This window comes from Phodopus roborovskii, unplaced genomic scaffold, assembly GCF_943737965.1.
Source record: "Phodopus roborovskii unplaced genomic scaffold, PHOROB, whole genome shotgun sequence".
NCBI classification, from domain to species: domain Eukaryota; kingdom Metazoa; phylum Chordata; class Mammalia; order Rodentia; family Cricetidae; genus Phodopus; species Phodopus roborovskii.
In genome coordinates this window covers 2651079-2939436 of record NW_026125545.1, presented here as the reverse complement: position 1 = coordinate 2939436, position 288358 = coordinate 2651079, and the positions used below count along the sequence as shown (strand labels likewise).

At 42.6% G+C, this 288358-nt stretch overlaps 2 protein-coding genes, 1 non-coding gene and 1 pseudogene across 4 annotated transcripts; 3 read left to right on the top strand and 1 right to left on the bottom strand.

Moving 5' to 3' along the window:
- Positions 1-45383: 45383 nt before the first annotated feature.
- Peli2 (pellino E3 ubiquitin protein ligase family member 2) lies at positions 45384-178830 on the bottom strand. 2 transcript variants are annotated; one of them, XM_051177102.1, is made up of 7 exons: positions 178515-178830; positions 132098-132227; positions 93723-93788; positions 64299-64400; positions 50832-51026; positions 48938-49126; positions 45384-46069 (listed from the first exon to the last, which is right to left on the bottom strand). In XM_051177102.1, the coding sequence occupies exons 1-7, from the start codon at positions 178589-178591 to the stop codon at positions 45503-45505; spliced, it is 1326 nt and encodes a 441-aa protein (XP_051033059.1). In that variant the 5' UTR covers positions 178592-178830; the 3' UTR covers positions 45384-45502. The 2 variants fall into 2 exon arrangements, with proteins under 2 accessions (XP_051033059.1, XP_051033060.1); XM_051177103.1 differs by lacking the exon at positions 93723-93788 and having other exon boundaries at positions 178515-178829.
- Positions 178831-232861: 54031 nt separating this feature from the next.
- On the top strand, positions 232862-232934 carry Trnak-cuu (transfer RNA lysine (anticodon CUU)). Its single transcript has one exon. It is a non-coding gene; the product is annotated as a tRNA-Lys (tRNA).
- A 7893-nt stretch (positions 232935-240827) lies between these two features.
- On the top strand, positions 240828-242452 carry LOC127216439 (glucose-6-phosphate 1-dehydrogenase-like). The gene is given in 3 exon segments (XM_051177116.1): positions 240828-241063; positions 241066-241539; positions 241542-242452. Coding segments are annotated over 3 exon segments (1560 nt in total). The 5' UTR covers positions 240828-240888.
- Positions 242453-275182: 32730 nt separating this feature from the next.
- LOC127216438 (40S ribosomal protein S4-like) lies at positions 275183-275829 on the top strand (annotated as a pseudogene).
- Positions 275830-288358: the final 12529 nt, after the last annotated feature.

The following is a 288358-nucleotide window of genomic DNA, read 5'->3' as shown; positions in this document are numbered from 1 at the left end:
CCGGGAAACCTTTGTTCTATATCTAATATCTGTATATGAGTGAGTACATACCATGTTTGTCTTTCTGTGACTGGGTTACCTCACTCAGGATGGTTTCTTCTAGTTCCATCCATATGCCTGAGAATTTCAGGATTCCTTTGCCCCCCCCCCACTGAGTAGTGCTCCATTGTGTAAATGTACCACATTTTCTGTATCCATTCTTCGGTTGAGGGGCATCTAGGTTGCTTCCAGGCTCTGGCTATTACAAATAGTGCTGCTAAGAACATAGTTGAGCAGATGTCCTTGTTGTATGAATGTAGATCATTTGGGTATATGCCTAAGAGTGGAATTGCTGTATCCTGAGGTAGATTGGTTCCCGTTTTCCAGAGGAACTGCCATACTGATTTCCAAACTGGCTATATGAGTTTGCACTCCCACCAGCAATGGAGGAGCATTTCCTTTCTCCACATCCTCTCCAGCATAAGCTGTCATTGGTTTTTTTTTTTTTTTCATTTTAGTCATTCTGATGGGTGTGAGATGGTTTCTCAGAGTAGATTTGATTTGCATATCCTAGATGACTAAGGATGTTGAGCAATTTCTTAAGTGTCTCTCAGCCATTTTACATTTCTCTATTGAGAATTCTCTGTTTAGTTCTGTACCCCACTTTTTAATTGAATTATTTGGTGTTTTGTGACTAGTTTCTTGAGTTCTTTGTATATTTTGGAAATCAGACCTCTGTCATATGTAAAGTTGGTGAAGATCTTTTCCCATTCTGTAGGCTGCTGTTTTATCTTGTTGACTATGTCTTTTGCCTTACAGAAGCTTCTCAGTTTCAGGAGGTCCCATTTATTAATTGTCAATCACAGTGTCTGTGCTACTGGTGCTATGTTCAGGAAGCAGTCTCCTGTACCAATTTGTTCAAGGGTACCTCCCACTTTCTCATCTATGAGGTTCAGTGTGGCTGGATTTATGTTGAAGTTTTTGATCCATCTGGATTTAAGTTTTGTTCATGGCAATAGATATGGGTCTATCTGCAGTCTTTTACATGTCAGCATCCAGGTATGCCAGCACCATTTTTTGAAGCTGCTTTCTTTTTTCCATTGTACAGTTTTAGCTTCTTTGTCAAAAATCAGGTGTTCATAGGTGTATGGGTTAATATCAGGGTTTTCAATTAGATTCCATTGGTTTACTTGTCTGTGTTTGTGCCAATACCAAGCTGTTTTCAGGACTATAGTTCTATAGTAGAGTTGAAGTCAGGGATGATGAAGTTCCTTTATTGTACAGGGTTGTTTTTGGCTATCCTGGTTTTTTTTTTTTTGTTTTCCATATAAAATTGAGTATTTTCCTTTCAATGTCTATGAAGAATTGTGCTGGGATGTTGATGGGGATTGAATTGAATCTGTAGGTTGCTTTTGGCAAGATCACCATTTTTACTATGTTGATCCTATCTATCTAAGAGCATGGGAGATTTTTCCATTTTCTGGTATCTTTTTTAATTTCTTCCTTTAATGACTCCAAGTTCTTGTCATACAGATCTTTCCACTGTTTGGTTAGAGTTACCCCAAAATATTTTATGTTGTTTGTGCTATTGTAAAGGGTGATGTTTCTCTGATTTTCTTCTCAGCCCCTTTATTGTTTATATATAATAGGGGTACTGATTTTTTTTTTTTAGTTAATCTAGTATCCTGCCACTTTGCTGAAGGTGTTTATCAGCTGTAGGAGTTCCCTGGTAGAATTCTTCAGGTCATTTATGTAAACTATCATATCATCTGCAATAGTAACAGTTTGAGTTCTTTCTTTCCAATTTGTATTCCCTTGATCTCCTTTTGTTGTCTTATTGCTGTAGTTAGAACTTCAAGTACAATATTGAAGAGGTACAGAGAGAATGGACAACCTTGTCTTGTTCCTGATTTTAGAGGAATCATATTGAGTTTATCTTAATATTCTTTTATTTATTCTATATGTTTGGTGTTTTGATTATTATGTGGTGAGGGGACTTATTCATTTATTTATTTATTTATTTATTTATTTATTTATTTATTTATTTTTGTGGTCCACTCTATTTGGTGTTCGGTAAGCTTCTTGAACTTTCATAGGCATGTCCTTCTTCAGGTTGGGAAAGTTTTCTTCTAAGATTTTGTTGAACATGTTTTCCTCACCTTAGAGCTGGACTTCTTCACCTTCTTCTATACCTATTATTCTTAGGTTTGGTCTTTTCATGGTGTCCCATATTTCCTGAATATTTTGCATTAAGGATTTTTTGGATGTAATATTTTCTTTGGTCAATGAATCTATTTCCTCTAGTTTATTTTCAGCTCCTGAGATTCTCTCTTTGATCTCTTGTATTCTGTTGGTTATGCTTGCATCTGTAGTCCCTGATTGCTTACCAAGCTTTTCTATTTCAACATTCTCTCAGTTTGGGTTTTCTTTATTGTCTCTATTTAAGTTTTCAGGTCTTGATCTGTTTGAATTGTTTCCTTTACCTGTTTGATTGTTTCTTACTTGGTTTTCCTTGCTTTCTTTAAGAGATTTGTTCATCAAGGAGGAACTAATGGGCCCCCAGACTGATAGATAGCTGGGAATTCAGTATTGGACCAACTCAGACCCCCTGAATATGGGTCTCAGTTAGAAGGACTGAGCAGTCTAAGGGACCTCAGACAGTGGAACCAGGATGTATCCCTGGTGCACAAAAGGACTTTGGGAGCACGTTCCCCACGGAGGGATACTCCCTTAACCTAGAGGCAGGAGGGAGGGCCTAGTCCCTACTCCAAATGACTTGAAAGATTTAGATGACTCCTCCAGGAAAGCATTACTCTACATGTGGAGTGGTGGTGGGGCGAATGGGATGGAAGGGTGGTTGGGGGGCCTGAGAGGGTGGAAGAGAGGGAGGGAGGGACGGAGAGGGAACTGGGATCGATATGTTAAAATAAGAAAAGTAAAAATAAATAAAAAAAGAAATTTGTTCATTTCTTGCATTTTTTTTTGGTTCATATTTTCCTCTATTTCTTGCAATTTTTGTTTGTTTTTTCTTCCATTTCTTTAAGGGATTTTCTCACATCCTCTTTGAGGGCCTCTATCATTTTCATAAAATTGTTTTTAAGGTCATTCTCTTGTGCTTCATCTGCTTTGGTGTGTTCAGGTCTTGTTGGTGTAGAGTCCCTAGACTATGTGGTGTCATATTGGTCTTTCTATTGTTGAATGTGTTCTTGTACTGCCATCTTCCAGTGGAATCTCTCTCTCTACTCTCCTCTACTCTCCCGGTGTGTGTAGGTGGGTCAGGATTTCGATGTCAATTACTCTGGATGGTCCTGGCTCTCTTGGAGGTCTCAAGCAGAGAGCATAGAGGGCCCAAGGTTCAGGTGAGGGCAGGCTCCGGATGGTCCAGAGTGTTACCCAGAAGTTCCAAAGAGAGAGTCACGGGAGTTGGACCTAAGCTGGCCAAATACTCACCTCAAGCGAGGGTGTAAGGGTGCCAAGACTCTGGACATGACTTCTAACCAGCATCAATGCTTGTGATCCTACGTATGCAGTTAAACCCACAAATTAAAGTCCCAGGATGCCAAAACTTTCGCTAGGCTTCTTGTATATGGTTCAGATAATGCTGTTACTTGGTTGGTGCGAGATTCTCTCACCATAATTAGCAGGTACCAGTCACTCATCACCAGCTACATGCCATTCTACCTGAGCATGTCTAGCCTTCACGTCAGCCTACAGGATAAGTATTTCCCTTCTTCCCACATTACAGATTTGGGAACTTGGGGCTTGAAATATAAAATGATTTGCCTATGGCCAAAAGGGCCCAGGATTTGGAATTGAAATTCAGATCTGGTGTCTCCCAAGTCTCCTCTTGTACTAGTACACCCTTTCCTGCTCATTGCAACACTGGTACAAAGATGACTCGGTTCTAGAGACGTCATAACTTGTAAAGCAAACATTGAGGAACTATCCCATGCTTCCCACACACCCAGGCTCAATGCCAGACCCCTAAGCCCCCTTTCTCCTCATTCCCACGCCCACTCTTCAAAGCATCTAGGCTCTAACTTGCATCCTCCAGGCTGCTAATAAACAGAGTGCCAAGTGGTTGACATGGAGACGATCAGATAAATCTTACTAGCACTGGTCCTGCCCTCGTGTCCCTCCCCATTCTGTTCTCATGCCTGGCGACCTTTGGCTTCACTGTGTCTCTGCTGTCAAGTCGTTACCTCCTTTATTTTGCCAAACAATAGGCTTTGAAATTATGAACACCCATGATGGAGGACAGCTTCCTCTCCCTTATCTCCCAGATAGCACTGGGAGCAGGACTTCCTGGTTACACTCCTGTACACCAGGAGGCACATCTCACCTTTCTGGGTGGGGGAGGAAGGTAGAATTTGGACATGTGCCCACACACAGCTGCTTTCTGGAATGCTGGACTGGAGGGGTTTGACTCAAGTCCACACTAAGATACAGGGTTGGTAGGAACTGGTGTTGTGGGTTGAATTGTGCCACAGAACAGTTCCTTATTGGAAACAGGACAGATGGAAGGGAGTAGTTAAGGGCGGGGCATCTCTGCCCATTTTCTGTTGCTATAGCAGATAGCCAGAGACTGGGCCATTTGTAAAGAAATTTATTTTGTCTCGTGGTTCTGGAGGTGAGAAATTCTAAGAGCATGGCACCAATGTTGAAAGATGACCCTGTGCTGCCTCACCTCCAAACAGAAAAGTGAGAAGTGAGCAGGTGGGTGTGAGAGGTACAATCATGCACAGCTTCACTTTATAACCCTCAGGGACCCCCCTACTCACCGGAGAAGGCCTGGACTCCCCAAGGAAAGCAATAATCCCTCTCAACCACCGATCTCCTCTCAAAGGCTGGCCTTTCTGCTGCCACCTCAGTGACAACCAAATGCTATCCCAGGTGCCAAGGGGGATGAAGCACCGGAAGTGGAGTGGCCCTAATTCACTATACCGTGTATCCTTGAGAACCTGGAAATTTAGAAACAACTGCAGACCTTGAGAGAACATGAAGATGAAGGGTTAGAGTGGCATTTCCCTAAGCCAGAGGATGCCAAAGATGACCAGCGGATCACTAGCAGGTAGAGGAGAGCCGACCCCTTAATTTATAGTCATCTAGCCTCCCATACTGTGAGAGAATACGTTTGAATCGTGTAGACCATCTCATTTGTGCCGATTTCTTACACTGATCTAGCAGACTCCTAAGCTAGAGAGATGCCCAGAGACATCATCTGGAAACTCACGGTGAGCCAGCCAGGGGAGGTGTGAGGTGAAAGCTGCTGAGGTGATGGGAATGCTGTCTTGAGGGCAGAAAGGAGGCGGCTCACACACAGCCCACAACCTCAACTTGAGGTTCTCAGAGTTAGTTCTAGGCTGGAAGCACCTCATCCTCATTAAAGTCCCAGTTGGAGGTCAGGAAAGTCTCTGGTTCTGCTGGGGACAAAGGGAAGAGGCGAGATTTTTGAGTCTTGTGCTGCCTCCAAGACAAAGGCCCTGCACCTCATGGGCCTTAGGCACAGGGCTTTTCAGGCTTCCTGCATTTGGAAAGTATCTAGCTTAAAGACATGTATTCTATGCTGGATTCATCATTAAATATTTATTTATTATTGGTAGACATACCCTCTTCTGATTTGAAGACTCTTAAGATGAAATGGCTTTTGTGGAGCCAGATGCTGTACCTGCTGTTGGGTAAAGCAGCCTGGCCTCATTGGTTAAAGGAGAGACCCATCAGGGACCTGCCTGTGCTGTGTGAAACTGCACAAGGAAGCCTTGGAGAAAATTCTGTGTGGTATGCTGGTCAAAGCTCTCTCCATCCATTAAGATGGTGACATTCAGTGCACAGATGACATTTCAAAAAGCCCGGAGTTTGCCCTCACCTATGCCTTTACCTGGTGTTGAACAAAATAAGTAAATAAATACTCTTCTATAGACAGAGAGCATTGCTACATATTGGCTGCTACCCCCTGCAAGGATGAAACCATAAATCCACACCCCTTCCACCAAAGTAGTCGTCGAGCATTGTGAGAACCATACATAAAACATCCCCCTCTGCACCGAGTGACTGGCTCCCCTGATTTACTATCCACTCAGTCTCCAAGTTAAATACCAACAGAAGCATCCAAAAATATATTCTCCTGCAGCCCTACCTGAAAACCGCATCGCCCAAATAATGTCTGCTCATTCATCACTTACTCTTCCATTCCTGAGTGCTGCTCTCTGCTCTCTGAAACACACCTCTACAGCAGTGTTCTGTGAATTTCACAAGCACCGAGGAGCAGAAGCCGACTCTCCAGGCTTAAGGTCTAAGCATTTTTTTTTTTTTAAAGTGAATGCATTTCCAAAATGAGATCAAGCAATTCAAACAGTTGGTGCCTGGCTCCCTTTATTGGAACTTTTGGTGGCTTCCTTTAATGAAATATCTGAATCTATCCTCCTCTTATTCATGTCTCCTAGCGATAAGTGCAGTGAAAACAAATGGGTAAATAGACCCACACTAAGTAGTTCTCCTTAGAAACCATTATGAAGTATCTATGTTTATGCAGAATTACTTTCTGTGCACGGGTTTCTAGTCAGTTGCAATCCACTGAAATGCAAGAACCAGGAGGTGGGAAACCGTTTCCCCTGCTTCAGATGCCAAGTGCAGGAATAAGAATGGAAGGTACACTGGCTTTGCATAGTGAGCTGGGTTTGAATATAAGATTTATGACTACTAGATAGATGGTTTCTTTGAGATCCTGATTTCTCATTTATAAGATGAGGACACTGCCAAGTCAATCAGAATTCAATCTTCATTCCCGTCTTTAGAACAGGACCCAGATTTTATTTAGGTAGCTGTCCAACCAGGGCTGGCTGTGTGGACAGGTGACTTCATCCTCAGAAGGGCTCCAGGCTTGGATTCTTAGTACCTGAACTGACAAGTTGGAGATAAAGTCTGAATGGAGAATGGTGACTACATGTGTGCAGAGATAGCAGACATGGCTCACCCAGTCCTCAGCCTCTGCATCTGCAGTCTCCACAGCATGCTCACCTTGAGCTCACTCTCTGTGAAGTGAAATTCCCACGCTTGGTTCACAGGAACCCTGCCATCAAGTTTCATACCAGCATAACTCCGATTGAATGGGAGCTGCAGCCCCGAGAGGCTCTGCATTTCCCAACTGAACAAAAACTTGTTTTGAGTGTAAAAGTTGTTCAAAGAAATACATATGACCAAGGAATCCCATCACATCCTTCCAACAGTTCACACTGAAACTACAAAAAGCACGCCTTTGGTTCTGCTGAGTTATTCCTATTGACAAACAGTTGGTACAGGTACCATGAAATGAAACAAAAGCATTTGAATTTGTTTGTGTTTCCCTGTTTGAAATGAATAAAATGTGCATTTATAAACATGCTACAAATTGTGCAGAAAGCAGTTCTGAAGAAAAGTGAGGGCATGAAGTAGGGACGTGATCAGGCAGAGAAGGGGTAGGCTGGAAAGTATGGCTCATACTGGGAGAGTGGGTATGTTTGTCAGCTTTCCTTTACTATAACAAGTACTTGTGATAAATCAACCTAAAAAGACAAAAGGCTCATTTTGGTTCACAGATTAAAAACAAATCTTTGTGTGTATGGTGCACGTGTATGTGTGCACATACATGTCTGTAAGTGCAGGCATATGTATGCTACAGTGTACACGTGGAGGTCAGAGGGCAACTTCAGGTACTCATCCTTGTCTTCTGCCTTGGCTGAGGTAGGCTCTCTGGTTTGCCACTGCATACATCAAGTTGGCTGCTGGCCCTTGACCGTCTGAAGATTCTCCTGTCTCCATCTCCCATGTTGCCCCGGGGTCACTGGGATTACAGACATTGCACAGTAATCACTGTACCTCCTGAGCCATCTTCCAGCCCCGATCACAATTTTGGAGTTTTTTGATCAATTGGCTCTGTTCCTTTGAGTCTGTAGTGGGTCAGCATATCATGGCAGGAGCACAAGGGGAGAGATGCTCACTTCACTGTGGTCAAAAGCAAAAGAGGAGGAAAGGGCTGAAGTCCCACTACTCCTTCAAGGTCACACTCCCAGTGACCAGTGTAGTTGTTTCTGTTTCTGTTTTTTTTTGGGGGGGGCTGCCACCCAGATCCCAAATAAATGCACAGAGACTTATTCTTAATTATGAATGTCCTACCTTAGCTTGGTTTGTTTCTAGCCAGCGTTTCTAACGCAAATTATCACGTTTCTCATTAATTATGTTTTGCCTCTGGAATTTTTACCTTTCTTTTTTCTATGTATCTTTCTTTCCTTCTTACTCCATGGATGGCTGTGTCCTTCTCCTTTTCTTGCTCCTTGCTCTCTTCCCTAGACTTCTATTTATTCTCTGTGTCTGCAGACCCTGCTGATTTCTCTGTCCTACCCAGCTATTGGCCATTCAGTTGTTCATTAAGTCAATCAGGTGTTTTAGGCAGGCAAAGTAAAACAGCTTTACAGAGTTAAACAAATGCAACATAAAAGAATGCAACACATCTTTGCATCATTAAACAAATGTTTCTCAGCATAAATGAATGTAACACATCTTAAATTAATGTCCCACAACAGATCAGAAGCTCTCTCCAGGCTCTGTTTCTTATGGTCCCAAACCTTTCATAGCAGTGTCATGCTGGGAACTTAATACACAGGTCTTTAGGTGACCTAAATGATGCAGAAATGATACAAACTGTAATAGTGGCACCATGAAATTTGAAGGGCCTATGGTCTTCTCAGGGTTATGCAGTTATGTGCAGGTGGACGAATGCTGAGCCATGGCTCAGACATGCTTAGAGTAGAGAAGTCTGCAGCCATGCAGTCATGGAGGTCATACACTTTCTTAATTCTGCAAAAGTCATTTACTAAAGCATTGGTAGCTCTTGTCTGAAATTCAACCATTTGCATTGGAAAATGAGCCTGCCTCTCAGCAATGGCATAAATTGGGCAAGCAGCTTTACTGTCCTGTGTCGTGACTCCTGTAATTGTAAAATAAAGGTATGCGTAGGATTTACTTCTCTCTCTGCCTATGCCTGTCCATATGTCTGGTAACTGTCCCTGTCTCCCTATCTGTCTCTCTGTTTCTCTCTCTTCTTGCCATCTGTCATTTGACACTGGCAAGAGATTCCTCTGTGTTGCTTTAATTGCATTACCAGAGAGGTTTCTTTCATTCTGGGTCTAAACCATCCCAGAGACGCACAGACATTCCCCTCATAATTAAACATTTGGAGACTGCTTCTGCCTTGATGAGCCTCTCACCCTCTAGATGCTATTGGCAATGGTCCCCAATCCATAGAACAGATACACTACAGGCTTTGGACTACAAGTGGCTTATGTTTGCCTTTCTGAAATTTAGTCTGGTGAAGGGTATAAAAAGGATCTCAGAACCAAATTCCACCTCTGCCAGGAAGTCACTGTGATCATGTCCAATAACCAGGCATGTGATTTGAGTCCCAGCCAACTTGGGAGTTTACTTAAGCAAAAAGCAAAACTCACCCCCAAAATACTGTGTTATTACTTTTCTCATTGTGGTGATCACAAGCCTAGCAGAAGTGGCCTAGAGGAGAGAGGGTTTTGGGGGACTCACAGTTTGAGGGTGTCATGCAAATCAGGAGTAGCTGCAACATGGCAGCAGGAGGCTGAGGAGCAGGCCACATTGTGTCCACAGTCAGGATATAGGTGGATGGAGACTGATGCTCAGCTTGCCTTTCTCCTTTCCCCCTTCTGATTCAGTACAGGATCCCAGGTTATGGGACAGTACTGCCCACACTCAAAGTGGGCTTTGCTTCCATGATTAAATCTACCTGGAAATATTCTCAAAGGCATGCCCAGAACATGTGTCTCCTAGATGGTCCCACATTTACATTAATTACTGGAAGCCCACCTCTTGTCAACAATGTGTTACTTTTTAAAAATATTTTCATTTACTTTAAACATTAGTTGAAAACATTTCAAATAAAATAAAAAAATCCACACATCAAAATTAACTAGTCCCAAAGATCATACAACCCAATGAACTTTGATACTGTTAGAACAGCTACTTGAACTGGAAATCAAGTTTCACACAGAATTTTATACTTTCACTGTGGAACATTCCACAAAAGTGAAAAATTTAGACAGTTACAACTAGAAAAATATCCCTTTCATAGTAGATGTATATATGTAAACAAATGTACATGTGGTTACAGTATAACATGTAGAAAAGAACCAGAGAGGGTATCAGAGGATGGGGAAGGCCTGAATACAGGCAATGAACACATCACTTTTAAATCATACCATTCTTCCCCTGTCTTCCATAGGCTCATGGCCTTCCCATAATACAAAATTCATCCATCCCAAGTTCAAAAGGTCATAGTCTTAGCAGTTTTAGTCTTGTTCAAAAGACGAAAACTTCATCTGAGACTGAAAGTGTTCTGGGGAGTCCATCAGAGATGACCAGTCACACATAGTTTATAGCCAATTGAAAACCTTCATTCCAGTTGCCTGGGACTACCTAACCCTAACTCAGGTATTCAGGGACCTAGGTGTAACCCCAAGTGTTCAAAACATGGGGTTTTTGAAGGCAGAAACCATGTCCTGGTATCTCAGTTGGCAGCTTTGTGGAGGGGGGTGGTTTTTCACACAAGCAAGCAGTTTGACAGAAGCTGAGGAAAGTTGTCAGCTGGAGGAGAGGGTTATGCAATCAGGCAATTTAACAGAAGCTAAAATAACTTAGCTAGGAAATCCTGACCTCGGGTTCCTAGAATAGAGTTAGGTGATTTTCCATGGGATTCTCCATTATGGAGATCAAATTCTGATTAAACCTGAAATGGCCTCAGCGAGAATACAAGATGGAGGAACCTTTGCGCTGTTTTGCCTTGTCAAATTCACCACTGGATCTATGGGCATAAGGCAAATTGTTGACTCATCCTGATCAGGGAGGCAATAGAGCGTAGTAGGTCCTAAGGTCCAATAGCTTAAGTGAATGTATTCTCTGTCCCACCCCTAGCCTGATCAGAATAAGAATCAACAGTCCAGCCAATATTGACAGTTAGGTGGTGGGCCATGGGGACCAGGTAAACAGAGATTGATACCAGTTATCTCATCTACAGCTTTCCTTTCTTTGATATTTTCTCTGACCATGGCAAGGTTTTCCAGTGTTTACCACTGATTGGTTGCCATGGAAACAGCAAGCATCTCCTAAGGCCATGCAAAGTCCTTTGTATAAAAAGTGGATCTAGCCTCCTTCAGTTCTTCAGGACTACCTCTGCAAGGGAGCCTGAAAACAGAATTCTCCAAATGACCAAGTCTAAGTCTATCTGGGAACAGAGTTCCTTAAAGTTCTGATTCCCAACAACCAAGGCTGAAAGTGCCCATGGCGGTTATACTGGTTATTCCTGCCCCTATTAGGATTAGTACAGAATTGGGTTCACTTGACCTTCACTAACATTGAGTCAAGATCAATATGACCTCTCCCCCCTCCCCCTTTATAGGCATATGCCTGGGGAATAACATGGGCCAGTATACATAGAATGGGGATGTGGATTTTCTGTGAGTTGGAGGAGGCACATTTAGTTTATTAGTATAAGATGACATGAAGCAGGTACCTTGTCCATAGTACAATTAAGACTGTAATCCTTGAAGGCTTTAGCTAGCTAGTTTTCTCCACAGCCAGATTCACTGGCCCCTGTTCCTCCCCTAGACTCATATTGTTCCTCTACTGGAAGGGACATAACAGAGCAAGGTCCACCTGAAAAACAGAGTTTCCTAATCCCGGCCTCTCTGAATTCCTATATCCAGGTTTGGGGCTGATGGGGATTGTGTTTCCCAGTTTAGTAAAATCTGGCCCAAGATCCAAGTGATGGCCCATCTGTCACCATCATCAGTGGTTTGTTTTGTTTTGTTTTGTGTTCTTCAAGAAATGACACCAGCTACTTTTACAGTGGTTGGGGTGATGAGGATGCCTGGGTAGGGTCCTTCCAGACAGGATCTGGGATCTAGGTAGGGACCCTCTTTACCCAAAACAAGTCTCGTGGCTGGAGTGGATGGGCGGGTTTTGTGGTGGTGGAGGGCAGGATTCCTTGTACAGTCCAAGCATTGCCTAGCGAGCTTTCTGCAATACCTACAAGGGCTTGAGAAGGGAGTGGCTACACAGTTATGCCTGGGGAATACCTCAGAGTTTGGGGAGGATGGGAGCGGCTTTTCAACATCATTTCAAAAAGGAAGCCCCTCCTGGTAAGGAACATGCTGAGCCTTGAGCAGGCCAAAGGGAGGAGGCTGGCCCAATTTATTTTGCCATTTTTCAGGGCTCATTTGATCAGTCTCCTTAATAACTTTGTCAGATTTTGAGACATTTTCTTTATGAGGATTGGGCCATTGCCAGACCCCAAAGATAGGACAGTCCAAACCTAGGAATTATTTCCTGAAGAAGTTCCTTAGTAACTATTGAAGCAGCATCTGCTCAGATGGGTTAGGCCTCCACCTATCCTAAAACAGTATCTACAATCATCATCAAATATTTATAGCCCAAAACAGTAGGACAGATTTCAGTTCCCCATGTTTCTTAAGCTATTGCCTCCTGCCTGGATTTCTTGTGGGGTCTTCCTTCCCCCCTTTCCCTGAGCACAGATGGCACATTGAAAAGTGATGTCTTCAATCAGGGTTTCAAATTTGAACCATAATACCTGGCTCTGATGAGTAAAGCAGTTCTCCTGGCCCCTTAGTGGGTGGCTTGGTGGAGATCCTTAAAAGTTGCTCTCCCAGGCTTGCTGTAAGGAAGGGTCTGTCATCTGGCGGCATCTATCATCCTTGTGCAACCCTGAACAGTTCTTACTTTGCTCAGTCACTCTAGCCCTGGGATGCATTGCTGCATTCTAGGCGGGCAGCCTAGTAAAGCGGGCCCCAGCAAGGCTACCAAGACTTAGAGGGCACCACTGGTTCTAGAGCCACTTACATGGTGACCAAGCTGCCTTGCTACCTTTTGCTTCTAAGGAATACCCTTTTTCATGTCCTTTGGAAAAAGGCCACCTTCTTGAGAAACCAGGAAGCATCAAAAAGGGCTAAGACTTCTTCTCAAATAGAGAATAGTGATTTCTTTTCCTGCTGAGGGTTAGCAGTCCTCTTTCCTCTACAGAACTCTACAGACAAGGGCTGTGACAAAGCATATTGGCTATCAGAGTATATGGTGACAGCATTGGCCTTTCCCTAGTAGAGTGTTTGGGTCAAAAGTATAAGCCCAGCTCACTGAGCTGAGGTTCCTGTTTAGAGATTGTGCCCAAATAGTCTTATCTTGGCTCACACCTCTGCTCCTGCATACCTGATCTTGTCTTGGATAAACTGCTCCCAGCTGTCAACAATACCTAGTCTGGTGTCAACAGGAAATCAGTCATATCAGGCCTGATAGACTGGATAAGTTCGTCTTGCAAGGACCTGAGGGACCTGCTGGGTCATGGTCTGCAGAAGACTGGCCCATCTGAGGGCTACATTTATGGAACTGAATGCAGGGTTGATCCAGAAGCAGGGATTGGTACTGGGTCACTGGGGCCTTGGACATACATCTCTTGGGTGCTCTGCTTAAGAGAGTGTCAGCAGAAGATTGCTGTGAGGAATCCTCCATGCCCTAAAGTTAACTTGTCAGCCTCTCTCCCTTCCTCATTCCCTCTCTCCTTCCCTCCCTCTCCCACTCCCCACCCCCCCCCACCCCCCACCTGAACCTACAGAAAATTATGTGTTGCTTCAGGCACAGCTATGGCTACGATCTCAAGATGGTTCACTGCCCTCTCTATTCTAGATATGGTCCTCCAACCAACAGAACTGACAGAAACACAGAGAGACACTCATGGGGACACTGTCATAGAGAGACACAAAGTAAAGACAACCAGGGGTGGCCACCACACATTCATTCACCTGAACAGATCAGGGAGTCCTGTGATGTCTCACACAGATCTCAGACACAGGATCTGCAGTTCATCCAACCTCCCTCTTATGTCCTAATCAGAGGGTGCCTCTTACAGACCAGACTTACCTCTGGAGATGCTTAGACCAGATGACTTTAGGTTTACTTCTTAGTTTTTCTTCTGGGTGTCAGTGTCTGGGTGCCTCCAGAATGCTCAGTTAGAGACTGATCAGGGAGGATTTTCTTGGAGTTCTGGATGTGTACCTGCTCAATTACTCTCCAGTTGGAGCCCTCACCCCCATTCCTTGTGGTCCTTGTGCCCCTGAGTGTCTGTGTCTGGTTGCTGAGAATCTTGGTGGAATCTCCGAAATGTTATGTGGCACCCACCAGAGATGACCACTCAGACCCACTTTATAGCTAATTGAATGTTTTTGTTCCAGACAGCTGGGACTACACCCAGGTATTTGGGGACCTAGGTATAGCTCCAAGTGTCCAGAACATGGGGGCTTTTGAAGGCAGAAACTACGTCCTGACATCTTGCTCAGCAGTTTGGTGGGGGAGGGCACTTAGCAGAAGCAAGCTATTTGACACAGGCTAAATGGTCAGCTGGAGTGGAGGGTTATGCAAGCAGGCAATTTAACAGAAGCTGAGATAACTTAGCTGGGACAACTTGACCTTGGTTCCTAGAATAGAGCTGGGTGATTTTCCATGGGATTCTCCATCAAGGAGATCAAATTCTGGTTAAACCTGAAATGACCTCAGCAAGAATACAAGATGAAGGAACCTCTGTATTGTCCTGCCTTGTCACAAAAGCAATATCTTAATTTTGAGCCTCAGTAAAATTAAAAAAAAAAAGACTAAGTTACATATGTCTAATAGGATGGTAAAGAATATGCATTGCCATTCTGAAAAAAAAAAAGTCATGGGGGAATAGCAAGGAAATGCTGTGTCAAAACAAGTCAAAGCCCAGTGGACAAAATAATGTACAGCTCCATGTCTGCATTTGGAGCTCTTTCTGATATCACCTGATTTACAGCTCCATCCCTCAAATTTTGTTGCCTGTTACACAAGTAGCCCTTCTCACTTTTCCTAGGTGGATTTCTTACAATCTTGGAATCTCACATATCCTGGGTTCGCCACTGCAATTTACGTTTTACCTTTAGAGCTTCATGCAATGGGCATGCAGGGGACTCTTCATTCACATGTTGCTGGGCTTCAGTGACTTTTTGGAAACACAGTGCAAGCTTCTCTATGGTCATCATCATCATCATCATCATCATCATCATCATCATCATCATCATCATCATCATTATTATTCTGCAAGCTTGCAAAAGCAGCACCATGTGAATAATAGTAAGTTTTGCTGTTTAAGCTCAAGATGTATGTTCTTGAGCTCCCCTTCTCCTATAGCTGCAGTGTTTACTCTGGGCCTTTGTGGATATACTTCCCTAGGTAGTTGTTTTCCTACAGGAATTTTTTTCAAAGGCATTCATAATTCAGGCTATCTTCTTTAAAATGAATTTACAGTTCTATAAGCTGGAGCCTTACACAGGAGGATCTTAGCCTTTGGGCCCTTTTCCTATTGTCCTAGTGAAGAGATTAGGGTTTTACTCCCAGGGCACTAGATCTCACTAACCGTTATAGCTGCTCCCTGCATCTGCTTGTCTGCATCTTTAAGCTCACACTCTTCCCCTTGCCAAACTGCACATTTTCCCCCATATCTTCCCCCTTTCTCACACTATAGCTCTGACTACACAGTGGGCAGTAGCCATGCCAGAGTTTGGATGCTATCTTAAAATGTTTTCTCTGCCAAACGACCAAGTCCATTTCTTTTTAAGAATTGGCCTCACTTAAATTTTCAGGACACAGGCAGAATACAGCTGAATGCTTTGAGTGTCACGTCAATGGTTTCTAGTCCTCTTCTGAACAGAGTCCCCTCTGAAGCCTCATGAGCTGTGCCCCAAGGTCCACACTTTCCCCTGTACTATTCTTTGGAGCTTCCACTAGCATGACCCATTATGCTCGGCTTTCAGCATTATTTTCTACTCCAAAGCTTCAAATTCTTATACATTCTTCTCGAAAGACATTTCCACACTACTATGGATGAACCACGTGGTCTAATCCCACACCTTGGTACCAATTTACCTGTGGCTAATTTAACTTGTTTATAAGAATTTTTCAAGTGAGAAAGCACCTGTTCATCATTTGACAGACCACAGACTATTATATCTTTTGTGATCTGCCCTCCCAATCACAACTGGCAACATTTGGTATCACCCCAAGCCTTTCCTTGGCCATAGCAATCAGATATGACTCCATAAGCTGTAGCATATTTTCTTAATTCTGCAAGACATCCACTGAATGCCGGTTACATGCCAACTAACATTTGGTGAGTTGTCTTGCACAGTTCCTTGCATTCTATACACATTATGTATGAAGTAACCAATTAGATGCATATACATACATATGCATTTTCAAATTGCTCAACACAAAGAAGGAACATACAACTTAAACTAGAAGTTAGCCTTAAAAATGTTCTTTCAACTCCAACACAGAGTTGGATAATTTGAAATTCAACTGATTTCTGACCTCCAGAATAGTATAATCTTTCTGAAGTGGATTAGGAATGTAGTTTCATTCAGCCTATAGTTACCACCACTAAAGTTAAAGTTACAGCTTGACTTTACAAAAAAAAAAAAAAAAAAGGAGAAACCAGAAAAATTCCAAGCTATTAAGCCTCAAACTTGCCATGAATATTTCTTATCATGACATGACCAAGACATAAAAATGTTGCCTGTAGTTCAATCCCAGAAGATGATTCTGCAGTTGAAGAGCATCTAATAAAAGCATGCAAAGATTAAAAACCTCCCCCTCCTTTTTGGATGAATATGCAGAAGAAAGTACGAGCTATACCTGGGAACAAAATTCCCATACTGTCATTTTTCTTTTAAACACAGCCACCCTACAGAGGTAAACCCTCCCTACCAACATCACTGGGAAGGTAACATCAATAAGGAGATTTTTTTTTTTCACACAGCTCTTCCATTAATTTAAGGAATAGAATAGCACTATAAAAGGGACTGTAGTTTCCCAGTAAGCTATTTATGCTGCTTCTTTGTTAGCTAATGTTGGTCTAGAAACTGACAACATCTTTGTGGTCCCAGCTAAGTTCCTGTAGGACAGACTTTGGAGAGTGAGGACCGGTAGACTGAGTCACAGATTCATCTGGCTGTAGGCCTGGAGTGGCAGGGAGTCATGGTGGTTATGTTAGATTAATTGTTTTTTCTTAATGTGTCTGGATGCTTTATCTGAATGTATGTCTGTATATTATGTACAGGCCTGGTGCCCAAGGAGGACAGAAGAGGGCACTGAATCCCCTGGGACTAGAGTTACAGACAGCTGTGATCCATCTTGTGGGTGCTGGGAATCAAACTCATATCCTCTGGAAGAGCAGTCAGTGCTCTTAACTAGTGAGCCCTCTCTTCAGCTCTGAGTGTTAGACTTTCCAATCACCATGATAATTAATTCTCACTGGAAATTGGACTGGATTGAGAGATGTCTAGGAGATTAGTGAAGTGTACCTCTGGCTGTATCTGTGACAATGTTTTCAGAGACAATTAGATTGTAAGGACTCTAACATAATAAATGTGTTAATTCCTTGATGGATTTATAACATGATGGTTTTATTAGGAGATGGGTGGACCTTATCTGGAGGAAGTAGGCCACTGTGTGTGTGGAAGGGTACATATACTTGTCTTGAACTTTTCTTTTGTTACTTCTTTTTGTATCCTGGCCCACAAAGATGTGAACCTCTCTGCTTTATCATGTACTCCATGATGGACTGACACCTTTGAAACCATGGGCCAAGTTCCCTCTAAATTGTATCAGATATTTTGGTTCCATGAATATAGAAGTAACCAATGCAGTCACTGTGACCAAATGCAGGAGAGAAACAATTTAATGGAGGGAGAATTGACTTTTGTCTCATGGGTTCTGAATCTTCACTCTCTTTTGGCTGGGAGGGTGTGCAGGAGCAGGGCAGCATAAATCATGACTGCCAGTAACAAAGGGACAATGGTTTTCTTTCTCTTTTATCTCAGTTTACTGAGTAATGCCACCAACATTCGGGGGTGACCATCCTCCCTGGGATACCCTACAGACCGAGAGTGTGGTTACAGTCTCCTGGATTCACCATTCAGTCAAGTTGACAATCAGAATCAATAAAGACAGGGGGCTCACGTTCCCCCTGCCCCCTGCCCACAGATGTGGCTGCAGTTGTAGGTAACCATCTGTGGACCAGGCTGGGCTGGATTTTGTAGAGGCAATATAAGATTGCAAGGAGCGAGGAGGTGGCAGGGGACAGGAGTTGTCTTTATTCATATATAGATTTTACATATAGTGATAGTCTCATACAGGATGCAGCATGCCCACCAACACTGTCATCTTTGGCTGCAAAAGCTTAGTACAATGGAGTTTAGGTATCTTTGGCACAAATAAAAAATACAAAGAATAAAATATTGGTCACATCTGAGACAGTGATCACATGATACATTGCATATATTTTCTTCAAAGTGTGTGGCTTTCTATGAATCCTGTCTTCATAGAGCACATAAGTGATAGTTTATAGTTTTCTCTATGGGATTATGTACCCTAAATACAGAAAGATTATTCTGTCATCTGATAAAGCAAAGATGAAGATAAATGTAACAGTAGGGAAATCTGAGACTGTGTTGTGTTTATACCACAATTAAACCATTTAATGTACATAAAAATATTTAATAAAATTGGCATTCTATTTTTTTTCTACTTCTCCTTTTAGATCAAAAAAAGGAGTCAAGAAATCAGATAAACCTCAGGAGAAAATATTCATGCATATTAGACATTCCAGTGGTCTGCTTTCTGTTGTAGTTCAGCATTTGACAGTGATGGAGGGCAGCCTAAGACACCCTGTCAGGGCAAGTTCAGTTCTACAAGAGACTCATGTCCCAGGTTTCCTGCATGGAAACCTATTCCAGAAGTTAGTACCAATTTTTCAGTAACGTAGGTTGGGTAAAATAACGCTTTGTTGTTTGAGCAGCATATCAAAATAATATAATAAAACAAAAGCAATCTAACAACCCCTTTTCTATTTCTAATTCATTAATTAAAAAAGATTCTTTACAAGAAACATAATGTCATTAATTAAAATCCCTACAATCCAATTAAGCTCTGTAGGTCTGGAACATTTAAAAGATAAAGTATAGGTGTTGTAATGGTGTACCTTCCTAAGTAAGGACTAGAAATGGGATGACAGACAATTTGGGGAGATAACAAATTCACAAAGCAAATTAGTCTGTAAGTCAAGTTCCTTCAACAGTTGAGCAGCTATTCATTATATAGAAGAAGACAGTAAGAATGCGTAGAAGATTTCCACTCAAAGCTCTCCACAATGGCCAGTTCTGTACACAGTCTGCAACAGAGGAGAAGATAAGATGGGGAGAGGACAAAGGCAGACAAGGCTGTCTCTAAGAAGACCCTATCATCAATTGGTGGAGTTGAACAAGGCCTACTTTATTGCTTCTGAAAGGCAGGAGGCAGGTGCCTCTTCAGGGGAAATATTGTGTTTGCTCTAGGGATTAGAACATACCCTTTATCCATCCTTCAACAATGCTGAGCCACCTGAACCAAACCAGCCCCCTCTACTGTCAGGATGGGGATATACCAGATGGTGAAAACTTGTCTTCTTGGGCTATGGGAGGTCTCATGCTGACTGCCAACCTCTCCTTCCCCCACTACCGTTAAGTAAGCAGGGCACTTTTTAACGTTTTGCATGATTCTTTGCTTTCTCTCCCCAATTATTTAAGAGCATTAGGTCAGACCCTAAATCTTACTCTTTTTGTCCTCACATTAACCTCTAGTTCTCTGCTTGAAACAACTATATAAAATCAGCTAGATTATGAAAATCTACTTTCTGAGCAGATAACGGACTAATGTGCTCAGGAAGTGTGAACAACCATAATAATGTTGAGGACACAGATCTAAATTATTAGTATTGTAAAACTCCTAAAGAGTAGGAACAGTGGCACCCATTGTGTGGTTGTCAACCGTGTAGTGATGTTTTCAGTGGGACACCTTCTCTGCTACCAGAGTGGCACTCTGAGACAAAGTAGGTGATGTTGGGGTTGTCACAATGTAGTAGTGTGAGGAATGTCTAGACTAGTGATAGATAACATAATTGCAAATAAAGTAAATAATGGTCTACTTACTGTAGTTGGTTGTTTTTACTCTTTACTCTTTTTGGGCTCTTTGCTCTTTTGGGGGTCCTGCCACCAAGCTCCCAAATAAATCTCACACAGAGGCTTGTTTTTACTTATAACTGCACAACCTTAGCTTGGCTTGTTTCTAGCCAGGCCTTTTTTTTTTTTTTTTTTTTTTTTTTCACTTAAATTATCCCATCTAATTTTCCTCTGGGCTTTTACCTTTCTCTGTTTCTGTGTATCTTTTCTTTTGTTCTTATTCCTTGTCTGGCTGGATGGCTGTGTGGCTGGCCCTTCTTTTCTCACTCTTTAGTCTCTCTTGCTTCCTGATCCCTCCTTTTCTCCTATTTATTCTCTCTGCCTGCCAGCTCCACTTATCCTCTCTCCGGCCTCACTGTCGGCCAATCAGGTCTTCATCAGATCATCAGGTATTTTAGACAGACAAAATAACACACCTTCACAGAGTTAAACAACATAAAAGAACACAACACATCTGTTCATCACTAAACAAATGTTCCACAGCAAAAACAAATGTAATGCATCTTAAAATAATACTCTAGGACAAGTTCTTTAATAATACTAGCATTTATTGGTGTTACAGTGGAGACCATGGCATTGATAAGAAACTCACTTGGTTTCCCAGCTGCCTGGGTGAGTTATTTATGTCACGAGCAATGGGGGCCAGAAAAGGACTCAATGCTAAGCTAAGCAGCCACATTATAACCGGAGAGCTCCACCCCTGCCTGGACTGCTCATCCCTTCAACATGAGCCAGCAGCTACTGTGCTGCTATGACGAGGCACTAAGAAAGGGGAGCTGTTCTACAAATGGCACCCGCAGCTGGGACCGCACGGCATCAATGGTACACCTATGACCCTTCCTTGGAAGGGATTAGTTTCTATCTTAATCCTCACAAAACTGCCTACAAGGTCATCTGTACACCAGGGGAGAAATTAGTTTTCATGACACATGAGGATGCTACATAGAAAAGCACACGGTCTTCATGCCAGCAGATCGCATATTTTTAAAAGATTTGTTTTACTTGTGTGTGTATGTGTATGCACCTCTGCATGTGTGGCTGTGGGTACCTACAGAGGATGGAAGGTGATGTCAAATCCCTTGGAGCTGGAGCTACAGATGTATGTGAGCCACCTAATATGGGTGCTGGGATCTGACTCTGGTCCTCTGAAAGAGCAGTGAGTGCTCCTAAACTGTATATTTTAAAGTGGCAAATTAAGTGTGATGTCTCACAGGAGACACCTGTGGTGTGTGGATGCTTAGCATCTAACCACTTCTCTACTAGGATAGACATTGCAGTCGGGGAACAGATGATCCTGTAGAATGTTCATGTGTTGGACTCTATAAACAGAGGGCTCTTGAGATGTAGTTTGAACCAGAGGTGACAGGAGTTAGGAAAGGGCAAATGACAGGCTGGGGCTGTAGACTCCTCCAGAGCAGTTGTGGGAAGCTCTACTATGTCCTGTTTCCTACAGTTTCTGCCCATGATCTTGACTTTTCCAGCTTCCTGGTGATTTTGCAACAGACTCCCTCTGTTATTTTTCCCACTTAGGTTATCTGTGTTAATTTATGTGGCTTGCAAGGTCATTGGTAATATAGAAAAATACTTTATTATTCCCTTATTGTCAAGAGATATTTGAAATGAAAGTCAAAAGGGGAAGTCAATTGTTTCTTCACTGTGTAAGAATCTTAATTGAATCTTCCCATCATTTCCGAACCGTTGCACTCCATGTGCGATCAGGCACACAGAGGCACAGATGATTCAGAAATAGTTTTTCTCTCTATCACAAAAGAAGACTCTGCTGGAGGCCAGAAGCCCTGATGTTACTCTCTGGTATTTTTGCTTGGATTGATTTAAAGGTCAGAGTGGATGTCCCAAAGAAGAGACCATTGTCTTTTCTCTAAAACCCTTAACAATAAGGGTGTGATCAGTAGGGTTATTACTTCAACAGACCCTGGGGTACAGCTGTGTAGCAGTTTCTGCCACGATTAAAACCTTCCATCTTGGAGGAAAGCTTGCTAAAATATAGTGTTAAAGGGGAGAGGTGACACAATAGTATGTTCTAGAACTTTCCTGATGCTATGACCCTTTAATATAGTTCCTCATGTTGTGGTGACCTCAAAGTTATTTTTATTGCTACTCCATAAGTGTCATTTTGCTATTTTTATGAATCATAATGTAAATATCTGTGTTATCTGATGGTCTTTGGTGGCCCCTATGAAAGGGTCACTTGACCACCAAAGGGGTTGCGACCCACAGGATGAGAACTGCTGTTCTAAGAGGAGGTGAGACACCCCATACTGCAGGGAAACTTGTTGAGCTCAGGAATAATAACTCAGTAGTTTCAGGAAGTCACCGAAACTGACTAGATGCATTAGCCCTCCCTCCCCCTCTCCCCCCCCCCGCCGCCCAAGTGTACATAAACTGTATGGAATACTAAGAGACTGTCTGCCCAGCTAAGCCACCTGGAAGAAGCAGTGAGTCAAGCCACCTGGAAGAGGCCGAGATCAGCTGAGGTGTGTGGGAGAGGCTCAGCCCACCTGAGTAGCCTGGAAGAGGCATGCTCCAAGTTGTTGAGCTGCCTGAAAGTGTGAGGTAAGCATCAGGGTTCTAGATTCTTGTGAGCTGTCACCCATGCTGTGGTGGGCTTTTGGCAATGCAGCTATCTGTCTTTGAGTCATTTCTGCTCCTGTAAGTAACCCTTACCCATATTCATTGGTGTTATCCATTGGTTAGCCAAGTAGAACTTTGGTGTTATCTGTACTTTTCTCTGTCACTGTTCCTCACCTAAGGTCGCCTGTCCCAGAAATAGTGTCCTACAACAGGTATTCATGTAGAGGGAGAAAAAGGAGCGGTAGACAGGATAGGACCCAAGTTCAAAAGAAAAGCCACACAGCCCAATGCTGGGAAATGACCTTATCCCTGGGATGGGTGTCAAGCTGTGAGCATTCTGAGGAAATCGTGGGGACTGCTGGTTGGACATGGGACATCTTTGTTGATGTGGTGGGCTTCATGTCCTTGCCTGGTAATTCAGGTCAGAAATGGAGTGGACACCAAAACTTGCCTATGTCCTGACTCTAAGTCAAATGTTACTTAAAGAGAAAAAGACAAAAACAAATAAACAAAAAAACCCTGCATGTTCCGTGGAGGTCAGTCCAGCCCACCCTGCAGAAGGCTGTGCCCAATCACTACGCATTGCGTTCTGATAAACTCAGTGTTCACTGTCTTTTTTTTGCGTTTGGATAAACATCATTCCACACTGAGACATTCAGGACAAGCTGGGACAGAGGTTTTCTTTTATTTTGGTTATGTTTTTCTTCCAGTTCCAAAAGCTGTGATTTGCATCTGGAATTGGCTGAATCCATGTCCATGTGGCTTCCATGGTATTGGGCTCAGGATAGAGACTAAGAGACAAGAGTCATTCTGGCTATGTAGCCAGAGGTCTCCAGCCGTGCAAAGCCATCCGTAGATAGAATCTGAAGGTGTTCTGTGTACTGGCCTCATCTGCTGGCAGTGATAACGCATGGGAAACAGAGGAGGCCGGATGTCAGGCAGCAACTAGCTTTGTTTTTAAAAACTTCCATTGCTATAGAAGAAGAAAATAAATGAAAATTTTTAAGTGCCCCAGAACAGGCTTCTCTCTGAGAAGGTAGGGACTGTGTACTGAGACAGAAACAGCATCACTTCGATTCCTTTCCCCAAGTGAGTAGCTAGCGCCTGTCTCTTGTTTTGTTTTGTGCTACCTGATTTGTCTACAGCCTCGGTATTCAACCTTCCTAACGCTATGACGCTTTAATACAATTCCTCATGCTGTGGTGACCCCAACCATAAAATTACTTCACTGCTACTACATAATTGTAACTTTGCTACTGTTATGAACCATAATGTAAATATCTGTGTTTTCTGATGGTCTTAAGTGACCCCCTCCAAGGGGATCAACCCACAGGTTGAAAAACGCTGGTCTAGAGGACAGATAATGCGGTGACAACAGAGGAGGTGGAGGCAGGGTGTTACAACTGTGGAATAGGCTGTTACCAAGCCACGCTTATACACAGCAGCAGAGGGAAGAACAACTGCGGAAGGTACACAGTAACGTTTGACAAAAGCACTACACACATACACACACACACACACATATACATGCATACACACACTCACACACATGCATACACACACACATACATACACATACATACACACATACACACACATGCATACACACACACATACACATATACATGCATACACACACACTCACACACATGCATACGCACTCTCACACACATACACACACATGCATACACACATACACACACATGCATACACACACACATACACACACATGCATACACACACTCACACACATACACATATACATGCATACACACTCACACACATGCATACACACACACATATACACACACATACACACACATACACATACATGCATGCACACACTCACACACACACACGCATACACACATGCATACACACACTCACACACACATACTCACACACATGCATACACACACATACTCACACACATGCATACACACACATGCATACACATACTCACACACATGCATACACATACACTCACACACACACATACTCACACATACATGCATACACACACACATGCATACCCCCACACACACACACACACACAAACCCCAACCAGACAAACCAGTTAAGTTTTTTAAGGCACTTCTAAAGAGACATTTCACTATTTTTCAACAACTTTATGGGATTTACAGAAATTAAAATAGCAATTAAAATTACATGAATACCTATCTAGACATGTTGGCGATGTTTGATACTTTTGTAATATTTTAAGTCCTTTGCATAATCGGATTAAGAAGTAACATGAATGTACAATGCCAGAGCTAAAGGCTAACATTACCTTGGGAAAGAAAACAGCATTAGCTAACAAATTAATCCCTAGGTGAACCAGACAGAAAGGAGTTAAGGCCTTGATTCAAGACTTAGCATTTTCAAATAATTCCCAGGTTCAGAAGATAACCTCTCAAAGTGAGCCATTGTACCCCAGGTGTAGCGGTGCCCTGTTCATCCCCGCTGGGTGCCAGGGAGGGAAGTATGTACCTGGGGTTGCTAATCTGACAAGTGAGGAAAAGCATGTGGCTTGAGCAAGCAAGAACTGGGGTGCCACTCTGAAGTCCTTTTTCATGACCTTGGGCAAATGATTCCTGCAATTTTGAGCAGGGCGCTGCCCTCATAAAAATGGCTATTGCATCTATCGATCATACAGAGGTGCCACGAGGTTTAATTTATTAGTTAATGTTTGTGTTTCACTCTGCAGCTCTTAGATGGAAGGTGTAGAAATGCAAAGCAGCCATCTATTACTGAAACATCTGCCTCCTCAAATAGCTCACTAGAGAAAGTGTTCATTGCTTCAGCGTAAACGATTTCTCCAAAAATGGATGATTTCATCCAGGGCTTTCTCGGCCTATAAATTGTTTCCTGCTCCTTTCCAGTCGACAGGTTCCACGCAGAATACACTTTCCATTTTGGCCCAAGGCGGGGAAGTCTGTATGCTCTCCTCAGTGCACACCATGATTACTCACAGGTCTGCCCTTCCCCTCCCCGTTTCCTCTTCATTCTTTCTCTTTTGATTCTTAAATTCATACATCAGCATGTTATATCTAGCTCAAGAGTTTGGTGTTTCAGGACTTGGCACTGAAACCAGGAGGAATCTCTGAAGAGTTTCTTGAAACTAAGAAAAACTAATGTATATATAGATGGGTTCAAGTATGAATATGCGTTGATGAGACTCAATCAATCACTGAAGGTTGTTCTGGAGATTATTTTGCCATGGCTAATACTATCCATGATGTTATTAAAACAATGGCAAGACCCTGCAGGAAATGAACCTTTTGTCCTGAGACTCCACATAGCTTTGTGAGTTTTGATAACTTCTTTTGGGAATGCAAATAGAGAAAGAAAAACGCAAAGTAAATTTTACTAGTATAAGGCATTTAGAGGCTCTCCTTTTCCCCATGTTTTTCCTTCTACTTCAATGTTTAGTGTTTTTCTTTGCATATTTGTTTTGAACCCTATTACTTGAGGGGTTGTCTTAGAAAAGCCTGGGTGTTTATGATACTCAGGCACAGTAACAGAGGAGAGGCTCCTTACCTTTGAACGAAGAGTGTCACCCACAGTTCCCGGGAGGAGGGGCATGCCAGGCCCTACTGGAAGATGCAGTAGAGTTGGGCAGGCGGTGAATGGAAGGAGAGGGAACAAGATGTTTGGTTTTCTCTGGGAAGGGATGGGAGAGGCAGGCAGATGTGAGCATGTGTAGGGTTGGAAAGTGAAAGGATTGTAGTAATCTAGGAGGAAAGAATGGTCTCTAGCTGTCTGGTCCCTGGAAATCGAAAGTAGGGAAACTCTTGGCTTAGTGTGAGAGTTAGAGGTGGTCAGGGCTTGGGGCTTTGGGCTGAATGGATTGCTTGTAGAAGGGGTGTGCCATAGACAGACCTTTCAAGTCCATATGGCCTTCTAGATGGGAAAACATCAGAAAACGATAGGATGCCAAAACCATGATAAATATGAAGGCTCTTTTCTGAAAACGTGCCAAGCAACTAAGTTTAGTTAGGTAACACCTACCCTCACTTTTGTTTTCTGAGACAAGTTCTCAATACATAGCCCAGACTGGCCTCCAACTTGAGATCCTCCTGGCTAAGCCCTAAGGATGCTGAGATTACAAACATTGCTGCGCTCTCTCTCTCTCTCTCTCTCTCTCTCTCTCTCTCTCTCTCTCTCTCTCTCTCTCTCAGGTTAATAAAGTTATTCAATAGACTTAGGAAAAGATAGACATTTCCGGGAATTGTGCTAATTTACACTGGAGCTGTGTCCTATTTTACGAATACGAAGGTATCTATGAAAAACAGTGGCATATGAGAAAGACATTCTGAGGTGGGATACAGATGGGGTGTTTTTTAAACAGGGGTAACCTAGAGATGATGAGGCAACTTCCAAAGGCCATGTTAGCAGTGATGGATGGCAGCAGGTAGCAGGTTCCAGTGAAGAGGTAATGATATAGATATAGACACATTTTTATTTTCTAAAAAAAAAAAAAAAAAAAAAAAATTTCAGACAGGGTTTCTCTGTGTATCCTGGAACTTGCTGTCGACCAGACTGGCCTCAAACTCCAGAGATCTGCCTGCCTCTGCCAACTGAATGTTGGGATTAAAGGCGTGTACCACCACCACCCAGTTCTATTTTCCTTCTTAACAGCAATCAGTACACCTTTGTTTTCCTCAAAGTCTAGATCAAAATGACTTCAAACCAAAGAGAAAACCTATCAGACAACCCTCATGAGTTCTCTTCTCCACGCGGCTTTGACTTGGGTTAATCCATTCCCTGTGTTTGTCTGATTCTTAGACCTGCTGTATTGCACAAGGGCAGAGGGTAGAGCAGAGTTATGGAAGGTGGCTTCTGTAAGTTCAGGCAGGCCATAGTCCTCTGTAGAGGGAGACTTTTCTCCATCTAGTCTATTTATTAATCTATATTCTTAATTATACATTACATTAAATAAGCTGCATAAACATTATACCTTAAATAAGAGTAGAAATATATGCATATAGTGTAATAAAATTGACCTTAAATTTGTATTAATAGACAAAAATCCATACTAATGTATTTCTCTTTATATCATATCCCCATTTTTTTCTTTAGAAAGAGATTGACTGTGATCATTAATCATTTAAGCCCTATTGCGGTAAATAAGGATCAGGATAAACAAATAGGCCGAATAGATGTTTATTCAGGGAGAAATAACTTACAACCTAGACAGATGAACACCAGGAAATTCAACCCGATCCTCTCCTGTCCTAGTCACGCCAGAAAGAGAGAGCGCCTTCCTGGCCCCCTCCCACCTCCTTCCTCAGGTCACCTCCGCCCATCGCTCCACCCCCAATGGGCGTGGTCAGTGCTACAGAAGAACTATCTCACTACAATTCCCCTTTTAGTCTAAAGAAAAGATTTAGGCTTAATACAAAACTATATACAAAACAGTGAATAACAAGTGTGCTCTAAGAAAAGGAAAATCGAGAACAAAATGACCTACATATCTAGTCCTAGGGTGAGGGCATAATGGAGTTTACAATAGAGTTGTCCTAAGCTGGAAAACGTAAGTCTAGTACCTAATATATCTAACTAGGAAGTGAGAATAATAGTTGTGATAGTTTAATCTTCAACCTCATCAAGACCTGAGAAGGAAATTAACAATACTAGAGTAGACAGGAAATGCGGATGGACAACTTCTAAAAGGTGCAGCAAGGACAGAAACAGCAAGCCACCTGAACAGTCACCCTAAGTCTCACAGCAACGTTGGTACACCCAGATTTGGCTAAGGCCAAGAGAACTTGACAGACCACAACAACAGCAGGGAAATAGAATGGCTGTCTTACCCTGACTTGTCAAGGTCAAGCAGTCTTCTATATTTGTCTCCTGCAAGCACATAGGACTGCATGTCCAAATCAGTGGTCAAGGTGGGGGCAATTCTATGCCCAACAGGCCATTAGCTGAGGCGAGATTGAACTCCAGCAGGAGCAACAACAGTGTCCAACATATTTTCAGGAAAGTGCATGGTGCTGCCAGGAGCAACAGTGTCTCATGTCAATGGAGTACTAATATTAAAACATTTAAATGCCATGTTCTGCATGTCTATGAAGTGATTGAAGATTAAGCATCTATATCTGACTAATTGAGGGGTTCTTTAAAATCTATAAGTACCATGAGAATGGCATACAATTCTGCCTTTTGTACAGAATTGTAAGGGCTTTGAACCACTTTGCTAATTTTTCCTGATTTATATCCTGCCTTACCTGATTTATTTGCATCAGTGTAGAATGTATGAACTCCAGAAATAGGTGTTTTTCTTACAATGCGTGGAAGAATCCAAATCGTTTTCTTTATGAATTTGATTCTCTCAGTTTTGGGATAGTTGTTGCTAATTGTTCCCAAAAAGTTACTGCAAGCTCTCTGCCAATATTCGTTATCTTTCCATAAGGAAGAAATTTCCTCATTAGTTAAAGGTACTATAATTTCTGCTGGGTCCCTTCCTGTTAGCTGACGAAGTCTTACTTTACCTTTTATAATCAAGTCAGAGATCTTTTCTATATATGTTTTTAGTTTTTTATTCTGTTTATGTGGTAGGAATATCCATTCTAATATGATATCTTCTCTCTGCATCAAAATCCCTGAAGGATATTCTCTAGATGGTAATATAACCAGAATACAGTCTAGGTTTGGATCCACACGGTCCACATGTGCTTCTAGTATCCTCTTTTCTACCCATTCTAATTCCTTCTCAGCTTCAGCTGATAGTATTCGTGGACTATTCAAGTCCTTATCTCCTTTTAGGGCCATTTTCAAGTTTTTCAAATCATGCCCTTCTACTCCAATTATGGTTTGCAATTGAGAAATCTCTCCTAGTAATTTTGAAGATCATTAAGAGTCTGGTAGCGATCTCTTCTGATCTGTACTTTTTGTGGTCTAATTTTCTGTAGACCTATTTTATATCCTAAGTAGTTGATAGACTCTCCTTTTTGTATTTTTTCAGTTGCAATTTGTAATCCCCAGCGAGGTAAAACTTCCTTTACTTTCTCAAACATTTTTTCTAATATTTCTCCTTTAGAGTCAGCTAACCCTGGGGGTGTTATTTCTAGGGAAGCTTTGCCTACAATTTCTTTTTAGATGTCCTATCTTACCACAGTTATAACATCTGACATGTTGATATCTCTTCAAACCTTTGGGGATGGCTTCTCCTACCCAAGCTTCTAAGTCACCATAGTAAGGAACTCTGTTATCTTGATATCTTCTCTGACCTTTAGATATGGCTTCTCCTATCCATGCTTCAGTCTTATTGTCATTATATTCAATGTTGCCTGTATATAGGACCCATTCATCCAAGGGTGCTGATCGCATTTTTAAAGGCCAAAGCACCTGTTTGCATTGAGGATTCGCATTCGTATAAGCTAAAGATTCTATGAGTATTCGCCTAGCATCTATGTCTGCTATCTCTAATTGTACTGCCCTAGATAATCTTTCTAGAAAGATACTAAAATGTTCTCTAGGTCCTTGCTTTATCTTGGTATAGGGTTCTATCCTCTCTCCTAATTCATGAACCTTATCCCAAGCATTCAAAGCTGCTGTACTGCATAGAGACAAGATGTGTTCATCATAGGCAGCTTGGGTTTCTGGGTCAGCATAGAGACCCTCACCAAGAATTTTATCTTGGGGAGCTTTATAACCTTTCTTTAAGCCCTGAAGTTCAAGAGCTTTTGCTTCCTCTCTCCATAAAGCCCTCCATTCTAATTGAGAGGAGCTTTCAAGGACAGCTGATATTAATTGATCCCAATCCTTAGGGGTTACCTTGTTATTCCATGCCCATGATTCTACTAATTGCTTCACATAAGGTGAGTGCATGCCATAAGAGACTACTGCTTCCTTTATACCTTTTAAATCTTTCATACGTATTGGTTCCCACTGATATGCAACAACACCTTTTGGATGTTTCTTCGTTGCTGGCTTTTCATGAATAGATACAGGGAAAGCTCCCCTGACCCTAAATGGTGTGGAAAATTTTAAATCTTTTTCATGCCCTGTTACCTGTAGTTCTTCTTCTGATGTATCAGACTGAAGGTCTTCTAAAGCCTGAAATCTATTCACCATTGTTTCTTTGAGTGTCTGAACTTCTTGAATCAAATAACTTTCTAAAGACTTCATTGCATCAGTCAGTTTCTTACTTTCTCCAACTACAAATGATTCCATGTTTTTAATCTTATCATCCTTAGATATTATCTGAATGGCGTGTAAACTGCCTTCCAGAAACAATGTTCTATCTGCTAGCTTGCCTTTATCCTCAGACATGGAAGAGATTCTGTCATCTAGTCTTTCTATCTGATGTTCCAGTTTTTTAAACTTATTAGTAGCTTCCTCCGACCAGGAGTGGGCTGTTTCTGCTAGTTTGTTAATGCATTGCATTGTTTCTGTTCTGGTTATTGAGGTATCTGACATGAAACAAATTATACCTTTCAGCTCGCCAACACCATCTTCAATATTCTGAACCTTTCTTTCTATATTTTCTATGCTTTGAATTCTATCATTTTCAATGTTTCGAATCTTTGTCTCTATGTTTTGAATTCTATCATTTTCAATGTTTCGAATCTTTGTCTCTATGTTTTGAATTCTATCATTTTCAATGTTTTGAATCCTTGTCTCTATGCTTTGAATTCTATCATTTTCAATGTTTCGAATCTTTGTCTCTATGTTTTGAATTCTATCATTTTCAATGTTTTGAATCCTTGTCTCTATTCTTTGAATTCTATCATTTTCAATGTTTCGAATCTTTGTTACTAAGTCTCCTATGGTTTGTACAAGTTCCTTATTGTTTGCTGTAATCTCAAACCATTTCTTTAAGAATATCATGTTAATGATGAAACCCATTGCTATTACAAAATAAAAGTATATATTGGTCCAGTCATAAGTTTCTTCTGCTAAAATCCCTTCTACATATGAAGTAAAATAATTCCTAAAGTTCTGCATAGTAAAATTATCGGCCATAGTTATGGAACAATTTATCTCAGATTTTATATCAGCTTAAATTGCAAAGGATGTTACAATTACCTTAGGTGTAATTCTGCTGTCCTGGAACTTTGATGCTTTTAGTTGTATATCTCAGCTTGTGGTAGCTATGCCTGGAGGTGTGTCACCAAATAGCGCCTAGCTGCCGAGGCTCGTCTGATCCCGGTTCCTGTAAAAAGTTCTTAACAAACTATGACAAGCAGAATTTTGTTAAAAGGGGACTTTTGGAGTTACTTGTAACACAAGATGAAACGCGTGCAAGCCGGGCGGGTGCTCTGCGCAAATGCAAAGTCCCGTGCAGAAATGGGCAAAAAATGTTAAGCGGTAAGTGCCTTCTCAGGTCTGCTTTAGCGGCAAAGATCTCCTTTGCAGTAAGGAAGAGGCAAATGTCCCAAAGCTGTGGTGAGTCCACCTGGTTAAACCCTGCCCGTTGGGGAAGGTGGGGGAGGGGGACGGCTTCTGCCGCCTGGGGGCAAAACCCAGGTATATCCCACTCCTGACACCAGATATTGCGGTAAATAAGGATCAGGATAAACAAATAGGCCGAATAGATGTTTATTCAGGGAGAAATAACTTACAACCTAGACAGATGAACACCAGGAAATTCAACCCGACCCTCTCCTGTCCGAGTCACGCCAGAAAGAGAGAGCGCCTTCCTGGCCCCCTCCGACCTCCTTCCTCAGGTCACCTCCGCCCATCGCTCCACCCCCCAATGGGCGTGGTCAGTGCTACAGAAGTACTATCTCACTACAAAGCCCTGTTTAAATAAAAACAAACATTTATAAACAATTATTTGGGACTTGGGCTATTGTTTTTTATGCTACTTTTTGCTAGTTGGGGTCACTGGCAATCAGCTCTTTGATGGGTTATCCTGTGGGGTTGGTCTATCTTAGCCAGCAGTTCTGAAGCTGTAGAGGATGTTGGGCCACTTGGGCCATCACTTCAGGAGGTCTTGTGCGATCAAACCACATTAGCCTGGAGGGAGTCCATTACCTCTTTTCCAAAGTAACATGCCCTTAGACATAAATCTTGAAGCCAAGATACCATATGTATGTGTGTGTGTGTGTGTGTGTGTGTGTGTGTGTGTGTGTAATGGTTTAGTTTAGCAGCCCATACAATCAAATGTCTCTGTACTTAGTTCATTAACTGTCAAAAAGTTTGAAGAAAACACAATAATATACACATCCTAGACTATTTTTTTTTATCTTTACATGGCCCATTATATTTTTAAAATTTTATTTGTCTTTTAAGGACCTGTTTATTATTGTTGAATTATTTTTTATCTATGATTATGTCTATCCTCTAATTTTTGTCTCTCAAGTCCATGTATATTTATCAAACACGTTGTGACCTGTTAGAGCCCTTTTTTGTTCACTTCTGTATTTATTCTGTATCTGTAATCATTTTCTGACCAGGAGCATTTAAAGTGCTGCACATTCGGCCTTTCAGCATGGCAGAGATACATTTACCACCAACTCTGGGACCACTGGGAGGGAGCTGTGCTTCAATGCTGGAGAGCAGTGAGAAGCATGTTGCTCATAAATCTTTTTTGTATGAGTAAATGCAAAATCTGCCATGCAGTGCGCTGCGTGGCCTGGAAATATCTCTGTGTACTACAGCAGGAATTTGCCATGCTGTGTTCAAGCCTGAATGCCACAGTGTCTGCACCAGGGCCAGCATGAGAGCCAGAGCCAGGAGGTTGTCCTCAGCTCCAACCATGTGGTACACTCCCCCTCTTTTAAAGCTTTTTTAGGTCGTATGTGGACATTCAAGAGTCCCACGTTGGGCTCCCAGAGGCAGAGGAAGACTTTTCTCCATCTAGTCTGGTCCTACTGGACCAGTTTTCTCTCCGTACACCAGGTCCCCATAAACCGCTTAATGAAACAACCATTCTGAGGCTAAATATCTATTTATAATTGTTTGGCCAATGGTTCAGGATTATTATTGGCTAGCTCTACCTATAAATTAACCCATTTCTATTTATTTACATTTTACCAAGCTTGTGACTTGTCCACTCACATATGCTTCCCTGGAGGTTACATCCCTTTGACTCTGTCTTCCTTCTCTCTGTCTTGTTCAGATTTCCCACCTAGCTAAATTCTGCCTCTCCATTGGCTGACACAATTTTATTCATCAACCAATAAAAAGAACACATATTTGCTGCATGCAGAAGGACCTCCCACATTAGTTTTCTGCACAATCAGATGTTGGGAACTCATATCCCCACACTAGGCATTTACTGGCTTTTTATGCCCAAATGACTAGGTTTGCTGAAACAAACCTAAGTCTGGTGCACATCTCTACTCATATACACAACTCCTCCAGGGATCACAGGCAGAGGACGTATGTCCTCACTCATGTCAGTTCTGATCCAGGTAAGAGATCCAGGTCATGCTAAAATGCAATCCATTTAACAAATCACTGCTAAGCCTTCAAAAACAGTCACTAGGATTTGGTGCATATAGTATATATGTTTTTAAAGAAAACATCATTATTTGAAATTAAGAGAAAATAAGAGATGACCATTGGCGTCTTAGTCACTGTTCTATTGCTGTGAAGAGACACCATGACCAAGGAAACTTATAAAAGAAAGCATTTAATTGAGGACTTGCTTGAGTTTTTAACTTACTTAACATTTTAGAGGGTTAGTCCATGATCATCATGGTAGGAAGCCGACAGGCATTGCACTGGAACAGTAGCTGTGAACTTTCCATTCTGATCCATGGGCACACAGGCACAGAGATCGAGAGAGATCGAGAGAGAGAGGGAGAGAGAGAAAGAGAGAGAGAGAGAGAGAGAGAGAGAGAGAGAGAGAGAGAGAGAGTCTGGTATGGGAAAACCTCAAAGCCCATCCCCAATGATATACTTCCCCTAACAGGGCCAAAACTTAATTCTTGCCAAACAGTTCACCACCTGGCAACTAAACACTTAAACATATGACCCCATGGGGCATTCCCATTCAAACCACCAGTGTACATTTGCCAAAGCTTGAGGAGCATTAACTTTGGTCAGAAAACTCTTGGGAGCCCTGGATAGCAATTGGGCAAACAAAAGGTACATGGTTGAACATAGCTCCTCTCCAAAGGTTTTAAATACAGGTTGAGGACTTTTGCCTTTGCAGCGAGTTCACGGTGGATGATGCTCTCACTGTAGAGAACTAGAATAGCCTCATAGAATTAAAAACTGAGGGGCCATAGGAGGGCCGCTGGTTCGACAATGCCTAGAAAGGGCATACTTTGATGGCAGAGCTGCAGAAAGGGGTATTCTTGGCCTGGGTACATATCACAGTTGAGGAGTAAGCCTAAGAACTGGCTTCTTGAGGTAAAGGAACCAAGGGAGATTTTTGGCAGTCTTGAGGGGTTTGAAAGACACACATGGGAGGCTGGAGTGCAGCTTGGTTGGTGGAGTGCTTGTCTAGCATTCATGAATCCTGGGGTTCAACCCTGAGCACTGATAAACTGCACATGGTTGGGTGCAGTGCCTGCAATTCCAGCACTGGGAAGGTGGAAGTTCAAGTCTGAGCCTGTGATGGCTATTCTTGGTTCAACTTGACTACATATGGAATTAACTAAAACCCAAGCAGCTTGGCCCACCTGTGTGATGGGAGATGTCATTCTGTAAATATGTTTACCTTACTGGTTGATGAGTAATAACTGTGGCCAATGAGGCAGGATAATAGGTGAGACTAGGAGACAAGAAGGATTCTGGGAAGTGTAAGCAGAGGGTCTGTCATCATGTAAGCCTGGGGAAGAAAGGATGTGATTGAGATATCTCTTTGGTAAGATAAGACCACATGGAAATACTTAGATTAATATAGATGGGCTAATAATTAAGACAGAGCTAGCCAATAAGAAGCCCTAGATAACGGTCAACAGTATTATAACTAATATAGTATCTGCATGTTCATGTGTGGGGCTGATGTGGCTCTGGGACCAGGCTGGCACAAAGAATACCTGTGAGTATTTCTCTTCATTGGATCATTTGAGGTGGGAAGACCTATCTTAAATCTAGCCAACATCTTCTGGTGGAAGCCTATAGAAAAGATATGAAAGAAGGTTTTGCTCATTACCTGCTTGCCCTCACTCTCGCTAGCAAGCCATTTTCTTCACTGGTATGAGTTCACATTCAGGGTTCCAGCATATATTGAAGACCAGCTGAGTCATCTGTCTTCATGGACTAAACAACTACTAGATTCTTGTACTTTTCATTGGGAAACAACCACTGTTGGAATAGTCAAACCATGGCTTGCAAGGCACTCTAGTAAATCCCATTTTGGTATATGTATAGATTCATTTTATTAGTTCTGATTTTCTAGAGCATCCCGAATAATACAGGGCCATTTTGGATTTCATGAGCAAACAAATAACAGAGCTGGGAATGGAAGTGGCTGAGAGCTTGGTGGCTGGCAGAGAGCTTACTCTGGTATATGAAACATTTCTCTTCAAGATGCCAACAGAGAAGAAAGGTAAAAAGTCACTGTCACTATGTTTTCGTGGCTTGCTGAGGTCTAGCGTGCAGTCACATGTTTGTTAATCATTGTGGTAACAGCTGTTAAGCAGCATTTTATATTCCATAGCACCAGAGCTTCCTGGGAGCACGGACACTACAGTCAGTCAAGGGCACGGTGCTGAGGCGTGGGCCTGTGTCTATGTCTGTAACATTGGCATCTATGTGGTATAGCAGCCACTTTTAACAACAGCATTGCCCCAAACCGTGAGGATTCACTGAATGTCAGTAATTTGTCAAAGATAATTCTTATTTGGGCCCAGGCTAATGAGTTTCATGGAAGATTTTTTTAACAACATATTTTTATTTTCAAGGCATTAAGACAAAAATAAGAAAACTTATACTCAATTGCACCCAAAAGATAAATATGGAAGATAAATGAATTCAGACAACTGGTGTGCTAATGAGGAGTCTCTCATCTTCCAGACACAGAGCAGCCATCCCTTTTCTGCTCTCCTACTGAACCAGACTTACTTTCATTTGTCTGGAGCCTTGTCAGTCTGAGAAGTTAATATGGGCCACAGACTCTATCCACTTCCTTCCCACGAATCTTCTCAAGTGACTGATGTCATACCTGGAACATAGTGCCCATACTGTCACACAAAAATAAAATTTAACAATTGGTAGAGGAGAGAAAATGAATAGCTGTGGCATAGGCATGTTAGGGACATAAGCAATGAAGGACAGTGATCTAACCTGCAAGAACTGGAGTAGAGGTCAGGGAATGGGAAGTCTACAGCACAGATTATCCAAGACGAGAGTTTTCATTCCAACACAAATAAACATATGGTAGTTTAATTATTTGTAAAGATAAATACACTAGCGTGTTGATTAACTTTTATAGGCAGGCTGGAAAGATGGCTCAGGGGGTAAGAGTACTTGTGCTGCAAGCATGAGAACATAAATTTGAATCCTCAGTGTATGACATTAGAGGACAGGGACAGGTAGATGCTGAGAACTAATTGGCCAGCTGAGCTAGCCAAAACGGTGAGCTTCTTCTGACTGAATGAGAGATCCGGTGTCAAGGCAATCTGGTCAAGATAGACAGAGAAAGGTGCCAGCCATCCAACTCTTGCCTCCATTTGCATGAACAAGTGTGCATGTATCTGTACACTCTCATGCATGCAGTAAACTCTCATAGACACACACACACACACACACACACACGTGTGTGTGTGCATGACTTTATAGTGAAGAATGAATAATAATGCAATACACAGATCACCATTACATATGAATATAATTGGTGTTAGTTTTTTTACTCTTTACTCTTTGGGGGGCCCATTACCCAACTGCCAAATAAATACAGTCATACTCTTATTTACGAATGCCTGGCCTCAGCCTGGTTTATTTCTAACTAGCTTTCCTTATGTTTTTGGTTGTGAGCCTAGCCTTTAACAGCTGAGCCACCTCTCCAGCCCCTAACTAGCTTTTCTTAAATTATCCCATCTATCTTTTGCCTCTAGGCTTTTATCTTTCTTTATTCTATGTCTGTCTTTCCTTCTTATTCCATGGCTTGCTGTGTGGCTGGGTGGCTGCCCCCTGATGTCCTCCTCTTCTTCTTCTCTCTTTCCTCAATCTTCTCTCCCCACATTTCTCCTCCTATTTATTCTCTCTGCCTGCCAACCCCATGTTGCCTAGATATTGGCCATTTAGCTCTTTATTAGACTAATCAGGTGTTTTAGATAGGCAAAGTAACATAGCTTCACAGAGTTAAACAAATGCAACATAAAAGAATGCAACACATCCCTCTGTATCATTAAACAAATGTTCCATAGCATAAATGAATGTTAACACACTTTCAACTAATATTCCACAACAGATATTTATATCTAGTAAAATACTTAATCTATTTCTAATGAATATATATTGGACATAAGACATTTGTCATGCTTCAAATAGCATCTTTTGAAGGATTTGATGTTTTTCTTTGGTATTTCATTATACACTCAAGGATTTGTTATGCAGTCTGATCTTGTCCAAGCAATCACAAACTCCAAATTAGAGGATTAAAAATTATCTGCATAACCTGTGGCATCTTAGTTCCTTTTAAGCAGCAGGCTCTTGGAAGACTGACCTGACTTTGTGAGAATAATGCATACAGGACTCTCCCAATATTAATTCTCCATGAATATAATCTGTCTGGAAAAAATTAAGGTCTACAACAAAAGAATGCAACCCAGGCAGGTCGGTCCAATTTGTGTCACCTGCATTTACAAGTGATTCTAGGCTCTCCTGCAGTAGATGCTTTTGCTCTTACTCTAGATGGTGTTTTTATCTGACATGAATATTAATTAAAATGGATATTAACTACTACATGGTGTAAATGACTTTGAAAGATATCCATTACCCGTCTTTCAAGCTTCTGATTTGGATTGAAGAGTATTATGAGCACAGGCAAACTACATGTCTTTTTATTTTTCTCCAGCAAATTCAAGATTGATGGTGATGATGATGATTCAAGGCTAGGGATAAGGCTCCATGGGTAGGAACACTTGCTGTGCAAGCCTCAGAACCTGAGTTTAGATTCCCAGCACTCATGGAAGAAGCCTGGCAAGTCTTGTGTGCTGGGTGGTGGTGGTAGTGGGTTAGGGTGGAGGCAAAGGAGTCTTGGGGTTGGCTGACCACCAGCTTAGGGGGCAAACAGCAAGCTCAATGGGAGAGCCTGACTCAAGAAAATAAGGCAGTAGAGGAGGACACTGATGTTTAAGTTTCACCATTGTCTTGGAAAACCTTCAATTTAATTTGAAAATATCTAATGGCTGTTTTCTGCCAGATAGAAATTGTTTATTCATTCATCATCTTCTTCATTACTGGTGTGTGTGTGTGTGTGTGTGTGTGTGTGTGTGTGTGTGTGTGTGTGTGGGCATGCACGTGCCACAGTGAGTGTTTGGAGGTCAGAGGACAACTTACTGAATGCCTGTTCTTTCCTCCCACTAGTGGATCCTTGGGATGGAACTCAGGTTGTCAGGCTTGGTGGCAAGCACCTTTATCTGCTGAGACATCTCCCTGGTCCTAGGTTGTATCCTTTTTAAAAAATAAGTTTAGAGATAAAATCCATGCCGTTGTTTTCTGTTCAAGTAGACAATTCAGTGTTTTTGCTTTTAGCATATTCAGTTGACTAACCACCACTAAATTTAAAATATTTTCATCCTCTTTCAAATAAACCTTATATCTATTTGTAACCATTCTTTATTTTCCCCTTGGTCCCGAGTAACCACTAATTTGCCTTTGTGGATTCCCATTTCTGATATATATGTTGACTTTCGTATCTAGTTTCTTACACAAGTAATGTATTTTCAAGGTTAATCTGTGTTGACGTACATATGGGCACTTCATTTTCACAGCCCACATTTCATACTGTGGATATGTTTTTGTTCATTCGTTTTTCAGGCGATTGGACTGTTTCCAGGCCTTTCCTATCATGGATAACATGGCACTATCACTGACACATCCCCATGGCTCTGCACAGTAGCAAGGGATCAGCCTACAAGTTCATGAGCACATGGATGAATACTGGAAACGCTACACATACACACAATAGAATTGCATTCTGTTGTACAGAAAAACAGAATTTGCAGCAAAGCGGATGGAATTGGAAATCATTATTTTAAGTGGGGTAGGCCAGGCTCAGAAAGACAAATTGCACACGTTCTCTCTAACATGCTGATTCTGGTCTTTGTTAAACATGTACTTTCAGGTGGGAAAAAATAAAGGCGAAGGCCAGGAATCTAGAAAGGGGCCCAGGAGACTAAGGGTGGCTCTCAGTGAGAGGGTGGGGATGGCAATAAAGTAGAAGGGTGAATGGTGATTGTGAAAGGGAACACAGATGGATTGTGGATGGGGCTGGGACTAAATGAAATCTCTATGGAAACTCCATATAGAAACCTATTACTTCCTCAGTTAAAGGTGTAGGAGACATTCATTCATGTTTTTGTGTTCTCGGTTCTCTGTGCAGATACTGAGTATAGATTGCCAGTTCACATAGTAATTCTGCATTGGACACTTTGAGAAACTGCAAATTGCTTGTCCCAAAGCAGCAGTTTATTTTCCTATCCGAGAAAAGAAGATGAGGGTTCCCATGTCCCAACCTCTTGAAAAGGTGCTGTGATGGTCTTTTTTAGTTATCCCAGTAGATATAAAGCAGAATTGCGCAATTTCAATCTGCATTCCCCGATGGCTAATACCGTTGCACATTACATGTGCTTACTGGACATTTATGTACGTTTTCTGGAAAAAACCAAACTGATATTTTTGGTTCTTACACTTGTAAGTTCTTACACTGATTAAATGTTCTCATGATACTTGCGGCCACCATATATTAACTCCAATTTTATGTGTCATCTTTTCACTTATGACAGTTTCATTTCATACATCTGTTTTTAATTTTGATGAACTCCATTTTGTTCATTATTCTTTCCTTTTGCTTTTCATGTGTTGTAGTATTTAAAGACTAATTTAAAGACACCAGAATTTATGCTTTCTTCTAAGCTCTACAGTTCTGCTCTTTGGCCCACTGAGTTGTTGTTGTTGTTGTTGTTGTTATTGCACACTGTTAGAGATAGGGACCTTAATTTCATTCTTTTGCATGTACATATCCAGTGGTCCCCTATCCACTGGCTGAAAACACCATTTTCCCCACATTGAATGAACTCCAGCATACTTGCTGAGTAGGATATACCTTACAAATATAACTGGCTGTTGGACTATAGAAACACATTTTACAATTCATGACACCTCAAATTTGATAAAACTGGATCACTTGTCTCCTGTATAAAAGGCTATGTTTCCATTCTTTTTTTTGAAATGAAAGACAAAGACTACTTCTCTCAACAATAGTAATAATCCCTGGATATCAATGTGCCTAGGGAAAAAAAAAACCTACTACAAATGTAAATATATTTTTATGATAGACACACTAGCTTAAGACTTGAAGGCTTACATAACACCATTTGCTGTTAAAAAGGAATTAAGGCTACCATAAAAGTAGTAATGCAATTATAATGATCATGAAGAAAACCCATTAATTCTAAAAGCCAGGTTAAATTCTCCTACAAGTTACATTTATTTGACAGTGATAAAATGTCACAAGAGATAGTAATATGAGCACCAATGGAGTTTCTTTATTTAAAAAAAAAAAAAAACTGGGGACTTTTCAGAACATAGACTTAAGTATGCAGTGTGCAGAGTATAAAACAACAATACACCCATCTGTTTGGGATTCATGTGGAAGTTCGGAAATGTACAAATCAAGTCTACTTTTGTATCCTCGTCCTACTGAATGTCCCAATGAAGCAGGTGCTAACAACAGAGTCCAAGACAAATTAGAAATATGGTGAGATTTGTTTAATAGCTTTTGAATATTTTTTTTCCTGTAAAATGGCTTGTATTTCCACAGGTACAACAGTGAAGAAATAAAATTTTCAATTTGACATGAAATATAAAAGAACAAATTTTACAAATATAGCCATAAAATTTAACGCTTAAACACTATACATGGTAAATATGACCAGCCCCATAACTTCTGGATTATTTAATACAGAGAAGCAATCTGTGATCTCAGGTTAAAAGACAGAACATCCCTTTCAGCTGATTTTTGTTTAGAAAGTTAAGCTGAACTGGAAAATATATTTGCTTTTCTCTACTGCTCACTAGGGAGTCATGAGGCCAGACACTTGTGAGAACAGATTACTAAAAGGACAAGACAGAACTTCGTTATACCTCTTCAGTAATGCTTAGCTTCTTCTAAAAATATTCTCAAGTTATCGCATCAGCCTTGGATCCTAACTCAGCAACTGGAGTTGTGTTCACCACCACTGCAGGAGCTTCGGGCCCTTAGTCCACAAAGGCAGAACTATGGGATCTTAAGATCGACAGTCAAGGGAACAGAACCACATCTGGCTAGAAATCAAGGTCCTGGGGGGCCTGTCTGTCTGCATTTCCACTGTGAGAGGCAAGCCTGCATGAGGACAGCACACAGAGGTGTGACTGTCCACCTCTCATGCACATCCAATGAAAAGACCAGTTCTGAAGAAAAGACGTTGAGTGAAACCACGGAACAATCTTTAGTACACTTAAGAAGAAAACGTGTCCCCTAAACTCTTAAAAAGTGTCCAAGAATCAACACTGAGCTCCTAGTAACAGAGATTGGTAAGCAAAAATAAGAGACACCAATGCTTTATGGAGAGTTCTCAACTCACCTAATACAGCATATGTAATAACTTAAGATGATTTCCCTACTAGTCCTGGGAAACAAATTCTACTACAATCACATTACACCAGTCCTGGCATACTTCTGCACTAGGTTAATTGTCTCAATGGAGCCCATCACGGTTTCCAATGGCTTTCTCCTTTCTCTACACCCTAACCCTGAAAGTCTATAACCAGTTACATCACGTGGCTTCCCTGAGGCACAAAGGTACCAAACCCTATAATTAACTATTGAGGAATGATATAAATATGCTCTCTTTATATTAAAACATTTTAAATTCTTTTGGGCCACAGAAGTGTGTGTGTGGGGGGGAGGGGAATCCAGAAAGGTTAATACTTACTCTGCAGTGTGAACTGTAGCCCTTTTTGCAAAAAGCCAAACGAAATCAGAGAATGTGGACAGCTGCAGTGTGCTTGACCCAGCAGCACAGATTAATAATAAAAAACACTAGAAAAATACTCAGAGATGTGTCCCGTTCACTCTGATTGTTTTTGTAATGTACTGACACAAAGAACTGAAAAAGGAAAAAAAAAAAAAAAACAAAAAACAAAAAATCTGTTATCTATGGAAGCATGTTTTACACCTGGAAACTTATTTGCAAAAGGCAAACTGGTCAGGCTGAGACCAGACCAGGGCAAGTGGTTGTGATTTCTTTATGTACATGTTGGGGTGGGGTTGGGATTCATTTTTTACATGTGGTAACAAGCCAAGCATGAAAACAGAAGTGACCTTGGGGGAGTTTCCTTTTCTCATCTCTATCATTCTACATGGATGAACTAGTTCTTTATTCTAAAATCTAAATTACTTTCAAACTTAAAACCCTTCCCTCAGCACAACATGATGCTATCAGAGGTTGTCCAAATCAGCACGACTTCCCTTGCAGGTATGACACCACTGCCAGCCCCCCGGCAAGGTGGAAGGGGCACCTTACCTGGAAACCAAAGGAAACCGATAAAGGTGTCCCTACTGCCGCTGAAGAACGTGTGCTTTATTACTATTACCCGAGTTGCAACTTGCACTTGCGCTATCTGAGTGTGCAATGCCATGGATTCTGAAGGTCGCATTCTCCCTTGTTTAGGGGCATGTGCCATGCAAGAACTAGCAGACTTCTATGTCCTTGACAGATAGAAGTCTGGTATCAGTGGAATATACTTAAAAAATAAAAGCTGTTTTCATAATTGAAATTCAACCTCTCTGGATGTGACACCCTTTACCACAGAACATAATCCTAGGATATCAAGAATCCCCAAACTATCTCCATGTAACAAGAGGAGGAAAGAGTGTGCCCTTTATCCTTCTCTAGCTGCCATCTGACGACATCCAAAAGGTTTTTCTAGAAAGTTCTCTTCCTTCCTTCCTTCCTTCCTTCCTTGTCTGTAGGTAATCTACATAGAATTTAGGAAACTAGCAGAGAGAAGACTGTTGTTTTTCTATATCATAAATTAAAACAAAAAATCCCTCTTCCTGCAAAATGGTCTCCATGGGTAGATAAAGCTATTTTAAAACTGACAGGCAAATCCAACACACTTTAGTCGAATTAAGCAGCAGCGGCATTAAAGAGTAATTAATATACTTTTTGCTTTTAAGAAAAAGTACTCAAATAGGGTTACATTGCTGAAAATAGGCAAAATACCTGCTAATAGGCAAAATATGGAAAAACCAATTCAAGTATGGACATAGTATATCAGACTCACATAAATTATACACATTTACAAAAGCTAAACCAGGCAGCCCAAATCTGTTAATGGTCCATTTAAACAGATGTTAGGTTAACTGCAGACATTCTCCCTGGGAATGGGTAGGATGTAGCTAAAGCCCAACAGTCTCTACATTCTTCGAGCTACAATACTCCTGACATCTAACACAGAAAATGAGTATTGAGGAATTATTAATCAACACAAAATGAAACTAACAGAGAGGGATAGCACGACCCCTATGAAACTCTGATATAATTCTCTGAGTGAACACTCCTATGGGATTCTGATGTAACTGAGTGAACACTCCGATGGGATTCTGATGTACTCTCTGAGTGAACATTCTGGAATTCTGATGTACTGAGTGAACACTCCTATGGGATTCCGATGTACTCTCTGAGTGAACATTCTGGAATTCTGATGTACTCTGAGTGAACACGCCTATGGATCTCTGATTTACTCTCTGAGTGAACACTCCTATGGGATTCTGATGTACTCTGAGTGAACATTCTGGGATTCTGATGTATTCTCTGAGTGAACACTCCTATGGGATTCTGATGTACTCTCTGAGTGAACATTCTGGAATTCTGATGTACTCTCTGAGTGAACACTCCTATGGGATTCTGATGTACTCTCTGAGTGAACACTCCTATGGGATTCTGATGTACTCTCTGAGTGAACATTCTGGGATTCTGATGTACTCTCTGAGTGAACACTCCTATGGGATTCTGATGTATTCTCTGAGTGAACACTCCCTTTTGCCATAGATGTTCTGTGTTGTATGTATCTCACCATTACATTTAAATTCAGTTAGATTTGGAAACATTTTCAAAACTTAGGGGGCTCCTTAACCTGAAAGGGATGGCGACAGATGGTGGGAAGGTAGTGAACAAAAATGACCCTCTCAGACAGTCGTTGGTGGAGCACGCCTTGAATCCCAGCACTCAGGAGGCAGGAGCAGGCAGATCTCTGTGAGTTTGAGGCCAGCCTGGTTTACAGAGTGAGTTCCAGGACAGGCTCCAAAGCAATACAGAGAAACCCTGTCTGGAAAACAACAAAAACAAACAAACAAAACAAAAAACAAAAAAATAAAAAATAAAACAATAAATAAAAAAAATAAAAGTCTGGTAGCTGAAATCCAATTATCACAGAGATATTAAGGTTTAATCAGGCAGACCTCAACAATGCTGCTGCTGTTCTGAGCATGCAAAACACAGTGGTATCTGTCAAATCCTGCCATATTCATAACAAGACTCCCCCCCCCCAAATCCCCTTCCCCCAACCCAGCCTGCCTTTCCCTTAACAAACAGCATTACAAAAAGGTAGAATCTAGAGTTAGTGGCAAAATCTTCACAGTAACTTGTTAATAACACATAGATGGCTGTCCAGGGTTGTCAGTCCACTGGACCTTGGAAAATCAGTTTGATGCAGTTCTGTTCGCCAACCAGCTGTGTGGCACAGAACGGACAGGCAGCATGAAATGCGTGAGTCCCATGAGGCAGTGGGATCTGAGACCAGTACTTTGCAGACTTCTCTGAACACACGTGTCCACAGGGGGTAAAAGCGTGAGTTGGGGGTCCAGCATCAACATAAAATCCCGCCTCACAGCCCAGCCACAGCGGGACATAAGGGCCCACAGTCCTGCACATGGGACATTCCCTCTCATTGGCCTCCGTATCACTCCGATGGCCCCAGTTATGGTAGCCATGCACATGGCCACAGCTCAAGTAAGCCCAGGGCTGCTTCTCTTCCACCACCTCCTTCCGATTGATGCTGGGGAAGGCCAGGGTGTTGAGGCCCACAGGACACTGGGGTCGGGCTGCATTGATCTCCTGCCTGAGGGCCTCAATGTGTTTCTGAGTCGGAGTGTGAAAAAGGCCATCTGCGGTTCTCCAGAGGAGAGTGGCCCCACACAGGTCAATGAGGGAGCCGTCTTGCAGGACATTGGTTTCACTTTCCACCTACAATAGGTTCAACAGATACACCATTAAAAGCAAAATCCTGCAAACTATCGGGGCAAAGACACCCCAACATCCTTTCCTTAGGAAAAAACAGAAGACTCTGGGTGGTCACATACCTGACTAAACAAGACATGGGAATTGGCATCTACTCTCCCTGAGCCTCAATACACATTATGTCCAGGGTACAACGCTAACAGCACAAAGCTGAGCCTTTTAAGTTTGATTAGTGCAGTGGTTACTCTAAATATCTCATACACATTACACTTTTACTTAACTTTTTATGTTGGTAATACACCCATACACCTTATGACGGATGCGCCGCCTGAAGACCCATGCTCCTCCTTGAGTAGAGCCCGTGCCGCGTCAATGCGGCAGCAGCCAACACTCCAGGCCACCCTTAGCTGCACATGTCTCAACCTGCCTTCCTCTGTTTTCCCACGGGTCAGAGGTGGGCCTTCACGAAAAGGAAAAGCCTTTGTTTTCACAGGACTTCTGTCTGTGCTATGCACCAAGTGCTTGCACAGGTGATTACCAGCTGACTAGCAGCAGGTTTGGGCCTCGTCAGCAGGACTCGGCCCACCTCTACTTGCGCCAGGTGCATACATACTAAGGTGTGAGGGAGCAAGTCTAACAAAACGGAAATGCACTCTTCAGGAGTGGGAGGCAGGCATGCCTGGAGACAACTGAGGTCAATGCAGCACTGTGAGGCTGGCTACTGACCCTCAGCGGCTGACAGGAGACTCCGGGGCTTTTGGTCTGTTATGGGCCCAGCTCTGTCACTTACAGCTGTGTGACCTTGGGTTGGTAAATGGAGCATATTGTCCCGTACTCTCCCTTTCTTCAGAATGTAGAAGGGGGCTGTGAGGGTTGAATTAAAACAAAGGGAATTCTTAGAAGGCCTGGCACACAGTAAACATTGGTGGTCACTGTCACGTTGATGAAAATAGGTCAGAAAAGAGTTTTGAAAGGATTTTTCCTCAATGGAGATGTGGAAAAGATGTCAGGAGCCAGGAAGAGGGTGGTAAGATCGCACACCGGACAGGTGTCATTACCCTAACCATGGAGTGGATCCTTGGGAACTGAACAGGCTGTGGAACGCTGGGTAATGGCACAGCAGGAGGCAACAGGCCCAGGCTGGACAGCTGGGTGGGAGGTCTTGGTGGCAAGAGAATCAGTGTGCCTTTTGTTAGCTCACATCCATCTCTAGAGCACATGGACTGGAGGGGTGCAGGGAGGCTGCACAGGTTCTTTCTCTAGGCAAAGTGTGGATGCACCACAGCAAAGAGTATCTGTGGTGACAGACAAAGTATTAGACCCTGAGATCTTGATTTGAGGAAGAAAGATGCCCATATTACATATAGATCTAAGACACGTTACTTTATTGACAGGCATTAATTTCAAAGTTAGTCTGGGCTGGGGGAGATAGTTCAGGTAGAAAAGCACTTGCCTTGTAAGCAGGCGAAGCCATGTAAATCTCAGAGACAATAGATCCCTGGGAATCACTGGCTATCTTAACTTGCTGGACAAGGGCAGGCAGTGCCCAAGGTGTGCACATGTAAACATGTACACACATACACAGAAACACATACCCACACATTACTACCATCAATACAAGCCATTTTTTGGAGCTGTATCTTTTTAGCAACCTTCGCAAAAGTCTATGCCACACATTGTTCCTTAAGCTGTATCACCACAAGCAGAGAGGATAAGAAACCCACCTGGTGACACACTGGACCATCTTGCCATGGGCCTCAGGGGAGCTTTACTTCTTTTTTTTTTTCCCTGCAGGGGACTGAGTGTGGGCCTTGCACAGGCTAGGTAAGAGTTGTCTTGCCACCCTTTGGGTTTTGAGACAGGGTCTCAAGATGTAGCCCAATCAGACCCAGAACTCACAATTTGCCTGCCTCTTTTTCAGAGTACCAATTAGAGGCAGTGGCTACTATGAGCAAGCAGCCCAGTGTATGGCTTCTATTCACAAAGGTAGGCCAACGCTCAAGTATGAACCTGCTCAGGAGAGTGGCAAGCACAGACCTGTGATACAGCGCTGAGTGGGACTCATGACCCGAGTTGGAATCTCAGCTGTGGCCAACTTCTAACTCTCTAAGTCAGGGCGGAACTTCACTTTTCTGGGCTGCCTGCCTTCTTAGATCAGCTGGGGTGATTCTGCTTCCTTTAGAGAGCTGTGGTGCAGGGATGAGCAGAACCTTGGTAAGGAATGCTAATACAGCATCCACACCCGCTGTGTCTTCTTCTTCTGCTGGAATGATTAATCACAAGCCAGTTCATTTAAGCCAGTCTTGTATAAAGCCACTGGATCATCAGAAACATTTTTTTTTTGTAAAGAAATTGTTCTCAAATCCCTTTCCTATTTATAATTTGAAAAATATTTAAGTAAAACAGACTTTGCCTGGCCTTTCTCAGAAAATGCTTTTCTTGTGTATTCATTAGTGACATGGAGACGGGGGGGGGGGGGCTAACTCTAAGATGAAGGGGCCTGTCCTGTCCCTAGAGGGTGTGAAGGGGGGAAATAACAACTTGGTTATTTCTTAGTTTTAGAAAATGTAAATTTTTAATGTAAAAATTTCACTGTCTCCCACTGCTCAGGATTTTCTGACTTAGTAAAGCATTAACTGAAAAGATTAATTTTTCAGCGACAAATATTATAAATGATCTTGGTCTTAAGAAAGGATGAAAAGTAACATACTTACACAGGAACGGCCATCTCTAAGGAGGGACAGTCACGGCCCTCTGATTCTGGGTCAGAGACTGGCACACCCCACCCTGCACTAAGGCTCTGAGCTCCATGGGTGGTGGAGTGATGGTCACCCTGAAACAGCTGCACTGCGTAGGCTTCCAGAGTCCACTCACCAGCTTTCCCCTCTGCTGGGCCGACCTCGTCTCTCGTAAAGTGTACACGTCTCCACAGACAGAGATCTCTCGCCAGACTCCAGGCTGGGACTCCTGGGTGAAGCCTCCTCGAGGGTGCATCACGAGAACGCCATTGGTGGTGAGCCCGTCCATATGTCCATCTGGGTTTTTCCATTTTGCTGCCTTTTCCTGGAGAACACCACCATAGACCAGAAAAAGCCTGTCAAGGTGGCACTCAAAGAGGGAACTCCAGAGTCTCCTTACAATTTGATGGAAAGCTAGCCAAGTGGTGGTGGCACACGCCTTTAATCCCAGCACTCAGGAGGCAGAGCCAAGTGACATCTGTGAATTCAAGGCCAGCCTGGTCTACATATCTAGTTTCAGGACAGCCAGAACTACACAGAGAAACCTTATCTTGAAAACAGCCCCGCCTTGGCCTGGCCATCTCCTGCTACACACGGAAAGGACGGGAGAAACGGGATTTCATTTTCTATTTAAAGTTGATAACCACTGATCGGTGTGCTGCTCTGACAGCAGGAGAGATGCTAAATTGTTTGCAGCTTAATGGTTGTTCATCTCTGCCTACACACTACATCCTCCTCAGGAGTTTAGACATACCTAGTACCCGAATACTTCAATCTGAGGTCCCCTATCCATGTCAAGCCTGCTCTTACCCAGGCACCTAAAAAGTGTTCCACCTAGATACCTAGATACAGAAGGAAAATAATATTCTAAAAAGTACTTTTATTAAAGGCACAAACTCAAAAAGGTTAAGTCAATAATTTGGGGACTAGTGTGTTTCCATGCAAACCATTGTCTTTCTCTTGGCGATGGTGGCAGTCATGGGACAGACATTCTTGTTTGCTACACAGCTCAGATGTCCCTCATCTTTCCTGGTAGAGCTCATGTTTTGTGCATGTGTTAGGGCAGGAAAGGTCAAAGTCCTGCTTAGTATAAACCCATAGGAACAGCCCCTGCTGAAGGGATGGGGATGTGCCTGCAGGGAGGTGGCTTGCCCTGAGAAGTACCAGAAGCAGAGCCTCCCTAACACCCTCCTCTTTCTCAGGTAGCTGCCTCACTCAGCAGATGTCGGGCAGCTGGCCAGCAGGTGCACACTTAGCGGCAGACCTCCCCCTCCCCATAAGCCCCTGGGGGGCTGGTATACTAGGAGAAGCAGTGGGCAAGACAGGGAGAACCCAACCCAAAATGTCACAGGACCACCCCACATCAACCATGCTGGACTGGCCTTCCTCAGTACTTCCTGCCATATGGGACACTATGTTTTTATTATCTTTTACATCACAGTGGACAATGTTCTCTCTACAGCAATAGTCTGAATCAAAAGGTATTTGTATTAAGATAGGGTTTGTTTATCAAGATGCCCTACGAGAGCAGGGCTTCTGTTTTCTATAACCACATACCACACTCAGTATGGAATAAAGCAAACACCTTTCAGTGAACATATCACTAACAATTTTCTCTAAGCTCCCAATGTCTAAATTTGGCTACTTATTTTCCCCTTTGAAATAAACCTCTCAAATCACCATAGATGTATTATAATGTTAACATGCACTTCTTTAAAAAATAATTGTTGTATACATAATTGATACAGCAAATACAACAATAACTGAGTAATCTGCAGACTGTTTTCTTTTTATTGAGGCAGGGTCTCTCTATGTAGTACAGGCTGACCTTGAACTTGTAACCCTTGGCTTCTCCCTCCTGAGTGCTGTGTACTAGGCCAAACATTATCCTCCGGTTTTTACCACCGTCTTCTCAGGCTATCCTTCTGAAAATGCCAAAACTCTACCTACTGCCTCCACACAAAGCAATTTCCTCCCAAATTAAGGACCAATCACAGTAGAAGGTGGGAGTTTGAAACAATAGTACTTACTCCAAGAAATATGTTTTTGGAAGAGTCGAATCCAGCTGCAAATATGCGTGCTGTGTATGGCTCACTCCTGTCACACACGATCCTGCAGGCAAACCTAGAGATGGTGCTTTGTGTGATCTGGGCATCATCATTCTGCCCACCAGAAACGGTGTCTGTAACCACAAAGTCGATGGGGCTTTCTGTTGATCTGCCCACCTAAATAAACCAAACACTCTAATGACTCACATGGAAAACATCAGGCTCCATGTAGCATCCACAGGACCAGGACCAGGAGTTCCCAGAACCTGTCAACTTCATTATATTTCTTGTAATTCTGCCTGACACAAATTATAGTATACACCAGTACATCTCTTTTTTAAAGATCTGTTTCATTTTTTTCATGGTACCACAACACTTAATGAGGTCTTACCCCATCCCACCATTGTGGGCATATGCACACGCAGGTCCATATGCATGTAAAGGCCAGTAAGACAACCTTAGATGTCACCTTTAAAGATACCATCTACCTCCTTTGAGACAGTCCCTCATTAGCCCGGAGTTCACCAGGCTTCAGTGAGCCTCCAGTCTCCACCTCCCCAGCACTAAGATTATAAGCACACACCACTATCCCTGCAGAGGGGGGGGGAGCAGAGAGAGAGAGAGAGAGAGAGAGAGAGAGAGAGAGAGAGAGAGAGAGAGAGAGAGAGAGAGAGAGAAAGAGAGAGAAAGAGAGAGATTATATGTGTGTGTGTGTTCTGGGACTTGAACTTAGGTCCTCATGCTTGAGAGACAAGAAGTTTACCAACTGAGCTATCTCCCTAGTCTGAGATAGGCACATAAAAATGCACACTACTACAGGTATAATGTTATATAGCAGAATGTTAGATGTTACTCATTTCAACTGCAACTTTTTGACTGTCTGTTAGTCTACCAATTTTAAATATTATGAGAAAGCTCATTTTTCTATTCTGGGTGAATGATGTTAAGATTCTCTCTCATGGTTCCAGTTGGACATACTATTTTTATAGCAAATCATTCTATTTCCAGAGAAAGTGAACTTTTGAAGAAACAAAGGAACTCTTTGCTTGCTGGACTCCCTAAGTCAGCTGGTTCATGACTCGCAGGACTGAGTAAACACAGCCCTCACATGGGGCATAGGGAAAACACCATCTGCCACTATTCAGGGAACCTGAGGAGAACAAGGGGGCGCCTCTAAGTTAATCCAAAGCCTGAAATGTCAGTGAAGGAAGTATTTAAAAAGCTAATCTTAGCACCTCATGTCTGGATTATAAAGAAACCTCTCTGTGGAAGTCTAAAAGTTGCTAACAACATCATAATGGCTTCCTTTCCTTGGTGAGATTTTAAAGCTGCCAGAAGACTGTATATTTCACTACAAGCTAAGAGTTTTAGAGCCTTTTCAGTTCAGTAGATTCCACTAAACAGGTCCTGCTTTCCCCCTTCGAACTAGAAGACACATTTGCTTATGAATAAGAAAATCCCCAGGATGGGATATTAAACATTTATATACTGATGCTCCATATGTGTTTGCCTAGAAGGCAGTGACAAACATGCCTTCAATCAAAACCATTTACATGAAGATGAAGAGTTCCTTACTAAATACACCACTAATGCCCTCGCCTGAAAACAGATACCAGTTCATTCAGAGGCTGCCAGAGGGAGAAACACATGGACCCTGACATATATGCACAGAACGCCATGAAAATCAATTTCCAAGGTGTTTTTATTCTGATTGTGAATTCTGTCTGAAAAGATAAGCAATGTGAAATACATGATTTTTTTTTAAAACAGTCAAACGAGTAAAATAAAGAGATCTTACATCATCCAGCTCTGCATGCTTCCCAGAAGTGTCATTGATTTCCTTTGCAAATGTCTCCTGTATGTTCCCATGCACAGACTACCCCATAAAGCCAACAGTCAACACGTCTATTTGTTCTTGCTTTTTAATGGCTCTTAATTCCTTGTTTTAATGAAATGTGCCTGGAATAAACATAGCTCCTGGCTTCACTGAAACTCATCAACCTCAGCAGATAGATACTGCTTAGCTGCATGCAACTTAGTCTTAGAAAACATACAACTTGCTTAAAAATGCAACGTAAAAATCTAAATTAAAGGTACCATAAAACCATACCATATACTTCATTGTTCTAGTAGCACAACCTCCCCTCTGTTGAATCCCCTTTCAAGATGGATGTGTAACTTAGCTCTACTAACAAAGCCATGATTTTAACTTGAAATTACTTATTAATAAATTTAAAAATAAATTATATATATATATATACAACTCAAAATAAAAATGCACAAAAGCACAGAATCGAAGTACATTTACTTTCCTTTTTAAAAACACATATTTTACATGTCATTTGAGGTTTATATACATGTTTACAACATGTTTTGATCATATCTACTCCCTATTCCTCATTCTACTTCTTCCTGGATTCCTCTCCAAATCTCCTTCTCAATTTCTTATTATTTTTTTCCCGCTTAAACCTGAGTCCAATTAGTGCTGCCCACATATGCATTGGTACTGACCTACCAGTGTCCACAACCTCAAAAAAAACCAACTCTCCCTCCCCCAGAAGCATCAGCTGTCAGCTGCTGCTCAGCCAGGGTGGGGCCTTGTCAGCCCTTCCCCCACCCACACAGGAATGATGAACTTGACCTTGTGCCAATCTTGTGGAGGCAAGCTCTAAGTTTGTTTCCTTTCTAAAACTTTCATTTTTTTTTAAAAGAAAGGTTGCAGACACTGAAAATATGTAATAAATGGTAGAAACAAACAAACCAAAAAAAAAAAAAAAAAAAAAAAAGAGAGAGAGAGACAAGGCTTCTTCAACCCAGCATCATACCTCACCCTAAACTTTTATTCCAAAAGATGTCTAGGAATGAAATAAATGTGAGAAGCCCATATTTCCCTGCTCATGTCACAAAACCTGAATGAAACTTGTGTTCCATGTCCATGAATCTTGAAAAAAGGCAGGACGACACACAAGGTTGTAAGCTAAAAGTGAGTGCTCTTCTGGGAAGGCTAGGCAAGTGGTCTGCCATCGAGGCTCACTTCCCAGCCCCACCTTCACGCCCACAGCAATTACTTCCCTCTAGGAGTGCATTATTGTGACTGTATACTAAATTCAAATCTCACCATTTAACTGAAAGTGACTTTAAGACCTGAAATTTTATTTCAAGTGGAACATCTTGCTAGGATCAATTATTTTAAGTCATGCTCTTATCTGGTTGGCCATATATGATTTACCACTTCACCTCCACGTGCATCCAACCTCTGGACTGTTAATATGATTTCCTCCTTTAAGACACAGGCATCATATTTGCTTTTGCCAGCAAAGAAAATTTAGCCCCCCCCTTTTTTTTATTGAAAACCGGGTTGGTGGGGGAACCTGCAGCCGGTCCTTTCTTCTGTTGGATCAGCTCCATGTTCTCTTACAGGCAGTCGTGTAGACAAGCTGAGATGCCTCTAAATTTCATTTGACAGCTAAGTGGTACACAAGCCAAGATGCTTCTAAATTCATTTGCTATTCATAGAATGCTGGCATTCAGAGAATAGCTGTAGTGAGAACTTCACTCACCGTACTTGAAGTTTCATATATAATCAAATTCATTTGTTGAATGCCCGTGGAGCCCATGAAGAGAGGGCTGAAGTGGCACAAAGGCCTTTCTCATGGCTCCGTTCCCTCCCTCTATAATACAGCTATTTTCTGACTTTTTTTCTGTCACACAGAACCATGGCTGCTTCTATCTAGGAGGCCTTGGGAGATGCCCTGTACCCCAATGGTGTACTTACCTGCAGGTCTGCTCTCTATGGTCTCCCCTGACTCTCTACTTGCTCCTTCATTTGGGATCTTGTTCATTCTAGAGCACCTTGAACTGTGGAGCCATGTTGAACTGCTAGAGAAGTTTCAGTGGCTGCTCTTGGAACATTCTACTGCGACAAGCACAGACCCCTCTGGATGACTGCCTTAGGAAAGCGCTCCTGTTTGCTGCAGACACCAGGCTCTCACCCACTAGTAATAAGCCTTGGAAAACCACATCCATTTCCTCACATCTGATTAACTTTCCTTCTCAGCCCAGGCCAGCTGGCTTCCTGGCCCTCCCTTTCATGGGATCAGCAGACTGCTAATCCCAGGCTGCAAGTCTGAAGACATCCACCCCTGGTATTCACCCTGCAAATACTTCCAAATCTCCCCACTTCCTTTCTTCTCAGATAATCCCAGCAAATCTCCTTCACAGCCCAAAGTGCTGATTCTTCTCCAAACTACAAGCTAGCACATCCAATCCACCCTATGCCTAGTGAGGATCTCTGGTGTGACATGATCTCAACAAAACTTAGATCCTCCAGTCCCCTTCTGGATGGCAATGGCTGCCACACAATTTGTTTGATCTAAATATCAAACCCAAGAACTATCCTTAAATCTTCACTTTGCTCCATGTCCACATGGTCCCGCTGTATAACCTTGTCATTGTAGCTTCCAAGCATACTTCAAGCCCTTCCATTTTCCCCTTTGTGGCTCAGTTATCATCACTGTACACAAAGACTCTATTTATCTAGCTCCTTCTTTCCAAATAAATTTTTTTAATTTCTAAAAATTTATTTATTTTTTGTTTTACATGTCAATCCCAGTTCCCTCTCCCTCACTCCCCCCCACATGCACCCTGACCACCCTCCCATCCCATCCCATCCCCCCCCCCTCCACATGTAGGGCAATGCCATCCAGGTGGGGTCATGTAAATTTGACAAGTCATTTGAAGTAGAGACTAGAACTACTCTCCTGTCTCTAGGTTAAGGGAGTATCCCTCCATGGGGGATGTGTCTGCAAGGTCCTTTTGTGCACCAGGAATATATCCTGGTTTCACTGTCTGAGGTCCCTTAGACTGCTCAGTCCTTCTAGCTGACAAGGGGCCTGAGTCAGTCCCATACTGGATTCCCAGCTATCATTGGTGGCCAGTTAGCTCCTTCTTGTTCAGGTCAGCTGTCTCTATGTTTTTCTGCAACCTGGTCTTGTCCTCTTTCTCTGCATTTGGATTCTAGTTCAACTCATTGTTTAGTTATGGGAGTTTGCCTCTGTTTCCAACAGGTACTAGATGAGGGCTCCGTGATGGTGGATAAGTTAGTTGTTAATCTCATTATCAGGGAAGGGCATTTATGGTAGCCTTTCCACTACTGCTCAATTTGTTAGTTGGAGTCAGTCTTGTAAGTCTCAGGACATTTCTTTCTAGGATCAGTTTTCTTTTCAAACCAGTAATGGCTCCCTCTTTTATGCTGTCTCTCTCTTTGTCTCTCTTGTCTTCTATTCCTACCCTGACTCAATCTTCCTAGTCCCACAGGCTTTCCTCTCTTTCCCTTCTCTTTCTCCTAGTTCCCTCTCCATTCACTGGCCCCTCCCCCACTTCCCCTGTGCTCTGGGGGACTTGTCCCTTCCCCCTTCTGTGAGGGACCTTATATGAATCTCTTTGAATACACCTTGTATCCTAGTTCCTCTGGTAGTATGAATTATAGGTTGTTGATCCTTTGCTCTAGGTCTAAAATCCATATGTGAGTGAGTACATACCATGTTCCTCTTTTTGTGACTGGGTTACCTCATTCAGGATGGTTTCTTCAAGTGCCATCCACTTGCCTGTGAATTTCAAGATTCCATTATTTTTTTCCGCAGAGTAGTATACCATTGTGTAAATGTGCCACATTTTCTTTATCCATTCTTCAGTTGAGGGGCATCTAGATTGCTTCCAGGTTCTTACTATTACAAATAATGCTGCTATGAACATAGTTGAGCACACGTCTTTGTTGCATGGATGTGGATCATTTGGGTATATGCCTAAGAGGGGGATTGCCGGGTCCTGTGGTAGACTGATTCACATTTTCCTGAGGAACCATCATACTGATCTCTAAAATGGCTGTACAAGTTTGCACTCCCACCAGCAGTGGAGGAGTGTTCCCCTTTCTCCACATCCTCTCTAGCATAAGTTGTCATTGGTGTTTCTAATTTTAGCCACTCTGGCAGGAGTAAGATGGTATCTCAAAGTTGTTTTGATTTGCATTTCCCTGATAGCTAAGGATATTTAGCACTTTCTTAAGTGTCTTTCAGCCTTTTTGATTTCCTCTATTGAGAATTCTCTCTTCAGTTCTATATCCCATTTTTTTAATGGGGTTATTTGGTGTTTTGTTGACTATAATTTCTTGAGTTCTTTGTATATTTTGGAGATTAGCCCTTTGTCAGATGTAGGATTGGTGAAAATCTTTTTCCAGTCTGTGGGCTGCTGTTTGGTCTTGTCAACTGTGTCCTTTGCCTTATAGAAGCTTCTAAGTTTGAGGAAGTCCCATTTATTAATTGTTGATCTCAGTGTCTGTGCTACTGGAGTTATGTTCAGGAAGTAGTCTCCTATACCAATTTGTGAAAGAGTACCTACTACTTTCTCTTATAAGAGTTTGAGTGTGGCTGGATTTATGTTGAGGTCTTTGATCCAATTGGACTTGAGTTTTGTGCGTGGCGATAGACATGGGTCTATTTGCAGTCTTCTACACACCATCATCCAATTGTGCCAGCATCATTTGTTGAAGATGCTTTCCTCCCCTCACTGTATACTTTTAGCTGTTTTGTCAAAAATCGGGTGTTCGTAGGTGTGTGGGTTAATATCAGGGTTTTCGAGGGTTTTGTGCCAATAACAGGCTGTTTTCAGAACTATAGCTCTGTAGTAGAGCTTAAAGTCAGGGCCTCCTGAAGTTCTTTTATTGTACAGGGTTGTTTTGGCTATCCTGGGTCTTTTGTTTTTCCATATAAAGTTGATTACTATCCTTTCAAGGTCAGTGAAGAATTGTGCTGGGATTTTAATGGGGATTGCGTTGAATTTGTAGATTGCTTTTGGCAAGATTGCATTTTTACTATATTTATCCTACCTATCCAAGAGCATGGGAGATCTTTCCGTTTTCTGGTATTTTCTTTAATTTCTTTCTTTATAGTCACAAAGTTCTTATTATATAGGTCTTTCACTTGTTTGGTAAGCATTACACCAAGATACTTTATGTTGTTTGTGGCTATTGTAAAGGGTGATGTGTCTCTGATTTCTTTCTCAGCCTCTTTGTCATCTGAATAAAGTAGGGCTACTGATTTTTTTTTTTAAGTTTATCTTGTATCCTGCTAGTTTGCTAAAGGTGTTTATCAGCTATAAGAGTTCTCTGGTAGAGGTTTTTGGGCCACTCATATAAACTATCATATCATCTGCAAATATAGACAGTTTGAGTTCTTCCTGTCCAATTTGCATCACCTTGATCTCCTTTTGTTGTCCTATTTCTTTAGCTAGAACTTCAAGTACAATATTGAAGAGATATGGAAGAGTGGGCAGTCTTGTCTTTTTCCTGATTTAAGAGGAATCACCTTAAGCTTCTCTCCATTCAGTTTGATGTTGCCTGTTGGTTTACTGTATATTGCTCTTATTATGTTTAGGTATGTTCCTGTTATCCCTGATCTCTCCACAACCTTTATCATGAAAGGGTGTTAAATTTTGTTGAAGGCTTTTTCAGCATCTAGGCAGATGATCATATGGTCTTTCTTTTTCAGTTTGTTTATATGGTGGATGGCGCTGACAGATTTTTTTGTATGTTGAACCATCCCTGCAACCCAGGTATGAAGCCTACTTGGTCATGGTGGATGATTTCTCTGATGTATTCTTAGATTCGGTTTGCCAGTATTTTATTGAGTATTTTGCATCGGTGTTCATCAGGGATATTGGTCTGTAGTTTTCTTTCTTAGTTGTATCTTTGTGCAGCTTGGGTACCAAGGTGATTGTGGCCTCGTAAAAAGTGTTTGGCAATGAACCTTCTGTTTCTATTGTGTGGAACAATTTGAGGAGTACTGGTGTTAGTTCTTCTTTGAATTTCTGGTAGTTCTGCACTAAAGCCATCTGACCCTGGGCTTTTCTTTTTTTTGTAGGAAGGCTTTCGATGACTGCTTCTATTTCATTTGGGGATATAGGTCTATTTAAGTTGTTTGTCTGTTCTTGATTTAATTTTGGTAAGTGACAGTTATCCAGAAATTTGTTCATTTCCTTTGAATTTTCAAATTTTGTGGAGTACAGGTTTTCAAAGTATGACCTGAAAATTGTCTGGATTTCCTCTGTGTCCGTTGTCATGTCCTCCTTTTCGTTTCTGATTTTGTTAATTTGCATGTTCTCTCTCTGCTTTTCCATTAGTTTGGATGTTTGTCTACCTTGTTGATTTTCTTGAAAAACCAACTCTTTGTTGCATTGATTTTTTTTGTATTGTTTTCCTGGTTTCTATTTTGTTGATTTCAGCCCTCAGATTGATTATTTCCTGGCGTCTACTCCTCCGGGGTGAGTTTGCTTCTTTTTTGTTCTAAGGCTTTCAGTTGTGTTGTTAATTCTCTAATGTGACTATCCTCTGTTTTCTTCATATGGGCACTTAGTGCAAAGAACTTCCCTCGTAACACTGCTTTCAAGGTGTCCCATAAGTTCGGGTATGTTGTGTCCTCATTCTCGTTGAATTTTAGGAAGTCCTTAATTTCTTTCTTTATTTCTTCTTTGACCCAGGAGTGGTGCAATTGTGCATTGTTCAGTTTCCATGAGTATAGGGTTTCTGAGATTTGTGTTGTTGAATTCCATTTTTAAAGCATGCTCGTCTGATAAGATACAGGGGACTATTCCAATTCTTTTGTATTTGTTGAGGTTTGTTATGCCATCTAGTATGTGGTCGATTTTAGAGAAGGTTCCATGTGGAGCTGAGAAGAGGGTATATTCTTTTGTGTTTGGATGGAATGTTCTATAGATGTCTGTTAAACCCAATTGAGACATAACTTCTGTTAATTCTTTTGTTTCTTTGTTGAGTTTCTGATTGGTGGTCCTGTCTAGTGTTGAGAGTGGTATATTGAAGTCTCCCACTATAAGTGTGTGAGCTTTGAGTTTTAGTAGCATTTCTTTTACAAATGTGGTTGCCTTTGTATTTAGGGCATAGATGTTCAGAATTGAGACTTTGTGTTGATGGATTTCTCCTGTGATAAATATGAAATGACCATCTTCATCTCTTTTGATTAATTTTGGTTTGAAGTTTAACTTGTTAGATATTAGGATAGCCACATCTGCTTTCTTCTTGGGCCCCATTTGATTGGAAGATCTTTCCCCAGCCCTTTGCCCTGAGATAATGCCTATCTTTGAAGCTTATATGTGTTTCTTTTATGCAGCAGAAGGATGGATTCTGTCTTTGTATCCATTCTGTTAGTGTGTCTTTTTACAGGCGAGTTAAGACCATTAATATTGAGGGACAGTAAGGACCATTGATTGTTAATGCTTGTTTGTTTTAGATGTGTTGTTGGCAGTGAGTGGTATTGTGAATATATTTGTCCTGCTTTAATTTTGGGTTTGGTGAAGTGGGAATATCTATTGCCTATGTCTTTGTGAGCGTAGTTAACTTCCGTAGTTAACTTCCTTGGGTTGGAGTTTTCCTTCCAAAACTTTCTGTAGGGCTGGATTTGTAGATACGTATTGGGAAAATCTGGCTTTGTCATTAAATATCTTGTTTTCTCCATCTATAGTGATTGGGAGTTTTGCTGGGTATAATAGTCTGGGCTGGCATCCGTGGACTCTTAGTACTTGCAGAACATCTATCCAGGACCTTCTGGCCTTGAGGGTTTCCATGGAGAAGTCAGGTGTAATTTTAATATGTCTGCCTTTATATGTTACCTGCCGTTTTTCCTTCGCTGCTCTTAATATTATTCTGTATGTTAGGTGCTTTGATTATTATATGTCGAGGGGTCTATTTTCTTTGGTCCAGTCTATTTGGTGTTCGGTATGCTTCTTGTACTTTCAATGGGCATGTCCTTCTTCAGATTGGGAAAGTTTTCCTCTATGATTTTGTTGAATATGTTTTCTGCACCTTTGAGCTGGGCTTCCTCACCTTCCTCTATGCCTATTATTTTTAGGTTTGGCCTTTTCCCGGTGTCCCACATTTCCTGGATGTTTTGTGTTAAGGATTTGTTGGATTTACGATTTTCTTTGATTGATGAATCTATTTCCTCTAGTTTATCTTCCGCGCGTGAGTTTCTCTCTTCCATCTCTTGAATTCTGTTGGTTATGCTTTCATCTGTAGTTCCCAATTGTTTGCTCAGTTTTTCTATTTCCAGCGTTCCTTTGGTTTGTGTTTTCTTTATTGTCTCTATTTCAGTTTTCAAGTCTTGAACAATTTCCTTCACCTTTTTAATTGTTTTTTCTTGGCTTTCTATACTTTTTTTAAGAAATGTTTTCATTTCATCCAATTTTTTGTTTGTTTTTTCTTCCATCTTTTAAAGGGATTTTCTCACATCATCTTTGAGGGCCTCTATCATTTTTATGATGATAATTTTTAAGTCGTTCCCTTCTGCTTCATCTGCTTTGGGGTGTTCAGGTCTAGTTGGTGTAGATTCCCTTGATTCTGGTGATGTCACACTTGTCTTTCTATTGTTAGGTGTTCTCTTGTATTGCCGACTTCCCATAGCTTCTTCCAGTAGGTGTTGGTGGGGTCTCTCCCTCTCTCTATGGTACTGCCCAGGTGGCTTAGGTGGGTCAGAGGTCCAAGCTCTCTAGGATGTCTCTCCACAGACAGGGGCCCAGAAATGGGGATCAAAGATCAGGCTCCAGCAGAAGATTGATGGGAGTCAAAGATCCCGAAGGCTGGGACTCAGGATGTTCCTTGTGCCTATAAGCAGATCTAGCCTGGGCCTGGCACTCTCCAGCTGAGGCCTCTTTGGCAGAGGCCCTGTGATGGGGGTCAAGGATCCAGCCCGCAGTAACTCAGATTGGCCCCACGTGGATAGGCAGATCTCAGGAAGGGCCCGGAACTCCAGTAGAGGACTGGGCAGTGGGAGTCAGAGACCGGGCAGGTGGAAATTACGGGTGGTCCCGTGTGGATAGGCAGGTCTAGTGTGCTCAGAGTAGCTCCAGGAAATTCTCCAAATGTGGCAGGATGGTTGGCTCCCCCAAATAACAATATCTTACTCAACTCATCTGTTTATTGACCCTCACTTCCTTTCTGTTTGCCCCTGTTCCAGTCTTGGGTCTCTGGGAACTCACTGTCATCTTGTAATGCTTGCTGATGGGTGGTCTATCTGCCACCTCAGTCTTGTACTATTATGTGCAGTGTTGGGAATAGAAGGGGACTTTGAATGCCAGGCAAGCTGAGCTACAGTCCTAGCTCTCTGCCCCTGTAACTAGGTGAGTATCTGGCACAGCAGATGCACTATACATATATGTGTGTGTAGATACATGATAAAGATATGTATATATGATATATGATATAAAGATGATGAAGGATTCTAATGGTTAGCACACACAAACATACACATGCACACATACACACAAGCCATTAAATACAATACAATTTCCTAAACTAGTAACTTAGAATGTAAATATTATTAACGTTTTCCCCCAACTAAATTGATGCTAATTAAGTGCTACATCTCAACTACAGTCAAGTCATGCTGTGGTCTGCATGCTATGGTCTGAGGGGCACTGCAAGGCTTCTGCTTCTTTGATTCCTCTCTTGTAGAGAGGTTCTTCTTTTCCTTCTTTCTTTTCTTATTTTTTAAGGTTTATTTGTTTTATGTATATGAGTGCTCTATCTGCACGCATGTCTGCACATGACAAGAGAGCATCCAATCCCAGTGGAGATGGTTCTGAGCCACCATGTGTTTGCTGGGAATTGAACTCAGGACCTCTGGAACGGCAACCAGCAGTCTTAACTGCTGAGCTAGCCCACAAGGATTAGGGTTTTTTTAACTTGAGCAATTTATACAATTGATAACTTGAAAAAAAATCCTTGAACATTAAATCACTTAGAATTGTATAATGTTCGTTCTGAGACAGTTTTCTTCCTCAGACTGCTACTTACTGCAATCACATAGCTATAAAGGTAATTAAGTATTTCTCCAAAATGTTGATAGACAAAGAAGACAGTTGTGATGCAGGCTGGCTCTTCTGCTAGTCGGAGCTCATGTGCACAGTGGGTCTTTCTGGTTTACCCACTCACTCTATTCATGCTGAAGTATGTAATTATTGCTAGTTTTTTGTTAGGAAATGTAACTCCATAGCATCTATCATTGTGGTTAAGTCACGCTTATTCCCTAATTATTTATATATAAACTAGTGGTTAATGGTCTACATATAGCTACTAGTTTGTGCATAAATAAATAAATGGTTTATGTCAGTGGTGCTGGGGCAACACTGCCAAGTGGAGATGTTGCTCTGACTCGGAGTGCTGTTCAGAGGCCATTTCCACACAAGGTGATTGGTGCTGTTTCCAATTAACAACAGTAAGGAGTACTCTGCCATGTATTTAACCACTGTAAAATGCAACTACTGCTATTTGTGGTTCTCTTTCTGGCACCTACCCCTGTTTTGCTCTTGTTCCTTTTGTGAAGCCTGGGGAGATGGTTAATGCAGGATGGGGGTCAGCCTTCGGCATCTGGATTTGCTGTCTCAAGTCCCCACTTTACCTTTCCTGTTTCTGACATTCATAAAGAAGCTACGCTGTGAAAACAAATCGCACTGCTTCATTTACTAACCGACCCTTCCCACTCTGACACATGAGCTCATCTCAGCTGCTGCAGGGCCTCTGCTCCTTCATCCTCATTCACTCTGCCCAGGGTTTCCCTCCCCATACACAGGTGCTGGGCTCACCTCTGCCTTCTGTCTTTATGAGCCCACATTAAAAGTCTCTGTTCTTTTGGATGCATTTTCTAACCCTTTTCTTCAGCTTCATTAATTGATGTTTTCTTCTTTCTGTCTTCTGCCTTTGTTTGGTTTATTTCTAGACTCTGTAATATTCCATCAAATCTTCCTTCCCTCATCCTATACTTTCTTAAGGTCCAAAGACCTTTTTGAAATGTATTAAGTAATTTAACAATCACTCTTTATTGTTTTAAAATTTAATTATGAAAGCACTTCAGCTTTACATTTTCTAGAAGGGAGTAAGGTGTTGGTCACATCACATGAATTTTTCCATACACTGTTCCAATTATTTCTGAAAGCCTCTACTATTTTTATGTCTTAACTGACTTGTGTTATTTAAAAACTTTTCTATTATTTTTGTTTTAAAAAAGAATGGCTTTACTTTTAGGCCTATTGTTAATATCAATTTTTACTGCATTAAGGTTAATGAAGAAAAATGAACTATGAATTTGAAGGAGAGTGGAGATGAGCATGTGGGAGGATTTAGAGAGAGGAAAGGGAAGGGAGAAATGCTGTAACTAAAATACAATCTCAAACACAAGCAAGCAAGCAATCAAAATTATTTGAGGATATGGCTATATAGTTTCCTTTTACCCTTTAGAGTGGAAATGATTTTTTTTTTTTTTATATCATCCTCACCTCTTTCCCCTGGGCATGACTGAATGGCACTGTGGCAGGTGTTCTGGTTACATGTCAAAACACAAGAGTAAAGACAAATGGATTAGTTTCCATTGAGAAAAGAAGGGTTACCTGAAACATGTCCATGTCTTTATCATGTGTGTACTCCACCACCACAGTCTGGTTCCTTGACAAAGTGTAGGATATGCTGTGCTGACCTTTGCAGCTGATAGCCTAATGTGAGAGAAGGGAAAAAAAAAAAGAACTCATTTAAATTTCATCTCAGCTGATAGCCTAATAGTGAGAGAAGGAAAAAAGAACTCATTTAAATTTCATCCTAGTGAAATTTACTGGCTACAATTCTGTTCCAGTTCAGTCACCCTTCTGTCAGGAAAACTGAGCACAAGCCAGCATCACCCCAATGGTCAGAGCTGTCCCCATGCTCACCCTAAAAACCAGAGGAACTAAAAGATAGAATTAGGGGAAGCTTTGTCATATATATATATATATATATGCTATACAGGTATAAGAAAAATCAGTTTATTTGCAACACCTGATTTAATTATAGTGTCAGAAAAATATATACATACAGTCTCTTTCTTGCCAAACTGAAGTGATAAAACTTTTACACCATCGTGACTTCTTTAAAATTTAAAAATTTCTTTCATGCGTGGGTAAATTAATAGCATTTTGTCACATTGCTTCCTCTATTACAGAGATTATAAGCGCACTAAAAAAAAAAGTCATTGAAAACACTATTAATATCCTGCAAGGATATCTACATGACAATATATTCTTCTAACCCATGTCAGCCATATCTACACAGGGTTCTGCATCTCAGCTACATGTTGTATAAGCAATTGCTGGGCTCATCCATTTTATATCTTAAACAACAGAACAGCAGGATTAGGTAGTACATTACTGAAATTCCAGTGCTTGAGAGGTGGAGGAAGGATTGTGAGTTTGAAGTCAGTCTGGGCAAGAGTGAGAACCTATCTCTAAAATAAGGCCAAACTATTTGTAGTCCCCCTATTCCCTCCAACCCCCTTTCCTTCCACAGTTATTAAAGCCAATATTCTTTTTCAAATAATCTAGGAATAGTAAAACAAGATATTGCTAATATTTTCTTCATCATGATACGTTTGGACACATCCTAAATTGTAATCACATGCTTGTAGTATTTTTAAATTAATACAGAAATCTATCTACATTATACTCCAAATTATTTCAATTACATGTTCTGTAGTAATTTAAACGTATCTTCATTCTACTTTAATATTAAGAATAATAAATAAAACTTTAATAGGCCTCTCTATTAAACATTGCCTGAAGGAAGGCACTGTATGGAGAGCACAAAAGCCTTCTGAAGTGGCTGCACACACGGTGTGTAATTCCAAAGACTCTGAGCATCTTTGTTGAACTAGCAACTGCTCAGCAAGAAAAGTAGCAGAGAATTCAGTCACAATGAGCCTGGTGAACCTACAGATACTTAACAATTTCCACTGAGGAGCTCCAAGGTTGATCTCGTACAACACCTTATTACATTTACTAATTATTAAAGGTAGCAGAGCTCTTTAATATGGCCAGATATCTCAAAAATACTTCTTATTTAGTGCCACCAACTATGTCTTCTAAATCTTCATTGGTCTGAGTCAGCTAAATTCTATCTTAATGTGAACAATATTCTATTTAAGTTAAATCAAAGTTGTTTCACAGTTTGGAAGACTTGACTTAACCATATTGCTAGAGAAGCCCTCCCCACCCCCCATGAACACATGTAGGTGTGTAGGTGCACTTGCACAAGGAGGTCAGAAGTCAGTATCTCAGGTATCTTCCTCTCTCTAATTCCATCTTATTTTTGAGACAGGGTCTCTCACTGAACCTGGAACTTGCTATTCAGCTACCCGCCTGCCCCTGCTCCCCCACAGCTGGGGTTACAGGTGCACACCTCTGTGCTTTTACATAGTGTCAGTGACCCAAACTTGGGTCCTTATGGTTATGTAACTAACATTTTACAAATACTGTGCCATCATCCTCCAAGCCCCAAATATTCTCCAGATTTCCTAAACTCAATGGTAGAATTTTTAGACTAACAAATTAAAAATTTCACATGCCAGGAAAAAATATTTTGTTGTATTATTTTTCTTAGACTATAAAGATTATAAGCATAGAAAAAGCTATTGGAAAAAAAAACTGTGAATGTCCCATATGGATTTGTACATAATAATATACTGTTTTAAACAATGATAGTCATATCATTGCTGATATGGCATTATTAAATGTCAAATGTATAAGGAAGTGTTGCCACTTTTAAGTTGGGGGCACACTAATCAACTTACAATGGCGCTCACTTTATAGTGATTATGTTACACCACCACACTGTACACAGATATTTGTTTTCCGTAAATCTGGGCAAAAATTACAAATTCAAGTCAGTGGTTCTCAACCTGGGGGCCACAACCTCTTTAGATATCCTACATATCAGATATTTACACTACAATTTATCACAGTAGTAAAATACAGTTATAAAGTAGCAATGAAATAATTTTATGGTGGGAGGCTCACCTTGACATGAGGGCTGCAGCATGAGGAAGACTGAGAACCACTGTACTAAATGGATAGATTTGTTTTTATAGTTAGTAGGAGAAAAAAAAAAACCTCAAAAACCCTTCAACCTTATAAATCTACTAATCAGGAAGATGTTACTTTAAAAAGAATTTACTTAAAGGTTCTTTAAAAGTATGTTGTGTTTAAGATTAATCCAATTTACCACCATGTTAATCCTAACACAATCTTCTTGGATACACATGCTATACACAGTATCAATTCCTACAGGTTACATATATGAAGGTAACAAGCACCACACAGGAAACCTCCGAGAAAGGATTGTATTTCTGTATGATGGTCCCTTCATGAGCAGTTTCTCACATTCCCACCATAAACTCTAACGTGTCTGGGACAGGAACTTGTGAAGCACTCTCAAAACCCTCTACCTTAAAAATTATAAACATTACCCACGCTTGCTAGTTTTAACATTCTCCCAGAGTGCTGGGAACTGGTCCTTGGGAGACTGCTTATGCTGGTGCTGGAGCCAGCTCAGCCCTGTGCAGGTACTTTGGAATCACCTCCAAACCACCCAGGGATGAGCCAGAAGCAGCCGTCATGCAGCTGCCAGGTTGAGTCCAATTGTCCTAATAGGTTTAATTAAAAACAATTCTTGTATCCAAACGATAAGCCTATATAAGAAATACAAACCACTAGCAATGATTTTTATTGTCCTAGTATGGCATTATGTTGCTGCAATTTATGCAATTTATGGCTTATTGCAGTTTATATTCAGGTCATAGATCATCTTTGAGAGAAGTTAGGCAGGAATTCAAGGTAGGAACCTAGAGGCCAGAACCATATAGGAAGAATGCTTTTCTGGCTGATGCATAGCTAGCCTTTTCACACAGCCCAGGCTCATATGCATAGGGATGATGCCACCCACAGTGGGCTGGGCCCTCTGATGCCAATCATTAGTCAAAATCTTTCACAGACATGGTCACCAGTCACTGAGATAGAGGCAATTCTTCAATCAGGGGTCCCTATTCCTAGGTGACTTTAGGTTTCCATAAAGTTGACAACAAAAACTGACTAGCACAGGAACTTACAGGGACAGACTACCTTCAACAGAAACTGCCACAGCAGAGGAGCCAAATTTTGAGTGTCCTACCCAGGACACTGAATACCACCTCAAGTCACAAAATTTCATCATTTTAAAGCACTATGGGTTCTTTATGTTACCAAACAGTAATGGCCAGGCTTAGGAAAGGAAAATGCTATTAAGAAAACATGTTTTCTGCATCTTTTCCACTCAGAAATTCATAGTCGAGGCCTATGATTGGAGGTTCTGATTTGGGGAAGATGAGAGAGTATGCATAAATTCCACGAAGGCAGCCAGTGTGGAGTGGGCTGTCGGGACACCGCCAGCATCTCAAAGCAGGGTTGACCTTAACTCTCACTTCCAGCTTCAAGGGCAGCACAACATTCAATGATGAAGGAATGAACAAGAGAATCTGCCAAAGACACAAGCTGATGCTCAGATGTTCCTTTCTCTGGGCTTCCTTTAACTGTCCTTGCTCTTTATTGATGAAAGTGACCAATAGTATTAATTCTCACCTGTCTTCAGTCTACAAAAGCTACTTTACTCTAAGTGTGAAGTGGACTAAAATACGCAATTAGCTAACTGTGTCCACATAGAACAACAGAGTCTACTCCATTCACCTAAGGAAGTGAAGCCTGACTTTACAGTCCCAGAGGCCCACGCAGACCCAACGTGAGCCAGGCACTGTTCTCTTTCTTGTGTGGCCCCTGGGACAGGCTCAGTTTGCCTGGCCTTTGCATTAAGGGTGGGAACAGTTAGTGTATGTCCTGATTCAACTTTCAACTAAGAGCCACTGTCAGGGAGTCTCTCTCTCTCTCTCTCTCTCTCTCTCTCTCTCTCTCTCTCTCTCTCTGTGTGTGTGTGTGTGTGTGTGTGTGTGTGTGTGTGTGTGAGTGTGCATGCGTGCGTGCGTACACTGAGTATCTGACTTTCAAATGCAAGGAAGTGGAATTCATTTTCTTCAAAATGAAACGATATTTGTCTGTTACTACACATCTCTTTGAACCAAATGATTCAAAAGTCTTTTTCTAGATGCCAAATATTACAGAATTTCCGTGTGCCATGGCAGTGTGACTAACTCAGAATACAGTGTCCCTGGGAGCTCACTCTGCCCAGTCTCCTCTCTGGGTGCATGCTTTGGCCCTATCTCTGCCTCCTGGAAGGGGGACCAGCAGACTAGCTGTGGCTGCATGCTGAAGGACCTTCTCCCACCTGACTCCACCCTTCTCAGCCCTGCTCTGAGGGCACTGCCTTGGGTATTCAAGTTTGCTGTTCTCCACAGCAGCAACCCAACACATCAACGGAAACTGGGAAGAAGGGGCCCAAATACACCAATGGAACCTGGGAAGGAAGGGTTTGGGGGCTGGATAACCTCAAGCCAAGGGATGTTTCCCATACTCTGTACCCTGTGGTGAGGCCAGCACCTCCCCCTAGCCATTTGATGGGTGATTTTGCGATATGGCCTAATACTCTACTCTAGGAGCCAACCTATCCTGTTTTCAAAGATGGCTACCACTGCATTCTTTATAAGGCCTGATGGGCCAACTACAGCCTCCCCCGGCCCCCACACATTTCAGGCAGTAGTATTTTAAGTCACTCTGTATATTAATCCTAAGTGGTGATTTAATATTTAAGTCCATTATATTATTTAAGTACCTATACACTGGGATTGCTGCAGAAAGGACCTGAATAAAGGATGAACAAGCTGCAGTGACCTCTCACAGCACGCCCATTATTAAACACAACCATCCCATGACAAAGTGTACATCTGTAGGAACACTTCAGCTGCTATAGGAAACAATAGTGAAGCAGTTGGGTTTAGGTCTGAACTATTAGGTCTGAACTATTAGGCCTATTGCATCACTTTTTTGGTCTAAATCACTTTTGACCTGTATGTGTGAGGCAGAAATGTGCCCACTCACAGGCAACTGGTTGAACTTGCTTGACTGAAGCCTGAAGCAACAGCAGGAAGACTACTGGCCTGAGTACTCTGACCTTTGTGGGTACCACATGGTCTTAGGTACAAACCCACACAGAAGAGCAGCTCCATGGGCCAGGCCTATCCCACCACATGTGGACTACATGGCCTCACTGCAATGCCCACTGACCATCCAGCAAGAGCAGAGTTCACTCATATTAAGTACTTCTCTGAGTAAGTACGTGGTTTATTCTTCTGGGCTCCAACTTTCCACATACTTTAAGAGGGCAGAGCTGTATGTGGACACTAAGATCAACTTGGTTAGTGGACCTGGCTTGGATTCCAGTCCAGGCACTCATCGGTATAAACGGCACCCCATTCTGACTCTTCAGGGACCTTCACTCATCAACAAAAGGCGTCAAAGCCAGAAGCCCAAGGAGTGTGCTGTGCAGCCTCTGGTGGTTTCCCTCCTCACACGTCGAGCTGTGCTTATAGCACTGCCTCAGAACCAAACAGGCTTGCTCTCAGCTCACTGGAGTCCACACGTGCTGGAGATGACTATTCTCTCTGGCTTTAAATACATGTTCGATACTGACTCTATTAATTAGAGATAATCCTAGTATGACAAACACGTTTTTCGAGAACTAATGACTTTTATGTCAGGATGACAAGTATAATTAGGCAATAAATCCTCAATCAGTCTGGTTCAAATTGCTACAGGGAAGATGAGGTTTCTGCCATCCTTGTCAATTTATGTATAAAATATGTATGAGTACTATTTCTAAAGGAATTCTCAATTCATGGTGCATGTGCACACACTTTAAGATATTCAATTTTTCAAGGAGCCATATTATTTCAGACAAGTGCCTAAGCTATGGCTATGATAAGCAAGTCACAGAGTGCTAACGTGAGTTTAATCAAAAGCAATAGTATTTCCTCGTAAATCAAAGTGATGAGCCTATTTGATAGGAACCAGGGTTTTGAACTTGGCACTAGGCCATTCATGCTCCCATCCACATCAGCTTAGTGAGCTACTTTATATGCCTGGACAGAGAATCTGCTGTACTCAGTGTGCTGGGCAGTGCCTGAGGCAGACAGCCAACCAGCAAGCACAGAGGGCAGAGACCAGGAAGCCCGAAGAAGCGCCTCTCTCTAACTTGGGCTCACTCTTTACAAGGAAGCTGGATCTGGTTGATGGTACAGTCGGAGACCAGTGGATTCTGATAGTTCAGAAGACAGGGGCAGCAAAGACTACAGCAGAAAAGCTACTTCCTGTGCTCTCTGAGAATGTGTCTGCAGGGACTCTACCATTTCTAGTTGCTCAAGTGTCCTGTGATTGAGCACAAAGTACAGAGTAAGTCAGAGTCTCGCTGTGTTAAGGCTAATGTTTCCTGCCTGGCAGGGTCTAGACTCACCTAAGTGACCAGCCTCTGGCCAGGTCTGGGAGGGTTATCCATGACTGACTTAGGTGGTAAGACCATTCTATGGGCTGAGGCCCTAACTGAGTAGCAAGGAGAAAGTGAGTTGACTGTGAGCCTTCCCCTCTCTCTGCTTCCTGACTGTGGTTGCTTGTGACCAGGTTCCTCCTGTTCCTGCGGTCACGGTTTCTCTGCAGTAAAGGGCTATTCCCTGGAACTGTGAGCCAAAATCACCCTTTCCTTTCTAGAGTTGAGTTGTCACTGCATCAAGACAGTACTGAAACACAAACTCGTACTGTGAGAAGTGGGGTATTGCTGTGACAAACCTGACCACTCACTCTCCAGTTTGGAACTTTGAGCTAGGAAAGCCCTCCGATGATGTGAGCATAGCTCAATGGGGTATTCTGACGGGAGTTTGGAAGACCAGAAGCCTGAGAGAAATGTGGATAGTAAAGGCCCAACTCATGGAGTTTCAGAGGGGAACAAGGATTCACCATGATTGGGAATGGGGCATTCAGATTATAATCTGACAGCAAAACTGGCTGCATTCTGTTTGTGTCCTGAGAACTTGAGAGAGGCTCAACGTAAAAGTAATGGGGCTAATGTGCTTGATGGCAGGAATTTCAAGGCAGGAGAGGATTCAGTCTATGGTTTGGCTTTATTAAGGTCTACAGTGAAAAGAATTGACATGCCTGCAGATTGTCTCCCAATGACTCTATATCCTGTCAACCGGCAGTCACACCCACGTGTGGAAGATGATTTATTTCACCACACAATATACAAAGCTAATCTAATGAACAATTCTTTTGTTCTGTGCTACCTCTGGGAAAATCTAAGCATATTTTAATCACAACTTAGAAAGTTCTACTACTTTTTAGAAACTTCACTCCACTCTGACCCTATGTGGCAACTCCTGGCTGAGCACGAGAGGATGAGGAAGGATTAAGTTATCAAAGTTCAGGGTATACAGCAACACTAAAACCTAAGTGTTAGTATTGCTAGCCATCCCAGGGGTTCATGTGGTGAAAAAAACCACTCACAGCCACTTGGAGAAGGGTGAGGGAGTGAGTGACTCCAGCGACTCAGAGACAGAAGTGCATCTCATTTGGAGCACGTTGTTCTAGACAAGATGCACTATTTCCTGAAATACCAAGTGTTTTCGGCAAAACTAAAGCAATATTTTCTCAGTGTTGCATATGTTAGACTTGACTGACAGACAAACAGACTCGGGGTACAGAGTGGTAACTAACAGAGAAACATTTAGTCAGTCAACAGCCTTAAACTGATCTTTTACAGATACACTCCTCTAAATATTTACATTGACAAATATCAGAGTCACTCATCCCAAGAAGCAAAGTTTATTCAAAGAGTGATCCTTGGTAAACATGAATCACAAGTACAATAAAGCACCTTGCAAATGACTTCATTCAAAATGCAAACTCCATTGCCTAGTGATCCCATCCCACCTAGAGGTTGAGCACTTTGCCGGCCTGGTCTGGCAAATTTCCAGATACTATAAATTGGCCCAGACATAAATCGATTTTGTACGATTATACCCAAAGCCACCGTATACATATTTTAACACATAGGCCAGTTTACCAGCTATCTAAACAATCCCGAGTGCTAAGAAAGACTGAAATTTACTCTTGCTCCAAATAAAACAACACATAAAACTCCTTGATTATCGGTGCAAAAGGCCTCATTGAAAAGGTGTAAGAAAGTTCAATTTTTCCCTCAGTGGACTTTTTTTTTTTTTTTTTTACACGACTCGGATATATTTAAAATTTGTCCATCTGCTAAAGAGTCTCTGTTTCTTTATGCAATCAGTGAAATCTAGAATTCTACTTATAAAGTATCAAGAAAATACTCATTTTCAAAAGAAAACATGCATCTGGACAGTTGGCATTTTCAGGACGATGAGCCTGTTAGATTCAAAGAAATTATAAACTTAATATAAAAACCCTGGAGGAAGACAATGGCAGGTTGTCTTTGCACGCACACTCACCATGTGAAACTTTTACAAATGGTTTTGGTGAAAGCCTGAGTATGTTACATGTTACTCCTCAAGGCTCTTTAAACTCAACAACTTTTTTATTTGCCTGAGACAGGGTCTCAGGTGGCCCAAACCCCTTCTCTGAGACAGGCTTTGATTAAACTGACCTTCCAGTCTCCCCCTCCCAAGTGCTATAGTGACAGAAAAGAAAGAAACAACACAAAAACCTGTCTTTGTTTTGTTTTGAGACAGTCTTCCTATGCAGCCCTGGCTGGCCTGCAGCTCCATATGCATGCATGTAGACCAGGCTGTCTAGCCTCCAACTCACAACTCAAAGAGATCTGCTTGCTTCTTCCTCTGAGTGCAGGGATTACGGGCATGCAACCACTATGCAGCACTGAGTCTCTCTCAGAGACCTCTGCATTAGCTGAGTGTCCTCAGCCACACACAGTCCATCTAGCTCCTAGCCTGTGAGGTACTTCCTTGAAGGGCTGTGCGAAGCTGTCAGTTAACATCTGAAATGTACTAGAGTATAATGCCCAGTGCAATAATTACTACCGTAGCAAATTATCATGATAAACATTCATAATTTCTATCACATAACTGAATACTTAACTTTATGGAGCTTTCCAGGTTCTTGATTCATTAGAAAGCAAGACTATTTCTTAGATTTACTCATTTTTTGTTTTCTTAGTGCATGAATACTTTGCCTGTATGTATATATGTGCACCATGTGTGAGCCTGGTGCCACAGAGGTCAGAAAAGGGCACTGGAACTACAGTCACAGATGGTTGTGAGCCATATGCGCATTCTGGGAACCAAACCCTGGTCCTCTGCAAGAGCAGAAAGTGCTTTTAACCACTGGGCCAGCTCTCCAGCCCCTTTAGGTGACAAAGGATATTTTAATCAGGTAAAATACGCCAAGTACAAAGGATGGACCTTCCAGTTCTAGTCTATCCCAGAGGAAGTCAGAGAAGCGTTCACCAGCTCCTATCACACCCTCGCAGGGACAACTGCCCACACTAGAGGAGCGTTCACAAAGGGAATTAGAGCTCTGTGTGCGGTGTTCTAATCCTGCTTCTTTCACTTACCTTGGTAGGTTACAGAACGACTGCCATCATAGGGATTTAGTGAGGCTGCATTCTGACTGATATACAGCTAGAGTCTGAATCATCTAGTGTACCTCTTTTTGGTGGGTGTAGGGGTTTGAATGAAAATGGCCCCCATGAAAGCATACATTAAAATACCTGGTAATACTGCTTGGCAAGGAGTAGGAGGTGTAGCCTGTTGGAGGTGTGTCACTGGGGGGTGGGCTTTGAAGTCTCAAAAGACTATGCCATCATGGTGTAACTTCTGCTTTTGTTCCCAAGCATCTCCTGCCTAGGTCCTAGTTTATTACTTCTATGCATTTCTTGTGATTGAAAGCAGGGCACTGCCAGGTTCGTGGTCATGAGTGCTGGGTTTGTTGGAGGTATTAGGCTTGTTCTGGCAGGTAGCTAAGTCTCCTCAAATCAGCTTTATCTCTCAAGGGTTTCTTCCAGCTTTGTTTGGGCAAGCCTGGGGCAGACTCTGATCTAGGGCAATTTACTCTCCATCTTATTTCTCTTGCATTATGTGGTCTTTCCACTCTGCAGGTGGGAACATGAACTCATCTTCCTTCGTGAGCCACACAAATCGTTTGGACTGCTGCCTCCAACGGTGGAGTCGCACCCCACAAACAGCAAAACAGGGCTCAGTGGTGGGAATGCCCCTGTGCCTCATCATTCTCAGTGCAAGGCCCTTCGTCTCTCTTTCACAAATCCTAGTTGCTGCTGAGCACCTCAGCCAGCGAGGTCATGGGCTGCTTAGGGACTTCATTACTGGGCCTGGGCCTGGAAACTGCCACTGGGCAAACTGAGGCTCACCACATTTCCTTCTCTCATGAGTCACAGTGCTGAGCTGTTTCCAGCTCAGCTATCTGTTTCCAGCATAAGGGGGCAATTCTTTATGGGCAGAAAGTGAAATTCCATTTTCACTACTTTAGAATCTTTATTGTGTCTCTCCCACATACATACACACTGTATATAATAGATACAGGTAGTCATTCATACACAGAAGATTCATGGTGTATAACTTAAACAGTTTAATGTACTGAATTATCATACCCTCCTAATAATGCCATATATTAAGTACCACCTCAATTCAGTTCTAATTGTGAGCACTTAGTAGATGCAAACATTTGTTTATTTTACTTGTCTCCTTTCTCTAGGCCCACATTAGTCTGAGAGGATAGGATGATTTTCTACATTTTTATACCATTTATCGATAGCACCTGAAATAATTCCTGGGGTACGAGCAGAACAAGCTTCTCTAACTACAAATATCTATTATGTGACTTGGTAGGTATCTCTTAAAAAATAGACTTACCATGAAACTGATTTGGGTTAAAATAATACCCTATGTGTCCTTAATGCTACTATGTATTATTAGAATCCAGCCCTGCCTTGGCCATCATGGCCATCATGTGGTGGTACACATCTTTAATCCCAGCACTCAGGAGGCAGGGGCAGCGGATCTATTTGAGTTTGAGGCCAGCCTAATCTAAAGATCGAGTTCCAGGACAGCCAGAGAAACCCGGCTCAAAAAACCAAAACCCAAAAACTAAAACACTAAAAAACATGGCAACATATACCCTAATGCTTATCAATTTAGTAACATGACATTACGAGATCTTGTGTAGCCATTCACACAGCTGGCCCCTCTAGGGTGCCTGTACCATCAGCGAGGCCCCGAAGATGGAAGCCTGCATACTGAAGACACGGAACATGATCCCTGTGATCTTCAAATGTATGAACCATGCTCGTCAGAACAGAAAGGGAAGAATTAAGTACTGAAGAGGAGACACGTCTGAAATCTATGTTATAAGAACATTTCTGATTAAGAGTTTACAAGCTAGGTATTAGTTGCTTTCCAATTGTTTTTTGAAGTCCCCTCTCCTCCAGCCCTGTAGACCAGGCTGGCCTGAAACTCACAGAGATTCGCCTGCCTCTGCCTCCTGAGTGCCACCACCACCTGGCTGATTTTTTTTTTTCCTTCAAGTTTTATGTTTTCTAACTATAGTTTGTTTCCATAAGGAAAACAGAATTAATCTCTACACAAAATCCCAGCATAATACACTTTTAATCAGATGGGATGCACTGTTCCCTCAGAGCTGTACCTGGCTTCCTACATTGCCAGTTAAATTTTACTGCGAGTATTGTGCTATTCGTTTAGCCCAAACTGATTCCATCACAACCACCAGTAATTACACAAGTAATTTCAGAATTGCATGTTCAGAGTCTTTTTTCAAAGCTCCTTGAGTTGAATGTGGCAGACCAAGTTACAGTGCTTTAAATACACCAGTAGCCCAGCAAGGATGACATCCACTCATGAGCAGGGACATTTCTGCTTTGGGAAGGTTACTCTAGAACAGCAACCAAGAGAACAATTTGAAAGGCTGTTTCCCCTTTTCTTCAGGCCTGCTTCTATCATACGGCACCCTGACCCTCTGCTTGGCAACTCTTCACTTGTCTACAACTGTCAGCTGAGAGTGCACCTAACACAGAGTATTGTTGGCTGGACAAATAAACCCCAGAAGCAGAATATCCTGTCAAACCTTCTTGCTCCCCGAGATAGCATCACCTGATGCTATTCTCAAGCTAAGCTGATTAACAGTTCTCAAAGACCTACCTCATAATCCACTTACACCTCGCTGTGGAAAGGAATCAGGGTGCACACACTTGCCTGCTTCAGGTTGTCACCTCAACCCAGATGGGAGCATGAAGTGAGTATATTGGACAACTAAAGCAGGAGCTGTTTCTGAGTTCTGATGTGCTAGATTGGCTTCAACAATTAACACAGACAACATCTTACATCTCTCTTGTTTCCCATCACTAGGCTTAGCGGCTTCTTTTCACAATCACGTGTCAAAAACTCAAGCTCCAGACTTGGATTTTGTTCACACACTGAAGAGCCTGTAGGGGATGGTGAGACTAAATGTGCCGTCACACAGTCTATGGCAACTCCAAGCCACACCAGCTCTCAGAACACAGACCTGTCACTTAACCTCCTGCACAGTAAATGCAGAAATTGTGTTTAACAGTTTGCTCATCTCACAGATGTGCTGCAAGGACCAGACAAAATGCCCTGTGCAAACTACTGGAGCTTGGCTTAACTCACTCAACTTGAACATACTAGAATGTTCTCAACCTAAAATGATCAATAATCACTCTAATTACTTTACAAGATTGCTGCAGGGGTAAAATGAAATAAGGAAATAAACTTGGTTTTAAAAGTTCAAAGTGTTAGACACATATTTTGTCACTATTTCCCTCAGAGAAGATTATTCAGGTGTGAACAGAAAGCAGGGTAGCAGACAACCTGCCCATCTAAAGGCATCTCTGCCAATGGCCTCCCAGACCTGAGCCCCTCACCTGCGGAGAGTGTGGACAATAGAATACTGGCTAATGGTAGCTCAGACTAGCCTTCCCACTGAGAACTTGCCATGACACCATCCAGTCTAGAAAGCCATTGAGATGATATCCTTCCCCTGAGGTAGCTTGAAGCCTAGAGCTAAGGAAGGCAGGCTGAGCCCCTGACTCAAGGTGGATCCCTGGAGGATCAGACTGAGCAAGACTGTGGTAAAGAAGTTCCTCCTCTATGTCTTCACAGCTTCTATCTGCTGGCACAACCCCAGTAGATCCCATGGGTGTGGCCACTGGCTTGAGGTACCACCAGTGCCTGTCTTCTAGAGTTGACTTATCTTTCTGATATCTGGCAAGCATCAACAAATGGAAATGCTTCCATTGTGGCCCAGAATTTCATTAGGAAGCACAATTATATCTGATGGTGCCACAGGCGCCCAGCCAGTACTGATAACTACTTGGAAATGAGCCTGGTGTCAAGCTTTGATGGTTAAGTTGCTATCACAGGAGGGGCAAGACAGAGCTCTGCTTGGAGCATTCACTCTCAGTTAAGACAGATTTGCCAAACCCTACGGCTGAGCTGAGGTGAGGCAGGAACTCCAGTCCCACAGAGGATAATTAAGAATCCCTCCTTCTCTGTTCACAGGGTCAAACAACTCTCCCCAAAGCACCTTTGTCCAAATGACAGGAAGGCTTACATGACTCTGGTGGCACTCAATGGCCTTTTGGTGAATGACTGGGCCAGTGGCATGCACTCGCAGCACCACACTTTCCAGCTCTGACCTGACTGTCCACGTGGGATTACACGGACCTTGGATTTGTTGGTCATAGGCTTCCCCAACTGTCATTCAACTCTGGGACACATCCTCCATGCTGCTTCCCAGAGGGATCACAAAGTCCACAGCTGTTTAGGAGAGGAGGCTGGAGTCTGCTATTGTTCAGCACTGTGAGGTTAGAAGGCTAAAGTTGGAGATGAATACTTGCTATTTCTAAGTTACTCACATGGGATTTTGCACTGAACAGACTAGACTGTTCTAGAACTATCTGCTGACCACACCTTGGGAGAGGTTCCAGGGGTTCTAGGAAGTTGTCATTGAACTGGTTTCTGAAGTGGCAAGAAGTTGATGGAAGACAAAGCTACATGGGAAGAAGAAGACTTCACAGTAATGAGACAATGGCATGCAACATATGTAAGTATGCCAAATAAACAGGGGTCGGGTTTCCACATGGGACTGACTTTAATTTTCATCTCTGTAGCTGTAAAGCTAGCTACTTGATACACAGGAAATGCTCACTACCGCTTGCAATCAGAAAACACTAACTCATTAAGCTTATAATCCTCATACATGAGCTGTCTATCTGTGAACACTGATAAGCATCACACAGCTTATCTCTCACAGCCAAATGGGGCAGGGAGTAACTGACAAAATGGACGGTTCAGTGGCAAGCCTAACAGCATCTCTGTACTGTACAAGATACAGTGAAGGAAGCCAATGCATTTGAATGCATGAACTGACCTTGGACTTCACAGAGCAAAAGCAATAGCCTCGTCAAGAGAGGCCCAGGGAACTCAGGGTGGTGTGCTAACTGTTCCTCCTCACACAAGGCAAGGCTGCAGGTTCTAGTCAGTTAAGTACCAGGATGAGGAGCAGCAGCCCTGCTCTTCCTCTGCAGGCACCGGTCCTCTCTTTTTTTTCTTTGACTTTCTAGACTACAGGGTTTACTTTTAGGGCTGTGTAGTCTGGTCACTATCCCTGCTCCTCTGGGACCATACCCTAACACAGGCTAGCCAAGAGTGCCCCGCCCTTCTGTTTCCCAAGCTCTCTGGTTGCTTCCTCCCACCTCTCACATGACTCACACTGCTCAGCTGGGTGCCCTGTCAATCACCTCTAACTAAACATGAAGCATGATTCTAAGATTGTATCTCTCACTACTCTGGGCAGTTTAAAATTTCTGATTTTCAATTCTTTCAACTAAAGAATAGAAATAACTATTTGATTTTGCTATAGATCTTCAAACACTCCAGTGAGAGTGTTGTTCTAGCCTTCAAAACCTTAAAAAGAAGTAAGAATGTGCAAACAATGCTATTATTTAACGTTAATTGAAGCCACATATTTAGTTGGCTCTGTGACATGTTCACTACATAATAAAAGCAGTACAGACACAGAAAATTATTTTTGTGCTTCAATTAAAATTTATGCCATGGTTTTTAATGGTTTAAATTTAACCCAATATTCTGAAAACACATTTTAACGAATGGTACTACAGCTGATCTTGCTTTAAAAAAAAAAAAAATGTCCAAATGGCGCCAGTAGTTATATGGCAGCTAGCCCAATGGAATCAAAACAGAACTTAAGATTTTTCTTTTCTTTTTGGCAATAAAGCTATGGGCATTTTTAGGCACTTTCAGACATTTGTGAAAAAATAGACGTCTCTCATTTAATTTCAAGTTTTTTCCAAATATAGAGTACAGTATCATTTTCCAGACTGGGAAACTCAGGAAATGAGTTAGTAAGATATGAGAAAGGTATTTCATGAGGGACAGGGACATGTCTGTACATAAATGGACAGAGGCAGACAAAAGGCATGACTGAATATACATACCATGGTGGATACACTTGAAAGAGCATGCTCAACCTAACAAGAGCCCTCTCGTGGTAACTACAGAACTCTGCACTCAACTATGGAATCCAAACTTCTTAAACCCACTTTATGCTGTTAAGGAGATTAACTTAAATCATAAATTTAAAAACTAAGTGTATGGGTCCTGGTGGATGAAGCACTTGCCATACTAGAGTTGGGACCAGAGTTTGGATCCCTAGAACCATATACAAGCTGGACAGGCAGGGCAGCAGGCAGAGGGGTATGCAAGCTTGCTAGCTAGACTAAGTTCCAGGGTTGGCAAGAGACTGGCTCAGTAAAGCAGAAAGTGAACAAAAAGACACTTGGTCTACTTGTACCTACATACACGTGTCCATGCAAACCTGTATACTTGTGAACACTCATACATACAACACACACACTCACACACCTCAAAACATGTTTGAAACCAAAAATAGTCAAACCACTGTATTGCATTGGTCAAATATATTCAATGTCATCCCATTCCAAAGTAGACTGGATAGAACAGCATAAAACACTTCTTTTTAGAGAGATAAATATAAATATCTATGTATATGTTCAGATGATCAATTCTCAAAAATAATGGTATATGTTTAAGATCATTTATCCTGCAACATTGTTTGTTACTGCATGGAATATCTAAACATTACCAGAAGATGCAAAATACATTGGAGCTAAAGCAAAACAAAAAATAAACTGCAAATACGCAACATAGTAGACTGAATTATAATGGTATGAAGTAAAATCCACGATAACCCTGGGGTGACACAAGTAGCGTGAGGGTACTCCCATTCCTGGTTTGGTTTTGAAAGCCCTGCAGTGGTATGCTTGTGTTCATACTCTGTTCGTGTGTGCGTGCGTGCGTGCGTGCACGCAGCAGGACATCCTGGCTCCCGCTTGTGTTAATACACTGTGCAGGTGTGCCTGCGTGCAGCAGGACAGCTGAGCTCTTCTATGTAGCAGATGCTGTTCTGCACGTGCGTCCCATTAGGAACTTCTCTAATCCCTCTAAGGACGGACTCAGTAGCACACCCACATTCCCATTTTATTCAGTTGTGGTGCAGAAAGAGAAACAGGAGGACAAGAATTTTAAAAGGCAGTCATCTTATAGCATAGTTTTGGGTGTGAGGAATGGTTTTCTTGCATATTTCTGTGTCGTCTAAAGGGTTTTGGAAGCATATGATACTTCATAAATTACAGAAAAGGAACTGTGTCTAGTCAGTGCCTATGAAAAAGACTGCAAACTCTTAAGCCAACACTGCAACAAAATAATAAAGACACAGTTTTGCTACTAACTAGCTAAGTTCCCTTGAGCAATTTCTGTATCACCTGACTCAGTGTTCTTATCATTTTACTATAAGTAATCAACTCGCCTTGCAGGTGGCTGTTTAAATAAAAAAAAAAAAAAAAAAAAAAAAAAACCACAGGATGGGCTTGGCACTCTCCAGGGCAGGGTAGGCCATGTATGTCCTCCTGAGAGCTACTTTTCATTCTAACAAAGTAGCATTTACAGAGATGGGCCACCTGTTCAAGCTAGACTGGTGGCTCTCCAAGCCCCCGTAATGCTTTTGTATCTGCCCCCTAATAGCTGTGGCTACAGGTACATGTGCAGCCATGCCTTTATTTTTCTAAGGATCTGAACTTAGTTCCCCAGGCCACAAACATTAAGCTCGATATGCTCATCACCATTTTAAAGTATGAATGAAAGGGGCTGTTTGACAATTATGTCCTGTATCAGCATGGTTATTCAATGGTATTATATGACATATTCAGCTTGAGCAATAGTCTGCCTCCAACTAAGCCAATTAATTTCATCTATTTTAATTGAAATTAGATAGAAAATTATAACCCACTGTACCACACAGTGAGAGGGTGGTCTTACTGTTTTGTTCTGGTAGGTAGCCCAGATATCCGCATCACTGAACTCATAGATAATGAAAAAGGCTTCTCAGAGCAGCTACAAGAAAGCACATTATCTGTCAAAGATGTAAGATGGAACATCTCAACATGGGAAAAAATGAACAGATTCTTCAGCTACATAATTGCCTCAGATTTCTACATGAGCTTGACATTTCACCTTCTCAATAAAGACCAGCACATACTGGAGTGGTCCAGCCAGTGGCATCACCATTTTAAACCCTGCTTTTAAACTTTTGTGGGTCTTGTTTCCGACATGAACCACAAAGAGAGAGAGGTGGGAAAGGCAAGGGCCCTCGTAGGCTCTGCCACCTGAGGCAAGATGAGTGAGCACCACCCACGTGGGGGCACGAGAAACCTAATTTCAGGAGGCTGGGCAGAGGCTCCTAGTAAATCATTTGCTATGCAAGTGTAAGAGTGGGCATTTGGATCCCCAGAGCCATTGTAAATGCCAGGAAGGTATGGTGGCCCGCTGTAGTCCCAGGGCTTAGGAGATAGGAGGATCCCCAGAGCAAGCTGGCTAGCCAGACTAGCTGAACTGGCAAGCTCTCGGTTCAAGTGGAAAAAACATGCTTCCGTATACACAGCACGGAGGTCCTTAAGATTCCCAATGTCAATTTCTGCCCTCCACATGTAAATGTACACACATACACGTATGTGTTCACCTACACACTTGCAAACAGGCATACATACCACAAACATACACATGGAGAAAAGGGGAAACATTTACTTTCCTCCTCTATCTCTGAAAGATCTCACTGGCTAACACATCTCAAGACAGCAAAGCTGAAATATGTTTGCGGAGTGCTGTTTCCCACAGCTTGTTTGCTAGCCTCTTGGTGGGAAGTGTGGAGTGTGTCCCAACACTCCAAGGATAACAGCATCTTTAGGAGTCCTTGGTGCCCTGCTTTAAAGGATGGCAAAGAACTTTCCCATCAGAATCAGCTCTAAAAAATAAATCAATTGAAAATGAAGTAACTGGAACCCTGACTTTCTAAAGCAGAAGTTTCCAGAGCCAGCAAGTACTCAAATGTGCTCCCAGACCAAGCTCAGGGCTTGACTCTCATTCTGCACGTCAGTGGTTTTAACCATCTTTAAGTCAAGCATTCACTCTTTTACACTATTGCTCTTCCATACTGCGCACCCCAAGACATGCCACATGACAGCAGCACTTGAAAAGAGGGTTGCACACCCCTGAACTACATGCCACATAGCACTTGGCAAGGGGTTTGCACACCCCTGAACTGTGTCACATGGCGGCAGCATTTGACAAGGGGTTTGCACACCCCTGAACTGTGTGTCACACGGCGGCAGCATTTGACAAGGGGTTTGCACACCCCTGAACTGTGTGTCACACGGCGGCAGCATCTGGCAAGGGGTTCGCTGAAAGGTTGTTCCACTCTCTGAATCTGCCTGCTATTAGCTCTGGGGTTGACCTTGCAAACTGCTCGGCACAGTGGCTTCTGTCATGAGGAACTCGGCTCTAAATGACACCTTTCATCTCTATTCTGGGCCCTGAGTGACAGAAGTCATCAATTCCATCCCCCCAAACACTATTTTGTACGTGGTCTGGATGAGTCCACTTTTACTAGAGGCTTTTTTACTTTGCATGAAAGTGACTGGAGGTCTGAGGTTTCAGGCCACTCTCTGACACAGCTTCATAACAGAGAACACGCTGGAGACTAGACAAATAAATTGCCTGCCAAGTCAAATCCAACTTTCAGAGGGTCACTGTGGCACTTCCTGTTTCTAGTTTTTCTGTTTCTCTGTGAGATTATCAACCTGTCAGATTTGCTAGCCCCTGGACATTAAGAATTAGATTCTGTAATTATACTGGGTTTCTCTTCACAATTTTTGTTTATTTTATTTTTAGCTGTACTGTTTTATTTTTATTTTTGTCACTTTTTCCATTTCAAAGAACCACTTCTGGGTAACTGATGCATTTGTGTGAGCTCAATAAAGGAAAAAAGCCCCACAATTTTAATTTTAAAAAAGAAAAATTCAAAGGTCAATTAAAGTAAAACAGTGACACTGTAAGATGCCTACTATGTACCATGAACTACTGCACTGGAGTGGTTCTCGGCCTTCCTAATGCTGCAACACTTTAACACAGTCAGCCCCTCAGGGGGTGGCGACCCCCAACCACAAAATTATTTCACTGCCATTTCATAACTGAAAATTTGCTACTGTCATGAACTGCAATATCCATATGTACAGCAAAGGGGCACAGGTGGAGAACCACTGAATCACTGGGAAGATTTCTCATATCTCAAGCGACTGACCTTCACAATAGAAAGGAAGGGGTGCTACTCTCCCCACTTTACAGACACGGAACTAGGGGAATGATTTCACCTGCTAAAGGTCAGCCAGGATCATTTTTATTGTGATCCTCTCAATGAAGATGGAATACACAGAGGTCAATGCCTGGAAACGAAATCAAAGGCATGGTGGCTACAGATCCCCTAGCCCAAGAAATCACACAGAGAGTCTACTGAATGAAGCTTGCACCACGAAGCCACTGGCAGCTCCATTAGGGACAATGCACACAAAAAAGCCACTCACCCACTCCCTTGAGATGGGGTCTGCTGGAGAAAGCGGTGACCCAGCTTGGAGCAATGGCTTTTACTACTATGCCTTAAGTCTCACTGTGCTAAGAATCACTCAGTCTCCCTTGGCAGGTTGGTTTAATGTCACAGGAATAACATACTATTTTCTTTCTTGGTTTTTAAATTGCTGGATCAGACTCCTTCTTTCTCATCCTGATATATGGTTGTTATTCAATCAACACTATTTTCATGGCTATGACCATGAATATAATACTTACAGTTGAGTCTATAGTATGCCATCAATGTTTCCTTTCTAAATAACTCTACTTTTCCTGGAATTAATTAGAACTTTGCTCATAGATCCTTAAGTTTTCTATTTTCCTACTACAAATTTATTAGCAAACCCTGTGACATGACCATAGACAACTCTGCACAATGCCCATTCATGCGTTCTTTAACTCAAGTATTTCATCTGTTTCCACACATCTCACAGACAGCCACTCCTTCCAGAGGCTTCTCCTCCCTGTTCATTGAGGTGGGCTCTTTGCTGGGACCACCACAAAACTGTTTGTTCACCTTTCACCCCGAGAATGCCAATTACCCTTTTCTTGTATTAGATCTTTTGTTTCCAGTATAATGCCTTTATCTTTCTGAAGTATACACCTTTGTTTCTGTGGGGAATACCCTAGAAATTAATAGTTTAGTCCTGATAGTTAAACATTTCTTAGTTCCAGTCTCACACTTAATAGCTTGGCACAGTATAGAACTATTGACTAGAAATTATTTCCCCCGACCCCTGACAAAGCAGTTGAACTTTACTACTGTGAAGTTCAATTCCTAGTTCTTTAAATGTAACATAATCTTCTCTTCTAGGGAAAATTTTCCTTTATCCTTGGTGTTCTGAAATTTCACAACAAAGAATTTTTTTCACTTGTAAATTTATTTTATTCTTTTGACACAGAATGATCTCACTATGGAGGCCTGGCTTTCCAGGAACTAAAACTCTGTAGACCAGGCTGGCCTCAAAGTCGCAATACATCCACCAAGCCTCTGCCTCCAAAGTGCTGAGATTAAAGGCATGCACCACTACACCCAGCTTTCACTTACAAATTTCAAATTTATTACTACATGAATTATTGTCATACTGACCAGTTATAGTTCAGTTTCATGATAAAGTATTTTAATATGGGCCATATTTATTTTTAATGCAATTTCAACAGAAGATAGACTCCATGGCAGCATAGACAGTCATCTGTCTCCCATAACTCCTAGAAGCCCTCCTAAGTTTAACAGACTGTTTCAACTCAAGCACACAGGTTGAACAAAAATGAAAACACGACCATGAAGGTTTTAGTTCTTCATTTTTGGGTGCTCAGGACTGAACTTAGGGTTTTGTTCATGTTAAGCATGTACTCTGTAACTGAACTATGTGCCCAACTATATAAAGAATTTTTTAAAAGCAGATATTCTAAGTTATTCTTGCCTTTGGTATTATTTACCTATTTTAAGTCTAAAAAAAGATTACATAAATATTTTTAGACTTTCCAGACTGTATGAAAACAACACAACCAACTCTTTTAAATGTATGAAACACTATAGAACCAGGCCATAGACAGCATGGTCTGTGGCTTAATAACTAATGGCTTCCGTCATTCTATCTTTTATGTAGGCCAATTTATACTTTAAAATAATACCTTAGTTCACCAACATATATTAGCATCAATGTCTTCTTCAAAAGCTGTGATACTAAGAGCTAACTCATACTGCCAGTCAAAAACCAAAGGAATAAAAAAATGCTTTTTCATCATTAACAAAAAAAGCATGTTTAATTTACCACTTCAGTTAGTTCAAGTAGGTTTGTGCTATTTTTCTAATTTGTTACTCTTCTATAAGAAAGATTTTTTTTTCAAGTTTGCTGAACAAATCCTTTCATGTGAACCTTAAAATAAGTTTAACCATAACTCTTCAAAATTGAACATTTTTGTCAGCTATGTTCATTCATCTGGCCTCTAGACCCATGCTTCATAGCCCTGCACAAGTTCCAGGACAGTAACAGATTGATTAGACTCCAAATTCATTGTTTGGGATATTAAAATTACATCATAAATGTAATCGAGTCAGGTGTACACAATCTAGTAAAGGTTATAGTCAAAATTAGGGAAACCTGGCTGGGCACGATGATGCACACCTGTGACCCCAGCAAGTGGAAGGGTAAGAAGTTCAAAGCCAGCCTTGGCAACATAGGGAATTGGAGGCTGATTCCTGGACAACATGAGAACCTACCTCTAGACAAACGAATGAGACAAAACATTCAAGAATCTAAGAGCTCCAAGAACCAGGTTTTAAGAAACACAAAGCCACTGTAGAGACAGACACACAACACTAATCAACTTTAACTGACATGACCCTCTCCAAGTCTTTGTAACAAGAACCTAAATTTTAAGATAGTGTATACTGGAAGACTGAAATCATTAGGAAATCTAACTATTAGTATGGTCATTATAAAATGGAAAATGACACAAAATACTGGGTAAATGTGATAAGAGCTTTAATCACTTCTTTTAAAGGTAGTAAATGAAACCCACATGTAAAACAATCTTTTAAAAGTCAGTATAACCAAAAGCAGCATATTAAGTTAATGATTCAGTTATTAGTAATTATAACTGCATATCTACTAACCTCTGCAGGTTAGTAGATTGACAGCATGGTAAGTGCAGATGATAGGTTTTTAAACATTCTAAGAGATTTCATATCCTAGGTAATTTTCTATTCAAAAAAATATTCTTTAGTAAAGAGAAACAGAAGAGCAGCAGGGAGGGCTTTCATAAGCCCATCCAACAGAATCAAACAACAGCACATCATTTATTTTTTAAAAAGGCATACTACCCCTAGTTCAGGATGAGTAAATTAACATGAAAAACCGTCAGGGTTGAGAGTGAAACAGCAGGGAATATAGTGGTAACAACTCATCTATTGTCAGCTGTCAACAGTACACAGAGCTATGGAAATACGCAGCCGTACAAAAAGCATTTGGCCACTGGTATACCTGGATATGGTCATGGCACAACTAGAGTATGGTATGCAATTAAGACCATGACGTGTCTGAGGGACACAGAAAGTAGATACCCAATGAATGGAAATCCTTAGCACTCCCAATGCCGTGAGTAGAGACTTACTTAGATCACAATGCTTAAGAAGTCTGGAGACACCAAGAGTTTGATTCAGGAAGGAGCTCTATTGTCAGTTGGGGGAAGCAAGAGGCACAAAACCTCAAAGGCCACATGGAAAAGAGATTCATCTCTGTTGCTTCAAGGAACCAAATATTAACCAACCAGGGAAAAACTACAGGGAGGTAGAATTTAATTCTGTGCAAGGAAAAAAAGGAATGGAAGCCTTGGAGGTGTCTGACCAGAACCAGGTCCTGAACAAGCCGCGTGCACTGTGCAGGAAGCAGCATTCGCAATGCTTCAGGCGTGAAACCTATGACTTCTTGCAGCTTTAGTGAGCATCATAGGACTAAGCAAGGGTTCAGACCAACCTGAGAATTGATGGCTTCTATTTGTAGAGATCTGCCTAAGTATTCTGACAGAACCTCACACTCAAAACTGAAGCCAGTCCCAATATAACTTTGTAGACAGAAGTAACTTGGCATTAAAAACCCCATACGGCCACACACTTGAGGTCAATCTGGTCCTGTTTTTAGTTGTTGTTGCTGGCTGTCCCCTATTTAATGCTGCTTCCTTGGCTCTCCACATATTAGTAGTGCTAGGGTAGGCTGACAGAACATTTGTCATGCACAACCATCCAACAACAGCATCATTCCCATGCCACTAGTTTCAATAACCTAATGAAAAGGTATCTGATGAGGCCCAGTACTGCCTCCCATGCTTCCTGCTTTAGGAAGGCTGGTCATGGTCCAAGCACTCCCAAACATCATTGGCTCAGAGTTGATGATGGTGAATCAGAGTGATAAATAAAAAAACAAGCTCCTAAAAATGACGCAATGCTCAGGAAACACATGTTAAGATACAGATTCCATCCTTTAAAAGACTACTTAGGCAAACTTAAAACGGTCTCCAGCAACAGCTCCTAGTTCAACCTCTTGGGCTATTCCATCAAGTAAACAGAAACACAGATGACGAGAAAGGGGAATCCTCTGGCACCAAAACGGAAGCCAAAGCAAACTTCAAGTACTAAGATTCTGTTATGAAATATTATCTCTTAGTAGAATATCATTTTAACAAAACATGATTTTTCAAAGGTATATGGAGTTCACTAAGTACCACCAAAGGTACTCTAGAACACCCACCACAGAACATGCAACTGTACCTAAACAAACAAAATCCTATTTCACCCTAATGTAGAACCTAGACTACTACTTCAGAGAAACAAGTGGAAGGGCACAGTCAGAAACATGTTTCTTAGCTTACAAAACATAACCTTAACACGAGTATCAACATATCTATGTCAAACACAAGAAAGTCTTAAAATTCACTAAGAAAGATCTTAGTACAAGCATGGGGCATTCATTAGGATTTTAGGGATGATTAAGCACCAGTATATTTATTTACCAATGCATTCTGACAGCCAGACAAGTGGCTTGGGGGGGGGGGGCAGAGGAAAGAGCACCTTGTTATCATGTCTGTGTGCCATTTATGTCTAGCAGAAGAGATCAAAACACCTCTTTGGAGCCAGGAGGTAATGGCTCATGTCTTTAATCCCAGCACTTGGGAGGCAGAGGTAAGCAGATCTCTGTGAGTTCAAGTTCAGCCTGGTCTACAAGAGCTAATTCAAGGACAGGCTCCAAAGCTACATAGGGAAATACTGTTTTGAGAAACAAAAACAAAACAAAAACCAAACAAACATAAACCAAAAGCACCTCTTTGTCCCAAATGACCCAGTAATCAGTAATCCAAATAGTCAGCAAGGGATACCTACCAGGCTATGCTGACACCCAAGGAGGTGGATGGGGCAAACCCAAAATGCCAGATACAGCAGCATGGGTCGGGACCAGGTACATATGTGCAAAGATCAGAGAGAGACCTCGACTGTGGGAGATGCCCTGGTGGCACAAGGAGGACGGGTGAAATAGACACCAGACAAGCAGCAGAGGCGGGGAAGGCCTGAGCTGGAATCAGCTACTAGGGATGAACCAGGCTCTTCTGACCCCTTTTAAGCTAAAGGCAGCTTTGTTTTGAGGCTAGGTGGTCCCCTAACATCTCTGACTAAGGCAGTGAGGTTACACTGGTGGATGGAAGGCAGACTGTCAATACTTTAAACTGCAAACTACAGTGAGTCCAGATCCAGACTTGACAATGATTAACTTAGTGAGTGGCCTTTGCAATGGCCAGAACCTCTAAATCTGAAACTCTAGGAAGGGACCTGCAGGGCAAGGGTCCTCCTGTCCTACCCGCCAATGTGCAGGTGCTGAAGGGCAGATGGGGGCTCTACCACCAAGCGCTCTGCACAGGCTTTCCCCAGTGGCCCTCCTACTGGGAGTCTGAGTCCCTCTAGGGCAGGAAAAGTAGGAGAGAAGGAAGCCGGCAGTGCCTCTCCTGAAAGGGCACTGTGGAGATGGCTCTTCCCTGTCCCTTCTTCCTATGCCTTCCTAATTCACAGCTAACACGGGACATCACTGGAAACCACTCAGCCGGTTCATGGTGCTGCACCTCACTCATTCCAGAAGTTCCTGGCTCCCTTCTCACCTCTGCCTGCCTCCTTTGAGACCCCTACAGCACTGAGGCCACTGTCATTCATTCTATACCTTGTACGGAGCTAGAGTTCCCAGGTGCCTATGTTTCCGAATAGGGTGATACCTCTCTGACCTACTTCCAAACTACTTTACCACACTCATGTGCCCGCCCCAGCCTGTGTCGCTGGGGCCTTTTGTGAGTCTATCCGCTGCTGGGAGCAGCTGGACTAGCCATTTCCTTTCCTCACTTCCTAGGGTCAGACCTCCATTCCCGATGGTCATCCTACCAAAGTGACTTTATATGCACATGTATGTATCTACTTGTTCTCTATATAAACAGTGAGCAACCAGCAGTATGCTAGGCTCTGGAACACTGCACCTTGGAGACAAGACCTTGAAAGCAGGCAGCACGTGCAGGGGGAACCTGACTGGCAAATGAGCAATTATACAGTGGAATAGTACAGTTAGTCAGGAGTGTACAGAGAGATTCAGGGGCCGAGAAAAGATGTGGGTAGGGGAGCCCAGCTTTCACGTTTGCCCTCAACTATAATTTATGTGTTCACATTTGAGTCTCACACCTCCATTTAAGCAGTGGAGTTCCATGTTAAATAAGCCCTGACCGGATGTACAGAACTCCCCCTTCCAAGTACACAGGCAGAACCTAAACATGGCAAGTAAAACACATTGTTTGAACTTTGAATTTCTTTTGTGAGCTAATCACTATATTTGTCAGAGTTCTCTAACGGAACAGAACTGATAGAGTGGCGAGGGATATATGTGTATATTAAAGGGAAAACACAAGCCTGACAAAACATCATTAGGAGAGGTTCAAATCGCCTTCTACTGCACTCCAGTCCCTACTGAACGCTCGCTCATTCACTCACTAGATGATCTCAAGATTAAGCCTCACGGAACACTACTGCTGAGCTTTTAAACAGCTCCCAGTGCACAGAAGTAAGGACTTTCCAAGCTGGAGATGCCTTCTTGCTCACGTCAGGTCACAGTCATCACTCAGTGGGGCAGGAGGTGCAGGTTAGGAAGTCAGTGACAGACCTACTTTGTCTTGGGCTGAAACTACAGGTCTCACCAGCAAACAACAGGAAGTAATTTCCCTGAAGCGGGTACAGCTAGCCTGAAGCGTTCCACTCAAATCAGCCCATTCAATGAATGTGGAACTACAATCTGGGTACTGGCCTGGCACCTCTGAAATTGCTGTATTTTCTTAACCAGAACTCTTAGAAGTGCACACACTTTCAGCCGTCTCCTGTCCACTCACTCCCCTCTTGAAACCCATGTTCATTTTTGTATTGATCATTATTTGGCAGACCATGAAGTGTAAAGTGCACTGATCACTACTCTCCTGTATTTAACTCGGCAATAAGGAAGCTGGGCTAGAAGAAAGCAGGTTCTGTCTAACATAAACAGGTTCTGTCTAACATAAACTGTCTATAATTGCCTGGTATCTTAGCAAGTGGCATTTAATTCTCGTGAAATTCAAATAAAAGGGCAAATAAAAGAAAGTACAGGGCTGGAGACATGGCTCAGTGGTTAACTGCACTGGCTGCTCTTCTAGAGGTCACGGCTTTGGTTCCCAGCACCCACATGGCTCACAGATATAGGCAACTTCGATTCGAGGAAACCCTGTACCCTTTTCTGGCCTCTGGCATCAATCACAAATATGGTACTCAGTCATACACACTGGGAAATCACCCAACACACGAAATTTAAACACTAACCTAAAAAATTAAAGCAAAGGTGCAGATAAAGCCATCTGGTTTCTTTTGCTCTATATACTTTCAGAAACTTGCTAAGAACGTGGTATCTGTTATCTGACCCTTGATAAAGTTAACAAGTTGTCCAAATATGTTCTAATATCAAAGAAGGGAAATATCTGGGACAAGTATCCTTGTCAAACATAGGAATAACAAGTGTAGTGGTTAGGAAGAAACTGGGCCCCTTAGGGAGTGGCACTATTAGGAGATGTGACTTTGTTGAGTAGGTGTGGCTTTGTTGGATGAATTGTGTCACTGCAGGGCAAGCTTTTATGTCTTCTTTGCTCAAGCCGAGATGCGAGAGACACAGCTGCTTCTGCTCTCAGTTCCTCCTGCAGCACCATGTCTGCCTGCATGCCACCATGATGGTAATGGACTAAACCTCTCAACTATCAGCTAGCCCCAATTAAATATTTTCTTTTATAAGAATTGTTGTCACGGTGTCTCTTCACGCAATAGAAACCCCAACAAAGGCAACAAATATTATACATAACAGGTTCTTTTTAAAGCTGGTTTCTTTAGCACATCCAATCCATACCTGCTGTCACCTTCTTTGCTGTTACTAAGGCTGCACTGACCCCACCCCTCCACACCTTGGCCTTTCTCTTCACATCTGTAACCCATAGGGAGCAGAACATCAGAGGGGCAACCACCAAGCTGCTCTTCAAAAACCAAGGGGGAATGCTACCACCAATGGGCCAAAGGATGCATGGCACAGAAGAGTATCCAGACACTAGAGCAATTCAATCAACCCTCCCATGCCACTAACTCCTTTGCCAGAGAATGTGCTCCACCCCTTAAGAGCAAGTCCCAAGTTCAACCACACTCAAGCACCGTAGCTCCAGAAATAAGACCAGTTAAAAGAGTGGAGATGGAGGAAAAGAAATTTCCCTTGACCTTGACAGCAGCAGCGGTGGCAGCAGAGGCATTCTCCTTTCCTTTGGCCTCTGACCACAGGCTTGAGAGGTGCAGGAATCATGAGGCCCAGGGGTCACTGGGAGCGGCTTTATGGGCCTTTAGCATGGGCCAGCTGCTGCCATTCCTTTCCCCTCCCACTTGTGATCCATCACGGTGTCTTGTATTGTTGCCATCTCCTCATTCACTCTCCACTTGTTCTCATCAATAATCTTGATTCTCCCATCAGTTCCGTTCCACCCCCCCAACACACACACACACACACACACACACACACACACACACTTCAGCAACCATGTGGCTAGACCAGGCTGCACCTTGAAATACCCAGAAAATTGTACACAGCATGCTCTTGGCTCCTTAGGCCATAGCCACGCTGTTAGGCTGTGTCTACCCCAAAAAGGGGAAACCTTCTCCTGCTTTGCATGAGAAGTGCCACACTTGGAGACCCAGGCCAGCCTCAGATAGCAACAGCAGAAAAGAAAGTGCTACCACTTTACCCACCCTTGTACCCCAAGAATAGAATCTGTCCACAATTTCTTAATTTGTGTAGATAGGGTTTACTTCTGCTTCCTACTCTCCCATGGTATCTGAGTGAACTAAAACAACAGCTCCTCCCACAAAACAAAAAGCTTTTGATAGTAACATCTGTCACTTAAGATACGATATAATTACACTGGTAGTTCCTTCATGGACACAGAGCCTCTTCTGATCTACATCCAGCAAAACAACTTCTGGAATCTGGAAAAAAAAAAAAAAAAATGGATCACAGCCACAAACTAAGCCACTGAACGAAGTCAGCCATCTGCTGACCAAGGAAAAGGACAGTAGGGACTTAGTCAACTTAAAATAAAGGAACCAGAGTGCCTGTGGAGCGCCTGGCATCGTGCACAAAAGAGATACACCTCTATTCAAAGTTACTGAAGCACCCCTCCCCCCGCTCTGCTCCCCTCCCCTGCAAAAGTGTGAGGTGAGAAGCTAATCTTACTGGTTTCCTATGATTGTCCCATGTCACTGGGATATATGTGGTAAGCTTGCCATAATTGTGTTAGCTACAAGGTATGAAGGTTAACTAACTGCTTATTAAAGAAACTGAAAATTGTCCACATTTTTAAAAAGCCATCAAGTATTTGTGAAAGTCGTCTCCATCGAGTCACTTATCCACCAGGGGTTTCAGGAGGCTAAAGTTTTCTTTTCTTCTCCTTAACTTTTTTATTGATTCTCTGGGAATTTCACATCATGGACCTCAATCCTGCTCATTCCTCAGTGCTCCCATGTTCACCTTCTACCCTTGTAGCTTCTACCATTCCACCCCAGCAAAAAAAAAAAAAAAACAAAAAAACAAAAAAAAACTCGGCTCCTCCGACTTCCCTGCCTCTCTATCACATGTTCGTTTGTTGTAGTGACATCGGGAGCTGCAGTGTGTTACACAATAATACACCCGTTTGCCCAAACAGCTTCACTTGTAAATGTTCATCGCAGTGAGTCCTTGGTCTGGGTTCTAGGCCGTTGGCTTCTGCTATACGATCAATACTGGACCCCTACAGGAACTCCTCTTGGGTGTCCTGCTGTCGCCCAGACTCCTGGAGATCCTGTGGTTATGGTTCCACAGGATTATCATCCCTTCATGTGCTCCACTAGGTCACAGATGGGGTAGATGTTGTGGCGGGCCAGCTCAAAGCCCTGTATGTGGGCCTGGGTGGTAGCTGGTTGGTAAGCCCAGGCCTCTACGGAGACACCTGCCCTACCCCACGAGTGGCAGGGCCAGTTTTCCCACTGCTGGAGCTGGTGGGCTGTATGTAGGGCTAGCTCTTCCAGTGCAGTCCAGACCACAGGCATTCACATGGCCTTTGGTGCTAACCACAGACATCAATGCAGACCACGGCTGCAGTAGGACCCGCAGAGGCAGACAAGGCCCAGACATCACCACTGCCTCAGGTGGCTGCACAGACCTCTCACGTCAGCCTGTTCCTCATCACCATCGAATCTCCAGTTCCTCCTCTCTCCACAGCGCCTGAACTGCTCTACTTCTCTTCTCTCCCATCCCTCCACCACGTACCTGCTCACTGTTGTGGCACCCAGTGGTGGGCCAGGCCTGTGGCCTCTGGCTATCTGTCTTTGTCTGTCTTCCCTGCCTTAAGTCTTCCACCAGTAACATTTCCCTTTGACCACCAATGAGGAGTGGGGGGGGGGGGTAGGGGTGGGGGGAGGACACACTCATTAAAACAGTGTCTGTGGGCATCTGAGGGACTCCGTTTTAGACTAGCCCCTAGAGCTCTGAAAGAACCCATGATCTTGGCCATCAGACAGAGGTATCAGGACAAGATAGCCATTTCCAGCATGGGCCTGACAAACACAAGTCTCTGCAACTGGCTTCATGAAATGAAACGACTGCTCACAGTGCCTAGGGGTGTTCTGGAGCAGGATGTTTGCACCTCCTCTCTGGTCTTTTTGCTTCATGAGGTGAAAAGCAAAGCCTTTGGGACTCAGCCACCAGCACTGCCAGAGCAGGGTACCCAAGTGAGGGCTTGGACCCGCTTTTCCATGTCCTCACACCACCTCTCCTGGGAGTTCAAGCCAACCTGTCTTCACCTGTGAGTCCACCCACCCTTACTCCGCTCTCTGCAGTATCTCCAGGGTTAGATTGCTCTTAGCAAGCAGGGGTGGAGATTAGGATTTGGTATCTGTCCCTGTCATAGCATCTCACTGGGCCTAGCTATCTGGCTGGTTTGTGAATTAGTGAAGTGTGACTCATGGCCATAGCTGTCGGGGCAGAACCGTAAATCTAATCCACATGGAAGCTGAACTATGCTGCCATTGCGCCTCATCTTGGTCATGGCTTTCTGCATACTGTTAGAACCCAGCTTTCCAAACTGGTGCTACACTGGCTTCTTAGATCCCAGGCAGATTTCTCCCTCTTGTTTTCCCTTTGTGTTCTCATATCCTTACAGATTCTAATACAAAACAATAAACACAATGATTGTTTCATTTCACAATTTGGGCAAACTCAGCATGCCACCGTACGATAGATAACTTTATACCGTGTTATCCTTTTGCTCAAACTGTTATAAAAAAAATACCAAAACAAAAGAAGGTTACTGCATGGTTTCTGGGTGTTTTTCCAGGATGAAAACTTGGAGTTCGTTTTTCAGAAGAAAAATACAGACTCATGCTGTGTCTTACAACTGTGTTACTTCAAAACCGTCATTTTCTTTTCAGTTATCCCCCCTCCAAACACTAGCTTCCATCCAGACTGTCATCTGTGTGTCAAAGAGTAAAACACACCCCTGCTGATGTACCACTGCACAAATGAAATTAATCTGATTTTAAAACTGCAGAGTTTTAAACCATTCTTCCCATGGTGCAGCCCACTGCAGTCACACTGGCGCTGGTGACTGAGTTGACAGTCATCAGCAGCTGGGACACGTCTGCTGTGTGTCTCTTGTTCCGAGCCTTATGAAGAGAGTGGAAGTAAGGCGTGGGAGGACTGCGTGCATCCCATAGATAAGGCACACGTCGGTGAGATGGCAAAATCCTCCGTGTCTGCCGTTAACTACCGTTTACCTGTGCTGCCTGGGATATGATTCCCATGACAAGCATTAATAAAGCAATAAAAAGTGCTAGCAAACACTTAAATTATCTGTCCAGCTGCGAGGGATTTTCAAACCCGAGAGTCTTTACAGAACCTGTATCTATTAAAGAAACAACAGGCAACGGTGAAGGTGCCAGCTACCTCAGGCCTTTGTACGAAGTGGCAAGTTCTAATCATACAAAGGAGAAAAAACAACAAACTTCAGCTGAATAAAACCAATGTGTGTCAGGCTACTTCCTAATTACCAACCTACATAGAATGTTCTTCTAAATTGACAAGAGAAATGGAACACAATCACAGCCAAGCCTCATCCACTAATAACAAGGAAAGTCCCAGGAGGGCCACAGAGGTCCTGTGGGGGAGTCTGATAAGTCTCATAGCCTGAGCCTGAGGCTCGCTTCCTTAGGATGCCTACTGAGAGGGTCTCTTTCAGACTGATGGAGATCTTTCTCAGAGGCACTTGGGAGAGAGGATGCCCAGAAGTAAAAGAAGTCACCTTATCTTATCACAAGCAGACAGAAGGATGAAAAGGGGTGGACCCAAGCCAGGAAGGACAACTGGCATCATTCACGTTTGAAAACATTGTGTGACTTTAGTCAGGTTGACATTAATCTAGAAGAACCCTGAAAACTAAAGAGACAAGAGTACTTAAAATGCTTTTGGATGAATGTTTTCACTTCCTAGAATTTCAATTACTACTAGAAAAGGAGATGGAAGAATGAACTAGTCATTGACCCAGGTGTGTGCAAGAAAGCATAACAACTGGGAAGCTTACACAGCTGAAGGGGAAGCCACTTATGGATGCCAAAAGTAGGCAACAAGAACTTATCTACAATGTGATATGTTTCTCTTTGATGAATAAAGCTGTTTTGCCAATAGACAGGAAGGATGTAGCCAGCCAGGTAGTACAGGTGGGACTTCGAGACTAGGGGAATTCTGGGGAAGAGGAATGCAGAGAGGAGTTTAGGGAACGCCATGCAGCTGCCAAAGGAGCAAGAGGCCTGGTTATCACCGGGAAGCTTAGACCACATGAAAATACACAGATTAATAGAAAAGGGTTAATAATTGAGAGCTAGCCAATAAGAAGCCTGAGCCATAGGCCAAATAGTTTGTAGTTAATATAAGCTCTGTGTGTTTATTTGGGACTAAGCAGCTGTGGGACTGGGCAGGACAGAAACTTCCGTTTACAAGTTAGTCTTGAATGTATTAGAACTAGCCAAGTGCAAGAGGAAGCAATCATCCTCTTTCTTCAATCTTCACAACCACTTTTAATGTGCTCCAGGACCATGCAAGTGTAAATACAAAGGCAAAAGCAAACAACCTGCGGCACTTACTATAAACAGGAGAAACTCTGCTTAATGGTTAGAGAATGACACCTTCGTCCCCCCAACACACACACAAAGAAATCTGTAAATACAAAAGCTATCAGTTAACTGTTAGACAAACAAACAAAAGCGTATACTCTGAAGAAAAATGTCCAAGAAAATACTGGAGCATACACAGATGGGGAGGCAGATGTCTTGCAAGATGAAAACCCATGAGAACACAAGAAAACAACTGCCTCTATCTAACTGGTGTCTTTCCCATGTGAGATGCATGTTCACCTTCAGTGTAGAGCAGAATGCGGTCTCAAATATTGCCAAATAAACCCAGAACACAGAACATACCAAAGGCTGCCCGATGCATTCAGTGAGTGGAACTGGCTACCATTCAGAAGGCAGTAGAGGGTGGAAAGATCCCAGACAGAGATGGATACCCCTCTGTTAGAACCCTTTACTGCTTCGGCACAATTCCCTACTTATCTGTGAGGTTAACTGTCTCCACAACACAGCGATGGGCAATGGGACACTTCCACCTTCTCCTCTGTTCCAGCATGCCCAATTCTCATCCAAGAAAGAAAGCTGTGACAGGTCTATCTTTTGTGACACAGACACGGATGGAGCTGAAGACACCCGGAGTCTGTTCCTCACAGGCTTCAGTAGGTTCTAACTCACAGGACTGCCCCCACTCTCACAGGCCATGTGTGCTAAGCATCAGCACAGCAAAAGAAATGTAAAAACTCACTCATTGGGAACAATGACCGGCACGGAAACATTCTCCTATGGCATTTAACATGCCATCTCACCAATGTGACTACTTGGGGCGGGGGGGGGGGGGGAGCAAGGAACTTCTAGAATTAAGCAAGATGCTAACAAAAGGCTGAATCATTTAGGACATGCTTGGAAATTACTAAATTCTCAAATTATTATACAGGTAAGCAAAATTATTCATAGAGACATTGTAAGTTGCTAGTTAGCCTGCAGGGAAGCTCTTGCTGCCTGTTGGCAGCTCTGGGCTGAGAGGCAACCATCAGCTGGATAATTAGACCGAATTTGTCTTTTTTCCAGAGGAGCCACAAAACCGGCCCAGGAACACGAACTAGACAGCAACCGTGTTCTGAGCACAGCCATTGCTCACAACGGTTTGCTCCTTGCTCAACTCTGAACTAGGTTAAAAACAAATGCAATTACAAAGCTATCAGCAAATAACATGAAACTCAGACACTACAACCAGGATCAAGAATTATAATCTGACAAAAATAAATTTAGTAAAACATGTGCCTTTAGGAATGACTATGTTTGCAGTACAAAACAGCCTAGGGTGTGTGTGTGTGTATGTGTGTGTGTATGTGTGTGTGTGTGTGTGTGTGTGTGTGTGTGTGTGTGTGGCGTGTGCATCCACACATACGTGCATGTAAAATTAAGTGTGTGTGTAAAAAGAACATTAGCTTTCATTGTTCAACAAGCCCTTTACAGTTTCTTTATAATAAGCTTGGAGATGAAACCAGTAAACAAGACTGAACACAGTGTAGCATATCCACAACTGCTTTGAAAATTAAAAGGAAACAAAAGGGAATAACGCCAGCCACACAAATGCAGCCAACCTTGAATAACTCCATCCCACCCCAACCAAGCACTGATGCAGTAAGAGAATCTAAACCAAAGCAAGAGGGATATTTCACAGGCATATAAAAAGCAATCCTGTCAGCATACTTTTGTTTGTTTTTCTGTAATGCTGATTAGACAATGAAGCCAAATTAATTACTACCTTGAAAACCTAAAAGATGACATCTCTGCAGAATATAAGCCAGATGAAGCAAATTCTTGAGTTGTCCTGGCAAACATCTCCCAAATAAAAATAAAACTAACATGTGCATAAATGAGACAAATGATCTGAAGCATCCAAATGTGACCACAAGGCAAAGCTGCATGATTCCTACAAGTCACAGCAGTGGGGACACTGCAACACCATACCATGCATGTTTAAAGCTTCTGGCCAGGGCTCATGAGCCTTAGCTACGCACATTCCTCATCACTGATGACGGTGACAAGACCTGACCGGAGGGATTAAGCAATGGTAAATTCAATTCAAGTTTTTATTTGTGAAACTAGGTTCTATTTCAAGACTGAGTCTTAAGACTCAGTTAATTTTGAAAATAATATAAGCCTTAACTCCTGTGTTCTACCAAATCATATAGTTCAGTAGAAAAAAATGTTACAGCTTAACATCAAGTATGAAATTCCAATCACTGATTTCTTTTTCAGTCACTTCTTTTAGCTATAACTTGTGTGTGTGTGTGTGTGTGTGTGTGTGTGTGTGTGTGTGGTATTGTTGTATTTTAAAGTTACAAATGGGGAGATGGCTCAGGTGGTAAAGTGGTTGGTGTACAAGACTGAAGGCTTTAGTATGATTCCGTGTCCATATAAAAAGCTGGGCAAAATGATGCACATCTATAACCCCAGGGCTAGAAAAGCAGAGACAGGAGGCTCCCTGAGCTTGCTGGCCAGTTAATCTTGCCCACTCAGTGAGCTCCAGGTTCAGTGGAGACCCTGTCTAAAACATGAAAGAACAATGAGGAAGACAGGTGAAATTGACCTCAATCCTCTATAGGCATAAGAGGAAACATGCATATATGCACATTAACATGTATACACACATACACACACACACACACACACACACACACAGAGAGAGAGAGAGCGAGAGAGAGAGAGTTAGAGTTCAATCTGGAAAGGAAGGATGACTATCTTCTACCTGCCTACTGGGGAGCCCCCAGGCTGTGTGAAAAGACCTCCAAAGCCTCTTGGCTTCTATCACACTCAGCAATCCCCCCAGCCCTGCACTGGTCTTTGGTGAGGTGTGTACAGTGATGGCCTAGGATGGCCTTTTACCACCCAATTCCCTCTCCCCTACACCTCTGTGCTCATGAACACAGCCTGTAGGATACATTTCCTAGCGAATAAATGTACTTCTGAAGAGACGACAAAGGGCAACCAGAAATGCTGCTTCAAAGATCTGATTCAACATAACCCAGGGTGCCAAGGGAGACTGTGACTCATGAATGACAGACACTGGCATCTTGAAGCTTCAGTAAGCAGCACGTAGTAGCCTCTTCTCAAATCACCAGCTGACCGTGTATGTGACCATGAGTGCACAGTAAACCTATGAGCCAGCACAGACACTTCCCATCACTGCTGCTCTGCTTTCCCATGCCCAGAGCTGTTTTACTCTCCCTGAAGCATTCTGTACCCTGTGAGGCATCCTGGATGGCACAGTGTCTCTTCCCCACTTAGCACAGTATTCCAAGATCTGCTTCTGTATTCTGCAATGCATGGATATCTTACACACGAAAACGCACACCATATAGCTACCTTCTAAGGGCAGACACCCCCTACACCAGTTAACCCTCCATGGCTGTCCTGTCATGGAAAAGCACTAAGTTTAGTCCTCTCTAGGACAAATGGGTTTCTTCCAACCAGAAGAAGACAGTAATAGCCACTTAGCAGTCACTTTGCTCTGGGGACAGGCTGAGGGGAGGGGGGAACTCAAGGTAAAGCTAGCCTATGAAGCTAGCCTTCCTATGAAGGCATTACCTACCTATGAAGATAATGTTAAGTTCTACCACTCATGACTACTGTATACCATATTCTCCCACAACAAAACAATCCAACATCCAAAAATGAATTCAGAGACAAATGGCATCACTTTCTTTCCCAAGCCTATCTCTAGGGCCTGTCAAGAGTCACTCGGGGGTTCACATCTTCCAGTCTCCTCAGTACCACCCGTGCCCCACCCTCCCTCCATGCCTCACAGCTGCAGACCTCTCCACAAGGATATTCAAAACCAATTTCTTGGCTTTGAATTCAACTGAAAATATATTTCCCTGTAGGTGCCAATTTAGATCCATGAGTTTTACTGAATTATTATCACAGTGACACAAGGACAAGCCTTGTAAATGGTTCTGAAAATTAACACTACATAAGGTGATGTATGTCATTCAGAAAACTGATACACCCCTCAGGAGGAAACCAGCTAAACAGACCTAAGCTTCAGGCAGGAAGAAGGGCAGTTTCCTATTGCTATCAACAAGGTTTGCTCACTCTGAGCCCCCATCAACCTCTCTCTGGCCCTGAACTATTAGCCTCTCCCCAGCACATCTGAATATTTCCACACTAAAAAACCAGTATCACCTCAACAAGCTTTTTGGGCACAACAAATGGTCCACACGCCGTCAGCCTCTGCTCCCTTCCTCACTTGTCTTTTGTAGGTCCGCTTTTTCCCCTGGAAAGTGACCTGAACTGGCTGGTGGGCGAGCTTTGCTGCTCAATGCTCACTTTGGCCATGCCTGGGAAACAGGCTCCTCACACCAGGTTTCCAACAAGCCAATTCCTTTCTGGGTTTCCTTTGACATCTCCTGTGCAAAATGTATGAGTAAAATGAAAAACAGAACTGTAAGTAATCTGTGATCAGAACTGTGCTTACATCTATACATGGTGGGAAAGACAAGCTATTCTTCCTCAGAGACTTTTCTATATCCTGGGTAGGCAATGAACAAAGGATGCCTATATCCTTTACAACCTAACAGAAAATATTAGAAAGATAAGACAGTGACTGTCAACCCAAAGTTCTGGAGAGGCCTCTGCCACACACTTCACATTCAGGGCCCTGAAAAGTGACACATATGGCAAGTGTAGGCTAAGAGATGCCTCCTGACCCTGATTCTGAAGATGGCCTAGTGCTGTAGCTGGCCACTGGCCTCACCTGAACTCTTACTGAGCCTCCCCTCTCCTGCAGGATGTGGGTGTGCTTAGCCTCTTGGCACGTGCCTGTACTGTCACTTCATGGTCCAGTCTCCAGGCGGTAGGTGAGGTGTTGAAGGAGGCCTGGAGCTCTGAGTCCAAATGGCCTCCACAGCTGGTTCTGATACTGATGCATATACCTGCAAGGCTGTGACCTCAGGTCAGTAGTTCCTCCTGCACAGGACGGTGCAGAGCTAGGGAGTTCCAGGTGTACTTAACAAAATGCCCCACACCATCACCTAGCCTATTTCTTATATCTTCTACAAGCTGGAGCTTGCCAAGGAGGACAAGAGCAGAAGAGAGGATGCCTGAGGCAGATGGCAGCTGAGTCAAAGCTCCTAAGACTCAGTGATTTACTGCAAGTTGGGCCTGGCAAGAGTGTTGTGGCAGAAACCATGACACTTTCAAAATGATAAAAGTGCTGCACTGAGCAGCTACGAAAAGCAAGCAAGGCAGACTAGAAAGAAAAATTGGTCTTGCCGAGGAGTGAATGGTGAGAAAATGCATGTGTCAGCCTCCAGACACTGCCCTGAGCTGGCTTGGGACACATACTGACATCCTGAGAAGTGTCTCTGTCCTGTAGCTCAGCCATCTTCTCTTGTTCTTTCGTGCTATTTACCCCCACCTAGTTCTCCAGTGTGCTGTCCTCTGCATAGCCCCCACAGGGCTCCTGGATGTAACAGAATCTCAACCCTCTCTGCTGACAGAAGTCCAGCCTGCCCAACAACTCCAGACCTTTGACTCCAATGCACCCCAACACTACACATCTCTGCCTAGGAGAACGCTGGGTTGTAGGGAATTTAGTTTGGTTGCAAGAATGTTTTCACCCATGAATAAGACAGGACTGTGGATCTGAAATCCAGTGGAACACTTGTATAACATTTGCAAGTGTCCATATTTGATCCCCAGTACTCCAAGCAGGACAAGGAGAAAAAGGAAGAGTGGTAGTAGTAACCAAGCTACAGCTATAATGAAAAACACTAAAATAATAAAACCCTTTACCCCATTGGTTGCAGAATCAGTCATCTGGCAACTTTGCCCATGGAAAATAAATACAAAGTATCACATATTTAATACTGTAACAAAATTTCTGTAGCTTTCATGTGCCAAATGTCTTCCTAGTTATACTTACTCATCTATTTATACCCTGTAATCAGGACTTCTTTAATTCTAAGGACTACAAATACAGATAGTGTTTTCTCTGTGTTAACAGCATTGGTTTTACCTGAAAATACACACAATACAAAAGGCAAGAGGCCTCATAAGAGATACCTTCATACACAGCACCCTACAAACTTTTAGCACAGCCTCTGTGTGGAATAAGTGTGACAACTCCAGGGCAGGCTTCACAGGTAACAGATCACACAACAAAGCTGGGACATCCTGACTCAGAGGCCTACTCAGCACCTGAGCATCCATCGCTGCCCTCCCTACTGCCTTCTCAGCTGCTGTATTGAAGATAAGGAATCGTGGAGGACAAGCTTCTGGGGCAGTGGTCCAGTTGGCGAAGTGTTTCCCACACAAGCACAAGGACCTGGATGAGTTCCGACCCCAGGACCCATGAAGCAGTGTATGGCAGCGTGATACAGGCCTGTGATCTCGGTGCTAGGGAGGTGGATACAAGTAGATCTTGGGGGCTTGCTGGCCAGCTACTCAGCTTAGCCAATCAGTGAGTTCCAGGTTCAGTGAGCTACCCTGTCAAAAATAAGGTAGAGAGCAATTGAATAAAATAGCCAATGGCAATGTCTGATGTGTGTGTGCACATACACAGAGATGAGCCTGGTGTGGTACATGTTGCAATCCTAGCACTTGGGAAGCTCAGGCAGGAGTTGTACCATGGAGGTCAACATTGGTTGCATAGTGAGACCCCCATCTCAAAATAAAACAAAAAAGATCACAGATGAACTAAAACATTTTTAGAACAGCTTGAAGCTTAGGAAAATCAAATTATTCCACAAGCTAAAGGTCAAACACAAAAGCTGGATCTACCTTTACTTCAAAACCAATTTCATCCTCTCAGAGAAATCCAATCTTAACTCCTGCAGCTGTTTCTTCTGCTAATTACTTTTGTGTTGCCAGACAGCACATCTTACCGACTGCATCCACTGATTGATCGTTCTCTCCTTCCTCCTCTGTGCTGTCCCCAACACCACATGCAAATATTTCCTTCTCTTCTTCCAATGAGTTTTTACTGAACAGTTTTTGGGTAATTGCTATCCATCAGTATCCATCATGATATTTTCACTATATTAATGGCGCTCAAAGCCAAGTTCTGCAGGGAATGATGCCATTTTTCGTACTAATAATTATTAGTTTTCCCTGGCGTTTTACTAGCTTTCTATTTGTTTTATAGCCATTAGTCCTAACTCTCTCTAAAAGTAAAAATCTCTCAGTAGAGTCGGTCATTAGATGGTTCAAAAATACCATTCTAGGTGTTTTTCTTTTTGAATTCCCCTTTGTAAACAAAACATCAGGCAACTGCTCCAACCTGCAATGTGTCCTCTAGCCTGCTTGCCAGCTGTTATTCTGATTCTCTTCATCTCCATCAGAAGTCCTTCTCTTCCTCTGTGGGATTACTTCCTGGACCCAAGGCACTCTTTTTTTACTCTCTCCTTTAGATATAACCCGTCCTCTATAACTCTGGAGAAAGTGCAAAACTGGGGACACTTTCTCATCCCCCTCATGTATGAAGACATGCTTGTTTTATCCCCATGATTCACTGGCAGTTTGGCAGAAAATACATTCTGGGGGTGGGTCTCAGTCAACAATTTTAAAAACACTGTTCAACTGTGTTGCTGGAGAAAAGGCTTTTTGCCTCTTGGGTCTTCGTGTGCGGTAAGCGTCATTTCTGGAAATCACTGTGTAGTGTTTGGCATTCTGAATTTCAGGTTATATCTTGATGTGGCTCTTTCCTTTTATTTCTGATGGGTTTTCAATATTTCATCCAATGTTATCCCATTATAACTTAGCACCTTTCCTTCCAGTCTGCTCTTAGATTCACATTCACTGGATATTACCCTTTCCTGATGGAGTGCTATTTTTAATTTTTTCTCTTTTCTATCACTTCATTTGTAAGGAAGTCCTTATTTTTATTAATTCATTGCCAATTCCGTAGAACATATATCTATCATATTCACTTCTCCTCCCCCAACTCTTCTCAGATCCATCCCCACTCCACCTCTACTCAGCTTTATGTCCTCACCTTTTTGCTTTTTCCTGCTGTTGTTAAAGATCTATCCAGTACAATGGTACTGCCCATAAACTCTTTGGGTGTGTGGCCATCAATGGAGGATGTTCCACCTGTCAGAGGTCACACCCTAAAGAAACCAACACTTCCTGTTCTAGCAGCCATCAATGACCAATAGTTACTGAGCTGGGGCTGGGAATTCTCAACCTTCCACAGGTCTTTTGCTGCAGTCACAATCTCTGTGACTCTGTAAGTTCAACTGCCTTGTTTTGTCCAGAAAATAGTTTCTTTGTAGCCATTCACCATCTCTAGTTCTTACAATCTGTGAAGCTGCCCCCTCTGAAATGATCCCCGATCTTGGAAGAAGGGGTACGACACAGATGTCCCGCTTAGGCTGCACTCTGCACTGTGTCAACCTATATGAACCTGTATGTGAACCTATATGCCCCCAAATGACCAACACAAGTTGTTAAAGAATCATAGCATGTTAGTTTAATTGTTGTTGCTAAGATTAACAACAACAATAACAACAAACAAACAATACCAACCAATTCTGAAGGAGAAAGAGTTTGTTATTTACAATCCAGGGTATAACCCATTATTTCAGGGTAGGCAAGGTGGGCACCTGAAGCTGTGGTCACATCACGTCTACAGTCAGAAGCATAGAGAAATGAAAGTGCGCATTCTTCACTTGAATACTTTAGAACCCAAACCCGGGGACTGGTTCCACCAACAGTGGTTGGGATCTTTACACATTAATTAATGTAATCAAGACAGTCCTTCAAAGACATGCCCATAGGAAAACCTGTTGTAGACAACTTCTTATTGAGATTTTATTGCCAGGTGGTTCTATATTGTGTCAAGTTGACATTTAAAACTAGCCACTCACTGCAGAGGCATAGTTAAAAGATTATTCAGTATGTTCAATGGGTTTTAATGTGACTAAGAAGAGCACTGGATATAGTTTCAGATTCCACATTACAGCTGACCTTTAAAAAATGACCCATATAAGTGTCTGCAGTTATCAGCAAATGTTGTAAAAACAGTTGCCCACTTCCCAACTACATATCCCAGTGAGGCTAAATTTCCTCCATAGACTTCAACTGAATCAATGTATCACAACAGATTGAGAGCAGAAAGAAAGGGAGAGTCCAGCCGCGCATGAAGATTTGCAAAATATAAAGCAGTGTCATGATTCCCAGTAAGTTCTTCTTTCATGCTGTCAAATACAGGATTTTGTTCATAAAGTGTTTTGTAATAATGTCATTTTAAGTGAATCAATATTATTTTTTTCAATGTTAATATATGATAGGGTAAACATTTACAGATAGAACACCCAAAAAAGCCTTTTGGAATTTTTCAGTGGTTTATAGAGAATATGTAGAGAGAGGCTTTAAGATATATATTATTTCAGATCTAAGGATCTGAATATATAAAATGGAAAAGGCTCAATACCAGGAATTGGATATCTGCCAAACCTTCTGAGAAGCTGGAGGGGAACAGACCCCCAGGTAAGCTCTCGCTAACTCAGGCTGAGCACTGGCTTTGAAGAGCTCAGAAAGTTGCTGAACTCAGTCAGGAGCTGCATGTGCCCTCAGTGACTTGCACTGCATGAGAGGAGGTGAGAGATGGGCAGCTGAGTGAAATGCATCCCCGCGATTAGATCTGGAACTGGAGAAATGAAACAACAGGGTCTTGGCTGGGGAAATTTGAATTTGGACCGTAGATTACATATTTTCATATTAATGTTGAATTTCTGTGGTCTCATTTTTGTTTTTATTTGGTTGGGTTTTTGTTGTTGTTGTTGTTCTTGTTGTTGCTGGGTTGTTTGTTTTGGTTTTGTTTTGTTTTGTTTTTATTTTTGAGATGGAATTTTGCTGTTCAGTCTAGTCTAGCCTCAGCTTTGAGATCCTTCTACCTCAGCCTCTCCTAGCACTAGGACTACAGTGCCCACCATCAGACCAAGACTCATTTTAAATTTCTTTAGTGTAGTAATAGTACTGTGGTTACATAGGGTAATTATTCTTATTCTTAGAAGTAGCCATCAGTATTTAGGAGAGAAATATCACACTTCAAAACAAGAAAAGTTGAGCAATAAAAAGTGAGAAGCTATGATGAGAGGTTCACATGGTAAATCTAGTTAAGGGTATACAGAATTCTTCAAGTTCTTCAAGTCTCGTGGTTCCAGGGTTTTCAAAATGAATGTCTGACAGAAACACTATTCTAAGATGGAAACAAATAAATCAAAAATTTGAAATACTCCCTGGCGTGGAATAGAGTGGAGAATAGAATGGAAAATGAAGTAATGTTTTAAACATTCCCGATACCGTAAATTCACTGATATCACCACTAAGCTAAGCAGAAACATCTTTAATCTTAAAAACTGTTTTGTGAATATATGCATTTGCATGTATGCGTCTGGGTGGGTGCTAGGCATCAAATTCAGGTCCTCTGCAAGAGAAGCATCTTTAATCACTGAGCCATCCTTCCAGCACAAACAATCTTAGCATTGGGACGTGTCAAGTCTCAGATACCAGTTTTCTAAATTCCCCCATATGGCATGAAAACTTGATAACAAACACTTTCTACTGATTCCTTTCTGAAAGTGGCTACCAAACAGTCATATGGTAAAAGCACACTTTTATATGTTCCATAAGGTAAAAATATCTTTCTAATAAAATGGTCAGTTCAGTTTGTAAAAATCTGCAGTAATCCTTTTCCTAGAACTATTATGTTTTGCTATGACACAGGTTCTATGGACACACTTTTCATTATGACTCATGTAAAGATGTGTGTACTCAAGGGGGAAAGCTTAATTTTAAAAAAATGTTTACTGCTTTAACAGAGAAAAGTGAATTTTCAAAACTGCAGGTATTTTGTGGCAATGAAGAGCAAAATGACTGCAGCTGTGAACTTCTGCACTGACTCATGCTAAAACCCCAGTTTCATCCACCACTGCTTTTGAACCATTAGTGCAAATGTCAACATAGCAAACAGTGAAATGCAATCATATGCTAATGGCTTTCCATCTCTCACACCTTATAGTCGAATGGAGATACTTTCAATTCTTGAAGAGATTTGTCTACACACCTATGAGAACTGCCACTTCTCTGCCCCACTTCCTCCCCCTTAAACTCGTTTTTTCAGGCAAGGATGCCACTTTTGGAAAGGCCTCTCTACCTACCTGACTGGAGGTCATGTGTACTCACGGCCACTTTCATGGCCCTGGTGCACTGTCAGGTCCCCTCTCTCCTGTGCCTGCACACTAGGATTTGTTCTTTGCTTACCAGACTGATTCCTAAACTGTGAAAGCCCCTTCCATGGCTCTCTGGCTGAGGTAACCTGATATCACACTTCTTTGAATTTTGCCATTATGTCCGATATGTAAGAGCTTCTGCCTGGCCTTTATTGCCTTCATGTCTAGGTGAAGTTGGCTTTACGTTTGCATTCTGGGCTCAATCTGAATACCTGACAGCTAAAGTGACTACCAGTTGGATAAAACTCCAGCATCGATAGAGAAAGAAGGCATGATGTCATGGTAACAAGGCCTAAATTGGCGAAGACCATGTTAAAGTCTGTACGAATAAACCACTCTTTAACTCTACTTCCCTGCCACCAACATTACTCACTTGCCAATATTATGTTTACCTCCCATACCTCTACAACCCATTCCATATGTAATGGCACTCCAGTGCTCCATACTTCAATGAAGAACATCCCTAAAGGCCACCTCATCCTGGTGACATCAGTGGATTCCTCAGTGCTTTCCTGCTTGGTCCCTCCTAGTCCACACCTGCTGCCAACTGCTGGCCTCACTCAAAGTCCCAGGATCTCCTCTTATTCCTTGGGCTCAGAGCCCTTAAACACACCCGCCCTCCTCTCTTTTCAGAATAGTTCATTGTTGCCTCGGCATTCAATCCCTACTTCTCCAAACATCATCTGTACAGCCCAAACTTCCTCATGCTCTACAGCCCTCCCTCCTGAGCTACAGATCCACACTTACTTCACACCACCTTCCAAGCCCAGCACATGTCAGTATCACAGATACCTTAAACTCAGCACTTCCTGAACTCATTCAACCTCATCTCTTCTCCCTGGAAACTGTAAGATCACAAGCATCCCACTAATTCTTCAAGTCAACTGTTTGGCTGCCATGCCAGTCTCATTCTCCCTTACTGCATATCCAGCTCACTGGAGGACAGAGCGATGCCCCTACAATGACCTACATGAATGTCATCCTCTGCACTAACTGCACTGCCAGCAAGGGAGTCCACAGCACTACGTCCTCTTGTCTGCACAGCAGCTAACTCGTCTGTTGTATTCACTATGCAGTCCTATTTTCACAGTTCCATGGCTATCAGCACTGTGACTTCCCACTCAGACACCCCATGCCTTGGCCGGCCCCCTGGAAAGCCTGCCAGTACCTGCCTGCAACCTGGCGGGTGGAGTCCTCCAACTCAGCTCTGCTTCCTGATCTTTCCTACAGAGCCCTTGCCAACAACTCCTCCAGTCCTGTTACCTTTCCCTTCCCAAGTTTCTCTCTGTGCAGTTCCCCACTAGACACATGGACTCCAAGATCATTTTCAGGAGACTTGGCTGAGGAGTCGCTGTCTGCAGAAGATAATTATTCTCTCTGCTTAGAGTGGGAAAAGCCATAACCTTGCTCCAAAACACCAGTATGATTATATGTATGAGATGGTACCAGGCATGAGGCTGACCAGTATGAGGACTATATTCCTCTTGTTCAAAATAACCTGGGTACCCTTAACTGGTCCTCAGTAAATCTTTGATAAATAAATTATAAAGCCAACAAATAACCTCATAAACATTATGGTTTAACAAATTACGAATCACTGCTTTGTCCATTGATCATTGAACTGTGAGAAATAAGTATGAATGTTTTTAGAAATGCTTACAGAGATCTAGACATATATACCACACGGATATTTTATATATGTACACACCTATTATGTATATCATTTATATACATGTGTATAAATACATGTACAAAAAAAGAAACACATGTACAGACAGAAATGGGATGAGCTGAACTATTTCAGAGTGTGCTGCACACGTGACATTTCACCTTCAGTGGTTAAGTGATTTCTTAGATCATAATGCCACTTAACACTGTGAAGTCAACCTTCAAATAATGACTATATTTTCTTCCTTATTCTAACTTTACTATTTGTTTCATAAGTATACCATGATGGCAATTTTTAAAAATTCTGGCTCCAAGGAACAAGCAGAAAGTGACATTTGTTTGCCATACCTCTTTAATATCCTTGATGAAAAACAGCTCAACCATCTTCTATCTTAATTTAACAATTTGGTCTTTCATGATGGGCTTTTCTGGGACAAGGTATTGTGCAGCCTACACTAGTCTCAAACTCAAGAGCCTTCCTGCCTCAGCCTCCTGAGGGTTGAGATTACAGGAACCCACCACAATGTGTGGCTGTGACAGACACTTCCGAAGGGTTCAGGCCACAGGTCCTATAAAAATCCTGCCTGCGCTGGATCTGTCCGACTATTCCTAACTGAAGCGATTCAGGAGTCCACATGCTGCTGGCGGTACTGTACAGACGATGGTGTGCATGTGCTACTGAGGCACTGCAGGTGACAGGACCCAGGAGACCTGGTCTCCCTCCTCCATGGTCATGCTACATACACCTAAGCTCAGCTCCCACAGGGCCACAGTCCTTCCAAGTGGACAGACAGCCAGTGTCACTGGACTCTTAGGACAAAGCAAACAGGGTGCTGGCTATGGGGGCCTAGAGAGCAAGCCCCACATCAAGTGAGCTGCAGGGCTGCAGGGCACAGAGCACAGAGCTGACACAGCCAGTCCGTCACCAAGGAGTATGGCAAGAACAAGGCGCCGAGGAGTCAGCTGTGCTGGGGAGGGGCCACCTGGAAACCACCACAGAGATGAAAAGAATCAACTAGCAACCCGGGACCCATATCATATTTGAGGCATGGTACTTAGAAAATAACTATGGTGCATCAGTGTTCACAAGGATTGGACAATCACCTCCATTGCTGTTTGGTGTGTGTAGGAGCAATCTTTAGATGCCAGCTGCTGGGAAGGAAAATCCATTTCTCCCCCAGTGGAGTACCCAGCGAAGGCCCAAGCCCAGGGGGAGCTGACCAACACACAGTACACTTCTCTGCTTTTTGTGCATTTTGTTGTTGTTATGGTCTGATGATTTTTTTTTAATTGTTTTGCTGCTCCTCTCTATTTTTTTGAGAGAGAGAGAAAATATGAAGCTGGGTTGGATAGGGAAGCAGAGAGGACTTGGTCGAGTAGGAAAGAAGATGATCAAAATATATTGTATGAAATTTTAAAAATATATTTTAAAATGTAATTTAAACCATCTTATTTTGTAGGGCCTCGGGTGGATAACTGTAAGTTAATCAAGGATGTGAGGTGTGGAGTCTCAGTGCATCACCTACGGGTTGTGTGATGATGGGATGTTACCTCATCTATCCTGTGCCTCAGTTTCTTCATCTATCAAATGAGGTAACAGAACTGAGCACTTGGTTATGAGAATTAAAGTACCGAGCACAGCAAGCATGTCCCACACCTGTGTAGTTACCCTGAGTTATTACTAATCTTATCTAGCCAGTGACTACAGGTTTTGTTTTGTTTTGTTTTTTAATAAAAGGCCTCTTTTGCTGTTGTTTTTTCTTTAATTGCTTTAGCCTTTGTGGAGAAAGAATATGAAGCTATTGCCTGCACATGAGATTACTGTCAACTGTTAACAAGCTGAGTTTCTGGTTAAACATCTGTAACTGAGGCTTTGGGAATTTTAGGTCAGTGACGGAGCATTTGCCAAGCATCCATAAGGATCTGAGTTAAACTCTCAGCACCACACAAGAAAACTAACTCACTAGCCAAGTATCCCTAAACTGCACCCCAGTAAATGAAGAGCAACTCAGCCGCTGGCTGAGGGAGCTTGGTCGTGCAAAGGCCTCCAATCAACACAGGAATGGCTTCAGGTGGAGCCCAGCAATACAACTCCACAAGGTCACAAAAGGAAACGGTTCTTTTTTTTTTTTTTTTTTTTTTTTTTTTGATGGTTTTTGTTGTTGCTGTTCCTTCAAAATTAGCATCTGTAATGGGAGGCCTTTGAAATGATGGTCGAATATATGTGAAACTCATCCTACACCAACAGGCAGAAACTCTGAAGGCCTTGTCCAAATAGCTGATACTCTTCTGTATGTAGTCCAAAACTTAAAACAACTACCTCATGCTGAGTGGAAAGTGGCTTGCAGGCCAATTTTAAAGGAAAACAAAAAGTGATGTCACCATTCCTGGTATCTCTGCATCTGCTACATTCTTCCAAAGTAACACTTCTAAGGGAAGCCAGGCAACAAAGCCAGCATTGTCCTCTGACAGGACAGTGGACCATGGCAGGAGGCTCGAAAACAGTTCACCATCTACAGTTGTGCTCACTGCAGCCTCCTCACCACAGCTGAGAGGGGGGTCTTTTCTCTGCCATGCAGCAGCAGGCAAGCTCCAGGCTGCCAAACCCACAGAACAGTGACTTTCTTGGCTAAAACTTCACATAGTTTTAATTGGTCTTTTATGTCTAGCTTAATATAATGATGACTATGTGTGCCTTTCTTTGTGAAAACAAAGTCTATGAAATACAAACTTGTGACATCTTTGATGTTTTACTAAACAATAATAACCAGCAATAGTCTCCAGAACAGGCAAAAATTGGTGAGCCAAACCATGAACTTGAAATTCAGAGGTAAGTTAGTAGTGAGAATGCCTTGCGCTCTGCCAAAGCCCCCGTGATATCAAGGAATCATGGACTTAAGCCTGAAAAAGCCAGCTACTCGAAGAAACACCATTGCCCATCTGAAAACCTCTCCCTCGTTATCAGAGTTCTAAAACTGGCACCTGGCATCTCAAAAGGGTCTACTGTTTATCTCTCTATCTTTTCACATAATTTCTTTCCTTGTGAGGGCATCACTTCCATTTCTTAGCAATGCTCATTCCCTATGTGGAAACAGAAGAGTACGGCTACTCTGAAAGCACATGGCATTAGGAAGACTCAGTTTTGAGTCTCTCCTCCACTTCTCACCAGCTCTGAGGCCTGGTGAAGGCAACTCAATCACTGTGCCTCCAGAATCCTCGTCTGAAAGGTGAAAATGATAAAGGTCCTAGTCCACAATCTCAAGTCCAGGAAAATCAGTAATACACTAAAAGCATCTTTACAGAAACAAACTGCATCATATGAAAATGACCTAAGTAGAGATCATGCTAGAACAGAGGCATATTTAATACTGGATAATGTTTACCCCCAATTAATCTACCAAGTACATGTAGTTCTTATCAAAATTTCAATGTACCTTTTAATGACATCTGCCAACTTGATCCCAAAATTCATATAGAAAGAAACAAAGCCAAGAACAGTGAGGACTCTGGAAGGGCCAGGTGAGAGACTCACCTCACTGCCCATAGGACCTCACAACCGTGCAGTGATTACAACAGCACGGCACTGAGTCAGTGAGAGGAGACCCACAGACGGGACAGACTACACACGTGGGTCCTCATATCTGCACCAATTTTGTGCATGACTAAGGAAAGTGTTACAAGTGAATGCAAAACAAAGCAGAGGAGCCTGTTGATGGACATGAAAACAGGCTCTTCCTACAGCCTATGATCTGGGCAAAACAGAACCCAGGTGTTTGAAGTCCTGCCTAGGAAAGCAACACCTTAAGACTTACTAAAAGACAGTGTCAAAAACCATCTCCATGGCATGAGGGTAGGGAAAGATTACTTAAACAAGGCACAAGCATACAAACAACATAAGGAATGTAAAGGAATGAGCCGATCTAGCTATATTTTTTAACTTGTGGCTCAAACTTCTCAGTAATTACAAACCTCTCAGTACCTTCTTCAGAAATCAGTACACACCGGCTTCAGGGGTTACGATATACAAACAGTGACCAACCTTGCTTGGCAAGGGACACTTATTTTAAGAAAGTAAATCATTCTTACATAATCTGTCCTTTTTAGCCTACAAAATCATTTGGTATTAAATCCTACTGATGTAACTCCCCCGATCCTAAACATCGTATTTATTTATTTATTTATTTATTTATTTATTTATTTATTTATTTTTGATTTTTCGAGATAGGGTTTCTCTGCATAGCCCCGGGTGTCCTGGAACTCACTCTATAGACCAGGTTGATTTCAAACTCTCAGGGATGTGCCTGCCTCTACCTAGGATGCCAGGATTAAAGGCATGAACTGCCACAGCCCAACTTGGAAGTCATATTTTAAAAGACATTTGTCATCTATTGTATTCACCCACTTATACAGGCAATATCCTGCCCCCCCCTTGCCACCCCCAGGAATCACAAGAGCACTGTGGAGTTGAATGGAAGCTATATTCTATCCACTGGAATTACAGGAAAGGGTGGTGTCATGCAGTGGGCAGCACTAGCCACACTCAACCTGACAGCCATGGGTGACAGACAACCACAGTGCTCACAGACACATGGTCTCTGAGAATGGGATCCCAAACTCCTGGGGACAGACCAGGCTAACGTCTGAGCCACAGCTAAACCACCAAAGGTTCTCCCCAGAACTGAAGACAGGGCTAAGTATAATCTAAAGGGCAAGGGCAGGGGGTTCTTCTCATGAAATGTATATGGGCTTTTAATACAGGGGGTGATGGTGTTTGGAGGACAGCTATCTCCACCTATTTCATCAGTGCCAATTTGCATGAGTGAAAATATCTCCCCTGCCTCTATCCCTTTGAGCTGGGTGGCCACACAGCCTTCATGAAGCAAGCCTGTCACACGGCTGTTGTGATGCCCCTGTGCTTCAGAACAGACAGACGACTGGGGAAAACTGCTTCAGCATCAAGCCAATTGTGAAGGGAGAAGGGATGATGGCAGCAATGTGGCAGAGATAATTATGAGACAAGGACATGAAGGGGCATCACTATAGCGCCTGCTGCGCACCCACATCCCTACCAGAAAATTTGGACATTGAAATGGCATGAGGCTACTATAGAGACACAACATGACAATCAACAGTAAAAAGACCATGTTTAGAAGTGCATTTTCCCCTTCTCCAGAGCAAGGCTGGGAGAACGGCCTTGTAAGCATGGCTTACTAACATGAGGTTGTTCATTCTCTGGATTTATTTACCTCTGGCATGCATCCACCCTTACATTTTCACAGATGCTTAAAAACATTTTACTAAAAGCTACAGACATGTGTCGAGGAAAAGCATTAAGTTAACGAGCATATAGTTTACAGTTTTAGACTAAATTCCCATCAGAAGGCAGTGAGCTCTGTCGCGTTCATTAGGGTCATTACTGAATGTAGTAAAGGATGGCATATTTTAATCCCACACAGCTGGCTCTTGAGTTCCAGGAACAGGGACAACACTGTTACATGCTTATATTCTCCAACATAAAGATCAAGATCTTAAGTCATAACCCTTTACAGTTCCCCACTGACTACATACAGGTGCAGAAAAACGGTGCTGTGGGGAAAAGAGGTCAGAAGCATCATGTAGTGAAAGGCCGTGTGCTTGTTAGGATCATCAGCTGGACTAAGCGATGTTTCTGAACTGAGAATAGGTCCATGAAGAAGCAAGTGTTCCACGTTACTTTAAAAACATACTTGGCATGAACAGATTGCGGCTTAAGAGTCAAGGGAAACTGTAAGGGGTCCACTCATTTACCCATAAACCATAACTAGCATGGGCAACTGAGACCATGAGGGTGTCAAACATAGGGTGCAGATTCTGGGCACTCTCTGGGCAGGAAAGGAAGGGAACAGCAAGTCTGCCACCATGTTTCTCACTTAACACTATAAGGAAGCAGAGATGGGACTGTGACCGAGGACACTACGCACATCTAGGACCAGATGCTGAGGCAGAGAATGGAGTTTGCTCCAGTACAAAGAAGGGCTAACACGCACTAGCAAAGGCCACCAGCAGGATGGGGGCATGAATGGGAGCTCAGGGCCTGTGCCCCAATTTTAGGGCAATAAAAAGCATTTTAACTTCAGCTGCAATGCATAAGGACTACATGGAAGTTCCTAAACTTAAAATCCTTTACTACTTCAGTTAGAAAAGGTGGGAGAAGGCTTTTATCAGCTCAAACTAAGTCAAGACCCAACAACATAAAAAGTGGCAGACGTGAACTCTGAGGCTTAATCCTGAGGAGTCTTTGGAAAGCGTGGGGCTCTGGCTTCAGTTGTCCACTGGCAAGAGTGAACACGAGGAACCAGGACCTTTCTTAGGTGGCTTCTGGAAAACTGTCACCAAAACCGATGGCAAATTACAGAATCAACCTTCCACATCTGTACATTCAGCCAGCCATAGCTCAGTAACAGCAACTGCCACAGCACTAGGAGTAGTAGGAGTAAAGACAACAAATTAACAAAAAAAGCAAAACTTGCATTTGCCACATGTCAAACACAACACACTGACAGAAATGATGTGTGGGTACATCCAAAGAAGCCTACAGCATAACAATTACCTTACACAGCTTTTGCATCATATTAAGAGTCTTGTCTAGAGATGTGTCAAGTATTTGGGAGGATGTATGTGGTTTTTGTCAAACATTACTCGGTTTTATACAATACCACACTAAGGCATCTGTGGATTTGGTATGCACAGAGGTTCCCAGACCCAATCCCCTGTGGATTTTTCTGGTAAGACTACCTGCATTTGATAAAAATGATTTATAAAGTACCTTTAGGATTTCCTATTAACTCAGTGTATATTTCTAAACTAAAAATACTATTTCTTTCACAAATGTGTGTTCTAAAAGTCAGAAGTTTAATAAGATTTTTAAAGAACACCTCTTATTAACCAATTTGGGATGAATCCCCCACATCCCTTTTTTAACCTACAAACGTGAGATGGTGTTGTGGGTCAAGCTGGCTGAGATGGGCTCTGCTCAGTAGGACTGCTGCCTACTTGGAGCTCCTTTTCCACTATCAGATGTTAAGGAAACATCGCTCTCCCACATAATCCCTGCTGATCCTTCTGCTCTTCCCTTACCCAGCCCTGTCTTGTCATTCCATGAAATTAGTAACCACTGTTACAAACAAGGCTTGGGCAAAATGAATCCATCCTTGTCAAATCAGATAATAGATTGAATGCAGAGAGGAGGGGTGTCCACTAACTGAAGCATGGTGTGGAGGGCACAACATTTATTCCAGCCTATTCTCTCCTACACAGGCTTCTCACTACCTCAGCCTGGGGCAGGGACACTGGTCCTGATGACCCTGGGAAGACAAAAACTCAGAGAACTGAGACCAACCCATCTTAATCCAAACTAAAGCCAGATTAACAGTATATATCAAAAGTCAATTTACAAAGCACACCCCCCTTCCCCATTTCCATGAAGCCTAGCGTAGGCGACGGCTTCTGTACACAGCATGTGTCCCCGAGGGAAAAGGAAGCTGGAAGAGCCTGATGTGCTTCCGTCCCTTGTCATATATCAGAGGCAGTGTGGCAAGACAGCTTTTTAATGTGGAGTTCACTCGCTAAGGAAGTTTATTTTCTATGATCTATTCTCAGTCTCCATTCTGTGACATGCAAACAAAACACAAAATACCTAGAAGGAAAAACATAAAGGACATCCCACACATTGTAAGTATTAGTTAACAGCAGTTCATAAAGAACTCCGCAGATAACAATTAGGAGTGAACAGGGTATACAGAGGCTATTCTTGAAGAACTTTACATTACCAATAACTGATTCCAACTTGACAGTTGAGTAAGTATCTATTCTCTCACCCGAGATTTGAGAATTTGAGGGCCAGGGTGGTTCTTACTCAGATAAAAGGGGAGTGGGGTTTCAATCTGGGGAATTTAATTCCAGATTCCATACTGACTAAAGCTTAACAGTCTAAACCAACATACCTTACCCAACATGTAGGACCACCAAGCTGAACAATGTCTGGGGATACTTCTGGCAGTCATGACTGAGTATGAATACCACTGGGACCTAGTGTATGGAAGCATTGCCCCAGCAAGGAGTTATCCAGCCTAAAGTGTTAATGGCACTGAGGCTGGGATGTCCCTGATTAACCTCCCAGAACCTTCTCCCCAGTTCAACATGACACCCTCCAGGTAGGAATGCAGGGCAGCAGACACACTAGAAACTCAGTCTAACAAAAGATGAAGCATAGGTTCAGTCAGGTGATGGAATTTTTATTCAACTGTTCAAAAACAGGAAACAATAAATAAAAAGATTATAATTCAAGCAGGAGAGTTCTCAAGATTACAGATTAGATTACAAGAGTTTATTTTTTTTTAATATGTGTTTTATCTACATGTACACCTTGTACACACATGGTGCCTGCAGAGGTCAGAAGATAGCACTGTATCCCCTGGGACTGGAGTTGGGGATGGTTGTGAGCTATTAAGTGGGTGCCTGGAAACAAACTCAGGTCTTCTGCAAGAGCAACAGGTACTCTTAGCCACTGAGCTCTCTCTCCAGCCCCTGGGTTGCAAGTCTTAAAGATGCCACACAGCTCCACTAGAGCATTTCACACCACCTCTGCCTCATCTCAGACTTGGGAAGCAGCTGAGAAAAGACAAGGGCCCCTGTGGGTACCACTACTACCTTTTCCCAGCCAAGGGAGACCTCCTCATCTGGGCTTCAGCACAAGCCACATGTCCTCTCAGGTAACACTTCCATGGCTGAGCTAGGACCTTTATTGTTCAGAATCCTCTGACCCTTTCTTGGTGACTCATTATTGCCACTAGCCAGACACAATTTTCCCCCATGAGAAGAATCCATTCAGCTTTATAATGACTAACTTCTACAAAGAAGAAAAACTGCTTCAAACATTTCAGTAGCCAGGAACACTAGAAATTGTATTTCTTGAGGTGTTTTTCTTTAAAATCTGCCTCCAAACTGGTGAAGTCCTTTATACTTCATGGGAATCAAGTAAACTGCCTAAAGGACCAGAGATTCTAAAAACTAAAAATGGCTGCAGTTTATGCCATCAATTCTGTGAATTACACAGGCACCCACTGGTGAGAGCATGCCTTACTGTGAATTCAGTTTGGTAGGAACCAAAATGTACCACGACCAAGGCACAGAAGGAGCCTGGGCACTACAATATGGTAACTTACAGATGACACAGCACTGGCTCAGGACCACTCACTGTAAGCATTCAAGGGTATACTTTCGAGGATGTGTTTATTAGAGTTTATAGTTAAGAATTTGCTTGCATTTGCGACCTGAAACTGAGATACATAGCCAATAGAATGTGCATGCATGCACTTACAAAAAGGATCATTTGCCATGTGTGGTTCAGGACATTAACATAGGTATACGTGGCTGTTGAGTCTATGATTCATGCCTTTATCGGACCCTTGCACAGTCATTACTGGTTCCCTAGAGTCTACCTGGCAGAGTGTGTGCTGTCCACCCTGCCCGATCTTCACCAACAACTCTGGAAAGCCATGCTTTAGAGAGCAAGCCCTCCCTCACTTCCAGAAAGAAGTAGAGTCAGGAGTCCAGTTGGGTTGACCCACACTGGTCCACACCATCCCTGCCTCCCAAGGCAAGCTACTTCCAGACCTCACAAATTCGGAAACCAAGGGAAACATGGTGCATGGCCCCCAGTGAGTATTAGGAATGTTTTCTAGAGGAAATCAGAATACCTTAGCAATAAAAGAATAGTAGAAAGTTAGATTTTTCCCCCCAGAACATTCAGTTGTATACAATTATTGCTGTTTTAGCAAGTTTACCAATTTTCCAAATGAAAATAGATTTTTCACTTGCAGCAAAAGCTAGATTTTTACATTGTGGCAGCCTACAAATGTAAATACTGATGGCTATAATTAATTTATTTTGACTTTACATCCTAAGGTGAAAGAGCTTTTACAATGCTAAATATCAGATACCAAAGCATATCACAAATGTGACACTGTACAAAATAAGTCAGAAATAGAAAAACACACACAGTGGACCCCATTTATAAGAAGAGCAGAAGCTGCCTGTGGTTTTAGGGTAGGGTGGTGGTTACCTGGTTACCACTTGGACTGGACAGGAGCCAGCTGAGGGAGCAACAGGGTCTTTGGGCCTCTGTCAGAGTGCGGCTTCTTGAACTGAGTGCTGTGTAAACAGGTATTTACTTTGTGAAAAGTCAAACTGCACATGGAAAATTTATGTATGTTGAAAATACAGTGAAAACACTAGATCTGGGGTAGATGGTGGTAGGGTGTGTGTTACTCTGTATCAGGCCTCTGGCTACACTCAACATCACAAACTAAGAAATGCTGCAGGGAAAGATTTCAAACACTCAATGAGACCTATCTGCCAGAAGTCTCGTTTATCTGACTCAAAAGAAGTGGATCTGACACTAGTTCTACCTTGCTTGTAGGACTGAGTATCAGTGCTATTTAGATGCTCAAACATGGCAGTCGGGGGGGGGGGGGGGGGGGTACTTGCTGCCTGACATCAAATTCAGTCCCTGGGACCCTTGTGGTGGAAGGAGAGAACTGAGTGTTGTAAGTTGTCCTTTAAGCTCCAAACATTCACCACGGCATGTCTGCTCAAACACACAAAATTTTAAGTATTAAAAAAAAAAAAAAAAAAAAAAAAAAAAACGCTTTTAATCCCAGCACTCAGGAGGCAGAAGCAGGAGGATCTCTGTGAGTTTGAGGCCAGCCTGGTTTATAGAACTAGTTCTAGGACAGGCTTCAAAGCAATACAGAGAAACCCTGAGTCAAGAAACAAACAAACAAACAACAACAACAAAATTAATGACATTCTTATATTTATGACACCAGGTCGCAAAGGAAGGCAACTGTGATGGCTAATGTCGATTGTCTGGGTCTGAAATCATGGCATGCCTGTGGGAATTTCCTTGGCCAGATGTGAGTGACCCCTTCCTGGCCTTCCAGCCAGGATAAGGAGTGATAAAAGAGGGAGTGTGTTTTGCCTGCTTGCCTTCACTCTTGTAGGCAAGCTCACCTCTCCCGCTGTCCCCACCGCTGTGTTCCTCTCCTGGTACCAGGACCGGCTTCTTCAGGTTTCCCCACAGACTGAGAAGCTCCCCAGGAATCTTCCAGGCCTTCAGTTCCAAGCTGGTACTGCTGAGACATCCAGTCTCTAGACATCACAGGCTGAGCAACTGCCAGACTCTGCCTCTCGGCTGTGGTCTAGCCATTGTTGGACTGATTTCTCGGGCTATACCATGCAAACTGATCTAAGGAACCCCTTTTCAATAAACACACATTCTGCGGGCCCTGTTCCTTCAGAAAACCCTGACTAGTACACTAATAAAAACGGTCTTTTAAAATGTCGATAGAAAAGGATGCTGACAATTAACAATTTCAACCAGGCATTACTGAGCAGCTTAGGAAAATATTTTTTCATCTAACTGTTCATATTTAACAAAGGTACAACTCTACATTGAAAAAACAAATGCAGAACAACTCCTCTGTTCAAAAAGTAAGGAGCAGAACCCAGGTGGCAGGAACACACAAGCAATGAAAGCTGCACTGGGCCACGCGCACCTTCCCTTAAGAAGGCCTTCTCCCAAAATTCCCACCCATGAGGAAATGAACAGAGCTCCACAGTGACTGCACCAATGATTCAGAACCTGCTCATTATTAATGCTTCGCTGCTGGGATCTAAAAAATGATAAACTGACATTATCACAGTCACAGAGTAAACCTATATTCCCATTCAGTTTCAACTTTAACCCATCAATGCACTTTAGCTAAAAGTTTCTTATACAACTCAACAGCCAGGACATAAGTGTTGGTGCCAGGTTTCATGTAACCAGAGCCCATCATAAGTTTTTTATGTGTAATTCTTTCCATAGACCAATCTCACCAATATCTGTGTGCATTAGCCAATAGCTATCACTACCATACAGTGAGCATCTGATACATTCCATTTCTTTCCGCACTAGCTGGCAGACTGTTAGTATAACCTGATGTCCCAGACCAAGCCCAAGGCAGGTGAGAGTACCTGTTTAAGCATAGAACACATCCTACTAGGCAGCCGGAGAGCAGAGATGCACATGTATGGCCTTTGAAGAGAGCCAGTCAAACTCTAACATGTCATCAATGCACACCACTCTAGGAGCTCTCTTACTCCTAGCCTCATCCAAAAGTCCTTTCGGAGCTTATAGACCACAAGTTAATAGATGAGACTGAAGCACATTTTAACAAACAAAGATGTTTCTGGCCAAAAGCACAGAATTAAGGGGGAAAGGCTATTTGGGGAGTAGAGAGGAAGAGAGCAGACCATGTGAGGAGCTCAAGGGCAGCTGGAACTGGAAAGAGAATAAAGGACAAGCATCTCCTCTCACAGTAAGACAAGCAAAGGTCCCAGCAGCCACGCTTTCCTTAACTAGAACATGCTGTCAACCAGTCACAAAAACATATCTACTACTGAACGTAGTCATACAGGACTGACTCAGAGGCTGAGGTACTTTCTCAAAAACAACAGTGCACTTTAGTGCAGATGTGCCTAAAACAGCAGCAGTGGTTGCATGCCCGCAGGACTCCTCTCTGCAGTCCATCACCATTTCCAGCTGCGCTGAATTCTTTCCCATGCAACTCTACAGCATGCTATCATAACCATCTCTGCAAACAAACTAGCTGTTAGTAGAGCCAAGCCTCCATTACTGACCTCCCACAGAGGGGCTCACTGCAGAACACTCGATTTCATAAACCACTGAGGATGCCAATTCAACTGTGAGGCAACTCCCCTCTTCAATCTTCTTTAGTGTGTGTGTGTGTGTGTGTCACAAGCACGTGCACTGCTGTATGCAAGTGTGAGTGTGCAATGGGAGGACAGAAACTGACATCAGCTGTTCTCCTCTATTGCTCGCCATGTTTTTTTGAGACAGGTCTCTCACCAAACTCACAGCTCAGCAGCCAGCCTGGCCAGCATATTTGGGGGATTTGCCAGAGTTACAGACGTGCTGACAAACTGCTGCGCCAGGCTCTTATGTAGGTGCTGAGATCTAAACTCAGGTCTTTGTTCTTGTGCAGGAAGCCTTTTACCCATTGAGCTGTTTCATCAGACTGGTAGCTTCCACTCTTATAAGCAAGAATTGCATTAATTCACTTTCTCATCACAGCAGTCCTTATCTAGCAATAGATGGATTTGCAAAGTCCCACTTCCTGGAGGGAGGACACTCAGAAGCAAACCTCAGCTTTGGTCCCATTCTCTAGGGAATTTACTACCTGCAGCAACAACAGCCCAACATTCTGGGGCCTTGGGCAGCATACCCACCTTAATGACCTGAGTCAACTTACCCGGCTCTTTTGGACATTTTAAATGTCTTCAACAGAAAGTTGCAAGTGACTGACTGGGTCATAATTCAAGTAAGTTTAATTTAAAACATAAGTATATGTAAAAACATTCTCCAACACTGATGTGTAAAGCAAATCAATACAATTTTGCTTTAAGGACAATGCAAATTATTTTTCCAATTAATATATGCATTGAGTCTAAATTTTAATTATATAAATTTAATATAGGTAATTACACTGATAACTAAAGATGCCAAGTGCTTGAATCAAGATTTCCTGTTTTAATATTCTTGGTCCAAAATTATCCTTCTCCCTTCAGTTCTGTAATCTGTAACGTAATAAATAAAAAAACCCAGATACTGACATTTGGGTTCAAGCTTTCAGGCTGAAAATCAGCAGCAGGTCACTAGCTCTTGCCTCTCCTCAGCATGGATGAAGAATCCTGAGACTGAATGTCTTCCTGTCCTGAATGTGGCTGGAGAATGATGCTTGATACTGAGACCTTGCTCCTGTCTTATATACCTCCCTAATGCCGGGATTAAATGCATGTGACCCCAGGTACTGAGATCATCTTTGTGTGAGTTGTTTCTCTTTAGGATTGGATCAATCTTGTGTAGATCTGGGTGGCCTTGAACTCACAGAGATCTGTCTGCCTCTTAATCCTGATTCCTAGGATTAACGGTGTGTACCATCACCTCCTAGCTTCCGGCTGCTAAAGTTGTGTGCCTGGCGTCTATGGCTTGTGGCTGACTTTGCTTTCTGAATCCCTGGGAAAGCTTTAATAAATCATAAATAATATAGCACCATAGCAATCTCAGTATCTTTGTTTCCTCTGACATAACACTAAGAACTAATCACAAATATAGGCATTTTGTACAGCATATGTAAGTTTTCTCTTGCTGCTCTAACAAGTCACCAAAGACCTCTGCTGCTAAAACCACATGGGTTGTCTTTTAGATCTGTCCACCAGTGTTCAGCAGGCACCCAGATTCCCTGCCAGAATCACACCAGCTGACATGAGGACCGAGCAAGTTCCAGAAAAGATGGTCTCCAAGCCATTCTGGTTGCCTCTGGTCCCCATGGTGGTAAGACTGAAGCTGTATTTCCTTGCTGGCTGACAGATCTGCCCCCAGCTTCTAGAGGATACAGGCACTCTCTGATTTATGGTCCTCTTCCTCTACCTCAAAGTCCCTTTTGTCCCTCTGCCCTCGTCACTCAGTATTCATCAAAACTCCTTCCTTCCGCTATTAAGGGCCCTTGTGATTACACTGGGCCCATCTGGACAATCAATGATAATCCCTCTTAAAGTCCCTGCCTTAATTCTATCTGCAGAGTTCCTCTGCCACAGAGGAAATGTACTCACAAGTCCCAGAGATTAAGGCATGGGCCCCTTGCATGTGGATAGGGCAACTACTCCACCAATCAGAGTAAATACAAGAGACTCTCTTTTATTTTAAAGTGTGAGCTCTTCTATTCACGCTACACAGCAAAGCAGAGTCACACACACACACACTATCATTAGGGCTTGAAAATACAAAAGGAATATTAGAAATCACAAAAAATATTAGTGCCAAACATTTTAATTGTTAAAACTAGAAAAATCCCAATATTCTGAACCAATCCATCACCTTTTTTCAAAGTACTCAATGTAAGAACTGTGAAATATCAGACTTCTAATTTTAATTTAAGATATATTATACAGTATTTGGAAATCTACTCCAAAGACTCACAGAAGAGTGCTGATAAGGAATCAAGGAATCATGCTGTTTCAAATCCTAAAACTGTAAGGGAAGCTGGTTTTAAATATTTAAAAACATTCCCATATATTTCCTAGTATTCATACTAGAAAACTATACTCAAGCGTTGCAGGCTACATCAATCATTCATCAAGTCATCCCACTGATTTCCAAGCCATCTGTTAGTTGTTAGAAATTGTTAGTGTGATCCTTTCTTTGAAGTATGTGTGCATGCGACTCAATGCCTGAGCTAGGATTTGACCAAAGAAGCTAAACCGTCCAGGGTCCCATCTGGTTGAGGGAAGCAGGTGGACACACTCCTGCACACAAGGACCCGACAGTGCTGGAGGAGCAGCTGCGAGTCCCTTCTACGCAATACACACTCGGTACACCTGCTCTTGACCTAACCACATTGAGATTCACACACCCGCTATTTCCACCATCACCTACGCATGGAAACAACTTATTATAAATGGGATTATTACTTTTGTTCTACAGTGTTTTGAAAACAACAACTGGTCAAATCCTAGGAACTGATGAATTAAAAAGACACTATTTAAAAGTTAACAACATTACTCATATTTATAGTCAATAAAGTCCATGCTCCTGGCATCCAGATGAGGGACTCTTCTCCCGAGCACCGTACTTGCATCACCTGTGCAAAATGCTAAGGTCTTCCTGTAAACATGGCTCATGGAAGCCTTTTTTCTTCAATTCTTCTTGAGAACCACAGTAAAGTTTAATGCATTTCAGATGTTGCTCCCTCCAGCTCCATGAAATCAACAAAAGCCATCGCGCCATCTTCAAAGTCTTCAATATTGCTTTTTAAGTAAATTATTTATACCTCTATGTGAAATAGCTGGAGCTTCATCAATAATGACACCAATTTTACTGCTTTGATTTTTTTTAAGTTTTCATCTCAGTAAGGATCACAACCATACATTTAAACTGACATGATCCATTCCTACAAGAACTATTTTGGAAGTCTTGATATTTTGCTGGTACCTGACAGGTGTCTTGTCTTCACTCTATCAACACTCATTAATAAAAAGCTTTTGCAAGTTCAACGCTTTAGAAGCTGACTTGCACCTGCATTTTACTGAATGAGTGGTTGCTCATTCTAGAAATGAAGTGATTTGTTTTCAGTTTGTATACTCAGCTCTGTAGCCTATCATTATTTCATTTTTCTTCTCTTACAAATTTAGAATACTCATATTTACAACCAACATGGAAAAGCCTTATCAAAACACTGTTGCCTGAATTCTGATCAAATACTTCATTAAAGTAATTAAATTGTTTGCAGTAATTTCATTAATTCTTGAAATTAAAAATATATGGCAGAGTTGAGTGTGGTGACTCATACATGCAGTCAAGACAGTGAGTTTAGGCATACCCTTTCTCGCCCCACCCCCACCCTGCCAAAAGAACAAAAACAATGCAAAAAGCAGACACTACTAACTGAAGAACTGTGATACAATGACTATAAAGGAAACCAAAATCAATACTATATAAAACCAAACTACTTAAAAGCCACATTAGTGAATAGGCCTTCAGCCACTGATGAACTGGTACCTCTCCTGAGGCACAGAAGAGCCCAGCTAAACTTTTCAGTACCACTGAGATGCACACTTCATGAGTGGCCCTCATTAAATCCTACATTTAGCTTAAGCTAAGAGGCTAATACTGAAAATTCTATTAGTTTTACCACTTCCCACAATTACTGTAACATTCTAAGAGTGATACAGAAGACTTTGAACACTACTGTATCAACTACTAGAGCTATTCCAACTCAAACACACCACTGTGGTCTGGTTGTGGTATGTCCCCAACGTCTCATATGCTTAACACCTTGGCTCCTGGGCTCCTGGGCTAGCAATGGTGGGTGGTGGTGCACTACTAGAGGTAGGCCATTTGGGTATCACCCTCAGAAGGAATGAGTGCTGATCTTACAGAGTACATAAGGTCTCAAGAAACTGGCTAAGTTCCCCCCAAGAACCAGTGTTCTGAGGACTAGTTCCGGGCCTATGAGGTCCATTTCCTCCCTGATACACACCCCGACAGCAGCTGGCCTGTTCTCCTCCTACATTTCCACCACACTGTGACAGCCAGGATGCAAGTATACTACTACCTAGGCCCTCTAAACAGGTGGGAACAAACAAATCTCTTCATAATGTACTTTCTCATAGCAACATAAAGAGGGTAAAGACACAGACTAAAGCAGCCCTGGACATGCACATAAGCTGTAATCATTTTCTAAACCATCATTCAAATACTAATATCTTCCACTATGAAATAACTAAGAGAAAAAGGTGATTTTCAATTATTTTTGGAAAATGAAAACATCCCCCAAAGGAGATTTCTGTAAAACATAATCTAAGAAGGGAAAAACTATGGTGGAGTGTTCCACAGTGATGCTGCTAAATTTAGCATGTGGGCAGTAAAAATATTCCTTATCAGATACTGGCACCATCACTACCACAGCACTCCTGACTGGCAGATTAACAGTATACTAGTCTATCTTATAAGAAGTAAATTCTCAAGTCATATTATGTCATTCCCTCAGCTCAATACTGCCCAATGTTTCCCATTCAGAAAAGGTTAACTCTTCCAGCTAGACCCTCATCTCTCTGCTCCCCTGGTCAGCTCTACCCCCAACATTTCCTAGTCAGCCTGCAGTTTATATGCCCTTCCTCGGAGACCCTTTCCTGCCTACCTGGTCCTCTTTTCTCCCAGCACTTCTCACAATGCAGAGTTGCATATGTATTCAAATAAGTTTCCATTGTTTGCCTACGCTGCCCGATTAGCTCCATGCTGATGTGTTTGTTCGAGGCAGTCTATCCAATACCTGGCATGGTGCCTGGGTGTGGAAGGTGCTGGATAAATATTTGTTGAATAAATGAATGGGTGAATAAATTAGGAGGCTTTATGCCTATGTAACAGATCCATCAGAAGTAAAGCAGGATTTGTGATACTGATGCTTTATAAGCACAATAAATAATCAGAGAACTCCTATAGTATTCCAAGAGCAAATATGTACACAAATAAGGGCTGTGATAATAGAGATCATCCAACAATAGCATAGGCATGCCATGCTATCATAATCTGCCTGAGCAGAGGCTGGCATTCGTGGGTGACTAAGAGGCCCTATCTTTCACTGTTTACCACTGGCAAAGAGATACCTGTGCTCTACCCCCAAACAGAGGCAGAGGAGAGAAACAAAGACAAAGGTGTTGGGAGAAAGACCAGGCCAGACACCAGGTCACTGAAATGCATGAAGGAGTAAACTATAGGTCAAAATGTGCAGCAGGGATCAGGGTCTAGGTAAATGGAAAATGTCAACAGAGAAGACAGGAACAGCAGCAGAATGAAGTCATTCGAGTCTAATGCCACGGCCTAAAAGAGATAGAAAGAATAATAAGGGTGCATTAGGAGTTGGGAGTTCAGCTCCCCAGTACTGCCTGTTCCCCAAAAGCCTGTCGCTTTATACATTTAGTTAAATATGTTAAGTATGAAGAAACTCTATTCATGGCTGAATGGAACTCAAACACAGAAAAGGCCATCAGAGAAAAAGCAGCAGCAAGAACGGTGTGGCCACACAGACAGGGGTGTACATCTTCAAGGCCTCAGAAGGGCAGAGCTTGTGACTGAGGTCCAGGCCCCTAGATGGTGGGAAACAGATTCAGTCCCTGTTCACAATAGAAACAGTATTTTGTATTTACTAGGTACACAGCCTTTTGAGGCAGTGGGACAAAAGAGTAAGGCCACAACAGACCCATGTTAGCACTGCCACAAAAACCCACACACGCAAAAGGGTCCCTGGTTTCTCCATCTTCCTTAGCCATGGTGAGCTAGGCTCAGCTATCAGGTTCTCTTCTGAAAATACAACTGCATAGTGCAGGAACAGCCATATTAGCAACGTCCCTTCGGACATGCATTCTGCTCTCTCAGAACACTGGGCTGCTCAACTTTGTCCTGATTCTGATTCTTCTACCCTTTCTATGACTTTTCTACTTTTGCCCTTCTTATTTAGTTAATTAGTTAGTTAGTCAGTTGGTTCAGGACCTTGTACATGCTAAACAAGCACTCTATTACTAAGCCACAGCCCCAGCTTTCTGTAGCTTTTGTCGTCCATTCTATTAACAGAAAATGGCTGATTTAAAAAGGAAATAATAAACAACAGCACAGAGACAAAAAAAAAAAAGCAAGAGAAATGTCAACGGCTATACAAAATTAAAAGTACTATATTTATACTACAAGAATATTTTGGGCACCTGTTATGTGCTCTCATACATTCTATCTTGTTTTCCTTCTTCACCAAATACTTTAACATGTCCTGCACGAGCTCATGTGTGTCATCCCCAGCAGATGGTGCTGTTTAGGGAGGCTGCAGAACCTGGAAAGACTGCCTAGCGGGATGAACTGCTGGGGGCAGTCCTTTGTAGGAAGGATAGTGTGCTCAGCCTGGTTTCCAGTCCCATCCCTTGCTTCCTGGTTCACCATACAGTGAAAAGGTTGCACTGAAAATCTAGTCACCAGGAACTGAATCACTTTGCCACTGTGCCATCACGGCCACCATAAACTGGCACCTCCTGAAAGTGAACCAGAGTAAGCTGATTTATACAACTGTAAAGCATTTCTAGTATCCTTGGCCTCCCAAGACCTTGCTGCTATTCTCTCCCTTCCTTTCTTCGGATCTTGGTAAAGCTAGATTTACTTATAAAATGTCATTTCCTTTTCCAATATGCAGTTTCTTTGTGAAGCCAAAAACATGACTACTCAACATTAATCTTTCCTCTCTCTTTGGTACTTGGTGTTTCGTTTCTTTTCTTTTCTTTTTTTTTTTTTTTTAAATTTCATCATCATTATTAGCAGACCATCTGAGCAGGTACGTTCTATCAGATTCTGTGGATGGCACTGCTTCAGAGCTGCTTAATACAGAAGTGATCACAGTTGATACATGCTACCCTTGATTCCAAGGAAGCGCCATGTTCCTGAAGACTGGTGTTCAGTAAAAACATAAGCAGTACTTGATTTGTCCAGCTTGTTCAAAGCTGTAATCACAAACACACACAGTAACTCCATAAAAAACATCGCACATTAACTTTATCAAAAAAGGCAACTATTATATAGCAAAGAATTGATTTTTCTTTTTTTTTAAGAATTCTAGTAACATGTAAAAATCTGTCATAGTAGTAACTTATACTGACAACTAGACTGGAAACTCAGATTTTCCTCTTGTTTATTTATCAAGAGAACACAGGATTTAATCCTCTTTTTAAATTTAACATTTTATTTTCTTCAAGCTTTGTCTCAGGTACTGTTTTATTGCTGTGAAGAAACACCATGACCAAGGCAATTTAACTGGGGCTTGCTTACAGCTTTAAAGGGTCAGTCCATGATCATCATGGCAGGAAGCAGACAGGCAGGACACTGGAGCAGTAGCTGAGAGCTTCACATCCTGATCCACAGGCAGCAGGCATAGACAGATTAACATTGGGCCGCCCACCAGCGACACACCTTCTCCAAGAAGGCCACATTTCTTAATCTTTCCCAAGTAGTTCCACTCACTAGGGGGAACAAGCATTTAAATACATGAGCCTAAGGGGGTCATTCTTATTCAAACCACCACAAACTTACTGGGAAGAAATAAGCACAACGAATATCCCATGATATCACTTAGACTTGTGTACTTCGCTTCCTATTAACCATGCAAATTCAGTTCCAAATAATGTACAGACAATGTGAAACATGCTGCCCTCAATTGTTGGAAGGAAAAATAACAGATCTCTGAGAAGCTTAAAAACAGACTGAATAAAAAAATTCCCAAAGATAAAAAGCATCACATGGCTTTCAAACACAACTATAACTTGATGAACGTTAGCAGCCTTATTTCCAAAACAGTGCAAAGACTTCAGAGATCCCCTGCCTAGCCATCCTGAAATGTCTCCAGATATGCCTGAGCATTAGCAATAGAGAGCAGGAAGAGGGATGCTGTGAGCAAGGTAGGTCAAGGGTGCTGCTAATCAGTTCACAGTACACAGCACAGCTCTTCACAAACATTCTCCAGCTCTGTCCTACATGGAAACATGACCAGAGGACAAGGAGTATGCACACCACTGCCATTTGCCAGAGCCACCTACCTTTGATGCTTGGGGTGTGGAAACCACGTGGATTGTGCTGGGTTTGACACCGTTGGCCTTTGTCCGCTTATAGAGGGCAAATCTGCTTTTCCTCCTGCCCCTGTCACCATTAGGCAAAGCACCATTGTACCTAAAACAGAGACAAAAACCACTCATTTGTCTGTAAGCTTTGAAAGTGTCAAGTGTGCATGTTAAGAGAAGGGGACAGGGATGGTCAGAGAGCTGCTCACTGAGCCCCCCGTGTAGGGAGAAGGCTGCAAGTAGACTTCAGCTGTAATAAAATCCAAATCACTCGAAGAGACTTCATTTAAAAGATGTACAAGTAATTATAGTTTTCCTATTCTATAAAGACAGACTCTTCAAATCTTTCTCAGAAGAGTGTTCTGCAGAGCTGGCTTGATTCTAACAGACCTCGGAAAGCACTTGAGAAATATTTTAAATGAACTAGTTAGGAAAGAGTATGCTAATTGAAACTCATCTCACACTCTCAAATCATGTTAATGCTTTCTTTACAATCTTTATTCGCAAAAGACCGAATTTAGCTACCTTCTTTAAAGTTTTGAATCCTAGATGCATTCTCATTTGTTTGAACCCTATACTGCTAGGTTAATGGAAAAAAACAGCTTGTACAAATTATACATGAGTTTTAGCCCACTCTCAGAAAACCTGGCAAGAAAACAAGTCATGGGGTGGTTTCTTACATTTAGCTAATGACAGAGTTTAAGGAAATTCAGAACTACAACTGACAGTCTGGTTTCAGCTGCATGTGCTAACCATAGCTTTACTGATATCCCAAGTGGCCATGAGGATTTGACTAAGATTCTTTGCTGGCTACACAGAGAATCTCTTCTCAAGAGGAGTGAAAGGGAGTCATATAAATTTACTCAGATAAACACAGCTGTTCCAAGACCCTCTGGGAACAGCAAAGAGAAGGACCACAGGTCTGGTGGCCCGTTCCTACTTCTGCCTTACCCAGCAGACCCTTGGCTTTCCTCCACGTCTCCACAGAAGAGAGGTGTGGCGTGGGAGGGTGAGGCCCCGGGAACTGCAGAGGTTGGAACAAAGGGGTCTGGGTGTATATTCAAGAGCTGAGTCAACAGCTAGCTCTGCCAGACAATGGTTTCTTATTACCACAGAAGTTACTTGTACTATGCTTGTAATCTCTTTCCATGCCCATCAAAAAGGAACCAGCTATCTAAAGATGTCTCTAGACTAAAGAAATAATTTCTTTCACATTTTAAGCCTCTCTTTTTTTCCCCTGAGGCAAGATCAGAAAATGTGCAGTTTCCACAAATCTGCAATCACTACTATCAAACACTCCTGAGTAAACAATCACCATAAACTCAGATTCGGGTATTTTGACACTGCTTAACTCAGGACCAGATGTCTATATTAAAAGAAGCATAGGAAGCAATTAAAACCCAAGACAGCAAACAACTTGCAGGAGAGTTTTCACTGCTTTGGACCTGATAGGCTACAGGCTCTGTCAAGGTTTCCTAGGCTATCCTTTGCTCACCCACACACTCCCAGTCAGAGGAAAGGGAACCCAGCCTGGGAAGTGTTCCACAGGCAGTGTAGCTCTCTCTGCTCCTAACTGCATTCCCCTCTTCCAAGTCTGCCCCTCCCCTCACAGGTGAGGCTCAGCACCACTCTCCGTTTTGGTAAGATGGTATAGCTGACATCTTCTGTCCCCCTCCACCTTACATCTGGTCCAATCTGATCAACATCCTCCTCATTCTAGGACACACAAAACTGGGACAAGGAACAACTAACTGCTTTCTGTGGGTGGCCTAAGCCACAAAATCACAGAACTGTGGGATTGTCACATTCTGACTGAAGCAAAAAGTGAGGGGAACAGAATTCATAAGGGCTTTTGTTGGTTCAGATGTACTTTAACCCTTATCCATGAAATTCTCTTCTACAGCCTCAAAACGATTATATTCAGCACAAAGAGGAAGTCAGAAACGCCAACACATGCAGAAACAATTTGATTTAAATTGCCTGTGTCTGTGCATAGATGAACAGATACTGTAGGTTAAATAAATCAGTGTATGGACAGACTGGTTACTTAATGTATCTAGATGACAAATGAAAAATCCTATTGGAAACAAAATAGTGGTGGAAAAGCAATGACAAAGATGGCATGGTTTCTAAGTAGTTTAAGCTCCCAAGCCATTCATTCAATATTTATAGTGCCCAGTACTAGAGCTGCAATGATGAGAATCAGCTTCCTGCCTTCACAGCCTTCTGTGGAAGGAGCAACAGATACAACAGTGTGACAAACACAGGGGACAAGAGGCACTGGCAGCACACGGAGCAGGGAGAGATACTCGAGTTGTCTTGATCCATGCCAGAAAACTGAAGGTGGAGCGCACGCCAAGCAAGGAGGCCTGAAGGAGTCCAGAAGAGTGGAAGCTCTGGAAAGGGGAGAGAAACAGACAGGGTGAGATTACAACAGCAGGGTACTCCAGGACCAGTACCTTTGTTTCTTATTCGAAGGAGACTAGGGAGTGTAGTCTCCTTCTCACGGAGTTAGAGTGGTGCAGGATGGATTAGTATGACCTGTGGAAATAAGCATCATCACTGCCAGAGGGAACAGGAAGAAGATGGATGGTAAGATACGAGCACATCCTGGAGCCTGTGAGCGGACTTTTCAGAAAAAGGCAAAGGCTCTCAAGATGAAGTCATCTTTAATTGCTGATGGGACCTAACTCTAATGGCAGCATGTTTAAGAGGCACTCAGGAACAGAGGGAGAGTCCACGTGAAGACAGACAGGGAGCCCAGAGTTCTACAACCATCCTCTAAGGAATGCCTTGAGTCCCTGGAGCTGGAAGAAACATGGAAGGATCTCCCCTGGAGTCATCTGAGGAATGGGTCCCTGTCCACGCCTTGATTTCAGCCATAAGCCTTCCAGGACTGTGAAAATATAAACTCCTGTTGTTTCACCCCACCAAGTGGGTGCTCACTTGTTATATGAGCCCAGGAAATCCCACTCAAAGCAAAATGGTGGGAATAGGCTAGGGCACGATAAAGAAGGTTTAGCATTGTCTTGAGGTGTCATAAAAAACAGCAGAACTAACAAGTCTTACACAGATACAGAAAGCTACACCCCAGAGACTCTAATGCAACACGGGGAGCAGGCTCCAGGTCACATCCATGCAAAGCTCCACGGGCTATGCTTGTGGAGGAGGAAAATCCAAAACAGATTCAATGGCACAGACAGAGAAGGGAAAAGTCAGAGAGGTTCCGACTTGGCCAAGGCAAGGACACTTCAAAAATAAGCACATGGAGGGCAGCTGTCACAGGTCTGACAGCAAAGGCCTTTGCTGTGAGTGGGGGGGGGGGGCGGCCAGCAAAAATCGAGAGGATGAACAAGATGACTGTTCAAGGAAAAGATGCAGAATGGAGATGCGAAGAAAGCCGAGGCAATGCTTACAAATGGGAAGCACTACCAGAAACCATCCTTCTTAGGCATGGGCAGAAGGACCCAGCCCACGAGAAAGTTCTATCACAAAGACAGAACTCCATGTGTATCTAACCAGATCAGAGGGTAAAGGCACAACCATGATCTGGAGAAGAACAGCCCATGGTGATCTCATCTGCTTCACAGAAACAATACAAAACAAGCTGATGCCTCCAACCCTGTGCCTCCCCATGCCTCACAGTAGTCTCCACCCTCTGAGTAGCAGAATCCAAAGCACTCTGCATCCAGCCTACGACCATTTGATTTTTTGTCTCAAATGGCAAAGAAGTCATCAGTCACGAATACCCAAAGTCCCTCCACCCTTTTCTCTTCAAGGTCTCTTGGAGGCTCTCCTGTTGAGGAACATGGTCTGGTAGGTCACAAATCCCTCTCAGTTCCCCACTGAGAAATGGAGTCCAATTTCCCCTTCTCTAAATATAGGTTGGCCTTCTTGACTTATGACCTACTTGCCAACAAGATGTAAAAGAAGTGACAGTCTGAAAGAAGTGACAGTCTGAAACTTCCCATTCGGGGTGTGAAGATGCTTTGTGGCTTCTGCCTGGAATGCTGAGGACCCTGGGTTGCCTCGCATGCTACTAGGGCACTAGTAGAATGACTGGCAATGCTCTCTTTGCTTCACAGACTTTATGTTGATGTCCAAACAACTCCAAGCCTGGAATTAAGCTTGAGACAACCTAACAACAAGCATCAGCTCTCCTTGCCCTTCCTCCCCATCTGGTCCCACTACTTCCCTCAGAGAACTGTGGGTTGTGGGAAACCAAGGCACCTAGCATAGTGCACCAGAGGCACACCGTAGGCACTGAAAGCTTCCAGGCCTGGTAGTCTAGCAGAGCACCTCTGGTATGGCAGGCCCAGGCAGAAAGGTGTAAATCTGCTTACAGAGGCAAAAAGGCACTACTCACAAAAGGTCAGAACGTCCTCTGCCTGGCCAGCCTTCCACAGTGACATCTATAGAAATAAAATGTCTGGGCACTGCTGACTCATCCATTTCAGTGGCTGAATGGGGTGTTCCAATTTGAGTCCACAAGGTGCTTTTTAATCTTCATGTTTAAAAAAAAAATTCAATGATGTTTTTAAACATCCACTTATTTAGTTGATGAGTGATTAAAAAGTCTTCCAAAGATGCAGAGCAAACAACTTGTCTTTGTAGTAAACGCATTTGGAATTTGCAAGATAAAATCCTATGGGGAAAAACATCTGCCCAAGAATGAAAGGGATTCCCTCAATTTACATGCAGTTTGTATACCAATGTCCACCACCAGTATCGTTTTCCGTGCCCTTGTTCTCTGCCAAGAAACTCTGAAGTAAGGGCACACAGACTTTAACACATAGGAAATGTCAGGCAGAACCCAGAGCCACGTCCAGCCCTGTATGACCCCAAATTGTATGCTTTCCAGTCGACAGCAATGACAAGTTAGCAGTTCAAGGCATTTCTTGACATACAACGCAATGACACCATATTGAAATAACACTTGCCACCTAAAAATTCACTTGTCAAAAATAGTAAGTAAAATCCTTAAGAAACTGAGGAGAGGGGTGCCAAGAGTCCCCACCTGGGAGACAGTACAGAGGCAAGGAGCTGGCTCTCACATCGGCATCAGTATGGAATGAAGAGGCATCATCAGCATGTTCCAGAGCTGGCGGGGGTTTTCATTACAGACTGAAGGCTCTGCCTTCCTTTCAAAGTAACACCTGGCACTGTCACCAATAAATCACAAGCAGCTACTGTAACTGAAGATGAACAGGATATGACCCTAGCAAGGAGAGGCTGGCAGGCAAGGCACCAGCCCTGACAAACCCCTACAATGTGGCACCTGTGCTGAGGCAGCCCCACCTGACTCACACATGGAATGACCTGCCATGATTGTAAGAAAATGCATTCAAACCACAAGTGCCTGGTCTTGGTTACAAACAGTTACAATCTCAACCCCTGTATTTATTACTTAACTGGGTGTACTGATGTCTGGATTCTCCAGTCCTAACGAACTGTAAAGCCCAGGGACACCCTGTTTATTTCTCTTATACAAGCAGTGCTGCATACTGGAGTCTTATAAAATAAGTAGCAGAATTGGATTTTAGCCAGAGCAATGATTATGGCATCACCATAACATCTATTCCCTCTGAAAATAACCTTCTCTGGCTCTATAAACACTGGTTCACTCAGGGAAGTTTCCCAGCTTTGGCATTAGAAGGTTTTCAAGTCTCAGTTTCTCATTGTAAATAGTCCCTGCTCCAAGAAACTATTCAAAAAGTATTCAATATGAAACATATACACAACAATTTTTTTTCCAAAATACATCAGCAAGTGTGTGTCAGGCTAAAGGCCAGATCAAAGGGGCCAAGACAGGCAAAGAAACCTGAGTCTTCATAGATCTGGCAGGTAGAGGATGTTGTCAAAGTAATAACAAGCTAATGAAAGAAGAAAAATAAAAAAAGAAATCAAAAGAGTGTGACTGTGTCCATCCCCCCCCCCCCAGTTTTACCTTTTAGTGCCTGGTGAACCCAAGGATTCACATATGCTAAATACATTATCTACCACTGATAGGGCTCCAGGTACAATGGTACACTTTGCGTTATGATACTGCTCTGGTGTCTTTGAGGCAAAAGTATTGACATGCCCCATACATGTCAGTCCTGTCATGGAATAATGAACTCTTCTACACTGGACCTGTGTGATAACACATGCCATCCAGCGTCTTTATCTTCCTTCTACCACCTGGAAGATGCTTATTTTCTGAGCAGTTCCTTCTCTTTGCAAAGCCTTCCTCCATATCTACTTGGCAGCTTAACACAGAGGAAAGTCACATTAAACAGCCACATCAGCAAGGGAAGCCTGATGGTAATCTAAGGGTCGTGAGACAGGTACTGCAATTTAGCTCTTTTCTTAGCTACAAATCATCCAAAGAGCAGTTCTCAAATACTTGCACAGTATGGACACAGAAGGCATTCCGCCCAGCTTGAACTCTAGCATCCTGTACATCCCATCTAAGTGGGCACTTGAGTTGCCACTGTAGTTGACAAATGACACCCAACTTTTCGTGATAATGAAGACAGGACAGTGATGCTACAGGTTACCTTTTGCTTATTGTCTAGCTCTCTAGCTTCTGCGTGCTAAAAATACTTCCAAAGACCAAGCCTTACAAAGTGCCCCACCCCCAACATCAAGAACATAATCCTAGATGTGCCTTCAGCTGATTTTCACCTGCCCTTCCCAGATGAACACATCTGTAAACACTTATCACTCTGTGTCAAAAGTCCAGTGTGAATGGGGGAGACCTGAGTCCTGGTTCCACCTCAATCTCGGTTCCACCTCAATCTCCCACATGCCTCTACAAAGCCCCTACACTTCTTGGTGCTTCATTTCCCTTCCCAGGAGGGTTTCTACCATGTGAGTTCTGTCTGGTGTGCTTTGAGAGGTCCACTTCTGAACTAGGACTCATTAGCACCACACCTATGTAGATCCCCAGGTAAGCACTCTGCACACCTATGTAGTTTCTCAGACACACACTCCCCCACACAAGCACTGTGCACTTATGCAAATCCCTGGACAAGTACTCTGCACACCTATGCAGATCCCTGGACAAGTAAGTACTCTGCACACCTATGTAGTTTCCCAGACAAGTACTCTGCACACCTATGCTGATCCCTGGACAAGCACTCTGCACACCTATGCTGATCCCTGGACAAGCACTCTGCACACCTATGCTGATCCCTGGACAAGCACTCTGCACACCTATGCTGATCCCTGGACAAGCACTCTGCACACCTATGCTGATCCCTGGACAAGCACTTTGCTCTTTCTTGCTTTTATTCAATTCTTATTGATTCTTGAAGGCCAAACTTCCTCTGTGTCTTCCGACAAGCAGGCTAAAAAAAAAAAAAAAAGAAAAAGAAAAAGAAAAAGAAATAAAAGCGTACAAAGAAAACCTAATGTTCCTAAACAACAAGGTAGACATGAAAAAAAAATAATATTTATTATCTAACATTCACCACCTCTACCTTTTGAGGTTTCCCTCATTTCACATCAATACTGTCAGAGTCATGCAAAGTGCTTTTTGTTCTTACTAAGCTTAAGCAAACATTTTGCAGGACACCTAAAGAGGGCAGGCAAAGAGCTGGGGGTAAGGAGAGCCATCTCTCTCTCTCTCCCTGCTCAGACACTGTTTCTTTCAGACTGCTTCCTTTAATCTGCCTTTGGGGCCAACAAACTGAAGTCTCCAAGCAACTGAGAGATTTAGTTTCCATGCTTTATGCCAGAGACCATTTACTGGTGAAAATTTTAATTACTGCCCTGCAGTCATCCTTTTACTCCTAAAAGGACAAAAATGTCACAATAACAAAAAAAAAAAATAAAATAAAAATAAAGTGAGGCAAGAGATAGATTTGTCATATCTAGTACTTATAGCTTGAGATCAATAAAGATGTAACATTAAATCTTATTTCTGAATTATTGTCTTCTATATATCAAATATATTCCCATATTTTGCTAATAAAATTTTAAGACAGATTAAGTCCCATACATTCCCTTTTCATCACTTTGACATTTGGTTTGACCTCTCACTACCAAAAAAATTAAGATAGTTGGGTACAAAAACCAAAGGTGGTAGACTAAGAATCTGGTCCCAATTCTTTATTCCACCCTGAATACAGGTCCTATGTCTGCTAATATAGAGTTCCAGCTCATTCCCATGCATGGGTCAGGCCATAGGAGGATCTATTCTAGTCAATGGATGGGATGAACAAATTTGAGACTCCCCCTTAGAACCACAGGATCACATTCAGCTAATCTCCAAGCCAAGGAGAATAAGGCACCTGTAAAGACACTCTCTCAGGGATGGAGAGTAGAACCCTGGTGATGAGGAGAAAGAGAGAGGTTTAATTGGGGGACAGGGGTAGGCGGGAAGGCAGAGGAGGGTTATCAGGCATGGAATAACTAATTCTAAGGATGTTTGAAAAAGCCATATGGAAATGTACAATTTATTAGCTTCCTGATTTCTTTCTCTCTCTCCCTCCCTCCCTCCCTCCATCCATCCATCCCTCCCTCCCTCTCTCTCTCTGCTTGTGTGTGTGTGTTCATGTAGGAGTTATCCTACACGATGTATTATGGTCAGCTCCATATGCTGCCAAATAAAGAGGTCAGTATCAGATACAACATATCTCCCTCAAGTTGCTGTTGGTCAACCCTGTCCCGGAGTACACAATGCAGGCTATTGGCTTTGCTTCCAGTTGCCCATGAGAACCTGATGGTACCACCAGATTTCTGGAGACACCATACACATTGGTCATGACATGGAAAAACCAAGTTAGTACTGACCAGGAACCCTCCTCCCTACAGGCTCTCTCTGACAGTACTAGAAGGTGCTTGTTATGTAGGCTTCTTGGAGGGAGGATAATCACCGGTCTTAGTTGTGAACTCTGTGAACTGCCATAATTACTAGTGTGTCAAGGTATGTTCACTGGTATTAATATTATGGCAATAACAAACTACTTTCTGATTGGATTTAAGGCTCACTCCACAAGAGGAAACATGTATGGTACTGCAAATCTGACCCCCCCCCCAAAAAAAAATGTGCTCTGCATACACTCAGGCCCAGGGTTGAACCTACTACTACAGTTTTGTATATGGACACAGTTATGAAACTGCCCTCTAAATCAATAGAACTCTATCAGGAGTTTAGTGCAGATCTCATATCATCAGAGAAACTTCTTTTTGCAGCAGACAATGGCTAACATAAACTCACAACTGTCAAAAGGCAGAGAGAGTAAGTGACCAGCCACAAATGGGACAACTATTATCTCATACACTCCCCAAAGCTCAGGACCAACTAGAAGGAGGCAGAAAGGCAGTATGAACCCCAAGGTCAGAGAAGGCTGAGGCAAAACAGCATCTTAGGACATGATAGGACTACTACACTCATGAACTCACTGAAAACTCATTGGCTATGCATAATAAAACCAGCCAGCCCTCTACTACACAGTGCAAAGGAGTTTATGAGCCTGGTCCCAAGCCCTGACTCAGAGTTATGGGCAGCTGGTGGAGTCTGCGGGATGGAGACCTTGTTTTCTTTAAGGGTGTGGTACCTGGTTGGTCAACTACATAGTGGATGTCCTACATTCAGAAGTAGATGGAGAGCACAAACTGGAGTAGATGGGAGAAGAAAGAAGAAGGGGGTCAGGGGTAGTGAGGTGGGGTAGATCAGAGAGGATTAGAGGGAGATGTTGAGGGTGAATAAGATCAAAAAAACATTGCATGAGCTTTTCAAAGAATAAAAAATTTAACTAAAGAGAAAAAAAAAAAAAAAACACAATCTCACAGATGTAGTAAGAAACAACGCCACCTCACCACAGTCAGCCTCACACAGTCAGCCACCTCAATACTCCCACAGACTGGTAAAAACGGACTATGGTTTGAAGTGCAGTTTGTTACAAAGCAGCACATGGCAATGATTAGCTGAGTTCTACATTTCAAAGCCACGTTAACTAAGTAGTTTCTTTAGCACTTAAAGAGTTTGGGCCAAACATATACATGGAATAGCTTTCCAAACTTCTGTACATAAAGAAAAGTCATTCAGAAGGATAAGCATAAGTTATAGATAATTTCAAGTGTATTCCCATTAAATTGGTTCTAAAAATTGGGATTTCAAAATGCATACAACAAAAGAATGGTGATATATTTGTCTCTCTTTTGTTTTTTTCAATAAATCATGTTCATTAAAATCTATGGTCCCTTAAACCAATTAATATACACATACAGTAATTTTGATCTCTCCTAATAGAGCACAGACACAAAAGAATTAAGACAAAATTACCTATTATTGGGCGAAGACTTGATTATTTAAAAATCTGTTTCTACAAAAACCTACTTCATCAAGAAATCTCTAGAAATAAGCACCTACCTCAGTCCCCCGCCTTCCCCCCCTCAGAAGGAAGGAGATATTATATTAACCTAGCACTGATCATGCAATCAAATCCTGCAGTAAGACACAGTGTTATTTCAAAATCCAAAACTGACCACTGCCAAGAATCCTGGTCACCGGCCCAGAGTTTGACAGTACTAAGCCAGAAATTCACGTGAGCTTGGCAATGTCCTCTGTGCCACCCCCATCCCCAACACTGAACACTCACTCCCATCTCTCTCCTGTTTAAAAATGTCATGACATGTCTCTTCCTACTCCCAAACAAACCATGCCAGTGTGTTTAAACCAGTGTGTACACAGTCAATTTTTAGAAGCTCACAGAAATATAGACAAGCCAGAGCATGCAAAAACTCTGAACACTAACACACAAATAGATTCCTTACTAAGACTTGCTTCAGTCTTCTCTGACCTCTGGTCTGTACACTTCCTGCCTCCTTCCTGAGCCTTGGAGGTGGGGGATGATGATGGCTGCCCCCTTTATGGCTGAACACTCCTTGTCACTTCCTCTGCTCTTTGACCAGCTGCGAGTATATATGCTTGCTGTCATTGCCCCAGAAAGAGACTTTAATTGCCACTGCAGTTTGGCATAAAATATTTTAGCCTTGCTCAGTTATTCACGGCAAAAGTCTCAGGGACAACATGACTCTGTGTGGAATGTAAATGGTTTAATAAGCCTCAAAGAGGAACACCACTCATGGCTTCCCAGCATACCTGTCAGTGCTACATGGATCATTCCTCTTCCCATGACTGTCCTTGAGTAGCTGAACCACAGATTAGGAAATACGTAAAGTAAAAATGCATACAGAGTCAAGATCACTAATGCAGAGTAGCAGATGAAGAAGGTCAATTACAAAAAAGCGCTCCAGAGCCTCTCAGCAGTAGGTGGCATTTGCCACAGAAGCACGCTGCCCAGAAGTTAGTGTGCACTGGGTCATCAACCCACTGGCTTCAGAAGCAGGGAGCATCACGGGCCCCGGAAAATATGGGAACACATGACCTTGTCAATTACCAAACAGCATGCTAGACTTACATGACCACCAGGCTAATGTGTATAATCTTAATGAAGGGACAATGTTAGCTATTGTTCAAGAGCTGGAGCACACCTGAGCTCCACCTCCATCTCTCCATCTATAAATTCTTTTTTTTTGGGGGGGGGGGTGGAGTGGTTTGAGACAGGGTTTCTCTGTATAGCTTTGTATGCTATCCAGAACTAGCTCTTATAGAACAGGCTGGTCTCAAACTCACAGAGGTCTGCCTGCCTCCACCTCCCCAGCGCTGGGATTAAAGGAATGTGTCACCAACGCCCAGCTGAGATCACATGGCCAATCAGTAGAGGAACCCTGAGTCCTAGTTCTGGTTCCTCTCAAGTTCCCTGAAATAATACCAGGGCTAGAACACATTCTCAAACTCCCATTTCTCTCTATGCTTAAAGACACCTCCTTGACCCACCCCACTCCAACTGGTGACTAAGAAAATGTTCTATTGCCTTTTGAGGGAAAAAGTATTCTGCTATCAAAAATATTTTTTTGCTTGAGGCTGACGCATTTCCTCTAGAGACACACTTCGGAATTTAAAATGTAAGTTACTAACAAAGTGTGATTCACCCACAAAAATTCATTTCACAAACAACTTCAGAACACAGATCCTACAGACAACAAACGGCACTGATAAAACATATTGCCACATTGTTTTTAAGTGCTTAAAAGTAATACATCTTCATATGAGTGTTTAAAGATAAAACAGTAAAGCATTCTAATTAAAAATCAGAGCCCAAACATAGCTATCCTTTATCATATCAGAGGCAAAACATGGATACCCATTATTATTCTACTCAATAGTTACAGAAGTTCCAGTCTAATCACTAACACTAAAGTAGATATGTTAGTTACAGACTGCTGCTAAGAGACACAGCGCCACATGTTGCAATCAACATGATGACACTGGGTTAAGAAACCCACCAACCAACCAAACAGAAGTGATTCTGCAGAAGGAGAACCCTTGGGTACACAAGAACACAATGCAGAAAGGACCAGTGTACACTGAGAAATCAGATTACTCCATCAGTTGTTCCTGGAGCTATCTTGAAAGAGAAAAAATTACTTGAAAGAACATGTGTTTCACACACTACCACACAACACTTTTTAGAATATTCAAGAGATAAATATGAACAGTCATTAAGTTTAAAAGAAAAAACTTGATTGTTCATCTTATTTTGTGAATCAGGAGTATTCTTATAAACATAATAGTACGAATTGGTGCACTAAATACATACAGGTTTGAACTGTCTATACATCACAAGTTATAAAATTACACTTAACAAATCTAGAGAAATATTGACAGCAGTACAGAAAGAACAGTGTATTTAATAGCTAATTTCTTCTTTACGAGTAAAGAAAGACACAGACATTCTCTCAGAAATGCAAAAGAAAAGGCCAAGAAAACTCACCGAGCAGCAACAACGAGTGCATGCCTACTTTTAAATGGGCAACCTTACTGGGAATTTTTAAATGTGTTGTTTGCCATCATATTGTCAAACTCTGTTCAAATGCCACTGCACCCAAGTGAGCCTCTGGTGAAAATAGTAATTTGTATAACTTCTCTACAAAACAACTAAGCAGCACACAGCAACATTCTTCTAAAATACTTTCACCTAGAACTCTTAATTTGTGAGCTCCATCCCAGGAACATAATTTTGAAATGAAAGCCATGATTTAAGCACAAAGATGTTAATTATATTACTATTACTTGTAATGGCAAAACCCAGCAAATGACAGAAATGTTCAATAATAATGGATCAATTAGTGTAATTCTACATGATGAAATATTTATCATAAATTCTTAATGGCGACCAAAATAGAGTATGAAAACTAAATAGAAAAATGTATACAAAATATCTTCTTTGATGCTAAAAATGTTTAATATACATAGGACCAAAAGACAAACGAAACATATCAAGATAGTAACAGTGGTTGTTAGAATTGTATGATAAATTTTTTATTTATATTCTTCTCTTTTAGGTGTCTTCATTACACCCATTTCTTTAAGTCAGAATTAAGTATTTTACACACACACACACACACACACACTATGTGTGTGTAGTATCAATAAGGCTGATTTTAGTAGCACAGCAGCGTACAATTCATAATTCAAATAGGATACAGACTCAGATATAACCAGTCCATGGGATGAAAAGTTTTAACATATACTCAGTAGAATAGAACAGTGTATGTAAATTGTTAAGTTCTGTCCTCATACTCATATATGACCTATCTCTGGCACATAGGAAAACTAAGTAACTCCAGAGGCAAGGTGATGCTTTCCTACACCTTAAACATGTAATATGTTTGGCGAAGTTTTGTTCTACCAAAAGAACAACAAAACCAATTCTATCTATTACTCATGTACTTTCTTTTTAAATAAAAACAACTCCTGATTTTACCAGAGATACTATTGACATGGATACATTTAATTCTTTTACATAGAACTATAGTCAAATTTTTAACTTACATAATTTTATGTAATGCCTGTCTCTGCTTCCACTGCTGCTTTCCTGCTCCCTTCAGTACATGAACGGGGGGGGGGGGGGTTGTTGGTCATTATTTTATCTGGACGTGTGGCCACAGGGACTGCAATGCTCTAGAGCACCAGCACTGTATAACAATCTCACTCAAGGGATGTTAGCATTGCTCAATAACAAATCGGGAAGCCAAACCAGCTCACGTTCAAATTAACTGCACTGCTCAAACATGTCTTTTTTCCCACCTCACAGTCCTCCCCTCCCCATCAGCATGAGTAAGACAAAGCATGCAGAATCCCCAAATTACCACTGCCTTGCTATCATGGCATACGCAACTAACTCTCTCAGTAGCACACTGGAAGTCTACTATATTGTTACAGGGGGCAGCAATTAGAAAATTCTGAACTTGCAAAACACCCACCTTCCCATTAACACACATTTTCAAATTGACCATAATTGGAAATGGGTTTCAATCTGTGAAACAATAATATACAGCCATCTTTCCCCAAATCCATCTGCAATGAGAATTAACATTAGAGCCTACACTGATGTCCCAGTGGTTAAGAGCACTTGCTGATCTTTCAGAGAAACCAAGTTTGGTTTCCAGTACCCACACTGGATAGTTCACAGCCATCTGTAACTCAAGCTCCAGGGGGATCCAACACCCCTTTTCTGGCTTTCACAGGCACATGCATGCGTAAATAAAAGTAAATTTAAAAAAAAATTAAAGAATAAATGTTAAAAACAAATGTAATTACAACCAGAACATTTCTCATAACTGTCTTCATTGGTATATATGTTAACAGCAAGCTAGCATGATGGAAGAAAAGAATAATGGAAAATCAAAACCATAAACATGAGCCTTTAATCCCAGTACTTGTGAGGCAGAGGCGGGGAGATCCCTGTCAGACAGGCTTAGGTGGAACCCAAGTCTCTGAAACCTACAGTTAACCACATGTCAGTGGCTACCAAGGGACCTTAAGGAACAGGACAAGCTAGGGAGCCGTTTGTCTATGCTATGTATAGTTGTGACCGTGTGAAATAACGAGATAAGTAATGTGCCTGACTTCTGCCTCCTCTCTGGAAAGTTAAAGCTCCTAACCTCTTTCTTCCCAGGGGCCAGAGACAGGGCAGTCTCTGCTATGTAACACCAAGGCCCTAGGGATCTCAACATTCAAGGGAGCTGAGTCTCTGGATGACCCAAGGATTCCAACAGTCCTGGACTGTGCAACTTTGAGCTGCTTCCCAAGAGGAAACATCTGCAGAACTCCCCCTTGCAATACTCAAGTGTTGTGTGGTATCTCTGTTTAAAAGCCAGCTGACTTTCATTTATGCTCTGAACCTTGTCTTCTGTAATAACTCCCAATAATCTGTTTCTTAATAAAACTTGGTTCTCTACATAAATCCAGACAGAAATACTTGAGATGGGCTCCTAAGCACACTTTAGCTATATTTAACTCATTGACTCTTCATAAAGAACTCATGGAGGAGGAGAGACTGAGACATGGGTCAGGTAGCAGAGCTGGGACAGAAGGAACTGAGTCAGTCCTAGCTCAGCAGGAGATGTCTAACAGTGGTGGTATCAACCCCCCCACCAAAAAAAAAGCATATTTAGGAAGTATGAGTCAATCATACACAGTACTGTCCCAAAAAGGACCCAAAGCACTAACAAGGTATCAAGGCCAAAGCACCCATGACCAGTGAGCAGCATGGCAAGCATGGAGTAAGTAAGGTCGGGGAGGGGGGTGACTAGGGGATGGCTGAAGAGCAATGGAGTCACAGGCTGAAAGGGAAAGTCAGAGGGGCTGCTAGGGCTGCATGCTGTGACACCACTACAACTGTGCTTAAGACTTGTGGGAAGACATTATGCCTCAAAACTAAAGGGAAGTGCTTACTTGACCTGAAATCTCATTTTTCATTCCCTGTCTAAAATTTCAGCTTCAAATGTGACAAAGCTTTTTGAAGCTCTTGTTTTGAGTTCGTACATTCAAAAGACAGAATCACTTAATGTCCTTAGACCTCTGTCTTTTATCAGCAAGTCTGAATCAAGAGGATAGGAGTGAGGGACCCTTCTCCTCCTTGAGAAATAGGCAAACTAGAGGTTGTGTTGTTCAGGTCTACCCACAGGGTTCTAAAAGGCCACTGGATCAGTCACATGCTGACAGGTTATAGGTATGAAGATCTGTTAATTTTCCACCACCATCAAAAAAAAGGAAGAGGAAGGGGAAATGTACATTCTAAACTAAGAATAAAGGACATTAGATAGCCTTTATAATAACAAAAGTAAAACAGAAAATATTTGTATTATCAAAAGGAAACTGAGTTCTTAGACCAAGAACAAAATCATAATGTATGCAATGCTTTAGAAATACATCTTCACAAGCCACTCACAGAGGTAACACAGTGACGATGACCAGCAAATGACCCCTGGAGGCCAAGGTCAACAAAGACTTCACAGTGGGGGTCAAAAGTCCAGAAACATACAAGGAGGACTCCCATCACAAGAAAAACAACTGATAAAACCAACTAGAAAGCAACATGGCCATGAAATGTACCCCCTGTGTCCTCCTGTACCCCCAGACTCACCTCAGACAGGCTTTCTGGTTTTGTTTTGTTTTTAACATAATTTATAAGTTATTACTTGCAGCAAGCTGTAGAACACAGCAGGGCTGGCAGCAGGAGGATGTGATGCAGAGTGCACCCTCATTTTCTGCCATCTAGGAGGGTCACTCACAGAGTGGTACCCATCTTCACATCTCTAACTTCACAACTCAAAGTTTGTCTCCACAGAAGGAGCTTGAGACTTCAGACCTATCACAGAGGGTGTGGGTGAGGTGTCCGTCTACATCTTCTGGGCAGGAGTGCTTTTGATAACTAAAACAAGTACTCTTGAGGAGGTGGTGGCATCTCTCGTGCAGCTCTCTCAGTCACTGAAGTGTGATGCTCACCTTCCTAGAGAGCCCATCTTCCCTCACAGTCAGAGACTGCCCCTCCTGTGTCCCAAGCACCTGCACTCCCAAACCCCTAACTAAGGGCCTCCTCTTCCCTCACCATCTGGGAAACCCTGTTGAATGCATGTTTGGTGAACACTGTGCAAGATGCCAGTGGGGTCACACTACTACCCAGAGCACCTGTCTAGTAGAGAACAGAAGCAAATTCACTGGGACTGTACTTGGGACCGAAGTCGCACAGGATGACTTGGAAAGTGACCTAAGAACCCAGGGAGAAAAGCAGCAGGTACAGTATAAGAAGGTCTCAAGGGGCTGGGCACCATACAAAGTCCTGGGCAGATGGAGGAACGATAGCGGGGGGGGGGGGGGGGGGGGGAGTTCCCACACACAAAAAGAGCAGGCTCCAAAAAAGAAGCCCAGGAGCTATGGAGCTATGTCTCCAGCAGTACTGTGCAGGATGAATGGAGAAAAGATGGAAAGGAACTGTGAGGTTACAGCCACAGCCAGGGTAGAAATGGAAGGGAGACCGTGAGAAATATCTAAAATTGTCTTTGTAGAGGTGAGACAATCCAGGCTGAGCCCTGGGATTAGGCAGACATAGCTGGTGGTGCCAGCTGCTCAGAGGCAATCCAAGGGAGGGAGACACATTTCCAGGGGGAGAAAGAACTTTACACTGCTACCATAAAACAAGTAATCTGTGCTTCCCACCAACCCGGCCTGTTTCCTGAGCTGCCCACACATGGGACATCAAGTCATAGCAAACCTAATGTGATGACCTTGTCACACTAATAACACTGTTGTCAAAACACCACATGGGTAATCATGTAACAGTGCCCTAGTTTCCCATTCTAGACACACACCCAAACCACATGCTTCCAAACCTTGGCCCTTCCTCCTACACATCTGTGGCTTGCTTCTAACTTTCTGAAATCTAAGGCCAGAAAACGCCACAAGACTATTTGTTAGCTGTGGGGGCAACCTGTTCCAACACAGCTGAGAGCCACATAAGGGCATTTCTCTAGACTCAGTGACTGACAACAGTCTATACGAAACCAAAGCTACTTAAGAAAAGGAAATTAATAATAACATACTTCAAAACAAATACTGTAATACCATCTAGAAGCTAAACTGTACAATTTGGAGCAGGAATTTCCAAGACAAAAACCAAAAAAACAACCTCCCTACCATGGTAAAAGTCACATATCATCTTTCTGCTGCATACATACATGCTATTGTTCACCCTAATTGCAAATGACAAAATTATGGCTTGTAGTCAATAAGACCATACACTACATAGGTGGAGTATTGGGGGGGGGGGACTAATTTGTCGGTTTCTAAGAAAGTTAAACACAGACTTACAGTAATTCACTACTAAGAACCTACTAACCTACTAATGCAAAATCAAAACACTACGACTAACAAGCAAATGTCCATTAGCTGCATAATGGATTAGGCATCCATTACCTGGTCAATGGGTAAATTAAATGTAGTCTACTCAGAACAGAGAACCACTTGGACATAAACAGAAATGAAGAACTAAAGTGCACTGTGACATAAATGAACACTGAGAATCCTAGTTCAATGAAAGAAGCCAGGCACAAATGACTACCGAAGGAATGATCCAACTTAAACGAAATTTTCTAAAACAGGCAAAATGATAGAGAGAGTTTGCAGTTCCTAGAGGCAGGCAGGGAGCAGGAATTGACCACAAACTGGCAGTAGGGAGCATGGAGAATGCTTCATGTTTTACCACTGGACTGTGACAATGAATTCATAAGCCACCAAATTATAGGCTGAGTGGATAAAGTGGGTAGCATCATGTCTAGCTCAACAGGGCTGAAAAAAGGAAAGTTTTAGTCTTACAATGTGCATCACAAACAAAATACACCTTTGAGAAAATTTTAGAATTCTACAATAAGGACTAATGACATGTGACACTCAGCCTTAAAGTCCTCTCTCTGTCTGCACTCACAACACTTAACTGATAGACCATGTGCATGCACTTAGCTCAGTGTGACAAGTCTAACCATCTCCTGTACCACACATGGCTCCCTGCACCACCAGTCTAGCGGAGAATGCATCCTTGGGGACTAGTGAAGTAGGTCCCCCCTCTAATGAATGAGTACATGTACAGCAGAGACTAATGAGCATCATTTTGGGGGCCAGCACAACGTTAAGAAGCACCTGATAGTTTGTCAGTGCCCTGACCTGAACTACATTTCCAATTAAAATGGAGCAACCTTACAACTCTCATCAACTGCCACCAAGACAATAACTGATTTCATACAGCTAGTGATTTGGGACAACAGAAGGACATGGGAAACCATACTGCACTCTACAAAAACCATGACCCCAGTGGCTTCAAGACAGAACCACAGGTGAGAAGAGACATCCCATGGCAGCAGAGGCAGGCCAGACTCAAAGCCCTGGCCAACACCAGTCAACACAGAATGCTGTATTACAAAAATTATGCTTTTGTTTAAACAAAGCATCATTTGCCAACCTAAGTTGACAGCGAGATCCAAATTTACCCAACTTTGTAGTTTTGTATTTCATCGCACACTGGCTTTTCTTTTCTGTATAGCAGTAAAAGAGAGACAAACATAAGGTTTCCTATAAACGTAAGATATATATATATAGATAGATAGATAGATAGATAGATAGATAGATATATATATATATATATATAGAGTCAACACCCAGGAGACCTAATAGTGTTTCCTTTTGAAAGAGAATTAGTATTAGAATAGAAAGTACATAAGTTTTTTATCACTAAGTCAAACATCTAAGACTATATAAAAGGAGGAAACACATTTTGGCTGTTGTCATCAGAGGTTTTGGTGCATGAATTCCTGGCTACATGGTCTCTGGGCTCATGGCAAGCATGATTATCACTTGGCAGATATGTAGTAGGGAAAGCTGCTCACTTCGTAGCAGGCAGGAAGCGGCACAAGGCAATGGAACTCTTTCCAAAGCATATTCCCAGGGACCTATGTCACTCATATGGACCCCACTCCACCTCCTGCTTTCACCCATCTGCCAATATTGCCATCATACTGTGGATCCATTGAGTAGTTACTCACTGATGAAGTCACAGCCTGCAGGGTCCAGTCATCTCTCGGGGACCAGATCCATAAGCCTTTACTTAACTACAAGTTAAGTATGTCTACATGATGACATACACTAGAATATGCGCTCTTATAATGATCCCAAAGAAAGGCACAGCAGGAGCCCTCACAGTGCATTCTACTGCTACCCCAAACAATCATGCCAAACGCCACTGTCTCATGTTGACACTGCCCTCAGCTAACCTATTCTTGGAGCAGGAGATACAAACTAAACAAACCAAGACTAGCAGGAGAGGCTACAGGGAACAGAAGAAAAAACAGGCAGTTATTACTATTCATTATTAACTCAAAATAAAGAAAGCTTTCTTTGGCATCAAGGAGACCTAACACTTTGTGCCTGTCTTTTAATGGAAACACTGGCAAAGGGTAAAGATGGTAATAATAAAACATTAGGATGCACAGCCTTATTCATTCATTCTGCCCACTTGACAGATGGCCGCTGGGCACCAAGTGTGGGGGTCACAGGACAAGACTAGAGCTCTATGGGGCAGAGACACAAAACCAAGTTATGAATTACAAACAAACCTTTCTATCATGAACTACTTCGTGTATTGTTATAACAGAAAGCTGACATAGCCCAGAAAAGCCTTCCAAATGCAACTAAGGGTTTCCTGAAGAAATTCCACCCACTGACAGTTCAAATCTGCTCCATCTCATAGCCTTGTCTATGGAGTTGGGACATGTACTCCAGTATCCATCTTGAAATAAGGCTACTTCTTAAAAGACATTGTGTGATATATCTCCCACTGGTTCTCTTGCTCTGGTTCAGTCTTCAATGATGCAATAAATTGAATGAATAAGTAAATATACTGTTTCTCATTCTAAAAAAGCAGTTTCAAACATGGGAAAGAGAACACTAAAATGTACAAGGTGTCAGATCGGAATCAGAAATACGAACATGTTTATATATAAACACACCTACAGATAAATACAGGTATGTATATAGCACGTGTGTGAGTGTATACGCATGCACACATGCGTGTACACAGGGTATGTGTGTTGTTCCCTAGGAGAAAGTGAAAGGATCTATAGTGACAATGAGCTGCCTGAACATCCAGATTTATTAAGTATTATTCTCCAGAAAGAAGAGCCAAAGCTCCTTGGAAATACATTAGATTTCCAGGACAGAGTCGTGAAATACTAAGTGAGCTTGAAACACCCTGAAGTGCCACAAGGCAAGTGGCACCTAGCAAAGGACAGAGCATGTCAGCAGGGCATGTGGTGGGGCAGCTTCAAGTTTGCTGATGGCCAAAACTGAAGCAATCTGGAAAGTTTGGGGTAGGGAGCGGGGAGCAACTTTTAGACTACAACTACATAATAAAGTAACTATTAACAACTTTCATGTAGATCCCTGAGTAAGTACATACTTGAAGGAGACAGCCCCTCCTCACAGAATTCAAATTAGTGATTACAAAGGGGGCAGTTGCCATTAAGCAAATTTCTCAGTAATCAGTAACTGTTCCTGGTAAAACTCACTGACAGATGCTAAAATCAGTGAGAGAAAGCATAAGGAGAAACACCAAAGTTCATCTGGGAAGGTCTTCCCAAGATTTTTATCTGTTACAGAGGGAAAACAGTAGCTTACAGAAAAGTTAAGCACCTTACCCAAGGTAAGACGCTTCATCCATGACCCGACTCACCATCAACAAACATATCATGTCTGTGGACTCACTGAGACATCATGCCGTTGCCAGCACCTAGTCACTGGCTGCTGCTGACCAAAAGCCATGGTAGAACTAGCCAAAAACTTTTCAGACCTGCTGGAGAGTGGAAGCCACAAGTGATCGATCTTGATGGCCAGGACTGGGCTGCAGCAAAGGCAGAAGATGCTAAGAACGGAGGGATCCATGTGGAGTCTCTAGTTCAGGCTCTGGAATGAAGTACTCTTGTCTCCTGGTTTGGAATCATTCAGTAGTTAAAACATTGATAACATTAAAGGAATCGAGTGAAGGGTGTACACAAAATCTCTATACTGTTTTGACAATGCTTATGTAGAATTTAAATTATTTCAAAACAGAAAGAAAAAAAAAAAAAGACCTGATATCCATAGAGATCCAAATCTGACTACATGTAATTTATCTATTTTTGTATTTTATTATTTATATTTTATTTATTTGTGTCTTTCACATCATGCCTCCTGATTCCATCTACCTCACTACCCCTGAACAAAACAAAATAAAAATTAAGAGAGAGAAAAAGGAAAAAGAGGGAGAAAGAGAAAACTTTGTCATGGCTGCAGTGTGACACAGTGAGTCACTCAGTGAAGCCCTTTGCCCATATATTTTTTACAGGTAGGCATTCATCACAAGAATCGCTGATTTTGTTTGAGGCTCCTGGTCTCTGGTACACCTCACTGAGACTCTTCCTTGACATCCTGTTGCTGCCCTGTGTCATGGAGATCCTGCAGCCCTAGGTCCATAGGACAACCCTATACCCCAACCCCATGCTGCAGCAGATCACAGATGGAGCGGTTGTCGGGGTGGGGCCAACTCATAACCCTGGTTGCAGACCTGGGTAGCTGCAGGGTTGGTCAGCCCGCCAGCTCTCCCCTGTCCTCACCAGGGTGAGCTCCCTTGCATTGCCCTGGGAAGTTCACCCCTGGCAGCAATGAGCAAGGGGCGGGGCCAGTTCTGCTTTCATGTCTTCTGGGGTGGATCTCCCACACCTACACCTCAGGGCCAGCTCTACTGTGCTGTCCGGGCGAGGTGTAGGGGTCACTCTCCTGAGTGCTGCAGCTGATGAGGGGCAGGGGCAGGTCTGCTCTTATGACCCAGGGCCAGCTCTCCCACCTGCCTCAGGCACTGGTAATGAGGACTCCCACTCCCACCCCCGCCCATGCTGCCACATGAAAGATGAGTAATGGGGCAGCTAGCTCTTCCACGCTCACTTTGGAGCTGCCTCACCCACACCTCCATCAACAGGGTCAGCTCTACTGTGCTGCCAGGGTAAGGTGCAGGGCCAACTTTCCCGAGCCCTGCAGAGTGGGGTGGGGTGTCAGGTCCCTTGCCCTCCAAAGGTGGCAGGGTCGGGGGGGGGGGCATCATTCCTCAAAGACAGTAAGACTACATACATCTCTTTTTATTAATAATAAACATTATCAACAGCAAATCTTAGTGCTCTTTTTAAAGTATATCATAATTTCATCCTCTGTGTATGTGACACATGTGTGTGTGTACACATTCATGTGGGTGGTGCAGGCTCATGCCACCATGCACATGTGAAAGTCATGCTTTCTATCTGCTCTGAAATCCTCATTCACAGCTTCATACAGCAGACTGTTGGCACCTAGAGGCTTCCCAGATCTTTGTAGGAACTACAGAATTACAGAAGTGCCCTGCCAGGCCTGCCTGGCTTTGGGGAGTCCTCATGATTAACTCAAAGAGCCACCTTCCCAGCTCGAGCAACCCAGTAATTTAAAATGGAAAAGGAACTGTACTGATGGGGGGGGGGGGAAGTACCACACAAGCAAAGAATTCTGTAAAGGGAAAAACACATGTAGGTGTGTACTTGTGCATGCAAATACAAACAAACAAACAAAAAAGGGAAAGTCATCCATTCCTTAGATGTCTAACAAACTCCTATTAAGGCCTCCAATTCTAAGGTAAGGTCCATAAACTACAGTGACATGATCTCTGGGTTACCAAGTTCATACGGAGAAAGAGACAAAAGCCAAATGAGAAAATACAAAGTGAATTGAATTACACCAGAGGCTTTGACAGAAACTAAGGGACAAGACAGCACAGCTCATATACCACGTCTCCTGCAAGCCCTGACCATGTGACCAAACTTGATTCAGTTTCCTGAAAGGGTCCCTAGGGTACTTCAGGAGGGAGCTGTCAGTGGCCAGGGAAAGCTTCCCCTAGAGGGGCTCTGAGGACTGGCAGGTCCTTTATACATTTTTTATTTTCAGAGTCTTCAGTAATGAATACACTAAAGCTTATTTGAGTTGAGATGTGTATGGTCCATGAAACAAATCCACTCCTAAACACTTGGGAGTTCTGCTTCAGAAAGCATACAGCAGGCAAAGAGAAGAGCAGGTGATGGTTTGCCTGCCAGGCATTCACGTGTACCATTCCTGTCTCTCTAGGTCTCTAACCCATCCTGAGGGAGAGCCACCAAGGCTCAAAAGGCAACCAGACCCTGATCAGGCAACATCTTCCTATACTTAATTTTCCCAATCACAAACTCCGTGGAGGGAATAGTGCCTGAAGAGTGTTAAACATCTTCATTATGAATCAGATGATCAAGTTATACTTTCATCTCTGCAGAAGCCAAAACTCACCACTGCAAACAGCTCAGGACAAATGCTACCAAGCTTGCCTGCTATCCTGTGCCAGTGTTCCAAGCGCAAGCCCCTCCGCCCCCCCAGGACCTTTAGCTGCCAGGTTCCACCCACAGAATACTCCAACTGCCCCAACTGCTGGACCCTGCCCCCTCCCTACGAGTAAAAAGCCCAATCTCTGGCCATGGAAATCTCACCAGCCTCAACCCTGAAAAGTTCCACCCCCTTCCCAAGAAACTCTGTATAAGCTCTGAATCCTGTTCAATTCACTGCTGTTTCTCGCCCTAGGCAGTCAGCCACCCTCCTGGTTTTTTCCTTCCTTTTGTTGTGCAGTGTGACTGTGGTTTCTTAGCTCCTGCCTGCCAGGATACCTTTCCATCCATCCAAGCTGTAATGCTTACACCAAGTCAATTCATACATTACTGACTACATCCTCTCTTGGGTTGGTAGGCCAAGTGGACAATAATGTGCCTGGGAAAACTGCAGAAATCAATGCTAGTGCTCTGGTCTGGTCAGGAGACTCTAGAACCTTCCCTGGCTTTCTCTATGTGCCTCTGGATGAAACAGGACCATTCCATCACAGCTCTTACACCATCTGTTATCCTTCATGTGTCATTTAATCGGAATTTCAAACAAAACACTTTTGCTCCTTCTATAAAAACTAAAACTAATCACTACCTCCCCAGAAAGTAACTCAGAAATCAGTTCCAAAGGCCTGCTAAATTCATACGCTTTCTCTCCCTTTCAGGTTCCATCACAAAGGCAAAATCAACACTGCTGATTGCTGTCCTTACTGCTGCTTCTGCTATTTTTGAAATGTGTATTAGTGTGTGCCTAGTCCAGTGAGTTTCACTTAAAGCAAAGTTGGTGCTATCTGTTGCATATTTTCAGTGAATGACTACAGTGGAGGACGAACTTTGGTTTCAGAAAGAGCAGGCTAAAGTATCCATTTCGGTATATTTATGGACATTCATGGAAAGAGCATATCAGATCTATAAAATCACAAACCCCACTCGAGTCAGGAGCTTAGCTCTGAATTAGGATGTCCCAGGCATGGTACACAGTCTGGTCACAAGTAAGCATGTCTCTTGTATGAAGGAGGAAAGACAGCCATTCAATTCTGATGGAAGTCAGTTTCAAGTGCAATGAAAGCACCTCAACTACCCGAATCCAGCCTCTTCCTTCAGTACAGTTTGTACCAAGCTTTTCAAGAAAGGAATGGGATTTCACCTGAGAGCACACTTCACATGGAATGGCATGACATGTAAAGATATAGTCAGGACTTCTGGCTACAGCCTTGTCAGTAGCATCCCACTGGGTACCAGAACTGTGTAGGAAAGAACAGCCATCACAAGGAAAAAAAAAAAAAGCCAAAGCATAAAGGGCAGGGGCCAGTCAATGAGAAAAGACCCTTGGCACTTGGCTTACAAGTCCCTGTATTTGGGAACAAATAGAGACCCACAGCAGGAAAAAAAAAAAATTAAAATTTTAAGAATTTCCATATATAAAAATCACTCTAAATTTTAAAAATAACTGATCTAAAATAAAAATGCACCCAAAGAGAAGAGAAAAAGAAAAGGTAAACAATGATTAAAATAAGCATGACAAATACAACTCCGGGGATCAATTCAATAATGGCTTACACATGGAACTACTGGATATTCTGCTTAGAAAATAAGCAACTGCAGACAGAACATGCATGCCAATCGATTTCTATACAACTTCATAAGCCATCTAGGACAAGTGTGAGACTACCACAGCATTGTAAATCCCACTCACTGGGCTCAGCAGCCCCAGGGCCCTCTCCTCACATCTCCCACCCTGTACTTCCCCTTCCCTGGCCCATCTGTCTTCCTTTCCTTCCTGGCTCCCTTCTCCACCCCCAGCCAGAGCAAACCAAGGAAAGCCATGGGTATGGAACGCCCTTCCTATCAGTTAGGTTTAGGCCAGTGCCTGGTGCTGGGTTAGATAATTAAAGATCCTAGGCTTTCCCAAAAGCTCCACCTCCACCCAGCTGTCCCTTTTGAAAACCCCTCCAGCTACCCCGTTGGCGGAGATCACATAGGAGCCCTGTGTTCCTGCATGCTCATCAACTCTGTCAGCAGGGGAAGTGAAAGGCGGGCAGTGAAAGGCACCTGAGAAAACAAACATGCCAACAACACAGCAAAGATTACTGTTCCACATGAGCTGTGTGGAGGACAGCCAGCTGAATGAATGAGCAGGCATCATGTGACTGACAGCGGACCTAAAACAATTTGCTCCTTCCATTCAACCACAAACCAGTTAGAGAGAAACAGAAAGCATTTGAGGATTAGCTTGATAGATCAAACCTTTAATATTTAAATACCCCATCATTACTGACATAACCCTACTAGTAAAGCCTGACTTCAAAGTGTGCCAAAGAGGATGTTTTATAAAGATTCCAAATTCAGAACTTTTATGAATTCAAACTGAGCAAGTCCCTATTGCATAATATCCCTGGGTGGCAGCTGTCACTCATCCTTTATTGCAGACATTAGGGAAAATACAAAATGACAAGTACTTGTCAGTTTGATAGGGGAAAAGAACACATAGAGGCATGTTTCCTTTCCTGGAGAAAGCACAAGCTCATCTCTGCATGCCATGACTTCCTCCAGTGGGTGACTGAGCAAAGGCAGCCCCCTAAGGCACAGAGGGAACATACCTCCTGGTGCCCAGAAACACCAGCAGGCCAGGAATCCAGACTGGTGTGTTTGTCTCACTTCAAGCTGAAAATCCTCCAACAAAGTAAAGGTTTCTGAACTTTTATGCAAAGATCAACATAGTTTAACTCCCTGAAGCAACAAAGACAAATGCTGTACAGTTTAAGATCTGGATTTCAAACCATCAACCCAAAGCCTCAAACAAGACCATGCACAATTTTGCCTTTCAAATAATGGAAGATAAATCAGAAGCACACACATCAATGTAAGCGGCCCTTCTCCCACATTAGAACTGTACTGCTAAATGCCTTCAAAGGAAGGAAACTTGAACAAAGCTCCTCTCCGACCCTCTTCCTTCATATGTGAACCAGCACATATGCAGAAGACTCAAACCTAAGACAATGCAATTAGCAGTATTCCCAGGTGTCAAGATGGCTGTCTTGCAGTGATCCGCCCTAATGGTAGAAAAGGACCAGATGACCCACTTAATTTAGAGAGCGCTGCTGTCTTTACTTCCTATAATCCAGACACAGTCACTACACAATTACATGTTACGTTGCTCAAAAAGTTCTATTATCCCTATTATTTGTCCCAAAGATTATGGAAGAAACTTCTCAAGCTTGCACAGGATTCTTCTGTTAATGCTAAGGCATAAACACATTTTCAGGCATTATGAAACTCATTTCCAACCCCTGCAACCCTGTTTCCTCCAGTGCTGGGAGTTCACTGAATCAACTGACTTGTGAGTAAAAACTGCAAGCACCCAAACAAACAGATGTGAAAGGAGACACCCCCAGAAGTCACCATCATTTCCAAGGCAAGGAAGCCTGGCTTCAAGATGTTGAAAAGGACTCTTTTTGTACATATAAGACTCCTAAAAACTGCTACAAAGGACAAACCAACAAGGTCTACCTACCTTAAAAGAAAGCTGTCAGAGAAGCACAGAGACATAAGAAAAACAGAGGAGGGAGAAGGAAGAGGGGAGGGAAGTGAAAGGGAGAAGAAGAGAGGGAGAGTGGGAAGTAAGAAGGAAAAAGGAAGAGAGAAGTAGGAACGGATGGGGAAAAAAGAGGAAAAGACACACATTAGACTAAGTGAGAAAACTGGCATAAACCCACATAAATCTGTGCTTTATTCATTAATTAAAAACCCTTGGCACTCCATAAATTACACTAATAAATTACATCAGAGGATGTAACAATCACCAAGGTCAGGAGGCTGAAGCAGTCAATTATTGTTTTTATTCTTATTTCAACAAAGGCATTTCTTCTAAATGAGCAGCCCCAGAGAATGACAGATCACACATGACAGCTCCAGCTTGGCTTTCTGGTCCCAATTCTCCTAGGTTGAAACCATGATTTAATCTCATTTTCACTGGCCCAAAACACTGCAAGAAACTGCAGTTTCGAAGGTTAAAAATATAATTAGCTAACAGGGATGCTTCTAAATTATGTGTTCCACAGATGGGTAGGCTGACATGTTTATTTTGTCACCATACTGCCTAAATTCAGACACTCTGGGCATGACAAAAGACACTCTGACCTCAATAAGCCACCAACCCTGCTGAAGGCCACTGAAGAAGCCAGCTAGCTGTATGGAATGTGTGAGTGAATCCTTGGGCAGGACACAGAAGTCTCCTCATCAATCCAATCATTTGTCTACACGTTTGAGGCACTCTTAATGCTTGACTTCTATTTTATAACTTTACAGGAACATATGTTTGAGAAGAACTTTTAGAGTACTCCCTTAGATCCCTGTTTTCTATCTCTTTTAATTTCAGTTATCCAGTGATCATTAATATACAGAAAGATCAATGAAGCAAGCCAGGTAGATGCCAGTTGTGTTTGGGGGGGGGAAAAAATCAACTGTAACTTAGAAAAATTCTCCTACAGTGACTTCTCCTATGGAGGCACACTGGCCAAGTGCAGTCTCCCATCCATTGTACATGAGCACATACTCCCAAGGCATGCTGACCAAGCAGAGTCTCTACTGTACAAACAGAGGTAGCTGAACACTTGGTTAAGTTTCTTTAGTGAGCAAAATCTTCCCCCATATTACACTGTTGGTCTTACATTTTTGTTAAAATCCAGTTACTTTGGTCCAAAAGAAATGTGTACTAGATCTTGAAATACAGTCTATCAGGGAGATAATGACTGTTTTCAATTTAGTATGTTACCACGTGAAGCTAGCTAATACATTTGTAATAGAAAGTCAAATGTCACCTCTTGGAGAAATCTAGAGATTCAGTAGTAGATTCAGTAATAAATTTACTCATTAAACCCCCACTCATTTTACACACCCACCCAAATCTTGAGGTTACCATTCTTTTGTTTTGGTTTTGGAGACAAGGTTTCTCTGTGTTGCCCCGACTGGCCTGTAACAGACAGAGATCTGCCTGCCTCTGCCTCCTGAGTGCTGGGATTAAAGGTTTAATAGCTATGCTGGGCAAAGTTACCATTCTCAAAGGGCTATATATTCCTGGTCATTTTTTCCTTTTTTTTTTTTTTTTTCTTCTTTTTTTTATGGATAGCATCTCTCCATTATATGCCAGAAAAAACATCTAGAAGCCAGATATTTACCATAAGACAGCAGCTTGTTGTAATCCAATTGAGACCAAATGAATAGTTTCATTAAGCCACTTTATAAAACCACAGCTCACAAATCATTTGGACTGCAGCTTTCTCCCAAGGAGACATGCTGAACAGGGAGCGTCTCCTAACACACTGGGCAGTCCTCAGGATTGCAGTGTGTCTGCTACCTACTTAGAAAACAGTGATGGAGTGGCAGGCACCACTAAAAACAAGGTCCTGAATTCACTGCTAACCAATGCACAAGAAATCCATTTAAATCAACACATTGCCCCCTTTTATCTCTTATAAACCACATGAATCATCTGAATTTTAGACATTTCATTATTTACTGTGGTCCCTACAAGAAAAGGAGTGGGAATGGGGAAAGGACATGAATATTCATTTGAGAATTCCACAAGTAAAGGCTGAGTAGGAAGGAGGGCAAGAGAATGACAGACAGGGAAGAATGTTGGCTTATAATCCCCTGCTAACCACAATTCTCCAGCAAAAAGAAACAGAGCGTGATGATAAAATCTCTGCTTCCCTTTGACAGTGAGGAAAACAAACTCAAGCTGGCTTCCAGAATGCCCTGGCTGCAATGCTTCTGAGTTCCAATGAGCCACCCTCCACACAGTATAACAGGGCATAGACAGCAAACAGCAACATGTTTGTGCAGACATGCACCAGAGCTGCAAGCATGAAGTTCCCCAGGCAGCAAATGTAACAAAAGCAAAATGTAGCAAAAGCAAGAGGGAACTCACACAGCTAGGCCCAGTCAGCACACAAAGCCAGCTGGGATAAACATCAAGAAAAAATAATGGAAAGAGTATTTCTCTGTGGCTTCAAAGTGAAAGATAAGAAGCCAGAACAACTAATTTTCAGTAAAACCAAAGCTCTGTCACTGTCAAAATATAGCTTGGATTGTTGATATTTCTGGGGAGTTTTCAATACCACATACTAAGAAAGTCCAAAGTTGCTGTCATAACCCTGTATCATCCATTTTAATATGTTGTCTTTGTTAAACTTCAGAAGAAAAAATTTAAATCTGTGACCATCTCATCTCAGGAACATTCAATTATCACTGAGCACCCCACATCTGTGCACTGACAACTTTACAACATGCTTTAAAAAGACACAGAGAAGAGTACTTTTAGAAGCCCTGTTAAGTATGAAAAAGTAAGTATCTACTTTAGGGTACAAAATGTATTTTTAAAATCAGAGCAAGGTATCAAGAAAGTAGCCTCTTCCTGCATCCAGGAAGTGTTTCTTCACTCTTTCTGCCCATTCTTGCCATGGTAGGTACTATGCCAGGTGCTGGGACACAGAGCAGCTGAGGGGACAGACAGTTAGGCACAGAAGCCTCATAAGACATGCCTGCTGTGGGAGGAGAAAAAGCGCAAAGGCAGTGAGGGTACCCTGTGGGAGGTGACACCCATGCTACATCCTAAGGTAAGCAGGGTGGTGCAGGCACCTTGAATTACAATCAGGCAGAAGGAACCCTGTACAGCCCATGTAAGATGAAAAAGCAGGGGCACAAAGTTGAAGACACAGCTCAGAGATTCTGGAGGGAGAGCCCAAGGAGGCAGGGCTGTTTGCCCTGAGCTTGCCTTTCCCATGCATGCACAGAACTTACTGTGCAGGAAGTGTCTTTTCCTCTGCTATGGAGACTCATTTTCAGAAGCCATGCCCCTCACGTATGTGCTGCCCTACCTGAAGTCTTCCCATCTGTTTGATTCTCACATCTCATGTGAGGACAGAGACCTTAAAAGTGGCAGGACAATTCCAGTCCTTCATCGCCCTCCAAAAGGGGATTGCTTTGATGAAGAGCAGCTTTTTTGATTTATATTAAGTTTTTAACATAAATCACATTCTCTAAAAGGACAAGTGAGCTGGCCGACAGTTTTGAAAGGAGCACATGCTGCATAAAGTGAATTGTGTAAAATGTTTCTGGGTGAAGTGTAACTAGACAGTGAATTGTAAAAATAGTAAAATTAGCACTGCCTTTCAAATACATTCTTTACATAGACTTGGTAACACAGCTCTTCGAGGCAATGCCATGTTGCTAGAGTGTAAATGGTCTGCCTTAAAAACTGTTTCCATTTACAATTTTCTCAGAAGGAAAACTAAAATATTAGTGTTAATAGCTGAAAGTTATAAGAATCCAGAACACAAAACTTAAAAGTGAATTTAACAAAGGAGAAACTGTAAGTTAAAAACAAATTCTCAAGCAAAACTGAAGGAGATCGGATGATTTAGTGACTTACTATACAGTGGTAGCAGTCCTATGACTAAAAAAGGCCCAATCAGGCCAGAGAGCCAGGAAGACTGGGCTAGAGAGCCTACGAGGAAGCCCTTCTCTCAGGAGATGGAGCGCTACTGTCCACACTGGTCTGAATGGAAGTAACAGGAAGAAGGGAGTAGGAATCTTTTGACCCCTGCCCTGGGCCCTGAGGAAGAGCTCCAAGGGAAATGTGAACAGCAGAGCCAGCTCCAGCAGGACTTCCAGAAACCTCCACTGCCTCTACCCACTTCCCTACACCCTGCTGATCCACAAGGAAGACTTCAGCCCTGCAAATTTTAACTACAACTTTACCTGCTTCTAATCTTGAATGAAAATTATTCCTGACAGTGACACGGATCCCATGCATGTCTTTAGTCTTGTGAGCCATAGAACATCATGACACAAACTTCCAGAAGATGAAATGTGTGAGTCTAACCATGGGATTCCTGCTTACATTCCTGAACTTCAAAATCCTTTGGGTGGCTGTCCACACACTCAATGCCCCAGCCGTCTACATTTGGTTTGTTCAGTAGGAGAAATGTGTGTCACCTCCTCTAGAATGGCCATGCTTGAGCCCACGGCAGGAGCTTGGGTCCTTTGATAAGCCCCTCAACATGGGAAGCGCCTATTGTCCTGCCCTGCCTACCGCACAACACTCTATTCTCACATTCTATGGGGCAGTTTATCCTCTGCTACCCCAGATGGGATTCCCAAGCAAAAACTCAAAGCTTGAACTCTGATAATTGAATGATAGAAGGGGATTAAAATGACAACAGTGATGAAGATGTTCTCTCTCTCTCTCTCTCTCTCTCTCTCTCTCTGTGTGTGTGTGTGTGTGTGTGTGTGTGTGTGTGTGTGTGTGTGTGTGTGTGTCTAGGGGGTAGGGAGTTTGTGATATCTTTAAGTATTTAAAACAGTATGATCTGAGCAGCCACCTGCTGTAAGACGATAATTCAATTGAAGGGCATTCTGGTGAGTAAATCACTTGAGTCTCACCCTGGGTAGTTTATTGCATTATCACTACAGGCTGATTGAATCACACTTCCCTGTAGCATTTCCAGGTCTCGGCTCCCCCCCCCACACACACACACACACATAACATCTAATATTGCTTATCAAGATGCTGTATTTGTTCCCTGGCATTTTACCAGCTGACATCTTAGGATACCCGTTTGCTAAGAATGTTTTTGAGGCCCCAGGGTCATAGGTACCTCACCAGGTGTGTCTCCTAACCCACACACATAAAGCTTTCCCAAGGTCTAAGTCACTGAGTTTCATCAAAGTCCTACAGCTGGAGTCTGGTCCAGTTTAACGCTCACTATAAGCCTGCTGCTGGCCTGTGCTCCCGGGATGAGCTGAGTGAGTTCCATTACTGGAACAAGTTGTACTAAGGAGACAGAAGTGTGAGTCTTTTTAATCAATAACAGGGAGAACACGAGACAGGAAAGGAAAACTCCACAGGTAGCAACAGTGAGATACAGGCAAAGACCAATCTTTGCTGAGGAAGGAAGGTGTCAAAGAAACCTCTTCCTTCAACTATGAACCCAATAAAAATGCTGGTGTAAGCCCACCATCAGAAAGGACATCAAGTTAAACTGTCACTTGTCATATCCCTTGGAAGCTAAAGAGATGAATCTGCAATCCCTCTAGACCAGTAGTTCTCAACCTTCCTAATGTTGTGACACTTTCAGTTCCTCACGTTGCAGTGACCCAACCAGAAAATGTTTTCATTGCTTCTTCCTAACTATAATCTTGCTACTGTTTTGAATCATAACATAACATAAATATCTGGTGTGTAGCATATCTAATATGTGACCCCAAAGGGGTCACAACCCACATGTTGAAAACCACTGCTACAGATGAGCAAGGCATGTTTTCCTTGAACTATAACACATCCAGGCAAAGAAGATAGGAACAAAAATCATGTATTTCATGTTTTAAAGTGCACCAGGAGGGCCAGGTGTGGTGGTGCATGCCTTTGATCCTAGCACTCAGGAGTCAGAGGCAGATGGATCTCTGTGAGTTTGAGGCCAGGATGATCTACAGAGTGACCTGTTACACAGAGGAAACCCTGTCTACACACACACACACACACACACACACACACACACACTGCCCCCATAAGCTCATAAGGAGTTGCATTATTAGGTGTGGCTTTGTTGGTGTATGCATGCCCTGGTTGGAGGAAGTGTGTCACTGCAGACGCAGCTCTGAGGTGGAATATATATATGAATATATATGCTCAAACCATACCCAGTTATCTCAGTCCACTTCCTGTTGTTTCAGGATCAAAGACTCTCAGCTTCTTCTCCAGCACCATGTCTGCTAGTGCACACCAACACACCAGCACACCTCACCATGATGATAATGACTGAACCTCTGAACTGTAAGCCACCCAATTAAATGTTCTCCTTTATAAGAGCTACCATGGTCACATTGTCTTTTCACAGCAATAGAAACCCTAAGACATCCAGAAACAAAACAAACTTTTTGACTAAAGAAGCCAAAATAAGCCATAAACACAAGAAACCACTTACTTATTGCTGGATGCTTGATGAAAATGAAAGCAGTCCAGTGCAGGTTAACCTGACAAAGTCAGTTAAACGGAGTTACAGCTGTTGCTGCACACTGTAACCTGTAGAACATTTGACAACTGTGGTGGAGACAGAGGCCTAACTGAGCTTGGGCTGGGGACTGCACTCTGATGAGAGAGCATGTACCCAGCATGCAGGGAGCCCTGAGTCCCATACCCAGGAGATGAAACCAGGTGACATGGTGTAGGTCTCTGGGCTACATGAGACTCTGGCTCAAAAAAGGGGTAGGAGGCAAAAGGTGGTAGCCTCAGCCGGGGAAGGGTATCAAGTCAAAGCTCAGGCTCCTTGGCTGCCTCATTACAGGGCAAGAAATGGGGCCACCTCCCTCAGAGTTCAAGCCTGAGGCCAACAGCACTTCACACAGGATTTAGGTGAGAGGAAGCCAGAGAAAGGTCAGAAGCTAAACCAGGACCCAGGAGCTAGGCTTCTGGGCCTCACTCCTGAGGGAAAGAGGGTTAGGCCTGCCACATCCTAAGAAGGACGACCTGTCTCCAGAGACAAGCAAAAGGCTCAGCACTGACTACTTCTTCTTTAACCCTGGTTCTCACAGCACCAGGAGGCACCCTTCAACTCAAAGGGAGTGGTACACCCTGAATGCAGGAGGGGATGGAGAGGAGAGAGGAGAGAGGGCTCAGTGGGGCAGGCAAGCAACAACCAGGGCTCCCACAAACATCACTGAAACAGGATTCTGCCTAGTCACAAGGCAGAAGGGCTGGTCTGGAACAAGAGGCCAGGCCCTGTGCCCACTCCTGGTGTGGCTTGGAAAAAGACAGTGGAGTGCTGGGGGAACTCTTCAGTAGCAGGAACAGCCTGCTTTCAACCTCCACAATAATGGCCTGGAAGTCAGTAGCCAGCAGGTTCCTATAACAACTATCAGAAAGAACACTGGGCCTCCTAAGACATGGAAAGGAAACAGTGGTCTCTGATGCCATCCCACTTCCTCCCACCCCAAGAGACACAGGGGCACCATGACCTGGGCCTGCTGGAATGGCAGGCTAGAGGAGGGGAGGACAGAATGTGGAAAGGCGAGATGCTATCAGATCCCTGACTACTTGGCCAGTGGCGTTCAATCCCAAAACATTCATCACTTACAGCTCATGTTTCAAAAATAAAAGCATGTGAAGGAATGACTACACTCCACAGGGCCCCACAAATGCCACTGCCAACATGGGTGCTGCACCTACTGACAGTGACTGTCCCATCAGAAAAGGAGAGGAGGAGGAGGGGAAAGGAACTACAGCCAGGTGAGGTGCAGAGGATTCCCAAGCCTCCCAGGAAGGCTCATGGACCTGCTCACAGCAGGGCTTCCCTGGCCATTCTCTGCCCTTCCAGGGATTTCCAGTCTTCCAGCCCCAGTCTGATTTCCAAACTCTCAGTCTCTCAACTCCCCAGGCTCTCACCTTACTAACCCATTCACCCCCACCCCACTAGCTCCTACACATTCAAGTGAGCCAGAGAATTCCTTCACACAAAAACGAGCTTTGTTCCTGTGTCTACACTCATACTTGGCAGCAGCTAGCCAGGTTTAATTTGCTTAAAGACCTTTTCTGCCAGGAGACTACAAGGTCCCAGCAAACAGCGACTAGGATCATTCCCCAGTCTCCTAAGGAAGAGCCTACTGACTTCCTGATACCACGCTAGCCACACTTTTCAATTCCATCTTCTTCCCCAAGTACTTCAATCTCAAGGTCCCAATGTCCCTGTGGCTTCTGCACTACATACAGTTCCTTCCAGAAGAATCAAAGTCTCCCCTCACAACTGCTCAAAGGCTACCTCAAGAAATCCTTCCAACATCCCCAGGAACACGCTCTGCTCTGTCTCCCTTGCTGAGTGGAAGGAATCAAACTTTGGAGTCATACACACTGACCTCCCAGCCAGGCTCTGCCACTAGGGAGACACCTGGAGTCACTGCTCGAACCTCACTGCCCAAATAATAAAATGCAATCCTGGAATGGTAACAAAAAACACCTAACAGGACCAGGCGCAAGGTCCCATGAGTGCTGTTTCTCTGTACCACATACCAATTCAGTATCTGGTACCTGGGTCCCAGCGCTCCTGAGCTCTGAGACCACCATGACCAAACCCCCAAAAGAGGGTCGCTAGCACAAACTGAGGGGCCACTCAGCTCAACTTTGGTACGTTCGCTGAATCTTGTTTTAATGAAATACACCCTAGAAGAACACATGTAATTTTGTAAGTGGCCCCAAATGTTACTGCAGTTTTAAACTTTAACACTACAAAACTGTAATAGCTAGAAACTTAAAAACACAGGATTTGAAAGTTCCATTTAACACTTTGTTGATGAGAAGTAGAAATGTTTGCGTAAACCTTGGAAATTACATTTATCTCAGCTACCTAGTAGAAGAGCTCTTTGTATTGCTGTCACTGGTTTGTTTTTTCTTTTCTATGAGAAATTTGCAGTTTAGAGCAGCCCCACCCCCAATCCTGCTCCCTATATAGCATGGGAAAGGGTTTGTGCTGGTATCACATCTGGCTTCTCTGTAGAAAACAAGCTAGCCCCCCTCAAAACCACACCCACCACAGCCACCTTCTGCCTTTGTGTCTTGGTCAGAATAGCACAGTTCTCTGTGGCATACACATCTGAGGCCTTTGGTGGTTCACAACTGTACTACATTTTTACTTCCCAAAGCCCCAGAGATGTACATAAGCTTTCCAGGTACATCTGCTGCATGCCCCCAAATACAATGCCACAATGTTTCTTCTGGTCCAGATGGAACCTTGTACCTTACACGATGCTGGGAGAGATTCCTGCTCCTTCTCAAGTCTCTGCTCTTATTAGCTAACATCAGGTGACCTTTAAAAGCCAGAAATTCTTTGTCATGCACTCACCCATCCTGGGTGAAAGCCACTCAAGTAGAAGTCTCCAGAAACACTGCTCTCGGTTTAGACAGGCAGGAGGTGGTACAGACTCAGGAAGACAGAGATTATGCAAGTAACCTCACAAGTAATAGTTGATAAAGTTATCCCACAGATGCTTTCATTTGCTATACTACTTAATGTTTGGAGCAACTCATCCAAATTACTGTGATTATACTAATTAAAATAATCAATGACCTAAAGGAAAGAACAACAACTCAACAAAGCTCCATGAACATATTTCACATCACCTGTCAGATCTGACAAGTGAGCAAATGCAAATGTGGCATAGCTGTGTAACAAGCCTCCCAGCACACACAACAGCACACAGCACCCCTCACCCCCTCATCCCCCACCCCCACACCATCTGCTCACAGTTCCTTCATTTGGGCAGAGGGTGGTGGAAAGGGACTCATATTGTTCTGGGCAATGCTAACTGGCAACTTAACTGGCCCAAGGAGCTAGGATGGTCTCACTCACAGGTCCATAGCCTTAGCTGTAGTGGCCATGATGGACAGCATCTAGCAAGCTTTTCCCTCCCCTTTTGTAAATCTCTCCAGGAAAGTAGTCAAACTTCTTGACATTGCAGCCCTCCTCTATTGAAACATTTTGATGTAACATTGTACTTCCATAAAATTCATGTTATAATGTACTAACTCCCAGAAAGCCCCTGGATCTAACTGTACTTGGAAATGGGCCTTAAGAGACGTAATTAAAGTTAAATGAAGTAATTAGAGAAGACTCCATCCAGAGGTAGGTGGACAACGTAAAGAAGTCAGAGACCATATGAGCTGGTAAGTCAAGGGCAGAGGCTTTAGGGCAAACTTCCAGTCTCCAGAACTACAAAAAAGTAAGTTTCTGCTGTTGTCTTGTCTACAGTACTTTGATATGATGGCCCCAGTGGGGGCAGAGATGGGGGTGAAGGGCAGAGGCTACAGCAGCCATTAAGACAATGCACAGAAGCTGGGCCATGTCACTTCCGCCAGTAAAGACCAGCACACCCAGGCAGGGCACAGTGGCTCTGACTAAAGCAGAGGTGATGTCAGGGACCTGACTTCCCTCTCAGATCTCCAGCCTTCACATGACCACCTGGGGAAATGGCCCCAGCTCCACCTCAGCAGCCATTTTACTACAATCTCTTTCTCTGGATGGCTTAAAGATGAAGCACTGAACATGTAAGTGAAAAACAGTTGCAGCATGGGAAAACATCCTGAAAAGTAGAGGACTAGTCTGCAGACTTTTCTGGAATCTGGGTGAAAGCAAATTCCTGTGTCTATAGTACTTCTGAAGAAAGAACCATTTCTCGAGGTAATTCATCGGTCCAGTATCCAGGGAAAACTTAATTACACAGAGCAGGAGGTGTTGTAGTGACAATTCTTATTACACAGGCTAGGAACAAGAAGAGAAGTCCAGGGAGGGATGTGGAGGGATAGGAAAGGAAGCAGAGGGTGGAGAAGGTCAGAAAGCAGAAGGAAAGAGGCCAGGGCTCCTTTGAGGAGCTTGCTATGAGACTTTCCTACCCAAAACCTAGAAGCTGAACACAGCAACTGCCTGCTGTGGTTAAATTCTACCAGACCATTACTAATTACAATGGAAGCAGAAAGCTTGTAACAATGATTTCTTATCCTAAAAATAGACTTTAAGTGAGCTGAAAAGGCAAGAAACAAATAGAGGTAAGTAGAGAGAGAGAAGTGGGGGGGGGGGTGTTAGCTGGATGGCTGGAAAGGAAACCTCAGTCAAGACTTAACCCTGCACTGAAATGCTCCGGGTGCATATGCACTAGGTGGCCATCCAAGTCGCTTGTGCCACAGTATTTCCAGCTGTCATTAACTTGCATTAATGACCACAGCCTTGCAACACCACCATGGTGCTGCAATGCAGCTCACAGCAGCTGGTAAATTTGGAACAGATGGCCTGCATCCCTGCAAAGAACTTTGTGCAGGTGACAAAATGACTAGTAGGGAACTCATGAAAAGAAAAACAAGTAAGAGATGAAATATCTGATGTCAGTAAGGCAGTTTCTCCAGGAAACAGACACTCAATGAGTATCTGCTGTGCCCCAAGAAGATGTGCCCAGCACTCCACAGCTGGTCCCTGCCTTTGAGGGTACATCAAGAGGAGTGACGCTTCAATGAATGCTGGTGGAATTCAAGTGCCACCCTAGGTATACTGGGTACACACGTGTATCGCTTTGTCACTTTAGACTGACCCATGCTTGCAGTTAAGCATCAGTCTGTATCCGTCCCTCTGTTTTCCCTTTGACTCCTTAACTGGCAGACTACCCAAATAGGTTCTGGTTGTAATAGCAGAATTAACACGGAGAAAATAAACAAAAGAGACATGTCAATGAAAACCTAAACTATGGGTGCCCTAAAAAGGGGGGCTTTCTCAGAGCTTTTCCTGCATTATTCTATCTGAAAGGAGTTCCACCACCCTTTATCCTTAGCCCCCTACCCTGTCCCCACCCCTCAGACACACCCACTCACTCTCTGAAATTCTGATTTTTGCCTGCCTGCATGCTTGCCATCTCTGCCCCTCAGAAGTTAACACAATGGTAGGCAGAGAAGGTGCTTGTCTGAGACATTGGCCCTGGGCTACAGCCTGGCCTTACCCAAAAAACTGCAGTCAGTGATCCAAGTGATCTATCATACAAGCAAGTCACAGTGACAGGAAGCACAGTCTAGGAAGCTCTCTGGCTCACAGTCCATTCTCTTTGTCTTGCTGGTCAACCTCAAGTTTCCTCCTCCATCACCACTATACTGTCTTTGCTGAAGGTTTGTCCACATGCCTTCCTATTCTGACCTTGCAGTAGTCTCCCATCACCCCAAGAATCCAAACTCTTCCAAGGATGCAGAACCGTCTTAGGGCCCAGCTTCATTCTCATCACACACTTTGCTTCATTATTCTGTTCAAGCATGTTCTTTAGGAACTATGCACAGCACTCTCCTGCTCTCCCCCAGATATCTCCAGACCACCCCTTCTCATGCTAGCAGAGGGCAGAGGGTCTGCTACATGCCAGCATGCATCAATGCCTTTTGCTCTTCCTATGTGGAAGCTCTGCAGCAAGGACTAAGTCTATTGTGTGCATCTGGGTACCAAGCATGGCATCTAACAATATTTGTAGATACTCAAGTATCTGGGGAATAAGTAAGTGAACTTCCCTTCGATGATAGCTGGTCCCTACAGGGATGTAACAAGAATTATCTAGCAATTCCCCAGGGTGGGAATCCTGCCTGCCTTATTTTCTAGCTGCATTCCTGGGGTCTGGACAACAAATAAATATTTGTTGAACAAATAAATTCCTGGCTCGCCTGATGGGACTCCATCCTTCCTGTCCCACTTGAGGAAACATCACAATGCATGTGGGTGAAAACATGGTGTTACTGAAGGGACATCAGTGTATCATTTGGAAGATCCACCCTTTATTGCTTGTCTTAAATCATTATAGCCCCATACCTCCAGACACATCATCACACATGAAGTAGCTGAGAGAGTGGCTCGGAATAGCTGATTTGGACAAAACAAGACACAGGAAGCATATTCTGAGCTTGTCATTTTGTTTTCCAGAAGACGACAATATATTCAATAAGAACTCGCAAGTCATTTAACCTTCATTTTCCTTTTATGAAACAGGTCTCTGCAGGAACCTTTAATTAAATCATGGACATTAGTAATTCCTTTTCATGGGCATTTTTCACCCATGCCAATGAGGCCCATGTGTTGCTGTTATGTTCATTTAAAAACCAACCTACACGCCTGCTTCATCGTTTCAGGGAGGTCACAGCCCCTGTCCACAGCCCCAAGGTAACAGTATCACTCTCCCTCAAATGGACCAATGTCGTTTCATTTTTGCCTGTGCTTTATCTTTTAGATAAATATATATTGTTAAGTCAATATATATTTATATTGGACCCTGAATCGGTGTGGTCTTACTTTGTTTATACAGAGCATCTTTAAATAATGATCACATAAGGAAATACATCCCAAATAAAAAGTCCTAAGAGAGGTTTCATCTTTAAATAATAATCACATAAGAAAAATACATCCCAAATAAAAAGTCCTAAAAAAGGTTTCAATCTTGGCATGTTAAAGAAACAAATCCAAAACAGCCAGACTGGCAACCCCAAATCTACACAGACAGCCGCACATGCCAAACAAGGCTAAAGTTAGCAAAGGAAAACACAGCAACCCAAATAGCCTGCAGAATGAGGGGCATCCACAGACAGACTGGCACAGCTCTCCACAGCTGAGTGGTAGTGAAGACTCTGTTTGTTTATTTTTAAACAAAGATCTTTTAGTCTATAAGATATACTGTTTGACATCTTTGGGCTCAAATTAGAGTGAAAAGTAAAGAAAGGGAAAGTATACATTAAATTGTAAGTTTCCTCCTTACTACCAAAGACAGAGGTAGTCAAGGCAAGTCCAAAGAGCACAACATGGATAAGAGCTTTAAAAAATAAATGAAGTTCATAATATGGTCAGGCAACGGAGCTCTCACAGAACAGCTGCCAATCCAAGGCAACAGCAGATACCTGCCCTGTGTACTTCATTCCGGTAACAGTGAGTGATAAACCTTGACTGCAAGGGTTCTTAAACCTTTTTTGTGCCAAGTACCCTTTAGCAGTCTGGTGAAGCCTACTGAACCCTGCTCAGAAAAAAAGGTGTTTTTTTGTTGTTGTTGTTTTGATTTGTTTTTTTTTTTTTTTTTTTTTTTTTTTGGTTTTGGTTTTTGGAGACAGGTTTCTCACCCTGGCTATCCTCGAACTCCCTCTGTAAAACAAGCAGGTCTCAAACTCACAGAGATCTTCATGTCTCTGCCTCCTGAGTGCTGGAATTAAAGGTGTGGGGAACCACCACCACCCCACCCAAAAGAATGGTTTTCAATGGATTAGCAATGAAATTATTACTTAGTTATCAAAATAGCTTTAGACTGGAAACTATCACTGGCACTTTTAAGAGTCTGTTTGAAATGCTGGGGTGCACTGCAGGGCCTTGCACATGCTAGGCAGTAGCTTTACCACTGAGCTATAGTCTCAGCCCACACCTATAATGTGTGTGTGTGTGTGTGTGTGTGTGTGAGAGAGAGAGAGAGAGAGAGAGAGAGAGAGATCCAGCACAAGCTGGCCTTGAATTTACATTAGCAGAGCATGACCATGAACTCCCAGATCTCACTTGTGTACCACTATGACTTGCCTCCATCCTTGCTTAAGATATTAAGTAACAAACAGGCAGCTGGACTTTCTGTGGCCTATTCTCCTGAGTGAAATGCTAGACTATGCTAGACTTAGGGTGAAGAACTGTAAAGGTAAGAGTTTTTTCCAAATCTCAGTTGTGGGCTCCCTGAATTCCATTTGTGGACCCTAGATTTAGAACCCTTGGCTGAGAGTGCTGAAAAAACAAACAAAAACAAAATATATTTTGTGAGGAATCATATCAAATCTTAAGCCTTACCCACTTGAGTGTGAGGTGAGCAAAACCCAGAGACTAATGGTGGGCATGCTTCAAAATTCAGGAGGGGGATCTGAGGCCCTAGCAGCTCAGCTAGAGTCAGCACACCAGCCAGCAGGAAACCATGAAAACAGAGACAGGACAGAAGTCCCAACAGAAAAGGAAGCCTCCCCCCACCCCCAGTTTCTTTGTGAAAGGCTAAATAATATACCTCTGACTACATCTACTCCTAAATTCCATCCCCAGATTGCCTCCTTCTATTTGTTTTAGTCTGCTTAATTTCATTTATTTTTGGGGGGGAGTAGAGGGGTCACATGTGTTGCAATGCAGGTGTGATGGAGCTCAGAGAACAAATTGCCAGTCAGATCTCTCTCTCTCCAGGAGAGCCCTGCCAGGCTTGATGGCAAGCACTCAGAGGTACTGGGCCATCTCACCAGCCCCACCTTTGCTTTCTGAAACTTGGAACAGCAATTTTACCCAACCTGCATGATCCTGTACATAAAACACCAATTAATCAAACCTGCACACTACTGCAACTTTCAAGACTGTTTGTGCATAGCTGCTTGATAAAATGGCATTCATATCACTGGCCTTGCAATGTGTGTGGATATATGTGCACATGCAGGTATCTAGATGTGTACACACACCTGCAGAGCCAGAGATCAATGTAAGTGTTTTCCTCTGTCACTCTCGACTTTAATTTTTGAGACACGATCTCTCAGTGAATTTGAACCTGGCCATTTGGACTGGACTGGCCAGCCTGGGAGCCCCTGGGATACACCTGTCTCTGCCTCCCGTGTTGGGGTTAAAGATGCAGTCCCATGCCTTTACACAGGTTTCATGCTTATGCAGCAAGCACTTGTTTACTGAGCCCTCTCCCTGGCCCGGCACTAACTGTTTTTCTGCTATTATTACACTGGACATGTACCCATGTGAATTCTAGCACTATCACTTTAAAATTCACAAAATCAACAACTGTCAAGCTATTTAAAATTTGTTAACTATGTATGTTCCATAGTTGAGCCAAGAAACAGAACAACAGAGTATATGCCAGAAAAGCTTCTTGGGAACTATTTTGATATTGCTAAAGAAACAGTGAGGAAGGAACTAAATTAAAATCAGAAAGCCAGTGAGTAGGTCAGAGAAGAAGACTTTAATCAGGGCCCCACTACAATGAATGGCTTTTAAATCCCAAACCACTTCCACAACTTTAAAGTGACCGCCAAGTTTAAATTTCTCAGCTAAAAAGAGCATTTAATAGTTAGGCCAACCGTTTCTCCCCATTCAATTAAGTAGGGGACACAGCAAAGACTATGAGACAGTAACTGGTTAGAATTATCAAATAAAATCCTGTATGGCATTCTCTCATAGTACAACCTATGACAAGAATCACAAGCATTAGTGTGTAGATCTAGGCCTAAATCAACTTTTCAGTTTGCTCTCCAAATTTCCTAGTAACATTTTACCATGAAATTCAGAACACAGCAAAAAAAGAAAATCAGCAGTTGAAATAAAACCACTACTTCACAAGTAAAGAAGAAATTCTATCATTAACAAATGCTGAGCATTTTTAGCCTCAAGAGTAATTTCATCAAGAAAACTTCCTAGACAGTCTCTATTCACCAATATTCATGTCCCAAAGGACCAGGCATGCAAAATGATAGCAGGTGGTTTTTGTTTGTTTGTTTGTTTGTTTGTTTTGTTTAAATGCACTTGTTATTTCTAAAAGTATTCTCTAAAGTCCAGTGGGTGGAACATAAAGCTTCATTAAACTCTAACTAGTTCTCTATTTTACACGCACTCTTTTGTGTGCTCAATATGGGAAGAGTCATAAGTGAGAGAGGAAGAGGCAGGCAGACAGAGACAGAGAGAAGGCAGACACAATCAATTCAGGAATACACAGTCCAGACCAGCATCTGGTAATCCCATCTTTCCCCCTTTAAAGACCTTCCTTAAGCTAGCAAGAAGCAACACCCACCTATAACTGCAATGCTCCATCCACTGTTAACCAACTTCTGAGAAAGTGGAGACACCTGAAATCATTACCTACCCACTTATTCGTGTTTCTTTCTACTTTATGCCTTGGTCAACACTAAAACGGAAGTGTTCCATCAACCACTGTGCAATGCCCAATGCCCATGTAGTAGCTGGCATGTAGTAGATACAGATAAATGTTGGTCTTCCTCCAACTATTAGGTAAGAAATCACTGAGCCATCCTGGCTCCAGGAAAAGCACCAGTAAAGGGCAGAGTAAGTGCTAAGGCAATGTATACTTCCATAGACACTAAATAACAACAGTCCAGGGTGTAAATTCTTATCCTGGCTTTGGAGAGCCCTACACTTTGGGTTATGAACACAAAACCTCTCCAGACTCATTCTACACTGCTCTGAAGTATCTCAGCAGATTGCCTCAAAAGGAAATAATGAAATGTCTCTGGCATAAGTTAATCTTCTGTGTCAAATTTACAGTGTTAAGCATGGTCTGAAGCCAGCCACATAAACAAAACCAAACTCCACAAAATTAGGCTGGGCTGAAGTTACATAAGACAGACTAAACTGTGGCTTTCCCAGTTACTCCTCCCTTTTCCCAGCGAACTCTCTTAAGTGCATACAATTCCCATGCAGGTGCGGAAGACGCTCATTGCTGAGCTTCCAAATAAGCAATGGTATTTCCAGCCCTTACCCTACTTAAAATGCTAGCAACAACCCGAGGAAGACTAGGAAATTGTAGACGATTTAATTCTAGAAGCTTAAATCTTTTTAAAACAATTATTTTTAACTTGGCACTTACTTCAAGGTAGTTAGCAAAACTCGTTTCTAGAAGTTCCCAGTGCCTCCGCTTAGGGAGGGCTCCTCGCGTGCCTAAACCCACCCATCAGCGCCCGTGACGGTCTGAATACAGGTCTTTGAACCGAAGACAAAAGCGCGGGTTCCCAGGAGCTGGCACATCCAAAGGAAAAACAATCCTTCCCCGCAGCTTTAAACCCAAGTTGCTCCAGCTCCGAGTTTCTTGCACTTTCCGCCTCCCCTTTGCACTCCCTTTTCATTGCCCACTTTACTCTGCTTTAATCCTGCGAAGCCTCCCTCCTGGCTTATTACGGGTAAACAATAGAAATGTCACAAGGAAACTCAGGAAGTAGATGAAGTCTCTAATTGCCGCCGTTTAACGATTGTGGATAATTACTACCTTCAAAATGTGGTTTCTCCAGCGGAGTGGGAGCCCAGGCGAGCAAGCTAGCGAGCTCCCCACCGCCGCCCCGAGGGTATCGGCAAAGCCGGGACCGAGGGGCGCAGGGGCCCAAAGGGTACGGAGACCAAGGGGTGCCGGGGCCTAAGAGGCGCAGAGAGCCCCGGGGTCCAGCCGTGGGTGAGGGGATCTGGGAAAACCAGGCCCTCAGCCCAGATCACTCTGGGCGCAGAAAAGCGGAGGCCAGCCGGGCCACCCGGGTCACAGACCGGAACAATGCGCAGCCCCAGCGGAACGCGCTCTGGGCTCCGGGACCCGGGCTCGACGCAGTGGTCCCCAGAAACCAAAGGTCCCCAACGGCCGCCAGCTCCCGGCTGCACTGAGCGACCCCGCGCGGTGCCCCAGCACCCTCCGGGCCGCGGCACCGAGCGCCCCGGGGATCCGGGCCCGAGGGAGCGCATCTCTCCGGGACGCCCCGACGCCCACAGCCCCAACTCACCCCAGGACCACCAGCTCCCCGTATTTCACCGGCTCCTTGTTGGGGGCGCTGGGCTCCTCCTGGCCGGGGGAAAACATGGAGCCGCGTTCAGCCGCCGCAGCCGCCTCCACCGCGATACCCGCCGAGTCCGCGCCGCCGCTACACTCCCATCCCGAGAACGGGGTGAGCGCGCCGGGGAACGGCACGGCGGCGAACGGGGCGCGAGGCGGCCAGTCCCGCGGCTGCTCCGTCGTGGCTGCACGCGTCGCCCGCCGGCTTCCTCCCCCGGACCTACGCGCTCCGCGGCCGCCACGAGCCGGACCCGGCACGGAATGCGAGCGGCCGAGCCGAGTCCCGCGGGAGGAGGAGCGCGCGCCGCCGGGGGGCCGAGCGGGCCGGGCAGGTGGGACGGCCGCGCCACCGCCCGCGCCTCCGCGCTCCCGCGGCCCCCGCCCGCCAACCCCCGCGGCCCGCGAGCGCCCCGTGTTATGTAAACATAGAGTAAAGGGGAAGGGAAGCCCTTAAAGGGGCAGCTCTGTTTTTCTCCTCACTTCCTCCGGAAAGTTGGAGCGCGGGGTCCTCTGGCCTCAGCCACGCGCCCGGGGCTCTAGGCCCGGCCCTGGGGTGGAAGCCAGGCGTGTTGCTCGCCGTGTCCATGCTCACGCTGGAAGTGCTGCACGCACCGACCTGGGGTGGAGGTGGGGGGGACTCTGCTTCCAAAACCAAGCTCTTGGGGGTGGCTTGAAAACTGAAAGAATCTGTCCCATTAGTGAGGGGATGGGGTGCAAGAGGATAGAAGAAAGAGGGGAGGGAGAAGAAAGAAAGATGGAATGGGGAAGACAGAAAGAAGAAAAAGGAAAAGTTAAATGTTATTTTAAATCCCTTGTTTACGTCACTGCCCCTTCTTTCAATCCCCTAGGGAATTTAAAAAAAGAATTACCTAGGTGGTGGTGGACTTTTTTTTTTTAATGAATACAAACGTTCTTTTATTACCATGGTTTAATCAAAGCACCGTTTGTATTTTATTGTTTTTTTTTTTTACATTACTGTGTCTTTAAAATATTGTAGGCTGTGATAGTTTCACTGACTGCTGTTTTTCATCATAGAGGAATTTATTATTCTAGCATTTATTAAGCCCTGCAACATGCTAGAGACGCCAAATATTATTGCCTGTCACTGCCTTTCCAGACTGTTAAATATTTAAAGAAATAAATACTGCAAAAGCTACTCGATGTATAAACAGCTAGTGTACATACACACACTTAGGCTATGACTCCAAGTAAAGAGCTATAAAAGAAATAATTGCATGGGTAGCCTTCCATTCTTCTGCTGAGCACTGTGTGTATCACTCTCTGACAGGCTATTACTGTAGTGGCATGCTTTTCTGTAATTTTACTTCAGTTAGTAACTTGCTTTTTCTTCTTTTAATTGAGGCTTCAGAAACAGATTACTCCAGAATAACAAAATCCACACTATTGATGAGCCTAAAATAAACTTTATTAAACAATTACCTTATTTCTGCTAATTACAGAAATTCTATTCTTATACTAAAGACAGCTATCCTGCTTATTCTACATATCCTTTGTAGTTTTTCTCTGTTGTGAAACTATGAAGGTTTAACCAGCAATCCTTGGTTAGAGAGTTGACGTCTTTCTCTTCACACCGTGTTGTTAAATTTATGGATGATTAATGTGGCTTTCCTTACTCTGGTCCTACTTACATATAGGCGTGTGACTGTTAAGGGTCCTTTGCATCATGCCTCAGTTACCCATCTCCCTAATTATAGTACCTAGCTCTGCCATCTGAACTTCCCAGATCAGTTCTATTGTCACTACTGATCTCTAGGCTACAATTACCCCCTCCTCTCTCCACATGCTGTGCTTTTTGTACTTGCATTACACTATTCTGGCTCCATTTCTTCCTTGCTGAGCTCTGCATCTGCTGATAGGAGGATGGAAACAAATATTTATTAACCTCCTACTAAGTTTCAAACACCAGGCTGAGTCACATAAGCTGTCCCAAGCTTTGTCACAGACATTTCACTGCCACCGGCTGCCCAGACACCTCTGCCCTCCACAGGGGCATTTTTTCTTCTCTCCCAGCATGACCCAGGCATGTCATACAATAGTATTTAGTCAGGTTTGTCTTTAAGAACGTTACTTACAGGTAGAGTTGCTTTTTCTGAGTTTTTGTGTCAGTGGAGGCTTTGATTTTAGGAAGCTCGTGGCTAGTAAGTAGACCAGTCTGTCAATCACTCTAAGCCTTGCAAGCTTCTGGAATGAGTCTGTTGACCACCAGCAGGAATACATGTGTAAGGGTGACAGGCATGAGAATCCAAATGAACAAAATGGGGACTGTGGCACATCAGTGGCCTGTGCCCTCTTAAGAGAGTATAAGATACTCATCTCTAGCTAATTATTACCATGTGACAGTGACAGCTCACTCTTATGTACCAAAGCCCCCAGGCCTGATATGATTAACCTCCCAATGTTGAATGGTCAGAAATGCATTCAAGCTTTTTGGGATTTCCATGCATGATATTGTCTGATTTGTTGAAAGCCCATTAAACACAATGTGGGCTCATTGAAACTATGCCTACTTTGTGGGTGATTCTTAAATCTCCCTTTGCTTGTGCTGATTTTAAGGGAGTGTATATGAGTGAAAATAAAGGAATACTTCTCAAATGACATTAAACAGTGGAACTAGGAGGTGGTGGTGGACTTGGCTTTCTTAGAGGTAATGGTCTGGGACCTTAAAAAAGCCAAGTTGCACCTCTTATTCCCATCCTTTCCCTCATCAGGTATCTGCTAGCAGCTCACACCAGGAAGAATACAAGACCACCATCCCACTAACACTAGGAATCTGATTGTAACAGGAATTTATCCCCTCCTGAATGTAATTGTTTTACTAGCTCCAGGCTGGTGGGACAATCTGGCTGTGCCATCTGCTAATCCACTGAGAGCCAGGGTGGGGTTGGCTGTCCTTGCTACCCCCATCAGCCCCTTCTCTACCCTCCATCATGTATGTCCCCCAAGCTATTTTCTCAAATAGCTCAATGGTACTGATAGATCTACCTCTTTTACTTTCAAAGTAAAGGCTTTAGTCAAAAGGTTATATTTATTTTGACATACTTGAAATAAAACCAACCATATACATCACCATGTTTCTACAATGAAGAGTGTAACTTTTGATTGCACCATATTTATGTTTACAAAGACTAAGGGATAAGTGTTCTGTTTCAAAAATGTATATTTGGACAAGGTGATTTCATGTGTGTGAAACATGAGACATTTAAATTTTAAACCGTATCTTCAACTACAGGCATCATGTTTATTTCTGACTGAGAGAATAAGTGAGTTCCTTGCCAAGCACTCAGAAAATATGAGGAAAATGAATTTTTGAAATCCTTCTTTAAAAATCGTCCATTAGCTTGACTAGAAATAACCCTATTTATCATGATGTGCTTTCCTTTTTAAAACTTAGTTTTACACCATTACATATTTATCTGAGGGAGGGAAACTGCACACACACATATGTTTCCAGTCACCAGGCTTGGTAGCAAGTATTTTTACACCCAATTGAAGGCCCTCCCCCACATTTTTTTGTGTGTGTGCATGTTTTATATTTGACATATCCTCCCTTACAGAATTTTTTGTCCTACTTTTTCCCATTTAATATTATATTCTGAGTGGGATTTTTTCCTAAGCCCTCATGATAATTTGGGGCATTTGATCAAAAATATCAACATTTATTAATCACTCCTGCTTTATGGAATATTTTTAAAACTTTTCACTCTTATAAAGATATCTGCATCTGTTACAATTTTGCAGGAATGGATTTCTACAAATAATTACTATATAAAAGGGTGTAAACATTTTAATGACCTTTTGATGTATATTTCCAAAGTATTTTTTTGAAATGATCAGGGCCTGCCAATTTACAACAAACACAAAGTGAGACCTGCCTCCATACATTTTAAGCACACACATTACTGCATTGTGGATTATAAGCAGTGTTCCACCATGGGTTTCTGGGACCTGGTGACTGGATTTTTACATCCCTCGAGCAGCAGCTTCCTTCCCTTGGATTCCCTCCCTCCACAGCCCCTTTTCTCTTTTCAGCTTTGATGAGATGATTGTTTTTGATACCTCCTGTAAGTGAATCACACAATATTTTTCCTTCTATGACTTGCTTACTATGTGTATCATAATGGTCTCGAGACGCATCCATATTGCAGAATGTGATAAGATTTCCTCGTCTGGGCTGAATGTTCTATTTTCTTTTCCTCTCTCTCTCTCTCTCTCTCTCTCTCTCTCTCTCTCTCTCTCTCTCTCTCTCTCTCTATCTCTCTCTCTCTCTAAGACAGGGTTTCTCTGTGTAGCCCTGGCTGTCCTGAAACTTACTCTGTAGACGAGACTGGCCTTGAACTCACAGAGATCCACATGACTCTGCCTTCCAGAGTGCTGGGATCAAAGGTGTGGGCCACCACCTCCTGGCTATTTTCTTTATCCATTCCTCTGTAATGAACACTGAAGATAATGCTGTAGTGAAGAGGTTAGTACAAATATCTGCCAGAAAAAAATAGGTTCAACTCTTAGTAAGTATTTAGATGTAGGTTTGTTGGTTCATATTACAGTTTTGGAATGTTTTGTTTTTTTCTTTGAGAAACCCCCATTTTATGTTCAACAGAAACCATGCCATTTTATCTTCCTACTAATATTACAAAGTTCTCATTTCTTCCCATTCTCACCAGCAGTTTCTTTCTGTTTTGTTTTCTTTTCCTTTGTGAGGTGGTTCTAACAGGCATGACATGATTTGCATACTGGTTTTGATTGCCAATTCACTGACCCTAAGCATCTTTTTGTTGTATCTGTTGATTTAGTAACACTTGTTGATAGCTGTAGATTTGTAAATGATCCTTGAATAAATGTCGACTTAAATTTTGCCCATTTTCCCATTGCGTTATCTGCCTGAGTTTGCTGAGCTCTGTGTTGTTTGTTTTGCCTTTGGAAGATAGGCATTCTTTATCTATTTTAGATATTAACCCTTTGCAGATATTCGGTTTGCAAACACTTTGTCTTAGAAGCCTGAAGGCTGGTTGGCTTATTGAGTGTGCTTCATTCTGACAGCCTTGCTTTGTTGTCTGTACTGTCGTTGCCAAAAACCGACTCGATGGACACCTCCAACTCTTTCCAGTCTATATTCTTCTCATTCTCAGGTTTAAGAATTGGCATTTTTTTTTTTTTAAACAGAGTCTTATTTTGTATCCCTGGTTGGCCTTGAACTCACAGAGATCCTCTGTCCCTATCTCATAAAAATACTGACATTAAAGGTGTGAGCAACTGAACCCTGGCATGGCATGTTTTGTTTTTTGCTTTTTTTTTTTTAAGCATGTTTTAAGTGTGAGAAATGAAACCCAGAGTTTTTTCTACATGCTAGGCAAATATTCCATCACTGAGTGACATGTCCAGCTCTTCTGTTAGAGGTCTTATGTCTATTATCCATTTCTAGTTGGTTTTGTAAATGGTGTAAGATAAAGATCCATTTTATTTCTTTGTGTGTGGGTTTCTAGATGTCTGAGGCCATTTGTTGGCTTTTGCCTGCCTTGGCACACTTGCTATAATGAAATATCTGAGGCTTGGCAATTTGGAGAGAGGAGAGAAGGGAGACGAAGGGTAGAAGGAACAAGAAAATAAAGGAGGAGAGAGAGTTTCCTTATTATTCCAAAGAGCCAATGCAGAGGCAGGTTTTACTCGGCTATAGTGAGTTTCCTAGTAGATGACGTCACAACAGGAGCACATGTAAGAGGCAGGTGTCATGTTATGAGGCAGGAAGCCAGATAGTAGGAAACATCCAGTTTTAATTATTTTCTAACACTCCCTCTTATGAGAACTAATGCTATCTGAATGTCACTGCATTAGCAAGTTTTCCATGGCTGTAACCAAAACAATGGAGAAGAAAAACTTCAAAGGAAGAAATGTTTATATTGATTCACAGTTGCAGAGATTTTAATTCATGGTCTCCTGACTCTGTTGCTTTGGGGCCTGTAGTGAGACAGAGTATCCTGACAGGGACATGTGGTAGGGTAAATGATATACCTATGATGTAACTGGGAATCAAAGGAGGTTGGAGGCTATGGTCCCAAACTGCCTTTCAAAGGCATATCCCAATGAACTTTGTTTTTTCCAGACTCTACCTCCTAAAGGTTCTACTGCCTCCCATTAATACCCAGACTAGAAGCCAAACCTTTTACACAGGAGCCTTTAGGGACACTTAGAATTTAAACCGTAGGCCCAGGTGGTGGTGGCACACACCTTTAATCCCGGCACTGGGGAGGCAGAGACAGGTGGATCTCGGTGAGTTAAAGGACTCCTGGTCTACGAGAGCTAGTTCCAGGACAGCTAGGTCTACACAGAGAACCCCTGTCTCGGAAAACAAACAAACAAACAAACAAAAAGTATTTAAAACATAACAGCCAGCATTAATCCGTTCAGAGGGCAATATTTCCTATGACCTAATCTCCTCCCTCTTCCACACTGGAGACCTTCATGTGAGCCATACACACCATAGCTCATGGGTTCATTCATTGATCTGTGTGTTGTTGTTTATTTCTTTTATAATACTTCCTTTTATTTGTGTGTGTGTGTGTGTGTGTGTGTGTGTGTGTGTGTTTGCATTTATGTTTGCAGTGCCCCCAGAGGCAAGAAGAGGAATTCAGATCCCCTAGAGCTGGAGTTACAGGTATTATGAGCTGACCATTGTGGGTGAACTTAGGTCCTCTGGAAGAACAGCAAATGCTCTTAACTGCTCAAACATTCCTCTAGCCTGTCATTGTTTTTTAAGCAGAGTCTCTCTATATACCCTAGTTGTAAGCAGTCTCTCTCTATACTCCAGGCTGACCTCGAACTTGTGATGTTCCTGGCTCCCAAATCCTTGGATTACAGGCACATCCTACCATACTTGCTTAATCTATGTATTTTTATGCTGCTACAATACTTGTCTTGCTTCGTACAGATTTGACTAGATTTTGAGGCCAAGATTTCCAAGATATCCATCTTGATTATTTCTCAAGATCATTTTGGCAAGTCCTCAATGTTTGTGGCCCAACACAAAATTTTAGCTCATTATTTTCTAATTCTGCAAATAGTGCCATTGATTATTTTGGTTGGCATTACATTAAGTTTGCAGCTTCTGGCTAACACAAGCAAACTAATATGTTAAAAACTCCAATTCATGAACATTCATCTGTCAGTTTCTTCTAGCATTTTACAGTCTACAAGAGTTTTGATTCACTGTCTATGTTTGTTCCTAAGTGTGTTATTCTTTTTGATACTATATTAAGTAGGATATTAAAAAATTTCTTTTCTAGGATCAGTGAAATGGATCATGAGGTACCAGAACTTTGATCCTCTGGAACTTGCCACCGTGACATGTTGTGAAATATTATTTTAAGTTGTATTCATTTATGCTGTGGGATTTTTTTAATAACACAAAACTGTCTTGAATTATTTTATGTTGCATTTGTTTAGCTCGGTGAAGCTGTGTTACTTTGCCTGTCTAAAACACCTGGTTGGTCTAATAAAGAGCTGAATGACCAATAGCAAGGCAGGAGAAAGGATAGGCGGGCTTCCTAGCAGAGAGAATAAACAGAAGGAGAAAAGGAGAAGAAGGAGCAAGAAAAAGGAGAAGATACCAAGGGCCAGTCACCCAGCCACTCAGCAAGCCATGGAGTAAGAAGGAAAGAAAGGCATATAGAATACAAAGAGGCAAAAAGCAGGCGGGAGAAGTTAAGAAAAGGTGGCTGGCTAGAAATAAGCCAAACTAAGGCCAGACATTCATAAGAACAAATCAGTCTCCATGTGTTTATTAAAAAGAAAACAACTACAGTGACCTGAATTCAGTATGTAGGACCCACATGGTGGGAGGAAATAACCGATTCCCATCTACACACACACACACACACACACACACACACACACACACACAGAGACTTTAAAAATCCAAATTTTGCATGGTTTTTTTCTTTTTTTACTTTTGGGTTTGGGTTTTTGAGACAGGTTTCTTTGTGTTGTCCTAGCTATCTTGGAACTCACTCTGTAGACCAAGCTGACCTCAAACTCACAGAGATCCTCCTATCTCTGCCTCCTGAGTGCTGAGATTAAAGGCACACACATGGCCTGCTTTGCTTATTCTTAGTGTGTTGACATGCATGGGAGTTTTACATCCTGAAACTTTATTAGATTCATTTATTAGTTATGTTTTTGTGGAGTCTCAAGATTAGCTATAGAACACAGGTAGTTTTGCTATGCTTCTTTCAAGTTTTAATATGTTTTATTTGCTTTCTAGCCTAATTACTCTAAAGATTCACAGTTTTGTGTTGAATGAAAGCATCAAGTGTGGACACGTATGCTTTGCTCCCAGTCTTAGAAGAGGGGATTTTCAGTCTCAGGTTGAGACGACTGTGTGGTTTTATCCAGTGTTCTGTGGTGCACCACATTTCAGACATTGAACTGTCCAGGCCTGTTATGAATGAATCCACTTGATCATGATAAGTAGGCAGAAGTTTCTGTTCTGCCTGGCCCAGCAGCCATTCAGTCCCAAGTAAACACACAGAGGCTTATATTAATTATAAACTCTTTAGCCAATGGCTCGGGCTTCTTATTGGCTAGCTCTCTCTTAATTATTAACCCATTTCTATGGCCTACCGGAGAATGCCAGACACCTATCTTCCCTCTGGCTACATGGCTACTCCATAGCCACTCCTCTCTGCCTCTCTCTTCCCAGCATTCTCCTTGTCTGGTAGCCCTGCCTATACTTCCTACCTGGCTACTGGACAATGAGTGTTTTATTAAATCAATAAGAGAACCATATATTCATAGCATGCAGGCAGAACATTTCCCATCAATGATATATGATATCTGGTCCCTTAGGACTATAGGTACAAGTGGTGGTAGGTGCCTGAACTTGAGTCCTCTGAAAGAACAGCAAGTGCTTTTAACCACTGAGCCATCTCTGCAACCCCAAGAAGCTCCTCTTATTTATTTATTTATTTATTTATTTATTTATTTATTTATTTATTTTAAAGTAGGCATCTATGGCTGCATTTGTCCCATTTCTATTGCTGCAGCCAATAAACTTTGAGTATAATATTTCCTTTTTACGTATTTCACAGTATTTTTTCTTATTTTCTCTTGACCCACATTAAGAATATGCTGTTTGATTCTATGTATTTGAGAATTTTTAAATTTACCTTATGAGCTTAATTTCAACCTTCATCCTGTTGTAGATGAGATCTACAACTGATACTATGTCTGTCCCTTAAGTTTGCTGCAGTGTGCTTTGTGACCTTTTATGATCTGTCATGGAGAATGTTTTGTGTGCTTGAGAAAAGCTTGTATTCTGCTGTTGGATAGATGCATTGAACTAAGTCAAGTGACTTGGTTATACTGTGATTGTGGTCAATATAATATTAGATAGATTGCTTTTCATTAGGACCTGCCTTACTAGGTTCTATGAGATTGAAAGATCAAATATGTATCCTCATCCTAGTTCCAATGTGTTAGTTTCAGACAACCTAATGAATCCTTTTGTGTAATTCTTTGAAAAAGATATTAATTCTTTCAATAAGTACTATAGAAAATAAGCAACTCAAATATTACAAAAGAGTGAAAAAAATCTAATCTCAGTTATAGCCTACAGTTTTCCCTAGTGGCCACCATCCTGATTACTTTCTTGCGCATTTCTCTTGCAATAGCTCATATGTATGTTTTATGTAAATAGTACTTAAGAAAATACACAGATGGTCGTATACTACATGTATTATTATAGACCCAGTGTTTCTCACTTAGCAAGATGACCTGGGAGATTCTTCAAGGAGGACTTTGAGCATTTGAGCAGATAAATGATGACAAACTAGCCACCCCTTTAGGATCCAATGGGCTGGTGGTGTTTCATGAAACAAGCTCCACAAATGTAAATAGCCCTGGCTGGCATGAGCGTGGCATATATTAAAAACAGAAAGAAACCCATGCTGCTATAGTGTACTGAGTGGGCAGAAAGGGGAGTTGGGATGAAGGGGGAAGGGTGGGTAAGGAAGCAGGCCATGTAGACATATTTCTCTTTGATAGTGGAAACTACTAGAGTTTGGTATAGTTGTTGAAACAATCAAAAGTCATTGACTAAGTTTGCCTACACTGATGTCATGAGAAACCACAGAATTCTTTGTTGGGCTCAAATAGGCATTTTCAAAGCTTTCTAATAAATGGCCTTCAGGGGAGTTTATTTTTACATTTTTTTAGTCCAAAGCTAGAATTACCAAAAACAAGAAAGCAAACGTATAATAATGAGGCGGCATGGAAAGAGGATCTCCTGCTCCCATGCACTGCTGGAAGGAGATTGCAAGGGAAGAAGGCATGAACCTGAGGCATTTAAAGGCAAATGGAGAAAGGCTGGACTGCAGATCCAGAGACCTCAACTCTCCAGCAATCTTCTTCTGTGTGCCTCAGCTATCCCATCTGTGAAGTGAGACTGGCAAGCCTCTGCCTGTTACTCTTACAAGGTTTTAAGAAAATCAAACAGGATGATGCACTATAACTGAACCATGTACAGTACAGTCAGTCATTGAATAAAACTGTAAGGGTAACATTATGGGAAAGAATATGCAGAAATACTTATAAAACATGCCACTGTGTGTAGAGAGCTTTGGGCACTTGCTACATTCAGTCCAGTAAGAACAAACCTGACTAATATCGTCAACTCTGTTGGAGGCACAGGGACTGATAGAGTGGGTGACACAGTGACCAGTAAGACAGCTGTTATGCAGGAGCCTAAAGCTCGCATGTTGGAGGTGGTTGGCATTTTGGATATATAATTTATTATGGCTGGCAAAGCCCAGCAGATCTGTGGCTGTTTTGTGAAATGTCAAATGTTCCAGTTGTGGCCATTCGAATTTCAGACTTAAAAGAATGAGCCCAGATGAGTGCTTTCTAAACTGTGAAGTGCTGTACAGTGTGGATACAAGGGAGACCCAAGTGCTCTGCTTCTGTTGGAAAGCCAGGGCTAAATTTTGAGGTCAGAGTTCACAGTCTATGAGTATCACTTGACCTTAAATCATGCTGGCCATACTTTTATCTTAACCTTTCCATAATCTTTTAAGTTCAGCTGTTATGATTGCACATGTGAAGGGGTTGGGTGTGTTCAGCTGCAAAGTCAACACACGAATCTGCATGACCTCATGTCCCTTGCCACATGACCACAGAAAGAATCCAAGGGCACATTGACATGGCTCAGCCCAGAGGCAACTAACCCCCATGGCCAACAATTATAGTAGGAATGAGCACTAGATAGCAAGTAGAAGTTATAACTGCTCCCCAAAGATAAATTATAAGATGAGATGACATTTTGCATTTCTCTTGAAAGTGCTAAAGCTAAGGTGGTTGTGTAATCACCATCATGGGAAAATTAAACACTTGAACACCATGAAATCTAATTGTTAAGTCATAAGATATTCACCTGCTTTGTCAGTTTTAACGGCTATCAACGTTTCTCTTTGCTTGCTCACTGGTCAGTTATTTGAGAAGTCATTGTCATGAAGAGTCATTGGTTTATGATGAGCTAAAATCAATATACCAGAAAGATCTGCTGTTAACCAAAAGGAAGGAGCAAATATACAACAGCGAAGACAGAACTGACAGAGCTCCAAGACTAAGAAACACTAAGTGTGAGAAAAAAAAAAAAAAAAAAAAAAAAACAAACTAAGCAAAACAAATTTCTATCGAGCGAGGAAAATCTGAGCAGACACTAAAGATCTTATTAGCTGCATCCAGACCAACAGATAGATCTTTAAACCAGAAAAGAATCCTAAACCATCATAGCCAAACAGAAAGTGTTCCTCTAGAAATAATGCTTGCGAGAGCTGAAGGATGGCTCAGGGTCAAGAGTGTTCCTGTTCTTTTGGGAGTTTCAGTTTCCAGCAGCCACATCCAGCAACTCACAACTGCCTATGAGTCCAGCTCCAGGGGTTATAACACCCTCTTTTAGACTCTGTGGGCACCTGTATTCACATGTGTACCAGCATATGTGTATAATTAAAAGTAAAATAAATAAAACCTGTAATACATCATCACTTACCCACTCTCCTTACCTAGGCAGGTAAAAAAAACTTGCCACGTGTTCAGTTCTATATACATCATATTCAATAGAGCAATTTCTTACAATAATCTATTTACAATAAAATAATATTGATGTCAAGTTAAAATATGACTCAAGCATGTTTTTAGTTTATAGTTAGAGATTTTAACTGAACCACTTTTGAGGATAATATTTATATCAAGTATCTATTATTATAGAATTTAAGATTCCCAAATGTAGTGACTTTTTTAAAAAGTCCGTTTCTTTAGGGTGGGAATGTGGACCACACTCAGCCAGGTGCTTCTTCTGCCCTCATCCTTCTGCCAGCTCATGCATTTGCAGTTGGCTGCTGGTCATTTGAGAGCAGGATGCTCCCATCTACTGTCATTCACATTTCCAGGGCCTTGGCTGGAGCGCCTCCATACCTGGGCTCTATGCTGTCTCCCAGTGTAGTCACTTTTTCTAAATGCTATTTCAACATCTAGGGAACTAGACAGCTTTATTCATAAGACAGCAGTTTTCCAAATGGCTGAGACACAGAATTCAAGGTCGGGGTAAGGAGGGCTCTACAGATGTGGAATTTTGGTACCCAGAAGTGGGATGCTGCCAAAATAACATCTAAAACGTGTAGCTTTGACATCGGGACTGAGCAGTAGGCAAAGGCTAAATAAGGTATTAGTGAGGTTGGGATAGCAATGAGGAAATCTCATGGATGGAGAAGAAACAAACAATAGTACATAGAGGCAAAAACAAAACAGAACCAACCAAGCACAAAGTAACTTAGAAGACAAGCACTCTAGGTGCAGGCACTGTCGCACAGTCACACAGGTACTGGAAAGCCAAACTCAGAGCCTCAGGAGTGTGTAGCTAGCACTTTACCCAATGAGCCATCTCCTTGGGTCCCGTACATTTTCGTATGTCTCCCTTGGTTTTCCTTTGCTCTTCCAGTACTGTGGAATAGAGCTACAGGCTATTGACTTTGCTGAGTCAAATGTCGAAAGCGGTTCCCCTGTCCCTGTGCCACTCAAGATTCTGACATGTTTTGTTATTGTTTGGTTTAAAATATTTTCCAATTTCTCTGAGACTTTGTCTGTGCATGAATTGCTTATGACTTTCATTTTAAAGATTTGGGGAGGAGCTCCTCCATACCATACTAAGTATATCTTAATATCCAATTGAATTTACTTGTAATTTGAGAACATTATTATTTTGGTATTTTGTCATATGAATCTGCATGTGCTCTGTTTTCTATCATGTGCAGTGGAAAGAATGCTAGCTATTTGTATAGGGATCCATATATGTCAATTGGTTTTGACAATGTCAGATTTTTTAAAGTTAATTTTTGTTTCGTTATTCTCAATTGCCGAGTGTACTCCAACTACAAATTGTCTCTTTTTTAATTCTGACAAGTTTCTTCATAGGTTCTATTATTAAGTACATACATTTTTAACTGTTCTGTCTTCCTGATCATTATCCTTTTTTTGTTATTAGAAATTCTCACTTTTCAATCTGTCATCAAGGATACTGAACTTATTTTGCAGTCTTTTTTTTTAATGTGATGTTTATAGTCACCTGCTATTTATGTGGCTTATGTCTCTCCAACCACTTATTTTGAATATGTTTTAGGGCAACAGTGTGTCAATTATACACTGTATGTAGTATTGTCTCACTTTTATACCGCTCTGTCAATGACTTCTTTTTAATAGAATGTTTAAATATTCTTAATAACATGTAAACTCTGTTCCATTTTGTCTAAATAAAAATGAATCGAATGTAAATGAGATGAAGAATGCAGTTCCTTCGTTATAATAGCTTCAAGGACAGCCTTCCATGGCCACATGTCAATGCTTTTGGGTTTCTGTGTACTGGGACCTGCCTCTTGGAGTGGCTCCATGATGGTGTGAAGAAGTTTGGTCTGGCTCAGTAAAGGGCAAAATCCAGAGCACTAGCCAACAACCAGTCCCACACGAGTGGGGCCTTTTGTAACTCTCCTATGACTCCAACTGTAAAGATGCCCAGATGAGCTGGGCACAATTTGTGGTTATTATTTATTTGTTATATGTCTGAAATTTTTTTCCCTGGTGCTGAGAATTGATCTCAGGGCCTCCCACATTCCAGGAAGTCAGTCTACCACCGATTACACTCAGCATCAGGAGCCTGTATTTATATGCTAACTTCTGGTATGACCTGCAACCTCCTCGTGTTAATCTACATGGATTAAGATGAACTACCCTATCTTCCTCCTTACTACTTTTACATTCACAGTTTTTAGTTGCAAATATCTGAAATTCATATTGTAAACCTTAAATAAAGTTGGTAACCTGAAACAAGTGTTTGTAGTTCAGGAAAAACAAGGGCAAGAAGTACAGTCGGGCTTCCTCCGGATAGGACCAGAAACCAAGTCTACAAGGCTCTCAATTGAGAAAATGCCTCCATGAGACTGACCTGTGAGTAAGACCGTAGAGCATCGTCTTGATTGATGATTGATGTGAGAGGGCCCAGCTTACTGTGGGCAGTGCCACCCATGGGCTTGTGGTCCTCAGTGCTATAAGAAAGCAGTCTGAGCAAGCAAGGAAACAACATCCCTCCATTGCCTCTGCATCAGTCCTGGCTCCAGGTTCCTGCTTTGAGTTCCTGACCTGACTCCTCTCACTGACAGAGTATGACCTGAGAGTTATTAGCCAAAATAAACCCTTTCCTCCCCAAGTTGCTTTTGGTCATGGTGTTTATCACAGCAACAGAAACTCTAATTAAGACAGTGACCTGGGCCACTGTGATTAATAAAATCTGCTTGATCCCTCTTAAATTCCGTGTCAAATCCTAGGAGCAGGGGCTTGGATTATCTTAGTTTAAGCCAGGAGCCCATTCTTGGTCACAATATCTGGGGTTAAGGGCCAAAGTTATTAGGTCCAACCATGGTTGGATGGGAGCAATCTTTGGAGAAGTCTGTATGTAACTAGGGGAAACAAAAGTCTCCCAATTGCCTGACTATGATTCCAACGGAGAGAAAGTGGGAGAGTTTTGGAGTAAAAACAGATGTTAAAAGTGTGGAAGGAGTTTTAGTTAGTGCTATGTGAGAGATAAAAGTGGGTGAGAAGAGTGTGGCTCGAGCAGAAGGTGTGAGAGAAGGTTAAGCCACCAAAGAGATGAAGTACGCATGCAGAACTTGAATCTGAAGAAGAGTCTGGCAGAAGATGTGTGAAGCCGGAGCAAATTTGACATTCAAAGACTCAGAGTGTCTCTGTGCCAGGTCTCCATGCTGAGCCCGGGATTGTTATAGGGTGTTCTGGGAACACAAAGGGAACACACTGCTTGAGGAGGCGGGGCATGGGAGAGGAGGCGGGGCATGGGAGAGGAGGCGGGGCATGGTAGAGGTGGCACATGGTTCTTCTCTTGGATGTAGCTGAAGGAAAAGACATGTTACTGAAGAGAGAATGACAACAGAGCCAGAGCCTTGCGGTGACACAGGCAGATAAATCAGCAAAGGGCACTACCTTGTCAATAAATCTTCAGTTTTCATTCTTTAGACTCACACCCCGAGGGGAGGATGTAGGCTAGTGCCCTATGCTTTCTTCAGAAGCCTGAGAAGGGCAAGCTCAGCTGTGTTGTGATATATTAAAAAGAGAAAGAAAGAATAGCATCAAACAGAACTTGAATCCCTTCCAGCCTTGTGACCGACCAGCTATCTTCAGCTAGTCTACCTGTCTTCTTGACCTGCCTCAGATGATAATAACAGTAACTGTGTGTTTATTCTGTGCCAGGCAGGACTTACAGACTTTGCACAATAGTTTTCACAATAACGGAATGAAGCAGAGGCTATCATCACCAACCTCGTGATAGAGATGAAGGAATTGGGGCTTAGAGAGCTTGAAAGTGGCAGAGGTGAGCATTAGATACAAAATATTTGGTTCTAGATCCATGTGTTTAAAAGTATGCTACATTACCCCTTAACTACTGTGGTAGTTAGTGTGTCAACAGAATCTAGAATCACCTGGGAGCTAGGGGCTCTGGGTACGGCTGGGGTGGGGGATGTGGTTTTGATTGTGTGTGAAGACCACCACTCTGGGTTCTCTCTATGGTTGGGTCCTGGACTGTATAAGTGAAGAAAAAGAGCTGAGTGGCAGAATGCATTCTCCCCACCCCCATCTGCGTCCTGAGTGCAGAGACAGTGTGACCAAACAGCTCCGGATATCACACTTTGCTGCCTGCTGTCATGTCTTCCTCGCCATGACTGACTTTGTTCCTTTGGAACTGTAAGCAAAAATCAACTGTTTTGTTGGTTGCCTTTGTTAGCATGTTTTATGAGAGTAATGGGAAAACAACTAAGACAGTTATTTTTTATATTTTTACTTTATACCTATTAGTGATGTCATGTGATATCCTTTTTTATGTCTATCAAGGCCAACAGTTTCAGTCACAATATGTTTCTAGCAGGAGGACCTTAACTTAGGTGCTTTCCTGCCCCACAGAGACAAAATCCACGGGGCTGAAGATGTCTATCCTCAAGGTACTATGAGGGAGAATCATAAACTTTGATGGATGACTCTCCAGTCATCTATCTTGAAGCCAGAAGAAATGTCCACCAGTCTCCCAGATCATACATGACAGCTGTTTCTCTCCTGATAAAGGCCAGCAATCAGAGGCCCAACCTCTGCTTATCACTATACTGCACTCTACAGCAACACACACACACACACACACTCACTCATGCACACACGAACATATACATACATGCATACACCCACATATACATGTATGCATGTACACACACATGAGCAAACACACATAAACATGCATGCATACACACACGCACATACACTCACATCTTACACCACTCAGCATGAAAAAGCCATTCCATCTCCTCAAGGTCTCAGCTTTCTCGAAGATCAGTTCCAGCTTCATTTATTTCAGGCTTACAGAAAAACACTTTAACTTCAGTGCCCTTCTACGGCTCGCTCTGAGGACAGGGATCATGGCCTTGCTAAGGCACCTTGTTCAAGGACTGTGAGCACCGCCCCACATCCCTCACTGCTGTCTGTGGCTCTGAAGGCCTCTGTTGGGGTGCCTGTCCTCTGTTGCTGAGCTACTGGCTTGGCTTACATTAGTATGGGGGCAGAAAAGAGACAAATTTGTTCCAGGAAAGCAGGCCAACATGCAAATGCCTTGCCAAATTGTCTCCAATTTCATTATTGGAAGGATCAATGTCAGTATCCTGAACGTCAAATTATCAAGTTTCATTGACTAATGGGAGCTGGCAGCTCTGGGCCCTTTTATGTGAACTCTGGACAAGACATTGATGTTAGGTTGTTCTAAACAACAAGAGACAGAGAAATTTATTAGGGACACTTCTAGGAATGGGGGTTCTGCTGAAGCCTCTACCTGGATTGTAAGCAAGAACTGAAACCATTTGGTAGGCTTCAGTCTCTCCTCTGGGGCTCTGGAGCTAAGCCGTGCTTCTTTTCTCCTTCTATAGGTGTGCAGTTCCTCTCTTGACTCCTTTTTCTTCTCTTCGGTTTTTGCAGCATTCACTGGAAATCCAGCCCACTGGATAAACTTTGGTTTTTTCCTCCTAATAATGCTTCTTGGATTCCTTCTCTGTGCATTTAGTAGTTTACATTCTTGAGGGAGAATATAAATGATTCAACAGATGTTTTCTGAACATGAGGTAAGAACTTGCAGACTAGCTTTGGTGGCTGTCTGTCCTGTTCCAGTCATCGGAATGGTGAGGGAGACTCAAGAGAGAGAAAACAAAGGCTGCCAAACATAAGCACTGGTTCTGCCTCTATGTATGTCTCTATCTCTGTCTGTCATTTCTCTCTCTCTCCCTCTCTCTCTCTCTCTATCTCTCTCTGTGTGTGTGTGAGTGTGTGTGTGTGCTTGTGTCATTGAAGGACGTATTATATAGTATAGCAGGTGCTATAAACATGTCTAGAGACGATATTTGAGTAAGATATCTGGAGCAACTTGGGCATTGATGGCAAATGCCTTCAATCCCAGCACTCGATAGGCAGAGGTAGTTGGATCTCTGTGAGTTCGAGGCCAGCCTGGTCTACAGAGCAAGTTCCAGGATAGGCTCCAAAAGCAATATAGAGAAACCCTATCTTGAAAAACCAAAAAAAAAAAAAAAAAAAAAAAAAAAGGTATTTGGAGCAAAGTGAAACAAGATCTTTGCAACAAGATATAAACATCTACTTTGACCATTAAATTAAAATTAGGCCATAAAAATTTAGAAACTTTAAATTTGCATTTCTTCCTGGCCACTCTTGTTTTAATCTTTCAGTTATAAGATGATGTGTATTTTCCAAGCTCATGATTCAATAAATTCATGTGTTATTTTGAGAAAAGATTATTAGTAAGTTATCCAAGAAAGGCTCAAGACTACTCACAGCCTCTTTCATCTGCCTGAACTTCAGAAGCATCCCCAGCTCTGCCCTCCTCGGGTGTGAGACCCACTCTCTTCAGCTTCACTTTAATTTGGGATAAATGGTCCTATTAAACTTCTTGGATTAATGGTCCTATTAAATCCAAGAAGACTGCTAGAAGCAACAGGAAAAGTTCAAAGAATTTAGCCTTGCTATTTGCTTCAAATATAGAACCTTCAAGGTCAGAGTTTACAAAACAACTTTCTAATGATAACTTTAGAGAGAGAACTAGTGAGTTGGAGAGAAACATACATTTTAGCAGTAAAAACATAACATTAGGTACAAAGATTGATTTTTATTTTAATGGTCTCATAATCAAGTAATCAAAAGTACCATATTCCTTTCCAAGTTAAATTTCCATGGTAATTTTTTTTTTAAAGATTCTCTATGTTGGATAGATTCATCATTTTCTTTTGTCCACATGCTCTTTTTAAGAACTTTTCTTAGCTGGGCGTTGCTGGCGCACAGCTTTAATCCCAGCACTCGGGAGGCAGAGGCAGGCAGATCTCTGTGAGTTCGAGGCCAGCCTTGTCTACAGAGCTAGTTCCAGGACAGGCTCCAAAACAAACAGAGAAACCCTGCCTCAAAACAACAAAAACAGAACAAAAAAAAAAAAAAAAACCAAACAAACAAAAACTTTGAAAAGTTTAACTCATGCTTTGAGTTATTACATATTTGAGTAATTCTATCTGTGATACAAGCAGGACTATTTAACACCTTCAGTGGTCTGGTCACTAACAGGTTCCTGTGTGCTTGGAATAATTCCAATGTAACTCTCTCTCTCTCTCTCTCTCTCTCTCTCTCTCTCTCTCTCTCTCTCTCTCACACACACACACACACACACACACACACACACACACACAGAGGCAAAAACTAGTTGACTAGTTGAAAAGAAGTTTATTAGAAGTAGGAAAGGAAGTTATAGGGAAACAGACAGTGGCGGTCTAGAGAAGAACCCCATTTCCATGTAAAACTGAAGGCAACATGGTAAGAAAGACTAGGAGCAATTTTCTGTTCCCCAAGTCCCCAGCTGTATCACGAGAGGCAGAGGGTCCTTTCCATCTCAGACAATACAGTCTCCTCTACTGGCTTGAGTGGGTGATGAGATGAAGGCAATCTTGCTTCAATTGAGTATATTTTTAATCTGGATGAAGACTGCTTCTGGGTAGTATGTCAAAGGACACAAAGAGGTGGTTTCCACCCCTCCACCCCTCCCCCCCGGCATTCTCCACAGAAAGTCAAAGGCAAGCCCCAAAGCATGCATTTTGTAGGCATTTTCAGTGAACAGAGTAGTCTTGTCTGGAGTGGATTTCATGAGCAGCTTCTGCCACCCAGATACAACAGTATAAAGGTTTTCCCAGTGAGTTGGATGGTTCAGTTATCATAACCACTCAGCAAGTTATACAGAGAGTGTCTACTGTATGAGCGAGACACTGCCAATAGCTCAAGATCCCTCAAGAACATTAGATGAATCACAAGTCAGGTTTCCAATTAATCACAACCACTGTGATATTTACTGTGGCCCATTGAGTGATGGCAGGTTCCAGTCACACATCAAAACTCCAGCCCCTCTTTCCCTTGACTTTCATTGGAAATAAATTCCAAGTGTAAATATAGTCCTATGAACAAGTTTCTGAGACAATTTTGAACAAATCAATGGAATCTGAAAAAAATTTCTCTTACTCAAAGAACTGTTGTACTAGAAAGTGAACTAAGGTAGATACATCTGAATAGATTGAATATTCTGTGAAGAGATATATCTCTGACTTACCAACTTCCTATTTGTGTTGATGCTGGATTGTTGTTTATTGGTAGATTCTGTAGATGTCTAAAATATTTGTCACTCAGAATGACATGTCATCAGTTTGAATTAGGAACAGAAGTGACTCTGTCATTGTAATTGGACAAGAGTATTAACAATTGAAGATCCTTGGCTTGCTTTAGGGACAAGGTCTAAGAAAGTTCATGACCAAGCTGGGCATTGTAGCACATGCCTTTAGTCCCAGCACTCAGGAGGCAGAGGCAGGTGGATCTCTAAGTTCAAGGCCAGCCTGGTCTACCGAGCTAGTTCTAGGGCAAAGCAATACAAAGAAACCCTGTCCCATCCCCCTACCCCCTCCCATCCCCACCCCGGAAAAAGAAAAGAAAGTTTATGACCTGTTAGTCCTGGATAACAATGTGTCAGACTTGGGGCGATGATAAGTGCCACTTTGTTGTTGAAAGGGGCAGACAGTTTAACTCTCTGAGTATGAGGTCCTGTGATGGTAATGGCTGAGTGCCTATCAGGAGTTAAGGTCTTTAAAATGTCAGGTACTCAATAAGGTATATTCTTAGAAAGAAGGGGGAAACCCTTCTAGAAGCCAGACTTATTACCTAAGATAAAAGGCATAATCCAAATCCAACAGGAATTTACAGAGGCAAACATTAATGTAACGGAAGTAGTCCCTGAAGCCTCATAATCGATTATGAGGTTTTTAATTGAGGGATTTAAGCTACTCCGAGTCACCCAGCTACATCCCCAAATGTTGTATCAATAAACAAAAGACTCTTTAGAGAGTTATCTCAGGAGGATTCAGTGGAACCTGAAGAAATCCTGTGGCTGGGAGCTGAGGAGCCATGAGGACTGGCGAAGCAGTCAGAGAGAAGACTTACCTTTGAATCTCAGGGTAAGTCTCTGTTTCTCTGAGTTTGGCAGGCTGCTTCAAACCTTTGAACCTTGATTCTCTTTTCCCTGACATGGCAGTCACAATAACCACCTCAAGCGTTATTGTGAGAACTAACAGAAGCCATTTGTGGGCCATAGTACCTGGCATGTGGCCTAAAGTTGGATGTCATTTCATAGTTTGTTTTTCATTGTGTTATTTCTACTTCTTCCTTTGGGTTGGAGAAACAATATGGCAAGGTGGTTAGAGCACACAGCAAATGGACTGGCATTCTCTCAGCCAGTAGCTTAAACTGACTCTTTTCCAGTTGTGAAACTTAGGACTGGTTTCTTCACTTCTGTATAAGTCTCTATGGACTGACTGACATGGCCAAGCCACTTCAATAGCATTTGGCACGTAGGGAACACTGTGAAATTTAGTAGCTGTCATTGTTACCATTATTATCACATGTATACTAGGTAAAATGGGTACACTATCAAATATCTTGCTTAGGTGAAACGTTTTCCTCCTTTTAGCCCACATCTTGAATAATGTACGCGGCTCCTTATGATGACTGCATTTTCCCAAAGATGACTTTAACAGTAATTCCCATCTCAGACACTTTCTTCTACAGGGTGACGCTGTCCCTTCTCCATCCATAGGTGCTGTCCCCCTACAGTGTGGGCTCTTGAGTAGTTTAGCTAAAAGTCTGATAATGATTGACAAGACATGGTTCAGTTCCACCTTGAGCTGGGAGGCTTAACTGTGTGGTTAAGCCAGATCTCACAGAAAGGTTACACGGAGGCCTCTGGTCAGGAATCCTGCCCTACAAGACATCTCAGCACTGGTGGCAGGGACAAGAGGCAGGCAGCCCCCAGATTGCAGTCTCAGCTTCTGAGTCCTCTGGGCAGCTGGAGTATTTGAGGGTATTTATAAAGCAACAGTGATTAATATATGTTCTTTCAAGAATAGTCCATTATTATCAGCTTTTTCAGAGTTAACATGCACATACATTTTTTGAACAGAAAATATGATATTCTTCATGATTATTCATAGCAATAACTTGAAGAATAGACATTTTAAGTTGAAAATTTCCTTTATGAGTTTAGGGGAAGGGCCTGGAAAGAGTGTTTATATATTAGAAGTCAAAAAGCCTTGATTGTTTTCCTCCTCCAACACACATGCAATTATTTCTCTAGAGTTTCCAAGAATTTTCTCTTTTATAATTGGAGTATCAAGTCTTTCTAGTATTTCCTAACTGAAATAGAAATCATTTAGGAATATTTGAACAGCTATGTTCAATGAATGGTGAGTGGTTTTAGTAGCCAGTGGTCTTGGATATAGAATTCTTCATTGCAACTTGTGGTTATGAAGGAAGGTTCCCTGTCACATGACCACACACATGGATTCTCACATGAGCCACACTTAGGAGAGGCTGGCTATTTGGTTTGGAAATTGGAAAGCTTGTAGGTGTATGAAGACACCCAAAGACAAAGGTTGAGCCTGTGTTAAATAAAGAGGTAAAATCCCATTTATTTTAGAAAGTTCTTCTCTTCTGAGAACAACCATATATTCTCTCTCTCTCTCTCTCTCTCTCTCTCTCTCTCTCTCTCTCTCTCTGTGTGTGTGTGTGTGTGTGTGTGTGTGTGTATACAAGCCAGAACTTCTTGTAAAAAGCTGTCTTGAAACCTTTTTACCTTTTTATACTGTCAGCTTCCACTACCTTCTCCCAGACAGGCAGATCCAGCCTGTCCATCAGCGTTTGAGAGAGGCTATGCTGACATGGGAGGTTATAGAAAGCAGGGGGCTGAGCTATGACAGATCATTCTTCTGTGACACAGGCTTTCTTCTTAGGGCACTGAGCCCTTCTTCTGGGTAAGAAGCTGTTCTCTTCTGGGTCCCTCCCCCCTCACCTCTCCTACACAAACCTGGCAGAGTTGTATGTAGCTTACAGTAGGCATGGGTCTCCCAGGAAGAGACACCTGGATTTGGTTCCTGATCTTCTGCCTGCTTGAACCATAGCCTGGGGGGGGGGGGGGAGTCATATGAAGTCTTGAATCACTGTTTCTTTATCCTAGTAGTACAGAGAGTTGTAACCTGCATTATAAGATTCCCATGAGAACAAAAGAAGATGCTATCAGAATCCAGAACCCTGCTTAGACTGAAACTGAATAGCTAATGACATTTACTATTGTTTAGAACAAATATTATGTAGTTACAAACTAAGAGACTCCCAGGGCCACCAGAGGCTGAAAGAAGCAAAGAGGGATTCCCCTCTGTCCCTGGAGAGTTCAGAGGGAGCTTGGCTTTGCTAATACCTCAGTTCTAAATTTATGGCTTTAGAATCATAAACGTCTGTTATTCCAAACCACAGTTTGGGATCATTGGCTGTGGCATCCTTAGGTAATGAACACATCCAGCAACCCCAACTGCCACAATCCCAGGGGACTCTGGATGATGAACTTCACCCACACCATTCCAAAGACTCTTCCCAAGGACAGCAGTCAACACCTGATGTCAGCTCAACAGCTGAAGAACCTGAGCTGGGAAATGTTCAGTGTCTTGTCTGTGGCATTGAGTTAAATCTTCAACAGTTATGTCCAGGCCTTTCCATTCCTGGGTTTTCTTAAGCACTTAGCCTTGTTGACTTCCTTTTGAAAGTGGAGCCTATGGTCCCCAGGGCAGATTTAACTGGTAAGACCTCCCCCACCTCCTTCTACTTCCCTCGCTGTCACTTGGCCTCCAGAGCTGAGAGGCGGGTAGTCCTCGCTTGTATAGTACTGCAGTCTTGGAAAACAGCAGGCTGATGCTGAGGCTGCAGGCTGCCTGAAAGACTACAGAGCATAAACATGGGCATCTGAAGTGTCCCTACCTCCATCACCATTCTTTCTGTTCAGATCAACTCCTTCCATGTCCAAACTCCTCGGCTCTGTTAATTCCATCATGGTCGCTTGTGCTTAAGCACAGTTTTAAATTATATCGAATTTAGATCACAGTTGCCCCATTCTCTCATTTGTAAAAACAATCACACTTCTGGTTATAGAATTCAATGTGTTTCCGGAACATTCTCTTTCTGCTGCATTCACTGGAATGCCCCAAAATTTTCTGTGGAAATCAGAAGCTGGTGTGGGCCTATATTCTGGTGATGTGCTGAGATATCAGGCAGCTCAGGCATCAGCAATCACCTGTGAGTGTCTTCTTGTGCACATCATTCTTTTCTCCATCTCCTTGGTATTGCCCAGGCCATGCAGCATCTATGCTGAAGCTGACACACATGTATTGAGTGGCTTCCCTGTAGTTAGCACTGCACTCCAGTTGCTATAGAAATAAGCCAGAGAACATAACTCTGGGTTTTTATGTCTCACATATTCAAATTTAGATGATCTGTGACATGTCTAGAGGAAGAGGGAAAAAAAGATGATGCCAGGTTTTCAAGAGCTAGAAGAGCAAGTCTCCCATTTTATCAGACTTTTTAAACTGGTAAGATGGCAAGGAAGCCATTTATCTGTTTGTTCTACTTTATGATCTCCCGACTTGAGGAAGCTTTGGTGTGACTACTTAGCCTTTGGCATCCATGCTCATGCTGCCCTGAAAGTTAGTGGAGTTGTGGAGGAAGATGGAGAAGCAGAAGAGCGCCACGATGGGACTTATTATTCGAGTGTTTGTGATGGAAAACTTTTGTTTTTCTAATAATGTGTCACATAAACAAGTGGCAGTTGGAGACTGGCCAAACTGAGGATGCTAAGCCCAAGTGGTAGCCTGGGAGAACACAGCTCAAAATATGTACTAAGGCTCCAAACAGAAAATCACAAAGGACCAAACCAAGCCCCATGTGACTGTAGGAGAAAAGGACACAGAACACTATTTTTGATTGCCCTTCTAAGCTAATCTTTCTCTTTTTCCCGGAAAAGAAATTGAAAATCAATCGAGGACACACACTACTCTTTAGCTTTTGTTATTGTAAAACACATGTTCAATTTAAAAATGGCATTATTGAGAATAAAGCTACGAAGAAATGGTCAAGAGGACGTGGAGCGGAGAGGGAATAGGAAAACCAGGCTGTGCAGAAGCCGGTCTTTAAAATGGCTCTCAAACCTTTGACAAGGGAGAAGACCCCCCCTGCCGGCCCACCCATTCCTGCCACCCCATCTGCCCATGCCCCCGCATGAGCAGCTCTAGCTTCAGAAAATGCATGTACAATCTTTTCTCAGCTGGATTTTAAATGCTACACTGCAGCACCTTGAGGGGAGATTGACAGCTTGAGAACAGCAGACAGGACTCACGGCGTCTCCCCTCAGCTTTGTGCTTTAGCATTTCCTCAGGTGGATTATGGGTCCAATTTTTGGGCACTGTAGATTACCTGTGTCAGCCAGGAAGGTGCCCCCCCCCACCGAAGTTTCAGTGTGAAGCCCCACCTCTACCCCGGGGGTTGATGGGAGCCTTGAAGACTAACCAAAGTGGGGTGTGGGGTGGGGTTGTTTTCATTCGCTTCTGTGTTCTTTGAGGGATGAAGCTTCTAATTGCATCAGGGGAAATGGTAGCTAAGACCTTGAATGAGCAGGGTAAGGTTTTTAAGTGACATGTTAACAGGGTCGGTGTTAGGCTCAGTTTCCCTGACTAACACCAAGCCCTGTGTTCATCACGGGGCATAGTGGACCATTTCTACAAGACTACACTCAGCAGGTAGTAGTCCTTGGGTAAATAGGGAGTTCAAAGCCAGCCTAGGAGACATAGGACCTTGCTTCAAAAACAGAGATTTCTCATAAGTTGGGGAGTTGATGATGCTACTTCAGAGACCCTCAGATGAGGAGAGCCTTCCATGCATGTTTCCCTTCCTCCCAGCCTGTGATTATATCAAGGATAGCAGCAGCTTTGGACCTGGTGGAGGCTCCACTCTCACATCCTCTACTTGAACAGATCAGTGTCTGCAGTTGCCCAATGGGGACAATAATAACAAAGTGTCCTGTTTGCCTTCTGGTAAGTAATCTTAAAATAGTGCCTATTAAATGCTTGGCTTACTATGTAGGAACCTAGTAAATACTTAGTAAATATTTATGTTTCTGCTACTATAATTACTAGTGTTTTGGGGGATTGTTCCTTCATCAAAAAGGTGGTAATGGCCTCCAGTACTTCCTTTTGCTTTAGTGTCTTACACAACTAGTGTACCAGTAAACATCCTCTTATAAATCCAGTTCTTTAGGAACTACAAATCCTCCAACAGGCCTGAAAATGCCAGCACAGTTCATGTTTGGGTTGACCTTTCACCTAATGTGACGATATTAACCAAAGCCACCCAGTTCTGCAGTACCTCAGCTTGGACTTCCCATCACCAGGAACACCACCTTCTCATGGCTAACTTGCAGTTTCTTTGGGGTCTTGGAAATTTCAAAGTTAGATATAGTTAATTTGATTCCTAGCGGCCTGTAGAGTCAATTTTACAACCATTAATCTCTGTAAACTCAAAGGTGGGCCCAGCAGCAAAGCTTCTTGAAGAACACTGATTCAGGGCTACAGAATGGATGGGAACAGAAGCAGAAATCCCCTGTATAGCAATGCAATACTAAGGACTTCATTGACACAGAAATGCCTTTCTGCTGCAAGTGATGCAAGACAGTTGCATTCTGCCTGTATTTTTTTTTTTTTTAAGGTTGCTGGAAGTACGTTTCTGAGAGTTTTAAGAAACATCCAGGTGATGAGGGCCATGCATGTTTGAAAGTTCTGAAGAAATCCAGGAAGAGCTTAAGATGCAGCAGAAATGGAGTGGCTTGTCTCTGTGCAAACCCTGAGCAGGGAGGATAGATGGGAAAGGCTCTGTGTCTGCTTACTTTATGAACCCAGATACGGAACCTGAGAAAAACCACATGCTGCATCAATTTTTTTAATTCACTATTTATTTTTCTTTTGCACTTATTTTCCTTTTCACTTATCTTTTTTTCTAGGTTTTAACTTTAGGTAAATTTGAATTTAATCTGAAATTTAGGCAAATAAGATTAAAACAGAACAAAGTATGCCACTTTTGCCAGACAGAAGCAAGAAAAAGTGAATTCCTTGGTTCAGAAACTTACCAGAAAGGTTAAGTTGGCTCTCCTGATATCTGTATCTATATATATGTATGCATATACATATGCATATGTATGCATATACATATGCATACATATATATAGATATATTTTTTTTCAAGAAAAGAAACCCTCTAGTAAGTCAACCTTTGGAGGTTTGGTTTCTGTTCCTAGTCAAAGATGAGCAGAGGCAGGTGCAGGACTGGGAAGCTGCTCTACTCTGTGGAGGAGATAGTATGCCCAGTCAGAGTTTTCTAGAATGCTTGTTGTGGAATTTTTATAAGAAAAGCAGAGAATGGCCTCCTCAGATGAGGGGATCCCCTTAGCCCTAATAAGCCCCAGGACAACAGTGACATGAGAAATACCCGGGATACCATCAACAACAATAGCAAATAGCCTCAAGGATGACAAAAATCCATGTGGGGCATCTCCTGAGAGTTTATAGTGGATTTCCTACAAAAGCTGAGCCTTTGCTTAGAGGTCTGTTGCCCTTATCAGGAGAACAGATGGGACCAACATCCTCCATATAGAAGTATCCACATTTACCCCTCATTAGCAACATGCTACACTGTTAAATGGCCTTCTTATTCCATTTCCAGGCGAAAGCCTCAGTGACCACCTGAGCCCAGGATATAACAATTGCCACCTATAAATCATACTGTAGTGGCCACCTTGACAGAGATGTCCAGTATGTCAGGTGACAAAAGACTCCAGGAACCAGCTTGAGGTTCCCTTATTTCTACTTTAATTTCAACAAAGGAAATTTCAATTTCTCATAGGTCATCAGTCAAAGCAATAAAAATATATATTCTTTGGTCTCACAACCTATTTTCCCTACTAAATACTTTTTTCCACAGAAAAGAAACACACAAAAAAATTTTCTTTTAAAATGGGGTTACACATTTTCCTGAGTGTATGTGTGATTTGAGATGTGTTATTGATCCTTGTTTGTGCCAGGCAAAAATAACCCCATGTAGCCACAGCAGCTGCCTGGGAATCTTGCCTCCTCTCTGTCCATCCCTGGCAATGACAGATGATCAGTAGCTCCAGGGTCTTGGGGGGGGGCTCATTTAGGCCATAAAGGCCCCTGGCTGCTTCCAGTGGTCCTTAGCATACGCCTGGCTCAGTCCAGGCAGCAAGGACAGAACTTTCTTATTTTAGTCCCCTACCCCCATCCCACTTTTAAATGCATTGCAATGAATGGGAGGTTCCAGTAAATTCATCAGGCCAGGCTTACAAAGAGCTAGTTGTGCTGGTCAGAGAAGAAATCAATTCTGTTTCCGACAGTGTGTGAGAGTATGTGCTGTTTGTGTGTGGTGTTGGGGGAAATTGCATGGTCCTACTTTGTCTTCACAGCTTGCCCAGCACCTTTGAGAAGCTTTTTCTACAACAACATTGTCAACATAAAACTAAGTGTCCTACTGAGGTGATCCCAGAGAAAGCCTTGGGTTACTTCCAATTTCAAATCTCTTAACACTCCCACTCCCACTTGGAATTAAAACTTTGGGTTTCTAAGAGTCAATATTTGTGTGAATAAGAGTGGTTACTTTTGTTTCTGGGTACACTGTGATAAGCACCTGAGGACATTATTGTAGATTTGTTCTGCTTTTACTGTTTTTATTTTCTAAGCCCAAAAGCAAATACCACAGATAATTCAGATAATAATAATAGTCAATATTTACTGATCACTAATTAGGAGCTTAAACTAAGAACTTTATGCCCTACTCAAGACACTACAGAATTAGACAGTAATACTGCTCTTGTATTGGAGACAAAACTAGACCAGAGAGTTGGTACCCTGCTGACACTCACAACTCTGATAGGTGGCATAGGTCACTGCATCTGTCCCAGCAGCTGTACATTTCATCATGACACGTACCCATCTGTCCTGGATAAATGCTACCTGACTGTCTCTCTAGAGGCAGGGAAAGCTTGCCTTGGATATATTTGTCCATCCCGTTATAAGTAAGTGAAGGTCACACTGCATTGGTGCATCACTTTCTTCCCACCCTTTGTGTAGTGGAGTTCAGGCACAGCCAGAGATGAGCCTCCACAGACAGCAACTGCTTCTGTCCTGCTGAAGCATCAAGACTGGCTGGAATGGTGGCTTTTGCGATGTCATTGTTAACTTTAGTTAGTTCTGGTGACAGATATCATGGAACAAAATTTAGCAATCACCCTCCCCACCCCCCCCCAAAAAAAAACCTATTTAAACAGGAAAATAGTTGGCAACACAAACAATGCAAACTTCTAGTTTTTCCCCTCCCCCATTCCTTAGTCTTGTGTTCATTAAGGAGATTAGCTTACTGTCTCATTTAAATTAAAAGGCATCACAATGAAAGTGGTAAAGGACATGAGAAGTCAGAATTGTTTTCGCCACTGCAGACATTGACTCCCTGTTCTCAGCAGTAATTATTATAGGAAAGGCATGAATTTGGTTAACTAACAAAGGGCTCGCATAGTTACCTTAACTAATGTGCTTTCTCCTCTATATTTAGAAAAATAAAGATAAGATAAAGGCCAGCCACCACAGTAGACTTCATAACATTTTCCCATCTCCCTTTGGCATTTGAAATTTCCCCTTTATTGAAATGTTGAGCTCAGTAGAGGTATAAACAAATTGTAAGAGACTACTCATTCAACAGCCTGACAGCTTAACTGAATCTCCTTATGGCAAGGTTTCATTTATAAGATTCAGATCTCAGATACCACAGAGGGATATTCATATTCACAGCAGAATGTAACCTCATGTGCAAACCTGTCACACTGGTGGTACATCCTCCACAGCTAATCCATTCACAGGGTAGTGACACTAGCAACATTACCATATTCATGCTGAGGACCTACCATCTCCTTCATCTTCAGAAACATTGGCATTGAATTGAATCACAGATCTAATCCTTTATGCAAATACTACCAGTAAATCTGGACCATGGAGTGCATGTGCCTTGCTCACCATACGGGGTGTTCATATTGGAAACTCTGTTCTTTGCCAAGAACTCTGGAATCATCCTGTCATGAACTATTAATTCAGAGTTAAGTCTTCTCATTGACAGCTAACCACCAAATCCACAAACTTTGTTTAATTTGCTCTTGGAGGAATGACTGGGTTCTCCCTGAACTCTGCGAATGATGCTTCTCCTTGGTGTCCCAGAAAATATCAGATGCTCATGCCATGCAACCCTTCTCCTAGCTGTCAGTGGCATGGCTGATCTGTTCCAGTCAACCTTCCCTGAAATCAAGAACAAGAAAAGCACTGCTGGCTGCAGCAGCTCTTGAGGGAGATTTGGCTTCCTTCTGTAAACTTAAAGCTTTCAATTAACACCAGTCAATGCACTCTGGTCTCCCAACAGCCTGCTTATTTGCCTTGTAAAAAGGATGAGTTGCTTTCTTGGCACCCAGAGATAATACAAACAGCAATGGTGAGAATTGATGGCTGTTTTTCTTGTGAAATGTATGTGCTTGCTCTTTGGTAGGCAAGGAGTTAGAGCATATTCTTAAACAGGCATCTTAACACTTACCAATGCTAATGTGCCAGCAGGCAATCCTCAATCTGCCATTGCTTAAAAGCAAGCCAAGAGCCTACAAGATGGCTCAGTGGGTTCAGGACTCTTGCTGTCAAGCTTGATGACCTAAGTTTGATCCACATGGTGGAAGGAAGAGGACTGCTGGAAGTTGTTCTCTGACCTTCATATCCACATGGTGGCATGGGTTCACACACACACACACACACACACACACACACACACACACACACACACACCACAGAACAAACTCTAAATACAATAAAAATTTAAATTAAAAATAAATAAACCAGAAAAGTAGCTCTGTCTCCAACCTACTCATAAGCTAAAGGGTAAATGAATAACAGTACATGTTATTAGTGTGTCTTCCTGGCCTAAAGCTGGCAAAAAGCTAACATTACTCCAGTTGTAAGTTCCACACAGGATATTCTGTAGCTGACTACAAAGTTAAAACCAACAGTAATGGAATGTTACTATTTCTGCCTCAGTTGTTTCTAGGAGGCACAGCATACTTTTCATGTCCAAGACTAATGTTATTCTGAAAAGAACACAGTTTTCGTGTTCACCCCAAAGGACAGTGGCCAGCACTTAGTTCTTTGTCTCCCCAGTGCACACCTTGACTCTGCAGTCCAGGCAGAGAGTGGCAAATGCAGAGACAGAAGCAGACTCCAGCTATGTTGGAAGAACAGCCAAGGAGTTTGTTTGTTTATGTATTTATTTATTTATTTTTGAGCATCTCATCTACAAGTCCAGTGTATTTTCATCATATCTACTATTTCCTCCTCCAATCCCTCCCGTGTCCCTCTCACATCGCCTTCTCCACTTCATGACCTCTTCATCTATAATTATTATTGTGACTTATATCCTCCTGGGTCCAATTAGTGTTGTCCATATGCTCACAAGTGTGGGACTGGTCACTTGGGCAACCTATTGAGGTTCCTTCCCCAGAGGGAAACCAACTCCCCCTTTCTCAGGAGACATCAACTGTCTGTGGCTCTTCAACTCAGAGTGGGTGCTTGTGAGGACTTCTCCCTCAGTGCTAGGCTATTGGCTGATGTGGTCTTGCATAGGGCTTGTGCACACAACCATAGCTGTTGAGCATACATGTATGAAACTTCTTTGGCCTGTTTAAAAGACACCATTACCCAGCATTTCTCCTGGTCTTCTTATTCTGATAATCCTTCTGCCCCAGAGGGGGTGGTTTTTAGGATGACAGCGGCAACAGCATGTTGATAAGCTGGTGAAGCTTGCAGAGGGAGCTCTAAGGTGCAGAAGAAGAAGTAGCGAGAAGTCCTAGGGCAAATGTCCTTGAGTGGGATGGCAGCACAGAGCTATTGGCCTGGTTCTCAGTGGCAGGAGATGAGGTGGAGGCTGGTCCAGGCACAAGCAGGCTGAAAGACCTTGTGGCCATTCTGTTCCCATCGCTTCCATGTTTTGCTGAAGTTCCATGTGTGAGCGTCACACACACAAGGGGCATTGAGCTTTCCTGTGAATCCAAAGAATGTCAGCATTATGAGTTCATTGCTGTTCTTGGTTCTCCCTGACTCAAACAAGACCTTGAGTTTGTGATGTCCTGCCTCAGCTTCCCAAGTGCTGAGATTATAGGTGGTTGTCAGTTTTGTGCCTAATTAGGAAACTCTATAGAATGGACCTTGCTTCTGCCTTAAAACTAAGCCTGCCCTTCTTTTACATTTATTTATCTTATATGTATGTGTGTACATGTGTGTTGGGGGAGTGGGTTACATAGTATGAACCCAGGTCAAAGGGAAATTTGAGGGAATTGGTTCTCTCCTACCATGTGGACCCTGGGGATTGATCTCAGGCCATCAGCCTTGGCTTCAAACACCTTTGCCTTTGTTCAGTCAAGCCTGTCATTCTAAGAAGATTCCACATGCCCAGGTTAGTTAGTTATCGTGCCTGCTTCTGTGACTACCAGGAAGGGAGGCCACAGACCTCCCATCATCTTGACTTAAGGAGAGCCGGCTTCTTCCTTGTTACCTCTTTGCCGGCCTCTTTCCCAGTGTTCAGGGAGTATAGAGACAAAAGTGGCAAAGAGTGGACCAGAAAGAACTGCCAGGTAACTCATGCAGGCAGGCCCATATTTTCCCACAATTATACTGAATTAGTTTCTGGTGATCCCTTTCTCTGCTTTCATGGCTTTTTAACACGGAGACTTAAATTTCTGATTGAGGTCTGTCCAGAACTCGGTGGATATCATAAATATCTCTAGGAATTTTCAAAGCATTCAGTCATGAAAAAAAAAAAAAAAAAAAAAAGAGGAATCTGTTAGGCTATCCAGTTCTGCCAGGCTCCCATGCTAGACATTTCTGTCTCCATTCTACAAACACAGGTCCAAGATACCGGTCAACTTACCAAAGGCAGCAGGCTATGAGGTGAGGGTCCAGACTCCCAACTCTGGGCCACCCAAGCCCCACGACCATGCTTTTTTTTCACTGGACTTTGTGCTGTGAATGTTGAGGAGAGCAAGTGGATCGCCAGGGTTTCTCTTCCTCCCTGAGCTCACTGGAGAGCTCTAACCTGAAACCCTTTTTGTGCCATAAAGAACCTTTTGTTACACCCTGCACATTCAGAGCACTGCCTGCTGCCAAGGTGGCTTTTAATTTATCAGAGATCTTTCTGGGATAGTGATATCCCAACTATTTGGTCTACTGCTTTCTTAGCCAAGAATCAGTAATGGGAGCAGCTGTGGTACTGTTGGTATGCGAGCCTGCTTATTTTGTCTTGGGGATGGCTTGCTTTTGCAGCTTCTCCTTCCCCTTCTTACCTGGGCTGATTTCCCGTTTTGCATTCTACATACCAAATAGTCTTCATCATTCTGAGGAGACATTTACTATATTCACTATGTTGGCTTTCCCAAGCATGGGATCCCCAATGGTCCTTCTGCTTTCTGTGCTCAGAGTTCTGGACCCCCTTCATCAGCAATCTTGAGTGGAAAGATGAGGGCCACCTAAGATGAACCACTCAACTCCTCTACCCTTGGCATCATATTGACTCAATGCTCATCCCTTCTTCCTCCCTTTTTTCTCAAGGGTAGTAGGTTTGGGTGGGGGGAGTCTCTCATCTTTCCAAGACAATCTTTGGGTTGCCTTTCCAATCTCATTTCCTCCTATCATCACAGGAATCCCCTCTCAAAATTTCAAGCTCATGTTCAATGTAATGTTTAAATAGCTCCTGCCTTAATAAAGATTTAATTTTATAACATCAAGGATTAAATAAAAGGTCTTACAGGTGTTGTCACTGACTCCCACCCCTACACAATAGCTTCAATTATAAACATTTCTTCCTGTCTTCTTAAGCTGCCTCCCTGTTCTTCAAGCCTTGCTGCCAAAATTGTTGGCAAAGACGCTAAGCTCAATAACTTTACTGCTTTCTTTCTTTTTTTTTTTTTAATTGGAATTTTTCCCAATCACCCTTCTGTAGTTTGTAGGCTCCTAGTTACCCAGGGCAAGGTCTGTTCAGTGTCCTAGTTCTGATCAACAGTTGCAGAATTAAGTGTATTGGTATTACCAATTCTGAGTACATACTCTTAGCTTTGTTAGATGCTTTAGAGCAATACTTGGAATGTGGCAATCAACCCATCAAGATTTATTGTCATTCTTCTCTGGGATACTGGTAACTATACTCTATTTTATTTGTTTGTTTGTTTGAGAAAGGGTTTTAGGTAGCCCAGGCTGGCCTTGCCACATAGCTACAGATGACTTAGAACTTCTGATCCTCCTGCTTCCACTCCAAACTCTGGGGTTATAGATATGCACCAACAAGCATGGTTTATGCAGGCAAGCACTCTGCTAACTGTGCCACATTCTCAGCGGTAGAAAATCCGAGTCTTGTGTTTGTTGATTGGTTGTTTTCTTATGGAAATGTCAGCTTTCTAAACTCTAAATGTAAGCTCTAAGCTTTCTAGCTACTGGGCACTTAGCTCCCCTCCAGTCCCTTGTGTTTGTTCCCTGTCTCCTTGCAGCTTCTCTTCCCATCTTGTCTCAGCCCTGCCCAGCTCCTGGTCTCTACCTTTCAGTCTTCCTTTCTCCACTCTGTTCTTTTCCTCACTGCCACAGGTTCTCCATCTCCCCTGGATGCATAGCGCACATCTTTAGCTCAGCTGTGGCTGATCTGACTGGCTGACCCACTGGGCTACGGGTCAGCTGTAGGATGTGCCTGAACCTTAGTTTGAGCCTCAATATCACACAAAAACATTTTTAAAGGAGGAGCTTTACCTGAATATGAGCTCAAAGACTGCTGGCTTTCTTTTACAGGAGGCTTGTCCACGGTCTGCTTTCTCCAGAGAGCTTTTCAGCTCTATCTACCCTTAGTCAAAATTAGTTCTTCCTTGGGAAGCCTCTCATTCCTCAGGTCCCCCCTTTCTGTACTTACTATGCATACCTCTGTAGCACAAATAATAAAAACCCCTAGTCAGATATTGTGGTTCAAGCTGAAGATCAGAAAACAAAAGTGACCAAGCCACCAAAGAGCTCTCACTTTACCTCTACCAGGGCTGGGGAGATCCTAACCTCAACACAGCTATAGACTAATTGCCACAAGACTAAATATTGAATGCCCTGCTCCTATCTTATACACACCCCCGCTAGTGTTTGGATTAAAGGTGTGAGCTCTGTTTCTCTTTTAGACTGATTCCATGGTTGTGGCTAGCTTTGCATTCTGATCTCCAGTGGCTTTATTGGATCATAAACAATATATCACTACATATCACAACTCTAAGTCACTCTTGGCTTCATAGAGCTAGTGTCATATTTGGGTTACCCCAGACCATAAGGAGTAGTGTGCTTTCCCTGTGCAAGGGTGAATAGATTTAAATGGAATGAGTAGCCCAGAGAAATGACAAAGAGGGCTTGTTCAGTAGTTTGTACAACTATGCCTTGAACTGAACTCCAAGTTATGGAGTAGCTCAGGGAAGGGAATAAATATGAAGAAGTGTACAAATGAAGTCACTGGTGAGGGCTTGGGGACAATAGAACCATCGGAGAAGACTTAGACAGGACAGTAAGAGGAAAGGCTATGGAAATGTGATGACTAATCTTGTTTGTCAACTAGGATTTACAGTCACCTAGGAGCCACACTTTGGGGTGTTTCCAAAGAGATTTGACAAGCCTGACATGAGTGATACCATCTCATGGGCTAGTGATGTGAACCGATAAAAAGACATGGAAGCCAACATCCATTCATCTCTCTCTGCTTCCTGATCGTAGCCTCAGTGTGAACACTTGCCCTGTGCTTCTGCACCACAACCGAAGTCACTCAGACCCCCAGACCATGAGGCAAAATAGAACACCTTTCTTTTCCTTCAGGTACTGTTGGTCTGGTATGTCTCAACAATGAGAAAAGACGCTAACGCCAAGAGTTTAGGCTATAGGGAGCATAGAGGCATGGCTGGAGGAAACACGAGAGCAGCACTCTGTTCTTCCTGTCCCACGGCTTTCAGCCCTAATTTTTCTTATTTAATTTCCATGATGCAGGAAGAATAAAAACACATATTTATAAGATTACTTTCAAATTTAATATTGATAATGTTTGGGGGGGCTTCAAACACAAAATACAAAGGAGGTTTTTGTTGTTTTGTAAGTAGCCTTTAAATATTAAAGTGAGCAAATGTCTTTAAATGCAATTATAAAATACGGCATGGTATAAATAAGTACACTGACCACACTGACTATAAATACTGAATGAATTTTTAACGACTAGATGAGAAATGTGATAAATTATATATAGAATATAGATGTGCACTCCTTGCTTTACTTACTTTTGTACCAAAGAGAGAAGGCAATAATCCACTAAATTCATTTTTAACATCAAGTTCCTTTCTGTTTCCCTTTTATCTTTACATCAGCAGTAAATATTTTAGCTAATTAAGCTGAGTTCCCACTGGCTTCTCTTTTAAAGTGATCATTTAAATACAGTCCAGATGCTAACATGAATCTGACTGAGATTCTTTCTTACTCTTGAGGCCCCTTCTAGAATGTTTCATGGACAGTTTTAGAATTTTTATTTCTGAAAATTGGCACATAGACATTTTCCTCAACAGAGGCAAAACAACAAGCAAGCAACATGTAACCAATAATGAGATGAAACCTTAAGTTCCAGCACAGCCAGGGCTGTTACACCAAGAAACCCTGTCTTGAAAAACCAAAACCAAACCAACCAAAACACACACCCCACCCCTCAAAACACACATTTGTTGATGGCCATCTTGAGACATTGAGGTCAAGATACCAGGTTTCAGTCAAAAACCCTGAAAGCTCGCTCTCTCTCTCTCTCTCTCTCTCTCTCTCTCTCTCTCTCTCTCTCTCTTTCTCTCTCTCTCTCTCTCAGCCAGGGATTCAGGTGGAGAGAGGCACAAGAATCCCATCTGTAGATGATGAAAAGAAGAGAGGAAATTTTTCTTGGATGTTTTGCTTCAGACTTGTTAGAAACAAAATTGTCTATCACTTCTCTAACAGCACCGGCTGGGACTTTTTTGCCAAACCATCCAGTGGGCTTAGACTGCTAAACTTGGAGTGGAGATTGCATCATCCATCTGAGAGGCCCATGGCTCTTTCCTGCCTCTCTTCTGTCTCACTGCTGGGAAAAGAGGAATGGGAAAGGACCATGGCCCCTGGCATCCTGCTCTGTTTTGATTTCCCATTCACCTGTGGAAGATGCAACAGTGACATTTGACAACCATCAGTGCACTTCCAACCTGATATCAAGTGCAATTTTCCCATAATTCCATTCAATCAACTGTACTCTGCTTTAGACAACCAGGGGCTGATGGGGAAAAGCTACATCAGCAGGGCCTGGCTGATAGCACACACTGAGGTTGAGAGACTCATGATCTGGGTGCTCTTTTCCCTAGCTTAGCTTCCTCTCTGCTTGATCACAAAGACTCAGCTGCCTCTTAGCACCCAAGGCTGTTTCTGTCAGACCCTTTCTCTACTCAGCCATTCCCAGTTTCTTGCAGCCAGTTGTTGCTTCAGGGTTATGATCAAGGCAAAGGATAACAACAGTTCCTGTACCCAAGAGCCTCCGTTATTACTAATGCAAGTGTTTTGATAGACCCTCCCAGCAGTAATGGACAATTGATAATTGCCACCAATACTGACTGCCATACTGGTGACTTGAAGACTGGCATGCAGACCACAGGAATGAGGTCTATGATACTCTGCTGCTGTTGACCTTGGGCATGGGATGAAGGGAAAGAACAAATCTCCATGTGTTTCACACTCTTGTCATAGACTTTACCATGGTGGGGATAACTGGTCTGTATGTAACTTCATCCTCACCTTCCAAGTATTTGATCTTGGAATTTAATCAGGGCATATCCATGGCCTCCACTTTCATGTTGAAGATAGAAGAATGTTAACATTAATGTCAAGAAACCTTGAAAATTAATAGCTAGGATGATACAAAACTTTAAAACTCTGAATTCCTATGGAACTTACAGCTGGAAGGTGAGATGTAGTAAAAACACTCCAGTTGGATTTGATGTTTATTTCACACTTTATCCTTGGTTTTTGTGCTTTAGTTCCTTGCCAGTTGGTTTTCTCCATTTACATAATTACAAGATCCTTATTTCTTTAGTAATCAGTTCTTACTTAATCTTTACTTAATCTCCCACTTGGATTATTTAACCTTCTAGAAGCAAAAATGTCCCAGAAACCTGAGCAACAGAAGGAGATCAAATACTTTTCAAGTAAAACGTCTTTTTAAATTGTGTGTGTTTGTGTGTGGGGGGAGGGGGTGCGCGCACGCGTGCGCGCGTGCACGCGCACAAACTCACAAATGCACAGATGCCCTAGAGCATTGTATTCCCCAGAGCTAGAGCCACAGGAGGTTGTGAGTATGACATGGATGCTGAGAGCCCATGCTGGGTCACTGTAAAAGCAATACTCACTTTTAACTAGAAAGCCATCTCTGGAGGCCCCCAAACTTTGTTTCTTATACCTAAGTGCTCCTTAGCAAATGAGAGCTAATGAGATCATAGGCCATAGCATTCACAGGCCAAGTCATGAAATAAAAAGATGGGGGAGGGGGGTCACTGACAATATCACTTGAGTGTTTTGCAGCATGCAATTTGGCACCTTTACATAGACAGATGCAGTAGACGGTAACATCTCCCCCAAAAAATAATTATAAAACACATTTGATTATGAATGAAATAAGAGAAAGGTAGTCACCTGGATGTGAGATCTAAATCACTTTTCTTAACCAAAGGAGAATATGGTCTACTTGAACTGTGGGCATCTTTTAGCTAATTGTTGTGTTATAAGCTTTTGATCCTAATCTCTGGGACTGTCTGGAACAATGGTTCTCAACTTATGGATTGTGACCCCTTTGGGGTCCTATATTATATATTTACACTACAATTCATGACAGAAGCAAAATTACAGTTATAGAGTAGCAACAAAATAATTTTATGGTTGGGGATCACCATAACATGAGGAATTGTATTAAAGGATCACAGAAGATTCAGAACTACTCCAGACAATGATTTCCTCTTCTACTTCCTGTCATTCCTCTACCTGCTCTGACTCCTCTTCCTCCTCCTTTGGGAAACAATTTTGCCCCGAGGTTGGAGGAAACAGAATAGGATGCAGTGAAGACCCAATAGAGAGAGACAACTTGAAGATGCTAGGGGCACATTAGAGCATGGCCAGCCATATTAGCTAGGTTCTGTCACTATAGTTAAAACCCAGTTTAAGATCAAGTGGGCCAATCCTTTTAGGCAAAGAACATACGGCAGAGAAAATCTCCTTATATCATGAGCCAGGATAGGGAAGAAGATAGTCTTATATCCCATCAGGGGCACAATTCCAAAGTTTATGTTCTCAAATTACTTCTACAGCACCTCCCGGTAGCTCTACCACAGGGATCACACCTTTTACACATGGATCTTTGGGAGTCACTTATCAAAACTGCAAGAATGGTGGCTCCCTACCACCATAGATACTCACTGGTAGGGGCGTCAGCTCTACCAAAGATGGAGGAATGTGTCTTCGTGAAATAGAAGACAGGACTAGTGTGGACTCCTGAATGCCCTGCATATATACACACCAGGTAGGTACAGTTAGAGAATAACTGCTCCGCAGCTCCGCTGAACACCTTGCTCTGTAGATTGGAGTCTGTCCAGGGGGGATTCTGTATTCCCGAACGTTGGAGTTAGTGACCTGGAATCTCCACTCTCTCTTAGTTCTCTGGCTTGGAAGCTTTGAGCAACAGCTCTTAGTGTGTGGCTCTGACTCCTGCAACTTGGTGCACTTCCTCACTGTCACAGGCTTCTAGTGGTAGCTTTGCCACAAGGTTCTATGGCTTAGTGCTCTTCCTTGCCTGAGAGTACTCAACAATCTGGCCCAGTAGGAACGTTTGCTATCGCCTGCCCTAGCTTTGTCTCTAGGGTGACCAGTTCTTTTGGAGGGGTTGGGGTTTCAGAGAAGTTGGCAGGAGCATAAAATAAATGGCTATAAATACAGAGAGACAGGAACCTGTCTCAAATCTGCCCACCAGAATTCTTTTTAATTAGCATATATTAATTATGAAATGTGTTTGGGGGCTGGAGAGATGGCTCAGTGGTTAAGAGCACACACTGCTCCTGCAGGGGATTGGAGTTCAGTTCCCAGCATCTGTGGATCATAAGCTATAGCCACAGCTTGAGAGGGATTCAACACCTCTGGTGGTGTCCATGGCATCTCTATGCATGTGCACACACAACACATTCACGGGGTGCAGTGCACACAGGCACCTCCATACATGTGCACACACACAGCACACACATCAGCGCACACACACACCCCAGGGGTGGCAGTGTGGGAAATTAAAAGAAAACAGATTTTTAAAATGGGTTCATTATGACAGTTTCATACATGCACATAACATACTTGATCCCATCCATCCCAATATTCTCATGTATGTATTATATCCACTGTCCTGTTCATTTCTCCCTAACCACCTCCTACTCTTTTTCTTTTTTTATGGCCTATCTTTTGTTCCCTGGCTAATAGTTCTTGAGACCTCACAGCCACTCCTCATGTCTCCCTGGCTTCTGATAGAGTATATGTTTAAATTGCCTCGGCTACATCAAAACCAAAACATTTCTACAAATTGAAAACTTTCTGGATTCCTTGTCTTGTCTCTGAGCTTGCTGGTGGAATACTAATTAGCCAAAGAAATGTGTGCTTTATGTTTCCAAAAACAGAAAAAAGGGGAGATCTCACTGAAAATAGCCAGCTCTAATAGAAGATTTTCTTCTGTTTCACAGAAGATGACTCCTGCCTGAACAAAGTACAACAGGCACTGAATGGGGAGTCTCCTAGGGCAGGGCACCAGGAAGAGTCTTTGGAATGAGAGTCTGTTGTATAAAGCATCATCTGTGGAAGATTAGACAGTTCAGCCAAATGACTGCTAGTAATGCCGTGATTACATCTGAAAGGACAGACATGGATGGCTACACCATTCCAAAGGAGCCAACGCCAAAGCTTTCCATCTTGTCCTAATAGATGGCAAAGGTCACTCTCTCCCTTCACTTGATGAACGACTATGGTACCATCACATTTGTCTTGTACCTGGCAGCAATTCTCAAATCTGTCATAATGAAGGTCTTCCTAACAAGAAAGCCAAATGCTCTCAGAGGTGGTTGCTACTTCAACTGCTTCACATACAATTAACAGCAAAATGAGAATCTGATGGCCAGAGACATGGGTGACAAGATACACATGCAGTGATGCTCCCAGACAGTCCCAAAATGCCATCATAAAAGCTCATGGGCATCTTTGTTGGTCCATGGAATAATATTCTGGTAACAAAATTGAATAAAGGATAAAGGTCAAAGTTGTTTCTGCATTTGGAAAAATTCTGGAAAACTGCCACTATCACCACCCAACCCCTGCTACACACCATTTGGGTATAAGTTCTATAGCACCAGTAACCACATGGATAAACCAGTACTGTCTAGTTGCTGCCTGCAAATTAATGCAGTGGGTGAGTATGAAGAGCTATGGGTGTGTGCATGAGTGCATATGTGTGTGTGTGTGTGTGTGTGTGTGTGTGCGCGCACGCGCGCGTGTGTGTGTTTTCATACCACAGCCTGTAAGCCTCTCTAATAAATCTCATTAAATATATATTATATAATCCCATTTTATATATCTATAATAAAATATATAAATGTAAATGTACTATTCTATTTCTATAGAGAACCTAATACACCAACATTGACTTCTGGTCTCCATAAGCAAAAGCACAGATGAAAACACAATAGTTGTCTCCTAGTCAAAGATTCAGTAATTGTTCAGTCCACAAGACTAGATGTCTCAGCAGTCTTAATCTGGTGCTGGAGTTCCAGTGGATTCCTAGAGAGCTGTTGGTCTTCTGTCTATGTCAGAATCAAAAGAAGTAAGTGCTAATACCAGGGGCAGAATTTCTCAGCAATAGGATAGATGAACTTGCCAGTCAAAGTGAAGGCAAGCAGGCAAAAAGCAAACTCTTGTTCAGTATGCTTTTATGTAGGCAGTCACCAAAAGGTATGGCCCAAATTTAGGATGGTCTTCTGACCTCAAATAATCTAGATTTAGGATAGGTCTTCCTACAACAAATGATCCAATCAAAAAACCCTTCACAGGTGTGCCCAGCTTCTTGGCTTTTAGCTGATTCCAGATGTAGTTAACTTGCTAGCCAAGATCAGCCATCACTGTAGGATGTCTTCATTGATTTTTTTTGAGGCAGGTTCTTTTACCGGGCTATCAGCTCACTGTTTTGGCTAGCCTATCTAGAATGACAGTTCATGGGATCTGCCTGTTTTCATCCTTCTTCATTCCCACCCCAGCATGGGAGTTACAGATGAATTGCACTGTGTCTGCTTTTTATACCTGCTGGGGATCTGAACTCAGGTCCTCATGCTTGCACAACAAGCATTTTAGCCATTAATCCCTCTCCTTGATCCACAGGATAGCCATTTTATGAATAAATATTGAGCCAAGTCAGGAGCATGAAATTAAATCAAGCATCAGTTGTTTGGTTCTAGAAAACAAAAAGCATAGATTCAATAAAGGAAAAACACCCAAAGGGTATTTTGTCTTGTTAGAAGTGTGTGTCTGCACATACATGACATACAAGAAGGTGCTGGGGATGCAGATGTATACTAATAGTTTCATTAGTGGCCCTACAATAGCCTTGCAAGTTGGTACTGACTCTGGAAACAGGATGGGGTGGGTTAGGCTACCTGAAGTGGAGAAGTGGAGCCCTTCTGATGGGAGATGTCATTCTGTATATGTTTCTCATACTGGTTAATAATAAAGCACTGTTGGCCAATAGGAAAGGAAGATAGGAGGGACTAGGAGACAAGGAGGAAATAGGAAGTAGGGAGGAGGAGTCAAGATGGAGAGTCTGGAGAAAGCAGTATGCTGCCGGCTCCCCGGTAAGAGAAATACATAGATCATCAGAAATGGGTTAATAATTAAGGCAGAGCTAGCCGATAAGAAACAAGTAACAGGGCCAACAGCATTGTATCAAATACAGAGTCTCTGTGCATTATTTGGGACTGGCGGCGCAGCGGCAGGACAAGACCGGGTGGCGGCAGGTGGAAAAAACCGTACTCCTTACAGATGGCGCCCAACGTGGGGCTAGTAAGAACTTACATTTAAAATTTAACAAAAGCTTAAAAAAGGGTTTTAGAAACAAAAGAACAGAGACAAGCAAGGTTTCTTGGTAACAGCATTTTTCTCGGTTGGACTCTGACTTGCTAGAGACAAGCAGATATTCGCGCGGCTCCTTTAAGAGAAGATTCCTGACTCAGCTTAAGCGGCAAAAAACCGCACAGCTTTTAAATAACTCTGCTAACAATTTATTGTTGTGTATGAGAGATGGCAATGGCAGTGACCACATCTCCAAGCCGGCAGCATGCTTTCTGGGTGGCAGCGCAGACCAAGGCGGTGAGCACAGCTTTCCGTGCTGGCCGGTAAAAGTACCCGCCACCATCTTTGGTAAACCGCGGCAGAAACAAAGACTTTCATCTTAACAATGTTGTTGTTTAACAGATAAAGACTCATGGCCAGAAAAAGATAAAAATTTACAGTAGAGACAGATTCACATTAAGAAAAGGTGCTAAAAGTTTACAGTGTGTTTTTAAAAAAAAAATACATAGGCTTGGGAGAGAAAAATAAAATGGTTTTAAATAGACAAAGAGGAACTGGGTGTTGTAGCACACGCCTTTAATCCCAGCACTCAGGAGACAGAGGCAAGCAGATCTCTGTGATTTGCAAAGTAAACCTGGTATGCAGAGCAAATTCCAGGACAGATAAGAGTTACACAGTGAAACCCTATGTCAAGAAATAAAAAATAAAAGTAAAATAAACAGAGTAATAATAAAGCCAGGTAAAGATGAAAAGCTCAGAGAGAATCTGGTTACTGTATGCTATAGTGTTGTCTCTGCATTGTTTGACTACTGAGAAAATAAGAACAACTGATAAAGGAAATGCTGCTGAATTAATTCAATTTATATATTTTAAAAATGCTTTGACTCAAACATTTAAGTTCAAGGACAAGTTACTGGGGAAAAGGATTTCTATTTTTGTTTCCACAGAAAATAAAAAGCTGTGGATTCCTTCCAGACTAATGTGGTTTGAGCAAGCCAGACCCCCCTGAACAGAGTTCCTGATGATCCAACATTCAAAACAGCTTGGACAAGGCAGTCTTGCAGACTACAGCCAGGATTACTGCATCTTCTTAGGATCCCCCATGACAGCGCCCCCTACCAGCAGGAAGTAGTTTAGAAAGAACGACGCCCAAATTCCCAAATATTGTTTATAAATGTTTGTTTTCATTTAAATGGACTTGGTTATAAATGGTTAATGATCACAGCCAGTTCTTTTTAAAGGTAAAAAGGGAATTATGGTATAGATATGAATACTTTGTTTTGGAATGGATTTTCATTTATTGATACAATTTAAGGTCATTTTTGTGATATATATATTTCTCCTCTTGTTTAAGTATTGTTTAGAAATGTAATGTATAATTCAATACAGATTATAGATAGTATCTATGATAGTCAGATATAGTTAAGTTAGTTAAGTTTTCTAGATATACAGAGATGTATTTGAGATGAATAGGCATTCTTCAAACATTTCAAAGACCTACAGAATATGGCATTTAAAATGGTTTAGGGTTTTTGTGACAGTGAGACATAATTGCTCTTGGCAATACCACCTGCACCAGAAAGGAAGATGGACATCAAAGAAATGCATTATGGAGTTTACTTCCAATATGGCAAGACTAGCCATTTGGACAAGATACTGCTCTTGTCTGGACTGTTTGACTTTATGCTGTATAAACTGGACATGCAGGACCCACAGAAAAGTGACTTCTGATTCGAAATGGACATTGCTACAGAGATCCTGCTTCATGGAAGAGTCTTCGAGACAGTATGCAGGACACGGAGAAAAGTGACTGACAAACTGCCAATACAAGAAGACAGTTTAAAGTTTCCTGCGTTGCTGAAGAGTCTACTAGACACACTATGGCCTATGGGCTGAAGATGGAAGATTACAAAAGAACTTCGGGTGACCAGGCAGTGAGTTGTCTCTGTCATTTCTAGAGCTTATATATTTTCCTTCTGTGGTCTTTGAGGGAGTTGAAGACAGATAGTTATGGTTATAATTTTCCTTAGTTAGGATTCAATGATAAGGTACATATAGAACTTTAGACTCACAAAGATGAAATAGATGATGGAATAGTTTCTTAAATCTTGATAAATGTTAATGGACTAAATATTGTTAACTGTGATTCTTACTTGATAACTGTTGTATAATATATTTTGCGATGTTAAGGTTAAAATCCTTCTTTTTATTTAGACAGAAAAGAGGAGATGATGGGAGATGTCATTCTGTATATGTTTCTCATACTGGTTAATAATAAAGCACTGTTGGCCAATAGGAAAGGAAGATAGGAGGGACTAGGAGACAAGGAGGAAATAGGAAGTAGGGAGGAGGAGTCAAGATGGAGAGTCTGGAGAAAGCAGTATGCTGCCGGCTCCCCGGTAAGAGAAATACATAGATCATCAGAAATGGGTTAATAATTAAGGCAGAGCTAGCCGATAAGAAACAAGTAACAGGGCCAACAGCATTGTATCAAATACAGAGTCTCTGTGCATTATTTGGGGCTGGTGCGGCAGCAGGACAAGACCAGCGGCGGCAGGCGGAAAACCCGTACTCGTTACACCCTTCCCCTGGTTAGGTCCTGAAATGCTGTTGAGGAAACCACATGACAGAGGCATCGATGTGGTAGGGGCTGGACTTCAGAGAGTCTTTCATGCCATTCTAGGCAGAAAGCTCTATCGGAATGCCATGGAAGAATCCAAATATATGGAAGCTGTGAAGACATTTCTGGGTTGGAATCTTCCCACAACAGTTCAGAGGCCTGACTGGAAGTGGGGGAGGGGAGCGGAGGTCTAGACAAGCACAGCCAAATGCACAGAACAGCAATGTGGACAGGAGGGGACCCAAGAGAAATGCAAAGGAAGAGTGGTATATTCTAGAGTGGAAAATTCATGGTACCATGAATTAAGATTTTCCATGGAACATCAGGGTGAGAGATCCAGCAGATAGACAAGAGAAGATACATGCAAATGTCTAGAATGATTTTTATTGACATTCTATTAATATAAATCATAATATATTTGTTTCTTGATATATATTTTAAGTTTTGATTAGCTTTCAGTGTTGTATATGAGATTATGACTTCGTAAAAATGATTCCCAAGTCAGCCATGCAATAAACCGCAGTTTGCCTGTTGCACAAGGTTTGGTCATGAAATTCTAAGTTGGAGATAACGTTTATTCAATGTTTCCAGACATTGTCTTACTCTCTGATCCTTTTGAGAAGTCTAAGGATTCTGATTCTTGGTCTTTTGATTCTTGTTGTTTTGAAACAGTATCTCACCCAGTGTAGGATGGCCTTGAACGTCCACCCTGCTGCCTCTGCCTCCCAAGAACCACAAAGCCTGGCTCTCTTGGAGTTCTTAAAGGATAAGCCAAAGTCTTTAAATCTAGATGGAGAAAAAGCACATTTTTCTCCTCATTGCATTCAAACCCAAATTCTGAGTTTCTTTTACTGGGGATGGGAAACAGAGCATAGGAGAGTGAGTAGCAACCCAGGCTTAGCTGCTATAGAAACACACACATTCATAGCAAGCCTTGAAAACATTTTGAAATACTATTTCCACTTATCAAATAGTGCAAGGTATTAGGCCTACTGTTAAATGTTGTTCTTTAATGTACACAAGAAAGCATATATATTGTGCTGTACATTCATTTTTAATATTTTAATAACTCCATTAGAATATTGCTTCATTTATAATGCTATATATTTTCATAACAAATGTTTACAAACCTTATTCCAAGAAGGAGTTTATGGGCTTCAGAAAGCCGCCAAATGTATCCATAGACCAGAGAAAGGTCATGAACTTCTGGTTCTGAATTCGAAGGCAGTGACCCTGGTCAATAAGGCCCTGCTTTCTGCTGAGCAACCATACTCTGAGAAGGATGTGACCTATCCCAAGGGCTCCAGAAATAGATGGGAAATGAAAGGAAATGCTTGGCTGCAAGTGGATATGAAGCAGGACTTGTTTGCTCAGGAAGCTCTGGCCTCCTTCCCAAAATAGTTGGCCTTTATAGATTCAGTCTCCTGTTCAAAACGGGCCCCGGGAGCTTTCTTTTGTTATTCTTGGTACATTTTGAACCAAAGCGAAGATGTACGCTGATCCTAGTCATGGGGCACTCACTCAACGATGTTTGAACTGTTAAAATCGGATATGGTAAGTCCAACATGGTGGGGCTAGCCTGTACTACCTGCACTTGGGAGGCTGAGGCAATCAGATCCTGAGTAGTACTACATCTGCCTAAGTGATATAACAAGACCCTGGTTTTTGTCTTTGTTTTCTTTTAAATCGATTCACATAATTGCTAAAGAAGTGGCATAACTGCATAATTATCTCTGGGATAATTTCCTGCATCCAGCCTAGTGAGAAATATGCCCCAAACTCAGGAAGTTGGAAGAAGGGAATCTCTGGAGTCAGGGAGTGCTCTCCTAAAGTGGACCCAAAGTCAGATATGGCCACAGGTTCCACCCCTTCCTGGACTCATGGAATATCTCTCAGTTTACAGAGCATGCTCTTTGCAGCCTCTTTAGGCTGAGATGGGCATCACGCCTCTCACTAGCTCTGTCTTATCATGAGTTCTGCCATCTTGTATGTGTTCTTTGGAGGAGAAATAAAGAATTGCTATGGAATGTTTGACCATTAAAAAATGTAGGCATCCTCTTCAGAAAGTCCAGACCTTGTAGACTCACTTCCAAACATCCATCTTAGTAAGCTTATATGACCGTGGAGGTCATGTTCAAATATGATTTGTGAACTGGAAACAACTTAAGAGTGTACCTGGAGACAACTGTGATGGGTGTGTAGCTCAAGCTTGTCATCCAAGCTTTTCATCCAGGCTGGGGAACTATGGGCTGGAAGCCAGTCTGGGCTGCATAGTGAGACTCAACTCAGGAAAAGGGGAGGGGAAACTGATTAAATAATTATAGTTTATCCACATTCACCAAATGCTTAAAAGTGTTTGAAAACTATCCCCCAATCCAGAATTTGGATTGATTGTTTGTTTTTCGAGAAGGGTTTCTCTGTATTGCTTTGGAGACTGTCCTGGAATTAGCTCTGTAGACCAGGCTGGCCTTGAACTCACAGAGATTCATCTGCCTCTGCCTCCACAGTGCTGGGATTAAAGGCGTGCACCACCAACTCCCAGCCAAACAGAATTTGTACTACAGAATTAAAGTCATCAAAAAAAAAAAAAAGTTGCAGAAAAACATGCCTACTAGAATCATGCTTTCAGTGAAAGCGTGTGTGTTATTTTGGGGCTCAAGGATGCTAATCAATGTCTGCCTAAGGATCTACAAGATGATGCCTGAATTTCACAGCATCTATTTTAGAATCTAGAAATGGAAAAGAGTGTGAGTGGGGGGGACAAGCATTCCAAAGAGAGTTTGCCAGTCTTTGCTATAATATCTCCATAGAATTTGAAAGTATGAAATTACTTTTGTGATTTAAAATGCAGTGTGATGGTAATCACCTGGTGATTGGTTTGTACATTTTAATTTGCCAAGAAAACCATTCTAAACCAAAGCAGCTCTGTATTCATTAGGATTAGGTTTAACTATGAGTAACAGATGCCATAATAACCACGATGACTGAGTCTTATGCCAGTGAGGCCTGCTTTTCCTTAGAGGAGGCCATTTGGCATTGATGTGACCACCCTGTGCACCTGCTGTCTTCCTCTTCTGCATCCTTGGATGGAGTGATGATGGGTACACAACAAACCCTGGATAAAGATTTTTCCCTTTAAATGATAGTTAAATCAGTTCTGAATATGTTGAATATAAAATGGTTTGAACGGATAAAGAGAAATACATGCATAAATTCACCATGTAAAGTTAATCCTTTCCCTCCAGGTTTCATTTTTATATAGCCTTCTAACATGCTACTGCAACATGTTTTCATTCTGTTCCTTTCTCTACTGGCAAATGGAATCTTGACATGTTGCTGATGGGTGTGTAAATTGTTACAGCTACTTTGGAAAACCATATGTCAGTGTGTCCAAGGTTATCAAAGTTTTCATATTGCCAAGAATGCCAGCCTTAAATATTTAGGAGGAACGAGTGCATAAAAATGTCAATATCAAATGTATTTGCAAAAGCTTAAATTGTAAACAATCCACTATTAGTCAAAAGTAAAATGGATAGGTAAGTAATAATGTGTTTATGTAATGAAATGTCCTCTAGGGCGTAGCTCATGTGAAATGCCTTTGTTTCACTTCCTAAAAAAAAAAAAAAAAAAAAAAAAAAAAAAGGAAAAAAGGGAATATTGTATTGATGGGGAATATTTATTGGTTAATGAATAAAACACTGATTGTAGCCAGACAGGAAGTGACACGGATGGGCAGAATCTGGATATAAGCAGGGACAAACAGGAAATGGCTCTCTCTTTTCTCTGCAGCGATGCTGAGCAGTCATCATGCAGCAGGCAAAGGAGTTGCAGTTCTGGCATTCCTGGGTAAGATAAGACATCATGGAAAAACACGGATTAATAGAAATGGGTTAATAATTAAGACAGAGCTAGCCAATAAGAAACACTAGTCACAGACCTACAGCTTTATAACTAATATAGTGTCCCTGTGTTTCTTTGGGGCTGAGAAGGGCAGCAGGACCTGCCAGGCCAGAAAGTTTACATAACATTGTATAGTAGTAAAAAAAAGCCAACAATACATGAAACTTTTATAAAGTGTGTGTGTGTGTGTGTGTGTGTGTGTGTGTGTGAAAGGTCCTAAATACAAAATAGCAACTCACAAGGGTATATTTGATTTCATTTGTAGGAATGCAAGAGGCTAAACTAGTCTCCAGAGAGATTCCAGCCACTGGAGGCAGGTATGGAATGGGATACACTAATAGTGTGGGTTGGGGTGGTCCTGGTACACATGCATACTCACTCATCATGTACATATAGAATCTGTGTGCATCTCTGCTTATGTGCTGTGTCACATTTTCCAGAATTCAAAAAAAATATTTGTTTATGATCAGTATTTCTAATTGCCAGAGTGCCTGTGGAGATTCAGGGGTTAACTTTCTAGAGTAGATTCTCTCTGTCCATCTTTGTGTGGGTGCTAGAGATAGAATGCAGGTAGTCAGGCTTATGAGCCATCTTATCACCCCCTGTCCTACATGTTCTTAGAAGTTAGAGGAAGGAGCATCCACTGGGCAGAGCTTCATGTGTTTTACACACCATAGTAGCCCCATCTTCTGAACTGAACTGAACTGAAGTTCAGAAGACAGTCTTGGTAAGCAGAACCCAGCAGTTAGAGGAGCAGAGAGTCCTCCCTCTGCTGCCAAAGTCTGGCTCTAAAACCACTTTGCCAGTGCTGTGTCAGGAGAAACAGTTGAGAAATACAGAGATGGAGGTGTGACCACGGACATGGACAGGTGTATTTTTGGCCTAAGGAAAGACATATTTTTAGGCCTGGCAGTGGGGGTGCATGCCTTTAATCCCAGCACTGGGGAGGCAGAGGCAGGTGGATCTCTATGAGTTCAAGGCCAGCCTGGTCTACAGAGTGAGTTCCAGGACAGTCAGGACTGTTTCACAGAGAAACCCTGTCTCAAAAAATCAAACAAATAACCCTCCCCCACCAAAAAAAAAAAAAAAAAAGGAAGGAAGGAAGGAAAGACATTAATAACAGAGGAGGCAGCCAAACATAGACAAGGTGGGCTCGGCAGTGGGGGTGGGGAGGCTGGGAAGCTGCCTTCACCACTGGGATGTGCTGTGAGTTCTATGCCCTTAAGGTCACCACATGGCCACAGTCATTGTGTACCTGCATTGAGAAAAAAATCTTTTCAAAGTCCAGGGTCTTAGCATCTCAGGATGCTTTGGGAGAGAAATACAGTAGTTACGGTAGGAGAAGTAAAGGCAACCATACAGAGGATGGGCAAGCTGATGAGTTCACAAGGAAGGGGAAAATGCCACTGTCTGTTCATTCCTCTTTTGTGTCTTTCCCCAGCAGATATCTTTTTCTGAAACAATTATGGTAAAAAATGAAGGTTCTTCAGAAGTTTCAACAGTTTGCAAGACATAGCAAGAGCTATTGTAAGTATCTCAACAAAACTAGCAGGAGAAGGATATGATGAACTAACTCCATCATGCTATGGGTGCCTTGGCTTTCCTGCCATGATGGACAATAAACCCTTAAGTTACCTTTGTCAGAGAGTTTTATTGCAATGACAAGGAATAAGCTGAGACACTCTCTTCTCCATGCTGTCCTACCTCCCGAGCCCTGTCAGTCATCACATCTCATCTAGATTCTTGTAATGCTTTCCCAGCTAGGGTCTCTCCTTCCCTCTTACCTTCCCAACCCACCCTAAATCCATACAGTGCCAACGTGATTGGGATGGCTCCTCAAATTCACCTTTCTCAACAGGACTCATTGGCGGGCTTGAGAATTTCCAACTTCATCTCGTCCTTTGGCTTCCAGCATTCAGTCATTAGGCTTCACAGGTGACAGTGCTGAGAAAACAGCTTTATCGGATTGTTGTTCACATGTCACACTGAGCAACCATTTAAAGTATGTAGCGTGCTGACTTTAAGATTCACAGAGTTCTTTGATCATCATCATCATCAGTCATTTTAGAACATTTTATCACTGCTCCATCCTGTATCCATTAGCAATTCCCCCAACTTGCCAAGGCAACCATTTATCTACTTTCTGTCCCCATACATTTGTCTGGTCTTATTTTTAGATCTAAATACACCAGACTCTTTCCTGTACTATGTCCTTAGAGGTACTATCTCCTGTAGCTCCAAGGCTGTAAGTCTCCAGACTCCCTTCTCCCATATCTAGCTTAACTGATTCCTCACCATTCATGCTTAGGTTGACATGCATTGGGGACTTCCCTAATCACCCTAGACTAAGTTCCCTATATTTTCCTTTGTCAAGATTCTTTGTTTGTGTTCTTCCTAGTATAGGTTGGGCATCATTTAAGCAGAGTGTTTGGGATTAGAGGTGTTTCTGAGAGTTGCATAGATGTAACATCCCTGTGCTGGTTAGTTTTTTGTCAGTGTCAAACAAACTTGGGTCATCTAGGAAGAGGGAGCTTCAGTTGAGAAAACAGTCACTTCAGATTTCCCACAGGCAAGCCTGTAGAACATTTTTTTTTTTTTTTTTTTTTGATTAATGACGGATATGAGCAGGCCCCAATGCACTGTTACCCCTGGGCAAGTGGTCCTAGGTAGTAAAATAAAGCAGGCTGAAAGAGCCGTGGAGAGTAAGCCAGTAAGCATCACTCCTCCATGGCCTCTGCTTCAGGCCCTGCCTTGAGCTCTTGCCCAGGCTCCCTCAGTGATATAGGTCATGATATGGAAATGTAAGCCAAATAAACCCTGGGATTATGTAGTGGTGTGAAAGAAAAGGACCCCCATAAGCTCAAAGGGAGTGGCACTATTGGGAGGTGTGGCCTTGTTGGAGTAGGTGTGTCTCTGGGGGGTGGGCTTTGAGGCCTCAGAAGCTCCAGTCAGCCCAGCATGTCACTTTCTGATGCCAGCTGAACCAGATACAGAATGCTCAGCTCCTCTCCAGCACCATGTCTGTCTACATGCCACCATGCTTCCTGCCATGCTGATAAAAGACTGAACCTCTGAACTATTTTCCTTTATAAGAGTTGCCATGGTCATGGTGTCTCTTCCCAGCAAGCAAAACCCTAAGACAGATTTTATCACAGCAACAGAAAGCAAATGAGTACAATCATGAATCCAAAAATTCAAAATGCAGTGTTTGGAAATCTGAAACATTTGAGAAATATGCCAGGGCTCAAAAATTGTACTTCAGTCCATTTTCAGGGCACAGAACTTTGAGTTAGTACATTGAATCTGTGCTTCAGTGGCTGATAACCATTGGTTTGCTAGTTTGTTCTGTGTCATATCTCCAGGAGCAATGGCAAGGCTTGGCACTTTGAGGATGCACTGCAAACATTAAAGAATAATGAATGAATAGTCATAACTATTGTGACATTGTATAGTGACCACTGCCACAATTAATTTTAGAAGATTCTATCACTCTCCCCTAATTCCTGCACCAGCACCCATTGGGCAATAATTGCTCCTCACCTTCTCCCATCTGAATGAATGAAGAAACTGTAAGAGAACTGGTATTGCCTGGTAAAAGGCCACCGTTTCTGTTTCAAGCAGTGGATACTGCAATACCTTGTCATCATGCAGTGTTGTGAAACAATATTATGAATTAGGTTTCTTCTCAAATAATTTTAATAAGAAATGGGAGCTGGTTTTAGCCTTTTTTTTTTTTTTTAAGTTTCAAAACAAAGGCAATTGTCATGAAGAAGTCTTGGCCTAGTAACAATTGTGATGCTTCTAGGGATGTATTCTTATATATAAGGATGCAACTGTTCCTAAAAGAATGTAATAGCAGGATGCTTCTGTTCATAGGCTGTAGCACTGGGACCTTTGATTTCTCCTTCGATTCTTAAAATATGTAGTGAGATATTCACTTTGTCTGCACCTATGGCACCTACCACACCCATTGGGGGTGGGAACAGGGGCAGACATGACCTGGCGGAACTAGGTCTGGGGAAGGGGCCCGGAGCTCTCTCTTGCTTGCAGCACAGGGACAGAGGATCCAGAGGCATCCTTGGGACCAGGAACCTGCTGGTGTTCATCTGTCTCTGTTATAAGCTATTTCTCCCTGAATAAACATCTATTCAGCCTATTTGTTTCTCCTGGCCCTTATTAAACCATGATATCTGGTGTCATAAGCAGGATCGGGATTTTCACGGGACCTGGGGAATTAGGTTTCACCCAGGCAGCAGACGCCACTCCCTTTCCCCACCCCAGCTACTTGGCAATCTCTTACAGCTTACTTCCCTGTCCCTGTGGTATGCTCCTTACACTGTGGTTTTCCCAATGCTCATCTCCGCTGTCGCCACTGCCCATTCCCCCACATTGCTTTCACATAGAGCCCTGTGCCCGCCCAGCTTGTGAGGTCCTGCCACCCGGCTAGCTCAGTCGGTAGAGCATGAGACTCTTAATCTCAGGGTCGTGGGTTCATGTCCCTCATTGGGTGCCATTTTGTTATGAGCAGGTTTCCCCGCCACCCCGTCCCACAGCTGCATCAGCCCCAAATAACAAACAGAATAGCATTATGAATTGCTGATTCTTCCCTTAAATGTGAACAGCAAGATGGTCACTGTGACAACACTGGCCATTGGTTCTCCCTACTGATCCAAAGGATCTAGTTAGTGCTCTCTTAACTTAAAAACTTGGGGCTGGGGATGTAGCCTAGTCATAGAATGTTTAGCTAGCATGCTCAGGACCCTAGGGTCAGATCACTACAGCACATGCACACAAAATTTAAAATAAAGTAGGGAAAAGTCATCTTTTAGTTCCATTAACACCATTCAAGCTTCAGGGTAGCTCTAGGAAAAAACCTGATTGCAAACTGAAGAAAGGGATGACATTCTGCTTCAAACCATAATGGACTTTCTGTCCTGGCCCAACCACACATTTATCCAAGAAATACATAAATAACATCTACCTGTAAATAGCTATGAAATGATTGGCAACTGCTTACCCATGACCCCTGGCTTTCTTTCCTTTCGCCTTACTCACCTGCCCCCCCCATCTGCCCCCAGTTAGCCCTGTCTCATTCAGAAGTTTTCTAGCATTCATGTGTCACAGACATAGAAACAGACTGATCTGTTAGTTAATGTGACTCTGTTTATGAGTCTAAGTTGGATGTGCTGGGGCAGCTGATAATGGTTCACAGGGCTGACTGCATCTTCTCAGCTCTGCATTCAGGGGCATCAGCTGATAGCCTGAAGTCAGTCCTGGTGAGGATGTTTACTCTAGGAAGACTGGCAAATGCTATAAACTAGCAGTACACTTTTTTTTTCAGGCTTAGACTGACATGTCCTTGGGGCTTTCCTGATCACCCTAAAACTAGATTCCCTGTATTTTCCTTTGTCACAAGTCCTTGCTTGTTTTCTTCCTAGTAAAGGTTTGGTATCACTTAAGCAGAATTTTGGGATTAGAAATGTTGCTGAGATTTGCATAGACATCATTGTGCTGGCATGTACACTACTGACTGACTCATTTGCATAGATGTAGCATCACTCTGCTGTTACACACATTACTGACTCAATGTACTGATACTGTTTTTTGCCTGCCGCACCCCCCCCATTTCTAAGAGAACTGTGGACCTGTCCTAATTCAGAGAAGGAATACTCTCAGGCCACCTATTTTTAAAGCAGATACTTTGTCCTCAGCTCTCCCACAGCTCTCAGTGAGAGGCACTTTCAGCTCTCAGTTCCGTTCTGAACAATGCTCTGCATAGTTTCCACAACAGACTAAAATCAAATTAGAACATCTTAGGGATTTTTGCTAACTTCCTTATGTCAGTTTAGAGAGGATGAAAAGCACAGTATATTTAGGGCCAAAAAAAAAAATAGCTTATTGGAGACTGAAAGGCTCCCTGTGCAGACATCTGCCAGCCCAGAATTACACAGACAATGCTTTACATGGGCAGCATCCTCATATGCACATATGATGTGTGCATGTACACATACCTAAACATTTAACTTCCAGCACTCCTGCCCTCTGGAACAAACAGCCCTAAAGACCATGTGAAGTTGCCTTTCTCCTGGACCAGTGATTCTATAATATGAATGTATAGATCCATTAAAAAAAAAAAAAAAAAGAAGGAAAAAGCTGCCATCAGCCAACTTGGCTGCATCTGTGAATCACCCAGCAAAGTGAGCAAATTTGGATGTTCAGGTCCCATGCTAGCAGATTCAACCAGAAGAACTTGGGCTGCTGGGCGCAGGGCATTTCTAGTTTTAGCAGCTCTTGGTGATGGAAGGCAATACCCCTGACCTAACCTAATCCCCTGAGTTTTGGTGTGTGTGTGTGTGTGTGTGTGTGTGTGTGTGTGTGTGTGTGTGTACACCAAAACATTTAATTGAAATACTTGTATAAAATTCCAGACATCTCACACCTTTGAACCTTGCACCAGGGTCACAGAAACACAACTGCTAAAATAAATTAAGGGCTTGAGACTCTATCTCTCACCAAAGCTTTCAAAGCCAGCATGACGACTGCACAAGGTCAACGAGTTATTCCTCCTCCGCACAAGAATGCCCAGGGTGTCAGGGCCCCCTTCTTCCCTTAAATTAGTCACTGTACAAGTTCTTCCTCCAGTAGACATGTAGGCTGGGGACCCACTCCAGGTGCTGGGATTGGATGGGGTCTGTGCACTGCACAGCTACTCTTGACTCTCCTGTACACCCCATCCCCTGATTTCCAAGGAAGAAACTGGGACTTTCCTGAGAGCCATGAAAGTTAGAGACAAAGACTCTGACACCTTTGATCCCCAAATGGCAGATCTAACCCCCAGGGCAGAAGTCCCACCCCCAGGGACTTCTGTTTGTTAAGATCCCCAAACTAGTCATGGGAATCTAAAAGTTTTCCTAAGTCAGAAATCCAATTGTCCTATTTCATTCTAGGTCTGGGATCTGATCCTGTACAAATTCTGTCCTTACTCTCTAGAATTGAAGGGAAGGCCCACATCTATACTGTCATCACTTGGAAGAGTGAGACAGGAGAATTGCAAATTCTAGGCCATCCTGGGCTGCATATCAAGTTTCAGGTTAGCTTGGGCCATATAAAGAAATCGTTTCTCACCATAAGGGGGTGGGGGGAGGAAGGAGGAAAAGGAAGGAAACTTATATAAATTATGTAATGGTGGGAGCTTTTGTGACTGACTTATCTTTACTATGTCAGCCATTGACCCTGTTCAAGGACAAATGCCCAGTAATCCATGTATAAATATTTGATGCTAGATGCCTTGGCTGCAGGCTGGGAGTCATTTGATCATGTAGCTAAGGTGTGGTTTGTCAAGTCCTATATCTTGGTTACAGATCCTGGCCCTGCTGTATACAGCCTGAGGCCTTGAATGAGTCATTTATTTTGTGCTTCAGTTTCCTAATGCAGAAGAAAGTTTCTACCCCAGACAGTAGCCCTGCAGATTAAAAAGGTGACTCTTACCACAGTACCTGACCCTGCGCCACTCAACAAACATCAGTAACGATGCCATTGGCTTAGCCTCTCCACCTCTTACAGTTTGCCCAAGGAAGAGAAGAACCATTGAGAGCCACAAAGAACTTCAGTGGAAGTGGTAGCTGTTAGACATAGTGAGCTCTGCCTTGGCTTTGAGGGCTGTTGGAGGCTAAGGGCATATTGAACTGTATTCTGGGAAAAGCACCCAAGATATGTATTCTGCTTTGGCCCTATCTTTTCTCCTTTGGTGAAATGCACTGATTCTTGAGGGCCACAGCTCCCATGAGCCTGCTTCTGTTCTCTCATCCCTCCAACTGGGCACAGATGATTTCCTCATGTTCATTGCTAGGGTGAGGGCAGGAGAATGTATCCCTGCTTGGGGATACATTCCGTTTTCTTTATTTCCAAAACCTGGCTTCAAGGCTACAGAATGCAGTGAGTGATGCAAAGAAGTGTGCAGAGACCAAAGTGGGTTGATGGGATTTTCAGATATTGTTAGGGGACAGTGCTGCAGTGCCCATGTCTCCCTCAGAAGCTTCTACCCACGCGAGGCAGAAGGCATGCTACTTGTGAACACACCAGTGTTTCTTATTTCATTTCCCCACTAGTTGGCCCTAAAACAGCTTTTTGGTTCATTTTGATAGATGCCCACCCTGACCCCACCCATCCTTATTTTCAGCAATTTGTTTCCTATGAACAAATGTTTTGGAAACCCCAACTATCTCAGTACTAGTATCCTCCCATAGCTCAAAGCAATCAGATTTGATTATCTTGATGATAAATGCATGAACTAATGGGAAAGTGTTGTTCCTTCACATGTCATCAAGACTTTACAGTTGTTACTCTTAAGAAACAAACTTTAGGGAGCCATTAGAGTTGAAAAGAAAACTGACTCTAGAGATATGTCCAAAGACCAACTAACAAACTGAGGAACAGTGGAAAGGATACCTTAAATGCCCTTCCCTGATAATGAGATTGATAACTAACTTATATGTCATCATAGAGCCCTCATCTAGTAGTTGATGGAAACAAAAGCAGACACACACAACTAAACACTGAGCCAAACTCCTAGAATCCAGTTGCAGAGAGGGAGGAGTGATGAGAAAAGGGGTCAAGCCCAGGCTGCAAAAACCCACAGAGACAGCTGACCTGAACAAGGGGGAGCTCATGGACCCCCAGACTGGTGGCTGGGAAACCAGCATTGGACTGACTCAGACCTCCTGAACATGGGTCTCAGTTAGAAGGCCTGGGCAGACTAAGGGACCTCTGACAGTGGAACCAGGATGTATCCCTGGTGCACAAAAGGACTTTGGGAGCACATTCCCCATGGAGGGATACTCCCTTAGCCTAGAGGCAGGAGGGAGGACCTAGACCCTACTCCAAATGACTTGACAGATTTTGATGACACCTTCTAGAAGGCATCCACCTCCTTGTGTAGTGGGGGGGTAGGTGGGATGGGAGGGGGATTGGGAGGACATGGGATGGAGGGAGAGGGAACTGGGATGTAAAATAAGAAAAAATAATAATAAAAATAAAATAAATAAAAAAGTTTAATATTAATTTTACTTAGTTTACAAGACAAAAAAAAAATCAAACACAGCTTGGTACTTAATGTTTCAGGACCACAAACACAGGATGGAAGTTTCTAAGGTTTTAGCTTGCTCCAAGTCCTCCCTTTATATGTAAAGGAAATCAAGATTAGCAAGATGAACAAGTCAAGGTCACAGGTCTGGTTTGAAGTAAGGTTAGAGTGCAAACCCAGAGCCTATGACAAGGAGGAACTGTCAATTAAGGTAGCAGTTACAGAGCAACTTCTAAACACAGAGTACAGAGCAAGGTATGGGGAAGTCCACCCCACCCAAAGTCACCTTCCTGTTCTTGAGTGGAGGGAGAAATTGAGTCTCTGGGTACAACTATGAACATTATGAAAAGAAGATAAGGGTGTGTGTGTGTGACAACAGTCATTATCTGAGAGGTGGATGAGTAGGAATTAGTGAGATGAAGGGCTGTGGCCTGGGGGTGGGAAGGAGGGAGGGGAAGCTCCCTGAGGGAAGGGGCCTGAAGGTAATTCCAGTGAGGATGACCTTAGGATGACTTGCAGCCATCCTAAGTGTCCGTTAATGCAATACACCTTTCTGACTTTTGAATCAAACAAAAGGCAGCTGGCTTTCCCTTGCCTCTTTGCTTTTATTGTCATCCTATTTGGGTAGGAACAATTTGAGAATGTAATCTCCAGTTACTAATGCCTGTTGGCAGCAAGAATCAGTAAGCACTGGGAGGGCGGAAGGGGACTGAACTGGAGTCTGAAGTGACTTGTTGGATTTTAAATCACAAAAAACAATTTATTTGAACTCATTTAAAACCTATCAGCATGTATTTTCTGACTTCTTTTATATTATTCCAGAACTTGAAAGACTTCTTCATCATCAGTTTCTTGATGCCCAATTCCCACTAAAGCTGGATCCCTTGTTTTCACTCTCCCCACTTTCTTCTACTGAAATATAAGGAAAAGGAGACGCTAAGAGAGGCTACCAGGGAAAGAATGCTGTGCGATGCTTGGTGCTCTGAGTTCGCGTTTGTTCTTCTAGATGGGACCTTGCTGCAAATGACTTAGAACCCATTAGAAACTTCCTCTTGTCTTGATTTTTCTTCTGTTCTTAATACTAAACCCATTCTACCCTGCATTTATTTGTTACTTTTATTTTTAAATCATATTTAATTTTTTGTGTATGAGTGCATGTGCCTACGAGTGTTCTCTCTCTCTCTCTCTCTCTCTCTCTCTCTCTCTCTCTCTGTGTGTGTGTGTATGTGTATGTGCATGCACAAGGGCATGCATGTGTGTGTGTGTGTGTGTGTGTGTGTGTGTGTGTGTGGTGTAGGTCAGAGGGTCAGAGTACAACTTATAGAAGTTGGCTCTTTCCTTCCACCAATGTGGGTCCCAAGTACCGAACTTGGATAATTAAGGCACCTTTATCTGATGAGCCCACTTTGCTTTCATAATTGCAAAGTTTGGAGTAGAGCAGACCTACAGTCAGACACATGATGGAAATGAGGAAGTTCATTCATTGACCTTGTCAATCAGTGGAAATGAGTTTCTAGTTCCAGTCCCAAATGGGGAGAGCAGAGAGCAGTAGAGCAATGACAAGGAAAGAACCACACATCATAAGAGCGATACAGGCATCTGGTGACTACACAGGGTTACCATTCAGCAGAGTGAGTCTCTGTGTATGGACAGGACACGTACTCTCTGACTTTTACATACTTCTATGACTTTTAGCTTGATCTCTGTGTGTGTGTGTGTGTGTGTGTGTGTGTGTGTGAGAGAGAGAGAGAGAGAGAGAGAGAGAGAGAGAGAGAGGGAGAGAGAGGCTGAGAGAGAGAGAGAGAGAAAGAGAGAGAGAGAGAGAGAGAGAGAGAGAGAGAGAGTTGGGAATTGAGCCTAGGGCTTCAGAATTTTGATTCTTATGCATCCTAACTGTTACAATTTGAAGAGAGATAATCATTCTTTAAAATTCCTTTTCCCTCTAGACTTTAAAATGCATGTAAAAATATAAAATATAAAAGACATGGAGTTCAGGCTACAGGGCTACCTGGGAATATTGATATAGTAAGTTTTGAATCATCAAGATTATCAAACCACCAGAAATATTGAAGATGTTCTGAAGAGCTACTCAAATCAATAATAGACATTACAGTTGTCATTGCATAGTCATTACAGATGAACTCAAAGATTGGGACTAACTGAAAGAGATAGGTAAAAATAATGAAGCTGTCTGCTGATATTAATATGACTCTAGGATCTTTTAAAATTCCCTCTTCTTTCCGTTCTTGTATCTATCAATGGGACTTGCTTCTTATCAATTTCAGGACAGAAGCCTAGATATAGCTTTCTCCATTGTCAATCCATCACCACATCTAGTCTTTCTTATCACCTCTCAGATTAGTCCTTTCAGCCTTTTTTTTTTTGTTACCCTTCTTCTCCGAGCCCTTGTCACTACCCTATACAGTACAATAGTCTAGTGTGACCATGGTGAACTGACTACTTTTCCAGTGTCTAGAGACGTCTTCACTGCCTGAATCGGAATGGAACCTGGAGATCCCTTCTTGCTGTAGAAGACAAAGCAAGTAGATGGTTTTCCCTGATTCTCTTGCAGCCATAGTCATGGGCCCACACTTGGGGTTGGCTAACCAGAGGCAGCTATCCTGATCCTAGGTGCTGGGGCTAACAATAACCGCAGAAGCAAAGGAGAACCCTGTTGTTGCAGCAGCTCTACTGGCAGTGTCAGCAAGTGTCTTAGGGTCCTCGAGTTCCAGGACAGTACCACAGCCACACTGTCCCATGCTGAGCAGTTCCACAGAAAACATGTCCATGGTTCTGGTGATGGGACATCTTCATTTCTGTAAATTTCTAAGACATGATTGGCTAATGTCCTCAGCATGTCTGTAAATGATGTTAATCTATTTGAAACTTCCTTTCCTGCTGAAGATGGTAAGAATCAATTTCTGTTCTAAAATGCTCCCACAGTGATCTGGTTTCTATGTTCAGCCCCCAAAGATGCCAAACTTTCGAAACGTCAACTTTATTGTCATATAATTTTTCTGTTTAAGAAGAACAATGGATTCTAGTCAGTCACTTTCAGATTTTTTTCATGATATTCACAGATATGTCAATATTAAAAATCATTACATAAAATAGAGACAAGCATGTCATAAAAATTAACTTTTCCGCATCTAAGAAACATTGGTATTTGTATTTATTTCCCATTTGTTTCCAATTTTTCAAAAGCCAATACATAATGATAAAATTTATCTGAAAACATGGGTGTAGCCTATATTGTGATATTTAGGCTCTCTTCAGAGTGTTATTAATGTAAGACATGGACAAGAAGTGCATAAAGGAAACAAGCTGTGCACTCCAGAACTGTGAACCTGTTTGGCAGCAGCAACTAAATGCAGAAAATCCCATGGCAGAGCAGGTGGCCCTGAGCTGGACCCAGGTGTGTGGGATCCTGAGGGAAGAGTTGTACCAGGGTGATGCCTTCCATCAAGCTGATACACACATATTTATCATCATGGGTGCATCCGGTGACCTGGCCAAGAAGATCTATCCCACTATCTGGTGGCTGTTCCGGGATGGACTTCTACCTTCATTGTGGGCTATGCCTGCTCCTGTCTCACAGTGGATGACATCCGCAAGCAGAGCAAGCCCTTCTTTAAAGCCACTCCAGAGGAAAGGCCAAAGCTAGAGGAGTTCTTTGCTCGTAACTCCTATGAGGCTGGCCAGTATGATGATCCAGCCTTCTACAAGCACCTCAACAGCCATATGAATGCCCTACATCAGGGGATGCAGGCCAACAACCTATTCTACCTGGCTTTGCCCCCCACAGTCTATGAAACTGTCACCAAGAACATTCAAGAGACCTGCATGAGTCAGACAGGCTGGAACAACATCATAGTGGAGAAGCCCTTCAGGAAAGATCTGCAGAGCTCCAACCAGCTGTCGAACCACATCTCTCTGTTCCGCGAGGACCAGATCTACTGCATTAACCACTACCTGGGCAAGGAGATGGTCCAGAACTTCATGATGCTGAGATTTGCCAACAGGATCTTTGGCCCCTTTGGAACCAAGACAAAATTGCCTGTGTGATCCTCACATTTAAAGAGCCTTTTGGTACTGAGGGTCATGGGGTCTACTTTGATGAATTTGGGATCATCAGGGACGTTATGCAGAACCACCTCCTGCAGATGTTGTGTCTGGTGGCCATGGAAAAGCTTGCCTCCACAGATTCAGATGATGTCCGTGATGAGAAGGTCAAAGTATTGAAATGGATCTCAGAGGTGAAAACCAGCAATGTGGTCCTTGACCAGTATGTGGGGGACCCCAGTGGAGGAGGAGAAGCTACCAACGGGTACTTAGATGACCCCACAGTGCCCCGTGGGTCCATTGCTGCCACCTTTGCAGCAGCTGTCCTGTATGTGGAGAATGAGAGATGGGATGGGGTACCCTTCATCCTGCGCTGTGGCAAAGCCCTGAATGAACACAAGGCTGAGGTGAGACTGCAGTTCCGAGATGTGGCAGGCGACATCCTCCACCAGCAGTGCAAGCATAATACGCTGGTGATCTGTGTGCAGCCCAATGAGGTATACACCAAGATGATGACCAAGAAGCCTGGCATGTTCTTCAATCCTGAGGAGTCAGAGCTGGACCTGACCTATGACAACAGATCCAAGAATGTGAAGCTCCCTGGTGCCTATGAACACCTCATCCTGGATGTCTTCTGTGGGAGCCAGATGCACTTTGTCTGCAGTGATGAACTCAGGGAAGCCTGGTGTATCTTCACACCACTGCTGCACAAAACTGATCAAAAGAAGCCCCTGCCTATCCCCTATGTTTATGGCAGCTGCGTCCCTACAGAGGCAGATGAACTGATGAAGAGAGTGGGCTTCCAGTATGGGAACTTACACCATCTGCCCTCTGCCCCTTTTGGCCACCCTTTCTGTATCTGTCCTTCCCACCACCTAACCTGATATTAGGACTAGTGACCCACATTGGAAGGACTTTGGGACCATAGGCCTTAGCCACACATCCCAGTCCCTGGGCTCATGCCACCACTCTATATCCTACGCTGCTACTGCTGGAGCCACCTTCACTGCTGCTGCTGTTAGCACCACCACTGAGCCCAGCTACATTCCTCAACTACCAAGTTCTCAAAACTCACTGTAATTCTTTCAAGGCCACCTTTGACCCTATCTGAGCAACCCACCTCTCCACAAGACCCAAATCACCTCCTCCCCTCACTCCAGTCCCTGCTAAGGGAAGAACAGCCTATCAATCTGTTCCTAGACTCCTCAAGGCAGGAGTTAAAAACAATGGGGAGGAACCTTGAGCCTCAGAGGAATAATGACCAAACCATACTCCCTAATGTCTATGGGCAAGCTCCTCAAAACTCAAAGGAAGGATCAAGGGTACCCATTAGAGAGGACCTGCCCATGGCCACAACAGATTCAGTGCCATTTGACACTGCTGGAAGAGACCACATACTGCCTAACAATATTGTGGTGCCAGAGATGTCCCCTTACCAACTTCATATTCCATGGTCATCTTCATCCCACCCTTCTTACCAAAGGAAGGCAGAAGTAGCAGCTAGGATTTCCCTGCCCAAACCTAGCCATTAAATCCTCAAACAGTTAAAAAAAAAAAAGTGCATAAAGGAATTAACTCAAAACCTCAGTTAATCCCACCTTTCCTACTAGACTTTCTTAGATTTGCACAAACTTTCAAGACAAAGAAAAAAAAAAACCCATAAAAACACTGCTGTTAAGGACTGCTGGATAATCATTGAATGCTAAATAAGAATATTAGCTTTTGCTTTAAAACTGTGAGGAACAATTTATTTTATTATTTTTTCTTATTTTATATCGATTCTAGTTCCCTCTCTCTCCTTCCCTCCCTCCCATGCCCCCTGACCCTCCCTCCCATCCCATTCCACACCCACTCCACAGGGAGGGTGATACCTTCTAGAAGGGATCATCAAGATCTGTCAAGTCATTTGGAGTAGGGTCTAGGCCCTGTGAGGAACATTTTTGACTCCACATCCTCCAGGATGGCTTTTTCTAAAAAATTTCATATTTATTTATATTTATTTTTAATTATGCATACAGCTGTATGTCTGTGTATAAATTAGTACACTTGAGTGTAGAGTCTACGGAGGCCAGAAGAGGACCCTATAGCTCTTGCTAAAGTAGCAGGTGGTTGTGAATGGCCCAACATGGGTGCTGCGACCCGGACTCTGGTCTTCTGGAGATGCTGTACATGCTCTTGATTGTAAGCTGTCCCTCCACCCACCCATTAGCTGGTTTCATGAAAGAAGACCTGCTTTGGGTCAAGGGTTAAGGTGCTGGTTACCCTGTTTTGACCTAGAATGTTACTATGCAGAAAGTTTAACCAAACACCTGGGCGAATGTTGATGTGTATCAAATGAGTGAGGTGGACCTGGTCATTAAGACAATGCCACTAAAATGATTGGTGAAGAGGCAAAAAGGCTCAGCGAGCCCTTAAAACAATGTATATGGCACTTAATTAAAGCCTGAAGGTGGTTTTGAGAAGTGGGGATAGGACTTGGTCTAGAAGCAGTGATGGGCAGGGATAGATAAAAGACTGAGCAGCTCCAGGCTGCTAGTGGCACACCTAAGATCTTGCCCTGGGACCTCAGGACAGTCCTTACCAGGCATGAGCCTTCATTCCCTTCGGGGAGGTGTCTGCTATCAATACATTTGTTCCTTGTGTTTAATCGCTGGTAGCCTGTGTGTCCCACCATGGGCCGTAACTGTCAGTTTACTTTGTGACTACCTAATGGACAGTAGGTGTGTTCCACTGGGCTTGTAATCACAAACTCAGGTAAGAGAGGAAAAGGGTTTCAGTTAACTTTACAATGGTCCTATTTCCAGGACACTACTGTTGGATTCATCCACCTCCAGGCTGAGGTTCTAGCCATATGGAAATAAATACATAGATCATATTCTCCCCTAGGACAATGCAAATCATGGCCCTCTACCTCTCCTTCCTATTGGCTGGAATCTCTTAGACTCTTGGCTGTGTTCAATAACTTCAGAGTCCTCTTTAGGCCTCTGCTTCCCAACTTTCTTTCGATACTAAATGGAGCACAGAAGAGCTGCCAAGATAAGACCACAGAGAAATTCCTTGGTAAACAGAGAAGGCATCCTGTGTTGTGCATGCCAATGGACTCACTTCTGCTCCCACGCCTGCCCCTCCCATCTCATCTGCACATTGGTCTTCAGCTCTCTGGTTTTTGCTGTAAATAAAAGCTGCTGTCATTGGGGTGACAAGAGTTCATTTCTTTACTTCTCTGGATAATCTACAGAGAAGTTGCTCTTCACAGCACTGCTTTTTAGGGGTAGGGAATGAAGGAGGAGAAATGCACTATGGAGAATGGAAAGGGACTCCGGAGATGGGAAATGGTCCAATAGCTGATGCTTGGCTGCGTCCACCCACACAGAACAGCAGAGATACTGATTCTATGGTGGGTACCATGTCGCTCTGCCTTAGCTTGTTTGGCCGTGACACATTACTTAGATTCCCAAAGTCAAGCTTCCTTTAATTCTTATTATCATTTTAATCTCCTATAGGGACAAAGGTGTGGACCTTGACCTCTAGGAACTGTCTCTGGAATGGGATGAGCACTTAAGACACATGCTCTAAGTCATGTCACTCACTAATCCTACAGTCCCTAGTGAGAGGCCCATCCTCTGCTTTCCTTTAGTGCTTCAGCATTGTGGGCTGGGAACTCACCATTCCCTCCATGGTTCTTGGAGACTCTTAAGACAAGTGACACTCTTGACCCTCGGGGTCAGTTGATTTCCTGGTGATGAGACACCAACCTGAGGTTTCAGAATGACATCTTTTTCTTGTCAACAGCACATATGGCCCACAGCTGGCATCCTACTTGGGGTCAGTGACATGTGTGCTGAAAGTTGATACTTCAGGTGGCAGATGAATGGGACCTAATTTCCTGCAATCTTTCTCCTTTTGAAATGAGAAGTACATCTTCCCTCCCTCCTTTCTTCTCTCCTTCCCTCCTCCTTTCCTCAATCCTTCCCTTCCCCCCTTCCTTTCTTGCTTCTTTCCTCTCTCCTTCCCTTCCTTTTTTCCTTTCTTGATGCCCTGAAGCATCAGATTATTTATTTGGGATATATTTGGGACATATTCTTTATTTTATTTTTAAGCAAGGATTGTTGACTTCAACTATATTTTATGTCTTCCTTCAAACTATCTACAGTATGTAATTAGTTCTTGGCATCACCAACCCCCAGGTCTATGGTTTTCTGTCTTTCTGTTTTACAAATGTGGAGGGCATCGTGGTGAACTAAAATAACTTTGCCATCTGCAAAAGATTTCACAGACAAATAATACTTAAGCTGAGAAATCCCTCGATAAATTTGCCAGTAGACCAATTCTCCTCGCTGGTACAAGGGAGGCTTATAACAGGAACCCTTTGTGCATTGTGGAAGGCATGCATTTTACATGAGCAAATTCTAAACCAACTGGCCATGATTTCTTTCAATTACACTTTCCCCAAAATAACCCCCTTTAGAATAAGTTCTCAAAGGTTTTTCTCTCCCTAATTGTAAGCTGGTCTGGGAGCCCTCAGATGCAGAGGGAAGACTGAGAGCCAAAGCTTTCTCTGTAACCACAGCTACTCCATGCTTTGGAAGCTGTCCATTTTCTTTCTCTCTAGAGAGCTGCAGACAGTTTTTATGTCTTTCCCAAAGTCGATTACCGGTTTTCAGTCTTATCATCTTTTGACTTAAAAACAATCCCAACAAAAGAAATACAAAAGTGACACTCGGCATCCACTGTTCCCCTGTTGTCTAATTTGCTCAGCACTGTGCCTGCATGGTGGGCTGCTCTTCATTGGTGTTTACTACTTGGTGCTACAAACTTGAGGTAGCCATGGGAGGACAATATGAGGACAGCTGTGCTCTTTGTGTGAATTGATTGAAGGCATTCATTCATAAATTAGCCAGACCTTTTGGTTGGTGTTTATTTACTTTAGGTGACAAATCAATCATGTCTAAATGCAAGATGTCATCATGACCCTACCATTGCAACACATTGTCTAAGGTTCAGTTATTTTGTAGTATATGTGAGATTGGTAGTTATATAAAACAATGCTTAATATGGTAGACTCGTTGTTGTTATTATTATTTATATAGGACAGCCATTTGTAGCCCAGGCTTTTCTTAAATTCATAATCACCCTGTCTCAAACTACCAAGTACTGGGATTTCCAGGCAGGCACTACTATGACTATATGCCTGGATGTTTAGATTCTAATTTGTTTTCCAAACACACAGCCTTGTACAAGCTAGATAATCACTGACCCACTGAATTACAGTCCCATCCCTCATAACAACTTTTAATTGTGTGTGTGTGTGTGTGTGTACCTGAGCTCGCACACATACATGTGTGAGCACACATTACTAAGGATCAAACCCAGGATCTCAGGGTTAGTTTTGATTCTTGAATAAATGGTGACTCTTTTTATCAGAGCCATTCATTGAAATAGTATTTGAAATAGTATTTAGGTCAATAAAGGTAAAAAACAAAATGTATAGAGAATCAGGACATAAGAAGAAGGGAACACAATGAGATGGAAGAGAAAGGGAGGAGAGGAAGAGAGGAGATGGAAGAGGAGATTGGTTTGTAGGTCTTCACAGAGCAGAAACAAGAATTTAGCATGCTCAGCTGAGCTTGACATCATCATCACTGAGAACTAAGTAACAGTTGCTGAAAAGTGACAGAAAAATCCTTCAAGGCCCTTGAATAAAGTTTTCAAATGTGTATCCAAATCCAGGGAGCCATATCAGAACTGCCTGGGTGAAGCTTCTTAACTAAACCCATATGGTGGCTAGACTCTCCTATTCCTCCTGAGACCTAGACAACTCTGGCTTATACCCTTATATATCTTATGCAGGTCCAAATGGCCCCATGTGGAGATTTCTGGAATGCTAAGGAAGTGGCATGGAGGATGGTTGGGGACGGGACATGGAAGAAACTCATTTTGCACTCTGACTTTCACTGCTGCCTCAAAGAGGCATTCCTTGCTTTAATAATCCAATTTCTGGTTCTTCTCGCTAACTCAGATGTATATTTTATTCCATAACACATTAACCCTTATGTGAACTATTTTCATTTCCAAACATTTGCATAAGGCTGCATATCTAAGAGGTGGTTTAGTGAGCACTTACTTATGTAAGAAAAGAAACATGAAAAGCATCACTTCTAAGTATCCAGTTGCTCAACAACGTTATTTTGTAGCCACCATGAAAATTAATCTACACACACTTCTGTCTTCATGCAAAGTGCCTTTGGTTTTATGGGCACCCAACCACACATTCAGTTCTAGACAATCACTGGTCCAAATTTTTGTCCTACTCCTAACAGGTTTTCACTACGTAGACCAGGCTGGTCTTGAACTCACAAAAATCTTCTTGCCTCTGCATCTCAAGTGCTGGGACTAAAGGTGTGGGCTGCCATACATGGTCTGGTTAACATATGTTTGAGATACATCTCTGTTGTATGCATATTTACAAACTGCATAACTATGCTTTGGTCAGTAAAGGAACACGTAATGCAATAGCTCCACTCCATAAGATTATGTTACGCAGCAATGTCATAGACATATTTATCTGGTATTTGTGAACATATGCTATGTGATGTTGATACAAAGATGAAATCACCCAAGTGTGTATTTCTTAAAACATGTTCTCAATCAGTGTGAATGACTGAAACAGTACTATGATATGTTCCCTTTCTGAGTCCTAGGTCACTGGATAGTCATACTGCAAAATGTTTTCTCGTTTCTTAATAAATATTTGCATATTGAGGTTTTACTGGTTATACATAAGTCTACTATGAACATTTATTTAAAAGTCTATCTGTGGATATCTAGCTTTCTTTTTCTCTTGGAAAAATACCATGATTGGGAGTGGTTTTAATCCTTCAATAAGTGTGATTACTTTCATAAAGCTGGCATACTCCTTTATAAAATCATCGTACTGTTTTAGAACCCCACCAGCAACATGAAAGAAGGTAGTTCCTGTCTAATGCATCAGTACTTGGAATTGACAATCTTTTCAATGAAGCTGTTCCAGGAGATGGTAGTGGCATCTCACCATGGTTGTAGCATGTTTCCTTATAATGTGTTTCACTGAACATCTTTGCAGGTACCTATTGGACATTCATATTTCTCTTGGCTGAGGTGTCTGTTCAAATCTCCCACTTGCTTTTTGTGTTGTCTCTTTGCTGTTGAGCTTTGTCTATTTTGGATAAAAGCCAGATAGATGCTCTGCAAACATTTTATCTATTCCAGATAAAGACGTCCTCTCTCAGAGAGATGCTCCACAAACATTTTCTCTGACTCTGACTTTCTTTTCTTCAACACTGTCTTTTAATTTTACTTTAAAATTAATTTTAAAGTGTGTGTGATGGAGCTCATGTGATATATATGGGGGGGGATGGGATGGAGTCGCTCCACTCCTTACACCTACACAGGGGTTCTGGAGATTTGAACTCAGGTCCTCAGACTTGCATTGCTGAGCCCCAGTGCTGTCTTTTGATGTCTGTAAGTCAAACTTACCATTTTTTTTTCTTATATGGTCCATATATTATCTTAAGAAATGTTGTCTATTCCAAAGAGGAGGTGATCCTAATATACGATCTCAGTAGTTTTGAACATTAGCCTTCTGGGTTGGCTCTCCACAAAGGCCTCATACTCTCCATTCTCTGTAGAGAGACTTCTGGCCCATTCCAGCTCAGATCACATAGTCCAGTCTTTCCCACTCCAAAGCCGGAGTCTGAATTCTTCTCTGCCAGTCAAATCCTAAAGCCCAAGCTCAGCCTTGTATGGCTCGAACTCACAATACATCCAGCTAGTCCAAAGGGTTTCCCAGAACATAGCTGGGATTAGAATAGTTATTTCCCTCTCTACATTCTGGAGTCAACTCAAATTGTTTGGCCCAATTACTTCATCAGCATTTTGGAACCTTAGCTACGAACTGTCTTTGATAAGGATGTATCCTAAGCCCTGAGGACCCTGGAAACTCCCTCTATTCTTATCTGTGGGGTCCATGGTCCTGATGTTGATGTGATGTAGAGGTGATGCTCTGAAAAATAAACCAATCAGCTGCCTCTTTCCATGGCACCACCTTTGTATCTGCATGAAAACCCTCACCACAGATACCCCACAGCACAGAATGGGTGTCTCCTCTTATTTCCAGTTCCTAAGACCACTTTACTTATGCCTATTGGAAATTCTAGATGTCACAAGGTTAAGTCACAACATAAGCACTCAGTACCTGGGATTTGCCCTTCTCTCTCCACCTCAGATCAACCTATCTTGTTTGAGTTACTATAGCAATTTCTGACCTATTTCCCCTAAATTCTCTCCTATTTCTCACTCTTTGGAGCCAGTTATCAAACACATCATTTCCCCATGGGCAGAGCTTCCTGTGCCTGTTAAATAACTTACCTTTGCCCTCTTGGCTGCAGTTGAATGCCCATGACCATGAACCTCACTGCTCCACCTTCCAGAGTAGGTTTCCATTGTAAGCCCTGCCCTGGAGCCAGTTCCTGAATCTCTCCTCTCATGTATCAAGGCCATCCATCTCTGAATTATTTACTTGGATTATAAACCTGTAATGTTATTTTTCATAGTTATTAAATCTTCCCCTTTCATCTGTCTTCTCCAACTATTTCTCTGTTCTCTAAACTACTGATTTAGCTATAATTCCATGAGCTTTGACTGCAGTATCTAGGCAACACTTGACTATATAACACTTGGATAATAAGTCTAAGTGATAATTAGTGGAAATACATGAAGAAAAATGAAAATAATGCATTGACAACAGAGTCCCTACTAGGCTTATGCAGAAAGTGTACTCTTGAGGCACCTGGCCAGTAGATGTAGACTTTGGTCTCTCTTGCCACATTTCTATTCCTATCCATTCATTTACATGGAGACTGAAGTGACCACGGAAAAACAAGGGACTTGAATCCTGTCCAGTGTTCATACCCACTCAGCCATGTCAGAACTGGTGTGCTGGGGGGCCTCAGTAGGTGCTAGCAGGACAACCAAGTCTTTAGAGACAAGCAATCACAGAGAGCTATGGAGGGGTGATTTCAGAAATGGTCTAACAGCTAATAACCAGAATCTTCTTGAATGAGCCCTGGAGACAGCATTCATCAGTCATTGTGTGAAACAGAGCAAGCTGTATATTAAGCACTGTCACACTACAGGCTCAGTGGACCTTATTAATAACCCTTCCTTCTCTGTGTCATCTTCCTACCTGGGCTAAATACAGAAAAGCATTCTCCATTCTTCATTTTTCTTTTAACCAGAATAATGACAAGATCTCTGGCCTCAAGGTACAGTGGCATCTCTCCAATTTCCCAACAATAAGACCAATGGATTCCTACCTCTGCGGGTGGCCAGAGGACCAGCAGCCACACTCTGTCTCTACAGAGGCATCTCTGTACTTCAGGGCCCTGGGCTGCAGCATCCCAGTTCATTCTGCTGCTGAACACAATGTCTCTGTGAGTGAGGAGAGGCCAAATTGCAGGCTGGGGCTCACTTGTCATCACCACAGGGAACTCTGCACCAAAAGGCCTCTCTTCTATGTGTCTGAGGGCACGCTCTAGTTCCGGAAGTGAGATGTGGTAGTTTTCCTCCACACAAAAGCACAGATTCTGAGGACGAACTAAAAACAAGTTTGCTTTAAGAACCTCTGTTGTCCTCGCCCGACCCAGTGAGGAAGGGAGTGAGGTGGGGTCCATATTAAACATAAGGCTTGTTTCTCACGAACCCGCGTAGGGGTTAAGTGATCTAGTGAACAGGAAGTCACTCTGACAGACTATGGGTTCCTGAGTTTAGCCATTCTTCGTTCATTTGGAAGAAGAAATAGTCAAATGTCAAAAGGGCTTTAGAGCTGTAACAGGTGCAGCACAGTTTAGGGGACTCCTTAGCTTCTCTAGGGTGCTCCCTTTCAAGGACAGTTATCAGTCATGAAGCCTGGACTATCTTGTTATGTTATAAGTAGCCAGATTACAGAAACATTTAAAATCATACAGTTAATACCATCCACACAGCCATGCATCACATTGCTACCTACTTTATAAATTTATTGTCAATTGTGGAAGGCAAGAACCAACACCAGCAGATGTCCTCTGACCTCCACATGACTGTCCTGTGCCTGTACTCACACACAGGGTGAATACACACATGCACATGTGTGTGTGTGTGCGCGCACAGACACACACACACACACACTCCAACTGCATTAGGCACTTACAAGTTTATCCCATTAACTTTGAGTATGCTAGGGCATGGAAATAAATAAGAAATAAAAAGTCAGTAAGTAGCATTTGCTTAGAGAGACTGCTATGGTTTGAATACCCTTTCAAGTTCATGTCAAAAGCTAATGGCCATTGTAACAGTTGATAGGTAAGGACTTTGAAGTGACTAAGATCACAAAGATGCCCTCATGGATGGCTGGATCCTAGAAATGTGGATAGTTATTCTAGGAACAAGTTCCCAATGAAAGGGAAAACTTTGATCTCTTTCTTCCCACTCTGTCTGTCCACATGGTCTCCCATTCTTCTTCTATGAGATAAAATAGCAGAAATGCCCTCACTGACTGCTGGCACCATGTTTTTAGATTTCTTGGCATATAGGCTGGAAAAAATAAATTTCTGTGTTTTATAAATGACCCAGTCTTGAGTATTCTGTTACAGCAGTACAAAACAGGTTGATACCAAGACTAAGGCACAAAAGTGGGAGTGGGAGGCACACATAATCAGGAAATGTCCCCTCCTCTCCATGAAGCATTATTGAGGTGTTTGCTAGGGTCCTGGACAACTTAGCTATCTTAACACTGCTATTGTTGAAGTTGAGCAGTGTTAATAGGCTGGATTTGGGTGTTTGCTGCCTTTAGTGATTGTTTTATAAGCTTGAAATATGCTGACATTAACAGAAACCTATAAAACAATACTATACACATCATACAGCCAATGAAAGGAATGTTACTGCTGTGGATTTTTTTTTAATCTCAGGCTCTTAACTATATATATAAATAAAGTAGAATGTTATAGTTGAAGTATAAATTATTATTTCCCTTACAGTTTTTCTTATTCTCATTATTCCCCCTATAACTAACTTTTCCTGTTTAAGCTCCATATCTAGATTAAATTTTTGGCTTTATTCATTTCTATTTATAAACAATATATTATATGATATTGGTTTGTGCTTTTGAAAATTTTGTGCCAAATATATAGCATAAATTTTTTTGGCAACTTGCTTTTCTCTTCCCTATTTTCTAAAAGATTTAAGTTAGTTTTTAGTTACTATAAGGAAATAACCAAGGAAGGCTAGTTTATAAAGAAAGGGGTTTATTTTGACTCAGTAATGGTTACTCAAGGTCCAAAGACCACTGCATAGCCCATGACAATGCAGTGGTCTTCAGACCTTGTAACTACTTTCTATCGAGTTGTGGGAAAGTGTCCAGCGCATGTGAATGTAGCACAGGTAATCATTTATAATTGCGTTAGTTTCTTTCTTTGTTGCTATGACATAATACTTCAATGAAACAACTAAGGGAGAAAAAGCTTGTTCTAATTCATAGTACAGTTCACGATGGTGGAGAGGTCAGCACAGTGGAAGCAACTGGTCATAGTATGTCCATAGCCAGAAGGGAGCACAGAACGCATAAGTGTGGCTCAGTTCCGGTCTGCACTCACACAGCCCACTATCCTACTCAGGAAACGGTGCCGCCTAAACTATGACCATCAAGTTGATCTCCCACACGCATGCCCACAGGCCTGTCTCCAAGGTGGTTTTAGATTCTTCCAAGTTGACAGTTAACCACTAGCCATCACACCTACTGAATCATAATTGGGTTGTTTCACATCTATTACAAATATGGCGTGTACTGGCTGGTTTTTGTGTATCAACTTGACACAAGCTGGAGTTATCAGAGAGGAAGGAGACTCAGTTGAGGAAATTCCTCCATGAAATCATGTTGTAAGGCATTTTCTTAATTAGTGATCAATGGGAAGGGGCCCAGCCCATGGTGGGTGGTGCCATCCTTGGGCTGATGGTCCTGGATTCTATAAGAGGGTGGGCTGAGCAAGACATGGGAAACAAGCCAGTAAGCAGCTCCTCTCTGTGGCCTCTGTGTCAACTCTTGTCTCCAGGATCATACCCTGTTTGACTTTCTGTCCTGACTTCCTTCAGTGATGAACAGCAATGCTAAAGTGTGAGCCAAATAAATCCTTTCCTCCCCAAATTGCTTTTTGGTCATGGTGTTTCATCGTAGGTAGGACAGGAGGAAAGTGGAACAGACCAGACTAAAGACAACTTCAAGTATCATCTCTGCCTTTTGGCTAAGAGGAGGTGTAGAAGATGACCTCTAATATCTAAAGTCATTAGATTTGGACCTGGACATAGGTGTATATCAATTTCAGTGTGCATATAAACTACTTGCTGAGAAGGCATGGGGTGGACAAAGATTATATTCTCTGAGACACTTCCAGCTGATGTCTACCCTGCTGATACCCCACCATGTTTGTCTGGGGTTGCTATACACCAAGAGGCCATCTGTGAGCACTGCCTTTCTAATATCAGTGAAGCCACTTTGGACCCTCTGCTATGTGAATTTCCGCAAGTGACCTCAGATGATGTGGAGCAGAAGAACAGCCCAGGTAAATCCTGCCTGCATTGGCCATCCACACGATGCAATAAAATGGTTGTTTTGTTCTGAGAAGTTGCTGCTGAATTAACTTGTATTGTGTAGCAGTAGATCCACAAGCAGGATTTGATCTAACATGTACCACCTCCATATTAAAATCACTAGTTAGAAAAATACTGACTGATTAGGCTGATCTGAGATGGGTCTTGAGTATTGATGCTTTTGAAAACTCCTATGATAAGCCTTATACCAGATAGTAAATTTTGATGTTTAAGGACATTGCAATGTTAAGGACATTGCAATGGACAATGAAGAAAGTAGGTTAAAGTTCAAACAGAGAGTGATGTGATCCTGTGTGTTTAACAGTTATTGTTAACTACGTGGAGGACAAATCTGGAGAGTTGAAGACTAGAGTCAGGCAAATCAGCCAGGGAATTCTTGTAGAAATCCAACCAAGAGATGGCATGGTCTTGAACTAGGACAGCTGGAGCACAGCTGGGGAAAACAAGATTAATATGAAAGATTGAAGAGGCAAAACACAGACTGTGAGAAATAAATACGGGAATACGGAGGCAAAGCGAAGGAAGGAGCCTCACATAGGGTCTGGGAATGCAGCTGAGGGCTTGGGTGGATGAAAGTACTGTTCTTAACAGCCTGAAGTGTCAGAAGAGAAGTAACTGTAGGCTCGCCAATATGCTAACTTTAGATTACCTAGACTTTCTACTTAGATATGATGAGTAGCCATTAAATACTTAGATTTTAAGTTGAGGGGAGCAGTTTTTTTTGTTTATTTGTTTTTTGTTTTTTTTTTTTTTTACATATTGATCGCAGTTCCCTCTCCCCCACTCCCTTCTACTTTCCCTCCCCTTCCTCACATGCACCTCTCCCACCCTCCCCTCCCACCTACCCCCCAACTCCACATGTAGGGTGATAGCCTCCAGGAGGGGTCATCTAAATCTGTCAAGTCATTTGAAGGAGGGACTAGGACTTCTCTCCTGTCTCTAGGTTAAGGGAGTAACCCTCCATGGGGGATGTGTTCGCAAGGTCTTTTTTGCACCAGGGATACATCCTGGTTCCACTGTCCGAGGTCCCTTAGACTGCTGAGTCCTTCTAGCTGAGACCCATATTCAGGGGATCTGAGTCAGTCCCATGCTGGATTCCCAGCTATCAGTCTGGGGGCCCATTAGCTTCTCCTTGTTCAGGTCACCTGTCTCTATGTGTTTCTGCAGTGTGGTCTTGTCCTCCCTCTCTGCATCTGGATTCTAGTTCAGCTCAGTGTTTAGTTGTGGTTGTTTGCTTCTGTTTCCAACAGGTATTAGATGAGGGCTCCATGATGGTGGATAAGTTAGTCATTGATCTCATTAGAAGGGAAGGGCATTTATGGTAGCCTTTGTACTATTGCTCAAATTGTTAGTTGGAGTCAGTCTTCTAGGTCTCTGAACATTTTTTTAGGTTCAATTAATTTTCTCTTCAATCCTATAATGGCTCCCTCTTTTATGTTCTCTGTTTCTCTGTCTCTCTGTCTCTCTGTCTCTCTGTCTCTCTCTCTCTCTCTGTCTTCTATTCTTCCCCTGACTCAATATTCCTAATCCCGTGTGCTTTCCTCTCCTTGAGGGGAGGAGGTTTTTACCATAGGAATTGATGTGAGTGATGGTTAATGTTAATTCCATCTTAAAAGAACCACCTGGAGATAGCCCTCTGGGAATATCTGTGGATTGTCTTTATTGCCTCTAATCAAGATAGGAAGACCTGTCCACTGTGGTTGGTGTCACTCCTTGGCTTGGGTCCTGGACTATACACTTGGAGCAAGGAGAGGGGGCAGCAGCTTGCATCCATTTTACTTTGCTTCTTGTCTTAATACAATGCAGTCAACACCCAAGAGCTCCTGACTGTTACTTCCGCACTATGGTAGAATGAACCCTGGAAGTGTGATTCCAAATAAAGGCTTTCTCTCTTGAATTGCTCTTGTCAGGATATTTTATCAAAGCCACAGAAAATTAACTGAGACAGCATCACTCATAAGTAGTTAAAACCAGGAAAAGGAATGCGTTCTGATCTTCTACAGATGGCTCTTGGTCTGCTGGGCAACTTTAGTGTGAGCCAGATGGCAAGGCCTTGAAAGGGACCACAAGTGAACCAACCAAATACTCTAGTTGACTGCCTAAGCTCCTGCCTTGGCCTTGTTCTAGGAGGCAATGGGAAATGGGTAGAATGCCAAGTTCAAGCTCTGCTTCATTCTTCCTCCAGGGTTTTCCCATTCTGCCATCTGAAAGTACAGGAATGATGCTGTTTAAGATTGGAAGGACTGATATGAGGCAGAGGCCACTCCTCTCTAGTTCTCTCTGCTTGCAAGAAAGGCCACTCATTTCTCAGTGGAGAAGCAATTCCAGAGCCAGACTCAGATGCTTTCTCCCCTCTTATACTATACCCAACTTGAGTTCTACTCCTCTATATTCACACCTATATTTCCCACAGTTTATATCTATCAACTAAAGTTAAATAAAAATGTCTTTGCTTATATTAGCACTTCTTGACACACCGACTTAATCCAACTTGTTTTAAAAATTCAAGCAATGGTCCAATGATCATATACTCAGATTTAACTAATCTAAGTGTCCTAAGGCTGGTGTGTGATTGATTTAAGTACCAATTTGTGCAAACCTGGATTTAGCTGAGAACTGAAAAAGAGGCTTACCTGAGGAATTGCCTCAGCTTGACATGTATGTATGTATGTATGTATGTATGTATGTATGTATGTATGTACGTATGTTTGTGAGGAATTGTTCTATTGCTTGCAAGACCCAGTGCAGGTGGTACCATTCCCTGGGCAGGTGGTCTAGGACTGTAGGGGTGAAGAAACAGTGAATAGGAGGCATGGATGCGTTTGTTTCATATGCTCTTGACTGTGGGTGCAATGTGACTAGTTGCTTCGGATTCTGCCTTAACTTCCTCTGAAGATGGACTAACTGACTGTGTCCTAGAGATGTTAGATAAATAAACCCTTTCCTCCCCTGAGCTGTTTTTGGTTGGGGTGTTATAGCACAGCAACAGAAATGAACATTTGGGAAATGCAAAAAGGTATAATGACTTATTTGGCTCTGAGTTGAGGAGGCTCAAGGACAAGGCACAGTCATCATCTCTGGTGATGGGGACTCATGGGTGGATTGTGTCACAATAGCAAGGACGCCTGTGAAATTCATCACATGGCAAGACAGGGAGTCAGAGAAGAGGCAGTGGCTATCTTATTTTTAGACCAATCCTTCCTGTGGGGACTAACTAGGATCCAATGAGAAATACAATAATCCAGTTGCATTACTGCCTAATCACCTAATTACTTTGCTTTAAGCTCCACCTTTTAGAAGTCCCACCGCTCTTTGGCCTCATCACTCTGAGGACTACAATTCTAGTACACTTGCCCTTGGGGGCCTACTTAGATCATATTTGAATCACAGCAAACCTTGTGCAGGAATCGTTTTGTGTTTAAAAATTTTACATGATTCTGGTGTACAGCCAAGTTTAATTACTGACTTTTGCTAATACGGTTATAACATTGATTATACTTTATGCAAACCATAAAACCTTGCTTGTCTGTTGCATCTTCAATGTATATATCATAAAGTTAGGTGGTTATCTGGTTTTTAGGTAGGAAACTGAAGGAACTACTTGCTTGATTTATATTCTGTAGTAGTAAAACATGGTAATTGGAATTTCTTGAATTCAACACCTATATTATTCCTAGACGTACCCTCTTCTGCTCTCACCATGTAGCTTAGGCTAGCCTCGAACTTACTTTCCTGCCTCAGCCTCCTTAATGCTCAGGATTCTAGCCATGTGCTGCCACACCCAGAATATGAGTGTTTGGTATAAAAATGGTTTATAACTATTATTTTTTTTCTGTAAGACATGTTCGTAAGTACTGAACTCATTATACAATTATTCGTTGGTGAGCTCAATTTGTGTTTGATCTGGCCTTAGGGTGAGAATATAGGAGTGCAACGAAGTAGGAGTTTAATCTTATTTTCCCCCATACCAATAGCATCCAGTCAGGCCAAAGTCCTTCAAGTCAGTTTCTGATTAAAAGCCCAATTACCAGTTAATTGCTAGAGAACGGATACAACTGACTCATTTGCCTTATACATTCCAAGTTGGAGGCCTGAAATGAACAAGAATAATTCTAGCTCCGCTGATAGTTAAATGCCAGGCTAAACACGGCTGATGTCACTGGAAAGTAGGCCTCGGTTTTCACTGTCTTAGCACAAGACACTAATAGGATGCTATGTAACAGGACCATCACAGCAGAGAGCTCAAATCCAACAGTACAAAGCCCACATGGATCCACATTTTCCAAGAAAAATACTTCATGAGACTCCTTAAGTAACATCATTAATAACAATTAACCTCGGGGGAACAATGACTCACATACAATTGGCAATAATACACGTGGTTTCATTTGAGTCTGCTGCCTTCTTTCCCAGGTTGGTGGCGGACTATCTTCCCATTACATTTACCTGCTCATCCAGTAAGCTGGAAGACACACTGTGGTGCTCCCTCTGTGATGCTTTGGAAACTTGGGGTAAAAACCAGATGCAGCAGAAATTTACCTGACCTCTGCTCAAACCAACCCACTCTATTCCTGGAGGAGACACGTGAAGCAGGGCTCACACATTGAACTGGTTACACACTGATAAATAATACAGGGCTTACTCACTTCAATGTCTTGCTCAGAAAAAAAACAAAAACAAAAACAAAACAACAACAATCAATTGAAGGACTCAAAATTATTGTTCAACTAAATGCATCAATTAATATGAGTTATTTGCTCAAGAGCTTCAATCAGATTCCAAACAAACACACAGAAATTAGGACACCTTTGTGGGGGGGGGTCTGATGAACAAAAGATTGCAGAATCCTCATTTTCTCATTTTCAGTATAGATTTGGTGGCAAGGAAGAAAATCCTATGAGTTCATTGTCCATATAATTATACCAGATTACCCCTCTCACTACTTGCCCATAGAAATTCAAGATAAATTCAATAGGCAAGAGGTGGATGAGCTATTCTTTTGGCCTTCGGTGGGGGAAAAAAATCACAAGGGTTGGGGATTTATTTCTTAAAGTAACAGCACTGGAAAAGAGCTGTCTATGGATATTCAAGGCAACATTGCTCCACACGATTCTACAATTCTTTTCTCCTATTAGCAACTTCTTTTTCCTCTTTCTTTTTTAAAAAAAATTTTTTTCTGAAACAGGGTTTTTCTGTGGCTTTGGAAGCTGTCCTGGAACTAGCTCTTGTAGACCAGGCTGGCCTTGAACCCACAGAGATCTGCCTACCTCTGCCTCCCAAGTAGGGTTAAAGGAGTGCCCCACCACTACCTGAACAATTCTGGTCATTTCTTATACAGTAGCTCCATTCTCCACATGAGAACCCTGGGTAGTCAGGATTAAGAGACTTGTGAAGTTAGAATCCACTGCCAAAGTCCGTGTCACCTGCTTCTTTAACCAGAATGGTACACAGGCCATGTGAATCGCTGACTCTTTCGTGTGGTATAACAACAAATGCTGAAGGTTGTTACCTAGAACCTGTATTCAGGATTTAGATCCTCATTCCCCTGGCCCCTGGAGCACTGGCTACTGAAGATTCCCAGCTCAGTGGCCCGTTAGGCATTACCAACAGCTGAGAGGAACTGCCTTGCTCTTTGTTCTGCGCAGTCCTTCCTCAGGTTAGTCAGTGGAGTCCGTGGAGGTTATACAATGGCTCAGAAGCCTCCCTTGATGTTGGAGCACCTGTTGCTATGGCATCACTGACCATCCTCCTGCTGCTCTGTCTCCTGACTGGTCTGTGCCTCAGCATGACCCCAGTCAACCTCCTGCAGACAAATCTCTACCTCTGAGTTTGTTCCAGCAGGGCCAAACACAACTAGATCACATCCAAGCCATCCTGTGAAGAAAATAGACCATAACTAAATCAGCTCCTGGAAGAGTCTAGGTTATTTGCATTTGGTATGTCCAGATAATTGTCATAAACTGGAAATTTTCATTGGCCCAAGCCAATGTTTGTTATCTGTTAGATGTCCTGAAATTGAGCATTGAGCTTATTCAAAACACTATGGTGATACATACATACATACATACATACATACATACATACATACATATATCCATCCACAACTCTCTTTGGTTAGTAAAACATTGTACATATTTCTAGTATACACTGTTTAAAGCAGATTAAATTCTCTAGGTCTTGGACATAGCACTTTGGTATCACACTACAGAAATGTGTAATTATTGAAGTAGACCATCAAAGGGCATGTTATCAGTTTAGTTTTATTGGTGGACTTGTTTTAAATGTTTACTTTAGTTAGTATATATCTTTTCATCCCACTTACTCCAAGTCTTGTCATTTTGCTGTTATGATCAAGGACATCCATCAATGAACACTCAGGCATCATCAATCAGGTTGTCATATATTCATACCCAAGACATCCTAGATATTTTCCCTGCCCCAACAATTTGTTGTATGTAAACCCATATAATTCTTGTGTGAGATAAACACTCTACTCACTCATTTTCCAAATGAGGAGGCCTGCTTAGAGCTACATGTCTGGGAAGGAACACAGCCAGATTTTGGAGGTCAAGACATCTAGTTTCAGGATCTGCGCCCTTGGACGATTTACTACAACTCCATAGCTCAAGATGAGCAAAATAAAGAGAAGACTAAAATACTTTGAGGGTCTGTAGGAAATAGAGCTGACATGTGTGCAGTGAGATCATGGTAGGGGTGGCACTGAACTAGATTCTAAAAATTAAATATGTAGATGTAACGAGTCTCTTTCTCCATTAAACAAAATACTGGGCTATTGCTCAGAGTAGATACCTTGCCTATCTAGCATGTTCAAGGCCCTTGGGTTCAGTTCCTAGAACCACATACAACACAGACACATAAAAATTTGACTAACTAGCAGTTTCAGCAAAGAGATAAAAAGGAGAGCAGGACATGAAAAGCAAAAAACAAAAAACAAACAACCACCCCCCCAAAAAAAAACCTTAGCTTTCATCCATCTTTTAATTAAAACATCATTGTATGCTTGGCAGTGCAAGTGAAATAAAATTTTTGTGGTATGGTCAATGTCCTCCAAAACTTACAATCTCCTGGGAGGAGATTAGACATTAATATTGAAAAGACAAGAAACAGTAGCTATTAAATTCTGTATAATTTAATCAGATGAGTGAGTAACAGGAAAGTGAAGAAATTTGCAATCTTTTTCCAACCCTTCCTTAAGATTTGAAGACACAAGAAAGAGACTTATGTCATCATCCAGAGGAGGAGTACTTACTGGGAAGTGTTTGGCAAGGAGTTGAAAATACTATGGAGAACTAGGGTGCAGAAGGTTCATTGTGTCTAGATTGAGATCAAGCCTTTTGCATTCCAGACATTCCTTTTTCTTTCTCTGTTTTTTAATTTAACCCTTATAGTTAGTGGTTATTGTCAAACCTGAAAGTGTGGCAGTGAACTGTTCTTTAGGAAGGCTATGTCCCAGACTCTGGAATTCCTAATGTTTTAGAGACTGGGATATTGAATGTAATTGGCCCCCTCTAAGCTCATAGGGAGTGGCACTTATAGGAGGTGTGGCTTTGTTGGAGTGTATATGGCTTGTTGGAAAAAGTGTGTTACTATAGGGACAAGCTTTTAGATTGCCTATGCTCAGGATACTACCCAGTGTCTCAGACCATCTCCTATTGCCTTCTGATCAAGATGTAGCTAGCACCATGCCTGCCTGCATGCAGTCATGACCCCCACCATGATGATAATGGACTGACCTCTCAAACTGTAAGCCACCACCTATTGCTGGACTTTTCTCTTGTCCCAAAACGTCTCACAGATGCTTTAGCCCCCAATAAACATACAAGGACTTATATGAAACTGTTGGCTGATGGCTAGGGCTTCTTATTGGCTAGCTCTGTCTTAATTATTAACCCATAACTGCTAATCTATGTATTTCTACATGGCCTTATCTTACCAGAGAATGCCTGGCATTTCCTATCTTCCCAGTCCCTCTATGGCATCTCCTTTTTGCCTATAGTTTCCAGAATTCTCCTCATCTCTTAGTCGCCTATTTTCCTGCCTCTATTGGCTATTGGCCAAGTGTTTTATTCATCAACCAATAAGAGAAACATATATACAGAAGGACATCCCCATCAATTAAATATTTCCCTTTATAAAAGTTGCCTTGGCCATGGTGTGTCTTCACAGCAACAGAAGGTCTATCTAAGACAGAGACCATTCCATTTCCCTGCCAGTTCTCAGGTGGAAGGTAGAGATGGCCTTCATCAAAGGGCTTCATAGGAATAGACAGTGAGAATACTAAGCCAATCTGCTAGGTTGATAGTGTTGTACAGAGTCCCCTTAACAACAAGACTGGTGTGTTTCCTTCTCGTCAGTGGAAGTTCTGGCTCTTTAAAACCAGCAGAGGGGTGATGACTCAGCAAGTATATGATGAGCAGGGAGGCACGCATACAGTGGAAGGAGAGAGCTGACTCCTGACTCTTGAAAGTTGTCTTCTGACCTCTTTACTCATGCTGTGCATGCCTGCCTTTATGAACAATAAACAAATACGTGTTTAAAAGTTTAAACTTGATGTGGAAAAAACCAGGCAAGTCAACTTAGTACTGAAATGGAAATATCATTAGTAAAATATGGATAGTGTAGTATACAAAGTACATATCTGCTGTAGGCTGTGTGAATCCTAAGTATTATGGGATGCCATTGAGCTAACAAAGATCTGGATTAAGAGTGGTCTTCTCACTTTAAATAATTGGATTAAGAAAAATTCCCTCACAGATGTACACAACCATTTGTGTTTTAGGTAATTTCAGTTTTGGTAAAGTTGACAACCAAAATAACAGTCACACTTAGTGATGGCTCTTAAGAAGCAACCACCTTTACCCTACACCCACATCATACCCTCCAATATTCCATGGGTTTCTCTGGACTGTGGTCCTGATCCTCTCTTAGTCCGCCACTGTGAACCTTGAACGTTGGTGATGCCCATGGTATTCAGAAGCTGACCTGTGGACCCTTTAACTGTAGCAGCCCTTCTGCAGGGTGTTTTTGTTTTGTTTTGTTTTGGTTTTTTATGCTAACCTAACATAAAGAACATTTTCTTCCCCCTCTAGTGAAAAGTGAAGAAACTGCTGTTTTTAAATCATGGTTTTTTTTTTTAAAAGGTGTTAAACTCATTTCTGCTGGGTGCATAAACTATAAAATTCTAATTTTTCTATGTAAAGTATTGCTTTATTTGGTAGAGGACAAAGAACAAAGAACCTGTATTCTGTATAAATTCTATTTTGAAATACAATTAAGTCTAGTATTTAGTTATAAAAATTGGTGACTATTTAGAAAAGCCCTGGTATTTATCTGTGTGAGTTTAATCAGGAGAAAATACACACAGATGCGCAATTTCCTCTACTTTTTTCCCCCTGTGTCTCAAAACGACCAATAGCTAGTGTCTTTGACATGTTTGGCATGGCTGGCTCTGCTCCACAGTGTCAGAATATGGAAAATGGGCTCAAGCATCTTTGGGTGCTGAGATAACAGAGAAATTGCTTCCTGACATTGTTTTTCTTGCATTTCTACCTCTTGTTCTTTCTTTCTAATGACAATTGACATTGTTTTCCCATACAATCCACTCTCTATATCAAAACACTAGCAATTCCTGACCTTGCTGAGTAGAAACTCCTTCACTTTGATAATTATACTCAGCAAATGTTTAGCAGGACATGTTCAGAGTGGACATATGACTTTAACAAGGACCTGACAAGGGGATGCAATGGTACCCTGAAATTCCCAGCCTTGCCCTTGGTAGCTGCCCACTTTTAGCTCTGCATACTTCAGAAAGAGGTGGCATCCCTCATGGAGATCCCCATAGGTGATGGATAGGATGTTCCTCTGGAAACGTCCATCAGAAATGATCTGAAAATAATTGACATTTTTTTCCTCCCAGGAATATTATCAGCTATCATAGAAGAATCACTAATCAGGCAACATACCAGATGTCCACAAATGGCACAAGCAGAGGAATCTATCTTGATATAACTAAATGTTGTGGTTACTATTTTTGTTTGTTTATGTAGCTCAGGCTAGCATTGAACTCTTGATATCCTTGCCACAGCCTGGGATTATAAGCACCATAGCCAGCTGCTATTACTACTTTTAATCTTTTCCATTTTTGAGGAGGATGGCCACACATGAACAAGCAAGTAAGATGAGATTCATAACCCATATTCTTAGTCCTAGAAGAGTCCAGGAGCTTCACAATCTGACACTTAAATCAAATCCTCCTAGGATTCCAGCCAAAGGATTGTTCTAACCAGGGACCAAGAAGACAGATACCAGACTAATGACTTCATTCTCCCGGATGTTGGATGGAGATATTGCTTGAGAAAAGTCTGCACTAAGGCTTCTTACACTTTCCCTGAATGGAACCTGCACAGCCTTTCTAGAGAGTGGGTGGTCTTCCCCAGTGAAGCTAGCATAGTATGAATACTGTGCTACACAAAGCAGGAGAGGAGAAAGGAGAGGCCTTGAGCTCAGTGGGCCCAGTGAGAGTAAGACTGGCCATCAGAATCAATGACTGAATCCTAGTGTCACAAGCTGGCCCCACCTCCTCACCTGAGAAGAAAAAGGAAAAACCTTCTTCTGAGACTGCCTTCTCTCATAAGTGACTGGAACTTCTCCACATAGAACCCTGCCCCCAAGAACACTGGCCATTATTTCTTCCTATTTGACTTTCGAAGGTTGTGGTCACCAGGTGCTCCAGATTTGTGACGAAAATTTCCCAACATGCCTGTCAGAGTGTTAAAGGCTGGAAGTCTGTAAGGTACTGATGTGTATCAGTTACTTTTCTATGGCTGTGGTAAAACACCATGACCAAGGCAACTTATGGGGGGAAAAAAAAAAGAGTTCATTTGAGCTTGTGGTTCCAGAAGGTTAGAGTCCAGTGTCAGGATAGCAAGGTGGCAGCAGGAGCAGCAGCCCAGAACTTACATTCTGAGATATAGGAATGAAGGAGAGAACTTGGGCATTAGGAATGGTATGAGTCTTAGAAACCTCAAAGTCCATGCCTAGTGAGACATTCCCCCAACATAGCCACACCTCCCAAACCCCATCCAAACAGCCCTGACTGGGGACCAAGTATTTAAATATATGAGTCTATGGAGACATTCTCATTAACCCCCCACAATGTGACTGGTGTGTTTTCCGGGCTTGTAGATGCTCATCTTCAGCTCCTCACATTGTCCACCTCTCTATCCCAATTTCCTCTTTTAACGGCATAGGGCGTGCTTTAAGGGCCTCATTTTAATTTGAGCATTTTTGCAAAGACTTAATATCTAAATAATGTCACCCTAGGTGTGGTTTCATTCTTGAGTCAAGTGTTCAGAGAAAAGTCAGATTCATAAACATAGCAATTTATCAACTTACACAGCACCAGCCAGACAGCAAAATGTCTCACTCCAGGGTATGTATGCTCCTTGGAAAGCCACTTGTGGTAGACAGCCCAGCCAGGTTCCTCCCAGGGCTGCTAATTATAGACAAGACTTTGGGGGAAGAAAATTCAGTTTCTTGCCTCTGGGTCCTGCACCTCAAAGGGAGCCTCCATCAGGAACATGGTAAACAGGCTCATTTGCACATGCTCCCTGTCAGGATTGTTCAGTGATCCAGAGCTCCCGTCTCCAAATATTTACCAAGTACTATTTATCAGAGAGGGAGGGAAGGCTTCTGCTCTGCAATGTCAGGCATATGGCAGCAGCGTGAAGTAGAAGATGAATTGTGCAGGGCATTTCCAATTGGATTTAATGCCAGCTGTAATTATTTTTAATCAGATGGAGAGTTCCCTCGGTGATACCCGGCCATCTAACATTGGAAAATAATTATGTCAGTTCTCCTCGTGGTCTGATGCTATTTCTACAGATAGTCTCCTGGAGCATTTTGGACATCAACACACTGTCTCTTTTACCCTTCTCCTTCTTTTTGTCTATGAGAATGCCCCATCACAACCCTAAATTCTGGCTGTTTACATTTTACACAGGAGGTAAATGTAATTATAAAAACTTAGAAAGCATTTGTGGCACAGAAATCTTCTTATACCTACATGGAATTTGGACACATTTCTTGATTCTTTATATCTACTTCCTTAAAAGGGGAGTCACAAAACATCATTAATAAGCTGAGAGCCACCTTGATCTGTGATGTTTAGTGCATTTGTGTGAGGCTAGAAAAAGATGAAAAGTGTTATTGGGATAGGAATGATAACATTACACCACACAACCACACACATCTCATGAAAACAAAGTATTTTCTAGCCAGCTGTGACCTGACTAATAATAATAACTATTATTAGTTTTAGTAGTAGTAGTGCTTTTATTTTCATTTTCATTTTCATTTGTTTGTTTGTTTGTTTGTTTTGTTTTTGAGACAGGGTTTCTCCATGTAGCCCTGGTTTTCCTGTAACTTATTCTGTAGACCAGGCTGACCTTGACCTTACAAAAACCCACCTGCCTCTGCCTCCAGAGTGCTGGGATTAAAGGTGTGTATCATCACTGCCCAGTGCTTAAACACTTTATATGAGAACAGTGTACCAGGTACAGGTTTAAGCAGTTAACATATTCTAACCAATTGAATACTTACAAGCAATTTGATAGGTAAATTTTATTATCGTTTCTATTTTATGGAGAAAAAAAGAAGCTTAGAGAGGTTGGTTACTTGTCCAAGGTCACAGAAGCAAAGCTTTGGTTTGGATGCTGTCCCAGAAGGGTTCACGGGTCAAAGACTTGTTCTGTGATGTGGCAAGCTGGCAAGACCTTTAGGAATCAGGGCCTAGGTGGAGATCCTTAGTCACTGGCACCCTCTTGAAAAGCTTATGCTTTTTTTTCAAGGAACTCTGCTGTGGAATATTCCTTTTCATTGTGTGAATATATGTCACTATGATTGTTTTAATAAAGAAGCTGACTGTCCAATAACTGAACAGAATAAGGTTAGGCAGGAGAGCCAGACTAGAAGAATACTGGGAGGAATGATGTGGGATCTAAAGATGCCAGCCAATCACGGAGGAAGCAGGACATGTAGAAAATGAGGTAACAAGCCATGAACCACGAGGCAAAGCAGAGATAAGAAATATGAGTTAATTTAAATTAAGAGCTAACTAGTAACAAGCCTGAGCTATTGGGCGAGCATTTGTAATTTATATTAAGTCTCCTACTCCTTTATTTGGGGACAGTCAGTCAGGACAGGAAAACTCCACCTACAGAGCTCTGGTTAGTTACCCAGAAGGATCATGATGACCGAAAAACATGTTCTCAGAATTTGCTGTTGAGCCATGTGCTATTTAGGTATATTGAGTTTTTTGTTTTGTTTGTTTGTTACCAACCTGACACAAGCTAGAGGAAACCTTGATTGAAACAATGCCTCCCAGAGTTTCAGCAAGTTTATGGGAAGCAATTTCTTGATAATGATTGATGTAGGATGGCTAAGCCCGTTGTGAATGGTGCCAAATCTCGGCAGGTGGCCCTGGGCAGCATATAAAGGCAAGCTGAGAAAGCCATGGAAGGTAGTCCAGTGAGCTGTGTCCCTACATGGCCTCTCCTTCAGTTCCTGCTTCCAGGTTCTTGCCTTGAGTTCCTGTCCTGACTTCTCTCTGCAGTGAAGTATGATTGGGACAAATAAGTCAAGTAAAGCCTTTTCTCCCCAATTTGATTTTGGTAAGAATGTTTTATCACAACAATAAAAAGAAAGCTAGGACAGACATTGGCACTAGTGAGTGGGCTATTGCTGTGACAGACCTGACTATTTTATTTGGGGGAAGGTTGTAAAAGCATCCATAACTTTGGAGGTAGAGATGGATGAGCTGCTATTGTGGGCACCTGGAAGATAGGAATGCTGAGACAGGTGCAGACAATGAAATCAGCTTATGATGTTTCCGAGGAAAGCAAACACCATGAGAGCCATTCCTGTGATGTATTTGAATTAAGAATCTTAGTTTCTAGTCAGCTAGGGCTGAAGAACCAGCTGTGATTTAACAAGAGACCAACACCATTAAGGTGAAATCTTTGTTTAGTGGGACAATTGATGCTGGTCAGCTGGAGCCAAGGGATTGGTGCTGGTTGAGAAGAAACCAGTACCATTTAGGTAAAATCTTCTGGGCATTATTTGCTTGAAATCAGAAAACTGAAGCTGTGGTCCAGAAAGTACCTTGTGCTGGAAACTGAACTTGCTAATACGTAAGAGTGACACTACTGTTGGTAGCATTAAAGCTGAAGTATGGAAGTCACAGGAACCAAGTGAGTCTTGGCCCCCTCTCGGAGAGGCCACTGGTAAAGATGTCATCAATTGCAGTGGAAACCACAGGATTGAACGTGTCATGGACAGCAAGTGAGGCTGGGCCCCATGTAGCAGAGCTGGAGTACCTAAAAAGAGGCCTTGAGGCCTTGGTGAAGGGGAGATCTTCATGTCAGCATGGACCATCCTCCATGGACAGAGGCAAGTGTGGCGTGAGCCAGCCTGCGCCTATGACAAAAGCTATGCTTCCTGTCCATGGCAAAGCTGAAGGGGTAGACATACCCATTCCTTTGGAGCCTAGAAGATTGTGAGCACAGAAACTGCAAGCTGAGCTTTTTACACTGTTGAATTGTGATTTTGCTTCCATCTGATTGCAATGATGCCCTTTTTCTTCCCTTGTGAACATTTTAAAGTTTACGGGAGCCCACACTTAAGAGACTACAGCTGTTTAAAGTGGCACTGAACTTTCGAAGTATTGAACTTATTAGCAATTGCGGAACTTTTGAAGCTATACTGTATTTTATATTGTGATCTTGACATGAAATCTTGGGGACAAATAAGAAAGGAAATATTATGGTTGAATTATAATGTGTTTGTGTATCAAGTTGGCAGGTATAGAGTGTGCTGGTTAGCATTCTCACCAACCTGACATTAAGTAGTCATCTGGGAAAAGTGGACCTTAACTGAAAAAGTGGCCCCATGAGTTGGGTGTGTGGGCACGTCTGTGCAGTGTTTTCTTAGTTAATGGTTGATGTAGAAGAGCCCAGCCCACTCTGGGGCAATGCCATCCTCTACCACCTGATCAGGGATTGTATATGTGTGTGCATACATATGCATATGGGAAGATCTCACACACACACACACACACACACACACACACACAGCTGGAAAAGCCATAGAAAACAAGTCAGGAAGCAGTGTCCCTCTGTGGCTCTGCTTCAGTTCCTGCCTTGACTTCCTTTGCAAGGGTTGTGACATGGTGTTTGCCACAGAAACAGAAATACAGGTGGTTTGAATGTTTCTTGTTTTTTTTTTTTTTTTTTTTTTTTTTTAAGGTGGCATGGATGGAATCCAGAACCTCTCACATATTAGGCAAATTCTCTACCCTCCGCCCCGTGACTTCTTAGTTTGGGTGTGTTGTTCTTAAATTTCTAGAAACAACATTCAAAATGTGTTCTTAATCTCCACAAACTGGAAACTTTAAAATGATGGATATTGAGATAGGTTCTTTCTGTCTGGGTTTCTGATGGACCCTTTCAAGATTCAAATGCATTTTCTTTAGCACTCAAAATTTTGTTTTTATTTAGTTTACCTAGGTTCATTGTCTCTGATCCAGTCTCCCAGAACACTTCTTCAAAAGCACAACAGCAGTTTTCTTTCAGGGAGCAAGCAGGAGAGATCCCCTCATTGTACCTGGTGAGAGGTGTGCATCTGTGAAGATTTAACCAAGCGCCCAGCCCTCCACTCCCTGCCTGTGCCTGTGCCTGTGCCTGTGCCTGTGCCTGTGCCCTGGGGTGGATCAAGCTTGTGACGTTCTTTCTCAGGATTAAGTTTCTGCTCCTATCTGCCAAATCTGCTAAGTTCCCAGATTCTGAAAATGCCCTTCTAGTTTCCTGTTTATAGTCTATATGTCTTTGTTTCTGCCCACTGTCATGTGCTAAAGTCCTGCAGGGCAAGCGAGAGCAGTGAATGCATTTCTAACTCCCCTCCACCTCCTCTGGGACTCCTGTCACATGTGTATTGGAGACTTTCAGTCCATCCTGTATGTTTACCTGTTTATTAGTGATTTTGAATACATTCTCTATCTATGCTGTTTCCCAGATGAATTGCCAGCTCATTTATTGTCCCTTATTTCATTACAATCGTGATTAAATTGTATTTACTGCATTTTACTTCAGTGACTATTTTTAATTTTTGAATATTTCTAATTAGTCTTCTCTACTTTCTAATTCATCCTTTATTGTCAGTTAAGGTTTAAAGTTTTTGTCACAATCTTATTAAAAGTTCATCTCCTCTAGAACAAATTCACATTAAGGACTCAAGTTGGCTATTGTAACAGGAGAGTCTCTGTGCTCTAGTGTTTGGGTTTTCATGGACATCTTGGATTTTTTTTTTCTTTCTCCTTCTGTATCACCAGTCTTCTTTGAGTAGTAGCTTTATGCATGTAGTTATTCTGTTCCCAGATTTGTCCACAAGGCCAGTCTAGTTTTCCTGTTCTGATGTGATATTGGTAATATATGGATTTGCTGGGCCAACCAGCAGTTGACTTGGTTGCATTTGGGCTACTGAGTCTGTGACTTTCCAGCCCTTCATTTGCTGTTTGCCACTGGGAACAGTCTACAGGGAACAGTCTACAGTTCATATTCTCAGACTCTGTTAATTCAGGAAGCCTCATTAACTCAGTCTGTGGATTTGGGGTGCCTCACTAAGCCACAAGTACTTATCTCTGCCTGCCTCTATCAGAGTGTGAGAGAACACCCCAGCTCTCTGCCAACTCGTCATTTTCCGCATCTAGTCTTAAGTTAGTTTATCTCATTTCTGACCCTGGATATGTTACTTTTTGCTTTCTTTCTCTCTTCACCCTTAAACTTAGCCATATGACATTGCCAGTTTATTGGCAAAATGGTCAACTACTGGGCATTTCATATGGTTTATACTAATAAGTCTATTTTTGTTATATGTTTTACACATGAATACTTCAAAGAATAAAAGCTTGGTGACATCTGGACTGGAGGTCTATATAAACTCTAATCCTTTAAATTTTATTTTTAATAATTCTTTGAGATTACATAGAATAAATTGTCATCATATTTAGCCTCAACTTCTCCAAAATCCACTCTCTTCTCTCTACTTTCCCCAAACTTGGTGTTAAAAGAAAAACAACCCACCAACTCCAATTTATGCTCTCCATGTACTTCTGGGTATATGAAGCCACCATTGGAGTATATTCAACCTACAAGGAGCTACACCTTGTAATACATATAATAAAAACCCAGAGACAGATATTGAGGTTCAAGCTGAAAGATCAGAGAAGCAAAGCAGCTATCCACTAGCTCTTACCTCTACCTCAGACTGAAATGGGTGGCCCTGTCCCCATGAATCCTCAGACTGCAGTTGTCTGAATTCCTGTCCCCTCCCACCTTATATTCCTCTCTCCATCCAGCCATGTCACTCCTATCTCCACCTCTCTAGTGCTGGGATTAAAGGTGTGTGATCTCAAATGCTGAGATCACCGTTGTGTAAGCTGTTTCTCTTTTAGACTAGATCAGTCTGGCCTTGACAGAAATTTGTCTGCCTCTGTCTCCTGAGTCCTGGGATTAAAGGTGTGTACCACTATTGCCTGGACTCTATAGCTTGTGGCTAGCTTTGCATTATGAACCCTCAGACATGCTTTATTAAATCATAAATAATATATAACCACAACACCCTGCCCCTAACAAAGCCATCACTTCCCATTGCTCCTCTGATGGGGGAAGGGGCTCATATGCCCCTTGCCATTCTGTACTAGAATGTTGACTGGCTTGATCATGTGCAGGCAACCACAGTGATGCAGGTTCACAAGTGCAGTGGTCCTGTGATGACCAGAAGACACTGTTTCACTTTGGTCTTCCCAGACCTGTGGCTCGTACAATCTGTCCACCTTTCTGGTGGCCCCTCAACTTCAGGGTGGGATTCCAATCCTTCTTATCCCCAAGAGCAGCTCACCCACTCACCAGCCAGCAACACTATCATGGAGTGATGTACTAAAATCCATTAGTAGTTCCCTCGATTAAAGAGTGTGCTCCTGCCCGTGAGTGCCTTCCAGATGTTGGAAGTCAGCAAGGAGGTGGGAATGGAGCTGAGCACTGCTAGCTATGGAATAGTGAAGAAAGAGCCTTATGCCTGTCATCCTCCTCAAAAAATGAGCTTGTCTTCTTACCGTCATCCAAATGCTCAATCCAAAGTGCCATTCTCTAGTATAAGAGCTATGACTGTTTTGTTTACATTTTTCAGAAAACACACTTGAAAAGATGCACAACCAGAAGAAAAACACTATATTCATATTTCATTTCTATCATTAAACTTAATTTACACCTGTTATTAGCAACCATATAAACAGCCTAGCTGATATAATGATTAAAAAACAATGGGTAATGGAAACATCTAGAGAGTATATTTGGGAAACTTTTGTTTGTTTGTTTTGTTTTGTTTATGAAAGACAAGCAGAGAAAGCTGGAACACAATCATTTTCAGAGAATACAAGAGATCAAGTAGTCATTACCAAATGCAGTTTATCAGGTCCTGCTAAGATGTATCTAGTTTAGAAAGCAATGATAGATTCAGTTTTGAAAATATCAGGATCCTCCATTGTTGCCCCTGCCTATTGACCCAGGTCCTGGTACCTACTAATTGCTAGTTGGCCTCAAACATACATCCTTCACTTTTTCTTAATGGTATAATTTCTGATCTTTAGCTGGGCAGGCTGCCATTGTTGAAAGAGTATCTTTGACCAATAAAATAGTTAGGGTGACCACACTGACTAAGTTTAGGTCATGGAGTTCCATGTGACTCTGGGGGAAGACTGTACGGAGAGGGCTGCACTCTTGACTGATACATATATTTAGTTGCCTGGAGAAAAGCAATGATAACTAAATTCAAGAACCCAACTCAAAGCTTCAGGGAGGATAGAGCAGAGGGCGAGGAGAGACCCAACACTTCTTGAAGACAGACAGAAGCTCCTGTCCTACTTAGGTACTGACTCTTTTACTCTGTCTCTTGGGTGCTGCCAAAGGTTGGTGCCTGTAAGTGAGCCCCTTCCTAAATCATGGATCATGATATGATATGCTCAGCTGGAAATTAACTCTAGCTCATCCCTCTGCATTTTCTCCCAAACTGGGAAGGCAGAGAGATTTGTCATTCAATTCATTCCATTTTGGTTTCTGATGCTAGCAAAACAGTTGGGTTTCCTTCAAGAGACTTGATCACACAGCCATTTCCAGTAGCTTTAGTCAGCAGAATTGAAAATTGTTGTTTTCATGTCATAACAATCTGGGCTCTACAGTAAAAGAAGTCCTTTATTTTTAAATGTCACAATCCCTCTGAGTGAATAAATACTTTGAAAAGCCAAGCCTGTTGATTGTCATGAGCTTGTATTGTGTGCTACTTATTATAAGTGTCATTTTAACATATTAACAAGACATGCTTGTCTCCCCCATAATTTCATTTTGTCCTGGGATAAGTTTTTATTATCCTAGTGATATTTATAAGGATGTTTTAATTTAAGAGGAGAGAACGTTAACTCATGCTTATTTAGTAAGAACATACAGTATTTGTTCTTGGACTGAACAGCCCATGGGATGGGGTGTTTTAGAAATGACTGGGCTAATGATGTCATCTAAGTCTGTTCTGATTCTTTCTAGAGCTCTGCTCTCCTTCTTGGTGGCATAGTTTCTACACATGGTAATCAGAATAGTTTCCCCCAAAACCCCAAGGACTTATTTTTATTTTTTTATGGATGGGTGACTACTTGCATACATGCATGTATGTACACCTCATGTGTGCCCCGTGCCAACAGAAGTCAAAAAAGGGTGTCTGATCCCAGTGGAACTGGAGCTACAGATAATTATGAGCTGCCACATGGGTGCTGAGACTTGAACCCAAGTTCCTTGTAAGAACAGCTAAATGACCTTAACTTACTTGCCTCCTTGCTTTTAATGTTACAGTTCCTACCACAAAGTGTGAATACATGCACACACACACACACACACACACACACACACACACACACACTTTTTTTTTTCCATCCTGCTAAAATTTTCTTGATGTTTCAACCTAGAAGTGAATGAGCTGGGAAGAGAGAAACTATATAGAACATGGCGGGTGTTAAATTCTTTGCTTTAGATGAAGTTTGGATTTGAAAGTTTGGGAAATCAGGGGAAAGAGCACAGCCAACATTAACTTTGGAGGTCACATCGCTGGGGCTATCTCCACAGGAAAGGGATAGCACAGCATTAAAAGATGGCGGAGGTTGTCCGGCACAAGGGTTAGTGTCTCCTGGCCTTCAACTCTCAGTTAGGCAAGGTGTCAGTGTGAGTCAAGAGAAGAGTGGAGACCAGGGCATGGCCTGAACATAGGCAGGCCAAGAAGGGACAGGTGGTCGGTCACCCCACAGTAAACACCACATTCAGCCTTGACCCAGCAACAATCAGTGGCCAAGTATTCCTGGCACAGGAAGGAGTGACAGTAGGCAGCAAGGCAGCCGACAGCTTGTATGTAAGAAGTGTTTCCCATTGTTGGATAAGGCTCCACTCTGCAGCAATGGGGAGAGTTCTCACCCCTAAGGAACCGGTACTGGTGAAGGCCAAGAGAATTCTCCAGACCTCAAAATAAAAAAAGCTTAGCATTTAAAGACAAACTTCATACTGTAGCAGGGGCGGGAGCAGCACAATTAAGGAAATAAGGCAGCTGGCCATGGCTTTGTTCTAGGACATGTAGATAGATGCCTAGATGCCAGATGAATCCCGGATTCCACGGAAGTTTGTAGAGCTGCTAACCCATTGCTGTCTGAGATAGCAATGGTACAGAACATGCAAATGAGTTTTCTAGCAAAAGGCATCAGGTATGAGAGAAGGAGAACCTTGGAATGAAAAGGAAAAAGAAAAATGACACACTCTACTTGTGCACGCATGCTTGCTGCTCCACCATGGTTTGGGAGGGGTCCTAAGAAGCACACCTCTGGATGCCATCTGCACCAGTGTCTGACACTTGGTGTCTTCCTCAGGAACAGACTTAAATATGCAGTGATGAAAGACAAGATGAAGATCTCCAAGCAGGGTCTCATCCAGGTCGAAGGCAAGGTCAGAACTGATGTGGCCTACCAAGAGGTCTTCACAAACGCATCACCATCAACAGAAGGGGCAAGAATTTCTGCTTGGTCTATGACACCAAGGGCCACTTCACCATACACCACATCATGTCCAAGGAGGCCAACAACAAGCTGTGCAAGATAAGGATGGTCATTGTGGGCATCCTGAACATCATGCCCACTGTCCACTACCCTGACCCACTCATCAAGGTCAGCGACACCATGCTTGTCTTGCTGGACACCAGCAATATCACTGATGTCATCAAGTTCAACACAGGCAACCTGTGCATGGTGACCAGAGGCACCAATCTGGGGTGTGTCCAGGTCATCAACAACCTGGAGTGCCACCTGGTCTCATTTAATGTGGTTCATGTGAAGGATGCCAACAGCAATGGTTTTGCCATCTTCCTCTCCTACGTCTTTGTGATCTGCAAGGGCAACAAGCTATGGGTTTCTCCTCGGCAATGAAAAAGAATCTGTATCGTCTAAGAGAAAGACTGAAGTCTGGTAGCCTAACATAGGGGATGAAATGGACTCTGGGAGACATGTAGGTGGTGGTGATGGTTATAGTATATTTGTTTATACTTCAGGTTAAGCAGCTCATTGAATTTTAAAATGAAGCAAACTTGAAAGAAAGAAAGAAAGAAAGAAAGAAAGAAAGAAAGAAAGAAAGAAAGAAAGGAATGAAGGAAGGAAGAAAGGAAGAGGAAGGAAGGATGGAAGGAAGGAAAGAAGGAAGGAAGGAAGAAAGGGAAGGAAGGGAAGGAAACAAAAGAAAGGAAGGAAGGGAAGGAAGGAAAATATCAGACATTCCTGAAATGGTTTGTAAGTTCTTCTGATTCCTTTCTCTCAGGAAGCCCCTTGTGCAATTGCGATGCTGGGCACTACACTTCACACAGATGTATTGAATTAAAGGAGGGATGACATAGACATGTATTTATATACTACCAGGTAATCAGACATAAAACTAGAGTGCCAATTTAAATGTTAATCCATTTATTGCAGGATCCTAACCACTGAGCCTCTCAGCTTCTAGGCCACACCTCCAGGACTCATCCACCAAGATAACCTGTTGGTGGGCAGGATAACCTGCCCTTATAGCTCTTAGGAAGCAACATGTATTCTTGTGTTTTGGCAAGATAGATGTTAGAATTTAAAAGATGGAGATGTTTGCCCTCTTCATAATGATACCTCCACATGGATATTAGGAAGAAAGAGGATTTTGGTCTTTTTTAGGTGTTACATTGGAGTTGTCTGACACAATATGCTGGTTATATTTTTCTCACTCACTTTTATTTGCTTCTTTCCTTTCTGTGCCCATACTAGGTAGTTTAATTTTATAGAGAAAACCCTGTGTGCTTTTCATGGCCACTAGTCACATGAGACTGATAGATGGTATTTTAGGGGAACATTTGGGGAACCAAACAAGGTTGGTGTTGCCAGTCTGTCCTGGCCATCATTGTAATGACAGATGTCACACCTAGGTTTTCCTCTTGCCCAAGTGGTTGGAGGGAGCCAGGCCAGGGCTCCAAGGGGACAGTCCAAGGGCACACACCACCAGGTAGGCAGTAAGCATAAGACACAGACAATCTGAGACATTCATGTAGCCTGGTAGATAATCAAAGTTAAGACATCCAGATTGCTCTTAATAAAACAGACTGTGTCTTTTGTAGCAGAGAACACTTAAGAGGAGGGGAAAGGTCACTGCATTGAAAAGTTCCACGTGCCTGTGAATGGCCTTATCCTTGGGACAGCTTGGTTATTAAAGGACTGTCTGGTACCTTCTTGGCTGTCTCATTCTTAGAGTTCTGTTGGTGCAGGGGATTCTGATCTTGTGAAAGTATCTTCAAACCTTCCTCCATATGGATCCCCGAGGCCTAGTGGCACAGGAGGCTCAGGGCTTCTCACTTTAATCAATATTGGAGAAAGGGAACAGGACAGGTATTCAGGATGGTGATGGGTTGGGAGGAGGCCTTTCCTGTCCTCTGAGCCACTCTAGCTCCCAGTGCAGGGTAGGTTCAGTGCCCTGCTGGGCTCCAGTGTGCCCTGCAGCTTTGCGCTACAGGCAAACAATAATGTGCACTGCCCAGCCCAGCCCTGCTGTCCCTCCACTTGGCTTTGGCATTGGCATATAATGTCCCCAGGGCTCTACATTGTGCATGGGCTCTGGGGAGGAGGCGGTGGCACAGCACAGACATTCTCTCCTCACCCACATAAATCCTCAGAGGTCTCCCTCAGTGGGCTCATAAAAAAAGCCTTTTATCTAATTCATGGCCCAGGGAATTGAGCTCACTGGCTTTCTAAGTCACATTTTGAATAATTTCTCAGCAATTCATTACACAGGAAAAACAGGTCCTTTTTGTTCTCAGACTTAACCTAGGAATGCAACTCTCCTCCTGCCAAATTCATTAACAAAATCTGTGCATAGGGCTGAGCACCCAGGCCAGTCTCTTAGGCACATGAAAACTTGCTGATCATTGAAATGTAAATTTTTACCTTTGGCTGGAAGTCTTAGCTTGTTGGAAATAGCAATGTCACTTTCAAATATCCAGGATCACTCCAGACCAAGCAGCCATTGTGAGCTAAAGCTCACCATGTGGCAATCAAGAGAGACTGGCTGGCCAAATGCCTTCTTTCTCATTGGCAGAAGACAGAACTTCGAACAAGCAGGTCACAGATTGAGAGGTAAAAATCCCTCTGACTGCAACAGAAAATGACCTTGGGCTCAATCGCAGGCCTCATGAAGCCAGGAAGCTTAGGTGCTCTTCAGGCTAGCCTATGCACACAGAACAGGCCACTCTGAACAGGCAAAGACAGGGCAATTTTCAAAGGACCCCAGGACAACACAGCTCGTGAAGCAGAGGCCTAAGGAGCCATCTTCAGGAATGGTGCCACTTGATGAAAGTCTCAGTGTGCTTATTTCTTCTATGTGTACAGGTGTGTCCGGAGGCCAGGGGACAACCTCAGGTGCCATCCACTTTTTTGGTTTTTCTTTTTGAAACAGGCCTGGAACCTACCAAGTAAGCTAGACTAGCTGATCAATATCCCCAGAGAGCCACCTATTTCCACCTCCCTGGGATTATAAACTCCTGCCACCACACCTGACTTTTTTAAAAAGTGGATTCTGAAGGTGAACTTGGGTCTCTGTGCTTGCATGACCATGACAAGCATCTTACTGCCTGATATATCAAATCTCAACATACTTCTTAAAAATGTATACAACACATAAGATGCTAAATTTGAAAATGTGTAATACTTTATATGTGTTGTTGTTTGAGGCAGGCTTACTTTGTGTGTTTCAGGCTAGCCTCATATTCACAGTTTTCCTGCTTCTGCCTCCCAAGTGCTGGGATTACAGGTATGTGCCACATCTCCAACCCTAATGTACATATTTTTGCTAATAGATATTACCTCTGTAACTGCTGGGGTTATAGATGTAGTTGTGGGTTTCTCCTTGTGCTCTCCTCTGAGCCTAAGTTTCTCTCATTGGTTACCTTTCTGAGTACAGTTACTACCACCATCTAACATTTAAAAAATGATATTTATCCTGGCACTAGTTAAACCCCCACTCCCAACCCCTTTTTGCTAAGTATTTCTAAAAACTTGGCAGGTAGGCCCCACAGTCATTGGTAAATACCTTGCTTGGTGCAAAGGTAAATTCAGAAAGCATCTTTTTTTCTAGAACCCACTAAAATCTATGAGGTGTGACCCCTAGCCCTAAGGCAAGAAAAAAAATAGCTTATGTTTAAAAACCTTTTACTTCTATTTTCTTTTCTTCTATTTCCAAGTATATGTCTGTGGTGTGTGTGTGTGTGTGTGTGTGTGTGTGTGTGTGTGTGGTGTGTTTGAGTGCTCAAGTGCACATGCGTATTGTACACAGGTACATGGGCAGAGGCTGATGTTAGATATCTCCCTCAATTAGCCTCCATTTTGTTAATTGAGGTAACATCTCCAAACTGAGCCCAGAGCTCCATGATTTGGCTAGCCCGGCAAGCCAACTTATCCAAAGGATCCCTGTCTGCCTCCTGGGAGTAGCACACAGATCACAAAAGCTACTAGCTTTGGTGTGGGTCCTGGGGATCCAAGCTCCAGTTGTCACACTTGGAGAGCAAGTGTTTCACCCTCTGGGCTGTCTCTCCAGACTCCCAAACAGCTTTTAAACAAAGAGCTCCATGTGAAAGCACAGAGGAGTATGTAATACAAGCAGATGGAAAGTTTGATGAAACACACAAGTTCAGCCAGATGAAGCTCAGGACAGGGTTCCGGTACTGAATGTCAGCTGTGCATTTCTAAAGGGGGTTCTTTTCTACCCAGTCCTCATTTTCCTCTTCTTCTCCTGTGTTGTTGGGCATCAAAAGTGCCTAATAGGGGACAAAATCAACATGTTCAGCAGCCTATACAATTATGATACGCATGATATAACCAGAACATGTCACTAGCTGAGACCTCCAGTGCATCTATCTCCTTTCTCACCTTTCTGCTTCCTGAGGTTCAGGTTGTAATGGCTGGAGCTGCAGCAACCAATTGGAGACAATGAGGGAAAGCTCATGCAAATCAGAGACCTCTGCTCCGACATCTTTGTGCTATTGAACTAAGGCCAATCTGTATTCACCTCCAAACTTCAAGGATGCAGGAGAAATTTCTCATGTGTCACTAGTTCCTTGTTTCTTGAAGCCATAAGCATCAGTGGACTAAAACCATGCAAACCTTTCCAGGTGCCTCTGTCTCCTAGCACCTGGATCATGCATGGGGGAGCCCACCAATGCACTTGTTCATGTGTCTCCCAAACTGGATCACTATGTACTTTGAAAGAACAGAAGTGCATCTGATGATGAATCTTCAGCATCACAACCTCACAGCCATGAAGGAAAGTGTTTGCTTTGGAAAAGTTGTGTAGGTAGGTCAGCAGTCAAACTTGGGACTAAGTCTTAAGCTTTGTGTTTCCCCACACTCTGCATTTCTCCTGATCTGTAGTTAACCTTAACCACTGCCAGTGGCCATGGATGCTCTCCAGCCAGTCAAGGCTCAGAAAGGCAGCCTGGACACTCAGGAACTCTGGTTGAGTTTTGCATTGTTAGGAGCCTGTGAGAGCCCTGGAGCAGGGTTGTAAGGAGGGTCTGCTGGGGTACAGACCTGGACAGCACAGGCTCCTCCTCATTTCTGTCCTGGAGCTGCCCATTCCATTTCTTTTGCTTCGATAAACTGCAAGTGGTTTTAAATTGAGCAATAAATTTCTCTGGGTCTTTCAAAGACCGATCCTTGCCTTTGATTCATTTTCTTCCATGGCAGCAAAGTCTAGCTAGACACACACATGCCACTTTGTACATGTTTACACTGGGAGGTGGAAATTTACAGGGCATTCCTCATGCAGTGACCTTGTCTTTCTCATAGTCTGAAGTGTAAGTGAGAAATGAACCAGAGTTGGCATTGTTCAGACAGACCCAAAGGAGGAGATCTTAGCACCAGATGCTGAATAGTGAATGATTTATTGATGGCTTTAAGAGAGTCCTTGAGTCTATTACATTGCCTCCTCCCTTGCTTTGGAGTCATGAACTAAAGTGAGTTTTTACTTCAAAATATGACTTTTAATGTATGCACTTTGTTCCAATGTCTGAGATATGGGGACTGAAATGTAAAGACACCAAGTTCCAGGAGAAGTGATGAATTCAATTTTTCTTTCTTTCTTTTTTTCTTTCTTTCTTTTTTCTTTTTTCTTTTCTTTTTTTTTTTAACCACTAAATCCTAAACTGGACCTCAAGGAGTACAGCCTGTAAGACTGTCAGAACAATGGCTTCTAACAATGGTTGTTAAGCTTGCTTCCCATTGCTGTGGTAAATGCCATGGATAAAAGCACCTTGGGGGAGGAAAGGACTTTTTTGGCTTATATGTTATAGTCAGTCATCAAGGGACATCAAGCAAGAATTAAAGGCAGGAACATATAAAGAACCCATAAAGCAATGCTGCTTCCCAGCTTGTGCTAAGACTCACACTTGGCCATCTTTTCTATACAGCCCAGGATTATGTGCCCAGGGTTGGTATTGCCTTCAGTGGGCTTGTCCCTCCTAATTTTTTTTTTTTTGGCTACTATTTGCAATCAAGAAAATGTCTCCACAGACACACCAACAGGTCACTTTGATGAAGAAATTCTTCAGGTGAGTTTTCCTCCTCCCAAGTGTGTCAAGTTGATAGTCAAAATTAGCCACCACAATGCCCAAGAGCTACCTCCCAGAATCTGGAAAGAGGGGATCAAAGTTGCAAAAGGAACAAAGATTTCTGGTCAACTGTCTTGAAAAGAAGTTACCCAGATTTATATACAGATTTAACCACAATGGTTCTTCTAAGTAGAAGATAGAGACAGAAGAAAAGTCTACATCAGAAAAACCATACATGAGAAAGACTCAATAACCATTGCTGGCTTTGAAAATGAAGGAGGGGGCCACAAGTCAAGGGGTTCAGTAGCTTCCAGAATCTGGGGAAGTCAAGAAAAGTGCTTCTCTCTGGAGCTCAGCCATGGGAACACTTTGTTTTTAGCTCAGAGAGGAAAGGCATTTTAGACATCTAACTCCAGAACTATACATTTAATGATAATAATAATAATGCATATAGCTCTTCCACCAGCCATTGGCTAGAAGTGAGTCTGGGCCCAATTGGGGAGGCCTCTCCCCTACAACCTCCCCACCCCGAACTCTCTGGGTTGGCCCCTGATCCTGCTCTGCTCCTGTGTCCTGTCCCCATCGAGAACACCCTTAGAGCTCTGATACACCCCCACCCATCCCCACTGCGAGCCTGCCCCTCCTACCCTGTGCCCTACCCTGCCCACTGTCCTGTCGCTCTGGTTGAGCACTGGGACAGAGGGTAGAGCCAACAGTCCATACTACTTCCAGGACTTCTCGGAGCAACTCTGAACACAGGAGACCTGCCTATCCACGCAGGACCACCTGTAATTTCCACCTGTTTGGTCTCTGACCCCACCTCCAGTCCTCTGCTGGAGTCCCAGGCCCCTCCCAGAGATCTGCCTATCTCTGCGGGTCCACTCGGAGTTCCTGTAGGCAAGATCCTTGACCCCTAAAGCAGGGCCTCTGCTAAAGAAAGAGGCCTCAGCTGGAGAGTGCCAGTTCCCAGTGAGATCCCACTATCAGTGCAGAAACATCCTGAGTATAAGCCCAGCCTTTGTCCTCTTCTGCCAGCCATTGGCTAGAGTCCACACTACTTCGGGGGACTTCTCGGAGCGACTCTGAACACAGGAGACATGCCTATCCACGAGGGACCACCCATAATTTCCACCTGCTTGGTCTCTGACCCCCACCTCCAGTCCTCTGCTGGAGTCCTGGGCCCATCCCAGAGACCCGCCTATCACTGCAGGACCACTCTGAGTTTCTGCAGGCATCTTCTACTGGATCCTCATCCCTGACCCCATCCCTGGGTCCCTGTCTGCGGAGAGACCTGCTATAGAGCTTGGACCACCCAGAGTTACAGATATTGAAACTCTGACCCACATAAGCCCACTGGGGAAGTACCATAGAGAGAAGGGGAGACCCCACCAACGCCTACTGGAAGAAGCTATGGGAAGACAGCAATACAAGAAAACACCTAACAATAGAAAGACAAGCATGACACCATCAGAATCTAGGGAACCTACCCCAACTAGAATGGAACACAACAACAAAGCAGAGGAAGCAGAAGGGAACAACTTAAAAATTACCGTCATAAAAATGATAGAGGCCCTCAAAGAAGATGTGAGAAAATCCCTTAAAGAAATAGAAGAAAAAACAAACAAAAAACTGGAAGAAATGAACAAATTCCTTAAGGAAAGTAAAGAAAGTACAGAAAGCCGAGAAAAAACAACTAAGCAGGTGAAGGAAACGGTTCAAGACTTGAAAACTGAAATAGAGAAAATAAAGGTAACACAAACCAAAGGAATGCTGGAAATAGACAAACTGGGCAAACAATCGGGAACTACAGACACAAGCATAACCAACAGAATTCAAGAGATGGAAGAGAGAATCTCAGGCGCAGAAGATAAACTAGAAGAAATAGATTCATCGACCAAAGAAAATCGTAAATCCAACAAATCCTTAACACAAAACATCCAGGAAATGTGGGACACCGGGAAAAGGCCAAACCTAAGAATAATAGGCATAGAGGAAGGTGAGGAAGCCCAGCTCAAAGGTGCAGAAAACATATTCAACAAAATCATTGAGGAAAACTTTCCCAATCTGAACAAGGACATGCCCATGAAAGTACAAGAAGCATATCGAACACCAAATGCTGGACATATAATATTCAAAACACCTAGCATACAGAATAAAGAAAGAATATTAAGAGCAGCGAAGGAAAAAGGACAGGTAACATATAAAGGCAGACCTATCAGCATTACACATGACTTCTCCATGGAAACCCTCAAGGCCAGAAGGTCCTGGATAGATGTTCTACAAGTATTAAGAGAACACAGATGCCAGCCCAGGCTACAATACCCAGCAAAACTCTCAATCACTATAGATGGAGAAAATAAGATATTTAATGACAAAACCAGATTTTCCCAATACGTATCTACAAATCCAGCCCCACAGAAAGTATTGGAAGGAAAACTCCAACCCAAGGAAGGTAACTATGCCCACAAAAATGTAGGCAACAGATAATCTAACTACACCAGAAACCAAGGGTAAAGCAGGACAAATATATTCACAATATCACTGCCAGCAACAAACCTAAAACAAACAAGCACCAACAATCAATGGTCCTTACTCACCCTCAACATTAATGGTCTTAATTCACCTATAAAAAGACACAGGCTAACAGAACGGCTACGAAGACAGAATCCATCCTTCTGCTGCATACAAGAAACACATGTAAGCTTCAAAGATATTACCTCAGGGTAAAGGTTGGGGAAAGATTTTCCAATCAAATGGAACCAAGAAGCAAGCAGGTGTGGCTATCCTAATATCTAACAATTAGACTTCAAACCAAAATTAATCAAAAGAGATGAAGATGGTCATTTCGTATTCATCGCAGGAGAAATCCATCAACACAAAGTCTCAGTTCTGAACATCTATGCCCCTAATACAAAGTCACCCACATTCGTAAAAGAAACGCCACTAAAATTCAAAGCTCATATAAAACCTCACACACCTATAGTGGGAGACTTCAATACACCACTCTCAACACTAGACAGGACCACAAATCAGAAACTCAACAAAGAAACAAAAGAATTAACAGAAGTTATGTCTCAACTGGGTTTAACAGACATCTATAGAACATTCCATCCAAACACAAAAGAATATACCTTCTTTTCTGCTTCACATGGAACCTTCTCTAAAATCGACCACATACTAGGTGGCATAACAAACCTCAACAGATACAAGAGAATAGGAATAGTCCACTGTACCTTATCAGATCACCATGCTTTAAAATTGGAATTCAACAACAACACAAATAGCAGAAAACCTGCAAACTCATGGAAACTGAACAATGTGCAATTGCACTACACCTGAGTCAAAGAAGAAATAAAGAAATTAAGGACTTTCTAATATTCCATGAGAATGAGGATACAACATACCAGAACTTTTGGGACACCTTGAAAGCAGTGCTACGAAGGAAGTTCATTGCACTAAGTGCCCATATGAAGAAAACAGAGGATAGTCACATAAAAGAATTAACAGCGCAACTGAAAGCCTTAGAACAGAGAGAAGCAAACTCACCCCTTAAGAGTAGATTCCAGGAAATAATCAACTTGAGGGCTGAAATCAACAAAATAGAAACCAGGAACACAATACAAAAATTCAATGCAACAAAGAGTTGGTTTTTTGAGAAAATCAATGAGATAGACAAAGCTTTGTCCTAACTAATGAAAAAGCAGAGAGAGAACATGCAAATTAACAAAATCAGAAATGAAAAGGGGAACATAACAACGGACACAGAGGAAGTCCAGACAATTTTCAGGTCATACTTTGAAAACCTGTATTCCACAAAAATTGAAAATTCAAAGGAAATGGGCAAATTTCTGGATAACTATCACTTATCAAAATTAAATCAAGAACAGGCAAACAACTTAAAGAGACCTATATCCCGCAATGAACTAGAAGCAGTAATTGAAAGCCTTCCAACCAAAAAAAGTCCAGGGCCAGATTATTCAGTGCAGAATTCTACCAGACATTCAAGGAAGAACAAATACCAATACTCCTCAAACTGTTCCACAAGATAGAAACAGAAGATTCATTGTCAAACTCTTTTTATGAGGCCACAATAACCTTGGTATCCAAGCCTCACAAAGACACAACTAAGAAAGAAAACTACAGACCAATATCCCTGATGAACATCGATGCAAAAATACTCAATAAAATACTGGCAAACCGAATTCAAGAATATATCAGAGAAATCATCCACCATGACCAATTAGGCTTCATCCCTGGATTGCAGGGATGATTTAACATACGAAAATGTATCAACGTGATCCACCATATAAACAAACTGAAAAAGAAAAACCATATGATTATCTCCCTAGATGCGGAAAAAGCCTTCGACAAAATTGAACACCCTTTCATGATAAAGGTCCTTGGATAACAGGAACATACCTAAACATAATAAGAACAATATACAGCAAACCAAGTGCCAACATCTAACTGAATGGAAAGAAACTTAAGCCAATTCCTCTAAAATCAGGAACAAGACAAGGCTGACCTCTCTCTCCATATCTCTTCAATATCATACTGGAAGTTCTAGCTAAAGCTATAAGACAACAAAAGGAGATCAAGGGGATCCAAATTGGAAAGGAAGAAGTCAAACTGCCTCTATTTGCAGATGATATGATAGTTTACATAAGCGACCCAATAAACTCTACCAGGGAACTCCTACAGCTGATAAACACCTTCAGCAAACTAGCAAGGTACAAGATAAACTCAAAAAAAGCAGTAGCCCTACTTTTTTCAGAAGACAAAGACACAGAGAAAGAAATCAGAGAAACATCACCCTTTACAATAGCCACAAGCAACATAAAGTATCTTGGTGTAATACTTACCAAACAAGTAAAAGACCTATATAATAAGAATTTTGTGGCTCTAAAGAAAGAAATTAAAGAAGATACCAGAAAATGGAAAGATCTCCCATGCTCTTGGATAGGTAGGACAAACACAGTAAAAATGGCAATCTTGCCAAAAGCAATCTACAGATTCAATGCAATCCCCATTAAAATCCCAGCACAATTCTTAACTGACCTTGAAAGGATAATAATCAACTTTATATGGAAAAACAAAAGACCCAAGATAGCCAAAACAACCCTATACAATAAAGGAACTTCAGGGGGCATCACCATTCCTGACTTTAAACTCTACTACAGAGCTATAGTTCTGAAAACAGCCTGGTATTGGCACAAAAATAGACAGGTAGACCAATGGAATCGAATTGAAAATCCTGATATTAACCCACACACCTATGAACACCTGATTTTCGACAAAACAGCTAAAATTATACAATGGGGTGAGGACAGCATCTTCAACAAATGGTGCTGGCACAATTGGATGAGGGTGTGTAGAAGACTGCAGATAGACCCATGCCTGTCGCCATGCACAAAACTCAAGTTCAAATGGATCAAAGACCTCAACATCAATCCAGCCACATTGAACCTCTTAGAAAAGAAAGTAAGAGGTACTCTTGAACAAATTGGTATAGGAGACTGCTTCCTGAACATAACTCCAGGGGTACAGACACTGAGACCAACAATTAATAAATGTGACCTCTTCAAACTTAGAAGCTTCTATAAGGCAAAGGACACAGTGGACAAGACCAAACGGCAGCCCACAGACTGGGAAAAGATTTTCACCAATCCTATATCCGACAAAGGGCTGATCTCCAAAATATACAAAGAACCCAAAAAACTAGTCAACAAAACACCAAACAACCCTATTAAAAAATGGGGTACAGAACTGAAGAAAGAATCCTCAATAGAGGAAATCAAAAAGGCTGAAAGGCACTTAAGAAAATGCTCCACATCCTTAGCCATCAGGGAAATGCAAATCAAAACAACTTTGAGATACCATCTTACTCCTGTCAGAATGGCTAAAATTAGAAACACCAATGATGACTCATGTTGGAGAGGATGTGGAGAAAGGGGGACACTCCTCCACTGCTGGTGGGAGTGCAAATTCATACAGCCATTTTGGAGATCAGTATAGCGGTTCCTCAGGAAAATGGGAATTAGTCTACCACAGGACCCGGCAATCCCCCTCTTAGGCATATACCCAAAGGATCCACATCCATGCAACAATGACATCTGTTCAACTATGTTCATAGCAACACTATTTGTAATAGCAAGAACCTGGAAGCAACCTAGATGCCCCTCAATTGAAGAATGGATGTGGCACATCTACACAATGGAATACTACTCTGCAGAAAAAAAATAATGGTATCTTGAAGTTCGCAGGCAAGTGGATGGCACTTGAAGAAACCATCCTGAATGAGGTAACCCAGCCACAAAAAGAGGAACATAGTATGTACTCACTCATATATGGATTTTAGACCTAGAGCAAAGGATCACCAGCCAGAGGAACTAGGATACAAGGTGTATTCTAAGAGATTCATATAAAGTCCCTCACAGAAATGGGAAGGGACAAGTCCTCCAGAGCACAGGGGAAGTGGGGGGGGGCAGTGAATGGAGAGAGAAGTAGGAGAAAGAGAGGGGGAGGAGAGGAAAGCAGTGCGACTAGGAAGATTGAGTCCGGTTAGGAATAGAAGACGAGAGAGAGAGAGAGAGAGAGAGAGAGAGAGAGAGAGAGAGAGAGAGGCAGAGACAGAGACAGAGAGAACATAAAAGAGGGAGCCAATATTGGTTTGAAGAGAAAATTGAACCCAAAGAAAGGTCTAGAGAACTACAAGACTGAGGCCAACTAACAATTTGAGCATCAGTGGAAAGGCTACCATAAATGCCCTTCCTGGATAGTGAGATCAACAACTAACTTATCCATGGAGCCCTCATCTAATACCTGTTGGAAACAGGAGCAAACAC

What these genes read in the sequence shown, in the direction of transcription:
- Peli2 (XM_051177102.1), bottom strand. Translation starts at nt 178,591, where the DNA reads ATGTTTTCCCCCGGCCAGGAGGAGCCCAGCGCCCCCAACAAGGAGCCG. An exon ending in TCCATGAAGGAACTACCAGT is followed by an intron (nt 64,401 to 93,722) that starts GTAATTATATCG and finishes CTCTCACATTAG; the next exon opens with GCTATCAGCTGCAAAGGTCA. An exon ending in AAGACATGGACATGTTTCAG is followed by an intron (nt 51,027 to 64,298) that starts GTAACCCTTCTT and finishes TGGTTTATTTAG; the next exon opens with GTGGGCAGATCAACAGAAAG.